At 38.9% G+C, this 288,358-nt stretch overlaps 1 protein-coding gene across 2 annotated transcripts; it reads left to right on the plus strand.

Annotated features, from left to right (window-relative positions):
- Positions 1-9,072: 9,072 nt before the first annotated feature.
- PCDH19 (protocadherin 19) lies at positions 9,073-223,975 on the plus strand. 2 transcript variants are annotated; one of them, XM_054587906.1, is made up of 5 exons: positions 9,073-11,219; positions 14,808-15,132; positions 125,075-125,133; positions 143,868-144,040; positions 223,270-223,975. In XM_054587906.1, exons 1-5 carry the CDS (start codon positions 9,073-9,075, stop codon positions 223,866-223,868), a joined length of 3,303 nt encoding a protein of 1,100 aa, XP_054443881.1. In that variant the 3' UTR covers positions 223,869-223,975. The 2 variants fall into 2 exon arrangements, with proteins under 2 accessions (XP_054443881.1, XP_054443880.1); XM_054587905.1 differs by having other exon boundaries at positions 143,871-144,040.
- The last annotated feature ends 64,383 nt before the right edge of the window (positions 223,976-288,358 follow it).

Genomic DNA, 288,358 nt, shown 5'->3' on the forward strand with positions numbered 1-288,358 from the left:
CCAGGGCTGAGAACATGCAGAGCTGCAAAAACCTCAAGCTGGGCCCGCTTCCTTCTAAGACTGTTAGGTCTCTCACCAACCCATAATTAGGCGTGAGACTTAATTTTATCACTACTGCCTAGGCTGCTATCCCTCAGTGGAATTGTGTGGTACTGATGTCATTGCATTTTGTGATCTTTACTGGTCTCTCCTGTGATACAGGACACTCATTTTGGTACCCTTCCCAACTCCAACCTTTGTAAGAAAGGTAAATTGGTTCTCTGTGACCATTCTGGTCCCAGGTACAGGCAACAGGCATAAATTAATATGCTTTCCCTCCCCAAGTCCAATGTGCCAATATGCAAACTCTTGGGCCCCAAATTAATATACTTTCCCAGCTGGCAAGCCACTGATTTATTCTCGATCAAGAAAAAAGGTGCTAGGCTTCTCTACTGTTAAAATGATTTTTTCTGTCACTTCTACACTTCTGTCCCCTTTGTGGTACTCTCTCTGCCTCCTTCTGGTATTTCCCTACTTCAGTTTACTCTCCGCTGCCCCAGGGATTGTCAACCTAAACAAATACTGTGTATTGTTTTGTTAATGACATACATGACGTGCCTTTGATACTTTGATAGTCCAGGTAATGTAACTGCAGCTGTCAAACCAGCAGTCTTGATGTTTACTAGTTTTCTTTCTTTCCTTCTTAGTTGACATTGACCAACTACTAAGTTTCCTAGTTCAGTGAAAAATCAATCAGTGGAGCAGCTGGAACTTGTAGCGAGCTATCTACAGAAAGACTCATGAATTCTGGGAGAAGCTTTGGAGGAAACAAGAGGGAATCTAAGCTTAGCCTGGTCATCTAGAACTAAGAGACATATAACAAGTCCAGTGTCCTCAACTGAGATCATCTTTTGCCCAAGATACTTAGAGAAGGAAGCCCAGGAAGTTGGCTCATCACGTTGACTTTTGTTGCTCTTCTCACCAGTTCTTTGGCTATTATTGTGGTTTAACTTAATGTAAAAGGACATTATATCAGAGAGTGCACATGCTCACCCAAGGTCCACCAGCTCCATAGCCCTATATCTCAAAGTCTTGAAAGATCTTTTTTTTTTTTAATTTTTCCAGTCCTATGGACATCTCAAAAAAAAAAAAAATCAACCTCCTATAAGACAAGACAATCACATAGATTTTTTTTTTTTTTAATTTGGAAAGCTGGTATTCAGTACCCATCCTGTAGGGCTGATGTTTTGGTCAGGGGTCTTTTAACACCTGAACTCATTCTTTCCAGTGATATTTCTGCCTCTTGTCTTGCTTTGCTCAGACCACTCTAGAAATAGCAGAAGAGGCTGTGTGAGAAGTCTAGACTTGGAGTCAAAAGCCAGGCCCCTGTCTGAAGCTCTACTCTGAGGAATTTACATATTGTATAGGGGTCCCCAAAATCCATTTACTAGATTTCTGCACTAGAGTTTGGGAGTAGCAATGCAAAGAAATGACTTGGCCTAAAAGAGGACACCCCTAGTCTTTACGTTTCAATTATCTCCATTTTAAGCATTAATTTCATATTTCAATTGGTTTTCATGTTCCCTTATTTGGTGTTAGTTTCTTTTTCTCCAAGTTGTCAAGAAGGTCTTTCTTCTGGTCTGGGAGTGGAATATCACTCTTACACTCTTCCTTAGGATGAGAGAGGCAGAGAGGCAGCAATGAGATGGCTGGGCAATCTGATCAGAATGTTTTTGAAGGGAAGGCTTTCTGTTTTCTGAAGTGGTGGTGGTGGGGTAACAGTTGGTATGAGTTTGCATCTAGGAAAATAATGTTTGGATTCCACTTGATGAAAAGCTCACATGAAAAGGTTGAGGGAATAACCGCTCCACCCCCAGCCCAAATGGTGCTGTCAAACATCACAGGTTATCACTGCAGGGTGGTACAAAAGGTGTTAGGGAACAGTGACATTTACTGAAATGTATATGCTGATTTAGGCTTTGCTAATTAAATAGTACACATGATGTGTGTTTATTTAGGGATAATTATGAGTTTTTCAATAGCAGGGGTTTGGCCCCATGGGAAGTGCCATTCCTAAAGAGAGGGGATAAACCTAGAGGGGGTTTGGCCATAATTTGTTCAGGGATGCTGGCCTTGTCAGAATGGGAAGGCTTGGGGTGATTAATAGCTTTCTATCTCTTTTTCACTGTTGACCTCTACCTCTCGTGTTTCTTGGAAAAGGTAAGCATCAGGGCCATGGACAACAATTTTAGCACTTACAGAACACTTTCTCTACTCTTTTTGTTTCTGTTACAGCTTCCTGGTAGTCACTGTTATCCTCAGTTACAGGGTGGAATGGCAGGGGTGGGGTGGTTGGGGAGGAAGAGAGAGGAAAAAGTGCAAGGGACCTCAAAGACTTCTCTCGGCTCCCTTCCCTAGTCTCCTGATATTTCAGAAGATTCAGAAACAGCACTCAAGATAGTGGAAACTGCACCCCACCCCTGCCCAGCAGGTCTACATCCCAAGTTGTTGCTTTTAATGCTTTTTCTTGTGATGTCTGCGTGTGTGCATGCATGTGGTGGGAACTAACTAGAAATTGGGCAATCACTTTGGGCAGAAGTGAACATAATTTCAGGAAGTTATCAACATGGCATACCTTATGCCGGTTCCTCCTCTAGCAAGATCTATAGTATACAAAATTATATACTGCTATTAATCAACTGAATTTAAAACTTTACAAGAATAAGGCACATTTTATTAAAAAAATATTTTCAATCCCTAACACAGTGCTGGGCACACAGCCAGCACTTGTGGATTTCACAAGGGAAGTGGTTGAGTTTTATGTAATGAGGTCATCTTGGCAAATCATTAAACTTCTCTGCAACTCTGTTTCCACAACTTCAAAGCCTCTTTACCTCCCAGGGTTATTGTAAAGATTAAATGAAATGATGACTTTAATAATGACATTTTTCAGGTTTGTGCTATTTCCTCCATTTTCATTGTTTTTCTCTCTCTACTATAGGCATTGTAACCTAAGTAAGGAAATTAAATACGCAGGCTGGAAAAGTTTGATTTTGTTTTTGTTTTTTATTTTAAATCAAGTTTTTCTAAGAGAACTTCATCAGGCAGCTGGTCAAATTGGTTGCATAGAATGGACTGCCCATGAGTTGCAACAAAAGCCAAGCTAGAAGATGATCCATTTTTCTGTAGCAAAGACAGAACAATGGGGTGTCAGGGTGGGGTAGGGAGGATCTGGCAGGGGGAGAGAGAAAATGAAGTTATTTGAAGGCTAATCTCTCAGGAGCTTGAAGTAAACATTTTAAAGAACACATCTCAAACAGCCCCCTTAATCTTGTCCTCATATTCTGGTATCTTAGTTCCTACCACCAATTTTAACCTTTTTGAACAAAATTATTTACCCAATCTTTACCTTCATTTTGGTCTTCTTCCATTGCATTCAGCATTATTGCCGTGACATGGCTGAAATTTTAAAGATAAAATATATCGCTTTACCAATTTTGTTTCTGGCCTCAGTGACTCAAAGACCTTCCTTGGCCCAGAGAGGGGTTCTAGGCCCCACAGCATGTAGTTCTACCCAGGGCTTAGTGTTTCTCAGTAAAGATTGGATCAAAAAATATTGCATAAACAGATCAACAAACAACAGGTGCTGGCGAGGCTGTGGAGAAAAGGGAACCCTAGTCCACTGTTGGTGGGAATGCAGACTGGTGCAGCCACTGTGGAAAGCAGTGTGGAATTTCCTCAAAAAGCTGAAAATGGAACTGCCTTTTGATCCAGCGATTCCCCTGCTGGGACTATACCCTGAGAACACCAAAACGCCAATACAAAAGAACCTATGCACCCCAATGTTCATGGCAGTGCAATTTACAATAGCCAAGTGTTGGAAGCAACCTAAGTGTCCATCAGTAGATGATTGGATCAAAAAATTATGGTACATATACACAATGGAATACTGTGCAGCAGAAAGAAAAAAATAACTACTAAACTTCACGACAGCATGGATGGAACTGGGGAGCATTATGGTAAGCGAAATAAGCCAGGGGGCGAAAGACAAATACCATATGATCTCACCTATAAGCGGAACCTAACCAACAATGCAAAGAAGCAAGGCAAATATGACCAGCAACACTGAAAGGAAAAGAAATCAACAGAGACAAGAGGGAAGGGGGGGCAGGGAAAGGGAAGGGAAGGGGAAAGTCAAGGAACATATAGCAAGGACTCATGGACAAAACCAAAGGGGAAGAGCTGAGGGAGGGAAGGTGGGAGGGGGCAAGGGAAAGAGGGGGGGGGGGGAAGGCAGAGACAAATGTATTTAAAAATAAAGAAAGAAAGAAAGAAAGAAAGAAAGAAAGAAATACTGCAGACGGTCACTAGATGTCCCTCTTGTGTCTCTAAAGAGGATGAGGAGGCAGGGCTCCCTTCAGGACTAAAGTAAAAGGAAGCTGAAACTGAGAACTTTCTTTTTGTTTTTATTATCTACACACAGAACAGTTTTATTGGATTAACAAATCCCTGCTCATGAAGGCGTTTTCGGCCACTCATTTACTCAATAACATTCTTGGAAAATATATATAATGATCAAATGTGTCTATTAGAAAAAAATAATAAATTCTGAGAATAGTGTTAGGATTATCAGTAGACATAGACTGGAGGAGAAGAAATAGCTATTTTTTTTTAGAGGGAAAATGTAACTACGACTTTGAACGTGCGGGTGATGATGCAGAAGGGAAGCAGAGGCACATGCCCGTCTCTACCTTAATACTGGGCCTCCGTTAAAGTGATTCCGTATAGCTGGAAGTACTTGGGGTGCTCTGCCTGGAAAGGAAGGCTCCTCGAATGAGTACAGCGAGCGAGCAAGAAGCAGGTAAGTCGCTTCCATCTCTTTAGCGAAGAGCACGTTTGTCTTTGCAAATGCTGAACATGCCTGTACAATGTGATTGCTATTACAAAGGTAATGACATTGTACATGAATTGAATTTTTCTATTTATCTTTAAAAGACAGCAGAATATAGACATTCTATTAGCACTCCCCAAGGTAAGCGGCCTTCTTATCTGGTTTTGCGCATCTTTTTAAATGCCACTGCAATGTTAATCATTTTACCTGAGTAATTCTTCCATTTCTCGTTATCTGGGGAATTGTTAATGGCCGAGACTACTTCTCAGGCTCTTTGCTCCCACTCAATCAAGCCGTGGAGGCGCCAGTTTACTTTTATTGATCAGCGGGTTCCTGACAGCCTTCGCCACAAGGAAGCAGCATCATCCTTTTTTAACTTAAAGGGGAACAGATCATCTTAAAGTTTACAGCTAAAAGCCTCTAAGCATAGCATGCAAACATTTCAGCATCCTGCTAATTATTCTGTTTAAATAGTCCAAGCAATATTTTAGAAAGCTGCTAAACGCCGAACTCACATCCCGTGATCAGATAGCAAACCCATCTCTAATGTTTTCTTAGGCCTTTTTAATTAGACCAAAACGCACTTCATTCCCATTCGTCGACATCAAAGGTAAGTAACTGTGATAAATCAAATTGGAGCCTTTCTCTTTGCGAAGTCCGCGAGGTGCTCCCACGCTACCTGACATGTCACTCTCCTTCATTACTCGTCCATTTTTTCCCCCAACAGGGTCGGCAGAAAACTGGACGGGCTACGGGGCTCCCTCCAGACACAACTGTGATGTCCATCCGCATCTCTAAGTGACTAAAATTAAATGATATTCATTGCGGATGCTTCGATTTTTCTCCGTGATGTTCTGGGCTGAATTGTATCCTAATGGAAAAGAGGGAAACGACCTCCACGCGGAAAGCGAATTAGGCTCCCTGCGCCCTCTCCTAGGTCTTCGATGGGCCTCCAAAGGGTTTTAACATCAATCCCGAAATAATCTCTCGCTGTAGGAAGAAGCTACCTTCCCCCGCCAAGGTAAAGGCTGCTACAGTAGCCCCTCTTGGACGGATAAATTTTTTTAAAGCATCTGTAAGAAGACGGCAGTTTTGAGAAAACCTATAATGTGTCCGAATACCCTTTAATTTTCTTGTTTAATTTTTTTAAAGGGCAAAGTGAGTCTCATTTTAAGCTCACAGGCTTGGGACAGTGCTGCTAGGTTAATTATGAATTTGCTCAACGAAGACTCCCAAATATATGAGGCGATTCACGCCGAAGGGAGGTTTACTCTTCTAAGAACTGTGAATTCAGCAGCCGGTCTCTTCCACCTCCAATCTGAAAAACAAAGAAACAACTTGTTCAACCAGGTGATTTTTCTTTTTCCCGCCAGCGGCCTTAATTAAGAGCCTCAGAACCAGGCGGGGAGGAATCCCCATCTGTCTCCAGGGCGCCTTCAGTATGGAACGCGAGCAGAGTTTGCTATCAGCCGAGCCACGCCGGCCTCCCGCTTGTCAGCATTGGCAAACCCTGCAGTCGCCGTCGTCCCCCGCTCCCCCCGCCGCCCCGCACTCCACCGCCTGAGCGAAGCTAGCAGCCCCCTGGGACTGAGGCCCCACGGGGAGGTTGGGGCGCTCCGCACACCGGCACAGACTCCAGCTGCGGGCGACCTACGCAGACAAGCCGCCAGACCCGCAGCTCCCTCCGGGGTCTAGGCTCTACTGGTGTAGCGCGGCGACGTCCGCTCTACTAGCTTCTCTCAAACGTAGTTTATTTATAGGGAGCTAAATTCTCCACCAGGGTGGCGTGAGGGTTAATGAAATGTGTGAAGCGCTCTCTGCGGTTCAGTTTCTGCGCCACAGAACCCATCTGATTAACAAGGGACAGGCTAGAGCTAAGAGAACCGGGCCTGGGGCCCTGCTGGGGTGGGAGGAAGTGCTGCATCTGCCCAGGAAGGAGGGATGGGGTTGACAGTTCAGGAAGATGACTGCCGTGATTCTCACTTGAAGTGAAGACTTCCTGGCCAAAAGCCAGAAGAATGACCGCCTCGAGGGCCCTTTCTCTTTCCTTTTTTTCCTTCTACTACCCGGGAAAGAGAAGAAAGGAAGACAGGGAAACACACACAAACCCAGGGCATCGAGACAAAGAAGGAAGGAGAGGAACGGGGGGGAGGGGAAAGAGAGGGAGGGGGAGAGAGAATATGAATGTGATATTCAAGATATGAAGATATGAGAGGGAGATAAACATGCCAAGAGAATGAAATCCTCCTCATCCTTCCTGCAATCTCTACATACACGAGAGGTGCGCAGTTCCTGGGAAGGTTCAGCCGCAGCGCTAGCACACCCAGCTCCACCTTGCCCTCTTGCCCCAGCCAGGCCTGCTCACCAGGCCTCCCAAGACTCCTGCCAGGGCTCTGCCAGCCAGAGTATCACTTCGTCCAATCAGTACGTAAGTTTCCAGCTGGCCCCGCCCCTCCCTGATCCCCGCACCTTGGCCCCGCCCCAATTCCGAAGCCCGCTGGGCGGTGCGCTGATTGGTCGGAGCCTGGCGTAGCCAGGCTCCGCAGGCTCGGGCTTTCTACGGCTCTCTACAGACTCCAACGCCAGTAGTTTGCGGCAACGGGAGCAGCAGCAGCAGCAGCAGCCGTAGCGGCGGCGGCTGGCGCATCGGGGAGACAGACGAGTGGGCGAAGACGGCAGCAAAGCTCCTGAGCACCATGCCCGGCTTGCCCAGGGATCACTGGCACCCCCCTCGCTAGCCCTCCGCTGACCCTTGGCGCGTTGCTCTCCTCGGCATTCCGGCAAACCTCCTACTCCTGCTGCTCACACTCCACACTCACACTACCCACATCACACACTCACTCGCCCCCTCCTCACACATTCACACACCACCTGAGACAGAGAGAGCGAGACAGACCATCCAAGTGCAAAAGCGCCCGAGAGGGAAGGATCCCGACGCAACGTGGCCAGAGCCTCTCCCAGAAGATGGAATCGAGATGCTCCTGCAAGTAAACTTTGTCCGCGACCTAACCGTCTACCGTGGCAGCTGCTGAGGCGGACCCCAGCGACATGCGACTGAGCTAGGAGGGCTTTCTCCCATGGCGGCAGCCCTTGGAGCGACACCCCAGCCCTAGATCCAGGGAGAAGGAGAAGCCCCCGGCAACCGCGGCGGCGGCCCCGCCTCTCCTGGCCGGTACTGTTGTCCTTTCCCCTTTTCTTCCCATTTCCCGCTTCCCTCTTGGGCCACTAGAAAGGCCGGTACTTTGATTTTCTTGGACAAATTGCCAAAGCCCGGATTTCACAAACTTGATGTGGAGGGTCGGGCTGCGTTAGTAACTTTGATTTCTGAGACGCAAACGCCCACAGTCCAACTGCTCTGTGGTGGGGACTCTGAACCCACCTCAGATCCTGGACAGACGCATCCCCCAAGCCTTCCGAAGCCAACCTCAACTCGAGGAAGCGTGCTGTCGTCTCAGCTGCCTCTCTCCCCTCCCCCTTCCTCTGCCGGCCCTGATACTGCCAAACGGCTCAGCCAGATATTTGGGAGCCTGTGGCGCTTGACAGCAACTCAAACTCGAGCCAGCGATCCCCCTTTCTTCCCATCCGGCCTCAAAAAGGCCGCTGTGGCCCCTTCAGATCCCGAAGGACGTGTTCCAGGCGGGTCCCCTCCCCGCAGTAAGCCAGGAGCGCTGCGGCGAGGTCCTTGCGCATGCCAGGTGCGCAGAAAACGCGCTAGCCAGCCCCAGTGCCGGTGCGCTGCGGCGGGCAGGGCAGTGCCCGAGAGGCTGCACTCTCACCGCCTTCCCCGCCTTCGCCCCAAGAGCGATCGAAACACAACCGCGAGTCAACCCGGCCGCTCTGAGGCCATCCGACCCGCAGCCCTGCGCCGCTGCGGCCAGTTGCGCCTGGTTAACTCTGAAGGGGGAACACTGAGTAGCCGGGCTGGAGGAAGGGGGCTCCGGGCCGTGCGGCTCTCCCTCGGCCCCGCGGAGCCCCCGGGCCTCCAGCGAGTCCCCGCCGAGTCTGCCGAAACCCCAACATTGGATCCAGCGCGGGTATCTCCCCCGCGCCGCCGGGCCTCCTTGGGTGGGACTCTTCCCGTGGCCTCCGGGGCCTCGGGGCGCGAGCAACAGGCGACCCGAGACAGAAGGAAGCTGGAGCGCCGGCGGCGTCGGCCTCGGAGGGGTGTGGAGAGGCGAGGCCAGGCAGAGCCCCGCGCAGCCATGGAGTCGCTCCTGCTGCCGGTGCTGCTGCTGTTGGCTGTACTATGGACGCAGGCGGCCGCCCTCATTAACCTGAAGTACTCCGTAGAAGAGGAGCAGCGCGCCGGGACGGTGATCGCCAACGTAGCCAAGGACGCCCGCGAAGCGGGCTTTGCTCTGGATCCACGGCAAGCCTCTGCTTTCCGTGTGGTGTCCAACTCGGCTCCGCACCTGGTAGACATCAATCCCAGCTCGGGCCTGCTGGTCACCAAGCAGAAGATCGACCGCGACCTGCTGTGCCGCCAGAGCTCCAAATGCATCATCTCACTTGAGGTCATGTCCAGCTCAATGGAGATATGCGTAATTAAGGTGGAGATCAAGGACTTGAACGACAATGCGCCCAGCTTCCCTGCGGCACAGATAGAGCTGGAAATCTCAGAGGCGGCCAGCCCGGGCACACGCATCCCTCTAGACAGCGCCTACGATCCGGATTCTGGCAGTTTCGGCGTGCAGACATACGAGCTCACACCTAATGAGCTGTTTGGCCTGGAGATCAAGACGCGGGGCGATGGCTCACGCTTTGCTGAACTCGTGGTAGAGAAAAGCCTGGACCGTGAGACACAGTCACACTACAGCTTTCGAATCACTGCTCTCGACGGAGGCGACCCGCCACACTTGGGCACTGTTGGCCTCAGCATCAAGGTGACCGACTCCAATGACAACAACCCAGTATTTGGCGAGTCCACCTATGTGGTGAGTGTGCCAGAGAACTCACCTCCAAACACACCTGTCATCCGCCTCAATGCCAGCGACCCAGATGAGGGCACCAACGGCCAGGTGGTTTACTCCTTCTATGGCTACGTCAATGACCACACTCGTGAGCTCTTTCAGATTGACCCCCACAGTGGCCTCGTCACGGTCACTGGGGCCCTAGACTATGAAGAGGGCCATGTGTACGAACTGGACGTGCAGGCCAAGGATCTGGGACCCAACTCTATCCCGGCACACTGCAAGGTCACCGTCAGTGTTCTGGATACCAACGACAACCCGCCGGTTATCAACCTACTGTCTGTCAACAGCGAGCTGGTAGAGGTGAGCGAGAGCGCCCCCCCGGGCTATGTGATTGCGTTGGTGAGGGTGTCTGATCGCGATTCTGGCCTCAATGGGCGAGTGCAGTGCCGTTTGCTGGGCAATGTGCCCTTTCGGCTGCAAGAGTACGAGAGCTTCTCCACTATCCTGGTGGACGGACGGCTGGACAGAGAGCAGCATGATCAGTACAACCTCACGATCCAGGCGCGCGACGGCGGAATGCCTATGCTGCAGAGTGCTAAGTCCTTTACTGTGCGCATCACTGATGAGAACGACAACCACCCGCACTTCTCCAAGCCTTATTACCAGGTAATTGTGCAGGAGAACAACACGCCTGGCGCCTATCTTCTCTCTGTTTCTGCCCGAGATCCAGATTTGGGTCTCAACGGCAGTGTCTCCTACCAGATAGTGCCATCGCAGGTGCGAGACATGCCTGTCTTCACCTACGTCTCCATCAACCCCAACTCCGGCGACATCTACGCGCTGCGGTCCTTCAACCACGAGCAGACAAAAGCATTTGAATTCAAGGTTCTGGCCAAGGACGGCGGCCTGCCCTCCCTGCAGAGCAATGCCACGGTTCGGGTCATCATTCTCGATGTTAATGACAATACCCCAGTCATCACGGCCCCACCACTGATCAATGGCACTGCTGAAGTATACATCCCCCGCAACTCCGGCATAGGCTATCTGGTGACTGTCCTCAAAGCAGACGACTATGACGAAGGCGAGAATGGCCGTGTCACCTACGACATGACCGAGGGAGATCGCGGCTTCTTTGAAATAGACCAGGTCAACGGCGAGGTCAGAACCACTCGCACATTCAGCGAGAGCTCCAAGGCTTCCTATGAACTTATTGTGGTGGCCCACGACCACGGCAAGACATCTCTCTCCTCCTCTGCGCTCATCCTAATCTACCTGTCCCCTGCTCTCGATGCCCAGGAGTCAATGAGCTCAGTGAACTTGTCCCTGATTTTCATTATTGCTCTGGGATCCATTGCGGGCATCCTCTTTGTCACTATGATCTTCGTGGCAATCAAGTGCAAACGAGACAATAAAGAGATCCGGACCTACAACTGCAGGTAGAGCCAACTTTTCTATTCTTTTGTCTTGGATGAATTAAGGTGTATCTGTGTTGCTGTGTGAAAATCCCACTGCTTTTGTTTCCTACTTAAATGCATGAATGGTGCCTATATCACTTCTTTGTGGAGGAGGGTAAGTTTGTGGCAGTCCACGTTGATCAATTCTTTTGATCTGACAATATGCTGGAAGATAATCATTTACTGTTCAGTGGATTCTGTCACATAATCATGATGAGCAGAAAAGCAATAATTTTAAAATTTGTACAGCTGTCTCCATGAAAGTTGTGGCAGAAAAATATAAGGTTACAGAGAGAGGGAGGGAGGGAGAGATAGAGAGAGATTGAAAGAGATTGATTCAGTGGAACCACAACTTGATTTCTGATAGTACAACTTGATTTCTTGGGCACAGTGTTTTGGAGACAGATATTGAAAGGAGGGGGAGTGCTGGCAGCTGCCCTGTCACGTTGTAGAGATAAAGTGTGAAGAAAGCCTGTGAATGGAAGCCTAAGGTAGGAAACAGAGAGTTGGGGAGAAGAGAAAATAGGAATGGGTGGAGAAACAGGTGATAAGTGTTTTCTTGTTTTGTATCAAATTCCCAAATATCTGGCAATGTAAAATGAAATTCTAATAGTCATTTGTATGTTTTCAGATATCTGGTTGTTTGCTAGGGTGGAGATCAAACATTCCCATGAGGGACAAGACTTTGCATCTAGATGTTTTTGTAAAAATAGAAAACTTCTGGAGTTGGTGGTGCTTTCCTCTAATGTGGGACTGGTTGTAGTATTAAGATCTGCTCCCTACCAGTGGATGTCACTATGAACTATTGTGTTAGTTTCCTTTGAAGTATAAGCAGGATGTTCGTGTGTGTGTGTGTGTGTGTGTGTGTGTGTGTGTGTGTGTGAGAGAGAGAGAGAGAGAGAGAGAGAGAGACAAAATGTGGAAACTGGAATAACATACTTTTTTTAAAAAAAGATTTCTTGATAAGCACATTAGAGGGTCTTGCTGAAACCCTTCCTTACAATTAGAACAAATCTAAGTGTTTCTAGAACTCAGTTTATGATTATACATTTAATTTTTTCCATCAGCGTCTCATTGAAATGGTGGCAAAAAAGTTGTTTCTTTAGTTTGCTGAAAATGAAATGATGCTGCTATTTCTAACCAAGGTGTGTGTGTGCTTTCAACACACCTACACATCAAGTGCATCTTTTGTGCCATCTGTGCTTGCATGTTAATGAGTCAAAATATGTTCCTGCAGGTCTGATTTCTATTTTACACATCTGAAATGCACACTTCTGTGAATCAGAGCCCTCTGAATATGTAACATCCATGCAGTTATTGTTTCCCTTTTACTATTCTCTGCATTACACAAGTTAGTAGACAAATGCTAACCACACATGAATATCAATCAGGTGCCACAAAAGAGCAGCTGCAATGCCTCATAAATGCTCTAATCCTGTTACTACTGAAATGGCAATGACTTTTCTTTCCTTCAGTTCCAAACCATTTTAGATGGAGACATGGAAATTAATATTGCTGTTACCTTTGAAACCTGCAACTGCTAGTGGTGACTTTTATAGGAGAAGACTGTGCTGTCTATAAAATTTTATTATACAGAGATAATGATAAAGGGGGCTCTTTTTAAGTTATTTTCTGAGCATAAAGTAAATGCTTAAGATCTTTTCCTTGATGAAGAAGAACTCAGCCTGAAATACAGATATTGAAGTCTTTGCCACCTATTGGTGATGTATGGCTAGAAGCGAGAGTTCTTTCCCAGAGCTTGCCAGGAAAATCATTAAACAGGGAGGGGAGCATTTGAATTGAAGAAAAAAAAAAGTCTCGGTGCTTTCCAATTTGACTCACATGTGAATTTTGTGAAGAGCTCTGTTCCCTGTAATGGTTTTGGATTCATGAAGTACAGTTTAGTTAAATAATTGGTCAATATAGACAAGCCTGCCCAATGAATGCCTCAGCTAAATAATTGGATGACACATTGCCAAATTTACCCATCATGGGTAAACAAAATGATTAGAACCTCCCATTGATTCTGTAAACATACTAGACAAGAAAATCGACCCTGGTCCTGAGGTGTTTGGGATTTTATCTGATCCTAAACCCCAATAGCATCAGCTTGCCATCACTGCAAATAGGCCTGAACACAGAGACAAAGGGTGAGGGGAGCACAAGCTGCTCAGCTCTTGGAAGATCCTGGGAAAAAGCAAGAATTTGCCTTTGAAGATATGTAATCTCTCTGTCTTCTCAGACTTTTTAGAAATCTGAAGTTGAAGAGCTTGTCTTTCCATTTACTAGGCAGAGGTTTAACATTCTGAGCATCTGCAGAGCCTCTCCCTCAAATGCACACTTTTATGAGACTTGCAAGATGATCTGCAATTGCTGCTTGAATTGGGCTCCCTTTTTGTATTCAGACCATTAGCTTTGTCAAGTGAGAATACAGGCACAACCTGTGTTATTTATTAACCCTATTGTTTTGCTAATTATTGCCCAGAAATTGAATTTCCGAACAATAGGCTGAACCACTGTATACAAAATAATAAATGATTTTGATAATCTGGCTACATTTTAATGAATTTCTTTTGACAAGTCTCTTAATGCTTGGTGTCTTTGGTTGCACATTGCTGGGTCTGTGTCAGTGTTAATTAAATTGAGCTCTTTATGTTCCAGTTGCAGCACAGCTGCTGGTAGGTATACCTGAATGGAGAAGGATGCTGAATACACTAACCTTTAAATTCCTTTGCAGTAATTGTTTAACCATCACTTGTCTCCTGGGCTGTTTTATAAAAGGACAAAACAGAGAGTGCCTGCATTGCCTCTGGGTTTCTCCCATTAGTGAGGAGCAAGACAAAAAGGCTGAGGAGAAAGTGAGCCTAAGGGGAAAGAGGTTAAGTGGTATTTCCCCTCCTTGAAATGGGTTTGGCTATCAGATTTCTTCAGGAGAGGGAGGGTGGGGTGGAGATTGGAAGGGAGCAGGGCTATGGCAGAGAGAAGGAGATGTGGAGGAAAGAAGCCCAGAATGTGTCAAAGGACAGAGTCTGGTCTCTTGCCCCAGTCCTAAACTCATCAGATCAATCAATAGAGTAACCCGATTGAGGGTGTTGGCCACATGGCAAATGCCTGGAGGAACTGGTTAGAGTGTTCTTTTTTATTTCCTCCTACCTCTTACTTGGTTTAATTAGGACTTGCTTCTTATTTCACCCAGAAGTTCCTTTGGATTCCAGGGAAGCTTCAGATTTGAGCATTTTCATGCTTTCTCTCCCATAGGCTCAACTTTCCCCATCCCCCCACTCTTGCTGAATGGCCACTCATAATGAAAATTTCAAATCCAAAGTACAGAAAATTTTTTTCTGGGGGCAGGGAGTGAGTGGTTACTATGTTTAAAGTGAAAACTTTATGGCTCTCGGCTTGTTTTCAAATGTGAAAAATCACAGGGAGAAATCCGATGATGTAATGCACCTGAATAAGAATTCTGCTGGAGCAGAGATGGAGTGCAACCTCTGGGGTGCTTAATGTTTATTAATCAATGCATGGTTTGGGAGAGCGTTAGCGATACATTCTGCCTTTTCTGTCACATAGGATCGCTGAGTACTCCTATGGGCATCAAAAGAAATCAAGCAAGAAGAAAAAAATCAGTAAGAATGACATCCGCCTGGTACCCCGGGATGTGGAGGAGACAGACAAGATGAATGTTGTCAGTTGCTCCTCCCTGACCTCCTCCCTCAACTATTTCGACTACCACCAGCAGACATTGCCCCTGGGCTGCCGTCGCTCTGAGAGCACTTTCTTGAACATGGAGAACCAGAATACCCGCAATACCAGTGCCAACATCTATCATCACTCTTTCAACAGCCAGGGCCCCCAGCAGCCAGACCTGATAATCAATGGTGTACCTCTGCCTGAGGTGAGTGCCGCTAAGCGGCTCTGTGAGATCCGCCCAAAACTCTTCCTCATAGGCCTCTACACTGGCACATTCCCTGGCAGGAATAGGGAGAAATTCTCTGCCTAAGCCCATTTCCATAATCAAGGCTTGCTACCAGTGCTTCTTGGGTCAGAGGGTAACCCAACGTAATGGGCCTTTGTAGGGGTGGATGTTGGGAGTGGGAGCCCAAGTGGTTTGAGCCTTTGAAATCCCTATATGGTATTCTGGCATAGTATGAATTTGCTCCACCTGTTACAAATAGGGCAAGCTTGCCAGCCAGTGGTACCCACATTCCAGTTAAAGTGGCAGGAAAATTGTCAGCAATAGTGTTAAAGATGGATGAAGCCTAGAATGCTCAAGGGCCAATTTCCCAGTATGAGAGTGATTCAGCCTTTTAAAGCCCCCTTTTTTTTTGCTTTTTCTTTGGTCGTATGCATACTTTGCCAAAATTATGGATGATCTGGTTAAGGGGAGGCTAAAAAAATTAAAAAAGCCACTTTCCTGTTTCCTGGCAGTTCTTATGGTGTCATTTAACAAAGAACTTAAAACTGTCACTAATAATGAAAATTTTAGGAATTAACTATGCACTTGAATTAGCTCTGTTTCCCTTTACTGAGAATGAATGTTTTCAAATGGAAACATTAAAAAAAAAACACTATAAGTTCCAATGTTTGCTGTCTATTGAAATATCTAGGGTAGTGGGCTGAAAATGTGTATGATGATCCGTGGGTGGCTGAGTAAAAGGCTATAAATAACAGTTTTTAATTTGATTTTATTTTTCCATGAATTGCTTAAGTCCCTCTTTGGTTGAAAATTTGATGCACTGGGAGACATATGCCCATTTCCAGGCCACGAATAAAAGGAATACAGCACATCTGGAGAGTACTTCAACATTTATTGAAGGACCTTTACAACCATTGTGTCCTTTGATTCTCACAATCAAGTATCTTGATATAATGCCTTTTGTTAGATGATGAAATAGAGGTCCAGAGGTTCAATGGAACTTGTTGAGACTCACAGAGAGTGAGGGAGGGTGGGAGAGGGAGAAGGGCGGGGGGGGGGGGGGGGCAGGGAGAGAGGGGGGGAGAGAGGGGGGAGGGGGGAGAAAGAGAGAGAGAGAAAAAGAGAAAGAGAGAACGAGAACTATATCACAGGGCTCTATAATTCCCTGGCAGGTGTTGTTTCAGTGACACCTTCTTGCCTTGTAAATAATTCAACCTGACATACCTGGGCTATGATGCACATAAAATGGCCTAATAGTATTTGTATTAATTTCAAAAGGCAAAGGATTTTAGGACCATTTGAGTCAATTGCTTCTCCTAGTTTCTGAAAAATAATTCTCTTTAGAATTAATGGGACCAAGTAGCAGTGCTTTTAATAAGAAACTGACAATATTCTACCAGCAAGAAAATACCAATAGTTTCAAACTATAAATATATAAATAAAGATTTATTGAAAATCCAATATTATGCTAGGTAGGTTCAGTTACAATTATGATGTCAGTGAATAGAACTAGGGACTAGATCATAGACATTTTTGGACCACCAAGAGTTCAGCAATGCAGAGGGAGAGATAGTGCTATGTAGTAGGATCAGGCCATGATTCTGAGTCTGGGGGACACCTCTTGCTATGGAATCCCTCTGAGTCTCTGTTTCCTCATCTACAAAATGGGTACATCTACCATGCATGGTTGCTCCAAGGAATAATATGACATTGCACAATGTAAAGTGTCTGGCACGCAGGTGCCCTCTGAATAGAACAAAAATTGGAGAATCACTGTTGTGATGGCGTGTATACCTAAGTGTGACTCCCTAGGCATGTATCACCAAAGAGGAACTTAGGCTGGTTCTATACAGGTTAAGACCTACAAAGTGGTGTGTTTAGAGTACTTATGTTGGATATTTAAACAGTGGAGGTAAAAGGTTGTGGGTCTAGGTACTGACTGTTGTTGCCTGGGGAGATTGACAAAAGGATTGAATCCTGAGGGCTTAGTTATTATGTATGCAATAATAATATCAAGGCACTAGGGAAACATGAGCCTAAGTGTGTATGAGATACTTGGATGGTGCAGGAGACATATGACTGTGTCTGCATGATTGACCTAAGATTTTGGTATTTTTTCTGAAATTCTCCTATGGCAGAATGAAACAAAGTATCGCTTCAGTTATTTAGAGAAGCCATTGGCCCTAGCTGGTGTGGCTCAGTGGATTGAGCCCAGGCCTGTGAAGCAAATTGTTGCCATTTTAATTCCCAGTGTAGGGCACATGCTTGAGTTGTGGGCCAGGTCCCCAGAAGGGGGCATGCAAGATGCAACCACACATTGATTTTCCTCTCCCTCTCTTTCTCCCTCCTTCTCCTCTAAAAACAAACAAATGAATAAATAAATAAATCTTCTTTAAAAAGCCATTGAATGTCTGAATTCTGATCTTACCCCTGACTACAAAGCCATATGCTCTTCTTATTTAACAAAATCATACAGATTTCATATCTAGGACTAGTCAGTCTAAGACAGTGTATACTAGACACAGTGAGGGTAAGTGTATTTTTAATATGTGGTCCTGGAGAGTTCAGTTGACAAACCCATTCAGAAAAGGGAGAGATCCACTCACAGCCATGCATGAATCGGGCAATTTAACCTGCATTTGTCACAAAGTCCTGCATGAAGAAAAGTCCTGGCACACAGGTGCCCTCTGAATAGGACACTTCTCTTTTTCTTTCCATACCAGAGGCCCCTCAATGTGGATTGGGTAGAATACTTGAGGTACAGTGAACTCTATAGAAGAGCAGGAATGATTGATTGATTCATACATTCAACTAATATTTGTTGAGTGTCTACTCTTTGTAAGATTCTGCTCTAGTGTCTAGTGTTAGAGATATTAAGATGGTCTCGGATTTCAAGGAATGCACATTCTAATGGGGAACACAAGCAATCAAATAGGTGATTTGTGTGGAGTGATAAATGGTACTATCGGATATTCACCTTCCCTACGATAGTAATATACTGATATATTTCCTACCTTTTCTTTATATGTTCCTCATTAATTAAAGAATTAATCCCAGAAAGCAACATTTATTAAACACTTATAGCAATAAGTGCTACAATGTGTGATAAGTAAGATTCTATGGAAATCTCAGTATTAGATCTCATGTCACTTATTTTTTCTTCATATTATTTCTTTAAACAATTATTTTATTGTCTATTAATTCAACCTAGTAGCATTCAAAGTACACTATTAATGTGCTAGGTGCTGTAGTACTTACTGAGGATACAAAAATAAAACACTTGATCCTTCACCCCAGGGAGCTTACCGGGAAACAGACAAGTAAACAGGTCATTTCAAGTTAAGATAACATCTTTTTTTTCTGAGCATATGTTATGTTCCTACTCTCCATAGTGGGATTAATGGTCTCTACGCATTAGGTTCCTCTGCTGTTCTATCTTGTGACAAACCCATTCCCTTCATTAGCTATAGAATCAGTTGTGGGGCTTACATTAGCATTATAGAGGAACCAGAACTGCTTTCCTCACAGGGCTCCATTGCACTTTAAAGTTTATCATCATGGCGTTAGATCAAATTGTTTGACTATCTGATGTGTGCTCAGCTTTGTGGCAGGTACCATGGGAATCCCAAATAAATATAAGATGTAGCTTCTGCACTCAGAAAATTCATAGCCTAGTTGGGGAGCTAAGATCACTCACATAATTTACCTGCAAAAAATAATACAAGAGTTTCTACTTTGTAGGCTCCTTAATATTCCCCTTCTCCTTCCATGGTAGCCCAGCCATCATTTATATGTGGATTTATTGTTGAGCTCTTAAAGTTTGGTGCTGATTTGGGGCCATATTTTGCATTAGTGTGCAAACCTAGGCACATCTGAATATTGTTGGCTCTGGAAACCAACAATGTAACTTTAAATGCAGTTAGGCAGGTAAGGCTAAGGGAATGGAACATTAATCTAGATAATTGAAGGCAATTCTTTATTGCAGAGATCATCTTGCCCAGATTGTATATAATTATTTACCAGTCCTCTGATGTTGGTCAGGAAATCAGTTATATGAATTTTGTGGTTTTGTATGAAAATTTGAGGAGGAAAAGTGGAGGATGTCTTTGCTGTTTACAGAAGAATTTTGTAGAGTCAGTGATGTCAGGAATCTCTTAAATATTTTAAATTGAAAGGTGAAGATTCATTCCTTGGCATCCTGGTTTATTTAGTTCAGAGACTTAGTGTATATATAAATGACTGTCTATGTGTGAGGGGGGTGTGGGTGTATAGTGTGGAGAGTGAAGAGAAGGAAAAGGAGGTTAAAAAATCATGGAGAAGAAAGTAGGTTTGTCACTTTGCTAAGGTCATTTTTTAAACATTCAAATTTTTAAGAGGTTCCTTAGTATGGCAAATGACTTTGGTTCCAGTCTTATGGAATAGAAGCATGCATATTGGGCACCTCTGGATGCTGGAAAGTGTAACTTCTTTGTGTATTAGAATTCCTGCGTTTCCCTTTTTGTCACTCAGGCTGTGGTCATTGCTGTAGGAAGAAAATACAACTCATTTCTTCTACTGGTAATGGACATTGGGTAGGACATTTTCCTGCATTCAGAACAGGTGAAATGGCTTAAATACCCAGTGTCTTTGGTGAATCATTTTTAAATTTTAGTTTTCTAATATTAAATATTCCTAAATTGACAGCTCTAAGAGAGTGATAATGGATAAGAAGTTTTTGAACTCTAATCATATGTGTATAGGGATTTAGATTTTGGTTTCAGGATCAATCTTGAATTCTCTCTTTCTGTTTTTCTACTTTTCCCTAGGAAACTGTAGAACATTTGATATTCAACTTCTGAAGGGTGTATGCATGCTCTGCTATGGTCACTCACCAAGCAGTTTCATGAATAACAGTATAGTAACAGTGGGAGAGTTTGTAGAACAAGGATGTATATGGCAGAACAAATTGAATGCTCTCAGTTATACTACATAAAGTCTCAATACATGTTACCTTAGTGCAAATAACAAAACTAAAATACCAGTTAGGCTTTGAAGAAAATAAGAAGAAAAAATAGCTCAGCATGCTTTGTCCCCAAAACAGAGTTTTAAAGTTAGAAATTTTAACTGATTTGAGTAAAACTCTAGGCCAGGAAACTAGAAAAGCAGCCACAAACCTATCGGATGTCAGATTTAGAAATCACTAGAAAATTAATAGATATGTTGAGGTTGGCTTGAATAGCAATAAAATAACACAAAACACTGCCTCCAATTAAAACAGGCCAACAAAACCTTCAGTGAGTGTTTTTTGTTTTTTTGGGTTTTTTTTTGTTTGTTTGTTTATTTTACTTTCCTTGATATGACAGGGTCTTGGAACCATCTAAGTCTTATTCCTAAGCATCAAAAATAAGCCTCAGGATGCAGAAAGAAGCAATAGAAAACAGTATAACCAACATCCTTTCAAGCTTTCTCAGCCCAGTTTTCTTTTATACTTTGGGTGATGACCACACAATCAAGTATAAAGATGTCTTATTATAAAGTTTTATGCCTGAAATTTATGTAATATTATTAATGAATGTTAGCCCAATAAATTTAATAAAGAAATTGATGGCTCCACTTCTACTAAGAGACATTTTAGGCCACCTGTTGTTTACATTGCATTTCATTGGCCAGTTTCACATCTAGCCCAGGTAGTGCATTTCCCAGTGAGGATCCGCTTACAAGATATGTTCCAGAATAAACTGTTCCTCTGTTGTCTCCATGCAACTGCTGCAGAACTTAGTTTACATTAGTAATTGCTAATTTATTACCATTCCTTATTGGTAATTAACTGGTTACCATAGAGATCGTTGCTCTCCCCATATACCTTCACTTGAGTTGAGCTCAGCTAGAATGCTTGCTAAAGATCTTGAGGTTTCTCTCCCTAGGGAACTGGAGGCAGGACGTTTTTTATAGAGGGCTCTGAGCCTTTGGAATTCATCTTATCAGAGGACTACTTGTTTTGGGTGCCTGGGGCTCCACCTGGTTTTTCTCTGACTGTCAGTCAGACTCATAAGGTAGGAAGAACTGCAAACCTCTGCCTTCCTAACCTTGCCCTAGTCTTTGCTGTAACTTTAGTATACTGTATCCAGAGACTGAAACTAGGGGGCTGGGTTATTGTTTGTTAAGAATTAGAGGAATAAAAAAGGATGAAGTCACCTCTTGGCAAAGCTGGAGTTTTTCAATTATGGCACTGCAGTAGATCTGAGGTGTCTGCCTGGAGTTTCAGATGTTGCCTCTTCTGAATGTGTATCCAGGGCTTAGGGAAGGCCAAGCTTGGCAGGATCAAGTGTCTCCGATGCGGATAAATTAAGTCATTTGTACAAGAGGTCTGTGTGTGACAGGAAGGAAGCTGGTTCTAGAGCAGCCATTTTCCCCCACTGAGAGGAGCTTGATTCCTTGATGTGTGAATGGCTGGCCTTAAATGTGAGCCTCATTTACTTTGTACAATTGAGAAGCTTGAAGTGAAAGTCCCAGAGGATCAGTTGTTTGTAGAGGGAAATGTTCTTTAAGTTATATTTCCTCTTTGGCTGCTGTGTAGTCGCCAGTGCTTTTTGTGTGAGGTGCATGGTAAGAGTCACTCTGCTTCCAGTGGGTGTACCCAGGCTGCTAGTGCCTCCTGTGTCCCCCCAGGGAATGGTGAGGAAAGGACTGAAGTTATGTGAGGAACAGCTCTACCAGGTCCAGGAACTTGGGCTCCCATATGGAATTCTCATTTGCTATCATTCAACATTTTGTTTAAAAATATTGCCTAGGATTACACAGCTACACACCACATCTGAAAAAGGTGTCAGAAGGTACCTCTATTTCTACTATATAATTGTGAAAATAGAGTTACAGAGAAGGCAAATGACTCATCCAGGAACACAACTGGGCTCCATTTTGCTTGGCAGAAGTTCCTCTGGTGAAACTTCAAAGTGTTTTCTGTCACATAAAAGAAAACCTGATTGGGTTCCCCAGGAAGACTTGTAAATAGTAGTGTGTTCCTAAAAAGCTGTGCAGCAAGCAAGTGTTTGTTTTATAAATAAGACCCCATGTTAACCACAATGGTGGCATTCCATATTTATAGAAATCTTGTGGTGGATTCTTTCATAAAAGAAAGAGCCCTAGTGTAATGCAGGATAATCAACTACTGACCAATTTCCTTTGTAAGTCTGGAATTTCACATATCTTGTTTGCTTAAAGTGATAATCCTAGTTGGCAAGATTTACAAAACCTTTGGAAGGTGGGCTAATTTATTATTCCCTGAATTCTCACTGTTTAGCTTTCTTCACTAAATTTCACTTATTAAAAAACATAATTATGTAATATTCAAAATACGTGGAGTCCAGAGAAAACAGTTACATGTTTCCAAATTTGAAACATTTCATATTTGATCCAGATTTTTTAAAAAATTAAATAGAAGTTTACAGCTACCCTCCTCCCATATTATTCTTCTCCCTCCATACCTTGTATGTCTGTGCCTGCAAGAACAGAATCGCATCAGGACTATTTTGGGTGCTTTCTGTCTTAGCCCATTTAGCTTGTTCCTGAAAGAGATGGCTCCCCCTTTGCTGCCCTGTTTCTGAAAGTTCTCTAAGTCAACAGGGTTTCCTACCTTAAGTATACACTGGGAATTACTTTGGAAAATGAAAGAGCTGTCTTAGACTTCTTTTAAATTCAGCCTTTTGGAGGGAGAAAATGAATTGTCATAAAGAAAAATATCAAAGTGAGCATTAGACAGATTGACAGACATACAGGTATTAGAGGTAGCTATCTTGAGTTTTGAGCAGACCATTTGAAATTGAGGCAGGCAAGGAACTTTGTATAAAGCCTACATTCTCCTTGAGCTTTGTTCATGGACTAGCACCAGGGCTTTTTTATATTGGATGCTTAAGCACTGCCTTGATGTGCGTAGTCTTCGGATGCTCCATTAAGTCTCTGAGTGCCTGGGTGGCCAGTTTTCAGCTCCTCTCACAGGACCCCATCTGACCACTGTTCTGTGGCAAGCTGCTGTCACTCACTGCCACCAGCACTGGCCTTGGCAGTCCTTGCTTCCTGGATTATTTTTGGTCCTAAATCTAATTTCCAGAGCATGAAGGGCACCTCTCCTCAGGTTGTGTAGTTTGCTGTTATGAATAAAATGGATTCTCTGTGTAGAAAGTTGGCAGGAAGATAAGGTCAATCTAAAGGCTAGAGTCTCCATTTAGAGGAGAGAGAGAGAGTGTGTGTGTGTGTGTGTGTGTGTGTGTGTGTGTGTGTGTGTGTGTGTGAGAGAGAGAGAGAGAGAGAGAGAGAGCGAGCATTGTTTGCTTATCTCACCTACTTATTCTGTCTCTGTAGTGATGGAGCCTATAAAGGCTGGTCTGATCATCCTATAAAGTCTTTGAGCTTAGGTCTTCAGAACCCTCCTCCCCATCTTTGACACTCAGCTGGTTGCCTCCCTGAATAAATCCTTATAAGAGTATTCACAGCAGGGTGGGATCCCCCAAAATGTGAGGCTAGGGCACCCCGAATTGATAAAGTGCAGGGACAGATCTCATGGAGGCTATTTTTAATTGAGAGCTCTGAGTAGTAAGCAGCCAAATAATTATTGTTGTGTGTACAATGCAACTTAAGAAAATCTAATAGAGAATTTTAATTTTGTGTACATATTTTTCTGAGGTTCATTTTTTGCTTTGTCTCTTTTGGGCATAATTCTATTTCAAGCCTTTCTCTTCCTCTTTAATTCACTTGGCTTGAGGAAATCTGGTTTGGGCTACCTACCTACCTATATGTACAGGTACTGTGCTATAAAAAAATATCTTTTTTAAGTGATATGTATGAATAGGGAAACTAGATCAGTCTTCATTTAGAGTGATGGGCTTAACCTTTAAGCAACTTTGTTTTACAGCTAAAGAAGTCTACAACCTAGTATTCATATGTGAAACCTGACATGCTGAAGGGAGTCATGGCTCTGGAAATGCAGGGATTAACAGAAGCATCTGGCTATCGGTAATGGTGAATGGCTTGTTGGAAAGCTGATTCACTCCTCTGTGCTGCCAGGTACAGAGGCCATAGTGAGCACACAGGCACTCTGCCCTCAGAAAACTGGCACTGACTATGATCTTGCCATGCTGGTCATTCTTTAATTAGTTCATTTCCATTTTCTCAAGTATGGACTTTCGAGAGATGGATGTACTAATGGAAACGTTTGTTCCTAAGAGCTTAGGGGAGAGAAAGTGATGGGATTAGTATTGAATAATGGCTTTTTCATAGTGGTGTTTTGCCTGATTTTTAATTGCCAAACAATTTATGATAGTTATGGCTCTTTAGAAACAAATCTCAAATGATATATATATATAAAAAAAACAATTTTCTGTGTGGCTTGTGAGCTTGTTAATAGGATGTCTGTCCTTACACATTTAGGTCACTCTTTCTAATTTTGCCTGTATTGGTAATTCTTTAGAAATGGAAAAAAAGCATGCACTTTGTTGCAGTAACAAATACAATAAGGCAATGCCTGAAATGGAATATTTCCTGAATATGCCTGAAATTTTCAAAAAAAGCTAAACTGCCTTTGCACAAACTATACATTGTACAGTGGCCTCAAAGAGCAAAATCTTACGAAACCGGTAAGCCATAAATACCACAGCACTGGGCATTGTTGGAATGGCATCTGGGGGCTTGCCTTTGCACATCTAATGATATAGCACCTCAAGAAGAGATCATAGAAGATATTGTAAAAAAAACAGAACTGCAAAGGTTTGTGGCTGTGAATGATGTCATATTTGGTGGCATGGGATAAAAAATCATTTGTGATGCTTGCAATATCTGGCTCTCCTCACTCTTTGAACCTAACAAACTCTGTTAGGACAGTTCTCTGTAATGTAGGTAACTCTGAGTCAGTGTATCCCCAAAAATAACAATCTAGAAATTTGTAACTCTGGAATAGAAGAGGAGGTCACTAGCAAAAAAAGATAAAAAGAATTAGAAACAGAATTAGAAAATTTAAACAGATGCTAAATTGCATTAATCCTGCAACATTTATTTGAGGAGATTGGGTCAGGGGATATCCAAGTTCTCTTGCAACTCTGAGTGTAACTCTGAATTTTGCCACAATGATTTGAGAGGCTTCATATGGCATTGAGGTTTGAGTCCATATAATGACAATGGCTGCTCTGTAGGTGTTATTAAGGGTAAGGGAGTTAACTAAAAGAGGTGACTCGATAGGTACAACCCTTTAACTTTTAAATAAGGGTGACATATTCTGTGTCTAATATGAGTTGTGAGTGTGTACATTAAAATTCAGTAGCCTCCCGAATGAAATAGGTCTCCATGTCCAATGTGAGTTTTGTCATAAAGGCAACAATGAAAATATTAACCTTGCCTCCATTGGTCTGTAATTGTTCTAGAATTAAGTAGTAGATACATTCCTCTTGTCTGACAAATTAGACCTTTCAGAAGAACACAAATTCACTTAAATATACATTATGTTAATTATTGCACTACCTCAGAATTCACAGAGCTGGAAGTCACCGAGATCTTTTTAAGTTAGGTATTCTTGAGAACTATTTTGTATATCATGATAAATTATCTAACCTTTCTTACTGTTGAAGGCCAATATTATGGAAATAAGCAGCTTTTTATTCTATTCTAAGGTCAATCTAACCAAATTATGCAACTTCTAATGCAATTGCTTGAAGCTTCCACTTTCAAAGTTTTCTCAATTTAATACCTTGCAACAGAGATAAATATTTTAGCTACTATTTGTGCTTAACAATATATTTCACTGATTGTCCTTCTATTTGTGGCATTTGTTGGCATGAGAGGCAGTTCACCATGGCCTTGCTCATTTTGCCATTTGCTATAGATAATTAGCAAAGAACCAGAATTGAATAAAAATGTTGTTTTTGTTGTTTATTTTTAATTTCAAGCCATTGGAGACTAACCGATCCCTATAGAATCAATATATACAGGGCACTTGGGGTTTTGCTTGAGAGTAAAGAATGAGGTAGATTTTCTTTTAAAGCAGATTTGATTTCAGAATTATTGAACTCAATGCATTGGAGGCTCACTAATTGCATTTAGTAGGATATGGGGTGCTGCAACAAAGTAATCTATTTCTTTCAGGAAGCAAACTGTTTTTTCAGGGGAAGGGGAGCCTTTGAGAAGTTCTGTTTTATTTTCAAGCTTTGTAAAGAATATTTTCCAGGGGTGCCTCAAAGGTAGGACTAATGCTATGTAATTCATTTTGTATGGTGTCAGGTGTTATTAATTATGTTTTGTTACTGATGAGTTTCTACAGTGGTTATTAAAGAGTATTGCTCTTAAAGATTATTAATTTATTCTATGTAAAGCCTAGCTCTCTATGATGATTTGCCTCCAGACTGTAGTGAATGGACTTCTTGTTTATTAGGCTATTTTCAAAGAAAAATATGTGGGCTTGAAAATATTTATCCATTCACCTATTCAACAAATATTTATAAATAATTATTGACCAACACTGCCTCAGGTCTGAGGGATATAGAGGAAGTAAAAGCAGTGCCTACCCTCATAGCTTTTATATATATATGAAGGGGGAGAGAGAGAGAGAGAGAGAGAGAGAGAGAGAGAGAGAGAGAGAGAGAGAGAGAGGCACTGAGAAGACAAGATGAGAAGTTAAATATATCTTAAAAAACAAAATCAATGAGTAAAGAAAGTATTATTCACTAAGCGGTGCCATGTAATTGTTTAACAACCGGAAAAAAGTATCCTTTTTATTTTCCATTATATGAGAAAATAAATTCAACGTAGGTCCCTATGTTCATAGAAGCATTATATACAATAGCCAAGATCTGGAAAAAGCCCAAGTGCCCATCAGTAGATGAGTGAATTTAAAAAATGTGGTACATTCACACAATGGAATATTATGCAATAGAAATAAAGAAAGAACTCCTACCATTCACAACAGCATGGATGGAACTGGAGAATATTATGCTAAGTGAAATAAGCCAGGCAATGAAAGCCAAATACATATGATCTCACTTGTATGTGGAATCTAATGAACAAAATAAACTGAAAAACAAAATCAAAGAAGAAGTTTGGATACATGGATCAAACTGATAGATCTCAGAAGGGTAAAGGGTAGGGGGGACTGGAAGAAATTAGCCAAATAACATTTATGCATATATGCACAGCCAATGGACACAGACAATAATGTACTGAAGGCTGGGCAGGGGTCGGGGGTTGGATGAGGGAGGCAAATGTGGGGAAATGGGAGACATCTATAATAGTGTCAACAATAAAAAAGTTAAAATTTTTAAATGAAGACAAATAATAAAATTATTAGAAGAAAACAAATATTCAATTTTAAGATTGAAAAAACTTTAGAAGTGTAAAAAAATTAATGCAAAGAAAAATACCAGCAGGTTTTACTATGTCAAATAAAAAAAAAAAAGTATGCCCCAAAATGTCATAAGCTAAGTAAAAAAAAATAAACCAGTGAAGAATAAGAACCTATATTTGTTAGTTCTACAAATAATTATATGGTGCTTATTATTATGTGCTAGTCAGCATATAAGGTGCTAGGGATACAACAGTGAACAAAACAAATGCCTGGTACACTTTGAGTTTATATTTTTATTGTCATAAACAACAAATAAATATATATAATATATTAGGTGTGTATGGAGAAAAATTAATGAGGGTAAAGGACACATGTTCTACTGGAAATGAGGTTTCTCTAGGAAGGTTACAGAAGGCATCTTGGATAAGGAACATTTAAGCAACACTTTTACTATAGAAAGAGTTCTTACAATTCAATAAGTAAAACAAATACCACAAAATAAAAATAATTCAGAGGTCACAAATAGGTAATTCATAAAGTACAAATGACTAATAGATATGAAAATATTCCAATCTTAGTAACCAAATAATAGCAATGGAATGCCATTATTAACTTTTAATTATAAACACTATATATTTTATTAAAAATTCAAGGAATACAGGAGTGTATAAAATAGAAGTTAAAGTCTCCATATCTCTCCTCACCAATCCATTACCTCAGGGGAACCACAGACAGTAATTTAATGTTCAAGCTGTCATTTTTATACTTATCAAATTAGGAAAGTCTTAAAAATATACTAAGTATTGATAAGGGTGTGATTATTATACACTTCTACATGAAGTATAATTGATAGAATTGAAATTAATATAATATTTCTTAGATGTAATTTGTCAATATATATTAAAAATCTTAAAATATCTAGCATTTCTCTTCTGAAAGTTATCCTAAGGAAATAATTTTAGATATGCTTAGAAATTCATGTTCAAGGTGTTGATGTCAGCAATGATTTAAAAAAATAAAATATTAGAAATATCTTATCATCAATATGCGAATGACAAATTTTAATGACACATATATGGCTAGAATACTCTTAAGCCATTAAAATAATATTTTAAGGAATATTTAATGACACAGGAAAACACTCATGGTATAATATATATTCGTTTAAAGCAATTAGTATACAAAACAGTATGTATAGATTGATTTCAATTGTTTCAAAATATATATGCATAGGAAAAAAAACACTGGAAAGAAAATTTCCTAACCACTAATAGTTATCTCAGGTTGCAAGAAATCAGGTGACTTTTACTTTTTAATATACTTTTCTAATTTCCCAAATTTTCTACATTAAACCTGTATTATTTTTGATATCAGAAAAACAAACCCTTAAAGAAGTTATGCACTGTACTACAGAGTCCATATTAAGTGCCAAAGAGGTCACATAGGCAGGATTATAAGTTCTTCTGAGGGGTGAGAGATACATATGTTCTTTATTTTCATTGTTCAATTAGATCATACCTTATACATTTTTCTTCTTAATTTTCCTTTTCTGGAGGTCTCACTTAGATGATAACAGGTATGAAGATTTACATTTAAAAATAACCCTTTCCTTTACAGTTTACCTTTTAAATGTTAAAAATAATGTTATGAAAATTATTTTTCCTTCTTCACTATTTTTGTTCATATGTACATTTTTGTAAAAGTAGATTTATTTCACCATTGTTAGACATCCAGTTCACAAATATTTTTAGAATGATAGATTTTAAAATTGTAACATTTAATTGCAATCTGTACAGATTTTCAATCCTATAAAAGTGATATGGGTTTTCTCTAAAGGCAAAATTGGAAAAATATATTTTTCCCTGCCCTTTTCAGAACCAAATAGCCAATATGAGGGAAGACCTTTTTAATATTCCTCAATATTTTATTTCATGTTTGGACTTTTTGGCTCTGAGGCATACAATATCCCCGACAATTTGGAACAACAAAAAGAAAGGAGTTAATGAGTTGGCAGTCATTGAGATGCTCAAAATTTCAAATTCATCCTTGACTAAATGCACTCTTTTTTTTTCAACAAAATGGACTACTTTCAATCCTTATTAAGAAAGGCAAATTTATTTCATTGCCTACCCATCTAGTAGTTTAACTTTGAACAGCCTAAGTATAAAAACCATATATTATCGGGCAATTCTTTAATTGATATCTGTATAAACTTCTCACATATTAAATATGTACCTACATGCAAAATGTTTTAGTGTTTCTGTGTAGATACCAGAACTACTTAGATATTTTAAAGAAAGTTCTAATTAAAAAAACAAATAAACAGATGTTTCACTCCCACTCCATAGCTAATAGATGAAAATGGCATCTGTACAGTGTCACCCTGATTATAGATAAAGTGCTCGCCTGCTACAGAAAACATCTGTGGCCTAATTCTATAGTCTGTCCCTTGGATAAATGGAGACTGTGGCCTTCACTAAGACTGTGTTTACTGTGTGTACAATCATTTAACTAGATGTGTTTCAATTCAAATTATATGTTATAACATGAAGTATTTGATAGAAATAAATATCTGTTGAATTTTTGGTGTGTGAACACAAAAAGAAAGGACTAAATATTAAGGAAAATCAAGGGAAACACTGCTGCCTTCCCTCCGTTCCCCTCTTTTCTATCTCAGTTCTTTAATGTAAAAGTAATCACTTAAACAAATATTGAGAATGCCTGAAACTTGTTTATGAAGAACTTAAGATACACATTTTCCTTAAAGATGAGATTGCTCAGATTAGAAAAAAAAAATTTCCAGGAAATTAAAATATTTAATTGATTTTAAGCCAGGATTTGAAAGAAAGTAATGTGATAGAGTGTACTAGCTGAGGAAGATAAAATGTAATATTATATAAATTCATATTATCACTAAAGTGAGTATAAAACTCGATAAGGTGATAAGAAGATTGAAAGCAAGCAATTTTGTTCATTGAATTTTGAACCTATTGGCAGTTTCCAGTCAGTAACGGTTTGGTACATGCTGCTGCATAGGATGTGAGAGAAGGTGATTCTGAACTTGCTTATGGACCCTGAATAGGCCTAAAGATTTGAAGTTCTTCCCCACCCTCCAGTTTCCTTGGCTGCTATTGCCTAGGATCCAAGAACATAATTGATTAGATGTGGCTGAAATATTCCTGTTTACCAGTGCCTTTGAGGGGGAGATTGAGTGACTCAGTGAGATAAAAATATACAAAACCCTTCGTAAGAAATGGTAATCTCAATGGGTTCATACTTTTGAAAACACACTTGTTAATGTCCTGAGTGAATGTAATATACTATCTGACTTTTATTTGACAATTGATAAGAAAACTGTTGCTATCTGGGGGAAAAGTAGATGGTATCCTAGTGTCTTTTTAGGTTTTTTTTTTTTGTTCGTTTAGTGGTTACTCATTATAAAATCAATTCATTTATATTGTGAAAAAGATGGAAAAATAAAGAATTTTTTGAAGAAGTTGGAAATCATCCATAATTTCGCCTCTCAGGGACTAATTTTCTGTTCAGTGACTGGAACAAAATAGGTGCTCAATAAAAGTTATTGAATTAATAAAAAGAACATCTACATTTTTACTATTTTAAAATTGGGATAATTTTAGTTGAGATTATTATGTTTCTTTACCCATCCTTATATTGTATCATGATTTTTTCTATATAATTAGAATATATTTATACGCAAGATTTTATTTATCTATTTTATTTTAAATATATTTTATTTATTTATTTTTAGAGAGAGAAGAAGGGAGGTTGGTAGAGAGGGAGAGAAACATCTATCAGTAGACTCTCATCCGCTTTCCAACAGGGACTAAACCCACAACCCAGTCATGTGCCCTGACCTGGAATCAAACTGGCAACCTTTTGCTTTATGGGATTACATCCAACCAACTGAGCCACACTGGTTAAGGCAGCAAGGTTTATTTATTTATTTATTTATTTATTTATTTATTTATTTAGTGGTTAAATTGTATTATTTCATAGATAGCATTTATTTTACTCAAACAATCCCTAATGTTGACCTTTTAAGTTATTTATTTTTTTGTCTTGTATCCTTGTGCATAAAACTCATTGTGATCTCTGTTCCTTTAGAGTAAATTCTATAGAATTGAAATTGTTTTAGCTGAAAATTTATATAATTTAAGACATCTGATATATATTTCCTCTGGAAAAGTACCAGTAAGCAGTCCCACCAACAGTGTGTAAAAACCCATTATACCAGTCGTTACCAATCTAGTGGAGCCATAGGGAAATAGGCAGTCTCATACATTGTTGATGGGTGTATAAATTGGCACCAGTCCCATGGAGGGCAATTTGACAATGTCCCTCAAAATTGCAAATGCATGTACCTTTTCACCCAGCAATTCTGCTTTTAAAGTATTAATTCTACAGATAGATAATGCTTGACAATGTGCAAAATTATGTAAATACAAAGTTATTCATTGATGTATTATTTAATATTGCAAAAGTGAACAGTTTCTAGCAATATAATGTTTTTTAAATGTTTTGTATTTTTGATATGAAAGATCTCTAAATATACTCTTAGCCAAACACAAGGAAGATTCTGAAGAAAATATGTAGGCACACACGTAGTTTGTGTAAAAAAGGAGATTAAAAGAGTATGTATTTTATTGATTTATATATTCATGAAATTGTGTGGGAGGATAAGCGGGAAATTAATTAGAATGGGTACCTATTGAGAAAATAGCAAATGGGAGGATAGAGCACAGGGGTGGAAGAGAGAGTTATTAGTTCTACAGATAAAAATGGGCATCTAAATTTAGTTTAAATTTGAATTTGTTTGAAAAATATGAAAAAATGTATCTCCTTTATTTTATATGTTGCAAAGACTTTTTACACTATGTTGTATTACTTTTGATTCTGTTTATGTTTATTTATTTATTTATTTATTTATTTTTAAATCTCACCTGAGAGTGTTTATTGATTTTATTTTTAATATGATTTATTGATTATGTTATTACAATTGCTCTAATTTTCCCCCTCCACCCAGCAACCCCCATTCCCTTTAGCAATCCCACCCTTTAATTTACGTCCATGGTTCATGCATATAAGTTCTTTGGCTACTCTATTTCTTATAGTGTTCTTAATATTCCCCTGTCTATTCTGTACCTACCTTTTTGTACTTCTTAATCCCTGTACCTTTACCCCCATTCTCTCCTTTCCCCCTCCCATCTAATAACCATCCAAATGATCTCCATATCTATGATTCTGTTTTTGTTCTGCTTGTTTGCTTAAGTTGTTTTTAAGATTCAATTGTTGATACTTGTGAATTTATTGCTCTTTTAATGTTCATAGTTTTGATCTTTTTCTTAAATAAGTCCCTTTAACATTTCATATAATAATGGCTTGGTGATGATGAATTCCTTTAGCTTTATCTTCTCTGGGAAGCACTTTGCCTGCCCTTCAATTCTAAATGACAACTTTGCTGGATAGAGTAATCTAGGTTGTAGGTCCTTGCTTTTCATAACTTTGAATACTTCCTGCACAGTTTCTTTTGAGAAATCTGCTGATAGTCTTATGGGAACTACTTTGTAGTTAACTCTCTGTATCTCTCCTGCTGCTTTTAAGATCTCTCTTTACCTTTAATCTTTGGCATTTTAACTATGATATACCCTGGTGTGGTCTTATTTGTATCCATTTTGTTTGGAACTCTCTGTGCTTCCTGGACTTGTATGTCTATTTCCTTCACCAAATTAGGGAAGTTTTCTTTCGTTATTTTTTCAAATAAATTTTCAATTTCTTACTCTGTCTCTTCTTCTGGCACCTATATGATTCAACTATTGGTATGTTTGAAGTTGTCCCAGAGGCTCCTTAGCCTATCCTTGATTTTTGGATTCTTTTTTCTTCTTGCTGTCCTTTTTTTAAAAAAAAAAATATTGTACCTTTTATTACACACATGGTTTTTATTTTTAAAATATTTGATTTATTTTTATTTTTATTTATTTTTAATTTAATGTATTTTATTTATTTTTAGAGAAGGGAAGAGAGGGAGAAAGAGAGGGAGAGAAATGTCAATGTGTGGTTTCTGGGGACCTGGTCCGCAACCCAGGCATGTGCCCTAGACTGGGAATCGAACCAGCAACCCTTTGGTTTGCAGGCCGGCACTCAGTCCACTGAGCCACACCAACTAGGGCTCTTCTTGCTGTTCTGATTGATTTTTTTTCCTTCCTTATGTTCCAAATGATTGATTTGATTCTCGGCTTCATCTGCTCCATTGTTGTTTCCCTGTAAATTTTTCTTTATTTCACTTAATGTAACCTTCATTTCTGCCTTTTTTTAATGCTGTTGAAGTAACCAATGAGTTCCTTGTCCATCTTAATAACCAGTATTTTGAACTAAGCATCTGATAGATTGCTTATCTCCATTTTGTTTAGTTCTTTTCCTGGAGTTTTGCTCTGTTCTTTCATTTGGGCCATATATATATATATATTTTTTTTTTGTCGGCTCATTTTTGGCAGTCTCCCTTTGTTTCTATGTATTAGGTAGAACTGTTTTGACTCCCTGTCTTAGTAGTGCGGCCTATTGTAGAAAAGCACACTGGTAAGTTGGAAGGGGCAGAGCCTTAGGTAATTACCAGAGTGGGGCAACCTGTGTGAACCAGGTTGATGGAGTCTCTGATATTGTATTACCACTTTGTGGCTCTGTGCAGGGGAGGGCTCAGTAAGGAGACAATGTTGCTGCCTGGCTTCTAGAGTTTTGTTTGAAAGTAACCTGTCCCTTGGCACTTGCCATTATGCCAGTTACTTCAATTTCTCCCCATGTGCCACTGGTGCCCTTCCAGCTGCAGCCCAGGTGCTGAAGCCCAGCGGGGATGAGTTTGTGCAAGTCCTAAGTTTGTTGTGGGCCCTTTAAGAAGAGACTCCTGAGAATCCTGCAGTTTCTTCTGCCACCCAAACCACCACTGGTTTTTACAGCCAGTAGTTATTGGGACTCATCTTCCTGGCATTGGAATCCTGGGCTCAGTGTTCTGGTGTGGGGCTGGGATCCCTTTTTCCCAAGGTATCCCTCCTGATTTTTATTTACCACATGTAGGTGTGGGACCACTCATCCCACACTTCTGCACCTTCACATCTCCAATCCTCTCTTCACATTTCTGTGTCTCCACCTATCCTACCCATCTGGATGAATGTGACTTATTTAGTTCTTTGGTTGTTGGGCTTCCATACAGCTTGATTTTCTGACAATCCTGGGTGATATTTATTTTGTAGCCTAGTTGTAATTCTTGCTGTGGTTATGTGAGGAGGAGAGTCATATTTATCTAGGCCTCCATCTTATCCAGAAGTCTGTTTATTGATTTTAGAGAGAGAAGAAGAAAGAAAGAGACAGTGAGAGAGGGAGCGAGACATTTATGTGAGAGGGAAACATCAATCTGCTGCCTCCTGTACATGCCCCAACTGTAGATTGAACCCACAACCTAAGTACGCGCTCAGACTGGGAATTGGACCCGCAACCTTTTGGTGTATGTATGACGCTCCAATCAACTGAGCCAACCATCTAGGGCTGTTTATGCTTATATTTTACATGCAGATTTCACAACCATTATATAGAAAAATTTATCAGCCTTTTAATCTGTGATGTGTTTTGTTGCTTTTAAGCTATGAAGCTCTCTCCCAACTTGAGGTTTTAAGTATATATATTATATATATATATGCATGTGTGTATGCATGTATATCAATATATATTGCAGTTTCCAGTAGGCTTATGAATTAATTTTTATTATATTTTTCCAGATACAAAATAAACATTTATTTAAATATGAGTAAAATAATGAATAAAACATCATTGTTTACCAAATGAAGTCCAAACTCATTAACATGTCATTCAGGAACCTTTACAATCTAATCACAGCCTACTCCTCCAGTCTTATTACTCAATTAATACATTGTTAATTAATGTTCATATTATCTATTAACTCACTCATTCATACATTTATTAATTATCCAAGTATTTTTATCTTTTTCTCTCCCCTTTGTTCCTCTCTGCCCTGCACCCCCTCTCACACCAGCATTCCCCCCCTTAGTTCATGTCCATGGATCTTGCATATAAGTTCTTAGGATTCTCCGCTTCCTATACTATTCTTAACCTCCCCATCTTATTTTGTACCTACTATTTATGCTTCTTATTCCCTGTACCTTTTCCACCCTCCTCCTCTCTCCCTCCCCTCTGATAACCCTCCATGTGATCACTAGTTCTGTGATTCTGTTCCTGTTCTAGTCGTTTGCTTAGATTGTTTTTGTTTTTGTTTTATTTCTAGGTTCAGTTGTTGATAGTTGTGAGTTTGTTGCCATTTTACTGTTCATAGTTTTTGATCTTTTTCTTAGATAAGTCCCTTCAACATTTCATATAATAAAGGCTTGGTGATAGTGAACTCCTTTAACTTTCCCTTATCTGGAAAACACTTTATCTGCCCTTCAATTCTAAAAGAAAGCTTTGCTGGATAGCATAATCTTGGATATAGTTCCTTGCCTTTCATGACTTTGAATATGTCTTTCCAGCTGCTTCTTGCCTGCAAGTTTTCTTTTGAGAAATCAGCTGATAGTCTTATGGGAACTCCTTTGTAGGCAACTCTCCTTTTCTATTGCTGCTTTTAAGATTCTCTCCTTGTCTTTTATTTTTTCATGGGGAGGGTGACAATATTAAAAAATTCCAAATGGTTAATTGATTGACTTTGTACCATTTCCTGTTTTTTTAAATCTTTTTTATTGTTCAAATACATTTGTATCTATTTTTCTGTCACCACTTTCCCCTGTCCCACCCTTCCCCACATACTTCCCTCAATCCTTCCCCATATTGGCTTTGTCCATGGGTCCTTTATGCATGTTCCTTGATTTGACCCTTCCTCTTCCTTTCCCCATTACCCCTCTCCTTCCTTCCCTCTCATTACTGTTGGTTTCTATTTTCTTTCAGTGTTGCTGGCTATACTTTCCTTGCTTGTTTGTTTTGTTGATTTTGTTCCTTGACTTGACCCTTTCCTTCCCTTTCCCCACCCCCTCCCTCCCTCCTTCTTTTTTGACTCTGTTGGATTCTTTTTTCTTTCAATGTTGCTGGTTGTATTTTCCTTGCTTGTGTGTTTTGTTGGTTAGGTTCCACTTATAGGTGAGATCATATGGTATTCGTCTTTTACCCACTGGCTTATTTCACTTAGCATAATACTCTCTAGTTCCATCCATGCTGTCGCCAGGGGTAGTAGCTCTTTCTTTCTTCCTGCTGCTTAGTATTCCATTGTGTAAATGTACCGTAGTTTTTTGATCCACTCATTTATTGATGGGCACGTAGGCTGCTTCCAGAACTTGGCTACTGTCAATTGTGCTGCTATGAACATTGAGGTGCATAGGTTCTACTTAAGTGGTGTTTTGGAATTCTTAGAGTATAATCCCAGCAGTGGAATCACTGGTTCAAAAGACAGTTCCATTTTTAGCTTTTTGAGGAAATTCCACACTGTTTTCCACAGTGGCTGCACCAGTATTCATTCCCACCAACAGTGTACTAAGTTTCCCTTTTCTCCACAGCCTCGCCAGCACCAGTTGTTTGTTGATTTATGATGGCCATTCTAAGCAGTGTGAAGTAGTATCTCATTGTGGTTTTAATTTGCATTTATCTGATAGCTAGTGATGCTGAGCATCCTTTCATATGTATCTGAGCCCTGTGTATGTCCTCCTTGGAGAAGTGTTTGTCCAGATCCTTTGCCCAATTTTTAATTGGAATCTTTATCTCCTGGAGTGGAGCTGTATGAGTTCTTTATGTATTTTGGAGATCAAACCCCTGTCTGAGGTATCATTGGTAAACATGTTTTCCCATACAGTTGGTTCTCTTTCCATTTTTTATTAATTTATTTTTTCAAATACATTTGTCTCCGTCTTCCCCCCACCACTTCCCCTTGCCCCCCTTTCCCCTCTCCCTCCCTCAATATTTCCCTGCTTTGGCTTTGTCCATGAGTCCTTGCTATATGTTCCTTGACTTGTCCCTTCCTTTCCTTTTCATTTTGCTGATGTTTAGTTGTGCAGAAGCTTCTTATTTTGATGAAGTCCCACTTGTTTCTTCTTTCCTTTATGTCCCTTGCTCTAGGGGACCTTTCTTTGAAAATATTACTGCGTGGGATATCTGAGATTTTCCTACCTATGTTCTCCCATAGGACTTTTATTGTGCCGTGACTTATATTTAAGGTTTATCCATCTTGAAATTATATTTGTGTATAGTGTAAGATGGTGGTTGAATTTCAATCTTTTGCATGTAGCTGTCCAGCTCTCCCAACACCATTTGTTGAAGAGGCTATTTTTACTCCATTTTATGCTTCTGTCCCCTTTGTCAAATATTAATTGACCTTAGAGACATAGGTTTATTTCTGGGCTCTCTATTGTGTTCCATTAATCTATGTGTCTATTGTTATGCCAGTACCAGACTGTTTTGATTACAGTGGCCTTGTAATGTAGTTTGATGTCAGGTATTGTGATCCCTCCTACTTTGTTCTTCTTTCTCAAAATTTCTGTGGCTATTCAGGGTCATTTATGGTTCCATATAAATTTTTTAAATGTTTGTTCTATGTCTGTGAAATATGTCACTGTTGTTTTAATAGGGATTGCAATGAATTTATAAATTGCTTTGAACATGATGGACATTTTGGCGATGTTAATTCTTCCAATCCATGAACATGGTATATGCCTCCATTTATTTGTTTCTTCCTTAATTTCTTTCTTCAGCGTTGTATAGCTTTCTGCATACAGGCATTTTACCTCCTTGGTTTAGTTTATTTCTAGGTACTTATTTTTCTTGTTGATATAGCAAATGGAACTTTTCCCCTGATATCAAACAAAATGATATTTCATTTTTGTTGTTCAAAAATGCCTCCGATTTCTGAATATTTACTTTGTATCCTGCTGTTTTGCCAAATTCATTTATTAGGCCAAGTAGTTTTTTTGGTGGAGTGTACAGGTATTTCTATGCACTCTATCATGTCATCTGCAAACAATGATAGTTTACTTCCTCCTTTCCAATTTGGATGCCTTTTATTTATTTTTCTTGTCTGATTGCTGTGGCTGGAACTTCCAACACTGTGTTGAATAAAAATGGTGAAAGCGGACATCCTTGTCTTGTTCCTGATCTTAATGGGAAAACTCTTAGTTTTTACCCGTTGAGTATGATGTTGACTGTAGGTTTTTCATGTACCATTTATTGTTTATTTCACCTCTTCAATGCTGCTTTCTGTTTCTTCTTCAAAAATCGTATATATTGTTTTTATATAGACTAGGAACTTCCCTGAGCTCTGTATTTTTTCCCAGTGATCTGTTTGTCTAGTCTTTTACCAATATCACACTGATTTAATTACTAATGCTTTAATATAGATTTTAATAGATGGTTGGGTTAGTTTCTTCTTTTTCTTTGTCTTTTCCAAAAAGTTCTATTTTTTTGTATATTTCAGATAAACTTTGATATCATGTTAAGATTATAAAATTATTATTGTTGGGATTTTGATGGGAAATGTGTCAAGCTGCTACATAAATTTAGGAAGAATTGACATGTGTATAATGTTTAGTATTTTATCTGTGAACATGCCAGCTTTCCACTCAGTTGTTTCATTCTAATGTCGTAAGTAAACTTATATAGTTCTTATATTCCTTGTTAACTTTATTTCCAGATATCTTATACTTTTCCTGCTGCTTTGAGTGGTCTTCTGTTTTCCATTACATTTTTTAACCAGATAAATCTGTTGTTATGTAGGAGAACTCTTGACATTTGCAACTATATTTTGTATCTAACCCTTCTTGTGTTCTTAGACATAGTTTTGCTTGGGTAGTTGGGAGAAGAAAAGTCAGGACTTAATCTTCGATATCTGGGCATAGAAAAGTCAGGATAGTGATAAAATGTTGATTTCTGGATGCAGATTATCTTTTAAATTTCTAACAACAATAGTATTCAACAGAGTGGGTTTAGGGAAGTCCCTCTCTTTGCCTCAGCTTTCTCATTTGAAAATTAGAATAACACTATCTCATAGATTCTTGTGAGGATTCAATGTAAATATTGAAGCACCAGCGACATAGTAAGCCTTCAATAAATATTAAGTAGCTATTGTTATCATCACCTCTTTATGCCTCTCTGTACCTCTCAATTTGAAAGGAGGCATGCAGATTTTCATTTTCTCTAACAATGTACTGTAAAAGGCAGCACAATCTAATTTTGAAATTAAAGAAAACTTCCCTTTGTCTCCATTTAATTATTACAAATAAATTCCACCCCAGCACATCTTTTTTTTTTTTGCTCTTAGTTACATGAAGCCCCTTTTACATGACAATTGTTATTCTTTTCATTATTGTTTTCTTCAAGGTTTTTCATTGTTCTTTAGTATCATATTCGTCTCTACTTTAACTGTGAAGTTGGAGGAGGTCCTATATACATCAGAGTTGGCTTGATGTGCTGATTGGAGAGCAAAAGCCCTTCTCTGATGTTATCCCCTTTTATTTCTTTGAATATCAATCTAGGCCTTAATGTGGCATTTTTTTCAGCTTTTCTACTGCTTGACTCTGTGCTAGGCATCTCTATTAGCTAGACAGGAAGCTCTGGAGATGACAATTTCATGGGCCACTGACTTGAGGTTGTGACCTGCACTTTAATAAATACTGCCCCAAGCCTATCTCCTCCTGTGAACTGCTGCTTCTGCAGACCTAGGCTATTTTTGAGGGGGCCACTGCTTTTTCTTTTTCTCTTTTGTGCAACTGACTTACAAATGAATTTTAATAGCCAGTTCATTGGGAGGAACTTTTGAGCTCACATTCCCAGGACTTTGCTCTGTCCCAGACATGTCTTTCTTCCACCCAGGAAACCAGCTCCTGGTATCTCTTATCTAGGGATATTTTACACATTTATCAGTCTTGGGATGGAACATAGTGGACTGGAGCAGGGGCTTCAATTCCGTTTTGTCTGCTTGGGGATCAATTTATACTTTAGGGTGTTTTAGTGAAATGCCAGGAGGCTGGTGGAGAGTAGAAAGAGAGAACAAAAGCTTGCTTCTCTATTATAGCATTTAACTTGAATAAAATGTGTGAAACCTGGCAAACACAGTCTCACTCTAAGTGAATCATTGCCACCAACAAAATAATAAGTAGCTGAGGGCCACTAGTTTCTAATCAGGTTGTGCATAGCCCTGATATACTGGTTTGCTTTTTTTAAGTGACTACGTATTGTTCCCCATAGAGTCAGCATTTGAAGATCAGTCTCTTTATACTCATTTAACTATAGGCTGATCTTTTTTTCCCCACTTTCTAGAGTTGTAATCCATGCATGTACAATTAAAATGATACCCAAATATAGCACAAAGTTTCCTTTGGATTTGTAATGGCTTTTGTGCTCAGGAAGGTTGTTGCTTTCCTATAAACCACAGACCCAGAGTAAACCTCAGCTGTGCTGTAGCTATTTTGGACGACAAGTTTCTAGTTGCTTGTGTGTAATTGCCCATGTTACATCACCCTAACCATTGTGAAATGTGCACAATACAAAGCTTAGCTAATGATTCATTTCATGTAGACAGTTCCTCTCAAAGTAATTTTGAAAGTGGTTCCCTGTGTGAAACAGGTTCTCTCCTTTGTTCTTGCTTTCTTGTTCAGGCTGAAGGTAATTTAGTGATTGATAACAATGAGAAAAACATAACATTTACATTGTGCCCTGTAACCTTCACAGCCTACCTAAAATGTTCCATGGGATGTAGTTTCTCTTGGTGCAAGTAAAGAACCAAGGGGAACAAAATTCCCTCCACATCAAATCAAAGAAGCATTAACGCCAAATGTAATTTAATTTTCCTGTCACTGAGCAACAGAGAAAAATCTCTTTTCAGTGACCACAAGAAGCTTGGATACAAATTTCTCACTGCTTTTACTGGGGTTTCAGTTTGTCAGATTATGCTAACTTTTGTGATGGTAGATGTATGCCTCTCTTGGTGGATTGCATTAACCTATCTTTAAGTCTGGTACATGAAACACCACTAAGCAAAGATCGGCATTTAGTTACCAATGTTAAACACTTGCAGACTAGCTAATAGGTCATATTTCCTCATCTGTTAGAAGGAAGAGAGGCTTAAAAGAACAACACCTATCTTTGGCCATGGACCTTATAGGAGGGGGGACCCAAAACACCCGGAATTTATTTATAAAAAAATGCGTTTGTTTTCTTACATGTTTAAACTTCAGTCACCTTCAAAGTACTCTCCATTTGATGGAATACACCTATGGGCACATTTTTTCCACTGCTCAAAACAGTTTTTGACCTCGTCAATTTTGATGCCTTTTAGTGCTTTTACTGTTTGTTGTTTCACCTCTTCCACATTTGTAAAATCTTTGTCTTTGACTACTTTTTTTCACCTGGGAAACCAAAAAAAAAAAAAAAGTCACAAGGGCTGAGATCGGGTGAATAAGGAGAGCAGGGCATGGAGGTCATGCTGAACACTCAGTGTGGTATGGACAGGTGTGCTACTAAATCACCCATCATGCAATGGACAAATGCATTGAAAGAGCATTCAAAAAATTTTCACAAAAGCCAAATGCAGCCTCTCATAACAATGCCAGCTGGTGCACTGATATAGATGATACACTCAACTAGCAGAGGAAGCCTGTACTACAAGAGGCCCACTCTCCAGAAGATAATACTGAGTTTTTTGGGTCCCCTCTCATATATCATATGCAGAGTGCAGTTTGGTAAAAAGCCTTATAAATAATATTTCAAAGTGGGGAAAAAAGATTGTGTGGAACCAGAAAGGTCAGAAATAGATCAAATAACTTGGGGCATTTTTGTTGCTGAATAATGGACTTTGTAAATACCACGTGACTATTAGATCAAATGAGAATACATAGAGTTTAGTATTAATTGGTTTAGTATCAGCTGATGGCCCATTTGCAGGATACAATGAACTTATGTTATCAATATAATGTTTTATTGACTCCTTGGTTTGCAAAATTACATAAACATAGCACAAGCACTTACAGTTGTAAGTTGTAGCAGGGAACAGGGCTTTGATTTGGAATTTGAAAATGGAATTAGAGGTTATTGAAGCAGAGAGCAGAATGTGGCATAAGATTTCTATCAGCATTTCTTGAAGTAACTAAGTATATCTGGGTTTTGTGAGGAATAAGAACCAAAGAACAAAGACTTTGGAGGGAGCGGTGCAACATGCTTTCTTAAGAATGATGCCAATATTAGCAAATCCTTTGGTTAAACAGTTTAGCGTATTTTGATATGGATGTATTCATTTATTTTATTCTATATTTTTTCCAGCATCTTCTTGGTGTTGTTTTGATACTGGTTAAACAGTGGTGAACATAGTTAACATAGTCCCTGCCTTTATGGAGTGGGCAGACAGAATCCCAAAATAAAATTATAATTCTATGAAAGAAAATATCATATTAGTATAAAAGAGAAAAATAGGGGAACTTGACTTAGTTTGGGAGGTTACAGAAGTTATATTTGAGTTGACACTTGAAGGGTGAACAGGAGTTAGTGATGCAAAAAGTTTTTGGGAGGCTGTGACTACTGAAAAGTGAGAAGGAGTTGCATGTGGAAGATCCTTAGGTGGAAAAGAGCATTGTAGAGCTGGAGCTAGAGTGCCAGTGGAATCAGAGCAGGTGGGTGAATGGGAAAACATTGCATGCTGTGACTGGCATGGTATAGATCTAGAATTAAACCCTTGGCCACATGTCAGGAAGCCCTTCTGAGTTCTGAGGTCTTTTTAAAAAAAATAAAAATATTTTATTTATTTATCTTGAGAGAGAGGGGAAGGGATGGAGAAAGAGAGGGAAAGAAACATCAATTTGTGGTTGCCTCTCATGTGCCCCCAACCGGGGACCTGGCCCACAACCCAGGCATGTCCCCTGACTGGGAATCGAATAAGCAACCCTTTGGTTTGCAGGCCAGCACTCAATCCACTGACCCACACCAGCCAGGGCTGAGTTCTGAGGTCTTGAATTCCACACATAGCCATTGGTTAAAAGAGTGGAAAGGGGTTGAGTCAGAAGGGTGATGGTGGTAGTACACAGGATCTATTGTGTATTCTGTATAAAGCAAGTGCATTTTAGAAAAACAGCCATGCATAGAATTAATTTCAAAGTAAAGAAAGAAGCAGCCCACAGCCAGCTTCAGATGGATGGTTTGTGGCTCAGGTCCATTTTCCCAGTCACTGCTTAATGGGCTTTTGTGCCCATGTTGTGCCCACACACATTAGTGGGTGGTATGCAGATGAACTCTATAAGATGGTGCATGTGGCACATGCAATGCTAATCTAGTCACATTCATGTCATGAAATCAATAGTGTCAAGGCAATGTTTACAATTTTATTCTCTTTCTTGGCTGGTCTTGATAGAGAATACAAGTAATTCCTCCTCTTCATCTTCTCTCTGAAAAAAATAGGCAGCAGGCCCCAAAGAAGAAAGGACTGTTTTTCTTCCCTATATCGTTTCCCAGTCTCTGCTTCCTTTTCCCTCTTCCCTCTCTGCTCTAGTTTATTTCTGTGACATTCTGCTCAATAGTCAGCAGAGGGTGCACAAATGCACCAAATTCAACCTTTATTCCTATGGCCACAGTAACTTCATTGTCTTTATCTCTTCATCTTTACATTATTCAGAGTCAGGGATGCATCTTAGCCTTCTCTCTCTGTAATATTTCCATCAAGGGCAACTATTCCCTACCTATTTTTTTAATGTGGACAAGAGTTACTGTCTAGATAAAAAAAAAAAAAAAAGAGAAAAGGATTGTGTTCCTGAGATATGGGAGGAAAAGTCATGTGCATGTATATGTGTGTATGTGACAGATCTCAGAGTTGCTGGTACCCTGCGTGACTCATTTGGAAAGGACTCATTTTGCCAGTAGCAAGGGAGACAGTTTGGGCTCCTGTCCTTCTTTGCTGTCCCTGGGCTGTTGTTCTCACAGCAGCTGGCCTACTTCCTGACATGTCCTAATAATGAGGATGATGTGGCCGGAAAGAGATTAATCTTCTTCACCAATCTGACTTGTTCATTAAATTTCCTCCTTGCTGAAGTCCAAAGAGAATCATCTTCTCTTAACTGTGTGCTCTGTCTGCTCTGCCCAAAGTCAGAGACTCCAGCTGTGGTCTCTCTGCCCTCAACATCACTGGCCATAGAGAGAGAGACACTTATGTTCATGACAGTTTTGTGCATGATGTGTGAGAGGTAGCGGCCAGCTAGTTTAAGCTTCTCCAAAGATGTGGTGTACCACATACGAGATGTGGTGGCATACGAAAGTGGAGACTTGTTGGTGTCAATGACATAATCAGAGGAGACATTATGGGCCAGCTACAGGGAATGAAGAGGTATGCAACTTAGTAGTCTTCTGACAAAAGCCAGCATACTTTACATTCCTCTACCCCTAGTGCCAATCTTCTAATGTCTTAATCTGACTTTTGTTCTGGCTTGTTCAAACACTTCTGGTGCCACAAAGAATTGCTTGGCAGGTGGTATTTATACTGGCTAGCACATTAATAAAAGTGCAGGGCACTTTATAACCAACTAGTCTCATAAGGATAACTATACACAAGGAACAAGCAAGGTTTAGCATGTTCTGCCTATTGTAAAGCATCAGGCACAGTTATAGCTCCTCATAGATAATAGTGATGACTCCGAAAGGCCATTTTTTTTCATGTAAACTTCACACTAGGAGGTTTGGAAAAGAGCTGTTTTGAAGAATGAGCTATTTAAAAAGCAGAATGATTTCTTAATAAAATACTTCTTAGCTTTTCTCTTTGGGGCTCTGTGGCATCCTTCTTGTCTTGAGGATCCACGTGGGCAGATTGCATGTTAGCTTAAAAACCCAGGAGAAGCGTTTTTACTTCCCATGCCAGCAAACATTAATACTCTAAAACACAGAGGACATTTTACACAGTAATTGTTTCAGGTAGAGTGAGTGGTGCTGTAAGTTTGCTCTCTCAGATGGCTTCTGCACAATGGGAGCAACATTGGGGGTCAGGCCCAGTAACTCCTTGGTCTGTGGGGTATAAATAAATAACTTAAAAAAGTGTTTGTAGAGCTAGAGTCATTCCTCTTCTTTCTCAAGACTTGCAGTCTGTGGCCGAATACTTATCTGGCTTGGTTTTGTATCTTAAAACAAGTGAAACTTCTAGTGACCAGGCTGATTAATCAGTAATCCTTACTTTCTCTTCCCTACTATTACATTTTGGGTTTACTTGTACTCCAGTACATTGGATTTCCAATCACATCAAACCCTATTAGGATGCCTTCCATTCATAGAAGATTATGTTCACTTACACTTCATTGCCTAGCAGGATTTTCCTCTCCAAAATATGTAGAGTATTAGATTCCCTGACATGGGCTGCTGCTTGTTAAGTTCTGTTCAGTGCTGTGTAGCATTGAGTTCTCTTCCTCATCAGCAGTCACTAGGTTGTTAATGACACACTTGCAGGTTCACTCATTTTGCACATTCTCTAATATACAGATCTCTACAAGCTTTGCATACTTTAGTGCCTCAGGCAGCCATATCTTCTCACAGGTTCAGGTCAATTCAGCTGTGAGATACTGAGCACTGGTGCTTCAGAATATGTGCTAAGTACTACAGGGTTTGCCAAAGTAAGTGAAGAATAATTCTTGCTCAAGTAGTTTGCAGTCTGCTGGAGTAGGGACAAGGCAGGAAGGCAGGCAGACAGTGCATAAGATCATCTATGTGCAAGAAAGGTAAGTGTTAGTTTTATAACTTTCCTAGTAACTATTTATTATATGGCATATTTAATGCACCTTTTTAGGCCACATGTGACTTATAATGCCGTTATTGCCACCAGTCTGTTCTATAATGAAAAAAAAAAACATTATGAAACACACTTGTGTGAAAAGTGGACATTTTATTGGGTTCCGCTGCAGATATTGGCAAAACTGTGATAAAACTCTGAGATCTCTTAACATTCTCAGTCCTGTTTTCATATGTGCCTACCATGATATTAGAAATCATATGAGTCTGAGATACCCATCACGCACAACAGAGTAATAAAAATTCAGATGTAGACTGCTCTGTAACGTGTTTTAGCATATACAGACAAAGGGCCCTTCTCTATTTTTTCTTTTGACATCAAAATATTTTACAATTTATTCTTTTTTTTTTTTGGATGAAGGGAACTAAAAGTAATACAAAGTGCTGTGGAAATCATGGTATCCTACAAGAAACAGAGAGGTGGAAAGGCATTACCAATTGTGATCTTAATGCTCAAGACTTTCAACATGGTGGGAGAATTGCAATCTTGTATCTCACATTAGTATAAATATTACTGAATTCTCTCTTCATATGGCTTCCGTTTTGTGTTTTTGTTGTTTTAAAAATATATTTTATCGATTATGCTATTACAGTTGTCCCAATTTTCTCCATTTGTCCCCCTCTTCCTGATACTTCCCTTCCCTCCAGCGATCCTCCCCTTAGTTCATGTCCATGGGTCATGCATATAAGGTCTTTGGCTTCATTTCCTACACTGTTCTTATCATCCCCCTGTCTATTTTGTACCTGCCAATTGTGCTTAATCCCTCACCCCTTTCCACCATTCTCCCTCTTCCTCCTCCCAGCTGATAACCCTCCAAATGATCTCTATTCGTATGATTCTCTTCCTGTTGTGGTTGTTTACTTAGTTTGTTTTTTATATTCAGTTATTGATAGTTGTGAATTTGTTGCCATTTTAATGTTCATAGTTTTGATCTTCTTTTTCTTAAATAAGTCCCTTTAACATTTCATGTAATAATGGCTTGGTGATGATGAGCTCCCTTAGCTTTACCTTCACTAGAAGCACTTTGTCTGCCCTTCCATTTTAAATGATAGCTTTGCTGGATAGAGTAATCTAGGCTGTAGGTCCTTTCTTTTCATCACTTTGAATACTTCTTGCTAGTACCTTCTTGACTACAAAGTTTCTTTTGAGAAATCAGCTGAGAGTCTTAGGAAACTCTTTTGTAGGTAACTCTCTTCTCTTGCTGCATTTAAGATTCTCTCTTTATCTCTTACCTTTGGCATTCTAATTATGATGTATCTTGGTGTATTCCATTTTGGGTCCAACTTGTAGGGACTCTCTGTGCTTCCTGTATTTGTATGTCTATTTACTTCACCAAATTAAGCAAATTCATTATTTTGTCAAATAAGTTTTTGATTTCTTGTTCTTCCTCTTCTCCTTATGGCATCCCCACAATTCAGATGTTGCTACATTTGGAGATATCCTATAGGGTCCTTACACTATCCTCATTTTTTAAAATTCTTTTTCTTCTTGCCTGGTTGAATGCTTATTTCTTCCTTATGTTCCAGATTGTTGATTTGAATCCCAGCTTCCTCTCCTCCACTGATGGTTCTCTGTAGATTTTTCTTTATTTCACTTAGTGTAACCTTTATTTCTTTCTCTATGTTGTTGCTGTACTCAGTGCATTCTTTGACTATCCTCATCACCAGTGTTTTGACCTCTGCATCTAATAGATTGGTTATCTCCATTCTGTTTAGTTCTGTTTCTGGGGTTTAGTACCGCTCTTTCAATTGGGCTATACTTCTTTGTCTTCTCAATTTGGTAGCCTTCCTGTGTTTGTTTCTGTGTATTAGGTAGAGCTTCTTTGACTCCTTGTCTTAGTAATGTGGCCTGTTACAGAAAAGGCACCTGTAAATTGTGTGGGGTGGAGGTACTTGCCAGGGTAGGGAAACTTGCTTTACCACATTGTGGCTCTATGTAGGGGGAAGGCTTGGAGAGGGGACAAAGCTGCTACATGGCTTCTGGAGGTTTGCCCGGCACTCACCCTTATGCAGCTGGCATCCTTCTGGCTGTTGCCCTGGTGCTGAATCCCAGCGGGGGTGGGTCTGCATACAATTAATGTCCTTGCGGGCTGTTTAAATGGAAAATCTGTCAATTTCTTCCACCACCCAACCCCCATTTGTTTCTACAGCCAGAGGTTATGAAAATTTATCTTTCTGGTGCTGGAACCCTGGGCTGTGTTACGTGGCCTGGGGCTGCAATCACTCACTCCCAAAGTATCCCTCCTGATTTTTATCTACCATATATGAATACGGGAACATTTATTCTGCTGCTGCCACTGCCTCTCTGTATCATACTGCATCTCTGTGCCTCTCCATTATTTTCCATGATTCTGTCTCTCCTACCTGTCTGAATGAATATGGTTTCTTCAAATCCTTGGTTGTTGGACTTTCATACAGCTTAATTTTCTGAGAGTTCTGGGTGTTATTTGGTTTGAGATCTAGTTGTAACTCTTTGTATGATTTCTCAAGGAGGTAAAACATGTGTGACTATGCCTCCATATTGACTGGAAGTTTTCATATGGTTTCTCATTCCTTTAGCACTTACCACATGCTAGACACTGTTTCAGGCACTTTATTATAGCATCTCTTTAATTGCTCACCATAAACAAACAAACAAAAAAACCCTCTCTGCATTTGCTGTCTATAAAAATAAACCCAACTTTACTGGAAACAAAGGAATATGTTTTGCTTCTCTTTCTGCCAACTCAACCAGAGTGTTTCACTAATGTCAAATATCTAATTGGATATGAACAGTACTTATAGCATAGTCTGAATCTTGAGATGACAAATAGTGATCTCAAAAGAAATGTAATTTAGAAAAAAGACCTAGATAATAAGAGTCAGATTATGTGATATAAGAATGAAATAAAAACCAAAACTTTGGTTTAATTATTTTTCTTTGACACCAAAATATTGTGCCAATAAAAAAAAAATCCCTGGAAAGGAGGTAACCAAAATTTACTCAATCTTTTCTAACTAGTGAAATATATATAGTGACTAAAACCCAGAGTATGATATCTATATTTCCTATTCTAATTGTGTAGCATAAAGATATTTTACTAGACTGGGAAAGTGACAGTAACCTTCAGAGCTCATTTTTCATAGGTGTATTACTATTCAAACATGCAGACCATAACACTGTTTCATTAGAACCATAAAACATTGATCTTTCAACCAAAATGCCCTATCTACTTACTTGACTAAGGTTATCACCAGTTGTCAAGGGGATTTTTCTTTTCTTTTCTGAGGTGTGTCCTTATTACATAGAGCTTAACATGCACACATGAATGCAGATTTTATTATTCTGTAATACTGTCTCTAAAACTTTACTGAGCTTCTACTATGTATAATGCATCATTCTCCTATCCTCTCAAACACCCCTACCAGGGTATATACTTTCATAACTTTAAATATTTTATATTTCATTCTCTTTTGAATCCAAGGCTTGAGACTGTAACTTACAGATTATGACTCCAGAGAAACAGTCAGTCACAATGTGCCCTAGCATTCCTTAGACATTCCTTATTTCATAGTACAGTTTTCCCGGCCCCCCTGTGCTGATTTTTTGATATAAAGACAATAGAGTCAATCACTGCTTCAAATCTTGCCACTTCTTTCACATTATTAGCATAATGGTGAACATTTTATATACTGCCCCTGATTCACATAGCCACCATGCAAAATGCATCATTAATAAATTGTTTAGTGTGACCTTTTGCACAGTTGCACTAATGATTATTATCATAGAAGCCTAGTGAACTAGACTGGTAATTATTGGGGATATATTTGAATGGATAGCTAAGCTATTCTTGGCAAGTTAGTCAAAGCAGTTGTCATGACAGTCATACAAACATGTCTTGTGAATTGGTTTAATTAGGGTAATTAATAACTGTTATTTGGCCTGTGTGTCCCAAGGTATTTTCTTAGTATTATCAAAAAGGGAGAGGTAAAGTACTTTTTTTTTTTAAGTTTGCATCCCTCTTCTAAGAAAGCTACTTTCTAAATCAGTAAAACTACCCAACTTCTAAAGGTGTCTCCCCCACAGAAATCCTTATTTTTATGGGATCTTCTGCTACTTCTGTAGGTTTCAGAGTCAGCAAACATAAGCTATACTGAAAAAAAAAAGAGTAGTTAAAAAAGAGAAGCTAAATAGTCAGTTCCCTGAGGCTGTTGCTTTCCTTTTAGTCACCTGTGAGAGCTCCCAAGGGGTCATCCCTCTGGCTGCCACTTTTGGCAGAGCTTGACTTTGTTTTTCACTCATCCAGAACTTTCTTTCTTTGCTCTCTAGCCTGTTCATTGTATCAGTTTTTTCTTCTGATTTTTCCTTCACAAAGAAGTTATGTTTTTAATGCCTGAGTTTCTGTCCCTCTGAGGTTCTCCAAGTTTTAAATCTGTTGGAGGCCCTTTTTAATGCCTTGGGGACCATCTAACATTGCCTGGTGATGGTTTTGCTCTTTTTTTTTCAAAGAAAGGGAAAGGTGTTACCTCTGATAGGCTTTCTTTTTCTCTCCCCTAAAAAAGTAAAGGGTAAAAGTCCAAGTTGTTTTTTAATCATGCAGCTCAGCATAATAAAGTTGTTTTTCTTATTATAGTGCAAAGAAAGGAGAAAGGGAGAGGTTAAAAGGAAACTGCTTTTCCCCACTGAGATCATTCTTTCAGCGGGTACAATTATTCTCGAAAAGAATTTGAGACTTTTCATAATACTTTTGAAAAACAAATTGATTCCCTCCTGTTTCTTTCATAAAATAAGGAGAAGGGATTTGTGCAAGGAGGGAAGGGAACTGAAGACATTAATCGGACACCAAACCTATGTCAGTTTCTGGGCTTGAAGTTTTTCTTATATTAACTAACTTAATCCTCACAACAGCCCTGTGACACTGGACACAACATTATACTGGTTTTACAGATGAAGAAACTAAAGTATATAAAGGTCATCGTTTCTCAGCCTTTTGGCTAAGATGAAGTGTAAAGGTGAAGCAAGTTTTCTGAGATCACACATAATGAGGATTTTAAACCAAGTCTCTCTGTTGTGACCACATGGATGGAGCTGGATAATATTAAGCTAAGTGAAATAAGCCAGTTGATGAAAGACAAATATAATATGATCTCACCTATAAGAGGAATCTATTCAACAAAATAAACTAACGAACAAAATAAACCACAGACACGGAAATGTGGAGCAGACTGAAAGTGACCAGAGGGGATGGGGAAAGAGAACAATGGTGGAAAGAAGGGGAAAGGGACTAGACAAAAAACATGTATGAAAGGCCCATGGACATGGACAACAGAGTGGGAATTGACTGTGGGAGTAGGGGGTGGGGTGGGATGGGTGGAGAGCGGTAAAGGGGAAAAATCGAGACAGCTGTAGTAGAATAAACATAATTTATAAATTAAAAAATAAAATATTATGTGTCTGCCACAAAGAAAACAACCAAAAACAAAACAAAACAAAACAAAAATACAAACCAAGTCTCTCTGTTAAGTCTCTTTTCTTCTACACTAGCTAGAACAGAGTTTCTCAGAAAAGCAAGAAGCATCTAGTACTTTACAAATTCCAGATGCCTCGTTCACACCCCAACTTCCATTTGCTAGAAATGCCTATTATTTCTTGCTTCTCTGCCTCTTTGACAATTGAAACTTTTAGGTCAGGGGCCAGCATTCTGGTTGACCCATGAAATTCAAGTTTGGGGACAATTATAGTGAAAAGATTTTAGTATAACATATTAGGCTCATTCTTTTTAAATGGCCACAGCAGTTTTTTCCCATGTCACACTGGAATCTCATGATCAAGAAAAGGCAGCTTCCTTTTCTATTTTACATGCAGTTGCCTTGTTAGGGAAGAAAGGCATTGTGTTGATGGAAGAGGTTTGTTGATGTTCAGAGGCTGCACAGGACATATGGGAAATGGAGGTGGTTGTGGTCCCCTGGGTATCTCTATGCTAGTATAAACAGGACCATGTTGTGACATTGTAGAAAAGTGAAAACTAGCAAAAGGGGCTTATCAGGGACCACTTCTCTGGTGTGTGTTTATGTAATTTAGAATAAGTACTATATATTTAGTATTATTTTTTTTTTTGTGTGTAGCCATTTGTCTACTCCATACAGAACACTCATTCATTGGGCAAATAGTTATTGAATACCTGCTTCCTGCCAGGCACTTTATCGATATTTCCAGAAAAAGCATGAACAAAACAGAAAAATATTCTTAATATCATGGAGTTAACATTCTATTACAAGGAGAGAGATAACAAAGTAAACATTTGAAATACATGATATTTTAGAAGATAAATACTATGGAGTGAAATAAGGCAGGGGAGAGGGATTGTGAGTGTTGGAGAAATTTTGCCAATTTAAATAGGGTGGTTAGGTAAGGCTTAAATCAAATCTAATTGTATTCCTTATCAGTTCACACACAGACTCTTCTCCAGCCAAGCTGATAATTCATTTGTTCATTGGTGCCTACGTTACTTACCTTTTGTTGTATCCTATCAAACATAAAATAAACATTTCAGAACAAAACAGGCATTGCTACTACCCTTATGGAGCCCAGAGTATAGCCCAGGAGACATACAGTAAAAAAAATTTTTACACAGTTAATGAATTGCAATTATGGTAAAGGTGATGGAAAGCAGTAAAAGGCACTAACATGTACCACACTTGAGGCCAGTACAGTGACTATTAGACAGACCACTGAGTATGTGGTCCCACTGGATTATAGTAGAAAAGACCATGATGACAAATTAACAAATCTCACTTGGCTTAGGTCATGTCTAAGGCTCCATTATTTTGTGATTTCAAATATCTGATTGCCATAATCAATTTTATTTTATTTTATTTTATTTTTTATTTAAATCATGTTTATTCTATTAAGGTTGTCTCAATTTTTCCCCCTTTGCCCTCCTCCACCTTCCCCCCGTCACCCACAGGAAATTCTCACTCTATTGTTCATTTCCATGGGCCATTCATACATGTTCTTTGTGTAGTCCTTTCTCCTTCTTTCCATCATTGTCCTCCTTCCCCATCCCTTCTGGTTACTCTCAGTCTGCTCCATGTTTCTTTGCCTGTGGTTTGTTTTGTTTGTTACTTTATTTTGTTAAATAGATTCCACTTATAGGTGAGATCATATGGTATTTGTCTTTCACTGATGGGTTTATTTCACTTAGCATAATATTCTCCAGTTCCATCCATGATGCTGTAAAAGGCAGGAGATTCTTTCTTCTTTCTTTCTCTCTTTCTTTTTCTTCCTTCCTTCCTTCCTTCCTTCCTTCCTTCCTTCCTTCCTTCCTTCCTTCCTTCCTTCCTTTCTTCTTTCTTTCTTTCTTTCTTTCTTTCTTTCTTTCTTTCTTTCTTTCTTTCTTTCTTTCTTTCTTTCTTTCTTCCTTTTTCTAAAATGCAGATTGATTCTATTTATTTACTATTTTAACTATCAAGATCCATTATTAAATATTAAAAAAATTAAATCCATTATAAAGTCTCAGTAATTAAAACAACATGACACCAACACAGAAATAATCAAATAGATGAATGAAATAAAATGAGCATTCTAGAAACAAATGTATATATATCCGTCTAACAATGTAGTATATGATCAAATTGATATTTCAAATCAATGGGGAAAATAAGGCTTACTCAACACATAATGTGCATGGACCACTATCACTTGAAATAAAACAGATATAGAGCCCTATTTCACACATTATATAAGAAATATTCAGGTGAGTTAAAAATAAGTATGTAAAATCTAAGGACTGTTAGGAGAAAATAGAAACTAATATTTTTCTTACTCTCAAGTAAAATATTCAAACCCAGAAGCTATAGTAAAATATTGACAATATGACTACATTAAATATTTAAGACTATATAAAAAAATTAAAGGACAAGTAGTAGGATACGAAAGTATTCTCAACACACTAAAACAGGGTTAATAGTTTTTTGTTTTTTTTTTTAAGGGCAAAAGTTCTACAAACCTTGAATCAAAAAATGGATAAAGAATACCAAAAAGTCATTTAGAGCTTTTTAAAAATAATAGAAATAAGCAAGAAATATACAGAAACAGGTTTAGTTTCAACAAATAGTAAAGAAACAATTAAAACAACAGATCATTGTCACAATCAGATTACTAACTATTAAAAATATTGGCAATATCAAGTACTGGTGACTGGAAGAAGAACTGAGTATTCATAGACTATTTATGTTCTTAAAGATGTCCCTTTAGCATATTTTGCAGCTGGTTTGGTGGAGATGTATTCTTTTAGCTTACTTTTCTCAGGGAACCTTCTTACTTCACATTCCATTTTAATTGAGAATCTTGCTGGTAGAGCAGTCTTGGTTGCACGTCTTTGCTTTTCATTCCTTGGAATATTTCGTGCCATTCCCTTCTGGCTTGTAGTGTTTCTCGTGAAAAGTCTACTGCTAGCTGTATCAAGGCTCCCTTATTAGTTCCTACCTCTTTCTCCTTTGCTTTCTTTAGGATTCTCTGTTTGTCTTTGATAGTTGCCATTTTAATGATGATATGTCTTGAAGTGGGCTTTGTTGGGTTCCTCTTGAATGGGACCCTCTGTGCATCCTTGACTTGTATGAATTTTTCCCTCCTCCAATTAGGGAAGTTTTCCATCATTACTTTTTCAAACAGGTTCTCTATCCCTTGCTCCTCTTCTTCTCCTTCTGGTATCCCTATCATATGGATATTATTACGTCTCAGTTCACCTTGTACTCCCCTCAATACCTCTTCATTCTTCTTGAGTCATTTTTTTATTTTCTTGCTCTTTCTGGGAGCTTTTTTCTACCTTGTTCTCTAGCTCACTGATTTGATCCTCAGCTTCATCGAGCCTGCTTTTGATTCCCTGTGCTGTGTTATTCAATTCATAAAGTGTATCCTTCCTTTCATCTTGTTTCTTCTTGATAGTTTCTATGTCCTGTGTCATGCTGATATAGTTTTCAAAATGTTCCTCATAGTTTCCCTGCAGTTTTTTGTTATTCTCTCTGAGCTCACTGAGTTCATTGAGTTTCTTTAGAACTGTTTTTTTTGTCCTTAATATCTGATATTCTACTTGCCTCTATTTCAGTTCGTTCTCTTTGTAGGGGTTTCTCCTTTTCCTTCAACTGGGGGGTGTTTCTTTGTCTTCCCATTATTTGTGGGGCTCTCCTCTTTTGCTTCTCCTTAAATTGATCTGTCTTGATTTTCTGACTTTGTGGTGTGATCCTCTATGGCAGGAGAACACTGTTTTGTTTTGTTTTTTTGTTTGTTTGTTTTTTGTTTTTCTTTTCTCTCTGGATCTGCCTCTAATGTCAGATGTTGACTCTGTCTAACCTGAGGCAGTCAGTTTGAGACTTCCAAGTATCTACTGTGTGGCTGTATCTTTCAGCTGTTAATCTAGTCCCTTTGCACTCAGCAGGCTGGTTTAGAGACACCACAGGGTGTGGCAGAGTCCCTCCTGTAGGCAGGGTTTTGGGTCATCTCATGCTGCTGCTGATCAGGGGAGTAGGTTTGCCTGAGCCAGATGACTGCTCCTGTATGGGGCAAGAGTCAAAACCGGATCCCGCCAACTACTGTCTCCATTCCCTCCCCAAAGCCTCTGTCCCTAGTCTCCACTCAAGTCTCTCCAGACCACTCTGCACCCCCTTTAGATAGTGACCTACTATTTGTGGCTGCTACTGTGAACTCAGAAGACATGCTTAGAGACACCAGAGGGCAGGGCCAAGGCCCTCCTAGGGTCGGGTCTTTTGGGTCCTCCCACGCTGTTGTTGCTCAGGGGAGTGGTCTGCCTGAGCAAGTTGGCTGTTGCCATTGGGGGATGAGTCAGCGCTGGGACCCCCCACCCCCGATCTCTCAGTTCTTTCCCCAAAGCCTCCTTCCCCAGTGTCTCCTCAGGTATCTCTGTCCCACTCTGTTCTGCTTTTGCCAGAGACTAAAGTAAGTGGCTGCAAATAAAAATTTATGTGTTGTCCCTTTAAACAGCTCTTTATGTCTCTAGCCACCTGTCTCTGGCAGAGAGCAACCTTGCCACTTTTTGCATCTGGCTATTATCTGTGTACTTTTCTGGCTCTGTTGCTATAGGCTGGAGATCCCTGCTTATGGTTTACACCTCTCTCTTCTAAGGGGGATCCAACTGGCCATTTCAGTACCCTTCTAGTGCTGCTGCCTATGGGCACCCTGCCCTCCTTCTCAAGTCTGTATTGCACTCTTTACCAGTGAGATTGTGCTGAAGCTGATTCTTCTGTCTTTCCGAGGTTATAAGGCTCCTCTTTTGCTATTGTTCAGTTGTTTGTGCCATGTGATTTCTCTGCAATTTAGTTGTAATTCCAGGTTGGTCCTGGGAGGAGGTCAGTGTGACTTCCAGTCACTCCTCCGCCATATTGGTTCTCCCTGACTGTCATACTGCATATAGACTACTTCATCCCCCAACACAGTTAATTACTGGCCTTTGATTTTATGATTTTAAATACACATGTAGAATAGGGGAACTGTGCCACCCTTCAGGCACCTTGTGCTCGCGCAGTGGCCAGGCCAACATAGCTGGGAGAGGGGCGTGATTTGCTCCCACTCAGCACACTTCAAAGATCAATAAAAAGGTTGCAAAATGAGATGGGTTATTGGTACCTGCCTGATGCAAATGCACAGCATGGACAGTTTAGACCGCACAGTGCTCTGAGGGCATGGACTGGAAACTGGGCACCTGTGAAATTATAGACAGGACTGAGCCACCATCCTTGCACACTGTCAGGAGAGGGAAAAAAATGGAGCACAGCCCACTTCTACCTGCAGGATGCTAGAAGACCTGCAAAACCATATTTGCAGGTTTAAAATCAGAAGGAGGCTTTCCCTCCGCCCACCAAGAGTAAGGCAATAAGACCTAGATCTGTTAGAAAACTGGAGATGGAGCCAGAAAAATGTCAGAATGTGAACACTAACAACTGAGGCAAATTTAACTTTGCTCACCTTCAGAAACTTGCATGTTTTTTTTTTCTCTTTAGTTTCTCTCTTTACCCTTATTTAGTTTTTTTGTTTTGTTTGTTTTTATTGTTTGATTTGTATTTTTATTTTTCCTTTCATATTTTATTTTAATTTTTCTCCTTTTACATCATTTGTATTCCAAATAACAACCTACTCATGGTCTTTTACATTTTATTTTTTAAATTCAGATTATATATTTCTTACTATACAGTTGTTATTCTTAATCCCACAAGCACCCATCCCTGGTCTTAATCCATTTCACCATCTTCCTGATATTTATTACTGCTTTGGTTAACTTTATTTTCTCTCACACTTTGCCAAGTTTCTATCAATTACTCTCACTATTTCTTCTCCATCTAACCTCGCATAAGCGCTCAAGTCAGCTCACATTATTTTTCCCTTCTCATAAGAGTTATTTCTTTTTTGCCTTTCATGAACAGTGACTAGTTAAGTGAAATATCATTGTTATTGCTGTACTTCTCCAGAGGATGTCCTATTTGTTCACTACTTGTTTGTACTTTAAATCCCATAGAATACTCTCCTGCTGTCTTACTCCATTTTCTTTCCCCAAGACCCTGCTCAATTGAGTAAGGATTTTATTTCATTGTTTTCTCTCTCCTTTTTTTTTCCATTTTTTTCTTCTCTTTCGTTTTACCCCTCTCTCAACCTGGGCTGTATTTCTTACTCTTATTAGTTTGCTCCCCATCCTCTCAAAATCACTTTTCTTTTTTATCTTTTTATGTTTTTATTTTTTTCTTATTAGTATTTTTTTAATTTATAGATCATATTAATTCTATTACAGTTGTCTCAATTTTCCCCTTTACCCCCATCCACCCATCCCACCCCCATCCCCCATGCCCACAGTCAATTCCCACTCTGTGGTCCATGTCTATGTGTCATTTATACATGTTCTTTGTCTAGTCCCTTTCCCTTCTTTCCACCATAGTCCTATTTCCTCCTCCCTTCTGGCCTCGTTCAGTCTGCTCCATGTTTCTGTGCCTGTAGTTTATTTTGTTCATTAGTTTATTTTGTTGAATAGAGTCGACTTATATGTGAGATCATATGGTAATTGTCTTTCATCAACTGGATTATTTCACTTAGCTTAATATTCTCCAGTTTCATGCATGTTGTCGCAAAAAGTAGGAGTTCCATCTTTCTTTTTCTTTCCTAAATGTAGATTGATTTTATTTATTTATTTTTAAATGTCAAAGTTAATTATGAAATATTAAAAAAATAAAACCATTATAAAGCCTCAGCAATTAAACCAACATGATACCAGCACAGAATAATCAAGTAGATCAATGAAATATAATGAACATTCTAGAGACAAACATATATATATATATATATATGATTAATATATGTATGATTAAGATGATATTTCAAATCAATGGGGAAAATAAGGCTTATTCCACAGATAAGGTACATGGACCACTGTTTCTTTAAATAAAACAAATAGAGAGTCCTATTTCACACATTATACAAGAAATATTCAGGTGAGTTAAAAATCATTATTTACAATCTAAGGAGTTTTAGAAGGAAATAGAACTAATATTTTTCATGACCTGAAGTAAAATATTCAAACCCAGAAGGTAGAAAGTAAATATTGACATTATGACTATATTAAACATTTAACTATATAGTAATACACATATAAAAAAAGTTAATGGACAAGGAATAGAATAGAAAAGTATTTGCAACACATCTAAAATACGGTTAATACATTTTTGTTTTTCTTTTTGTTTTGTTTTGTTTTGTTTTGTTTTGTTTTGGAGGGGGGAAGTTCTACAAACTTTTAATAAATAAATGGGTAAAGAATACCAAAAAGTCATTTAAAGCTTTTTTAAAAAAAATAGAAATAGGCAAGAAATATACTAAAACAGCTTTAGTTTCAACAAATAGTAAAGTAACAAGTAAAATAACATCACTGTCACAATCAGATTAATGAGTATAAAAAATATTGGTAATATCAAATATTGAAAACTCTGAAAGGAACTGGATATTCATAGAAACTTTTTCTTCATCTTAAAGCAGTCCCTTTAGCATATTTTGCAGTGCTGGTTTGGTGGACGTGTATTCTTTTAGCCTTCTTTTGTCTGGAAAACTCCTTATTTCACCTTCCATTTTAATTGAGAGCCCTGCTGGGTAAAGCAGTCCTGTTTGCCGACTGTTGCTTTTCATGACTTGGAATATTTCTTGTCATTCCCTTCTTGGTTGCAGTGTTCCTGTTGAGAAGTCAGATGCGAGCCTACCACGGCTCCCTTAAACGTTACTATGTCTTTCTCTTTTTTGCTTTAGGATTCTCTGTTTGTCTTAGATATTTGCCATTTTAATGATGATGTGTCTAGAAGTGGGCCTCATTGGATTCTTATTGAATAGGACCCTATGTGCTTAATGGACTTGTGTGACATTTTCTCTCCTCCAATTAGGGAAGTTTTCCATCATTACTTTTTCAAACAGGTTCTCTATCCCTTCCTCATTCTCTTCTCCTTCTGGTATCCCTATTATCTGGATATTATCACGTTTCAGGTTGTCCTGCATTTCTCTAAAAGCCTCTTCATTCTCTCTGAGTCTTTTTCATTTTCTTGCTCTTTCTGTGAGCTTTTTTCTACCTTGTCCTCCAGCCTGCTTATTCAGTCCTCAGCTTCATCTATCCTGCTTTTGATTCCTTCTACTGTGTTCTTCAATTCAGTAACTGTATTCTTCATTTCCTCTTGTCTCTTATTGATAGTTTCTATGTCTTTTTTCATGCTGATATAGTTTGCAGAAAGTTCCTCGTAGTTTCCCTACAGTTTTTGGTAATTCTCTCTGAGCTCACTGAGCTCATTGTGTTTCCTTAGAACCATTGTTTGGAACTTAGTATCTGATAGTTTACTTGCCTCTATTTCATTTAGTTCTCTCTCTGGGGATTCCTCCTTTCTCTTTGAGTGGCGGGTATTTCTTTGTCTTCTCATTATTTGTGAGACTCTTCTCTTTTGCTTCTGCTTCTTAAATTGATCTGACTTGATTTGCTGACTTTGTGGTGTGAACTTCTATAGTTGGAGACCGCTGTTTTTACTTTCTAAGTCTGCCTCTGATGATGTCAGATTTTGACCCTGTCTGACCTTAGGCAGTCTGTTCGAGACTTCCATGAATCTGCTGTCTGTGGCTGTCTCCTTCAGTTGTTAATTTATTCACTCTGCACTCAGCAGGGCACCTTAGAAAGCTCAGGGTGGGACGGAGTCCCTCCTGGGGGAGGTGTTATTGGGTCCCTTCAAGCTGCTGTTGTATGGGGGAGGAGTTCACACTGAGATACTGCTAGCTACTTTCTCAGTTCTCTCCCCAGAGTCTCCTTACCCAGTTTCGTCATGAGTCTCTAGCCCACTCTGCCCCCACATTTGCCAGAGACCAGGGTAAGTGGCTGCACATAAAAATTTTGTGTTGGTCCTTTAGTAGGCTCTTTGCTTCTCCAGCTGCCTGTCTCTGGCAGGGAGCAACTCTGCTGCTTTTCCCAGCTGACTGTTTTCTGTGTACTTTTTTGACTCTGATGCTGTGGGCTAGAAATCTATGCTTTTGCTTTAGACCCCACTCTTTTCAGGGGAATCCAACTGGCCATTTCAATATCCTTCTGGTACTGCCACCCATGGGTACCCCACCTGCCTTCTCAGTACCACACTCCTTACCAGTTAGAATGTGCTAAAGCCTATTCTTCTGTCTCTGAGGTTACAAGGCTCCTCTCTCACTATTGTTCAGTTGTTTGTTCCAGGTGATTTCTCCACAGTTTAGTTGTAATTCCAGGTTGGTCCTGGAAGGAGGTCAGCGTGAATTCCATTCACTTTTCCTCCATCTTAATTCCTCTCAAAATAACTTTTCTTTGCTGTAGAAAACTCATATTCCCTTTTGCTTTTCTATAATATACTTATCCCCATTCTACCTTTATTAAATTTCATTCAACTGTTGTTGTATTGACTCTGCTGTGGTGTTTCTGGAATTTTGCTCCCTTTGGTCCAGTATCTTTTCAATTTTACTTTGAACCTCATAGTATACTCTTCCCTCTTCTTACCCTATTGTTCCCAGTGCCCTTTCATGTGTTTTACTTGTGTTGTAAATATTGCTCCATCCCTTTCCTCACCTCGGTTCTATCCCAACTCAACAATTTTCCTTCCTCTTACCATACAAGAACATTTTCCCCCTTTCAGTTATCTCATATTCCAATTGCCGTATCTTATAATATCCACAATCTCTCTTCACTTTTATTAATCTTAGTGCAATTGCAGTTGAGATAGCTGATGTGGGATGGGGGTTCTTTTTGCTGGCATAGGTTGGTTGTCTGGTAACACTGTTTTGTTAACCAACAACTGTACAATAGGATACAAGAAAATATGGGAGTTGTGAATACAGGTAAACCCTCTGGAGGGGAGAACCCACCAACAAAGGAACCATCAACAGGTAAAAACCAACGCCAATAAGAAAGCCCACATAAATGGAAGAAAGGACAACTCTAGAGCATCCTGATAAGGAGATCAAAGAGAAAACACCACTGAGTCCCACAGAACCCCTAACACAAAAGTGCACCCTATGAATACATCTTGCAAAGCAGAGCATCTGGAATAACAGAAAAAAACAAATAGAGTCACCTAAAATAGGGAGGCAAAGAAATAACTTCCAATCAAAAGGAATGGAAGATTCCCAAATAAAAGAGCTAAATAAAATAGAGGCAAGCAAACTAACAGATAGAGAATTCAAAAAAATGGTTATAAGGATGCTCAAGGAACTCACTCACAACTACAGGGAACTGAGTGGGAACTACAACAATATGAAATAGAAACTATAAACAAAAACCAGGAAGAAATGAAGAATACAATACCTAAAATAAAAAAAAAATACACTAGAAGGAATAAAAAGCAGGCTGGATGAAGCACAGGACTGAATTAGTGAGTTGGATAACAACGTAGAAAGAAATACCCAGGTAGAGCAGCAACATAAAGAAAGACTAAAAACCATATGATGAGAGCTTAAGAGTACTATAAGACTACATGAAATGCAACAACATTCGAATAATTGGACTACCAGAAGGAGAAAAAAAGGAGCAAGGGATAGAAAATCTGTTTGAAAAAATAATGAAAGAAAATCTCTTAATCTGAAGAGGGGAAAAGCCATACAAATTCAGGAAGTGCATAGGGTCCCAATGAAGAGGAACCAAAAGAGGGCTACTCCAAGACACATCATAATTAAAATGACAAAGTATAAAGACAAAGAGAGAATCTTAAAAGCAACAAGCGAGAAACAGACAGTAACAGACAGGGAGCATCAATAGGTCTAGCAGCTGATTACTCAACAGAAACACTACAAGCCAGAAAGGAATGGCAAGAAACATTCCAAGTCATGAAAAGCAAAGGCCTGCGATGAAGACTGCTCTACCCATGAAGCCTTTCAATTAAAATGGAAGGTGAAATAAGGGCTTTCCCATACAATAGAAGGCTGAAAGAACACACACCCACCAAACTAGCATTGTAAGGCATGCCAAGGGAATGCTTTAAGAAGTGGAAAGAAAAGAGGAAGAGAGAGAGGAATGCAAGTACAAAGGGGGAAAAACAGAAATGAATAAGTACCTATCAATAATATCCTTAAATGTAAACAGTTTATATATTCCAATAAAAAGATACAGGGTAGCTGAATGGATGAGAAAACATGACCTCCACATATACTGCCTACAAAATCCCACCTGCACACACTGAAACTTAAGGGGTGGAAAAAATATTCCAAGCAAATGGACAGGAAAAAAAAAAGCTGGGGTAGCAATACTTACATCAAACAAAATAGACTTTACAAAAGAGGCCATAAAAAGAAAGTCAGAAGGACACTTCAAAATACTCAAGGGAAAAATCCAACAAGAAGACATAAGTGTTGTAAACACATATGCACCCACCATAGGAGCATCCAAGTATATAAAAAAACATTCTTGGAAGACTTCAAGAAAGATGTAGACAGCAACACACTTATACTAGGGGATTTTAACACCCCACTGTCAACAATGGATAGATCTTTCAAACAAAAAATCAACAAGGATATTTTAGTGATGAATGATGCACTAGAACAAATGGACTTAACTGATACACACACACACACACAAACGACCTACATATATATGACATATATATATGTGTGTGTGTGTGTGTGTGTGTGTGTGTATACATGACCTTTCATCTCACAGAAGTGAAATACATGTTCTTTCCAAATGCACATGGGACATTTTCAAAGGTAGATCATGTGATATGATACAAAACAAGTCTCAACAAATTCAAGAAAACTGAAATCATATCAAGCATTTCCTCAGACCACAAGGGCATGAGACTAGAATCCAACTTCGAGGAAAAACTCAGAAACATTCAAATTCATGGAGACTGAATAACATGCTATTAAACAATGAATGGGTTGATAAAGAGATCAAGAAATAAATAAAAACATTTCTTAAAACAAATGAAAGTGAACACACAACAGTCAAAAACTTATGGATCACAGTTAAGACAGTGCTGAGAGGGAAGTTCATAGCAATTTAGGCTTACCTAAAAAAAAGATAGAAACATTTCAAATAAACAACTTAACTCTATAGCTACAAAAACTGGAGGAACAACAAAAAAGAAAGCCCAGAGCAAGCAGAAGGAGGGAAATAACCAATATCAAAGCAGAATTAAATCACAGAGAGGAGAGAATATGGCGGAGGAATGAATGGGAGTCACGCTGACCTCCTCCCAAAACCAAATTGGAATTGAAACTAAATAAGGGAGTAATCACCTGGAAAGCAGGGGAGCGATAGTGGGAGAGGAGCCTTGGTGCCGCGGACAGTGGATTCTACTCTCACACATCCCAACGGGTGAGAAGGGTGGTGGAGGCTCGAGAGGGTGCGCTGAGTGCCCATGGACACTGGCACCAGAAGGATATTGAAACGGCCAGTTAGCTTCCCCTGAGAAGAACGGGGTCTGAATTATAAACAGGAACCCCTAAACTACAGCAGCTAAAGCCAAGAAAATACAGACAAAATGCAACCCCGAAAAGCTTAGGGGCGCTCTCTGCCAGAGACAGGTGGCTGGGGATGCAAAGAGTCATTCAAAAGGCCAACGCAAAAGTTGCAGTGGCAGCCACCCTCCTTGATCTCTGGGTAGATGCGGCAGCAGGGTGAGCTGGTGCCTGGGAAAAGACTGGTGAGGAAAACTTTGTGAAGAGAACTGACACGGCGGCTGGTTGAGCCCTGGTGATGGCACGCCTCCCATTCTGCAGCTACCATCTCACTCAGGCATAAGGGAATCAATTAACCGGCCTTTTGTGCGCTCCTCACACAGCTTGTACGCCAGTGAGCTGGGGGGCTGAGTGCAGACTGGCTGGGAGAGCCTTGAGGAGAGCCTGGAGACGGAGACGTTGGGAAAAGAACGGGAGGAGGAACCGGGGAGTCTTGACTCCCTCCCCGTTCTGTAGTCTCCATTGAGGGCTGGAAAGGCGCGACCCAAAGAGGCAGAAGCAGGGCGCGCATGAACCAGACTGCATGCGATTGAAACACAGTCTGCACAGGGGGTGCATCTTTGGCTGAAGGGGTCAGGGAACTGCCCGGAGGCCCCTGAGGAGAGTCTGGAAACGGAGGCATTGGGGAAAGAACAGGAAGAGGAACCGGGAAGCCCCGACTTCCTCCCACTTTCCGTAGTCTCCATTGTGGGCTGGAAAGGCGCACCCCCAAAGAGGTAGAAGAGGGGCGCGCAGGAACCAGACTGCCTGTGATTGAAACGCAGTCCACACAGGTGGTGGATCCTTGGCCGAATGGGTCACAGAACTGCCCAGAGACCCCTGAGGAGAGACTAGAAACTGAGGCATTGGGGAAAGAACGGGAGGAATCGGGGAGTCCTGACTCCTTCTCCTTTCCCTAGTCTCCATTGTGCAGGGAAAGATACAGCCCCAAAGAGCCAAAAGCCGAAAAGCACACATAGACACCCCCAAAACACCCAGTGCAGGCTTGCACGCTTGCACTGAGTGACTGGCGAGGGTCGGCGAGCCTGTGTGTAACCCGCATGGGCTGGCGAATGCTTGCACCGGCCGGCAAGGCCTCCCAAATATTGGCACCTATACGGCCTGTGAGGGAGTGCACAGAGCAGGAAAGGCAGGCGTAAATTGACCTGCCCGCCCGCGATTGCGGAGCGGCCCACAAAATTAGTAAAGGTGCCCAGAGTCCCTGGAGGAGGGAACAGAGACAGGATTAACCAGAGAGCCCTGGAGCTGACTTCCTCCCATTTCAGTAGTCCGCATTTGGCGAGGGCAAGCAAAGCACCCAAAGAGCCAAAAGCGAGGAAAATGCACAATAGAAAACCCTAAACTGACCAGTGCCTCGGAGCTCGCCGGCCAGGGGACCAGATGAGTACGCGAGGTCGCGCATAAGCCCCCTGGTGTAGGGCAAGCACATGCGAGCCCAGGCAGACTGGGGATCCTGCCGCGCTCGGAGCACACTCAAGGAGACTGCATGAGAGTGCAGAGAGATACCAAAAAATAGACCAGCCCTGACCGAAGGGGTCGCAGAGCTGCTCCAAGCAGGAGTCAGACACAGGCATTAGACTCCTGGAGGGCTCAAACAAACAACCCAAGATACCTATAGGGTCAACAACAGACATCATCAGAGGCAGGCCCAGAAAGAAAAGTAAAGGACAAAAATACTTAACAGACTCTCACAATAATGGGAAGAAAAAGAAGTTCCCCTCAAATGAGCGGAAAAGGGGACTCCCCACAGAGAGAGCTAAATGAAATAGAGGCAAAGGAACTATCAGATACTGAATTCAAAACAATGGTTCTAAGGAAGCTCAATGAGCTCAGCCAGCTCAAAGAGAACTATGAGAAACTGCAGAGAAACTATCAGGATCTTACAGCAAACTATATCAGCCTGGAAAAGGACATATAAACTATCAAGAAGACACAAGAGGATATGAAGAATACCATTTCTGAATTGAAGAACACAGTCGAAGGAATCCAAAGCAGGCTGGATGAAGCTGAGGATCGAATCAGTGAGATAGAGGATAAGGTAGAAAGAAGCTCCCAGAAAGAACAAGAAATGGAAAACGACTCAAAAAGAATGAAGAGGCATTTAGGGAAATGCAGGACAACCTGAAACGCAATAATATCAGTATAATAGGGATCCCAGAAGGAGAAGAAGAGGAGCAAGGGATAGAGAACCTCCTCGAAAAAGTTATGATGGAAAACGTCCCTACTTTGAGGAGAGAAAGGCTCTCAGGGATCCAGGAGGCACAGAGGACCCCACTCAAGAGGGACTCAAAGAGGTCCACTCCAAGACAATCATCATTAACATGGCAAATGTCAAAGACAGAGAATCCTCAAGGCAGCAAGGGAGAAGGAGAAAGTAACATACCAGGGGGCCCCGATATTCCTAGGAGCTGACTTCTCAACAGAAACACTACAAGCCAGAAGGGAATGGCAACAAATATTCCAAGCCATGAAAAGCAAGGGCCTACAGCCAAGGCTGCTCTACCCAGGTAGGCTCTCCATTAAAATAGAAGGGGAAATATGGAGTTTTCCAGACAAGAGAAGACTAAAAGAATACATCTCACCCAAACCAGCACTCCAAGATAGGCTAAGGGGACTGGTTTAAGCAGATGAAGGAAAAGAATGAGACAGAGAGGAACACAGGTACAAAGAGAAAAGATGAGTAAGTTTCTATCAGTAATATCTCTCAATGGGAATGGACTAAATGCCTCAATCAAAAGACACAGGGTAGCTGAATGGATAAGAAACATGACGCACACATATGCTGCCTCCAAGAGACCCACCTCAGAGCAAGAGACCTACACAGATTGAAAGTAAAGGGATGGAAAAAAAATATTCCAAGCAAATGGGCATGAGAAAAAGACCGGGGTTGCCATACTTGTATCAGACAAAGAAGATTTCAAAACAAAGGCCATAAAGAGAGACCCAGAGGGGCACTTTATAATACTTAAAGGAAGAATCTATCAAGAAGACATCAACATTGTAAACATATGCTCCCAATATAGACGCCCCCAAGTTTATAAGGGAAGTGTTGGATGACTTCCAAAAAGATATAGACAGCAACACACTGAATAGTAGGGGATTTCAACACCCCACTGTCAAAAATGGACAGATCTTCCAAACAAAACACGAATAAACATATTGTGCCGCTGAATGACACACTGAATCAAAGAGATTTAACTGACATATATAGAACCTTACATCCCACAGAAGAAAAATACACATTCTTTTCAAATGCTCATGGCAGTTTTACAAAGATACACCACATGATAGGACACAAAGCAAGCCTCAGCAAATTCAGGAAAATTGAAATAATACCAAACTTTTTCTCAGAACACAAGTGCTTGAAACTGGAAATCAACCTCAAAGAGAAACTTCAAAAACTTGCAAACTCATGGAGACTGAACAGTACACTATTCAACAATGAATGGGTCAATAATGAGATAAGAGAAGATATCAAAAAATTTCTGGAAACAAATGAAAATGAACAGACAACAGTCCAAAACCTATGGGACACAGCAAAGGCGGTCCTGAGAGGGAAGTTCATAGTAATACATGCTTGCCTAAAAAAAATTCAAACATTTCAAATAAAAGACCTAACACTACAACTTCAAGAACTGGAGAAACAACAACAAATAAATCCCAGAGCAAGAGGTAGGAAGGAAATAGTCAAGATTAGAGCAGAACTGAATGATGTAGAGACAAAAAGAACAATTCAGAGGATCAACCAATCCAGGAGCTGGTTCTTTGAAAAGATAAATGAAATTGAAAGCCTTTAAGCAGACTCATCAAGAAAAACAGTGAGAGGACCCAAATTAATAATATCAGAAATGAAATAGGAGAAATAACAACTGATACCACAGAAATACAAATGATCATCAGAAACTATTATGAAAAAAATATAAGCCAAGAAACTTGAAAATCTTGATGAAATGGACAAATTTTTAGAAAAGTATAATCTTCCAACACTAAAGGAGGAAGAAACAAAAAGCTTGAACAGACCCATAAGAGCTGGGGAAACTGAAGCAGTAATCAAGAAACTCCGGGCATACAGAAGCCCAAGGCCGGACGGTTTCACAGTAGAATTTTACAAAACATTTAAGGAAGAGCTAACCCCTGTCCTTCTCAGACTATTCCCAAAAATCCAAGAGGACGGAAGTCTCCCAGACTCTTTCTATGAGGCCAGCATCACCCTGATCCCAAAACCAGATAAAGCCTTTACAAAGAAAGACAACTACAGGCCAATTTCGCTGATGAACATAGATGCTAAAATCCTCCACAGAATATTGGCGAACTGCATCCAGCAATACATTCAAAAGATTATCCACCACGATCAAGTGGGATTCATCCCAGGGATGCAGGGATGGTTCAAAATACGCAAATCAGTAAACGTGATACATGACATAAATAAAAGAAGAGACAAAAACCACATGATCATCTCGATAGATACAGAAAAGGCATTCGATAAGGTACAGCACCCATTTATGATCAAAACACTCAGCAAAATGGGAATAAATAGGGCATTCCTCAACATAATAGAGGCCATATATGAAAAATCTACAGCCAATATCATACTCAATGGGCAAACAATGAAAGCTTTCCCACTAAGATCGGGAACAGGACAAGCATGTCCGCTCTCACCGCTTCTTTTCAACATCGTATTGGAAGTCCTAGCCACAGCAGTCAGACAAGAGAAAGAGATAAAAGGCAATGAAATAGGAAAGGAGGACGTAAAGCTATCATTGTTTGCACATGACATGGTAGTGTACATAGAGAACCCTGTAGACTCTACCAAAAAACTCCTCAACCTTATAAGTCAATTTGGCAAAACAGCAGGATACAAAGTCAACATTCAGAAATCAAATGCATTTTTGTACACCAGCAATGCAATAGAAGAAGAAGAAATCAGAGAAAAAATACCATTCGATATAGCAAGAACAAAAATAAAGTACCTAGGCATAAATTTAACCATAGACATAAAAGAGCTGTATGCAGAAAACTATATAACATTGAAAGAAGAAATTAAGGAAGACACAAATAAATGGAAGAATATACCGTGCTCATGGATTGGAAGAATTAATATCCTCAAAATGTCCATACTACCCAAAGCAATTTATAGATTCAACGCAATCCCTATTAAGATACCAATGACGTATTTCACAGAAATAGAACAGACATTTCAAAAATTTATATGAAACCATAAACGACCCCGAATAGCTGCAGCAATTTTGAGAAAGAAACACAAAGTAGGAGGGATCACAATACCGGATATCAAACTCTATTACAAAGCCACTATGCTCAAAACAATTTGGTACTGGCACAAGAACAGACCCCTAGACCAGTGGAACACAATAGAAAGCCCAGGAATAAGCCCAGGTCTCTATGGGCATCTAATACTTGACAAAGGGGGCAGAAGCATAAAATGGAGCCATAATAGCCTCTTCAACAAATGATGTTGGGAGAGCTGGACAGCTACATGCAAAAAATTGAAATTGGATCATCAGCTGACACCATACACAAAAATAAACTCAAGATGGATAAAATACTTCAATATAAGTCACAACACCATCAAAGTCCTAGAGGTGAACATTGGCAGGAAACTTTCAGATATCCCACGAAGCAATTTTTTCACTGATATGTCTCCTAAAGCAAGGGACATAAAGGAAAGAATAAACAAATGGGATCTCATCAAAATAAGAAGCTTCTGCACGGCAAAAGAAAACATCAGCAAAATGAAAAGGGAGCCCACCCTATGGGAAAATATTTTCGCTAATGATACATCAGATAGGGGTTTGATCTCCAAGATATATAAAGAACTCACTCGACTCCACTCCAAGAAGACAAACGATCCAATCAAAAAATGCGTGTAGGACCTTGGCAGACACTTTTGCAAGGAGGAGATACAGAGGGCCCAGAGGCGTTTGAAAGGATGCTCAGCATCACTAGCCATCAGAGAAATGCAGATCAAAACCATCATGAGGTACCACCTCACACCGGTCAGAATGGCCATCATAAACAGATCAACAAACAACAGGTGCTGGCGAGGCTGTGGAGAAATGGGGACCCTAGTACACTGTTGGTGGGAATGCAGACTGGTTTATCCACTGTGGAAGGCGGTGTGGAGTTTCCTCAAAAAGCTGAAAATGGAACTGCCTTTTGATCCAGTGATTCCCCTGCTGGGACTATACCCTAAGAACACCAAGACGCCAATACAAAAGAACCTATGCACCCCAATGTTCATTGCAGCGTAATTTACAATAGCCAAGTGTTGGAAGCAACCTAAGTGTCCATCAGTAGATGATTGGATCAAAAAGTTATGGTACATATACAGAATGGAATACTACGCAGCAGACAGAAAAAAAGAACTACTAAACTTCGCGACAGCATGGATGGAACTGGAGAGCATTATGCTAAGCGAAATAAGCCAGGGGGCGAGAGACAAATACCATATGATCTCACCTATAAGCGGAACCTAACCAACAATACAATGATGCAAGGAAAATATGACCTGCAACACTGAAAGGAAAAGAAATCAACAGGGACAAGAGGGAAGGAGGGAGGGGCGGGCAGGGAAAGGGAAGGGAAGGGGAAAGTCAAGGAACATATAGCAAGAACTCATGGACAAAACCAAAGGGGAAGAGGTGGGGGAGGGAACGAAGTAGGGGGAAGTGAAAGTGGTTGGGGGGAGGCAGAGACAAATGTATTAAAAAAATAAATAAATGAAGGGAAAAAAAGAAAAAATAATATTGTAGTAAGAGAAAGCCAATAAAACACACCATTAACCATAGGTGAATCTAAGCGAGGAGTACCTCGTTATAGTTTGCTTTATGTTAGCTGTAAGACTTTCAAATTAGAACAGAGGGGACATTCTTTATTTAAGGACTTTTTGTCATCATATTTTTATGATCTTTCTATAATTAAATTTGGTAGTTTGGCTGACCTGTTTACATACATATTGAAAATAAAGTCTGACATGTATAAAAATAAATACATATCAAAACAAGCATACAATTAATTAAATCCCCATTTACCTTTGGTAATGACCATACTATTGTCTGTATATGAGGGTGTTTTTTTTTTCCTTAATTCCTTTTTGAACCAGCCCCACAAAACACCTCCCCTTTGGCAGCTATGTGTCTGTTTCTTTTTTGTTTGTAAGTTTATTTTGTTCATTAAATTACAAATATAAGTGGAATCCTAACTGAGAAATAAATAAATCACATAGAGACTAAAAAAAAAAAAATTCAAAGGGTCAATGCATCTAGGAGCTGGTTCTTTGAAAAGAAACAAAGTTGACAACCCTTTAATGAGACTCATCATGAAAAAAAAAAAGAGAGGCCCCAAATAAATAAAACCAGAAAAGAAAGAGGAGAGATTACAACTGACACCACAGTAATACAAAGGATTTTAAATAATTACTATGAACCATTATATGCTTAGAAATTTGAAAACCAGGGTGAAATAGACAAATTTCTAGAAAATATGAAATTCCGAAATTGAATCAAGAAGCAGAAAGCCTGAACACTGATAACAGCTAGTGAAATTGATGTGGTAATCAGAAATCTACCAATATTTGCAAATCAATAAATGTAATATATCACATAAACAAAAGGAAAGACAGAAACCACATGATCATATCAATACATGTGGAAAAAAACACTTGATAAGATACACCACCTATTCATGATAAGAACACTTAGCAAAATGGAAGTAGATAGGGCATGCCTCAACATAATAAAGGCCATATATGAGAAACCTACAGACAACATCATACTCAATGGGTAAAAACTAACAGATATCCCACTAAGATCAGGAACAAGACAAGGGAGGTCTCTTTCACCATTTCTATTCAACATACTATTGGAAGTCCCAGCTACAGTAATCAAACAAGAAAAAGAAATAAAAGTCATCCAAATTTGAAAGGAGGAAGTCAAACTGTCATTGTTTTCAGTTGAAATGATAGTGTACATAGAACACCTTATAGACTACACCAAAAATCTACTCGACCTAATAAGGGAGTTTGACAAAACAGCAGGATACAAAATAAATATTCAAGAATTGAAGGTTTTTTTGCACACCAACAATGCAATATTAGAACCAGAAATTAGGAAAAATAATCCCATTTGTTATAGCAACAAGAAAAATAAAGTACCTAGGAATAAACCTAACCAAGGAGGTAAAGGAAATGTACTCAAAATACTACACAACCTGAAGACAAAAATTAAGGAAGACACAAATAAATGGGAGCATATACCGTGTTCATGGATTGGAAGAATGAACATCACCAAAATGTCCATACTACCCAAAGCAATTTATAGATTCAATGCAATCCCGATTAAAATACCAATTATATATTTAACATATATAGAACAAACATTTCAAAAATTTTTATGGAACCATAAAGGACCCCAAATAGCCTCAGCAATTTTGAGAAAGAAGAACAAAATAGGAGGGAGCACAATACCTGGCATCACATGATATTACAATGCCACTGTCATCAAAACAATCTCGTACTGGCATAACAACAGACACATATACCCATCAAACGGAATAGAGAGCCCAGAAAGAAACTATGTCTCTATAGTAAATTAATATTCAAGAAACGGGGCAGGAGCATGAAATCAGTAAATATAGCCTCTTCAACAAATGATGTTGGGAGATCTCCACAGCTACATGCAAAACCAATGGAACTTGACCACCAACTTACACCATACACAAAAATAAATTCAAGGTGCTTAAATGACTTAAATATAAGTCGTGACACCACAGAAGTCCTAGGGGAGAACTTAGGGAGGAAAATCTCAGATATCTCACACAGCAATATTTTCACTGATGTGTCCCCTAGAGCAAGGGACATAAGTAAAGAATAAACCTGTGGGATCTTATCAAAATAAAAAGCTTCTGCAAGCCCAAAGACAACATCAGCAAAATGAAAAGGAAACCAACTGTATGGGAAAATACATTTGCAAATGATTCTTTGGACAAGGATACGATCTCCCAAATATATAAAAGACTCATATAACTCCACACCAGGGAGACAAGCAATCCAATTAAAAAATGGGCAAAGGACCTATACAGACATTTCTCCAAGGAGGACATAGAGAAGGCCCAGAGACATATGAAAGGAGGCTCAACATCACCAGCCATCAGAGAAATGCAAATTAAAACCGCAATGAGATATCACTTCACACAGGTTAGAATGGCCAGCATAAAAAAAGAAAATCAACAAACAGTTAAGTGCTGGCGAGGCTGTGGAGAAAAGGGAACCCTAATACAGTGTTGGTGGGAATGCAGACTGGTGCAGCCACTGTGGAAAACAGTATGGAATTTCCTCAAAAACTAAAAATTGAACTGCCTTTCATCCCAGAGATTGCACTGCTGGGATTATATTTTAAGAATCCTGAAACTCCAGTTCAAAAGAACTCATGCACACCAGTGTTCATAGCAGCATTATTTACAATAGCCAAGTGATGGAAACAGCCTAAGTGCCCATCAGCAAATGAGTGGATCCAAAAACTGTGGTACATGTACACCATGGAATTCTCTTCAGCAGAAAGAAAGAAGGAGCTCCTACCATTCGCCACAACATGGATGGTACTAGAGAACATTATGCTAAGTGACATAAGCCAGGCAGTGAAAGACAAATACCTTGTGATCTCAAGAATATGTGGAACCTAATCAACAAAATAAACAAGGAAGCAAAATATAACTGGAGACATGGAAACAAAGAACAAACCCACAGTGACCAGAGGGTTGGGACAAGGGGATAACGGGGAAGGAAGGGGAAGGGTCATCAAGAAGTATGTATAAAGGACCCATGGACAAAGCCAAAGCAGGGTAGGATTGAGGGTGGGAGGTGGGCGTGGATTCGGTGGGGGATTCTGGTGGGGGAAGATTGGAGACAACTGTGCTTGAACAACCATAAAAAAAAAAAACATATTACTATAGTTTTCTGGAAAACAGATAAATGACTGATGTGACAAATTGTGGGGCTGCTAGAAAATTGATGTAAAAGAAAGGAAAGCATTAATGAAGATAATGGCTGATTCTTTGAGCGGAGTCCCTATTGCTTTTTTCTTCTTTTGTTGTGCCTCCGAAGTGTCAAACCTACCTAAAATGAAAGATTGTAGGATAAAGTGCATTATTTTTATTTTAGGACCATGAAGAGTGAGTATTTTAATTAGGAAATATATTATTCTTCTACAAACTATGAGCTAATAGCTGGGAACTGCTACTTTGGCTTCTTAAAAAGTTCAAGAAGATGAGTCAATTACTGACGCTGAAACTTTTTTTATTTTTAGTTACTTGTAATAGCAATTCATTCTCTACTATGATACATTAACTGGGGAACAATTTGAAATGAGACTTCTGGCACATTTATAATAATTGACTATATTTACGAGATTCTTAACAGTGCAAAGAAGCCAGTGGGTATGGGATACAAGAGCAGAAGTATGGGTAAGGGAAATCTACATACAGGAGAGTGTGACGTTCTTTGAAGTCATGACTTTTACATTGACATCTGTGGAATACAGTTTAGCAAACCTTTTTTCCTTTCCACTTGTTCTTCAAGTAGACACAATTTGGTTATTTATGCTGATTTCTGTCTTTAGGTGTGATGTGCTGTTCCTTTGGTAACAGGAGTAATTAGCTATTTACAAATGAAGAGTACAATCAGCATACCTGTGATATTCTTCTCCATACAACAACTGTACAGTGGCACCATGTTAACTGGCCTCTTCCCTTTACTTTTCAGTAAAATTTCTTTTTGGGGGGAGGCATATTACACTTCCTTTTTGTCTACACTTCCTTCAGTGGCTCTGCTTGCCTATCTGGTGGTCTTTTTGGAAGTTCCAACCAAATGCCTGTCTGGATTGGAGCTAGTCATGCACAGTGGAAAGCGTCTTTGGGAAGGATAAAAATGTTTTTAGGGAGGCAGGTTGAGGTTACATGGATTGCTAAAACAAATATAATCTTAGACTTTGTTAATAATGTATAATTCCCTTACTACTGGAGATGTCAGCTCCTGTGAACTATTAACTGCTCTCATTCTTTCTGGAGTATTATGTTCAATTTTGGATGTCTTATTTTAAGTAGAATACTGACAGACTAGAATAAGCTTCAAGGAAGGTTAAGAGACTAGTAAAGGGTCTGAAGACCACATCATTTGTTGAACAATAATCATATCGTTTAATTATGATAAAAGTCAGTTGCATGAAGCCAACATTACTTATTGGTCTGTACTACACTAGGCAAATGTGTTGAAAAGAAGGGAATAAAACTGAAATGTCATAAAAGCATAAAACATTCTTTTTCTTTTTTTTAACATTATTTATTTTCCCCATTGGTCATTTATTTATTTTTTATAGTTTTTTAAATGTATAAATCATTTTTATTCTATTACAGTTGTCTCTGTTTTTCCCCTTTTACCCTCCTCTACCCATCCCACCCCGCCCCCCACTCCCACAGTCAATCCCCACTCTGTTATCCATGTTCATGGGTCATTCATACATGTTCTTTGTCTAGTCCCTTTCCCTTCTTTCCACCATTGTCCTCTTTCCCCATCCCATCTGCTCACTTTCAGTCTGCTTCATGTTTCTGTGCCTGTGGTTTATTTTGTTGAATAGAGTCCACTTATAGGTGAGAGCATATGGTATTTGTCTTTCATCAACTGGCTTATTTCACTTAGCTTAATATTCTCAAGTTCCATCCACGTTGTTGCAAAACATAGGAGTTCCATCTCTCTCTCTATTTCTTTTTCTTTCTTTTTCTTAAATGCAGATTGATTTTATTTATTTTTTAAATCTCAAAGTTAATTATAAAATATTAAAAAAATTTAAAACAATTTTAAAGTCTCAGCATTTAAACCAACATGACACCAGCACAGAAATAATCAAGTAGATCAAAGAAATATAATGAGCATTCTAGAGAAAAAATGTATATCTGTCTAACAATGTAATATATGATTAAGTTAATATTTCAAATCAATGGGTAAAATAAGGCTTATTCAACAAATAAGGCACATGGAGCACTATTACTTGAAATAAAACAAATATAGAGCCCTGTTTCACACATTATACAAGAAATATTCAAGTGAGTTAAAAACTAATATGTGGAATTGAAGGAGATTTAGGAGAAAATACAAACTAATATTTTTCTTACCCTGAAGTATAATATTCAAATCCAGAAGCTATGAAGTAAAATATTGATAATATGACTATATTAAACATTTAAGAGTCTACAGTAATATATGTATAAAAAAGTTAAAGGACAAATAATACAATAGAAAGTGTTACCAACACATCTATAAAAGAGTTAATGGTTTGTTTGTTTTTTAGGGAAAAAATTCTACAAACATTTAAACAAGAAATGAATAAAGAATACCAAAAATTCATTTAAAGCTTTTTGAAAATAACAGAAATAGGCAAGAGATACACAAAACAGGTTTAGTTTCAACAAATAACACAGGAATAATTAAAATTACACATCATTATCACATATTGGTCATTTCAAGTATTGGCAACTGTGAAAGGAACTAGGTATTCATAGACTCTTTTTCTTCATGTTCTTAAAGCAGTCCCTTTAGAATATTTTGCAGTGCTGATTTGGTGGAGGTGTATTCTTTTAGCCTTCTTTTGTCTGGGAAACTCCTTATTTCCCCTTCCATTTTAATTGAGAGCCTTGCTGAGTAGAGCAGTGTTGGTTGCAGACCTTTGCCTTTCATGACTTGGAATATTTCTTGCCATTCCCTTCTGGCTTGTAGTACTTCTGTTGAGAGGTCAGCTGCTAGCTGTATTGAGGCTTGCTTATATGTTACTATATCTTTCTCCTTTGCTTCCTTTAGGATTCTCTGTTTGTCTTAGATATTTGCCATTTAAATGATTATGTGTTTTGGAGTGGGCCTCTTTGGGTTCCTCTTGAATGGGACCCTCTGTGCTTCCTGGACTTGTGTGGCTTTTTCTCTCCTCCAATTAGGGAAGTTTTCCATCATGACGTTTTCAAACAGGTTCTCTATCCCTTCCTCATCCTCTGCCCCTTCTGGTATCCCTATTATACAGATATTAATGTGTTTCAAGTTGTCCTGCATTTCCCTAAATGCCTTTCCATTGTGTTTGAGTCTTTTTTCATTTTCCTGCTCTTTCTGGGAGCTTTTCTCTACCTTGTCCTCCAGCACAGTGAGGTCCTCACTTCATCTAGCCTGCTTTTGATTCCTTCTACTGTGTTCTTCAACTCAGAAATTGTATTATTCATATATTTTTGTCTCTTATTTATAGTTTCTATGTTCTTTTTCATGCTGATATAGTTTGCAGTAAGTTCCTCATCATTTCCCTGTAGGTTTTTTGTAATTATCTCTGAGCTCACTTAGCTCGTTGAGCCTCCTTATAACGGTTGTTTGGAACTTAATATCTGATACTTTACTTGCCTCTATTTCATTTAGTTCTCTTTCTTGGGATTCCTCCTTTCCCTTCAAGTTGGGTGTATTTCTTTGTCTTCCTATTATTTGTGAGACTCTTCTTTTTTGCTTCTACTTCTTAAGTTGATCTGTCTTGATTTCCTGACTTTGTGGTGTGAACTTCTATGGTTGGAGACCTCTGTTTTTTTCTTTCTTGTCTGCTTCTAGTGATGTCAGAAGTTGTCCCTTTTTGACCTTAGGCAGTCTGTTCGAGACTTCCAGGAATCTACTGTTTGTGGCTGTGTCCTTCAGCTGTTAATCTAGGCACCTTGCACTCAGCAGGCTGCCTTAGACATCTCAGGGCCGGGCAGAGTCCCTCCTGGGGGCAGGGTTATTGAGTCTTCTCTAGCTGCAGCTGTATGGGAGAGGAGTCAGCTCTGGTATCCCGTCAGCTACTCTCTCCATTTGTTCCTCAAACCTCCATCTCCAGTCTCTCCTCATGTGTCTCCAGACCTCTATTCACCCCCTTAACCAGGGATATGCTATCTGTGGCTGCCACTTTGCACTCAGCAGACAGCTTAGACAGCACAGGTTGGAGTGAAATTCCACCTGGTATGGGGTATGAGGTCTTCTGTCTTTGGTACCATTCAGGGGAGTGGTCTCAGCCTGAGCAAGATGGCTGCTGCCGCATGGGTGGTGAGTCAGCACTGAGATCCTGCCCGCTATTTTCTCAGTTCTCTCCCCAAAGCCTCCTTCCCCAGTGTATACTCAGGTATATAGCCCACTTGGCCCCCACCTTTGCCAGAGACCAGGGTAAGTGGCTGCAAGTAAGAATTTTGCATTTGCCCTTTAGAAGACTCTTTGCATCTCCAGCCACCTCTCTCTGCCCGACAGCAACCCTGACTCTTTTCCCAGCTGGCTGTTTTCTGTGTACTTTTTGGTCTCTGGTGCTGTAGGCTAGAGATCCCTGCTTTGGGTTTAGACCTCACTCTTCTCAGGTGGATCCAACTGGCTGTTTCAATATCCTTCTCATGCTGCTGCCTGTGGGTGCCCCGTCTGCCTTCTAGAGTGTGTACCATACTCCTTACCAGTTAGAGTGCGCTAAAGCCGATTCTTCTGTCTCCAGGGTTACAAGGCTCATCTCTCACTATTGTTCAGTTGTGTGTTCCAGGTGATTTCTCCCCAATTTAGTTGTTATTCCAGGTTGTTCCTGGGAGGAGGTCATTGTGACTTTCACTCACTCTTCCGCCATCTTGATTCTCCTTGTATTTTTCTTAATGGATTTTGCATTCATTATTTTGAGTGAATGTACAGGGTGTGGGTAAAAGTAGATTTACAGTTGTGAGTACACAAAACTCAGAGTTCATGCTCATATTACTTTTATTAAACATTATATTATTTTTTAAATATTTTATTTATTTATTTTTAAACAGAGGGGAAGGAAGGAGAAAGAGAGGGAGAGAAACATCAATGTGTGGTTGCTTCTCACGCACCCTCCACTGGGACACCTGGTCTGCAACCCAGGCATGTGCCCTGCCTGGGAATTGAACTGGCAGCACTTTGATTTACATGCCTACCGTCAATCCACTGAGCTACACCAAGCAGGACTATTTTCCATGTAAACAATTCTAAACCTACTTTTGCCCCACCAAGTAGTCCCTCTTTATCTGTGGAGGGATAGGTTTCAAGACCCTCCAGTGAATGACCGAAAGTGTAGATAGCATACACACACACGCAAACACACACACACACACATATATATATGTCTCCAAACTATATATATACTATGTGCATTGAAAACATATACATATGTATATATGTATATATATATATATACACACACACACACACTGTTTTTTTCTTATACATCCATACCTATGATAAAGATTAATAAATTAGGCACAGTACAAGATTAACAATAACAAGAAAATAGAACAATTATAATAATATATTGTAGTAAAAGTTATGTGAATGTAGTCTCTCTATTTCTCCCTAATAGTTAACCTCATAACTTAGATGGGTACTAAGCAACTATCAGGTGATAAGTATATATATATATACTTATCCACTAGACAAGTCTAGTCTAGAATGGATCCACTAGACAAAGACAGATTCCATATCCAAACATGACAGAGTGGGACAGCAGAAGACTTCTTTTTTGTTTTTGTTTTTGTTTAAGAGCAATGTATTTTTTGTTTTCAGGTATCCTAGAAGAGAGTAAACCTTGGTGGATTGAATCATAACAGTTTATGAAGAGTAAAGGTGGCAACCACATATTTATTTACTTATATATTTTCAATTATTATTTGATTATTTTTTAAATTAATTTATTTATTTTTTCAAATACACTTGCTTCTGCCTACCCACCACTAATTTCCCTTGCCCCCTCCCTCCCTTCCTCAACTCTTCCCCTTTGGTTTTGTCCATGAGTCCTTGCTATATGTTCCTTGACTTTCCCCTTCCCTTATTCCCCCCCCCCCTTTTCCTTTAGTCTCTGTTGGTTTCTTTTCCGTTCAGTGTTGCTGGTCTTATTTTCCTTGTATCTTTGTACTGTTGGTCAGGTTCCACTTATAGGTGAGATCATATGGTATTTGTCTTTCGCCCCCTGGCTTATTTCATTTAGCATAATGCTCTCGAGTTCCATCCATGCTGTCGCGAAGTTTAGTAGTTCTTTTTTTTCTTTCTGCTGTGAAGTATTCCGTTATGTAAATGTACCATAATTTTTTGATCCAATCATCTACTGATGGGCATTTAGGTTGCTTCCAACACTTGGCTATTGTAAATTGTGCTGCTATGAACATTAGGGTGCATAGGTTCTTTTTTATTGGCGTTTTGGGATTCTTAGGGTATAGTCCCAGCAGGGGAATCACTGGATCAAAAGGCAGTTCCATTTTCAGCTTTTTGAGGAAACTCCACACTGCTTTGCACAGTGGCTGCACCAGTCTACATTCCCACCAACAGTGGACAAGGGTTCCCTTTTCTCCACAGCCTCGCCAGCACCTGTTGTTTGTTGATCTGTTTATGATGACCATTCTGACCAGTGTGAGGTGGTACTTCATAGTTCTTTTGGTCTGCATTTCTCTGATGGCTAGTGATGCCGAGGATCCTTTCAAATGTCTCTGAGCCCTCTGTATCTCCTCCTTGGAAAAGCATCTGCCCAGGCCCTTTGCCCATTTTTTGATTGGATCATTTGTCTTCTTGGAGTGGAGTCAAGTGAGTTCTTTATATATTTTGGAGACCAAACCTCTATCTGATGTATCATTAGTGAATATATTTTCCCATAAGGTTGGCTCCCTTTCCATTTTGCTGATGTTTCCTTTAGCCATGCAGAAGCTCCTTCTTTTGATGAGGTCCCATTTGTTTATCCTTTCCTTTATGTCCCTTGGTTTAGGAGATTTATCGGTGAAAAAATTGCCGTATGGGATATCTGAGAGTTTCCTGCCAATGTTCTCCTCCAGGACTTTTATGGTGTTGAGACTTATATTTCAGTCTTTTATTCATCTTGAATTTATTTTTGTGTATTGCATCAGCTAATGATCCAATTGCATATTTTTTTTTCTTATGTAGCTGTCCAGCTCTACCAACACAATTTGTTGAAGAGGCTATTATTGCTCCATTTTATGCTTCTGCACCCTTTGTCAAATATTAGTTGCCCATATACAACTCGGCTTATTTCTGGGCTTTCTATTCTGTTCCACTGATCTATGGGTCTGTCCCTGTGCCAGTACCAGGCTGTTTTGAGTATAGTGGCTTCGTAATATAGTTTGATATTGGGTATTGTGATACCTCCTACTTTGCTTTTCTTTCTCAAAATTGCTGTGGCTATTCGTGGTGGTTTATGGTTCCACATAAATTTTTGAAACTTTTGTTCCATTTCTGTGAAGTGCATCATTAGTATCTTTATAGGGATTGCATTGAAAATATAAATAGCTTTGGGTATTATGGACATTTAGATGATATTAATTCTTCCAGTCCATGATCATGGTATATGCTTCCATTTATTTGTGTCTTCCTTAATTTCTTTCTCCAGTATTGTATACTTTTCTCTGTAAAGGTCTTTTACCTCTTTGGTTAAATTTATTCCTTGGTACTTTATTTTTCTTCTTACTATATGGAATGTTTTTTTTTTCTGATTTCTTCTTCTTCTATTGCATTGCTGGTGTATCAAAATGCCTTTGATTGCTGAATATTCATTTTGTATCCTGCTGTTTTGCCAAATTCACCTATTAGGTTGAGGAGTTTTTCGTAGAGTCTACAGGTTTTTCTATGTGCACTATCATGTCATCTCCAAACAATGGTATCTTTACTTCCTCTTTTCCTATTTGGATGCCTTTTATTTCTTTTTCTTGTCTGACCACTGTGGCTACCACTTCCAATACCATGTTGAAAAGAAGCAGTAAAAGCGTACATCCTTGTCGTGTTCCCAATCTTAGTGGGAAAGCTTTCAGTTTTTGCCCGTTGAGTATGGTGTTGGCTGTAGGTTTTTCATGTATGGCCTTTATTATGTTGAGGAATGCCCCATTTATTCCCATTTTGCTGAGTGTTTTGATCATAAATGGGTGCTGTACCTTATTGAATGCTTTTTCTGCATCTATCGAGATGATCGTGTGGTTTTTGTCTTTTCTTTTATTTATGTTGTATACCACGTTTACTGATTTGTGTATATTGAACCATCCCTGCAAGCCTGGGATGATTTCCACTTGACCATGGTGGATAATCTTTTGAATGTATTGCTGGATGCGGTTTGCCAATATTTTGTTGAGGATTTTAGCATCTAGGTTCATCATTAATATTGACCTGTGGTTTTATTTCTTTGTAGTGATTTTATCTGGTTTGGGGATTAGGGTGATGCTGGCCTCATAAGAAGAATCTGGGAGTCTTACCTCCTCTTGGTGTTTTTGGAATAGTCTGAGAAGGACAGGGGTTAGCTCTTCCTTAAATGTTTTGTAATATTCTCCTCTGAAACTGTCTGGCCCTGGGCTTTTGTATGCCGGGAGTGTCTTGATTACACCTTGAATTTCCCCAAATGTTATGGGTCTGTTCAACCTTTCTGTTTCTTCCTCCTTCAGTGTTGAAAGATTATAGTTTTCTAAAAAGTTGTCCATTTCATCAAGGCTGTCAAATTTCTTGACATATAATTGTTCAAAGCAGTTTCTGACAATCCTTTGTATTTCTGTGGTATCAGTTGTGATTTCTCCTCTTTATTTCTGATATTACTAATTTGGGTCATCTCCCTTTTTTTCTTGATGAGTCTGCTTAAAGGTTTTCAATTTTATTTATCTTTTCAAAGAACCAGCTCCTGGATTGGTTGATCCTTTGAATTGTTCTTTTCTTCTGTATGTCATTCAGTTCTGCTCCAATCTTGACTATTTCCTTCCTTCTCCTGGCTCTGGGATTCATTTGTTGTTGTTTCTCCAATTCTTGAAGTAATAGTGTTAGGTCATTTATTTGAAATGTTTCTATCTTTTTTAGGTAAGTGTCTATTGCTATGAGCTTCCCTCTCAGGACCGCCTTTGCTGTGTCCTATAGGTTTTGGACTGTTGTCTGTTCATTTTCATTTGTTTCCAGAAATTTTTTGATTTCTTCTCTTATCTCATTATTGACCCATTCATTGTTTAATAGTGTACTGTTCAGTCTCCATGAGTTTGCAAGTTTTTGAAGTTTCTCTTTGAGGTTGATTTCCAGTTTCAAGGCCTTGTGGTCTGAGAAAAAGTTTGTTATTATTTCAATTTTCCTGAATTTGCTGAGGTTTGCTTTGTGTTCTATCATGTGGTGTATCTTTGTAAAACTGCCATGAGCATTTGAAAAGAATGTGTATTTTTCTTCTTTGGGATGTAAGGTTCTATATATGTCAGTTAAGTCTCTTTGATTCAGTGTGTCATTCAGCACCACTATATGTTTATTAATGTTTTGTTTGGAAGATCTGTCCATTTTTGACAGTGGGTTGTTAAAATCCCCTACTATCAGTGTGCTGCTGTCTATATCTTTTTTGAAGTCATCCAACATTTTCCTTATAAACCTGTGGGCTCCTATATTGGGAGCATATAAGTTTACAATGTTGACGTCTTCTTGATAGTTTCTTCATTTAAGTATTATAAGGTGCCCCTCTGGGTCTCTTTTTATCGCCTCTGTTTTGAAATCTTTTGTCTGATACAAGTGTGGCATCTCTGGCCTTTTTCTGTTGCCCATTTGCTTGGAATACTTTTTTCCATCCGTTTCCTTTCAATCTGTGATAGTCTTTTGCTCTGAGGTGGATCTTTTGTAGGCAGCATATGTGTGGGTCATGTTTTCTTATCCATTCAGCTACCCTGTGTCTTTTGATTGTGGCATGTAGTCCATTTACATTGAGAGTTTTACTGATAGAACCTATTAATTTTTTCTCTTTGTACCTGTGTTTTTCTCTTTCTCACTCCTTTCCATCATCTTCTAAAACCAGTCCCTTTAGCATATTTTGTAGTTCTGATTTGGTAGAGATGAATTCTTTTAGCCTTCTTTTGTCTGGGAAACTCCTTATTTCCCCTTCTATTTTAATTGAGAGCCTTGCTAGGTAGAGCAGCCTTGGTTGTAGGCTCTTGCTTTTAATGACTTGGAGTATTTGTTGCCATTCCCTTCTGGCTTGTAGTGTTTCTGTTCAGAAGTCAGCTCCTAGCCATATTGGGGCCCCCTTGTATGTTGCTTTAGCTTTCTCCTTTGCTGCCTTGAGGATTCTCTCTTTGTCTTTGACATTTGCCATTTTAATGATGATGTGTTTTGCAGTGGACCTCCATGAGTCCCTCTTGAGTGCTGGCTTCTTTGCCTCCCTGATCCAAGAGACCCTTTCTCTCATCAAATTAGGGAAATTTTCCATCATTACTTTTTCAAGGAGGTTCTCTCTCCCTTGCTCCTCTTCTTCTCCTTCTGGGATCCCTATTATATGGATATTATTGTGTTTCAGGTTGTCCTGCATTTCCCTAAATGCCTCCTCATTCTTTTTGAGCCATTTTTTTTTCCATTTCTTGTTCTTTCTGGGAGCTTCTTTCTACCTTATCCTCCATCTCACTGATTCGATCCTTGGTTTCAATTAGCCTGCTTTGGATTCCTTCTACTGTGTTCTTCGATTCAGAAATGGTATTCTTCATATCCTCTTGTGTCTTCTTGATAGTTTCTATGTCCTTTTCCAGGTTGATGTAGTTTGTTGGAAGATCCTGATAGTTTCTCTGAGTTTTTCATAATTATCTTTCAGTTGACTGAGCTCATTGAGCTTCCTTAGAACCATTGTTTTGAATTCAATATCTGATAGTTCCCTTGCCTCTATTTCATTTAGCTCTCTCTGTGGGGAGTCCCCCTTTCCACTCCTTTGGGCGGAATTTCTTTTTCTTCCCATTTTTGTAAGTGTCTGTTAAGTTATTTATTTATTTATTTGTTTGTTTGTTTATTTATTTTGCTTCTACTTCAATTGGGCTGTGTAGAGTTCCTGAGGTTGTGGATTAAACTTCTATGGTAGTAGGCAGGTCTTTTCATTTATTTATTAATTAATTTATTTATTTACTTTTCTTTCTGGGCCTGCCTCTGATGATGTCAGTTATTGACCCTATATGACCTTGGGTCATTTGAGCCTTCCAGGAATCTACTGTCTGTGTCTGACTCCTGTTTGGGGCAGCTCTGTGACCCCTTAAACCAGGGAACAGGTTTCTGTGGATCGCCCTCCACTCTCACACCAGCTTCTTGGGTGCGCTCCCCGGCCAGGCAGGGTCCCGCACCCGCCTGTGCTCCCGTCTTTTTGCCCCAGCCCAGGGGGCTTCTTCACCACCTCGTGAACTCGTCTGGTCCCCCAGGCCAGCGGGCATCCCCGCTCTGGTCAGTTTAGGGTCTTCTATTGTGTGCTTTCCCCGCTTTTGGCTCTTTGGATCTGTTGCCTTCCCTCGCCAAATGGAGACTACAGAAATGGGAGGAAGTCAGCTCCAGGACTCTCCAGTTAATCCTGTCTTCCGTCTCTCCTCCAGGGACTCTGGGAAGCTATGTGACCCCTTGGGCACGTGATCCACTATTTCTGTGGACTGCTCTGCACTTGCGGACCTGCACGGGTCGATTTACACCTCACCAATATGCTCACTCCCTCGCAGGCCCCATCGGTGCCAACCTGTGGGAGGCCTTGACAGCCTACTCAAGCCCTCACCAGCCCACATGGGTCCACACACACACTCGCTAACTCTCGCCAGCCACTAGGTGCATGTGTGCATACCTGCACTGTGTGGTTTTATGTTCTCTATTGTGTGCTTTTTGGCTTTTGGCTCTTTCTTGGTGTGTCCTCTTCCCGCACAATGAAGACTAGAGAAAAGAGAAGGAATCGGGACTCCCCGGTTCCTCCTCCCGTTCTTTCCCCAACACCTCTGTCTCCAGTCCCTCCCCAGGGGTCTCTGTGCAGTTTTGTGTCCCCTTCGGCTAAAGATCCACTACCTGTGCATACGCCATTTCAATTGTGGGCAGTCTGGTTCATGAGCGCCTGCTTCTCCTTCTTTGGGGGTGCGCTTTGCTTGCTCAGAATGGCGACTACTGAATGAGGAGGGAGTAAGGACTCCCCAGTTCCTCCTCCATTCCTTCCCCAACGCCTCTGTTTTCAGTCTCTCCTCAGGGGTCTCTGGGCAATTATGTGACGCCTTCGGCCAAGGATCTACCACCTGTCCAGAAGGCGTTGCAATTGCGGGCAGTCTGGTTTATCCGGGCTCCGCTTCTGCCTGTTTGGGGGCACGCTTTGCCTGCCGAAAATGGAGAGTACGGAACGGGAGGGAGTCGGGACTCCCCAGTTCCTCCTCCCGTTCTTTCCCCAACACCTCCATCTCCAGTCTCTCCTCAAGGCTCGCCCAGCCAGTCTGCACTCAGCCCCCCCAACTCACAGGTGCACAAGCTGTGGGCAGAGCACACAAAAGACAGGTTAATTGATTCCCTTATGCCTGAGCAAGATGGTAGCGGCAGAGTGGGAGGTGCGTTATCACCGGGGCTCCACCGGCCTCCGTCTCAGTGCTCTTCCTAAAGTTTTCCTCACCAGTCTTTTCCCAGGCACCAGCCCACCCTGCTGCCGCCTCTACCCAGAGATCAAGGAGGGTGGCTGCCACTGCAACTTTTGCGTTTGCCCTTTCAATGTCTCTTTGCATCCCCAGCCACCTGTCTCTGGCAGAGAGTGCCCCTAAGTTTTTCAGGGTTACATTTTGTCTGTATTTTCCTGGTTTTAGCTGCTGTAGTTTAGAGGTCCCTGTTTATGATTCAGACCCCATTCTTCTCGGGGGGTGCTAACTGGCCGTTTCCATGTCCCTCTGGTGCTGGTGCCCGTGGGCACCCAGCCCACCCTCTCGAGCCTCCACCACCCTTCTCACCTGTTGGTATGTGTGAGAGTTGAATCCACTGTCTGTCTGCGGCTCCAAGGGTCCTCTCCCTGTATCATTCCATTGTTTTCCAGGTGATTGATTACTCCACTATTTAGTCACAATTCCCGTTTGTTCTTTGGAAGAGGAGGTCAGCATGACTCCCATACAATCCTCTGCCATCTTTTTTTCAGCACAAGATTTCTTTATGCTACTTACAACAGCACACAATATAAATTTTTGAATTGTTTAATTCTGGACATTTTATTTAATATTTTAGGCTGTGACAACAGCTTTCACATACTCATTATGGAAAATCAGTTCTCAGCCCTGACTTTTGTTGTTCAGTGGATTGCGTGCTGGCCTGCGAACCAAAGGGCTGTCCGTTTGATTCCCAGTGCAGGCACATTCCTGGCTTGCCAGCCGTGTCCCCAACAGGGGACACGCGAGATGCAACCACATATAGATGTTTCTCTCCCTCTCTTTCTCTCTCCCTTCCCTTCTCTAAAAAAATAATAAATTCCCTTCTCTAAAAAATAATAAATAATATATTTAAATAAATAGAGACATTTATTGAAGAAGATACAAGACACATTGTACAAAGGCAATGGTGCCTCAGTCCTCTTCAAAGTAGGCACCTTGGGAAAGACAATTACCATATGATATCACCTTTAAGTGGAACCTAAACAACAAAATAAACAAGCAAGGAAAATATGACCAGAGACATTGAAATAAAGAACAAATGGACAGTAACCAGAGGTGAGGGGAGAGGGAGAAAATGGGGTAAAGAAGGGTAAGGGTTGTTAAGGATCATTATAGGACCCATGGATAAAGTCAAAGGGAGGTAGAATAGAGGGTGGGAGGTGGGGGTGGATCAGGCAGCGGAAAGTGGTGGCAGGAAAATGGAAATAACTGTACTTGAACAACAATAAAAAAGAAAAAATAAATACTTATACTCTTTCAAAAAATAAATACTATTTTGTAGCTACAAAATAGTTATGGGAATGTTAAGTGTAGCTTAGGGAATATAGTCAATAATATTTCAATGACTTTGCATGGTGTCAGATGAGTACAAGCCTTGTCAGGGTGATCACTTCATAGGTTATATAAGTGTCTGGTCACAATGTTATACTCCTGAAACTAACATAATATTGTATATCAATTGTATATGAAAAATATTTAATAAAAATATAATTTTCAAAAAAAAGTAGGCATCTTGGGACTTCACAGTTTTCCCAGTCGCCATCAGCTGCCCTGTGGTAGTCTCCTGAATCTCTTTGATGGTGGTCTGAAATCTATTCCCTTTCAAAGGTGATTTTAGTTTTGGGAAAAGCCAGAAGTTACTAGGATACCAAATCTGGGCTGTAGTGGGGGCAGAGTCACCTGGGTAATTTGATGTTTCACCAGAGAACTCTGCACGAGAAGTGATGCATGAGCAGGCACGTTGTCATGACAAAGCTACCAATCAGCAGTTGCCCATAGCTTTGGTCTTCTGAATCATCCAAATAGTTTACATGGGGGGATGTTCAAGCTTAACACAAAATTTTATGCAGATTTGTTGGACTATTTGCTCACCATTTTGAATGGGAAGGTCACAGAGCACACATGCTCACTCAATGGTGTCTACCACCCCTGCTGACTAGTACAGTGAAGTTGTCATTGTTCATGCATGTGCACTTCTTGGCTGCCAGGTTACATCAATGTTGTGCAAACCGTTCTCATTATATTAACAATGGCTGGACTTTTTCCGGACAGATGTTGTCTACCATGGTCATAGCACAATACCTCATTACAATTGTTTCTTCACTTACCTGTTCCCAACACTAGAAGTGTGAGGTCCTTAAGGGCAGAAGTGGAATCTGATTCATCTCCATATCCCCAGCTTCTACCATGGGCCCTGACATACAGTCTTAACAGTGTTTGTTGAATTGAATCGAACTATTTTGACCCAGATCTGTACTAGCTGCCATTTGTTCTGCAACAGATGGTCAAGGACATGAAGGGAGCATGAGGCAAATCTTTTCAATTGTGGGGAGGGCTCAGAATTATTTCTTTTTGCTTTGCCTCTCATTACTCCCATTTACCATTTTTTCACTTCTGGTTGCTTACTCTTTGTGCAAAAAATGTTTTTAAACATAGTGCAGGATTTTCTGTGACTTTTATTCTTTCAACTTATGGCTGATGGCTGTCATTTCATTCAGCCTTTATGGAGTACAGTGAAATCTCATTGAGACTAATTTGAGGGAAGGCCAATCAGAATTATATATTTAAAACAAATGCGATTTTATTACACATAGTTCATAAAGTAATAGGAAATTCACAGAGTAACAGGAAGTAACAAAGCCCTTGCCAGGAAGTTTTGCCAAGTAGAAGTCCTTGGACCTGCTTTAATGAATAAATAAGAATGATCTGCAATTAACATATTTATTGTTTTCAAGTTGCTTATAAAGTGCTTAAAAACTGTATCTTCCCTTAAGTAGTTTAAACTCTTTCTTTGTAATCATGTTTACACCATATTTTGCCCAGCAAACCTTCTAAAAATAGATACAGCAGCCTAGCTCTATCTGTATGATCACCAAATATGAATTAGCAATGTCTGAGCTACAAAGGACTGACTCCAACATGTTGAAGCCAGTAAGCCTGAGGAAGTGGGCAGAGTAGATTGCTGCTTTCCTATTTAGTTGTTAGTCACAGAAGCAGGGGCTTAGTGTTTAGTTACTCAGTCCTATTTAGAGAAGAGGAAAGCTTCCACTCCAGGAAACAATACTTGTCATCATTCTAACCCCTTCAGTGGTCTAATGCCAGCTTCCACTGAAGCAGTTAAAATCAGCAAATTTACCTTTTGAACAATTTCACTATGATCAAACAATCCCCAGTGGGAAAAACTAATAGAAGATTCATACTGTATTTTGACTGTGGTTTATCTGTAGTGATTATAGATGAGCAAGTTAAGTGGCAACAGAGCAAGTCATTTGCTAGAATGAGGCCGTATTTTAGAGCTTTATAATTTGACTTTCTCACAGTCACTCAGCTAAAGACAGTCCGTTTCCTTGGGTGGGTAATACAGTCTCTTTATGCATTATCCCAAGGAACAATTACTTTTGTTAATTATAGGATATTGACAAGAAATAATTTACAAACACCATTTGCACTAAATTTCATATTTTCTTCCCATGAGAAATTTAGTTGATGAAACTTAGAGCATTCTGTTTTATGTTTCGGGGACTTCTTAGAAGACATAACAGGAAGGACTTGGACAGGAGGAAAGAAATAAGCACTGGCATGGGTTTCAGAAGAGCTCAGTTCTAAACCCATGCCTGGGTTAGTAATAACCAGCTGTATACTTTAGGATAGTTGTGAGGTTGCCTGGGTCTGTTTATGTGCCTTCAAAATATTGTGTGTGTGTGTGTGTGTGTGTGTGTGTTTGTTTGTTGAGAGAGAGAGAGAGAGAATATGAATGAATTTTAATGCTCTATAAGTTTATGATTCTGTGATTGTCAGGAGCCCAAAAGGGAATTTTTAAAACCCTGCAGTAGACAGCAGTGCATTGTCAGATTGCACTAATGATTTCAAGAATCTTTGAAATGACCACATTTGCCAGTAAAGCAACTGAAGGCTCTATCATGATCTGAAGAAATAATTAAAAAAGCATAAAAGGATTTCTTAAAAAAATGTATGAAGGTAGATCTCAGAAGGGATTATAGATTGAAAGCAAAAGCAGTAAGTCAGCCAATGGACTTCCATTTCCTTCTGTCTATAAAATTAAACTGAGTGGAAGGTCCCCTGGTCAAGGCAGCAGAAGTCTTAGGTTCTTACTCTGACTGTGCCATCACTTGTGAGTTTGACCTTGGATTAAAAACAAACAAACAAACAAAAAAAAACGCAAAACTCTTTGGCCCTCAGTTTTCCGTCTGTTAAAAAAAGGAAAATAATTTGCCTGTGTACTTTGTAAGTCTGTTTTGGTTATTGGAAGAGACTATAACTCAAGGCTCTGTGGAAAATAGTTTCCATACCAATACAAGGTACTATTTGAGAAAATATTTTATTTAAATTTAGTCATTAAGATACACAGCTCTACAGATGTTTCTCAATGTGTTAGATTGTAAACAACTTGTTTAAAGGCGTGAATTGCATTATGGTCAGTATGTGTATTACCCACTGGCATCTTAAAATTACTAAGCATTGACTTCTAATTTTTTTAGGTTTATAAATGATTCTTTGGATGAATAAAAAATAGGAATAGAAGTATAGAGACAGAATTTTATTTTGTTTTTGACGTAAGCCAATTCTCTCTACTCTCTAAATTTCTGAGAAATGTTGAAACAAATACAAATCTAGGAACCACAGCAGCCTTTTTATAAAAGAGCTTCTTTGCAAATCTTATGTTTCTGATTCAACTTATGAAAGAGACAGGTAAGCTCTTTCTATCTCATAGACAGGTCTAACATAAACTGTTATTCAATAACAGTAGGTGAGCACCTGTTATGTGCCAGGAAGTGACAGACTCTGAAGATACAAACACTAAAGATGTGATCCTTGCCCTTAAGGAGTTTTTAGCCTAGTAAAGGTGACAAATAGGCAATACAATATGTTACATGATGTGATAGAGGTAAGTATACTCCTTATATTTCCTTAGGCCACCAAGTGATCACATTTTAGAACTGGAGAATCTGAATCACAGGCCAACAATCTTGCTCTAAGGCAGCACTGTCCAATAGAACTTTTTGTGTTGATGAAGATGTTCCATATTCGTGTTGCCTAATATGGTAGCCACTAACCACATTTGCCTATTGAGTACTTGAAATGTATCTACTGTAATTGAAGAAAATTTTACCTTTATTTTGGTTAATTTAAATTTAAATACCTACATGTGTCTATACTATTGGAAAATACAGTTATAAAGGAATAATAGGGGGTGGGGCACACAGTCAGGCTCCTAGGCAGTTCTGAGTTAAAATTTCTCTCATTGCTTTTTTTTTTTTATTGCTGTTCAGATACAGTTGTCTACATTTTCCCCCCTAACACTCTCCCCTGTCCCACCCACCCCACCTCCCACCTTCAATCCAAAGACACTTTGGCTTTGTCCATGGATCATTTATACATGTTCCTTGATGACACTCTCATTGCTTTGGATCTTAAAATGCCCTGGTCAAGTTTCCCCAAGTTTCCCCAAGTTTCCCCAGTCCTTTAATCCTGTTTTTGTTATTGTTGTTGTTGTTTTAATCTGCACACTATACAAGCCTTTGCCTGGCTCATTTCCAGCTGAGGAGTCTGAATTATGGATGCTAATGTGCTCTACTTAACCCTGAGATGAGGTTCTCCTCTCCCCCTTCACCTCCCCCCTCTACCCTTCTCCTCCTCTCTCCTGCTTTTCTTTTCTTCTTTCTTTCCTTTTTATTTTTTTAAGAAAAGAGATTCCATGACAGTTCAGTCATAGCAGAGGAAATAAATGGGGTGAAGGAAAACTAGTTTACAAATGCTTTTAAAATGTCTCAAATCTTGTCTTTCACATACTTTCAGAAGGTGTGAGGTCATTTCAATTCTCTTTAAGCTCTGTCTTCTGTCCTCTTATACACACATGCATATACATACACGCACAAATACATACTTCAGCTAAGGTCTGCTGTTGGAGGTTGGTCTTTTTCTATTCCTATTGAATGAGAAATTAGAAATGTTTGGCCCTTGTATCAATTTTATTTCATGCCTGAAACAAGACTTCACAACACTATTTCTTTTTCTGAAAAGACACATAAGAGCAGAATGAGATAAAATATCCTAGTTGAGAATCTCAGAAAATAAACTATTCATAATAGTCAATGGTAATTTAGTTACAAATATGAGTGAACATTCAAGATCGATGAAGTTTGTGACCTGATAATCAGAAGACCTGTCATTTGTCCAGTAATACACAGATTTAGAAAGTACCTGCACGTATATTTTTTTATTTAATTCTCATACCAATCCTGTTAGCTAGTAAGGACATACATTATTTCCATTTTGTAGATCAGGAAATCGAGGGTCAGAAGTGTTCAGTGATTTCTAGAAAGTCACACAACTAGTGAGAACTTTTTCTATTTTCATCTTGAAGGCTCTGTATTGGGAGCCATTCTAGGACTTTTCTTTGAATGTTCTGTGATTTTTTTATAAAGGATTTTATTTATTCATCTTTAGAGAGAGGGGAAGGGAAACACCAATGTGTGGCTGTTGTCCACGCACCGCCCACTGGGGACCTGGCCTGCAACCCAGGCGTGCACCCTAGACTGGTAATTGAACTGACAATCCCTTGGCCCCCAGTACAGTGCTCAATCCACTGAGCCACACCAGCCAGGGATGTTCTGGGATTTTTTTAAAGCTTATAACCACCTTGCAAAAACCATCATTGGGTGAGTTATAGCCCTAAAGGAAAAGCTGTCTACCAGTAACAAGCATTTCAAAGTATTAAGACAAAGACACAAAAATTATTTATATAATTTGTGTGTGTGCCTGTGCACCTGTGTGAATTAAGACATGAGTTTCCGCACCTGTTTATACTAGGTTAACCACAAACAAAGTGTTTGTTGTCACATACACACAATATTGAGCAGACGAGGATGAGTGAGTGTGCCAGTTTTCTCTGATGCACGGTTGTGGGTATGTCTAAGACTGAATGAAGAAAGAGGTGTCTGAGAGTATTTGAAAGACTGACCAGGAGAAGGCTGGGGAGAGAAGAAACTGAGAACAATGTGGGAAAAGGAAGGTAGAACTTAACTATACAGATTGAAAGGTATAATTGCCTGCCACAGTACAGCATTGTGTATCTGATAGCATTAATTTTTTTGAGGGTTAAATTTAGAATTGTTCCTGGTTGTTGCTGCTGGGAGTCTGATGGTAGAGGGAAAGTGAGGTAGGTGTTTCCCCTCATTATTTCTTAACCTTCCTGCAGGAGGAAATTGTTCTAGTTGTGTTCATCGACCTTGAACCTGTCATTTTTAAGCAGGCTAAGGTATTTTTTTCTCCCAAATAGTACACCTAGTTAACCAGTCCTAATTACTTCTATTTCACTACATTTTCTAGAATCCTAATGAGGTGTGGCCCAGCAGTGTGAGCACAGGACACAGAGTGCAAAATCTTGAATTTTTGCTGCAGATACAACACTGCTTCTCTTTAGTAGAGCCCAATCTCTTAACCTGTTCTGTTAACTATGTAATGTTGGTTAAAGGCAAAAAATATGTAACATAAAAAAGAATATAAATTATAAGCTTTTGTGTACTGTGTCCATTTCTAAATGCTAATTCATCTTTCAGGATGATATAAACAGGAGGCGCCTGCTCCATTGCAGGCACTATGCACTTTATGGAAATCTTGCTGGCTGGAGGGGAAGCAAAACTCTGTGCCATGAGTTCTAGAAAATGTGTAGCTACTGACTACCATCAGCCCCATTTTCCAACTTGTGTGTTTTTTTTTCCCTGTCCATCTAAAAGTATTTATTTCCCTTATGGTTTCTCTAAGTTTTGTTAATTTTTCTCTCTCCTGAAATCTTTTCTTACTTACAGTTACCCATACAGAATGACTATTGTGTTTCAGTTGTGGGGGAAAGTGATCCCTTTCTATTATAGTCTATTAAACATTGTGAAATTTTTTGTGATAAAATGTTCCATATAAATGCAAGGGGCTTTAGTAATTGTTGTTTTGTTGGTGCATTGCATAACTGCATTACAGATTTCTAATACTCTGACAATATCAAGCTGCTGACAATATTAACCACTTTACAAGAGGTAAGTAAGGCTTAACTGTACATGGTTGCTGGCAATCTTATGTCAGAATGTAGTCTTTGACTAATCTGTTTTCAAATGAGGTCAAATTCTAACCTGTTTTCCCCCTCCACATAAAATGAGGTCTGTTAGTATTTGGAAGGACAAGTATGGGTTTTTAGAGAATGAGTAAACATTTTAATTACTTCCTTGAATCTTTTTCTTTTCTTGGATATTCTCATTTATGGCTCATGAAGCAATGGTAAAGAGTAGCTCTATCTTGCCTCTGACACTGATTTGCTGCAGTGATTGTTTAAGTTGCTAGAAACTTAAGGCAAATGTGGATTTTCTTCAACACCTAATAATTTCAGCACAACTAAATGTCCTTTATTTAAACTACAGTTGTAATTAGAGGGTTCTCAATGCTAAGCAACCATGGAGTCTAATGTTGAGAAATGTTTATTGTGCCTCATTAAATTGGAAATTAGTACTTAAAAGATGAGAAATAAATAATTTTTATATTTTTGTGACAGTAAATATAAGTGGATGTTGTGTGTGCACATCCTTGACTCTGTCCCTTCAAGTGAAGTGAGAAACCCTTTCTTTCTCTTTCCCATAGCAGTAATCACAATAGCTGAGCCAAAAGAGAACTAAGGAGGATTTCATTGACTACAAACAAGAACATGGCCTATTATATTGCATCTAATTAGAAACATCATTATTAGAATCTAATGCATTCAGTATTTCTAAGAAGGCATATTACTTGTTTTTGTTGACATGATCACATATTACAGGCTTGAGCAATGAGCTAGTATGAGGGAAATGAATTTAGAATGGTATGTCAAAGGCTATTACTCCTTCATTATTAAATAAGCTTGTGGAAGCAAATTGGTTTTAAGTGATGTATAATACAAATGAGATTTGGGGTTGGAACTGGATTTGGGGGTATTGTTTTGTCCATAGGAACAGTGCTACCTGCTACATTCCTTCCAAACATTTTGAAAGTCTTTTCAGCTGACAAGGCTTGCCCAATATGAATTACACTCTGCAGACAGCTAGGGCTATATAACTGCTAAGTAGTAGAGAATCAAAGAACTTATAAAATAGAATTTAGTAGAAAAGAATGGGCTAGTTCTGATCCTGAGAGTTCTGGGCCTTCCCTGAACCAGAAGGGCTCACAGACTTGGTAGATTCAGAAGAGCTCATTACTGTAATACTCTGTGTCATTGCTTGTGGAAGGTCTTATATTGGTTTCTTATTGTCAGTTGGACCAGTTTTACCAAATCATGGCCTCTGATATAGGTCATACAAGTCATTACTAGTCATCTTAGGTCACCTGGTAATGAGAGTTGCCAATGTCTCTAAAGGGCAATTGAAATGGTCACCAAGGTTCCAGGGAGGAAAGTGGCGCAATGCTGGATCCCTTGAGCTATATAACAGGGCCCTCCAGCTGGGTCTGGGGAACTGTCTTCAGTTAGTGTGTGCCAAATTTACTTTTGTCTAACTGCTAGATTATACTCTCCTGACCCATTCACTGAAAGTAGCTAAGAAAGTCATTCTAAGAAAAATAGGTATAAAACAGGCTAATCATCTGTCTTACCATCTTGTGTTTGCTTTCCATTTCAATTGCAGTTAATGCCAAGAACAGTGTTCCAGGGGGTTTTTCTTGCTGCCCTTGTTTTTGTGGTATGTTCTAGCTGAGTCGGTATTATAGTAATATGGCTGCAGCACTTGTGCGTTTGTTTTCTTGGCTGTTTAAAGGGGGGATACCAGTTGGCACCTGCTTGTAAAGTACTTTGATATATGGGGATAAAAGGAACTCTGTGCCTGCAAAATAGCTTTAATGTGTTATAGTTACATATTTGGTGATGGTTATTGGACTCCAGGGTTTGTTTCACTGGCAAATGTTGTTGGTAGCTATTTACTTCACAGGTTGAGTTTTGTTTATGTAGATGAAATAGTGTGACTCACATGATTGGATTCATAAGTTTATTTACTCACAAGCTACTTTTACCCACACTGAAGTCTTGTTGATTTTGCATTTGTACATAGAATAGGCATTACCTTGTTCCTGAGAGCTTTTTATTAAATAGAAATTTTGTTTTCAATGAAATTAGGAGACTTGTGTAACACAACTACATATTTGAAAACAGTAGAAAGGCAAACACTTTGCAGGATGAAGTAAGCCATGAGTCCAAAGGGAAATACCAAAAATAAGCAAACTCTGTGATTCTTAAGATCCTTGGAGAGGCTGAAAAATTAGGTATAAATAATAATGTGGACTAAAAACAGGGGGATTGGTTAGCTTTCTGTTAAATAAGAGATAGAATAGTTTGAGTGTCAATCTTTCCTCCAACCCAAGTAAACATGAACAATTTATCTGTTGGTATAATTAAATGAAAATGTATCTGACCCATCCAGCACAGAGAAAGGGAAAGATTGCAAGATTAAAAGAGAACTCATATTGAATGGTGAAACCCCTGTCATTCCTTTCCCCACCTAGCTTCTACAATGCCTGAAACCAGCCTTATACTATTAAACAAGAGGATGTTGTGTTTTCTTCTGGAGAAACTAGAAGACCCCAGAAATAAGACCTATGGAATTGACACTTAGGACAATCACCAGTTAAAAACCTAACTTAATACTCAATCAATATACAACAAAGCCTATTGGTCAAAAAGCCATGGCAATGTACAGGGAACTTCATGTCCACCTTTTTAGTGCTTTACAACTAAGTATGATGAGTGTCAATGATGCCAAGACAATTTAATGGGGGAAAGGAAGGTCTTTTCAAAACAACTATTTCTGCAACAAATGGATATATTAAATGAAAGAAGCTAAAGTACTACTTCATTCTGTACACAAAAAAATAATAATTCGTGATGGATTGAAGATCTAAATTTAAACTACAAAAACTACAAAGTTTCTAAGAGAATATCTTTATTACCTTTTGATAGTGAAAGATTCCTTTTTTTTATTTTTTTATTTTTTTAATTAATTTATTTACTTTTTAAATACATTTGTCTCTGCCTTCCCCCCACCTCTTTCCCTTGCCCCCTCCCACCTTCCCTCCCTCAGCTCTTCCCCTTTGGTTTTGTCCATGAGTCCTTGCTATATGTTCCTTGTGATAGTGAAAGATTTCTAAAAGAGGACATAAAAAGCACAATTTAAAAACTTTTAGATGAATGTCTTTCTGGTATATATTATGATATTTTTCAAGCAGAATCTAGATTATGTTTTATTCTTTCTTTTTTAAAAACATTTTTATTGCCATTCAATTACAGTTGTCATCATTTTCCCCCATTACTCTCCTCTGCCTTACCACCCTCGACCTCCCACATTCATTCCTCCCCCTGCTCTGGCCTTTGTCTTTGTCCATGGGTCCTTCATACGCGTTACTTGACTTTACCATTCCTTTTTTTTCCCCCATTATCCCCCTCCCTTCTCCACTCTGGTCACTGTCAGTTTATTCTTTATTTCAATGTCTCTGATTATATTTTGCTCAAATGTTTGTTTGGTTTTTTTTTCAATTTATTTATTTATTTTTTCAAATACATTTGTCTCTGCCTACCCCCCACCGCTTTCCCTTGCCCCTTCCATCCCTCAGCTCTTCCCCTTTGGTTTTGTCCATGAGTCCTTGCCATATGTTCCTTGACTTTCCCCTTCCCTTCCTTTTCCCCGCCCCCCTCCCTCCTTCCCTCTGGTCTCTGTTGATTTCTTTTCCTTTCAGTGTTGCTGGTCTTAATTTCCTTGCATCTTTGTATTGTTGGTTAGGTTCCAATTGTAGGTGATCATATGATATTTGTCTTTCTCCCTCTGGTTTATTTCGCTTAGCATAATGCTCTCCAGTTCCATCCATGCTGTCGCAAAGTTTAGTAGCTCTTTTTTTTTCTTTCTGCTGCGTAGTATTCCATTGTGTATATGTACCATAATGTTTTGATGCAATCATCTACCGATGGGCATTTAGGTTGCTTCCAACACTGGGCTATTGTAAATTGTGCTGCTATGAACATTGGGGTGCATAGGTTCTTTGGAATTGACGTTTTGGGAATCTTAGGGTATAGTCCCAGCAGGGGAAACACTGGATCAAAAGGCAGTTCCATTTTCAGCTTTTTGAGGAAATTCCACACTGCTTTCCACAGTGGCTGCACCAGTCTGCATGCCCACCAACAGTGGACAAGGGTCCCCTTTTCTCCACAGCCTCGCCAGCACCTGTTGTTTGTTGATCTGTTTATGATGGCCATTCTGACCGGTGTGAGGTGGTACCTCATGGTGGTTTTGATCTGCATTTCTCTGATGGCTAGTGATGCTGAGCATCCTTTCCAATGCCTCTGGGCCCTCTGTATCTCCTCCTTGGAAAAGCGTCTGCCCAGGTCCTTTGCCCATTTTTTGATTAGGTCATTTGTCATCTTGGAGTGGAGTCAAGTGAGTTCTTTATATATCTTGGAGATCAAACCTCTATCTGATGTATCATTAGCACATGTATTTTCCCATACAGTTGGCTCCCTTTTCATTTTGCTGATGTTTTCTTTAGCTGTGCTGAAGCTTCTTATTTTGATGAGGGCCCACTTGTTTATTCTTCCCTTTATGTCCCTTGCTTTAGGAGACATATCAGCGAAAAAAATTGCTGCGTGGGATACCTACAAGTTTCCTGCCAATGTTCTTCTCCAGGACTTTTATGGTGTTGTGACTTGTATTTGTCTTTTATCCATCTTGAGTTTATTTTTGTGTATGGTGTCAGCTGATGATCCAATTTCAATTTTTTGCATGTAGCCATCCAGCTCTCCCAACACCATTTGTTGAAGAGGCTATTATGGCTCCATTTTATGCTTCTGCCCCCTTTGTCAAATATTAGATGCCCATATAGACCTGGGCTTATTTCTGGGCTTTCTATTCTGTTCCACTGGTCTATGGGTCTGCTCTTGTGCCAGTACCAGATTGTTTTGAGTATAGTGGCTTTGTAGTAGAGTCTGATGTCCAGTATTGTGATCCCTCCTACTTTGTTTTTCTTTCTCAAAATTGCTGCAGCTATTTGGGGTCGTTTGATTAGGTTCAACTTCCAGGTGAGATCATATGGTATTTGTCTTTCACTGTCTGGCTTATTTTACTTAATAAATAACTTTCACTTAAGTAACATAATACTCTCCAGTTTCATCCACAGTTTTTTTAATCCACTCATTTGCTGATGGGCACTTAGGCTGTTTCCAGCACTTGGCTATTGTAAATAGTGCTGCTATTAACATTGGGGTGCATAGGTTCTGATGAATTGGTGTTTTAGGATTCTTAGGGTTATTCTTTCTTTTTTAAAAAATTACTTTTATTTATAGTTGGTATACAGTATTTTTTTTATTGAATTTATTTGAATGACATTTGTTAATAAAATTATATAGGTTTCAGGTGTACATTTCTATAATACATCATTTATATATTGTATTGTGTGTTTACTACCCTAAGTCAAGTTTCTTTCCGTCATATTTGTTCCCCTATACCCTCTTCTACCTCACTGCACCCCCTTTCCTTCTGGAAATCACTATATTGTTGTATCTATGGGCTTTTTTTTTCTTAATCCCTTAGCTTCAGGTGTACAACATAGTGATTATACATTTATATACTTTGTGAAGTGACTACCATGATAGGTCTAGTACTCATCTAGTACTCACTATATATAGTTATTAAAAATTGACTATAATCCTTAGGCTATACTTTACATCTCTGTGAATATTTTTATAACTGGCAGTTTATACTTCTTAACCTTTTTCACCCCCTAAACCCCTCAATCTTGCAACCATAAATTTTTTCTTTTATCTATGAGTTTGTTTCTGTTCTCAGAGATTTTTTTTATAAGCAGACTATTTTAGAGTGTGCCAGGCTCCACAAAGGACATAGAAAATGGTCTCAGTTCCTTATTCAGTAGCCTGTCCTTATCTATTTAATGGTGTGGTGCTTAGCTTGGTCTTTTATCTGGCTCCTTGCTTCTGAATTGTATGGATTCCTGAAAGCTGCAAGGTTTGTTAAGAAGGCCTTTGTAGTAAAATTTGTAACTGGATTGCTTTCTGAAGGCCTGACTTTGACTGAATCAAAGATCAGGGTATAGAAAAGCACTTTCCGCAGGCCACCTTTTCACCTCTAGGTAGTCTCACCATGTGGATAATGTCAGTGAAATTTTAGAGTGATGATAAAAGGCCACCAAGAGGGAAACTCTTTAAACTTGACTTATTGGATATTAACCACATGGCCTGTATTTCCCTTTGACAGCCCTGTTTTGAAACCCACTGGAATCCTAGAGTTATTTTCTATGTATAGAAAAGTAGCTCTCTCACTGTCAGTCTGTGACTCACAGGTCTCCCTGGCAAAGCCTTATCTTCTCACAGAAATTTTTCTACTGTGGTTTGGAAACATTATCTTGTGTCACTACTGCCATTCCCAGAGATGTGGCAGAACTGATGGATTTAGATGGGCAGAAAATACTTAACTGTGTTTCTTTTTTATCTCTGGCAGGTATATCCAGACTACTGTGTTATAAGGTAATAGTTGGGATTGAGACCAGACAATAAATTATAAATACAGAATACAGTGTGAAGAATGGATGTTTTATGAAGAAACAGGACGACCTTGGCCTAATAGAATTGGTTATCTGCTTTAACTATGATAAGTAGCCTCGTAATTAACTTCTATTTTCTGGTCATTCATTGATGTATTACATGAATACTTGATAAAAGTCTAGCATTCTGGCAAGAGAGCTTCTAATCCAGTTAGAGAATGAGCTGGTATGCTACACAGGAAATAATCATAGAACCTGAAGGAATACAAAACCACATTGCATAGTCTGTGCACAAAGTGCTGAGAAAATGCTAAGTAATGGAGAATGATCAGTGATGTACCTATTTTAGAAATGAGGGAAATTAGATGTGCATACAGTACAGGACTTGTATTAGACAAGTGCTCAAGTAAAGATTTAATTTATATTTAATGTTAAATGCAACAAACCGTGGAAAAGTTTCCTTGAATCTTTGAAAAGAGAAATTCTGTGATGAAAATAGTTGGTGAGAAAGATTATCCACAGAGCATTTTGCAGAATGGGCTAGGACAAAGGCAAATACTGATGAAGAAACAGTGACACAAGGTGATGAAGACTGGGAATGGAGGTGAAGGGGCATATACACAAGTTCTTTTTAAGAACTTTAAGAATTTTATAACTCATTTCATAGAAGGGGAGGTTCCCTGTATTTGTAATGTGGGTTTGTATGTGTAACAAATATAAAGGCCAAATCCTCCTATGTGTCACCTACCCTCATTCAGATGTTAGGGTGCTATTTAGCTCTATAAAATAGCTGTGTAATTTTCAAAGTTGCATTGTAGTGGCTTGTGTACAAGTATATGCATGTATCTGCAGGTATGTTGCAATCTGAGTGTGTATGCGTGTATGTATTTTTCATTTTTTTCTGAATGGCTGACGTTTTAACCACTTCTGATAAGAGGTTCATTAGTTTGTGACCTTATTGTGGGGGTAGCCTATGTCTTTTTTTTTCATCTTCAGGTTTCAGTGCATGTTTATTGAATGGATGAATGAATTAATTAATAAGAGCCATTTTGTTTTAGAATCCTAGAATTTTTGGAGCTTAAAGGGAGCATTGACATCATTTGAGTTATTCTCTTCATTTTATAGATGGATAAATTAAGACCTCAAAAGGGATAAAGTGATTTATTCAAGGCTATTGTTAAGTAAGTGACAAACATGGGGAGAGAATCCAGGTCACCCCACTTCACTATATTGCTCACTGTAGTCAAACTCTGTGTGGAGGTAGGGGGGAATGAGAGAGAGAAAGAGAAAGAATGAATTAGAGTTGGGGTGTGTGTAAGCATGGTCAGTGGGAACTTACATGGCTTGTTTTCCAGTTCAGGTAAACACAAGCTTTCTTTTGATGGCAGCAGCTCTGAGGATGGTGCCTTTTATTCCATCGTTACTAATTCTTGCTTCAGCTTTCGTTTGCATGAATGAGTCTTTCAGTATACATTCTATCTACAGACATGTTGGCTTTATTTTTATATAGAATTTACATTTTAATTCTTATGTGTTTGGGATAGGAAGTGGGTAAAATCCATTTGTCTGTTCATTTCCTAAAAATGTCTTTGTGAGGAGATACCATTTGAACATACAAAACAACAATCACTTTTAGAAAAGGTTATGGGTCTTTTCATCATTGATCAATAGGCACAATTATCATTATTAGATGTCAGCAGTTAAATAAGAACTGACATTTTAAAATCACTTTGTTGTGCACCTGATTGGGGATTCTAGTTTTCTTGTTTATATTGCTAAAATGACTAAGAATTAAAAATTAAAAAAAAAAATAGCAGATTGCAGCTATAACGCTTTTAGTTGGATGGGATTTTTTTTTAAATATTTATTTATTTTTAGAGGGGGGAAGGAGGGAGAGAGAGGGAGAGAAACATCAATGTGTGGTTGCATTTCGCACACCCCCTGCTGGAGATCTGACCTGAAACCCAGGCATGTGCCCTACACTGGGAATCGATCTGATTACCCTTTGGTTCACAGGCCAGTGCTCAATCCACTGAGCCACACCAGCCAGGGCTACTTAATGGGATTTTTAAAGTGTAATTTAAAATGGCTGTTCTTTTTCCAAATGAAAACCCAGAAGTTTGAGGAACCACTGTTTTAACCACAGTGTTTGTAACCTTTTTTAGCTTTGTGTAGTGACCTGGGGATTTGTGTCACTGGGCACAAGATTCTAATACTAGATATCTGCATTTATTGGGCTTCTTTCTCCTTAGGGTTGAAGACTCTCCTGGTGATAAATATGGCTCTGAGAAAGTCATTCACTCTTCTAGAGGCTAGGGCACAATTCAGTAAACTATAAAAGTAATGCAAAATGACAATTAAAATAAGGTATTCAGGTACCTTGGTGGGCTGACAAAATGAAAGTATTTGAATTCTAATGTGCCAGACTTATTAACATAGAGTCAAAATAACATACCACCCACTCACATATTTCAATAGAAACCTCATATATCCAGAAGGGAGTAGAAATAGAAAGTAGTAAGCAAAAAAAGACTTCTGAGGTGGAGAAAACAAACAACAAAACCCCAGTGTTACACAAAACTTTGTATTTTAAAGATCATGTAATTTCCCTCCTAGAACAACATCTCAGCTCTCCACCTAGAACTTAACTCTTATTTTCTAGACTATTCTAACAAATACGATTATATAGCTTCCAAAAATGCAGTAGAGAAGTCTTAAGCAGAAGAGGAACTGTTTTTGATATACTAATAGCACTGAAAAGTAACAATACCAAGTGTAAGATAACAAGTTGGTGGGGGACATGTGTTAAGAATTGAAGGGAAACATTCAAGAACACAGTACTTTGGGGTCAGTGAGTTTATGGGCAAAAACTGTGTGGTATAATGATAAATGTTCAGAAAGGTGTTCTTATGTAATCAAAAAGCAACTATGTGATATGCTTTAGAAACAAGGCAGAATGTTTAGGATTTTAATGGTCTTAGTCCTTGTAGGGATAAGCTGTAAGCTACCTAAAAAACTTACCTATCCAGAAGTATTTATTCTTTACGTTTTCAGAAAATCAAGATTTTGATAAACCTAAGCCAAGTGAGATGATGTCTTCTCAGTGAATTCCTAGGGTAAAGATTTCTAATTAGAGAAAAGCTTTAGGATAAATATATTAAATGATAGGAAAGTTGACTCTTATTTACCATTGAGACTGAGAATAAAAGTTTGCTGTAGGCCCATTTTTTAATGCCAAAATTAGGTTTTTCAGAAACAAATGTGTGTGTTTTTTTTTTTTTTGTCTCTCTTGTGTTCCTGTGTTAATTTGGCTGTTTCATTATAGATGGAGACATTTCCTAGTTAAATTAATGTGACATTTAGAGAAAATTTCCCTGTTCAAATGTTTCATGCTACTTGCCATTTAGAATACTTAGAGAGGGGATTGGAATAATGTCAAGCAAATTTTGATTAAATAAGGCTAACCGAGAACCAATACATTCATGCAAAAAAGAAAAACACTTTCATTAATTCTTAAAAAATGTATTTGTGCTGTGTTTCTGTATCTTATATTGAGAAAACCTTGGCAGTAATATGATGGAGGTGGTACCATCTTCTAAACAGTTGGGCTTGCCTTAGAAATTGTTATCACATCAAGTTAAATTGTCTACTCTAAATGTACATTAGAATTAACTGGGAAGCTTATTAAAACTACCAATTCTGGGCCCCACTCTTGGCCAATTACCTCAGAAGCTATTGGAGTGGGACCTTAGCAACTATATCTTAACAAAAAAAAAACAGACAAACAAACACAATAAACACCCCACAAATTCCCTAGTTTATTCTAATGTGCGATTAGGGCTGAGAACCACTGGTTTAAGAAATGCAAACTATTCATTAAGAAAATATTATTTCCTTCTTCAGGGTAGCCTGAGTAGCATTCTTTGCTTCACCTGAAGTGTAAAAATTTTTATTCTTTCAAAACATGGGAGTTGGGTTTGAGCACACATGTGAAATCAGTATGAGCAACAGCATTTGATGTAAGTATACACAGACCTGTAATAGGCCACCTAAGACCAGTTAGCTTAGTTTTTGGGACTGCAGTACTAATAAGGCCAGAATAGGGTATTCTATCTATTAAGAATAATTCTGTTGCATAAGTTGTATCCATAACTCCAACCAAGCTGCCTCACAGAGAAACCAGAGACTGATTATGAAGGCAAAGACAATGGATAGCTGAGCATAGTCCCATGCATTATGTACAATCAGTCCTAAAAATCTAACTCATGATTAGTGCTTATGATTGCATGAGGTCGCAGAATGGAGTATCTGTCTATTCTGGTTCATGCTTGTTTGGGGAATGGAATATTTACTTTTGACTGCCAGAACTCACAAGAATAGGTAGTTTACTCTTAGATTAAAAACAAGGAAGAAAGAGAAGGAATCAAGATGGCAGAGGAGTGAGTGGAAGTCACACTGACCTCCTCCCAGAACCAACCTGGAATTACATCTAAAATATGCAGATATCACCTGGAAAAAAAAAACTGAACAATAGCGAAAGAGGAGACAGAAGAATCTGCTTTAGCACAATCTAACTGGAAAGGAGTGTGGAAGAGACTTGAGAAGGCAGACAGGACACCCACGGCAGGTACAGCACCAGAAGGGAATTGAAATGGCTAATTGTATCCCCCTGAGAAGAATGGGGTCTAAACCAAAAGCGGGGATCTCTAGGCTATAGCACCAGAGCCCAAAAAGTACACAGAAAACAGCTAGCTGTAAAAAGGGGCAGGGTTGCTCTCTGCTAGAGACAGGCAGCTGGAGACACAAAGAGCTGTTTAAAGGGCCACGCATTAATTTTTATTTGCAGCAACTTACCCTGGTCTCCAGCAAAAATGGGGGAAGAGTGCGAAAGAGATGCCTGAGGAGACACTAGGAAGAAGACTTTGGGGAGAGAACTGAGAGAGTAGCCAGTGGGATCTTGGTGCTGACTCATCCCCCATATAGCAGCAGCCATCTTGCTCAGGTAGACCACTCCCCTGAGTGGCATCAGCAGCATCAGAGGACCCAATAGCCCTGCATCCAGGTAGCATTCTGCCCGGCCCTGTGCCTTCTAAACTGCCTGCTGAGGACAGAGTGGCAGCCACAGATAGTAGGTCCAAGGCTAAAGGGGACACCGAGTGGTCTGGAGACACTTGAGGAGAGACTGGGAACAGAGGCTTTGCGGAGAGAATGAAGAGAGTAGCCAGCAGGATCCCAGTGTTGAATCATCTCCAATATGGCAGCAATCTTGCTCAGGCAGAGGCCACTTCCCTGAGCAGCAGCAGTGTGAGAAAACCAAATAACCCTGCTCACAGGAGGGACTCTGCCCCACCATGTTGTGTTTCTAAGCCAGCCTACTAAGTGCAGAGTGATTAGATTAACAGCACAAGGAGACAGACACAAACAGTAGATTCCTAGAAGTCTGGAACAGACTGCCTAAGGTCAGACACGGACAACAACTGACACCATCAGAGGCAGATTCAGAATGCAAAAAGAGTAGTCTCTTAGCATAGAAGTTCACACCACAAAGACAGGAAATCAAGACAGATCAATTTAAGGAGCAGAAGAAAAAAAGGAGAGTCTCACAAATAATGGTAAGACAAAGACATACCCCCCAGTTGAATGGAAAGGAGAAATCCCCAAAAAGAGAACTAAAGGAAATAGAAACAAGTAAAGTATCAGATATCGAATTAAAAACAATGGTTCTAAGGAAGCTCAATGTGCTCAGTGAGCTCGGAGGCAATTTAAAAAATGTACAGGTAAACTATGAGGAACTTACTGCAAGGTATATCAGCATGAAAAAAGACATAGAAACTGTCAATAAGAGACAAGAGGAAATGAAAAATACAATTTCTGAATTGAATAACATAGTGGAAGGAATCATAAGCAGGCTAGATGAAGCCAAGGACTGCATCAGTGAGCTGGAGGACAAGGAAGAAAAAAGCCCTCAGAAAGAGCATGAAAATGAAAAGACTCAAAAAGAATGAAGAGGCATTGAGGGAACTGCAGGACAATCTGAAACATAAAAATATCCATATAATAGGGATACCAGAAGGAGAAGAAGATGAGGAAGGGATAGAGAACATGTTTTAAAAAGAAATGATGGAACACTTCCCTAATTGGAGGAGAGAAAAAGTCACACAAGTCCAGGAAGCAAGCACAGAGGGTCCCATTCAAGAGGAACCCAATGAGGTCCACTCCAAGACGCATCATAATTAAAATGGAAAATATCAAAGACAAACTGAGAATCCTAAAGACAGTAAGGGAGAACCAGATACAAACATATAAAGGACCCTGATACGGCTAGCATCTGACTTCTCAGCACAAACACTGCAAGCCAGAAGGCAGTGGCAAGAAATATTCCAAGTCATGAAAGGCAAAGGCGTGCAACCAAAACTGCTGTATCCACTAAGGCTCTCAATTAAAATGGAAGGTAAAATAAGGGGTTTTCCAGATAAAAGAAGGCTGAAAGAATACACCTCCACCAAACCAATACTGCAAAATATGCTACAGGGGCTGCTTTAAGATGAAGAAAACGTGTCTATGAATACTCAGTTCCTTTCACAGTTACCAATACTTGATATTACCAGTATTTTTAATACGTATTAATTTGATTGTGACAATGATGTGTTATTTTAGTTGTTACTTTATTATTTGTTGAAACTAAACCTATTTTTTGTATATCACTTCCTTATTTCTATTATTTTTTAAAATCTTTAAATAACTTTTTGGTATTCTTTATCCATTCTTTGATTAAAAGTTTGTAGAATTTTTTCCCTGAAAAAGGAAAAGAAACCAACAACAACAACAACAACAAAAACAACTATTTACCCTATTTTAGATGTGTGGCAAATAATTTCCTATTCTATTACTTGTCCTTTAACTTTTTTTATATGTATATTACTATATAGTCTTAAATGTTTAAAATAGCCATATTGTCAATACTTTACTTTATAGTTTTTGTGTTTGAATATTTTACTTCAGGGTAAGAAAAATATTAGTTTGTATTTTCTCCTAAAACGTCTTAGATTCTACATATTGACTTTTAATTCACTTGAATATTTCTTTTATACTGTGTAAAATAGGGCTGTATATTTGTTTTATTTCAAGTAATAGTGGCCCATGCACCTTATGTGTTGAATAATCCCTATTTTCCCCATTGATTTGAGATACCAATTTAATCATATATTACATTGTTAGTCAGATATATATGTTTGTCTCTAGAATGCTCATTATATTTCATTGATCAACTTGATTATTTCTGTACTGGTGTCATGTTGTTGTCTTTTTTTTTTTTGTTTCTTTGTTTGTTTTGCCTGTCTTACATTTTAATTGTATGCCCTATCACCTAGTTTACATACCACATTATTTATACTGTCCAACAGTGAATTTTACAAAAATGTATAATACTTTCAGGTGTGAGGCTTAATGAAACTTTATTTTTATTATTATTAGTACTACTGTCAATGACATTTAAGACATTCTTTAAATTTCCAAAGAATAATCATTATCTTTGCTTATTCAAAGATATTTAACTGTGTGCTCTAAATATGTTGAAACTAAATTATACAAATTATTATGGGCAATGGAAATCAAAGTCAGTGTAAATATTTACAAATTGAGAAAGATATTTTTTTCTATTGTATTAAAACACTTGGACTTTGTGACTTGAGATTTGTTTTAAAATTTAGATCGCTTGTTGCACATTGAAAAAGTATCTTAAGTTCATTGACTCATGTACTCAGAAAGGGTGCCTCATTTTAAAACCGTCCATTTAGCAGGAAGAACAAGAAATTATGGGTATAAAAATTAATTTCTTTATACAATAGATACATTTATGGAGGCAAAATATGCATTAAGTTAAAATGCAAATTTCTGCTCTGGAATTAGACAGGCTGTATTTCAAATTCAGGATCACCACTTACTAATTGTGAAATTAGACAAGTTATTTGATGTCTTGAAGCTTAACTCTCCTCTTCTGTAAAAATGGAAATAACAAAATGTTCTCATACAATTGTAAGAAGAATGACTAAGATGATTAGAAGGCTACTTAATAATAATAAGCATGCAGTGAATGAGAGTTCTTACTGAAATTATTTTGTTTTTTTAATTAATTTATTTATTATTTCTTTTTGAAATTTAATTTTAATTTATTTTTTCAAGTACATTTGTCTCTGCCTAACCACCACTACTTTCCCTTGCCCCCTCCCTCCTTCCCTCCCTCAGCTCTTCCCCTTTGGTTTTGTCCATGAGTCCTTGCTATATGTTCCTTGACTTTCCCCTTCCCTTCCTTTTCCCCGCTCCCCCTCCCTCCTTCCCTCTGGTCTCTGTTGATTTATTTTGCTTTCAGTGCTGCTGGTCTTATTTACCTTGCATCTTCATATTGTTGGTCAGGTTCCACTTATACGTGAGATTATATGATATTTGTCTTTCGCCACCTCACTTATTTCACTTAGCATAATGCTCTCCAGTTCCATCCATGCTGTTGCAAAGTTTAGTACTTCTTTTATTCTTTCTCCTGCATAGTATTCCATTGTGTATATGTACCATAATGTTTTGATGCGATCATCTACCGATGGGCATTTAGGTTGCTTCCAACACTGGGCTATTGTAAATTGTGCTGCTATGAACATTGGGGTGCATAGGTTCTTTTGTATTGGCATTTTGGTGTTCTTAGGGTATAGTAACAGTAGGGGAATCACTGGATCAAAAGGCAGTTCCATTTTCAGCTTTTTGAGGAAATTCCACACTGCTTTCCACAGGGGCTGCACCAGTCTGCATGCCCACCAACAGTGGACAAGGGTCCCCTTTTCTCCACAGCCTCGCCAGCACCTGTTGTTTGTTGATCTGTTTATGATGGCCATTCTGACCGGTGTGATGTGGTAACTCATAGTGGTTTTGATCTGCATTTCTCTGATGGCTAGTGATGCTGAGCATCCTTTCCCATGCCTCTGGGCCCTCTGTATTTCCTCCTTGGAAATGCGTCTGCCCAGGTCCTTTGCCAATTTTTTGATTGGACCATTTGTCTTCTTGGAGAGGAGTCAAGTGAGTTCTTTATAAATCTTTGAGATCAAACCTCTATCTGATGTATCATTAGCACATGTATTTTCCCATACATTTGGCTCCCTTTTCATTTTGCTGATGTTTTCTTTAGCTGTGCAGAAGCTTCTTATTTTGATGAGGGCCCACTTGTTTATTCTTCCCTTTTAGTCCCTTGTTTTAGGAGACATATCAGTGAAAAAATTGCTGCCTGGGATACGTGAGAGTTTCCTGCCAATGTTCTCAAGGACTTTTAAGTTGTTTCGACTTATATTTAAGTCTTTTATCCATCTTGAGTTTATTTTTGTGTATGGTGTCAGCTGATGATCCAATTTCAATATTTTGCATGTAGCCGTCCAGCTCTTCCAACACCATTTGTTGAAGAGGCTATTATTGCTCCATTTTATGCTTCTGCCCCCTTTGTCAAATATTAGATGCCCATAGAGACCTGGGCTTATTCCTGGGCTTTGTATTGTGTTCCACTGGTCTAGGGGTCTGTTCTTGTGCCAGTACCAAATTGTTTTGAGTATAGTGGCTTTGTTGTAGATTTTGATGTCCGGTATTGTGATCCCTCCTACTTTGTTTTTCTTTCTCAAAATTGCTGCGGCTATTTGGGGTCATTTATGATTCCCTATAAATTTTTCAAATGTCTGCTCTATTTCTGTGAAACATATCATTGGTATCTTAATAAGGATTGCGTTGAATCTATAAATTTCTTTGGGTAGTATGGCCATTTTGATAATATTAATTCTTCCAATCCATGAGCATGGTATATGCTTCCATTTATTGGTGTCTTCCTTAATTTTTTTTTTCAATGTTGTATAGTTTTCTGGGTACAGGTCTTTTACGTCTTTGGTTAAATTTATGCCTAGTTACTTCATTTTTCTTCTTGCTATATGGAATGGTATTATTTTTTTCTGATTTCTTATTCTTCTAATTTGTTGCTGTTGTTCAAAAATGCCTTTGATTTCTGAATGTTGACTTTGTATCCTGCTGTTTTGCCAAATTCACTTATTAGGTGGAGGAGTTTTTTGGTAGAGTCCACAGGGTTCTCTATGTACAGTATCATGTCATCTGCAAACAACGATAGCTTTACTTCCTTCTTTCCTATTTGGATGTCTTTTATCTCTTTCTCTTGTCCGACCGCTGTGGCTAGGACTTCCAATACGGTGTTGAAAAGAAGCGGTGAGAGCAGACATCCTTGTCATATTTCCAATCTTAGTGGAAAGCTTTCAGTATTTGTCCGTTGAGTATAGTGTTGGCTGTAGGTTTTTCATGTATGGTCTTTATTATGTTGAGGAATGCCCCATTTATTCCCATTTTGCTGAGTGTTTTGATCTTAAATGGGTGCTGTACCTTGTCAAATGCTTTTTCTGCATCTATCGAGATAATTGTGTGATTTTTGTCTTTTCTTTTATTTATGTCATATACCACCTTTACTGATTTGCGTATATTGAACCATCCCTGCAAGCCTGGGATGATATCCACTTCATCGTGATGCATAATCTTTTGAATGTATTGCTGGATGCGGTTTGCCAATATTTTGTTGAGGATTTTAGCATCTAGGTTCATCAGCGAAATTGGCCTGTAGTTTTCTTTCTTTGTAGAGTTTTTATCTGGTTTTGGGATCAGAGTGATGCTGGCCTCATAGAAAGACTCTGGGAGTCTTCCCTCCTCTTGGATTTTTGGGAATAGTCTGAGAAGGACAGGGGTTAGCTCTTCCTTAAATGTTTTGTAAAATTCTCCTGTGAAACCGTCCTGCCCTGGGATTTTGTGTTCCGGGTTTTTTTTGATAACTGCTTCAATATCCCCAGCTGTTATCGGTCTGTTCAAGCTTTCTGTTTCTTCCTCCTTCAGTGTTGGAAGATTATATTTTTCTAAAAATTTGTCCATTTCATCAAGATTTTCAAATTTCTTGGCATATAATTGTCCATGGTAGTGTCTGACGATCGTTTGTATTTCTGTGGTATCAGTTGTTATTTCTCCTCTTTCATTTCTGATATTATTAATTTGGGTCCTCTCCCTTCTATTCTTGATGAGTCTGCTTAAAGGCTTGTCAATTTTATTTATCTTTTCAAAGAACCAGCTTCTGCATTGGTTCATCCTCTGAATAGTTCTTTTTTCCCTATGTCAATCAGTTCTGCTCTAATCTTGACTATTTCCTTCCTTCTCCTTGCTCTGGGATTTATTTTTTGTTGTTTCTCCAGTTCTTGGTGATATCCTCTACTATCAGTGGTTTGATGTCTGTATCTTTTTTGAAGTCATCCAACAATTTCCTTATAAACCTGTGGGCTCCTATATTGGGAGCATATACATTTACAATGTTGATGTCTACTTGATAGATTCTTCCTTTAAGTATTATAAAGTGCCCCTCTGGGTCTCTCTTTTTGGCCTTCGTTTTGAAATCCACTTTGTCTGATACAAGTATGGCAACCCTGGCCTTTTCCTCATGCCCATTTGCTTGGAATACTTTTTTCCATCCCTTTACTTTCAATCTGTGTAGGTCTTGTACTCTGAGGTGGGTCTCTTGGAGGCAGCATATGTGTGGGTCATGTTTTCTTATCCATTCAGCTACCCTGTGTCTTTTGATTGGGGCATTTAGTCCATTCCCATTGAGAGATATTACTGATAGAACCTTACTCATCTTTTCTCTTTGTTCCGGTGTTCCTCTCTCTCTCATTCTTTTCCTTCATCTGCTTAAAACAGTCCCCTTAGCATATCTTGGAGTGCTGGTTTGGGAGAGATGTATTCCTTTAGTCTTCTCTTGTCTGGGAAACTCCGTATTTCCCCTTCTATTTTAATGGAGAGCCTAGCTGGGTAGAGCAGCCTCGGCTGTAGGCCCTTGCTTTTCATGGCTTGGAATATTTGTTGCCATTCCCTTCTGGCTTGTAGTGTTTCTGTTGAGAAGTCAGCTCCTAGGCATATCGGGGCCCCCTTGTATGTTACTTTCTCCTTCTCCCTTGCTGCTTTGAGGATTCTCTCTTTGTCTTTGATATTTGCCATTTTAATGATGATGTTTCTTTGAGTGGACCTCTTTAAGTCCCTCTTGCGTGGGGTTCTCTGTGCCTCCTGTACCCATGAGAGCCTTTCTCTCCTCAAATTAGGGAAATATTCCATCATTACTTTTTCGAGGAGGTTCTCTATCCCTTGCTCCTCTTCTTGTCCTTCTGGTATCCCTATTATATGGATATTATTACGTTTCAGGTTGTCCTGCATGTTCCTAAATGCCTCTTCATTCTTTTTGAGTCATTTTTCCATTTCTTGTGCTTTCTGGGAGTTTTTTTCTACCTTATCCTCCATCTCAGTGATTCGATCCTCGGCTTCATCCAGCCAGCTTTGGATTCCTTCTACTGTGTTCTTCAATTCAGAATTGGTATTCTTCATATCCTCTTGTGTCTTCTTGATAGTTTCTATGTCCTTTTCCAGGTTGATGTAGTTTGTTGGAAGATCCTGATAGTTTCTCTGAGTTTCTCATAGTTCTCTTTGAGCTGGCTGAGCTCATTGAGCTTCCTTAGTGCCATTATTTTGAATTCAATACCTGATAGTTCCCTTGCCTCTATTTCATTTAGCTCTCTCTGTGGGGAGTCCCCTTTTCCACTCATTTTGGGGGAACTTCTTTTTCTTCCCATTTTTGTCAGTCTGCTAAGTAATTTATTTATTTGTTTGTTTGTGTGTGTGTTTGTTTATGCTTCTGCTTCAATAAGGCTGTGTGAATTTCCTGAGTTTGTGGATTAAATTTCTATCGTATTAGGCAGGTCTTTTTTATTTATTTATCCATTTATTTATTTATTTATTTATCCTTTATTTTTCTTTCTGGGCATGCCTCTGATGATGTCAGTTGTTGACCCTATATGTCCTTGGGTCGTTTGTTTGAGCCTTTCAGGAATCTACTGTCTGTGTCTGACTCCTGCTTTGGGCAGCCCTATATCCCCTTAGGCAAGGGACCCACTATTTTTGTGGATTGCTCTGCACTCTCACTCCAGCTCCTTGGGTTCGCTCCTTGGCCCAGCAGGGTTCCCCGCCTGCCTGGGCTCACTCCTGTTTTCCCCATCCCAGTGGGCTTCTTTGCAACCTCGCATACTAGTCTGGCACCCCCGGCCGGCGGGCACTGCGGCACTGGTCCACTTAGGGTCTTCTATTGTGTGCTTTCCCCACTTTTGGCTCTTTGGATGCATTTCCTACCCTCACCGAATGGAGACTATGGAAATGGGAGTAAGTCCGCTCCAGGACTCTCCAGTTAATCCTGTCTGCCGTCTCTCCTCCCGGGACTCTGGGCAGCTCTGTGACCCCTTGGGCCCGGGGTCCACTATTTCTGTGGACTGCTCTGCACTTGCGGGCCTGCGCCAGTCAATTTACACCTGCCCTCGCGGATCTGCGCACTCCCTCATAGTCTCCATCGGTGCCAACCTGTGGGAGCCCTTGCCAGCCCGCACGAGCCCTTCCGAGCCCATGCGAGCCCTTCCAACCCCGCGGAGGTCCACACACACTTGCTAATCCTTGCTGGCCACTCAGCGCACTTGTGCGCGTCTGCACTGGATGGTTTTGGGCTCTCTATCGTGTGCTTCTTGGCTTTTGGCTTTTTGGGGGTGTGTCTTCTCCCGCACAATGGAGACTAGGGAAAGGAGAAGGAGTCGGGACACCCCGGTTCCTCCTCCCTTTCTTTCCCCAACACCTCCGTTTCCAGTCTCTCCTCAGGGCTCTCCGGGTAGTTCTGTGACCCCTTCAGCCAAGGATCCACCCACTGTGTGGACTGTGTTTCAATCGCGGGCAGTCTGGTTCATGCATGCCCTGCTTCTGCCTCTTTGGGGGAGCGCCTTGCCTGCACAAATGGATACTATGGAACGGGGAGGGGGTCGGGACTCCCCGGTTCCTCCTCCCATTCTTTCACCATTGCGGACGTCTCCAGTCTCTCCTCAAGGCTCTCCCAGCGAGTATGCAGTTAGCCCCCTAGCTCACACATGCACAAGCTGTGCGCAGAGCACACAAAAGGCAGGTTAATTGATTCCCTATCCCTGAGCGAGATGGTAGCTGCAGAGTGGGAGGTGCGTTATCACCAGGGCTCTACCGGCCGCTCTCTCAGTTCTCTTCACAGAGTTTTCCCACCAGTCTTTTCCCAGGCACCAGCCCACCCTCTGCTGCCTCTGCCGAGAGTTCAAGGAGGGTGGCTGCCACTGCCATTTTTGTGTTGGCCCTTTAAATGTCTCTTTGCATCCTCATCCACCTGTCTCTGTCAGAGAGTGCCCCTAAGCTTTTTGGTGTTGTGTTTTGTCTGTATTTTCCTCATTTTAGCCGCTGTAGTTTAGAGGTCCCTGTTTATGATTCAGACCCCATTCATCTCGGGGGAGCTAACTGGCCGTTTCAATGTCCCTCTGGTGGTAGTGCCCGTGGGCAACCAGCCCACCCTCTCGAGCCTCCACCGCACTTCTCACCCGTTGGATTGTGTGAGAGTTGAATCCACTGTCTGTCTGCGGCTCCAAGGCTCCTCTCCCACTATAGTTCTATTGTTTTCCAGATGATTATTCCACTATTTAGTCACAATTCCAGTTTGGTCTTGGGAGGAGGAGGTCATCGTGAGTCCCATTCACTCCTCTGCCATCTTTCCTCCCTGGTGTCATGTTGTTTTAATTGCTGAGACTTTATAATGTTTTTAAATTTGTTAATATTTTATAATTAACTTTGACATTTAAAGAATAATTAAAATCAATCTGCATTTAAAATGATGGAAAGAATGTAAGTAAGAGAGAAAGATAGAAAAGAAAGAAATAAAGAGAGATGGAACTCCTGTTTTTTGCAACAACATGGATGGAACTGGAGATTATTATGCTAAATTAAATAATCCTGTCTGTGAAAGACAAGTACCATATGATCTCACCTATAAGTGGAATCTATTCAACATAATATACTAATGAACAAAGTAAACCACAGGCATGGAAACATGGAGCAGTCTGAAAGTGACCAGAGGGGATGGGGAAGGAGGACAATGGTGGAAAGAAGGGGTAGACTAAGCAAAGAATATGTATGAATGACCCATGGACATGGACAACGGAGTGGGATTTGACTGTCGGAGTGGGTGGTGGGGGTTTGATGCATGGAGGTAATAAATTGAGACAACTGTAATAGAATATACATGATTTAAAAATTTGAAAAAAGGAATTTAAAAAGAGGAAGAAAGTAATACAGGAACGTTATATGCTTCAGTGATTTTCTCCTAACTACAGAGGCACATCCTTTCTGGCATATCCACCCAAGTTAACCAGTCTATATACCAGAGAAAGGGAAAGAGAATTGTTATATTTTCCACAAGACATCTTTGAGACATATTTCTTCTTTTAACTGAGTGCCTGTGAGTGTGAATCCTCACAATAATATATATTATTCCATTAGGACCAAGAGGTAGTAGAGTCACCAGGGATAAAATTGGTAAGATTTTGTTTACTTGTCCAAATGTGTGGTTCTGTCACCACGCTTGTAGGTCAGGTCTCTTTAGAGCTCCAATTGTGGTGCATAGTGTACATAGGTTTGATCCTTCATGTGAAAAGCTATGGGAAATATTCTGCTTGAAAACTGGCTTCTTTAATATCACATTATATTGGGGTGTTGCTTATGCTTTTCCTGCAAAGCCATATCTTCTTGGTTTCCATTTTTGCGTCATTGTGTGTTTTTTCTTGAGAAAATAATTTGGTAAATTTGTAGGCTGAGATGGAACATATGCATGCTAGTCATTTACTGCCTGAGAGAAGTAAAATTTCTGACCCTATCTGGGGTTTTGGATTCTGTAGGAAGCAAGGGATATCATGACTCATGATTCTCACCATGAGTCATGATAAAAGGAGTTGAAAATTTTCTTTGGATTTATGTTCTATTATCCGTATTTTTCAGAGAAAGAAAGTTCCTGAACATTTTACTATTATTGTAGATATTATTTTCTGTCACACTAAGCCAAATTTCTATCCCTTACACTTACTATTACTCTTCCATCTAATCTCGTATAAGCGCTCTTCTTTATTAAGTCAGCTCACATTCATTTTCCCTTCTAATAAGCGTCTTTTGTCTTTTCCATGTTTTATAAACAGTGGCTAATTGGGTGAAGTACCACAGATATTGCTGTACTTCTCCAAAAGAACTCCTATTTGTTCACTATTTGCTTGCACTTCAAATCCCACAGGACACTCTTCCACTGTCTTACCCCATTTCTCCTTCTCCCAGCCCCTGATCAGTTGAGTGAGGAATTTCACTTCATTGTTCTCTTCGTCTATTTATTTATTTATTTATTTACCCTCTCTCAAACTGGGCTTTATTCCTTACTCATATTAGGTGGCTTCTCCCATCCTCTGAAAAATTATTTTTCTTTACTGTAGACATATCCATTTTTTGCTTTTCTATAATATTCTTATTCCTTTTCCACCTTTATTAAAATTAATTCAGATGTTTCTGCTTTCATGCCAGCTGTGGTTTTTTCTGCAATTTTGCTCCCATTGGTCCAGTACCTTTTCAATTTTACTTTGAATCTCGTAGTATACTCTTCCCGTTTCTTACCCATTGCTCCCATCACCATTTACTGTTTTACTTACATTTTAAATTTTGTTCTTTCCCTTGCTTCACCTTGGTTCTATCCCAGCTTTTGTCAATTCTCCTCCCTCTAACCACACAATAACATTTTTCCCTCTTACTCATCTCATATTCCTTTTGACATATCTTATAATACCCCAATCTCTCTTCACCTTTATTAATATTTGTTCAATTGTGGTTGAGATGGATGATGTGGTAGGGTAAATCTTTTTGCTTGTGTAGGTTTGATTGTCTGGTAATACTGTTTTGTTAACAAACACCTATAACAGCATACATGACAAGGTAGGAGTTGTGAATACCAGTAAGCGCACTGGAGGGAAGTATCCCCCAACAAAGAAGCTACCAACAAGTAAAGTTCAAGTACAACAAGAAAGCCTGCAGGGATGGAAGAAAGGGCAAAGCTAGAACATCCAGACAAGGAGATCAAAGAGACAACACCACTCAGTCACACAGAACCCTTACCACATTAGTTCTCCCCATGAAGACAGCTGGCAAAGCAGGCATCTGGAATTGCAGAAACAAAAAGAGTCGCCTAAAATTGGGAGAGAACGAAAGAAGTCACAATTGAAAGGAATGGAAAAATCCCCAGTAAAGGAGCTAAATGAAGTAGAGGCAAGCAAACAATCAGACAATTCAAAAGAATTGTTATAAGGATGCTCAAGGAACTCAGTGACAACTACAAGGAACTGGGTCGAAACTAAAAAGTATGAAAAATGAACTAGAAACTATAAACAAGAATGAGGATCAAATGAAGAATACAATATCTTAAATTAAAAAAATACATTAGAAGGAATTAAAAGTAGACTGGATGAAGCAGAGGACTGAATTAGTGAACGGGAATACAAGGTAGAAAGAAATACCCAGGTGGAGCAGGTACATGAAAAAAGACTAAAAAAAAAAATAGCTTAAGGGAACTGCAGGACAACATGAAATGCAACAACATTAGAATAATTGGACTACCAGAAGGAAAAGAAAAGGAGCGAGGGATAGGAAATCTGTTAGAAAAAATAATGACAGATATATTACCTAAACTGGAGAGGGGAAAAGCCATGCAAGTTCAGGGAGCATAGGGCACTGATAAAGATGAACCCAAATAACTCTACTCCAAGACACATCATAATTAAAATGACAAATTTTAAAGACAAAGGGAATCTTACAGGCAGGAAGGTAGAAGCAGGAAGCAACATACAAGGGATCATCAATAAAGTTAGCAGCTCATTTCTCATCAGAAACACTACATACCAGAAGGGAATGGCAAGAAATATTTCAAGTAATGAAAAGCAAAGGCCTGCAACCAACATTGCTCTACCCAGCAAGGTTCTCAATTAAAATGGAAGGTGAAATAAGGAGTTTCCCAGACAAAAGAAGGCTAGAGAAATACAACTCCACATATCCAGAATTATACGACATGCTAAAAAGTGAAGGAAAAGAGTGAGAGATGAAGGAACACAGCCACAAAGAGGAAAAATGGCAATGAATAAGTGCCTATCAATAATAACCTTAAATGTGAATTTATTAAATGCTCCAATTGAGAGACAGTGGGTTGCTGAATGGATAAGAAAACATTACCTGCACATATGCTGCCTACAACACACTCACCTCAGAGCAAAAGCCGTACACACTGAAAATGAAGGGTGAGAAAAAAAAATCCAAGCAAATGAACAGGAAAAAAAAAAGCCATAATAACAATACTTACATCACATAAAATAGACTTCAAAACAAAGCCCATAAAAAAGAAACTTGGAAGGACTCTTCATAATACTCAAGTGAAGAATACAACAAGAATATATAAACATTGTAAACCTATAAACACCCAGATAGGAGCACCCAAATATATAAGGAAAATCTTGGAGGGCTTTAAGAAAGAAATGCATAATAGCACACTTAAGGTAGGGAATTTTAACACCCCACTGTCAGCAGTGGATAGATCTTCCAAACAGAATATCAGAAAGGATATTGCAGCATTGAACAATGTCCTAGGTTAAATGGACAACTGATATGTATAGAACCTTTCATCTCAAAGAAGCAAAACACACATTCTTTTCAAATGCACATGAAACATTTTCAAAGATACACCACATGATAGGACGAAAAACAGGCCTCAACAAATTCAAGAAAATTGAAATTATATGAAGCATTTTCTTGGACCACAAGAGCCTGAAACTAGATACCAGCCTCAAGGAAAAAACTAAAAAACATTCAAATTCATGGAGACTGAATGGCATGCTATTAAACAATGAATGGATTAACAAGGTGATCAAGGAATAAATCAAAAAGTTTCTGGAAACAAATGAAAATGAACACACAACAGTCCAAGACCTATGGGACACAGCAAAGGCAGTCCTGAGAGGGAAGTTCATAGCAATACAGGCCTACCTAAAAAAGTTAGAAACATTTCACATAAATGAGCTGACTGTGCAGCTACAAAAACTGGGGGAACAATAACAAAGAAAGCCCAGAGTGATCAGAAGGAAGGAAATAACCAAGATCAAAGCAGAATTAAATGGCATAAATCTAAAAGAACAATTCAAAGATTGAAACATCCTGGAGCTGGTTCTTTGAAAAGATAAACAAAATCAACAATACTTTAACTGGACTCATCAAGAAAAAAGAGAGAGGATCCAAATAAATAAAATCATAAAAGAAAGAGAGTGATTACAATTGATGCCACATAAATACAAAGGAAATTAAGAAATCACTACGAACCACTATATGCTAAGAAATTTGAAAACCTGGGTGTAATGGACAAATTTCTAGAAAAATATAATCTTCCAAAACTGAATCAAGAAGAAGCAGAAAACCTGAATAGACTGATAACAGCCTGTGAAATTGACATGGTAATCAGAAAACTCCTAATATTTGCAAAGCCGTATATGTAATATATCACATAAACAAAAAGAAAGAGAAAAGAAATCACTTATCATATCAGTAGATGAGGAAAAAGCCTTTGATACAGCACCTATTCATGATAAAAACACTCAGCAAAGTGAGAGTAAAAGGAGCATACCTCAACATAATAAAGGCCACATATGAGAAACCTACAGGCAACATCGTACTCAACAGGTGAAAAATAAAACTTTCCCACTAGGATCAGGAATAAGACAAGGGTGTCTGCTTTTACCGCTTCTATTCAATATAGGATTGGAAGTTCTATCCACAGTGATCAGCTGAGAAAAAGAAATAAAAGTCAACCAAACAGGAAAAGAGGAAGTAAAACTGTCAATGTTTGTAGATTACATGATAGTGTACATAGAAAACCCTATAGACTCCTCCAAAAAATTACTTGACCTAATAACTGAATTTGGCAAAAAGGGCAGGATATAAAGTCAATATTCAGTAATTGAAGACATTTTTTTACACCAACAATGAAATATAAGAAACAGGAAGAAGAAAAAAATCCCACTTGATATAACAACAAGAAAAATAAAGTACCTAGGAATAAAGCTAACCAAGGAGATAAAAGAATTTTACTCAGAAAAGTACAGAATGCTGAAGAAAGGAATTAAGGAAGACATGAATAAATGGAAGTATATACTGTGTTCATGAGTCAGAAGAATGAACATCACCAAAATGTCCATATGACCCAAAGCAATTTATGGATTAAATGCAGTACCTATTAAGATACCAATGACAGCCCAGGCTGGTGTGGCTCAGTGGATTGAGCACTGACTGGCCTGTGAACCAAATGGTCACTGGTTTGATTCTTGGTCAGGACACAGCCTGGGTTGCAGGCCAGGTCACCAATGGAGGGCATGAGAGAGGCAACCACACACTGATATTTCTCTCCCTTTCTCCCTCCCTCCCCTTCTGTCTAAAAATAAATAAAAAAAATAGTAAAATACCAATGACATATTTCACAGATACAGAAAAAACATTTCAAAAATTTATTTGGAACCATGAAGGACCCTGAATAGCTGCAGCAATTTTGAGAAAGAACAAAGTAGGTGGGGACCACAATACTTAGCATCAAACTATATTACAAAGCCACTGTCATCAAAACAGTCTGACACTGGAATAAGAACAGATACATAGATCAATGGAACAGGATTGAGAGCCCACAAATAAACCCACAAATAAAATGTCTCTACGGTCAATTAATATTGGACAATGGGGGCAGGAGCATAAAATGGAGTAAATAGAGCCTCTACAACATATGGTGTTGGGTGATCTGGACAACATCATGCAAAGAAATGAAACTTGGCCACCAACTTTACATGATACACAAAAAATAAACTCAAGATGGATAAAATACTTAACTATAAATCATGACACTGTAAAAACCTTAGATAATAACATAGCCTGGAAAATTTCAGATATATCATACAGCAATATTTTCACTGATATGTCCTCTACAGCAAGGGACATAAAGGAAAGGATAAACAAATGGGACTACATCAAATTAAAAAGTCCCTATATGGCTAAAGAAAACATCATCGGAATGAAAGGGAACCAAGTGTATGGGAAAATATATTTGCCAATGATACTTCAGATAGGGGTTTGATCTCCAAAATATATAAAGAACTCACATGACTCTATGCCAGTAAGACAAGAATCCAATTAAAAAATGGGCAAAGACCTGAACATGCACTTCTCAAAGGAGGACATAGAGGTCCCAGAGACATATAAAAGGGTCCTCACCGTCACTAGCCATCAGAGAGATGAAAATTAAAACCACAATGAGATATCACTTCACACAGGTCAGAGTAGCTATCATAAACAATTCAACAAACAACGAATGCTAGCAAGGCTGTGGAGAAAAGGGAACCCTTGTACACTGTTGGTGGGAATGCAGGCTGGTGCAGCTACTGAGGAAAATAGTATGGAATTTCCTCGAAAAACAAAAATGGAACTACCTTTTCACCTGGCAATACCACTGCTTGTATTGTACCCTAAGAATCCTGAAACACAAGTTCAAAGGAACCCATGCACCCCAATGCTCATAGCAGCAGTTACAGTAGCCAAGTGCTGGAAGCAACCTAACTGCCCATCAGTAAATGAGTGGGTCAGAAAACTATGGTAATTTACACAATGGAATACTATGCGGCAGAAAGGAAGAAGGATATCCTACCCTTCGCAGTAACATGAATGGAACTGGAGAGCATTTGCTAAGTGGAATAGGCCAGGCGGTGAAAAACAAATACCATATGATCTCACCTATAAGTTGAACCTAATCAACAAAAGAAACAAGCGGGCAAAGTAGAACTAGGGACATGGAATTAAAGAAGAAACTGACAGTAACCAGAGGGGAGAGGGAAGTAGAAAAAGATGGCAAAGCAGTGGGTCGGTCATCAATGAACATGTATAAAGGACTGTTAGGCAAATACAATGGGTGAGGGTGAGGATTGAACCTGGGAGGTTGGTGTGGGTAGAGCAGGGGAGAATCATGGAGCGAAATGGGGACAACTGTAATTGAACAGCAATAAAAAAAATAAAAAAAAATAAAAGGGATGAATAAGCTTGAAAAAATAGAGGGAATTGAGGAAGAGAGAAATTAAGTAATTTCCCAATGTTACACATTGAAAGTAATAATTGAACTCGAGTATTTAATCAATTTTTTAAATTGGATAGCATGCTTTGGGGGTGTGGGGGACTTCCACTTGTTAAATTATATAACTCGTATAAATTACATACATTGTGCTGAATATCATGGAAGAGTGAATGCATTTACCCCATACCATTTTTGGCCCATGATGTTTCTATAATAAATTCAAGAAATTCTTGTTGGTTGACTGACTGATAGATAACCTCTTTCAGAAGTACTTCCAGCATTGTATTTCCAGTGCAGCTTCAAGTTTGCCTACTTCTCTTATAATTATGTTAGCAACAGTTTCAGTATCTATTTTCTTATGAACAACTCAGAAATGAATTGATCCTTTATTTTTACTCTCCCAACCCATTCCTTCCAACAGCAGGAAGAATATTTGTGGCAGGCATGAACATGCCTAAGTAAATCCAGGACAGTGGTAGGATTTCCTTCTCATACTCGCTCCTTTCTCCCACTTAGTCACCACCCTCATCCTCACCTATGCAAGATACTTAAGGTTCCCACCGTGACTGTTGGTAGTCTGGTGCTCATGTAGTGGTTGGATCTGCTGTCGCCAGTCATGTTTTCTCCTCTACCAAACTGTGAGCTCCTTGAAATCAAAGGCTGCATAAGAACTTAGCAGTTAATGTCTGGCAGGAAGTAATATGAAAAGAATTTGCTATTTTCTTAGCTAGACAGCTATTGTTTCCTTTTCCAGGCACTTTCAGTTCAAGTGATTTCAGAAGACCATAAATAATGGTGAGGATAGTGAGGACTTCTGGTAGAATGGCAGGGGGATGGAGGAGATGTGTTTATCAGTTTATACAGTGTTTCAATGAGAGTAGTACTTTAGTGTTGGGGGTAAGAGCCACTTAACTAGGATGAGTAACATTATTGTCAATATTTCCATGCATTCCCACATTCTAAGTATTTCCCCCTTAATTTCTCCAAACTCAGGGTGCTCACAAGCTGTTTTCACATCTCTTGCATCTGGCAGGTATTCTGCATTTTCTTTTGTAAAGCCGGTACTCAGGCAGTTTACTGTAACCAGATTAGACAATGGCATTTTAAGGATGGGAGCTGAGACAGATTCATTTGCAAACCTCACAGTTCACATGAAAAGGCTTTGGTCCCATATTTGTCTTTATATCTGTAATGAAATGAAGGCCTTCCTGCATAACCAGCACTGAGTTAAATGTCGTAAAACAAAGGGAAGTACAGAGTTTAAATCCACAGTGGGGCATTGCCTTGCCTACATTTCCATATCTGTTATAAATATTTTAACATGTTAATTATCTAATAAAAATACCTTTGAACTTCCAGTCAATTTGATGGGCACATAATTGTGTCCACTGGGGAATGGGAAGCAATCAATTTCTGTAAAGGTTTTAGGTCATGCTGTATCTCCCCGTAAGAGGTTGCATGGTCAGTAGCCAGCCATATTCTTGGGAATGTTTCTGTCAAGTTCATCTTGGTCTGCAGGTGAGGACTGCCTCCGCAGAACCCCTAGGGCCCTAAGGAGAGGGCAGATATTCCTCAGGCTGTTGCCCTACTACGCCCTTGATTTCTTATTCATTCATTGCTTCTCACCCAGTAGAAAAACTCCCTTAAAGTAGAGCAGTTTGGCTCTTCTCATGAATCATTGATGTAACCTTTTAAATATTTTTTCCCATTGCAGACTGAAACCTATTCTTTTGACTCCAACTATGTGAACAGCCGAGCCCATTTAATCAAAAGGTATGTTGGTTTGCTTGCCTATTTTTACAACTAAGCTTGATTTAATATAAAAAGCAAAAAAGATTAAGATTTTTAAGGACGCCTTTTTCAGATTTTAAAATTAATGCCCTTCTGTTTATTGTACAATACATGGAAATTTTAGAAAATCATAAAAAGCTAAAGAAAGATCACTAGTAATTCTACTACCCCAAAATAATTACTTTTGGTAAATTATCACTTTTTTTGTTAATCTTTATTGTATTTATTTCATTACCATTTAGTCCCCTTCTATCGCCTTCCCCCCAGCAATCACAATATTGTTGTCAATGTATATGAGTCCTTTTACTATTTTTCTCAATCTCTTTACCCTCCTACCTCCCCCACCCCACGAGCTGTTATCCTGCATTCCATCTGTGAGTCTGTCCCCACTTTCCTTGTTAGTTCAGTTTTTCATTGGATTTCAGATATGAGTGATATCATACGGTATTTGTCTTTCTCTGACTAACTTACTTAGCATAGTGTTCTCTAGGTCTGCCCATACTGTTGCAAAGGTAAAATATTCTTTTTTATGGTTGAGTCTTATTCCATTGTGTAAATATCCCATAGTTGTTTTCTTTTAATTTTTTTAATTATTCAAATACATTTGTCACCATTTCCCTGCCACAACTTTCCCTTGCCCCACCCACTCCCACCACACAACCTCAATCCTTCCCCACTTTGGCTTTATCCATGGGTCCTTTATACATGTTCCTTAATTCGATGCTTCCCTTTCCTTTCACCATTACCCCCCTCCCTCTTTCCCTCTCATTACTGTAATTTTCTTTTTCCTTTCAATGTTGTTGGTAATATTTTCCTTGATTGTTTGTTTGTTGATTAGATTCCACTGATAGGTGAGATTATATGGTATTTGTCTTTCACTGCCTGGCTTACTTCACTTAGCATAATGTTCTCTAGATGCATCCATGCTGTCACAAAGGGTATGAGCTCCCTCTTACTTTCTGCTGTATAGTATTCCATTGTATAAATGTACCATAGTTTGTTGATCCACTTATATACTGATGGGCAGTTAGGTTACTTCCAGCTCTTGGCTGTTGTAAATTGTGCTGCTATGAACATTGGGGTGCAAAGGTTTTTTTGAATTGGTGTTCGGGTTTTCTTAGAGTATAATCCCAGCAGTGGAGTGGCTGGGTCAAAAGGGAGTTCCATTTTTAGATTTTTGAAGAAATTCCAAATGTTTTCCGCAATGGCTGCACCAGTCTGCATTCCCACCAACAATGTACTAGGGTTCCCTTTTCTCCACAACCTTGCCAGATCTGTTGTTTGTTGATTTGCTTATGATGGCCATTTTGATCAGAGTGAAGTGATATCACACTGTGGTCTTACATTGCATTTCTCTGATGGCTAGTGATGCTGAGCATCCTTTCAAAAGTCTCAGGGCCCTGTTTATGTACTCAATGGATAAGAGTCTGTTCAGGTCCTTTCCCATTTCTAAATTGGATACTTTGTCTTCCTTGAGTGGAGTAGTATGAGTTCTTTATATATCTTGGAGATCAAACCTCTATCTGTTGTATCATTAGCAAATATATTTTCCCATAGGGTTGGCTCCCTTTTCATTGTGCTGATGTTTTCTTTATCTTGCAGAAGCTTCTTCTTTTGATGAGGTCCCACTTGTTTATTCTTTCTTTTATGTCCCTTGCTGTAGGGAACCTATCGGTGAAAATATTGCTGCATGGGATATCCGAGAGTTTCCTGCCTATGTTCTTCTCTAGGACTTTTATGGTATCACAAATTATACTTATGTCTTTTATCCATCTTGAGTTTATTTTTGTGTATGATGTAGGTTGGTGGTCAAATTTCAATTTTTTTGCAGGTCGTTGTCCAGCTCTCCCAACACCATTTGTTGAAATGGCTATTTTTACTCTATTTTAGGCTTCCGCACCCTTGGTCGAATATCACTTCATCATAGCGACATGAGTTTATTTCTAGCTCTCTATGTTCCATTGATCTATGTGTCTGTTGTTATGACAGTACCAGACTGTTCTGATTACAGTGGCCTTGTAATATAGTTTGATGTCAGGTATTGTGATCCCTCCTACTTTGTTCTTCTGTCTTAAAATTGCTGCAACTATTCTGGGTCCTTTATGTGCCCATATAAATTTTTGAAATGTTTGCTCTGTATCTGTGAAATATGCCATGGATATTTTAATAGGAACTGCATTGAATCTATAAACTACTTTACATAGTATGAACAATTTGATAATGTTAATTCTTCCAATCCATGAACATGGTATATGTTTCCATTTATCTTTGTCTTTCTTAATTTCTTTCTTCAGTATTAATGTATAGTTTCCTGCATACAGGTCTTTTACCTCCTTGGATAAATTTATTCCTAGGTACTTTATTTTTCTTCTTGTAGCAAATGGGAATATTTTTCCTGATTTCTGCTTCTGATATTTCATTGTTCGTTTACAAAAATGCCTTCAATTTCACAATATTTACTTTGTATCCTACAGTTTTGTCAAATTCAGTTATTAGGTCGAGTAGTTTTATGGTGGAGTCTAAGGGGTTTTCTGTGTACACTATCAAGTCATCCACAAATAATTATAGTTTTTCTTCCTCCTTTCCAATTTGGATGTCTTTTGTTTCTTTTTATCATCTGATTACTGTGGCTAGGAATTCCAATACTATATGGAATAGAAGTGGTGAAAGCGGACATCCTTGTCTTGTTCCCGATCTTAGTCGGAAAACTTTTAAGTTTTTGCCCATTGAGTATGATGTTAGCTGTAGGGTTTTTCATATATGGCCTTTATTATGTTGAAGTATGCCCCCTTTATTCCCATTTTGCAGAGTGTTTTGATCATAAATGGGTGTTCTCCCTGATGAAATGCATTTTCCGCATCTATTGAGATGAGCACATATGTGGTTTTGGTCTTTCCATTGGTTTATGTGATATATTACATTTACTAATTTGCAAATTATGAACCATCCTTGCATCCCTGGAATGAAACCCCTTGATCATGATGGATGATCTTTTTAATATATTGCTGGATGCAGTTTGCCAATATTTTGTTGAGGACTTTAGCGTCTATGTTGATCAGCAATATTGGCCTGTAGTTATCTTTCTTTGTTGTGTCTTTATCTGTTTTGGGGATTAGGATGATGATGGTCTCATTGAGGGAAGGAGGGAGGGGGCAGGGGAAAAGGAAGGGAAGGAGAAAGTCAAGGAACATATAACAAGGACTCATGGACAAAACCAAAGTGAGGAAAGATTGGGGGAGGGAGATGGGGGAGGGGGCAAGGGAAAGTGGTGGGGGGAAGACAGAGACAAATGTAGTTGGAAAAATAAATTAATTAATTTAAATAAAGAGTTTCGGAATCTTTCCTCTTCTTAGATTTTTTGGAATAGTGTGAGAAGGACAGGGTTTAGCTCTTCCTTAAATATTTTGTAAAATTATCTTGTGGAACCTTCCAGTCCAGGGCTTTTGTATGCCGGGAGATTTTTTTATTAACTCTTCAATTTCCCCATCTGTTATCAGTCTGTTCAAGCTTTCTCCTTCTTCATTCAATGTTGGAAGTTTATAATTTTCTAGAAATTTGTCCATTTCATTGATGTTTTCAAATTTCTTGGCATAGAATTGTTTATAGTAGTTTCTTACAATCCTTTGTATTTCTATGGTACCAGTTGTTCTTTCTTCTTTTTCGTTTCTGATATTATTTATTTGGGTCTTCTCCCTTTTTTTTTTTTTTTGATGTGTCTGCTTAAAGACTTGTCAATTTTGTTTATCTTTTCAAAGGACCAGCTCCTGGATTAGTTTATCCTTTGAATTGTACTTTTACTCTCTATGTCATTCAATTCTGCTCTAATCTTGATTATTTCCTTCCTTCTTCTTGCTGTGTTTTTTTTTTGTTTCTTTGTTTTGTTTTTGTTTTTTGTTTGTTTGTTTCTCCAGTTGTTGAAGCTGTATGGTATGCTCATTTATTTCAAACGTTTCTATCTTTTTTAGGTAGTCTGCATTATTTTGACCTTTCCTCTCAGGACTCCTTTTGCTATATCACATATGTTTTAGACCGTTGTGTGTTCATTTTCATATGTTTCCAGAAACTTTTTGATTTCTTCTCTTATCTCATTATTGACCCATTCATTGTTTAATAGTGTGCTACTCAGTCTCCATGAGTTTGAAAGTTTTTGAGGATTTTCCTTGAGGTTGGTTTCCAGTTTCAAACCCTTGTGATCCGAGAGAATGCTTGTGTTGATCTCAATTTTCCTGAATATTTTGAGGCTTGTTTTGTGTACTATCATGTCATCTATCTTTGAAAATTTTCCATGTGCATTGGAAAAAAATGTGTGTTAGGCTTCTTTGGCATGAAAGTTTCTATAAATATCAGTAAAGTCCATTTGATATAATGCATCGTTCAGTTCCACAGTATCCTTTTTGAAGTTTTGTTTGGAAGATCTATCCATTGTTGATAGTGGGGTGTTAAAATCCACAACTATCAGTGTGTTGCTGTTTATATCTTTCTTGAAGTTCTCCAAGATTTGCCTTATATATTTGGGTGCTCCTGTGTTGAGTGCATATAGGTTTAAAATGTTTATGTTTTCTTCATGGATTCTCCCTTTGAGCATTAAAAAGTGTCCTTCAGGGTCTCTTTTTATGGCCTTTGTTTTGAAGTCTATTTTGTCTGATATAAGTATTTCTTCCCCTGCTTTTTTTCCAGTCCATGTTCATGTAATATTTTTCCATTACATCACTTTCAGTCTTTGTATATAATTTGTTCTGAGGTGGGTCTTTTGTAGGCAACATTTGTGTGGGTCGTATATTCTTATCCATTCAGTTATCCTGTTTTTTTTTTAATTGGAGAATTTAGTCCATTTACATTTGCAGTTAATGATGAGAGGTTCTTTTTCATTTTTCCCTTTGTACCTGTGTTCTTCTCTTTCACACTCTTTTTTCATGTTCTTAAACCAGTCCCTTTAGCATATTTTGCCTTTTTGGTTTGGTGGAGATGTATTCTTTTTGCCTTCCTTTGCCTGGGAAACTCCTCATATGACTTTCCATTTTACTTGAGAGCCTTGCTGGGTAGAGCAGTCTTGGATGCAGGCCTTTACTTTTCCTTACTTGGAATATTTCTTGCTATTCCTTTCTGGCTTGTAGTGTTTCTGTTGTGAAGTCAGCTGCTAGCCGTATCAGGGCTCCATTGTATGCTACTACCTGTTTCTCCCTTGCTGTGTTTAGGATTCTTTTTTATCTTTGATATTTGCCATTTTAATGATGATGTGTCTTGGAGTGGGCCTCATTTGGTTCCTCTTTTGTGGGGCCCTCTCTGCTTCCTGGACTTGTAAGACTTTTTCTCTCCTCCAATTAGGGAAATTTTCCATCATTACATTTTCAAACGGGTTCTCTATTCCATGTTCCTCCTCTTCTCCTTTGGGTATCCCTATTTATGGATATTTTTACATTTCAGGTTGTCCTGAATTTCCCTAAACACCTCTTCATTCTTTTTGAGTCTTTTTTCATTTTCTTGCTCTTTCTGGGAGCTTTTTCCTATCTTGTCTTACAGCTCAATGATTTGATCTTCTGCTTCATCTAGCCTGCTTTTGATTCCTTCTACTCTGTTCTTCAATTCACAACTGGTATTCTTCATTTCCTTTTGTCTTATTCACAGTTTCTATGTCTTTTTTCATGTAGATAGAGTTTGCAGTAAGTTCCTCATAGTTTCCCTGTAGTTTTTCATAATTCTCTTTGAGCTTGCTGAGCTCGTTGAGCTTCCTTAGAACCATTGTTTTGAATTCAATATCTGATAATTTAATTGCCTGTATTTCATTTAATTCTTTCTGTGGGATTTCTCCTTTCCCCTTGTTTGGGAATTGTTTCTTTTCCTTCCCATTATTTTTGAGACTTCCTTTTTGCCTCTTCTTCTTAATTTGCTATTCCTTGATTTCCTGACATTGTGGTGTGAACTTCTATGGTAGTACGCTGGTCTTTTGTTTTTTTCCTTTTCTTTCTGGGTCTGCCTCTGATGATGTCAGTTGTTGACGCTGTCTGACCTTAGGCAGTGTATTTGAGACTTCCAGGAATCAACTTCCTGTGTCTGTCTCCCGCAATTGTTAGTCTAGTCACTCTGTGCTCAGCTGTCAGGCTTAAGCACCACAGAACTACGCAGTGCTTCCTGAGGGCAGGGCTATTGAGTACTTACACGCTGCTTCCACTCAGGGACATGGTCTAGCTCAGCAAAATGTATACCATGGAATGGGGAAGGTATCAGGGACACCTGGGATACCCCTGGCTACTTCCTCAGTTCTCTCCTCAATGTCTCTGTCTCCAGTCTCTCCTCAAGCATCTCTAGACAGCTCTATGTCCCCTTTAGCCAGGGATTCACTATCTGTGTTGGCTGCTCTGCACTCAGCACCCAGGTCTGCTCGTAACTCCTGGCCAGGGCAGAGCCTACTGAGGGTGAGGCTACTGTGTCCTTTATACCTGAGAAAGACGGAAGCTGCGGAGTGGGAGGTGAGTCATCACCAGGGCTCCAATGGCTATTGTCATAGTTCTCTCCCCAACACTTTCCTCACCAGTCTCTCCTCAGGTGGCTTCAGCCCACTCTGCCCCCACCTCTGCCCAGAGACCAAGGTAGGTGGCTTCCACCGCAAATTTTTGCATTGGCCCTTTAAATGTTTCTTTGCAACTCCAGTCGCCTGACTCTGGCAGAGAGCACCACTACACTTTTAGCAGCTGTCTTTTGTCTCTGTGCTTTTTTTGGTTCTGGTGCTAGAGGTAGGCTAGAGGTCCCTGCTTATGATTCAGATCCTATTTTTCTTAGGGGGATCCAGGTGCCTATTTCAGTATCACTCTGGTGCTGGCGCCCGCGGGCGCCCATCCCACCCGCTCGTGTCTCCACTGCACTTCTCACCTGTTAGGTTGTGTGAAAGCCAATTCCACTGTTTGTGTGAGGCTCCGAGGCTCCTCTCTTACTATCGTTCAGTTGTTTTCCAGGTGATTTCTCCACAATTTAGTTGTAATTCTGTTTGGTCCTGGGAGAAGGTCAGTGTGACTTCCACTCACTCCTCCACCATATTGTCCCTCTCTCATATAATTTTGTGAGTACAGGTCTTTTCTGTCCTTGGTTACGTTTTCTCCTAGGTACTTTATTTTTCTTGTTGCTGTAGCAAATGGAATTATTTTCCTGATTTCTGATTCTGATATATCATTGTTTGTGTACAAAAAATGCCTTTGATTTCTTAATATAGATTTTGTATCCCACTCTTTTGCCAAATTCACTTATCAGATCAAGTCGTTTGCTGGTGGGGTATGTGGGTTTTCTATGTACAATATCATTTCATCTGCAAACAAAGAATTCATAGTCATTTCTTAAAATCCTTTGTATTTCGGTGGTATAAGTTGTAATTTTTCCTCTTTCGTTTCTGATATTATTTATTTGGGTACTCTCTGTTTTATTTTCTTTGATGGGGGTGCTTCATGGCTTGTCAATTTCGATTATATTTTCAAAGTACCATCTCCTGGATTTTTGATTCTTTGGATTTTTCTTTTATCCTCTATGTCATTCAATTCTGCTCTTATCTTGATTATTTCCATCCTCCTCGCTCACTTTGTTTCTTGCTATTTTTCCTGTTCTTGAATTTCTAGGGTTGTCATTTATTTGAAATGTTTCTACCTTTTTAGGTAAGTGTGCCTTATTATGACCTTCCCTCTTAGGACTGACTTTGCTGTGTCCCATAGATTTTGGACTGGTATGTTCATTTTCATTTGTTACAGGAAACTTTTTGATTCCTTCTTTGATCTCATTATTGGCCCATTCATTGTTTAGTAGCATGCTTTGCAATCTCCATGGCTTTCAATGTTTTTGAGTTTTTTTTTTTCCTGGAGGCTGTTTTCTAGTTTCCAGCCCTTATGTTCCAAGAAAATACTCGTTATGATTTCGACTTTCTTGAATTTTTTGGAGCTTGTTTTGTGTCCTATCCTGTGGTCCACCTTTGAAAAATGTTCCATGTGCATTGGAAAAGAGTGTGCATTTTTCTTTGGGATTAAAAGTTCTATATATATTAGTTAAGTCCAATCGATTGTGTGCATTGTTCAGTTCCACAATATCCTTTTTGATGTTTTGTTTGGAAGATCTACCATTGTTGACAGTGGGGTGTTAAAATCCCCTACTATCAGTGTGTTGCTGTCTATATCTTTCTTGAAGTCCTCCAGGATTTTCCTTATATATTTGGGTGCTCCTCTGTTAGATGCATATCGGTTTATAACATTTATGTTTTCCTGATGGATTTTTCCTTGGAGTATTATGAAGTGTCTTTCTTCATCTCTCTTTATGGCCTTTGTTTTAAAATCTATTTTGTTTGATATAAGTATTACTACTACAGCTCTTTTTTCCAGTCCCTTTACTTGGGATACTTTTTTCAATCTCTACCTTCAGTCTGTGTAGATACTTTTTTCTGAAATGGGTCTCTTGTAGGTAGTATATGTGTGGCTCCTGTTTTCTTATCCATTCAGCTGTCGTGTGTGTGTGTGTGTGTGTGTGTGTGTGTGTGTGTGTGTGTGTGTGTGTTTATTGGAGCATTTAGTCCATTTACATTTAAAGTTATTATTCATTGGTACTTATTCATTTTTTCCCTTTGTACCTGTGATCTTCTCTCTCTCACTCTTTCTTCATCTTCTTAAACCAGTCACATTACATACCTTGCAGTGCTGGCTTGGTGGACGTGTATTCTTTTAGCCTTCTTTCATCTGGGAAACTCCTTATTTCTCCTTCCTTTTTAATTGAGAGCCTTGTTGGATGAGCAGTCTTGGTTGCAGGCCTTTGCTTTTCATGACTTGGAATATTTATTGCCATTCCCTTCTGGCTTTTATTTTTTTCTGCTGAGAAGTCAGCTGGTAGGTGTATTGGGGCCCCCTTGTGTATTACTACCTGTTTGTCCCTTGATCCCTTTAGGATTCTCTCTTTATCTTTGATATTTGCCATTTTAATGATGATGTGTCTTGGAGCAGACCTCAATGTGTTCCTCTTGAATAGGACCCTCTGTGCTTGCTGGACTTGTGTGATTTTTTCTATTCTCAAATCAGGGAAGTTTTCCATCATTATTTTTTCAAACAGATTCTATATCCTCTTCCTCTTATTCCTCTTTTGCTATACATATTATATGGATATTTTTATGTTTCAGGTTGTCCTGCATTTCCCTAACAGACTCTTCATTTATTTTGAGTCTTTTTTCAATTTCTTGCTCTTTCTGGGACATTTTTTCTACCTTATCTACCAGCTTCGTTTTTGATCCTCTGCTTCATCTGGCGTGCTTTTGATTCCTTCTGCTCAGTTCTCCAATTCAGAAATTGTATTCTTTATTTCCTCTTGCCTCTAATTGATAGTTCTGAGGTCTTTTTTCATGCTGATATTGTTTGGCTTAAGTTCATTGTAGTTTCCCTGTCATGTTTGGGGATTTCGCTGAACTCACTCAGCTTCCTTGGAACCATTGTTTTGTACTCAATATCTGATAGTTTTCTTGCCTCTATTTCATTAATTATCTTTCTTCAGATTTCTCTTTTCCCTTCCACTCGGGGTTTGTTTCTTTTTCTTTCCCATATTTGTGAGATGCTTCTTTTTTTGCTGCTTCTTCTTAAATTGATCTGTCTTGTTTTCCTGACATTGTGGTGTGAAACTCTATGGTAGGAGGCTGGTGCTTTTTCTTTCTGGGTCTATCTCTGATGATGTCAGATATTGACCCCATGTGACCTTATGCAGTCTGTTTGGGACTTCCAGGAATCTACTGTCTGCGGCTGTCTCCTTCAGTTGTCAATCTTGTCACTCTGCACTTCGCAGTCAGGCTTAGACAACTCTGCGCCAGCCAGAGTCCCTCCTGAATGCAGGATTCTTGTGTTCTTCTATGTTGCTGCCACTCAGGGGAGTGGTCTGCCTGAGCCAGATGGCTGCTGCTGTATGGGGGAGGAGTCAGCACCTGGATTCCCCTGGCTGTTCACTCAGTTCTCTCCTCAAAGCCTCTGTCTCCAGACTCTCCTCAAGCAATCCTAGACCACTCTGCACCCTCTTTATCCAGGGATCTACTATATGTGACTACCGCCCTGTACTCAGCAGTCACGCTTATGAAGCATAAGGTCAGGGCAGAGTTCCTCCTAGACGTGAGGCTCTTGTGTTCTCTCACAGTGCTGCTGCTCAGTGGAGTGGTCTGCCTGAACAAAGCACTTGCTGCTGTATGGGGAAGGAGTCAGCACTAGGATCCTGCTGGCTACTCTCTCAGTTCTCTTCCCAAAGCCCCCTTCTGCAGTTTCTCCTCAGGAAACTCCAGCCCACTCTGCCCCCACCTTTGCCAGAGCCCACAGTGTGCAGCTTCAATAAAAAATGTATGCATTGGCCCTTTAAATGACTCTTTTTAGTCTCCAGCCACCCATGTCTGGCAGAGAGCAACCCTGCCAGATTTCACAGGTGACTGCTATCTGTGTACTTTTTGGAGTCTGGTGCTGAGGGCTGGAGATCCCTGCCTTTGGTTCAGACTTCTCTTCTTCTCAGGGGATCCAACTGGTGCTGCTGCCTTTGGGTACTTAGCCTGCCTTCTCGAGTCTCTTCCACACTTCTTACCAGTTAGGTTGTGCTAAAGATGATTCCTCTGCTGTCTGGTTATAAGGATTCTCTCTCTCTATTGTTCAGCTTTTTCTTCCAGGTGATTTCACCAAAATTTATTTGTAATTCCAGATTGGTCCTGGGAGGAGGTCAGTGTGACTCCATTCATTCCTTCACCATCTTTAAGTCCTCTAAAAATCCCAAAGTTGTTTTATCCACTCATCTACTTATTAACCCTTGGGCTGCTTCCATATCTTGGTAATTGTAAATAACACTTCGATGAACATAGGGTGCTTATATTCCTTCAAATTATTGTTGTAGGTTTTTTTTGGGGGGGATATATTCTCAGAAGTGGGATTGCTGGGTCAAAAAGGATATCCATTTTTATTTGTTGAGGTTTCTCCATACTGCTTTCCACAGTGGCTGAAGCAATTTTCATTCCTACCAACAAAGCAAAAGTGTTCCCCTTTCTCCTCATCCTTGCCAACACTTGTTTACTGATTTATGGATGATAGTCCTTCTGACCAGTGTGAGGTGATATCTCATTGTGGTTTTCATTTGGATTTCTATAATGATGAGTTACATTGATCATCTTTGTCTATTGGTCATATGTACGTCCTCTTTGGAGAAGCTCAGGTCCTTTGCTCATTTTTAATTAATTTTTTTGTGGATTGAGTTTTCTAAGTTATTCATAAATTTTGGATATTAACTCTTTATCAGATATATCAGTGAATATGTTCTTCAATTCTGTGGGTTGTCTTTTTATTTTTATATTTTTTATTGATTTGTTTGTTTATTTATTTATTTTATTGATGACTTCCTTTGCTGTGCAAAAACTTTTTAGATTGATGAAGTCTCAATTGTTTATTTTTTTCTTTTGTTTCCATCGCCTAGGAAGATATATCCAATAAAAAATTGCTATGTGCAATGTGCAGGATTTGGTGCCTATATTTTCTTCTATGATTTTTATGGATTCAGGTCTAACATTTAAGTCTTTGATCCTTTTAGAATTTATTTTTGTGTGTGGTGTAAGAAAGCAGTCTAGTTTCATTTTGCTGCACATATCTGTCCAATTTTCCTGACACCATTTATTGAAGAAACTATCTTTAATCCATTGTATGTGCTCACTCCCTCTGTCAAATATTAATTAACTCTAAAGGTGTGGTTTTATTGTTGAGCTCTTTATTCTGTTCCATTGATCTGTGTACCTATTTTTTGCCAATACCATGCTGTTTTGATTGCTGTGTCCTTATAGTATAGTTTGATATTAATGTGATTCCTCCAACTTTTTATTTTTCAGGATCGCTGTTGCTATGCGGGGACTTTTGTGGTTATTTCTTTACATCTAAATGTATGCATAAACACAAATTGAAAAATTAAATTGGGATCATATTAAAATACAGTTTGACGTGATGATTCAGAAATATAATATTAGAGAATAGATACTTTCAAAAACATGTTATCAGAATTCTTGTTGGTCTTCATTTTAAATAGAGAAGTCATAAACATTTTTTCATGTGGAACTTCAGTGAATTTCAAGATTGTTGTTATTTTGACAATTTTGATATTATTTTGAAGATATTAAAATGATAGATAAACTAATTACTTATATTTAAAGGAATTAGGAGGGAAAGAGAAGAAGTTTGCCTGATTCAGTACCTCTTAAAATATTTGAAAGTGTTTCAAATGAAGCAGTCAAAGTTGAGATTTCTGTGTTAGTTCGTCATAACTCAGTTATCCCTGAAGCTACAACATAAGTGAATACAGAGATAATTGCCACCAAGGAAGATTCTATCTGGTGAAATGGGCACCAAGGTGCCCAATGGGGGTAATACAAGGTTTTCAGGAAAATCAATAAGGAGGGAGAAATAAGCAAAGTTATAACTTGTATAGAAAAACCATTATATACCTTGCACATAGCCTCTTGGATGGCCTAGTGGTTATTCTGCAGCGAAAAATTGAACTCTGTGTTTGTTAAAATAATAAAAATGAAATAGAGGCACAAAAAATGTGTGCTAGAACTGCAGTAGAGAAAACTTGAAAATTCTATTATTTTGCTGGCTGTAAACCCATAAATTTACATCACTAGAAGAGTAGGATTTGAGTGATAAGCTAGCTTGTTGTACAAGCAATTTTAATTCAATTCTGGTTTATTTCACAATGCTGCAGGAACCCCTTAAAACATGCTAGGTTTATCTGTATTGGTTTGGAATTGCTTGTGACCTTAGGTGGTAATCATTAAATATTTGAAAACAAATATCCCAGGATTATTGTCATAGCATAGCTTAGAAATTTTTTTAAGGGTTGGGTGGAACCTATTCTTGCTCCACAGAATAAAAAAAAAAAAAAAAAAAAAGTTGAGGAATTCAAATTTGTCTGACTAATTGGTTTTAGAGGAAAAAAATAATACCCTCTTTTTGTGCACTGGTTAATTTTTCAGCAGAAATCTGCTTTGTTTTCTGCTTAACAACTTTTATTTCAAAGCTCCTTTTTTTCACCCTGGGTTTTATTTATTTATTTTTAATTAAATTTTATTTTTCAATCACAGTTTACATTCAATATTACTTTGTATTAATTTCAGTTATACAGTGTTAGGGTTTAGATAATCATATGCTTTACAAAGTATTTCTCCTGATTTTTCCAGTGGGCACTGGGTGAAAAATGTGAAGGGATTAAAACTGACAATTTGGTAGTTACAAAATACTCATGAGGATGTAAAACAAAACTCTTTTTTAAACCTCTGGTAAATCCAGGGACTTGCCTTATTCTCAGGTCCATTGGGCTAGCTCTGGGTACCTGGGAATTCTATGATCAGGTTAAATTGAGAACATGAGCCTGATTTCCATAGCTTAGCAGAGAGCTAAGACTCCTGGGGGCCCTCATCACCTTAGGTCAGCTCTGAATATCCAATCTGCATTCAAGGAAAACTGATGAGAGGAAAACTTACATTCACACATTTTGCTTTTGAGATACATATATATTCATAGCAGCTTTGAGACTCACTAGAAGCCTCTGATTTTTATTAATTACCTTATATGTTATTTATTTATTTATTCATTCATTTTTTATTTATTTATAATGTTGTTCAGTTACTTTGTATGGTTCTCTTTGTTCACATACACATACACCCAAAATGCACAAGCTGGAATTAATGGGTTCTTGGTGGAAAAGTCTCCTGAGGTTGTCTGAAATTAAAGATAGTGGCTTTTCAACTAGCAACAACAGTGATTTAAAGGAAACACCTGAAAGCTCAGGGACACATGCATTTTTGCCAGGTTCTGTTTTGGGAATCTTAAGGGCTTTGGAAAACCACAAAGGCCTTGGAATTTGTGGGGCCAATTGAGTTTAGACAAAGCACAACATCTGCAAATATGCAGAAATCTTCTTTGCTATGCTTTTCTGGAGACTCACTATTTTAAATGTAAAATGTGTGGAAATGTAAAAATAGAGTGGTGACTAACACCAGGTGATACAACCCTGCAAATGAGGTTCAAATAGTTGACAGCAATGTTTCAAAGGGATTTTGCCATATGTGGTTTCTTTCTATTATTTTTTAATTGAATTTATTGGGGTGACATTGGTTAATAAAATACAGATATCAGGCGTACACTTCTATAACACATCATCTGTATATTATACTGTGTGTTTACCAGCCCAAGTCAAGTCTCTTTCATCACCATTTATCCCCCCTTTCCCTTCTACTACTTACATGCATGGAAAAAGCTCCTGGCCAGGAAATTCTGAATATTATTATCAGTTTTAATTTTATTATCAAGTCGCTGTTTCTTTGGATGCAAATCCATTTTCAGGCCAACTTTGAGAATGTCCTTTCCTATCCATTTTCTCTTCTTCTGTTTACTTTCTATTCATCCAACGATGTTCCTTGGACCCGTCTTTTGGCATTCTCCCACAGTTGTTAACTGTCTTGGCCATACTGCTTATACACAAGCTTCTTTTTCTTTTTCACATCTACATTAGGTAAACCAATGTAAAGCCAGAGGGCAATAAGTGCTCCTAGCACAAATTAAGGTTAAGAAGGGTGAAGAATATATCTAGAAAGGAAAGATATATGACATATTCCCCTTAATGTTATGCACTAAGGAATCTAGCCTTATATTTCTCTATTTTTTCCCAGAACATTGCCTACAAACTGAAGGTGTGCCCAAGGCTTATGTTAGAGGCTTAGATTAACAAGCCAAGACAGTTGGGATTTTTTTCTGCTTGAATATCCTTCCTGTTATGTTTGTATCCTTGCTATCTTCTCAAAGCAAGGAAAGCCAACAGTGATACTTTGCCCCCTGCTGCACCGCTCTCTGTTTTCATGCTTGATTTCTGTGCTGCTGTCTGATATCCACTCCTGAAGTGTTTTTGGAGCTATGTCAAGCAGGGCAAATACAGAAAATGAACAAGGTACTGAAGCAGTGTGGAAAGGAAAATAATCATTGGCTTCTCAACCAATGCATAGTGCTTTCTTTTTCCACTCAAATTTTCCTGGAGTTTTGCAGTACTTCGTATGGTGCCTTGCCTATAAACGCTGCTGGTACATGCTTATTGAATGACTAGATGAAAGAAGTTGAAGAAATCATCAACATTTTTTTTTCATTCAAAACTAGCACTAAACTTTCCTTCAATCCAGCAATTTCTGACCTTTAACGAATGTGCATTAGAATCACTTGAAAGGCTTGTTAAATGCCATCTCTAGCTCCATCCCTAGAGGATCTCCAGTTTTTACAGGTTCCCAAAGTTATTGTGATAAAAGTGGCCCAGTAACCACTCTCAGATCTTCCTGATGTTTCTTGAACATAGGTACAATACCCTTGTTGACTTTCCTGTTTAATTTTTACTCTTACATGGCATTCCCTGGGTATGTGGTGTCACTTACTAGGAAGATGTGACCTGTTTCTTTTCAGATTATTCTGCCTTTTGGAAATATTTTTAATATTTTGAAGGGGAAATGTGGGTGAGAATTTGAATAATGTTTATTCATTAAACATACTTTGGGTAACTGTTATATGCAGAGTCTTGTTTTAGGTGTCTTTAAACTAATCTGTTCCTCTGTTGACCACAAGAACAATAATAGAAGCATTATATTTACAATACCATTGCAAAAAGGTATCCTTAATTTATTGCCCAGAAAAGTTGGTTTACAAGTGTTTTGCCTCTCAAGAGGTATACAGATAATAAAGTAAGTGAAATCAGCATTTTAAAATGCCTGGCATAAATTGTTATTTGTTTTGGGCGAGTAGCCATTTACCAGGCTGTTTTACAATTTATAGCATGTTGTTCACTGGGTCTTAAACTACTTTATGCAAATCCATTCATTAAGCCACCAAACATCCTGACAGGATCAAAATAAGTGCTCCTTAGTTTGTCAGATGGTCAAACTGATCTTTAAAAGAGTTAACTATTCCAAGGTTTCGGGAGAGGGACATACCATTTGGCTTTTTCTTTAGAGAATAAATGACTTCTCATGCTCACACTACCAGTCCCTTAGTTCCTAGTAGCCAATTCTTCACTATTTTATTATTTCTTTCCTTTCCACATAAAAATCCCTGATGTGTTTTATAATATTCAAATGCATATTAAGTAGAATAATCAAATTTGAAAAAGGCAAATCTAAAACCAATTGGAAGCTATATCCCTGGCATCCAACTTACTGCAATTTAATATTATATGTACGTGTACCAGGGCATATAGTCTCATTTTTAAATAAAGGAAGGATATGCTGACAAGATAATTTTTTCCTGTTCCTCATTTTTAGGAAAAATGAACATAGTGAACCAAATCTGACTATAGTTTATAGAAGATATAGAAATATTCTTTAAATATACTACATTTTCTATATCAACCCTATGAAAAGACTATGGATGTAATATTTAATTGTAACACAATAAAAATATTGCCATGTGAGTAATGATTATGTTAAAAAATAATAATTTATTGAACATTTGTGTATACCTGGTACTTCATGAACAATATCTCATCGAGTCTTCAAAATGGCCTTTCAAAGGAGGTTTTACCGACAAGGAAATCAAGGTTCAAAGACAGTAGATATCAGGTGAGGGTCCCATAGATGAAGTTGAAGACTATGGATTATCACTTGTTCTAATTACTTCAAGTTGGGTACTCTTTTCACTACAGTCTGAAAATCTAACATGTTACAGGAACAGAGTTTAAAGGACCTACAGCAGTTCTCAAATGGGAGTCATCTGGCACTATCTGGAGACATTTTTGGTTGTAGCTTCTGGGAGAGGCATTACTGGCATCTGGTGGGTAGAGGCCAATGATGCTGTTAAACGTCCTACAATGCACAGGACAGCCCCCACAACAAAGAATTATGCAGTCGAAAACATCAGTACTGCCAAAGTAGAAAAACTTTGCTCTAAGGGATGGTTAATAGCATTGTTCTTAGACTATATTCCTCACCATCACATATCTTAAGCAAATTTTGGCAACTGCTGAAATGCTGTCAATTCAGGGTTGAAATTGCTAACTTTAAGAATTTTGTGTTGTGCATTAAAGAAATTTTCATATGCTTCAGATAACATTGATGCAGATCAAAAATTAGTATTTGTTATAAAATTGTAGAAGTCAGTAATATTATCCAAGCAGGTAATTTTCCTTCTTCTAAGGTGAGGGAGTACCTGTTGACAGGACCGAACTTTTTCTTAAAAAATAAACTTTGAATCTGTTTAAGCTGTGGGATTAGTATTTATAGGAAACCCCAAAATCTGTGCCATAAAGCTAGAAATGGTGGCCAACTTTAAAGTGTGTGTTCCAATTGGTCTTCTTGACTGTAAAAGAGTTATAGGATGATTCGTTTTTTAATAGGACTGCATCCTGTTGTGTTCACAGGGCTAAGTAGCTGCATGACATAATTTGGAAGATTTGAGCAAGTTGCCATATTTAGTAATTTCAGTTTTAATACAGCTGATGATTAGTTATCCTTTCTAAAAATAATTAGCAAACACATCAACTCTTCACTTTCTCTTGCTCTTCATTTTTCTTATAATTATGGCTTTTCAGTTACTGCTCTTTTGATCTTTTCATATTCAGAACACTATTCACTAGGTATTTTAGATACATAATTTATGTTCCATGGTGTAGCAAAGTTGCAGACTCTGTCAGGACATACAAAGCATTAGAAATTGAAGACGGGGCCTCTATGGATGTACCTTATGCAGTATTGTTTAGTTTGTGAGAAATGGTTTGAGGGATTTGGATAGTATGTTTAGTATATTGTGTGGTAGACTGAACAAGTGTAAGAAAATATTACCCACAAAATCTTGAACTGAAAGCTTCCATGTTCTTAGCAAAATTACACCCACAATTTTGTTGGCGCTCACTTTCTGGTTCACCTTATTGTCTTACCTTGCATGCACTGAGACTTTCCTCTCCTTAGCTCCGGCCTATCCTCTTTTTCTCTGAATCTGTCCCTATGTCTTTTTCAGTTAAAACTGACCTGGATTATCTGATTACAATAATCCTTTCATCTTAATTACATTACCTCAATTGCTACTGCAATTTTTACAGTTGATCAGTAGACATCTTTGGAGGTAGTGGTTAAGGGTCCAAGCTCTGGAGCTAGACTGCCTGGGTTTGATAGTAGATCTGCTACATTTTTATAGACTGTGTGACCTTGATCAAGTTATTTAAAATCCATGTGCCTTTGTCTTTTGGTCTGTAAATGGGAACATCTATTAACATGTTTTCTGTTGTATATCTATTAATATACTTTTCTTTTATAAGTTGTGATAGTTAAAAAAGTTAATGCATGTCAATTACTTAGAACAGTGTCTCTTGCATGGTAATTCTTCAGTAAACATTAGCTATTATTATTTTATTTTGATTACATAATAAGAGAAAGAAAACCTGAATTGGTTACGTTCTTTACAGGTGATTGTTTCAGATTTGCAGCTTCTTCAACTTTACCTGTAGTAACACACTGAAGATAAGTGAATGAAAGTATTAGCTGCATCAGCATCCAAGAGTGGGAACCTCCCTGCAATGTTAAGTTCCATTATTTTTAAATTGAAATCTCTCTTTTTCCTACCTTGCTGGGCAATCCAGCATTGTTGGCCTCACCACAGAGGTGACATCATCCTGGCTCTGAAATATTTTTAAAATAACGTTTATCACAGATGTAAATTATCATTCTTTCTTTAACCCAGCAGCTCCACCTTCAAGGACTTAGAGGGCAACAGCCTGAAGGATAGTGGACATGAGGAGAGTGACCAGACTGACAGTGAGCATGATGTCCAGCGGAGCCTGTATTGTGATACTGCTGTCAATGATGTGCTGAATACCAGTGTGACCTCCATGGGATCCCAGATTCCTGACCATGGTAAGGGCTGGTTGGGTAAAAGTTGCAACCATAGACTCCAAATAAACAAGAATGCTTGTAGGAACACTGTCTTACTTTATTATACTGAGTGTGTTGTCAAGGTGAACAGTATGCTCATGACTCAACAGTTTCTATAGGGTTTTGAGGTGTCCTGATGCATGACCAGATCCTTCTTTACCCTCCGTGGATGGGATCTCCTATAATTGTATAATATTCAGGCATTTTATAAGCTGAATATATGTATATTGCATAAATTATCTTCAATTAATAACTACACTGAGCACATAGGAAATGAGTGGATGCCTTCTTATCAGGAATAAACACCATTTTTATGTTAGTACATGGATTTAATTGAACAATCAAGTTTCATAGAACATAGCATTAATGAGACCAAATGGGTGAATTTTATTTCCATATCAGGCAGGTTAACTTTGTTCAGAGAGAGACCATTCTCTGACCACAGATTGCATACTCTTTACTGTGGAGGGAAAGTACTAGACTTACTATTATGTTTATGGGACTGCTTTGCCAGATATCTTTGGTTACTACATAAATCAATGCTATTGTTCATAAGAGATACCAGGGTAAGAAAACATGGCTGACACAGCATAACATTTGGTGCATGTGAAAAACACTTCGAAGTACAGGGTCCAGCACAAGTAACACCTGCTTGAGTATGTTTGGTAGGGTAATAATTTATTGTTTTAATTTGAATGTTTCACCTAAAATTTCATATGGCATGCTTGAGTGTGATATTGTTATGTTGCAGAATTGCATGCTTATGATTTTGTAATAAAAAAGGGGCATTATTTGTGCCAGACCCTATACATGTCAGGAGTAGCATGTTCATGTATGAAGAAGAGTCTGTTTTTGTGAAATCAGCCACAAATACTTTAGCAAGAGGAGCTATTTAACTGGTAGGCAGAAACCAGGGTACAAAAACATTAGCAGAGTTCAGCTAAGGCAAAATGTTCAGATGGACTTGGGCATAAATGTCATTTTCAATGTTTGACGGATGCAGACTTGCGAGGCAAACAGCCTGTCTTTTTCAATTAAGAACTATGAATTCAGCTTTGTGTTTAGACTCAGTGAATCTTCAGAATGCTTGGCTATGTCTTGAGAGAAGTTAGACGCAAGCTCAACTGGAAGCCTCACTGCTAAAAGACTTAAAGATGAGAAAACAAAATATGATTATGTGCTGGTCTTTAGCTGTTTTATTTCACCATAAACATCATTAAATGCTTTTGTTTTGGTTTTGTAAAGGAATCCACAGGGAAAAAATGCATGATCCACAAAATAAAATATTTTCCATGGGGAAAGTCAGTCACTGTAGATTCTATTAAATTGTCTAATCCATCTGGCCCCAGTAGATCCAAGTGTCAAAATCTATAATATAGAAAGGTCACTGCTGATTGTGCACTTCTGCCTTCCCTAATTGGTAAGTGATGACACTGTTAGAGATAATATATTTTCTAGGCAATCTTACTTATACTAATGCTAAAATATTTAAACATTCATATAGCTTAAAAAGAGACTTTTTAATTTTCAGATTAGTATTGTGTCACAGGATACAGACTGATATGTAACATTTACCAGTTTTGTGTCCCAAAGAAATGCTATTTCATTTATATCAGAAAGAGTTTTAGTTAGATGCTCTGTAAAATTAAATGACTTTAGAAAAAGAAATAGTCATAATATATTCTCACTTTATGCTTGCTAGAACATCCATTTTAATTTCTTGTCATATTTCTCCGGGAAAACAATATCAGTGGGCTTCAGCTAGTTTTTTTTTTTTTCCTGAAGGAATGTTCCTTAAAAATGGGATATATTGTGTGTGTGTGTGTGTGTGTGTGTGTGTGAGTATATATAACATACAAATGAGAGTATTCTAAAGCAATGTGTGGCATTATCTCAAGACTCTTCTACAGAAAAGATGGCGATTACACACACACACACACACACACACATTTTTTTTTATCCACTTTGGCAACACTTTCACATTTTGTTTCTTAACATTTAATGTTCATGTATGTATCTTCATTATTTTCATTATTCCAGCAGTGGCTAAACTTTGACCCAATCCTTGTGTTTGTTCTTTTCAACTTGGTTGAATCATTAAAGTTTAGGTACAAAGGGAATTCAGGACTTGCTTATATTTCAGGTTCTTCCTTATGATATCCCAGTACTTCCGAGCTTTCAATAATGATAATTATTGTATTTCAAACCAACTTTAGGCTAACTACCCAAACTGTGTTACCAATTTGCTTGAGTTGATTATTGTTACCTCAAATAGCAGCAACAATTTCAATAACTGGCATTTTAGAGCATTTTGCTATCTTAAACGTGGATTCACGTGTTTAAATGTTTTTTATTTTATCCTAAAGCACAGTGGTTGAAAGGCAAGCGCTGAGTTAATTTACCATGCATGTGTGATCTTTTAACCATTCTAATTAGAATAGTTTTAGTTAGATTCATTCCAGGGTAATATGATATTGTTGTTTCTGAGGACTACCAATTTAGAAAATTAAGGAGAAAAAATGAATCTACTCCAGACTCACACTGGCACCGAAAGTCTCAAAGATCCCTTAGAGGAAAAAAAAATAGTCCCAGGTCTTTTTGGTTTATTGATAGTGTGATGGGCATCTCAAACCCAAGTGCCCTGAAATCCTGGGGGTTCCAGAGCTGAATTATTTTTGAGGTTTGAGTGGTTGCCTCTGGAGAAGAAAGGGTTACAATGACCTTGTCAGACTAACTCTGATCCTGATGATGTTTCTTCTGGTTCTGTCAGAACAACTCCATTGTTGGGCCAAATATACCCAATAGAGTGTACCTTACATTTTTGTTTTAGAGAATTTGGCTTACCTTGTATTTAATGTTGTTAGCTCACTCTGTGATGTTTCTCATTTGGATATTAGCAGAACATCTTTCTTTGCACATATGTGGACACAGGATTGATGGGAACCTTAGGGTTTTCAAAATAAAGATAATTTTACTTATCTGTTATTTTTTTTCCTTGGGCGGGAACGGGTTGTTCAATTAGTTAATATTGTGTTGCTAGTGTTTAAGGAAAAGGTACAAACTACATATGCCCTAGATTTCTGAGACACCTGGGCCCTGTGCTTATTCATACTGCCAAAAGTATTTTTTTGGCTTTGTTCTTACAACTTTACTGTAGCTGAAGAATGCCCGGCATGAATGTCAAGGGTGCTTTGTAACTCTCAGAGTAAAGGCTTAAATTTCTTAATTTTCAGCAACTCTTCGTTGAAAACACATTTCAAGGAATGGGAACCCAGAATCATTATATTTAACCAAGGAAGGAGAATATCTGGAAGGCTTTTTCACTCATAGGGCAAAAGTTACAGTTTAGCCACTTAACTTTGGATTGTGCTTTGATTATGTTTTTATTGCTTCTACCAACACATCTGTGAGCTGAGTCAGGGTGGAGATAAAATGACAGGAATCTATGCTTTCTGGATTTTTATCAATCCCGGTATTATTCTCTACATGCCTAAAAACCAGGTCAGTGGGTTGATGAACTGGTTGAGCTGAATTTCCTGGTTGCCAGGTGACTGAATTGAAAATTCATTTATCATCTGCAAGTGCCTTTGAATTAATTTGTCTCAGCTTGTCCCATGTACTGTAGTTCTTATTCCGAGAAAAGAATGTGATGAAAATTCTTTATCCTATACTTTCTACTGGCATATGACCCTTCGGACCCTTTGGGATGTCATTTCTCTGTAGTTCACAGAGTGCCTTGGGAACAAGTAAGTGCTGTCACTCAGCACATTTAACCACCTGGTTTGGTTTCTGAGGTGATTTGATGCTGAGTTTGAAAGTCTCAATCTAATATTTTAACAATGCCTTCCTTCCTTGAATTCAAGTTATTTAGTAAAATCACCATGTTCTGGCAGGGGCAACAATTTTGTCTCATGCAATGTCTGCAATCTCTAAGAGGAGTAAATGACAAGTAGGGTGGTCAGAGGTGCTAGGGGCTCATGGGTTTGGTGCACAGTTTGGGGGTATCACTGGCCTTGAGTCTGTTCCTATCAGAGTTATTTCTGAGTTGAACAATGGTGGGGTTAATAGGCTTCTGTCTTCTCCTTGCTTGTTTGCATGACCATTTCTGATGGTGTGTATATTCTTGTTGTACTTACTTAAACATATAGTCCTGATATGAAATTGGAGATCATGTCCTAGAACTGTGCATACTAGTCCCAAGCCCAACTATTTTTTTTTCATATAGCACTTTATCTCTCTTACTTTATTATTTGAATTGGTTATAAATTTGTCAGCTGAAAATATAGCTCTAATTGCTCTAATATGCACCTACTTTGTAGTTCACTACAACAACGAATTGGTTTCCTTCCCATTCTAATTGATTCCAAATGGAAGCAACTTACAATAATTTGCAATGACATTTATCTCCTTTTCACATCCAAATACACCCAAATGCAATAAAGCAATTGCTTTTTTTCTGGAAGTGTAGGTTCTTCTGCATTTTGCTAACTTGTTTATTTGTTAATTTTACCACCTGAATATCATTTAACATGTTTGTTGTATAAAACATGGATTTGAAGAACTTGATCTGTGCATAATGCAACTGCTGTTACAATAGCCATGAAAATGTTCTGTAGGCTGCATACTATGCATAGTTTAGTTTCAACCACAGGTGTACTAAGATATTTAAACTTTCAACACTGTACCAAGAATGTACAATTTCATTTCCTCTAGCCTTTTAGTGAAATTATAATTCACTGACAGAACATCCCTTCCTTATCCTTTTACCTATCCCCCTGACTCACCTCCCACATTACTAAACTCATTTCTATTAGTCCCTTGGCAAAATAGGGAGTTCTCAATGGAGACGATTTTGTGACATTGCAAAGCAGTGTGCTGCTAGGTTCTAGAAATGATAGCATGTACCAGATGTTCATAGAGTAATTGAATATTCCATTTTATGAGAATAGCATTTGATGTCAAAAAGTTTTATCTTTACTTCAATGAAGAGGTTGATTAAATCCCCCTGGACCTGAATTAGCATCTTTCAAGCTAGATGTCCTGTTTTACAATTCATGTTTGTTTCTTGTTGTTTTTTTTTACCCCTGGTTTTGCTCATATGAAATCTTTTGAAATATCTTCATCCCCTTGCAAGTATACCAAGTAAAATATTTAATTATTTGAAGACAGGAATGTATACGTATACGATATATCTATATGTGTGACTTTCAGGTTTTTTTTTTTCATGTTGCCTCAGGTATACAGAATTCTAATACCAGACAGAAACAATCCATACCTGGATATATGTCATCCATTCATTGAACAATAATTTTAAATGCCCACTATGTGTCTGGCTCTGGGAATTGAATGTGTTAACTACTGCTGTTAGTGACTGTGAATGTTATATTTTTGGCTTTGCTTACCTTGGGTTTCCTGACCTTGGGTCTAACTAAGGTCAGCTCAATGATGAAGTGAATAATTCTTCGTGATTTTAGATAACATAAGAATAGAGCTTAGGAGTATTAAAAAACCCATTTAACATTGTGGCAATAAAACAAAGGAAATAATAAGACTGTTACAATCAAGATCTTATTTTTGTTAAAAGTATCATGAAAGATTCATCCTTGATATTATAATTTTAACAGTGTCATAATGATTAACACTTACTTTCTTTTTAAATTTCTCTGCTCTGAGGTTGAACTTCCTGCTTACTTCCAGTTAATATCGCCATAAAGTGGTAGATTTGATCTCTGACATGCCCAGTTACCTTATTGGTCAATTCCCAGTCTTTCTTTTCCTTTGATGTCTGGGAACTTCATCAGTTCTCAGCCTCAGCAGTGGCCGGGCAGGTGGGAAGAAAGATGACAGGTGGATACTTTTGTTTACTTCAGCTGCATTACTGAACCAGATAATTGGACTCCTTCCAAAGCATTATTTACATTTTATTGGCAAGACAGTTGCTGGAATAAAAAGCCATACTTAACTAATGGAAACATCCATGGTCTTAGCTGTTGTTTGCTAGCATTATTTTGGCATGGACCCTTTGGTCAGATAATTTTTTTTTAGGACAGTTCTGTTGATCTGCTTTGAAGTAGAAAAACTATTCCTCTTCTCGGAATTACATTTTTTTTTCCTGATCCACTTGTAACTTTTAGTTGTTTCATAGTCAATATCTATCTTATAACATTATTATTAATAATTATCTGTGCTTAGAGATTCATTATTCATCAGGTAAATAAATGCCAGGGGCTTTCTTGACTGGTTGATACTAAGAATTTCTATATTTCTAAGCACTTGAGTATGGCGGCTATATAAAATGAGCACACTGAACAATTAAAAATTTCATTATTTAGGAATTTATAGCCCAATAGCACAAATGGTCCAGTATGGAATAGACAGCATAGGATCAGTGAAGAAATTAATTAATATTATTTGAACTGGAAAGATAATGCATTTCAAAGGATACTTTGGTGTAATGGGATCCCTTTGGAGGAATAGTGGAATCTAGACCCTGATATGGTATGCTAGATAAAATTATGCTCTATTTTGGTGATTTGCTATGTGAATATTTTCCAATTGCTTCATGGTAAAGCAAGCTCTGTTAGCCATGATAACCAGGGACATGGCCAAAAGGATAACAGAAGAGAAGCAAATCAAGTTGTTCTATAGGGCTAGATCATACGAGTCGTTTTGTATACTCAAAAAGACCATTGGATTATCAAGATTATTACATTATTGGGGTATTTCAATGTATTTAACGTTATTTTTGACCTAACAAGAAGATGGTACAATTAAGTCCAGTTATAATTTAAAGAGCAATTTCAAGAACTCCAAAATCTTGTGTTATTTCTTTACTGTGTGTATAAAATACTTGTGAGATAGCATTCCTTTCTTCCCACAGTTGCTATTTGTCATCCAGGGTCAGGCACTTTTGGTCTGTGTCTTCTCCAGATGGCTCATTGCCTGTTTACTTTGGGCCAAGTAAAGCCAGTTTTACCCATCAACCTTGGACCTATGACTTTTTGACATTAATAACTTTTCAGTTTTTTTTTCTTATAATGCTTACCCCCAGCAAAACTCCAGCTATTGAAAAATCACCAAGCACCAGATTGGAAAAGGTTTGAGTCATCAAAAAAGTTGCTTTTTAGAGACTTAAAGGCAGCCCACAGTGGGTAGATAAAACAGATTTTTTTGTAACTAGGCACAATGAAGCCCCATAAGCCAATTATTATGCCATGTATAGGGGATAACAAGAGGTTCTCCATGGCTTGAACTAAAAATATTATCAGTGAGATACCAGTTTCTAGAATTGTTTTAGAACAAATGCTTTGAGACTGGACATTAGTGTGCAGATGACAAAGTCCGAAGGGTGTTGTGGGATTTTAGGTTCAATGGTGGACACTGGTATTTAAAACAAAATGTGAGATGGTATGTAGCAGAAGTGATTTGAAAGGCATTAAATCCATAGGGACCAAAGAAATTTATCGGGAAATGAACACTTGGGACTTCTGGTCAAGATGAGGGTGTAGGTAGACATACTTAGCCTCCTTACACAACCACAAAAAGTTATTATAACTAAATATAAAAACAAACACCTAGAACTGTCAGAACATTGAACTGTATGGAAGTCCAACAACCAAAGATTTAAAGAAACCACATTCATCCAGACAGGAAGGAGGAGTGGAGACATGAAGACATGGAGATTGGGGGGGGAGACTTGAGGAGATACAGCGGGTGTGGAGAGGCAGTGGTAGGGCAGAACAGGCAGAGGTGGTCCCACATTCATGTGTGGTGGATAAAAATCAAGAGGGATAACTTGGGGGAGAGCAATCCCAGCCCTAGGTCAGACCGCAGAGCCCAGGGTTCCAGCACTGGGAAGATACATCCTATAACTTCTGACTGTAAAAACTATTGGGGGTTGGGGTGGTATAAGAAGCTGCCAGATTTTCAAGAAACTTCACTTAAAGGGCTCACATGGTCTTAAAACATACACAAACCCACCAAATCTGGTATTCAACAGCAGGGCAACAGATGGAAGTGTGCCAGTCATATACAGGGAGTGGGTGAAGGGACTGGAAACGGGGAAGTGCCGGGAAAACCCCAGAAGTCAGGCAATAGCACAATCCCCTCTCTAAACCTCCACAAACATAGAGCCACAATGTGGTAAAGTGGGTTGTCCCACTTTGGTGATTACCCCAGGGTGGGCTCTGCCCCATATAATTTACAGGTGTCTTTTACATGGAGTCAAAGAAACTCTACCTAATACACAGAAACAAACACAGGGAGGCTGCTGAATTGAGGAGACAAAGAAATATGGCCCAAATGAAAGAACAGAACAAAATCCCAGGAAAAGAACTAAATGAAATGGAGATGACCAACCTATCAGATTCAGAGTTTAAAACTCTGGTGATCAAGACAGTCAAATAACTCATTGAGTACAGCAAAACATGAAAGAATAAATGAATGTTACACTAACTGAAATAAATAGAAATCTACAGGGAACCAACAGTGAAGGGAAGGAAGCTGGGATTCAAATCAATGATTTGGAACATTCAACTAGAACAGAAAGAAGAAACAAGAATTAAAAAAAATGAGGGTAGAATAAGAAGACTCTGGGACATCTCCAGTGTGCCAACATCCAGATCATAGGGATGACAGAAGGAGAACAGGAAGAGCAAAAAATCAAAAACTTATTTGAAAAAATAATGAAGAATACTCCCCTAATTTGGTGAAGGAAATAGACATACAAGTCCAGGAAGCACAGAGAGTCTCTAATAAGTTGGACCCAAAGAGGACCATACCAAGACACATCATAATTAAAATGCCAAAGTAAAAGATAGAGAATCTTAAAAGCAACAACAGAAAGGCAGAGAGTAACTTACAAAGGAGTTCCCATAAGACTATCAACTGATTTCTCAAAAGAAACCTCGCAGGCTAGAAGGGACTGGCAGGAAGTATTCAAAGTAATGAAAAGAAAGGACCTACATCCAAGATTACTCTATTCAGCAAAGCTATCATTTAGAATAAAAGGGTGGATAAAGTGCTTCCAGTGAAGATAAAGCTAAAGGAGCTCATCATCACCAAGCCATTATGACACGAAATGTTAAAGGGACTTATTTAAGAAAAAGAAGATCAAAACTATGAACATTAAAATGACAACAAATTCACAACTATCAATAACTGAATATAAAAAACAAACTAAGCAAACAACCAGAACAGGAAGAGAATCATAGGTATGATCATTTGGAGGGTTATCAGCTGCGAGGGGGAAGGGAGAGAATGGAGGGAAAGGCAGGTATTAAGAAACATAATTGGTAGGTAGATAATAGACAGGGGGATGTTAAGAATAGAAGAGGAAATAGAGAAACCAAAGAACTTATATGCATGAACCATGGACGTGAACTACGGGGGAATTGCTAGAGGGAAGCAGAGTACTGGGTAGAGGAGGGCAGAGTGTGGCAAAGAAGGGAAATTGGGACACCTGTAATCAATAAAATATACTTAAAAATAAAAAAAAAACCTTGAAGAAAATGAAATGAATAACTCTGGGGGGAAAAACGAACTCTTTATGGGTGAATTCATTGAAAGTGTTCTCTCATTGAGGTGGTCTCATGAGAGATCCTTTGTTTTTTGAGGGTTCTTGGTAATCAGATATAGTGTTTCTGCTCCATTATTCTTCACTGAAGTATGTCAACAGATTTGCAAGCTGTTAAATCTGAAACAACAGATGACACCATCTTATAATTAGTTCTTTTTAATGGTAGTAATATTTATTTTAATGGTGAATGAGACTCTAGTTGCCTGTCTTGATTTAACAGGAATATTTTCAATCTGGTGGAATTTAACAATCTTAAAATAACCCCAGACAGTTAAGCCTTGGGATCTTTATAATTCATGGTCTAGTACTTAGACTTTCAGTCATGCAAGAGTGCAACTGTAATCCACTTTAACATAAGCATAACTTACTATGTTTCTTCCAGTTTAAATAGATAGCTGTAAATAAGCACTGCTGTAATTACTTGTAGAAACTGGATAACCTTAGTTAATTGCAGCAAGGCAGCTTCCCAGCCATGAGTTTGCAAACCCAAATCCAGTGCAAGAGATACAGTTTACAATTTGTGTGTGGCCAGTTTACCCCTAAACTCATATAGTTTCTCATTTCTATCCTTAGCTTGGATAAGAATAAATGTTTGACTGTTGCCTGTCTTCCCTCGTCTTCTATCCTGTATGGAATTTCCAATCTGTGTAAATAGTAGAATGTTTCACTTTTATTTTTTTTAATTTAATTTAATTTTTTCAAATACATTTGTCTTTGCCTCCCCCGCACCACTTTCCCTTGCCCCCTCCCTCTTTCCCTCCCTCAGCTCTTCCCCTTTGGTTTTGTCCAGGAGTCCTTGCTATATGTTCCTTGACTTTCCCCTTCCCTTCCCTTTCCCTGCCCCCCCCTTCCCTCTTGTCTCAGTTGATTTCTTTTAATACACAGAAAAGAGGGAGGAGAGGAATGTTAAAGGTTTCAAGATATTTAGACTGGTCAACCTATTCCAAGGCATCACCACCTGCTGTTTTTAGTCATTAATGAAGCTGTCAGTTGCTGTAATCTGGGAGGTGAACCAAAAGAATGGTTTTGATTTTAATTTAAAAACCAACTTATTGAAAAAAATGCCTCTAGCTTGTAAGAGCCAGATTGTTGATAAACCAAAGCAAGTCAGTTACAGAAGCTGAACCAACATTCATGTGCAAATAGGAACTGTTTTAAACTTGGGGGATTATTATCATCACTAGCTAGAAAATTTAGTCCACTTTAATTAAAGGAGCCCTTTTATTCCAAAGAAATGCTTCATATGAATATCTGTTCTTTTTTTTTTTTCTGGGAGAAAAAACTGTTGCACCAAGGGTTTAAAACTGTTAATGTCAAAACACAAATGATAGCAAAATCCAGAGTGAAGCCCAAAGTGCAACTTCTTTTGCTTGACCCACTGCTCATCAAACTGTTTGTACATCTTAGAAAGTTTAGTGATTATCTGTAAGTACCCTATTAAGTTGGATTTTCTTACACTGGATGACTTTGCTTAGTGGCAAAATGAGAACTCAGTAATACAGTGGTTATTCACAAAGTGGATTTTAAAGACCTGGAGTCAGACCTTTGTTTCTGCCAACTGTCAACTTAGAAGATTTCATTATGCCTCTTGGAGTTTCACCAAACACTTTCAGATTTATAATTGATGTCTCCAGAAGTTGAAGGCAAAGAAAACATTCCTTCTTTGACTGTAGAAAACATTACCTTAATGTGGGACCCAGTTGCCCTAGTTGGCTGTAAGGTAAGTATATCAAATCATCTAGCCTGCTAACACAGCAACTGAACACTCTTGAATTAAACTTCTAATCAATCTATGCAACAAATAAGTCTGCAAATAGACTGAGCTGCTGGATCTGGCATCAAGAAACCACCATTCCTAACTAACCATCTCTTATTAGCCTTTTGGTATTTCTTTTGAGACACTAATTAGGGACCCATAATGCTATTTGCTTTGGATCTTTGGTTTAAAATACAACTTTCAAAGAAACACAGTCCACTTTAAAAGGCTTCTGTTAGTGCGCTGTTTCCCTTCATGAAGAAAAATAACTGACTTGCCATTTAAGTAAAATTTGTTTGATTAATCTGTAATGTTCCAGTAATTAAAATGCCAGAAAAATTTGTTTCTGTACTTGGCATATATTTTTATTATTTCATCTGCTACATATTAATTTTATTTTTTTATTGTTGTTCTATTACAGTTGTCCCCATTTCTCCCAATTGCTCTCCCCTGCCCCGCCCACCATCCCCACTTTGTTGTCCATGTGCACGGCTCATTTATGCTTGTTCTTTAACTAGGCCTTTCCCTTTCTTTACTCCCTTACTCCCACCCTTTTCCCTCTGGTCCCTGTCAGTCTGTTCCTTGTTTCCATGCCCGTGGTTCTATTTTCCTCATTTCTTTGTTGTGTTCATTAGGTTCCACTTATAGGTGAGGTCATATGGTATTTGTCTTTCATCCCCTCGCTTATTTCCCTTAGCATAATGCTCTCCAGTTCCATCCATGCTGTTGTAAGGGCAGGAGTTCCCTCTTTCTTTCTGCTGCATAGTATTCCACTATGTAAATATACCACCGTTTTTTGATCCACTCATTTACTGATGGTCATTTAGTCTGTTTCCAGCATTTGGCTATTGTAAATAATCCTGCTATGAACAACAGATGCATGGGTTTTTAAAAAGGATATTTCAGGGTTCCTAGGGAATAATCCCAGCAGTGGAATAAACAGGTCAAAAGACAGTTTCCTTTTTAGTTTCCTGAGGAAACTTCAAACTGTTTTCCACAGTGGCTGCACCAGTCTGCATTCCCACCAAAAGTGTATTAGTGTTCCCTATTCTCCACAGCTTCACCAGTGCTTGTTGTTTCTTGATTTATTAATGATGGCCACTCTGAAGTATGTGATGTTGTATCTCATTGTGGCTTTCATTTGCATCTCTCTGATGGCTAGTATTTTTGAGCATCCTTACATATGATTATGGGCCCTCTGTATGCCCACATTGGAGAAGTGTCTGTTCAGGTCCTTCACCTATTTTTTAAAATTAATTTATTTTTTGATTTTTAAATCATGTCTATTCTATTACAGGTGTCTCAGTTTTTTCGCCTAAGCCCACTTCTTCCCACCCCACCTCATCCCCCACTCCTACATTCAATTCCCACTCTGCTGACCATCTCCATGGGTCATTCATATATATGTTTTGTCTAGTCCCTTCCCGTTCTTTCCACCATTGTCCTCTTTCCACATCCCCTCTGGTCACTTTCAGTCTGCTCCATGTTTCCATGCCTGTGGTTTATTTTGTTCATTCATTTATTTTGTTGAATAGAGTCCACTTATAGGTGAGATATTATGGTATTTGTTTTCATTGACTGGCTTATTTCACTTAGCTTAATATTCTCCAGTTCCATCCATATTGTCGCAAAACATGGGAGTTTCATCTCTCTCATTCTTTCTTTCTTTCTTAAATGAAGATTGATTTTATTTATTTTTTAAATGTAAAAGTTAATAATAAAATATGAAAAAATTTAAAATCATTTTACAGTCTCAGCAATTTAACCAATGTGACACCAGCACAGAAATAATCAATCAGATCAATGAAATATAATGAGCATTCTAGAGACAAATGTGTATATCTGTCTAAAAATATAATATATGATTAAGTTGATATTTCAAGTCAATGGGGAAAATTAGGCTTAATCAACAAGTAAGGTGCATAGACCACTATTACTTGAAATAAAACAAATATAGAGCCCTATTTCACACATTATACAAGGAATATTCAGGTGAGTTAAAAATCAATATGTAGTATCTAAGGAGTATTAGAAGAAAATAGAAGTAATTTTTTTTTTTTTTTTTTTTTTTTTACGATTTTAAGGGGAGGAAGACAGGTATTTCTTTTTATTTGGTTCTTTAGAGACACATATGTTATTTTGTTTTACTATCAGATTTTTTTTCGATTTCTTTTATTACAAAGGAAACCTCAAGACAGTGATTGTCGATTACACTTTGATTGGCATACAAACTAGGTTAATCTTAACAGTGAAGTCTTTTGTGATACTGTTTAGAATATCAATTATCATACTGAAAAACAAGAAATATTTAAGCCAAACATGTAATAAAATGACTGAATTAAAAAGACCTGACATAAATTAACCCAGATATTAATACTTTATTAATATAACCTATGTTAACATCTCCCCAAGAAGAAGAATTATAGCACACATTTAAAATGTACAATGGGAAGTTTAAAGGTAACCTGCATTAATATTTTCTTTTTCTTTTTTCTTCTTTTTCTTTTTTAATTAATTTATTTTTCAAATACATTTGTTTCTGCCTACCCCCCACCACTTTCCCTTGCCCCCTCCCTCCTTTCCTCCCTCCCTCCCTTACCTCTTCCCCTTTGGTTTTGTCCATGAGTCCTTGCTATATGTGGCTTGACTTTCCCCTTCCCTTCCTTTTCCCCCACGACCCCTCCCTCCTTCTCTCTTGTCTCTGTTGGTTTCTTTTCCTTTCAGTGTTGCTGGTCTTATTTTCCTTGCATCTTTGTATTGTTGGTTAGGTTCCACTTATAGGTGAGATCATATGGTATTTGTCTTCTGCCCCCTGGCTTATTTCGCCTAGCATAATGATCTCGAGTTCCATCCATGCTGTCACGAGTTTAGTAGTTCCTTTTTTTCTGCTGCGTAGTATTCCCTTGCGTAAATGTACCATAGTTTTTTGATCCAATCATCTCCTGATGGGCATTTAGGTTGCTTCCAACACTTGGCTATTGTAAATTGTGCTGCTATGAACATTGGGTTGCATAGGTTATTTTGAATTGGCATTTTGGGATTCTTAGGGTATAGTCCCAGCAGGTGAATCACTGGATCGAAAGGCAGTTCCATTTTCAGCTTTTTGAGGAAATTCCACACTGCTTTCCACAATGGCTGTACCAGTCTGCATTCCCACCAACAGTGGACTAGAGTTCCCTTTTCTCCACAGCCTCGCCAGCACCTGTTGTTTGTTGATCTGTTTATGATGGCCACTTTGACCGGTGTGAGGTGGTACCTCATGGTGGTTTTGATCTGCATTTCTCTGATGGCTAGTGATGCTGAGCATCCATTCAAATGTCTCTGGGCTCTCTGTATCTCCTCGTTGGAAAAGCATCTGCCCAGGACCTTTGCCCATTCTTTGATTGGATCATTTGTCTTCTTGGAGTGGAGGCGAGTGAGTTCTTTATACATCTTGAAGATCAAACCTCTATCTGATGTATCATTAGTGAATATATTTTCCCATACAGTTGGCTCCCTTTTCATTGTGTTGATGTTTTATTTAACCATGCAGAAGCTTCTTATTTTGATGAGGTCCCACTTGTTTATTCTTTCCTTTATGTCCCTTGCTTTAGGAGACATATCAGTGAAAAAATTGCTGCGTGGGATATCTGAGAGTTTCCTGCCAATGTTCCCCTCCTGGACTTCGATGGTATTGCGACTTCTATTTAAGACTTTTATCCAACTTGAGTTTATTTTTGTGTATGGTGTCAGCTGATGATCCAATTTCAATTTTTTGCATGTAGCCATCCAGCTCTCCAACACCATTTGTTGAAGGGGCTATTATTGCTCCATTTTATGCTTCTGCCCCCTTTGTCAAATATTAGATGCCCATAGAGACCTGGGCTTATTTCTCGGCTTTCTATTCTGTTCCTCTGGTCTATGGATCTGTTCTTGTGCCAGTACCAGATTGTTTTGAGTATAGTGGCTTTGTAGTATAGTTTGATGTCCGGTATTGTGATCCCTCCTACTTTGTTATTCTTTCTCAAAATTGCTGCAGCTATTCAGAGTCGTTTATGATTCCATATAAATTTTTGAAATGTCCGTTCTATTTCTGTGAAATATGTCATTGGTATCTTAATAGGGATTGCATTGAATCTATAAATTGCTTTGGGTAGTATGGACATTTTGATGATATTAATTATTCCAGGCCATGAGCATGTTATATGCTTCCATTTATTTGTGTCTTCCTCAATTTCTTTCTTCAATGTTGTATAGCTTTCTGTGCAAAGGTCTTTTACCTCTTTGGTTAAATTTATTCCTGGGTACTTTAGTTTTCTTGTTGGTATATCGAATGGTATTTTTTTTTCCTGATTTCTTCTTCTGCTACTTCATTGCTGGTGTACAATAATGCCTTTGATTTTTGAATATTAACTTTGTATCCTGCTGTTTTGCCAATTTCACTTATTAGGCTGAGGAGTTTTTAGGTGGAATCTACTGGGTTTTCTATGTACACTATCATGTCATCTGCAAACAATGTTAGTTTTACTTCCTCCTTTCCTATTTGGATGCCTTTTATTTCTTTATTTCTTTTTTTTTCTTTTTTTGTCTGACTGCTGTGGGTAGGACTTCCAATACAATGTTGAAAAGAAGCAGTGAAAGAGGACATCCTTGTCGTGTTCACGATCTCAGTGGGAAAGCTTTTAGTTTTTGCCCATTGAGTATGATTTTGGCTGTAGGTTTTTCATATTTGGCCTTTATTACGTTGAGGAATGTCCCATTTATTCCCATTTTTCTGAGTGTTAGACCCTATAAGACCTTGGGTCGTTTGTTTGAGCCTCCAGGAGTCTACTGTCTGTGTCTGACTCCTGCTTTGGGTAGCTCTGTGACCCCTTGGGCCAGGGTCCCACTATTTCTGTGGATCGCTCTGCACTGTCCCGCTGGCTCCTTGGTTGCGCTCCCCGGCCCGGCATGGTACCCTTGCACCTGCTTGCCCCAGCCCAGTGGGCTTCTTTGTGACCTCGCATACTTGTCTGGCCCCCCAGGCCGGTGGGCACTCTGGCACTGTTACACTTAGGGTCTTCTTTTATGTGCCTTCCCCGCTTTTGGCTCTTTGGATTTGTTGCCTGCCCTCACCAAATGGAGACTATGGAAATGGGAGGAAGTCAGCTCCACAACTCTCTTGTTAATCCTGTCTGTCGTCTCCCCTGCAGGGAATCTGGGCAGCTCTGTGACTTCTTCAGCCGGGATCCTCTATTCTGCGGACTGCTCTGCACTCGCGGGGCCGCGCGGGTCGATTTACGCCTGCCCTCGCCAATCTGCACACTCCCTCGCAGGCCCCATCTGTGCCAACCTGTGGGAGGCCTTGCCAGCCTGCGCAATCCTTCGCCATCCCGTGCGGTTCCAAACACACACTCACCAACCCTCACCTGCCACTCGGCGCATGTGCGCACACCTGCACTGGGTGGTCTTGGGCTCTCTATTGTGTGCTTTTTGGCTTTTGGCTATTTGGGGCTGTATCATTTTCCTGCACAATGGAGACTAGGGAAAGGAGAAGGAGTCGGGACTCCCCGGTTCCTCCTCCCGTTCTTTCCCCAACGTCTCCGTTTCCAGTCTCTCCTCAGGGGTCTCTGGGCAGTTCTGTGACCCCTTCAGCCAAGGATTCACCCCCTGTGCGGACTGCGTTTCAATCGCGGGCAGTCTGGTTCCTGCGCGCCCTACTTCAGCCTCCTTAGGGGCGCGCTTTGCCTGCCCAGAATGGAGACGAGAGAATGGGGAGGGAGTCAGGACTCCCTGGTTCCTCCTCCCGTTCTTTCCCCAATGCCTCTGTCTCCAGTCTCTCCTCAAGGCTCTCCCAGCCAGTCTGCACTCAGCCCCACAGCTCGCACACACAAGCTGTGTGCGGAGCGCACAAAAGGCAGGTTAATTGATTCCCTTATGCCTGAACGAGATGGTAGCTGTAGGGTGGGAGGTGCATTATTACTGGGGCTCCACAGGACTCTGTCTCAGTTCTCTTCACAAAATTTTCCTCACAAGTCTTTTCCCAGGCACCAGCCCACCCTCCTGCCGCGTCTACCCAGAGATCAAGGAGGGTGGCTGCCACTACAACTTTTGCGTTTGCCCTTTCAATGTCTCTTTGCATCCCCAGCCACCTGTCTCTGGCAGAGAGCGCCCCTAAGCTTTTCGGGGTTGCATTTTGTCTGTATTTTCCTGGTTTTAGCTGCTTAGTCTAGGGGTCCCTGTTTATGAATCAGACCCCGTTCTTCTCTTGGGGAGCTAACTGGTCGTTTCAATGTCTCTCTGATGCAAGTGCCCGTGGGCACCTAGCACACCCTCTTGAGCCTCCACCACATTTCTAACCCATTGGGATGTGTGAGAGTTGAATCCACTGTCTGTCTGTGGCTCCAACGCTCCTCTCCCACTATCGTTCCATTGTTTTCCAGGTGATTACTCCACTATTTAGTCGCAATTCCAGTTTGAGCTTGGGAGGAGGAGGTCAGCATGACTCTCATTCACTTCTCTGCCATTGTTCTCCCTAGAAGTAAATTTTTAATGACCGGAAGTAAAATATTCAAACCCAGAAGTTATAAAGTAAATATTGACAATATGAGTATATTAAACACTTAACTATATAGTAATACACATATAAAAAACGGACAAGGAATAGAATAGACAAGTATTTGAAACATATCTAAAATATGGGTAATAGGTTTTCTTCTTTATTTTTTTAGGGAAAAAAGTTCTACAAACCTTTAATCAATAAATGGATAAAGGATACCGAAAAGTCATTTAAAGCTTTTTTTTTTTTTAATAATAGTAATAGGCAAGCAATATACTAAAACAGGTCTAGTTTCCACAAATAGTAAAGGAACAATTAAAATAATATCTTTGTCACAATCAGATTAACGAGTATTAAAAATATTGGTAATATCAAGTATTAGCAACTCTGAAAGGAACCGGGTAGTCATAGAAATGTTTTCTTCATCTTAAAGCAGTACTTTTAGCATATTTTGCAGAGCTGGTTTGGTGGAGGTATATTCTTTTAGCCTTCTTTTGTCTGGGAAACTCCTTATTTCACCTTCCATTTTAATCGAGAGCCTTGCTGGGTAGGGAAGTCTTGGTTGCACACCTTTGCTTTTCATGACTTGGAATAATTCTTGCCAGTCCCTTCTGGCTTGCACGGTTTCGTTGAGACATCAGCTGCTATCCGTACTGGGGCTTCCTTATATGTTACTACCTCTTTCTCCCTTGCTTGCTTCAGGATTTTTTGTTTGTCTTTGATGTTTGACATTTTAACGATGATGTGTCTTAGAGGGGGCCTCATTGGGTTCCTCTTGAATGGGACCCTCTGTGCTTCTTGGACTTGTGTGGTTTTTCCTCTCCTCCAATGAGGGAAGTTTTCCATCATGACTTTTTCAAACAGGTTCTCTATCCTTTCCTCATCCTCTTCTCCTTCTCTTATCCCTGTTACAAGGATATTATTATGTTTAGGTTGTCCTGCATTTCCCTCAATGCCTCTTCATTCTTTTTGAGTCATTTTTCATTTTCTTGCTCTTTCTGGAAGCTTTTTTCTACCTTGTCCTCCAGCTCAGTGATTCAGTCCTCAGCTTCATCAAGCCTCCTTTTGATTTCTTCTACTGTCTTCTTCAATTCAGAAATTGTGTTCTTTATTTCCTCTTGCCTCTTATTGATAGTTTCTATGTCCTTTTTCGTACTGATACAATTTGCAGTAATTTCCTCGTCCTGTCCCCTTCGGTTTCTTCTTTCTTTCATTATTGCTGGTCATAATTTCCTTGCTTGCTTGCTTGCTTTGCTGTTTAGGTTACACCTATTGTTGAGATCATATGGTATTTGTCTTTCACCACCTGGCTGTTTCACTTAGCATAATGCTCTCTAGTTCCATCCATGCTATCGTGTAGGGTAGTAGCTCTTTCATTCTTTCTGCTGCATAGTATTCCATTGTGAAAATGTACCATAGTTTTGTGATCCACTCATTTACTTATGGGCACCTAGGTTGCTTCCAATACTTGGGTAATGTAAATTGTGCTGCTATGAACATTGGGGTGCATAGGTTCTTTACAATTGATGTTTTGGGATTCATAGGTTATACTCTAGCAGTGGTATCACTGGGTCAAAAGAGAGTTTCATTTTTAGCTTTTTGAAGAAACCCCAAAATGTTTTTCACAGTGGCTTCATCAGTCTGCATTCCCACCAACAGTGTATTAGGTTTCCCTTTTCCCCACAAACTCGCCTGCGTCTGTTGTTTGTTGATTTTTTTTGATGGACATTCTGACTGGAGTGAAGTGGTGTTTCATTGTTGTTTTAATTTGCATTTTTCTGATAGCTAGTGATGATGGGCATCCTTCATATGTCAAGCCTGGAGAAGTGTCTGCTCAGGTCCTTTGCCCATTTTTTAACTGAATTCTTTGTCTTCCTGAAGGAAGTCATGTGAGTTCTTTATGCATTTTGGAGAACAAACCAGATACCTCAGATACCTCTCTGAGGTATCATTGGCAAATACATTTTCCTGTATGGGTGGCCACCTTTTCATTTTGATGATGTTTTGTTTATCTGTGCAGAAGTTTCTTATTTTGATGAAGTCTGATATGTTCATTCTTTCCTTTATGTCGCTGGCTTTAGAGGAAATATTGGTGAAAATATTGCTGCATGGGATATCTGAGTTTCCTGTCTATGTTCTCCTCTAGGACTTTTATGATGCCGTAACTTATATCTAAGTCTTTTACCAATGTTGAGTTTAGTTTTGTGTATGGCATCATTTGGTCGTCAAATTTCAATTATTTCCATGTAGCCTCGAGCTCTCCCAATGCCATTTGTTGAAGAGGATATTTTTACTCAATTTTAGGCTTCTGCACCCTTTGTTGAATATTAATTGATTATAGAGTCATTGGTTTATTTCTGGGCTCTCGATTGTGTTCCATTAACCTATGTGTCTGTTTTTATGCCAGTACCAGTTTGTCTTGATTACAGCAGTTGTGTAATATAATTTCATGTCAGGTATTGTGATTCCTCCTACTTTGTTTTCATTCTCAAAATTTCTGCCTCTACTTGGGGTCATTTATGGTCCCATATAAATTTTGGAGTTGTTTTTTCTATATCTATGAAACATGCCATTGGTATTTTAATAGGGATTGCATTGAAACTATAAATTGCTTTGGGTAATGTAGACATTTTGATGATGATAATTCTTCCAATCCATGAACACGTATATGCCTCCTTTTATTTGTGTCTTCCTTGATTTCTTTCTTCAGTGTGGTATAGGTTTCCGCATACACGTATTTTACCTCCTTGTTTAAGTTTATTCCTAGGTAAATTATTTTTCTTGTTGCTATATCAAAGGGGATTTTTCCCTGATTTCTGATTCTGATATTTCATTTTTGGTATACCAAAATGACTTTGATTTCTAAATATTGACTTTGTATCCTGGTCTTCTGCGATATTCACTTATTAGGTTGAGTAGTTTTTAAGGGGAGTCTATGGGGTTTTCTATGATCGTTTCATCTACACACAATGATATTTTTACTTCCTCTTTTCCAATTTAGATGCATTTTATTTCTTTTTCTTGCCTGACTGCTATGGCTAGGACTTCCAATACTTTGTTGAAGTGGTGAAAGCGGATATCTTTGTCTTGATCCTGATCTTAGCAAGAAAACTTGCAGTTTTTGCTTGTTGAGTTTGATGTTGGCTGTAGGTTTTTCGTATGGCTTTTATTATGTTGAGGTATGCCCCCTTTATTCCCATTTTGCTCAGTGTTTTTATCACAAATTGTGGCTGTACCTTATCAACTGTTTTTTTTTGCATTTATTGATATGATCATGTGGTTTTTGTCTTTCCTTTATTTATGTGATGTATTATGTTCATTGATTTGCATATATTGAACCATCCTTGAATCCCTGGGATGAATCCCACTTCATCATGGTGGATGATCTTTTTAATGTATTGCTGGATTCAGTTTGCCAATATTTTGTTGAGGATTTTAGCTCCTGTGTTCATCAGCCATATTTGCCTGTAGTTTCCTCTCTTTTTTGTGTCTTTGTCTGGTTTTGGGATTAGGATGACCCTGGCCTGATAAAAGAGTTTGGGAGTCTTCCTTCGTCTTGGATTTTTTGGAATAGTTTCAGAAGGACAGGGGTTAGCTCTTCCTTAAGTGTTTTGTAAAATTCTCCTGTGAAATGGTCTGGTCCAGAGCTTTTTGTACTGAGAGTTTTTTGATTAGTGCTTCAGTTTCACCAGCTGTTATGAGTCTGTTCAGATTTTCTGCTTCTTCTTCATTCAGTTTTGGAAGGTTATATTTTTCTAGAAATGTGTCCATTTCTTCAAGGTTTTCAAATTTCTTGGCATATAATTGTTCATAGTAATTTCTTACAATCCTTTGTGTTCCTGTAGTATTAGTTATTTTTTCTTCTTTCTTTTCTGATATTATTTATTTGGGTCCTCTCCCCCCCTTTTTTACTTCTTTTGATGAGTCTGCTTAAATATTTGTCGATTTTGTTTATCTTTTCAAAGAACGAGCTCCTGGATTGGTTGATCCTTTGAATTGTTGTTTTAGTCTCCATGTCATTCAATTCTGCTCTGATTTTGATTATTTCCTTTCTTCCACTCACTCTGGGCTTTATTGTTGTTTCTCCAGTTTTTGAAGATACAGGGTTAGGTGATTTACTTGAATTTTTTTATCTTTTTAAGGTAGTCCTATAATGCTATGAACTTCCCTCTTAGGATTACCTTCACTATATCCCACAGGTTTTGGACTGATTTGTGTTCATTTTCTTTTTTTTTTTTTCTGGTAACATTTTGATTTCTTCTGTGATCTCATTATTGACCCATTCATTGTTTAATAGTGTAGTATTCAGTCTCCACAAATTTGAATGTTTTTGAGTTTTTTCCTTGAGCTTGATTTCCAGTTCAAGCCCTTGTGGTCCAAGAAAATGCTCATTATTATTTCAATTTTCCTGAATTTGTTGAGGTTTGTTTTTTGTCTTATCATGTAGTCTATCTTTGAAAATGTTCCACGTGCATTTGAAAGGAATGTATATTTGTCTTCTTTGGGAAGAAAGGTTCTACGTCAGTTAAGTCCAATTGATCCAATGTGTCATTCAGTTTCACAACACCCTTGTTGATTTTTTGTTGGGAAGATCTATCCATTTCTGACAGTGGGGTTTTAAAATCCACTACTATCAGTTTGTTACTGTCTATATCTTTCTTGAAGTCCTCCAAGATTTTCTTTATATATTTGGGTGCTCCTATGTTTGGTGCATATAGGTTTACAATGTTTATGTCTTCTCGATGGATTCTTCCTTTGAATATTATAAAGTGTCCCTCTGGGTCTCTTTTTATGGCCATTGTTTTGAAATCACTTTTATTTTGATATAAGTTTTATTACCCCTCCTTTTTTTTTCTTATCCATTTTCTTGGAATATTTTTTTCCCATCCCTTTACTTTCAGTCTGTGTAGGTCATTTGTTCTGAGATGGGTCTCTTGTAGGCAGCATATGTGTGGGTAATGTTTTCTTATCCATTCAGCTACCCTATGTCTTTTCAATGGGGTATTTAATCAATTTACATTTAAAGCTATTATTGATACGTACTTATTCATGTTTTCCCTTTGTAGCTAAGATCCTCTCATTCTCACTCTTTTTCTTCATCGTCTTAAAGCAGTCCTTTTAGCATATCTTGTAGTGCTGGTTTGGAGGAGGTATATTCTTTTAGCTTTCTTTTGTTTGAGAAACTCCTTTCTTACCTTCCATTTTAATTTTGAGTGTTGGTGGGTAGAGTAGCTTCAGGTCTTTGATTTTCATTACTTGAAATATTTCTGGCCATTCTCTTCCTGCTTCAGGTGTTTCTGTTACATCAGCTGATAGCCGTAGCAGGGCTCCCTTGTATGTTACTACTTGTTTCTCCATTGCTGCCTTTAAGATTGTGTCTTTGTCTTTGATAATTGCCATTTTCATGATGATGTGTTTTGGAGTGGGCCTCATTGGTTTCCTCTTGAATGGGACCCTCAGTTTTCTGGACTTGTGTGACTTTTTCTCTCCTCCAAAGAGGGAAGTTTTCCATCATTACCTTTTGAAACATGTTCTCTATCCCTTGCCTCCCTTCTCCTTCTGGTAGCCCTATTGTACACATGTTATAACATTTCAGGTTGTCCTGCATTTCCCTGAATGCCTCTTCATTCTTTCTGAGTTTTTTTTTTTTTTTCATTTTCTTGCTCATTGCGAGAGCTTTTTTCTACCTTATCCTCCAGCTCACTGATTCGATCCTCTGCTTTATTTAGCCTGTGTTTGATTCATTCTACTGCATTCTTAAATTCAGAAATTGTATTCTTCATTTCCCTTTGGCTCTTATTGATAGTTTCCATGTCATTTTTCATGCTGATATAGTTTGCAATAAGTTCCTCATAGTGTTGCTGTCGATATTGGTAATTCTCTTTGAACTCACTAAGCTCACTGAGCTTCCTTAGAAATGTTGTTTTTAATTCAATATCAGATAGTTTACTTGCCTCTTTTTCATTTAGTTCTCTTTCTGGAGAGTCCTCCATTTCCTTTGATCAGGGGATTTTTCTTTTTCTTCTCATTATTTGTGAAACTCTTATTTTTTGCTTCTTATTTTTAAATTGATCTGTCTTGAGTTCCTGTCTTTGTGATGTGAACTTCTATGAAAGGAGACTGCTTTTCTTCTTTCTTTCTTTCTGGATCTGCCCTTGATAATGTCAGTTGTTGACCTCGTGTGACCTTAGGATGTCTTTAAAAGATTTCGAGGAATCTAATGTATGTGTCAGGTCCTCCAGTTATTAATCTAGTGACTCTACACTCAGAAGTCAGGGCGGGGCAGTGTCCCTCTTATGGGTGGACTATTGTGTCCTTTAATGCTGCTGCCACTCCGGGAAGTGGTCTGCCAGAGCAATATGGCTGCTGCTGTATGGGGAGGAGTCAGCCCTGGTATCCCCCCAGCTACTCCCTCAGTTTTCTCCACAGCACCTTCATCACCAGACTCTCCTCAAGCATCTCTAGACCACTCTGCATCCCCTGTAGCCATGGATCTACTATTCATGACTGCCGCTCTGTACTCAGCATTCAGGCCTGCACAACACTTGTCAGGGTCCAAGCCATCTGGGGGCATCGCTATTATGTCCTTTCACACTGCTGCTGCTCGGGGGAGTGGTCTGCCTGAGCAAGATGGAAGCTGGGTAATGAAGGGTGAGTCAGCACTGGGACCCCGCTGGCCACTTTCTAAGATCTTTCCCCAATGCCTCCCTTTCCAGTCTCTCCTCAGGCAGCTCCAGCCCACTCTGCCCCTGCCTCCACTGGAGCCCAGAGTAAGTGGCTGCCACTACAGATTTTTGCATTGGCCCTTTAAATGTCTCTTTGCATCTTCAGCCACCTGTCTCTGCCAGATACCCTTCTGTGTTTCACAGCTGGCTACTGTGTGTGCTTTTTGGACTCTGGTGCTGTAGGCTGGAGGTTCCCACTTATGGTTTAGAGCATGCTCTTCTGAGGGGGATCCAACTGGCCGTTTCAGTATCTCTCTGGCATTGCTGCCTATGGGTGCCTCTTCAAACTTCTCAAGCCTCTACCTCACTCCTTGCCAGTTAAGTTGTGCCGAAGCCAGTTCTTCTGTGTGTCTGAGTTCTTAAGGCTCCTCTCTCACTATTGATCAGTTGTTTTCCTGATGATTTCTCCCCAATTTAGTTGTAATTCCAGATTGTTCCTGGGAGGAAGTCAGTGTGACTTCCACTCACTCCTCTGATATTTTGAAGTCTCTGTAGTTGTTATAATTTACAATGTTCTCCAGACTTGTAGTAATGAAGTGGGCATCAGATGTTTAAACCAAAATTTTATGTTGATGGTCTGAAGGTACCCATTCCCAGGCTAATTCCATGTCTGCTAGACTGCCTATCTGCCTTCTGCCTTGGACTAAATTCCTCTTGATTGCCTGAGGGAGTTATTTGTGTGTTTTTCTTCCTCTTCTGCAGGATGATGAGCAAATGAGCAAGCATCATACTGTTGGGATAGGGGAAGTATTGTATATATAAGAGCTGTTTAATTCAAAATGATAGGTTATCAAATGGGCTCACCCAATATTTGAATGATTATATTTTTAAATTTATTTGTTATTGTATTTTTTTCCATTATCATTTAGTCCTCTTATACCTCCTTTCCCCCTGAAATCACCACACTTTTGTCCATGTCCATGAGTCCTTTTTCTCAATCCCTACACCCCTCCCCCTCCTTAGCTGTCATCCTGCTCTCTATCTATGAGTCTGTCGCCATTTTCCTTGTTAATTCAGTTTGTTCATTAGTTTTCACATATAAGTGAAATTATATGTTATTTGTCTCTCACTGGCTTATTTCATTTAGCATAATGTTCTTCAGGTCCATCCATACTGTCACAAAAGCTAAAATTTTCTTCTTTTTTGTGGCTGAGTAGTATTCCATTGTGTAAATGCCCCATAGTTATTTTATTCACTCATCTATTCATGGATATTTGGGCTGCTTCCTTATCTTGGCATTTGTAAATAACCCTTCAATGAACATGGAGTGCTTATAATCTTTTGAATTAGTGTTTCAGGTTCCTTTGGATATATTCTCAGACTTGGGATCACTGGGTGAAAAGGCAGAGCCATTTTTAATTTTTTAAAAAAATATTTTATTTATTTATTTTTAGAGAGGGAAAAGGAAGGAGAAAGAGGAAGAGAAACCTCAATGTGTGATTGCCTCTCTTGCACCCCCATCCAGGGACCTGGCCTGGAATCCAGGCATGTTCTCTGACTGGGAATTGAACCAGCAAACCTTTGGTTCACAGGCTGGCACTCAATCCACTGAGCCACACCAGCCAGGGCCATTTTTAATTTTTTGAGGTAACTCCATACTGGTTTCGCACAGTGACTGCATCAGTCTGCATTCCCACCAACAGTGCAAAAGGGTTCCTCTTTCTCCATATCATCATGAGCCTTTGTTTTTTTTTTGATTTATTGATGATAGCCATTCTGACCACTATGGGGTGATATCTCATTGTGGTTTTAATTTGCATTTCTCTGGTTACTAATGACGTTGAACATCTTTTCATATGTCTTTTGGCCATCTGTATGATGGAGCAGCATTCCTTGGTGCTGTGGTTCCTCATCCCACTCCCTCTTTGATATTTTCCACACCTAGAAGTAAGTGTGTTATTGAGCCAAGAGCATTGTGAGATAAGTGTTCAAGGCATTTTAGACTCCTGTCTTCATCCTGTGCTTTTGTTTGTTTATCAGTAATCAGCCTGTAAATCCAAAGGCAGGCATAGCATTAGAGTGACTAAGAATACGGATTGTAGAATAAGACAAATCTTAGTGCCTAATGCTAATCTTTGCCACTTAATAGCTATTGACCTTAGCCAATTTAGTTGTTTTTTGAACTCTTAATATTCTTATCTGCCAAATGGAAGTAAAAATGGAAATTACTTATCTGGGTGGTTTGAGATGATCCAGGTGAAGTACTTAGTTTACTTCCTGGAACACAGTAAGTGCTCAAAAAGAGGGGGGGGGCACTGGTATTATTACAGAGCTTCAGTCAGTGAAATACTCTGCATGATTTCAGGGTCACCACCCCACTGTTCAAAGCCTCTCATCTACTTGTTGTTGTCTATGGTCCCTTTAACAGTGGGTCAGGCATTTCATTTTACAATTACAGTTCAACCTTCTCACTTTAAAATCTTAGGCAAAATGTAAGTCCTATAAGAAGCATTTTTCATTCCCACAGTTGAGTGTCTTTAATTTCTACTGTTTGGTTTGTATTCTTTTCTTTTTTTTAACATATTTTCTTGAGTGTATTTATTTATTTTTATTTTTTATTTTTTTTATTGTTCCAATATATTTGTCACCAATTTCCCACCACCACTTTTCACTGCCCCACCCAACTCCTCCTCCCACCCTAAATCTTTCCCCATTTTGGCTTTCTCTATGGGTCCTTTACACATGTTCCTTGATTTGACCCCTCCCCTTCTTTCCTCTTTACCCCATCCCTCCTTCCCTCTCCTTACTGTTGATTCCCTTTTTTCTTTTAGTGTTGCTGGTTACATTTTCCTTGACTCTTTGTGTTGTTGATTAGAGTTCACTTAGAGGTGAGAGCATATGGTATCTGTCTTCCACCTCCTGGCTTACGTCGCTTAGCATAATGCTCTCAGGTTCAATCTATGTTGTCATGAAGGGTAGTAGTTCTTTCTTTCTGCTGAGTAGTACTCCATTGTGTAAATATACCATAGATTTTTGATCCACTCATTTACTGCTGGGCCCTTAGGTTGCTTCCAGCACTTGGCTATTGTCAATTGTGCTGCTATGAACATTGGGGTGCATAGGTTCTCTTGAATACATGTTTTTTTGATTCTTGGGGTATAGTCCCAGCAGTGGAATCGCTGAGTCAAAAGGCAATTCCATTTTTAGCTTTTTGAAGAAATTCCAAACTGTTTTCCATAGTGGCTGCACCAGTATGTATTCCCACCAACAGCGTACTTGGGTTCCCTTTTCTCCCCAACCACACCAGCACCCATTGTTTGTTGATTTATTTGTGAAGGCCATTCTGACCAGTGTGAAGGGGTATCTTATTGCTGTTTTAATTTGTATTTCTTTGATGGCTAGTGATGAACATGTTTTAATACATCTCCAGGCCCTGGGCATGTCCTCCATGGAGAAGTGTCTGTTCAAGTCCTTTGACAATTTTCCAATTTGATTGTTTCTCTTCCTGGAGTGGAGTCATGTGAACTCTTTATATATTTTGGAGAACAAACCACTGCTGAGGTATAATTACCAAATATATTTTCCCATACAGTTAGTTCTCTTTCCATTTTGCTGATGTTTTCTTTAGCCATGAAGAAGTCCCATTTGTTTATTTTTTCTCTATGTCCCTTGCTCTAGGGAACATATGGGTGAAAATATTGCTGCATAAGATATCTGAGTTTCCTGCCTATGTTCTCCTCTATGGCTTTTATGGTGTCGTGACTTATATTTAAGTCTTTTATCCATCTTGAGATTATTTTTGTGTATCATGTAAGTTGGGGGCCAATTTTATTTATTTTTCTTTTAAAATCATGTTTATTCTATTACAATTGTCTCAATTTTTACCCCCCATTCCCACTCTGTTGTCCATGTCCATGGGTCATTCATATATGTTCTTTATCTAGTCCCTTCCCCTTCTTTCCACCATTGTCCTCTTTCCCTGTCCCCTCTGGTCACTTTCAGTCTGCTCCATGATTCCATGCCTGTGGTTTATTTTGTTTGTTAATTTATTTTTTTGAATAGATTCCACTTATAGGTGAGATCATATGCTATTTGTCTTTCACTAAATGGCTTATTTCACTTGGCGTAATATTCTCCTTTTCTATCCATGTTGTGGCAAAAGGTAGGAGTTCAACCTTTCTTTCTTTCTTTCTTTCTTTTCTCTTTCTTTTTAAATGCAGATTGATTTTATTTATTTTGTTATTTTCAAAATCAATCATAAATTATTAAAAAATTTAAAAACATTACAAAGTCTCAGCATTAAAAACAATATGACACCAGCACAGAATAATCAAGTAGATCAATGAAATAAAATGAGCATTCTAGAAACAAACATATATATCTAACAATATAATATATGATTAAATTGACATTTCAAATCAATGGGGAAAGTATGGTTTGTTCAACAAATAAGGAGCATGGACAAGTATTACTTGAAATAAAACAAATATAGAGCCCTATTTCACGCATTATACAAGAAATATTCAGTTAAAGTTAAAAATCAATATGTAGAATCTAAGGAGTTTTAAGAGAAAATACAAACTAATATTTTTCTTATCCTGAAGTAACACATTCAAGTAAGATATAGAGTAAGATACTGAGTATATGACCATATTAAACATTTAAGACTATATAGTAATATACATATAAAAAAAGTTAAAGGACAAGTAATAGAATGGGAAAGTATTTGCTACACATCTTTAAAAAAAAACATAGATGTTGACTTTTTAAAAATATTTTATTTATTTATTTTTAGTGAAAGGAAGAGAGGGAGAGAAACATCAATGCGTGGTTGCATTTCACACACCTCCTGCTGGGGACCTGGCCAGGAACACAGGCATGTGCCCTACAGTGGGAATTGAACCAACGACTCTTTGGTTTCCAGGCCAGTGTTCAATCCACTGAGCCACACCAGCCAGGGCAGCTATATATTAAATAAAGAATTTTAAGGAAAAAAAATTCTACAAACTGTTAATCAAAAATGGATAAAGAATTCCAAAAAGTTATTTAAAGCTTTTTAAAAATAATAGAAATAGACAAGAAATATACAAAACCAAGTTTCGTTTCAACTAATAAAGGAACAATTAAAATAACACATCATTGTCACAATTAGATTAATATGTATTACAATATTGGTGATATCAAGTATAGGCAACTGTGAAATGAACTGGGTATTCATAGACACTTTTTCTTCATCTTAAAGCAGTTCCTTTAGCATATTTTGCAGCTTTGATTTGGTGAAGGTGTATTCTTTCAGCCTTCTTTTATCTGGGAAACTCCTTATTTTGCCTTCCATTTTCATTGAGAGCCTTGCTAGGTAGAGCAGTCTTGGTTGCAGGCCTTGTGTTTTCATTACTTGGAATATTTCTTGCGACTCCCCTCTGGTTTGCAGTGTTTGTGTTGAGACATCAGCTGCTAGCCATATCGAGGCTCCCTTATATGTTACTACCTCTTTCTCCCTTGCTTGCTTTATGATTCTCTGTTTCTCTTTGATATTTGATATTTTTATGATCATGTGTCTTGGAGTGGACCTCATTGGGCTCCTCTTGAATGGGACCCTTTGTGCTTCCTGGACTTGTGTGATTTTCCTCTTCTCCAATTAGAGAAGTTTTCCATCATGACTTTTTCAGACAGGTTCTCTGTCCCTTCCTCACCCTCTTCTCCTTCTGGTATCCCTATTATATGGATATTATTATATTTCAGGTTTTCCTGCATTTTCCATCAATGCCTCTTCATGCTTTTTGAGTCTTGTTTCATTTTCTTGCTCTTTCTGTAAGCTTTTTTCTACCTTGTCCTCCAGCTTGCTGATTCGATCCTCAGCTTCATCTAGCCTGCTTTTGATTCCTTTTACTGCATTCTTCAATTCCGAAATTGTATTTTTCATTTCCTCTTGTCTCTTATTGATAGCTTCTGTGTCCTTTTTCATGCTAATATAGTTTACAGTAAGTTTCTCATAGTTTCCCTGTAGTTTTTGGTAATTCTCTTTGAGCTCACTGAGCTCATTGAGATTCCTTAGAACCATTTTTTGGAACTCAGTGTGTAATAGTATACTTGCCTCTATTTCATTTAGTTCTCTTTGTGGGGATTCCTCCTTTCCCTTTGATTGTGGGGTGTTTTTTTCTTCCCATATTTTTGAGACTCTTTTTTTGCTTCTGCTGATTAAATTTATCTGACTTGACTTCCTGTGTTTGTGGTATGAACTTCTATAGTAGGGGACCACGTTCTGTTTTTTCTTTCTGGATCTGCCTCCAATGATGTCAGCTGTTTACCCTGTCTGACCTGATGCAGTCTTTAGGAGACTTCCAGGAATCCACTTTCTGTGTCCTGTCTCCTCCAGTTGTTAATCTAATCACTCTGGCCTCAGCAGTCAGGCTTAGGAACCACAGGGCATGGTAGAGTCCCTTCAGTGGATGGGGTTATTTTTTTCCTTTTATGCTCCTGCCACTCAGGGGAGTGGTCTGCCTCAGCAAGATGGCTGTTTCCGTATGGGGGAGAAGTCAGTGCCAGGATCCTCTAGGCTACTCCCTGAGTTCTTCCCCCAATGCCTCAGTCTCCAAAATCTCCTCAAGCCTCTCTAGACCATTCTGCTTCCCCTTCAGGCAGGGATCTACTTTCTGTGATGGTCATTTTGTAGTCAGCATCTGGGCTTGAGTAACACAGGCCCGGGGCCAAGCCTCATGGGGCATGGCTATTGTGTCCTTACATGCTGCTGGCACTCAGAGGAATGGTGTGCCTGAGCAAGATGGCAGCTGCTGAATGTGTGGTAATTCAGCACTGGGGTCCTGCCGTCCTCTTTCCCAGTGCTTTCCCCAAAGCCTCTCTCACCAGTCTCTCTTCAGGTGGCTTCAGCCCACCTGTCCCCACCTTTGCTAGAGACCAGGGTAAGTTCCTGCCACTACAAATTTTTGTTTTGTCCCTTTAAACGGCTCTTTGCACCTCTAGTCACCTCTCTCTCGCAGAGAGCAACCTTGCGCATTTTGCAGCTGGCTCTTATCTGGTTGCTTTTTCGGCTCTGGTTTTGTAGGCTGGAGATTCCCCCCATGGTTTACATCCAGCTCTTCTCAGGTAGATCTAACTGTCCGGTTCAATATCCCTCTGGTGCTGCTGCCCGCAGGCACTCAGCCTGCCTTCTAGAGCCTCTACTGCACTCCTTACCAGTTTGTTTTTTTCTAAAGGTGATTCCTTTATCTGTTCGAGGTTTCAAGGTTCTTCCATTGATTTTGTTCCATTGTTATCCAGGTGATTTCTCCACAATTTAGTTGCAATTCCTGTTTGGTCCCGGGAGGTCAGTGTGACGTCCACTCACTCCTCCGCCATCCTGAAATTCCTCCATTTTTGATGTTATTTATTTGGGTACTCTCCCTTTTTTCCTTGATGAGTCTGCTTAAAGGCTTGTTGGTTTTGTTTATCTATTCTAAGAATCAGCTTCTGGATTTGTTGATTCTTTGAATTGTTCTTTTAGTCTCTGTCATTCAATTCTGCTCTGATCTTGATTATTTCCTTCCTTCTCCTTGCTCTGGGATTTGTTTGTTATTTCTCCAGTTCTTGAAGCTGTAGGGTGTGGTCGTTTATTTTAAATATTTCTATATTTTTTAGGTAGGTTTGTAGTGCTATGAACTTCCCTCCTTTTTTTCTTTTTTATTGTTGTTCAAGTGCAGTTGCCTCTATTTTCCAGCCACCATTTCCCCTCATCCCACCCACTCTCAATCCTACCCCCTTTTGGCTTTATCCATTGGTCCTTTACACATATTCCTTGATGACACTTATCCTTCTTTTTCCCTTTATCCCCTTGCCCTATGGTTATGATCAGTTTGTTCTTTAGTTCAGTGTCTCTGGTTGTTTTGCTGCTTGTTTTTTTGTTGGTTTGTTTGTTTTGCTTAGGTTTCACTTACCAACCACCAACTTACACCATATACGAAGAAGGCTTTCTTTACTAACACTTAGTTTTCCCTAATCTGTTCTTTACTTAGAACCTTTTTAACACCTATATACACAATTTGTATCACATTAATTTGCTCTTTGCTCATTTTTTAAATGTAAAATTATGGAATTGGTAATTGTTAGGACTTACACTTCTAAATTATTTTATTCTGCACTTTGGATTCTTGACACCCTCTTTGGAGATTCCTGAGGCACATAGCCATTTACCAATGGGTCTGTAATGAATGCCACAGTCAAGTTAACATATGGTATGGTGTGATTTCTTTGAGTGGTAATTGCTCTTTCATCTTAATTTCATCACTTTGGCATTTTTTCTTGGAAGCTGCTCATTGGCAATGTCATGAAACATGGGGTGGAAATCAAAGTGAAGTATTAGGGCACTGGTCTATTTCAGAAAAAAAATTACAGTTAAATCCTAAGGACCAGTGAAGTTCTACCAAGGGAGGGCCTTTCACCCTAGTATTAAGGCCAAATAAGTCTAAGCATACAATGGACTTAGATTATTCATTCCTCTTTTCCTAAGCAAGGCAGCTGTTCCTAGTTGTTAGCTATTTTCATTTTCCTTAAACAAAGTTTAAGGAACTTGGCTAACATGTCACAACTCTTACAGTTGGTTCATTCTTAAAATCTGACACTCTGAGACAAATTTTTTAATTTCCTTTTTATTGTTGTTCAATTACAGCTGTCCTATGCTTCTCCCTTTTGCTCTCCCTTGCCCTGCCCCTGTCTCCACCACAGTCAATCCCCACCTCACTGTGCACATGTCCTCTGCTCATGTTCCTTGACTTGCCCCTTTCCTCTTTTCCCACATTATCCCCCTTACCCCTCTCCTCCAGTGTCTAAGCCAAATCTTATGTCCTTTCTTCTACATAGTCAGTTGTAAACTGCTAACTTTTCTACAAATTTCCCCTTTCCCTTTTTCTCCGTGCCCCCCTCTCTCCACATACACTTTCCATTGATGTTTCTTATTTACCTTTTCTTCCCACTCTCCCCATTTTAAACTCAGTCTGATTCTATGATCTTTTCTTGAAGGGACAATTTGTATTTCATTATTATATTTTTACAAAAAGTAGCAAATATCATATGATTGCACCTATAAGTGGAACCTAATCAACAAAACAAACAAGCAAGCAAAATATAACCAGAGACATTGAAAAAAAGTAAGAGATATTTTTAATGACATTGAATAAGAATTTTTTGGTTGTTGTAGTTTAGTGTTCCCTTATGGAAGATTTTAATGGATTCTTCTCATTTGCTAGAGTTGCCTTCTTTACTATTTTTTCCTTCCTTCCACACAGCTCATAGCACATTACTGTGAATGGACAAGACCCTCAGTGAAAAAAAAATGCTGATCAGTCAGTGGTGCTTAACATGACCACACAACAGGTGCTAACCACAAATGTTTCATCCCCAGGGTAGTTCTTATATACCCTATTTTATAGATGCTGGAGGTAAAATGATTTATTCTAAGACATGGCAAGGATCAGAGGAGAGTTTGTGTTTTCTAGATTTATGTGACCCCAGGCCATTGTTCTGATTTTTTATTTGAAATCTCAAAGGCTACAGGATTCATAGGAAGTTTTCATTCCTGTTACAAAAGGGATACCTCCTCCAGTTTAGAATAGATGTTGCTTAGGGAAACTGCAGTAGAATATAGCAGTGGAGCCAGGAAGATCAGAGAGTCAGAAGTAATACTATGAGATGAAAAGAAATAACTAGTGTGCCTAACTAGTCCATCTTGATCTTGATTATTTCCTTCCTTCCCAAGTATGTCTACATAGTACCCAAGTATGTCTACAACATTTGCATCTGTATAGATTTTGGCCTTTCATTTTTTTTCTTACATTTTACTATTTGATTTTTCCTACTGTGTTACCAGTGTCACTGGAAATTCCATTGAACACAACACTTCAATTGAATCACAGCTGAGTCTTCTTGAAGTTTCCTTCCCTCTAACCTTGCCAGTTTCCTTCTTATGTTGGAGTTTAAAACATCTTCTTTCAAAAAATGCCTGGTGAATTTCAAGTCTTTAGCTTCTCTTTCACTTATAATTTCCTCTTATCTGGGCTACTTTCAATTGGATGTGTTCATTAAGATAAATACCAGAAGTTCTATCAGATGGCTTGATTTTGGCAGGGTGCTTATTGCACTGCAAGTTTACTGAGGCTCAGTCTGTTTATATTGGCTTTTTTTTTTCTTTGTGGTACTGTATGAGCATTTTGGGGATGGTCATATCTAAAAGATGATCTAAAAAACATTTTCAATATTATTAAAAACACTGAGGTGTCTCCTGTTTTATCTTTCTGTTGGAGTTTTTGTTGTATTGAGTCCAGGGAAACCCTGATTTGGGCATCTGGATTCAAGTCCTGGAAATGTTACTAATTCCATTTGTGATCTCAAGCAACTTACTTCCTCCCTTTGGTCCCTGTTTCCTGACCTGTAAATGAAGCATTTGAACAGGAATGATTTATAGGGGCTCATTATTGCTGATACTTTATGACTCTTTATTGTTCATTGACTTTTAAAAGATTATTGGGGGAGTGGAAGATATTTTGGCTGGATTTTCCTCTCTATTTCTGAAGAGCAAGTCAGGATGGGAAATTTGACTCTTAGTCATGGAGTTTTGGGTTATAAAAATCCTTCATGGCAAGGGAAATTTGGGTGAAACATTGGTGGAGCTAGGTTGTGTTAAACATTTTGAGTTTCTTCCCCCTCTTTGACTTCTGTTTGAAAATATTTAGCATAACTCTGCTTTCAAGTGTGTGTGTTTTTGAAGAAATAGATCTCCTTTCCTTTGAAACCCAATTCATGTTCTCATCATCCTTCCCCATTACTGAACCATCCATTTCTGGATAGTTTGTGATTTTCAACTCAATTAGGTCTCTCCACTAAGCAAAGAACAAAGGTGTTCCCACTTTGATGCTTTGGAAGCTGCCTCTGCCTTTCCCAAAATGGAATGTTTAGCTCTTTCCCTGAATTCCTTAGCTGGTCATGAGTTCAGGACTAGTAACCCACCTCCTGGTAACGGAACTCTCAAATTCCATGGCCATAGCTGATCCCATTACCTTTGGTGCCTTTCAATCTTTTGTGGGCCTAATTCATATGAAATTTGGGATTTGACAATCTTTGTTTTTCCTTTTTAATCTATTTTATTGATTATGCTATTACAGTTGTCCCATTTTTTCTCCCTTTTATTCCCCTCTACCGTATACCACACCACCACCAGCACCCCCCAACTTAGTTAATGACCAAGGGTTGTACATATAAGTCCTTAGGCTTCTCCATTTCCTATACAATTCTTAACCTCCCCCTGCCTATTTTGTACCTAATATTTATGCTGCTTATTCCCTGTATCTTTTCCCCCTTCCCCTACCCTCTGTTTTACTCTTCATAGTTTTTGACCTTCTTCTTCTTAGATAAGTCCTTTTAAAATTTTTAAAATTTTTAAAATTTATAAATCATATTTATTTTATTACAGTTGTCTCAAGTTTACCCCTTTACGCCCCTACACCCATCCCACCGCCACACCCTGCACCCAGAGTCAATTCCCACTCTGTTGTCCATGTCCATGTTCCATGCATACCTGTGCTTTCTCTATTCCCTTTCGCTTCTTTCCACCATTGTCCTATTTCCCTATCCCCTCTGATCACTTTCAGGCTGCTCTGGGTTTCAATGCCTGCAGTTTATTTTGTTCGTTAGTTTATTTTATTGAATAGAATCCACTTACAGGTGAGATCATATGGTATTTGTCTTTGATCAACTGGCTTAATTCACTTACATTAATATTCTCCACTTCCATCCATATTGTCGCAAAAGGTAGGAGGTCCATCTCTCTCTTCGTTTCTTTCGTTCATTTTTCTTTCTTAAATACAGACTGATATTATTTATTTTTTAGATGTCAAAGTTAATTATAAAATATTAAAAAAAATTAAAGCCATAATAAAGTCTCAGCAATTAAGCCAACATTGCACCAGCACAGAAATAATCAATCAGATCAATGAAATATAATGAGCATTCTAGAGACAAACATATATATCTGTCTAACAATATAATATATGATTAAGTTGATATTTCAAATCAATGGGTAAAATAAGGCTTATTCAACAAATAGGGTGCATACACCAGTATTACCTGAAATAAAACAAATATACTGCCCTATTTCACACATAATACAAGAAATATTCAGGTGAGTTAAAAATCAATATGTAGAATCTAATTTTCAGAATAAAATAGAACTAATATTTTTCAGAACCTGCAGTAAAATATTCAACCCCAGAATCTACAAAGTAAATACTGACAATATTATGGTATTAAACATTTAACTATATATTAATATACATATAAACAAAATTAAAGGACAAGGAATAGAATAGGAGACTATTTACAACACATCTAAAATATAGTTAATATGTTTTTTAAGAGAAAAAAGTTCTACAAACCTTTAATCAATAAATGGATAAAGAATACCAGAAAGTCATTTAAAGCTTTTTTAAAAATAATAGAAATAGGCAAGAAATATACAAAACAGGTATAGTTACAACAAATAATAAAGGAACAATTAAAATAACATCAGGAAAAAGATGGCAGAGGAGTGAATGGGAGTCACACTGACATCCTCCTCCCAAGACCAAACTGGAATTGCAACTAAATAGTGGAGTAATCACCTGGAAAACAATGGAAATATAGTGGGAGAGGAGCTTTGGAGCCGCAGACAGACAGTAGATTCTACTCTCACACATCCCAATGGGTTAGAAGTGTGGTGGAGGCTAAAGAGGGTGGGCTAGGTGCCAACGGGCACTAGCATCAGAGGGACATTGAAACAGCCAGTTAGGTCCCCAGGAGAAGAACGGGGTCTGAATCATAAACAGGGACCCTTAGACTACAGCAGCTAAACCCAGGAAAATACAGACAAAACGCAATCCCGAAAAGCTTAGGGGCGCTCTCTGCTAGAGACAGGTGGCTGGAGATCCAAAGAGACATTTAAAGGGCCAATGCAAAAATTGCAGTGGCTGCCACCCTCCTTGATCTCCAGGTAGAGGCAGCAGCAGAGTGGGCTGGTGCCTGGAAAAAGGCTGGTGAGGAAAACTCTGTGAAGAGAACTGAGAGGCGCCCGGTGGAGCCCCAGTAATAACGCACCTCCCACTCTGCAGCAACCATCTTGCTCAGGCAGAAGGGAATCAATTAACCTGCCTTTTGTGTGCTCCACACACAGCATGTGAATGTGTGACCTGGGGGGCTGAGTGCAGACTGGCTGGGAGAGCCTTGAGGAGAGACTGGAGAAGGAGGCATTGGGGAACGAATGGTAGTAGGAACCGAGAAGTCCCGACTCCCTCCCCATTCTGTCGTCCCATTCTGGTCAGGCAAAGCACGACCCCTAAGAGGCAGAAGCGGGGCGCGCATGAACCAGACTGCTTGCGATTGAAACGCAGTCCGCACAGGTGGTGGATTCTTGGCCGAAGGTGTCACAGAACTGCCCAGAGACCCCTGAGGAAAGACTGGAAACGGGAGCGTTAGGGAAAGAAAGAAGGAGGAACCAGGGAGTCCCGACTCCTCCTTTCCCTAGTCTCCATTGTGCGGGAAAAGAACACACACAAAGGGCCAAAAGCCAAAAAGCACACAATAGAGAGCCCAAGACCACCCAGTGCAGGTGTGCGCACATGCGCCGAGTGGCAGGTGAGGGTTGGTGAGTGTGTGTGGACCCGCACGGGCTGGCGAAGGCTTGTGCGGGCTGGCAAGGCCTCCCACAGGTTGGCACAGATGGGGCCTGCGAGGGAGTGCACAGATCGGCGAGGGCAAGCGTAAATCGAACTACGTGGGCCTGCGATTGCAGATCAGGCAGCAGAAATAGTGGATCCTGGGCTGAAGGGGTCACAGAGCTGCCCAGAGTCCCTGGAGGAGAGATGACAGACAGGATTAACAGGAGAGTTGTGGAGCTGACTTCCTCCCATTTCTGTAGTCTCCATTTGTTGAGGGCAGGCAACGTATCCAAGGAGACAAAATTGGGGAAAGCACATAATAGAAGACCCTAAACAGACCAGTGCCATGGTGCCAGCCAGCCTGGGGGGCCAGAGAATTGCACGAGGTCATGAAGAAGCCCCCTGGGCTGGGGCAAGCAGGCACGAGCCCAGGCGGTCAGGGGATCCGGCCAGGCCGGGGAGCGAACCCAAGGAGCCAGCGTGAGAGTGCAGAGCAATCCACAGAAATAGTGGATCCCTGGTAGAAGGGGTCACAGAGCTGCCCAAAGCAGGACTCAGGCACAGACAGTAGACTCATGAAAGTCTCAAACAAAGGAACCAAGGTCATATAGGGTTACAACTGACATCATCAGAGGCAGGCCCAGAAAAAAAAAATAAAGGAAAAATAAATAAATAAATAAATAAATAAATAATTAAAAAGACCCGCCTACTACCATAGAAGTTTAATCCACAAAGTCAGGAACTCTAGATGGCCCAATTGAAGCCGAAACAAAAATAAATAAATAAATGAATAAATAACAACACATTCTCACAAAAATGGGAAGAAAAGAAGTTCCCCCAAATGAGTGGAAAAGGGGACTCCCCATAGAGAGAGCTAAGTGAAATACAGGAAAGGGAACTATCAGATACTGATTTAAAACAATGGTTCTAAGGAAGCTCAATGAGCTCAGCCAGCTCAAACATAACTATAAGAAACTGCAGAGAAACTATCAGGATCTTACAGCAAACTATATCAGCCTGGAAAAGGACATAGAAACTATCAAGAAGACACAAGAGGATATGAAGAATATCATTTCTGAATTGAGGAACACCGTACAAGCAATCAAAAGCAGGCTGGATGAAGCCAAGGATGGAATCAGTGAGATGTAGGATAAAGTATAAAAAAGCTCGCAGAAAGAACAAGAAATGGAAAAAAGGCTCCAAAAGAATGCAAACGCATGTAGGAAAACGCAGGACAACCTGAAATGCAATAATATCGGTAAAATAAGGATGCCAAAAGGAGAAGAAGAAGAACAAGGGATAGAGAACATCCTCGAAAAAGTAATGATGGAAAATTTCCCTAATTTGAGGAGAGAAAGGCTCTCATGGATCCAGGAGGCACAGAAGACCCCACTCAAGAGGGACTCAAGGAGGTCCACTCCAAGACACACCATCATTAAAATGGCAACTATCAAAGACAAAGAGAGAATCCTCAAGGCAGCAAGGGAGAAGGAGAAAGTAACATACAGGGGGGCCTCGATATTGCTAGAATCTGACTTCTCAACAGAAACACTACAAGCCAGAAGGGAATTGCAAATATATTCCAAGTCATGAAAAGCAAGGACGTACAGCCAAGGCTGCTCTACCCAGTAAGGCTCTCAATTAAAATAGATGGGGAAATACGGACTTTCACAGACAAAAAAAGGCTAAAAGAATACATCTCTACCAAACCAGCACTGCAAGATATGCTAAAGGGACTGGTTTAAGAAGATGAAGGAAAAGAGTGAGAAAGAGGAAAACACAGGTACAAAAACAAACTGAACAGATTTCTATCAGTAATAACTCTGAATGTAAATGGACTAAATGCCCTAATCAAAAGACACAGGGTAGCTGAATGGATAACAAAACATGACCCACACATATGCTTCTTATAAGAGACCCACTTCAGAGCAAAATATCTACTCAGATTGTAAGTAATCGGATGGAAAAAGTATTCCAAGCAAATGGGCAAGAGAAAAAGACCGGGGTTGCTATACTTGTATCAGACAAAGTAGATTTCAAAACAAAGGCCATAAAAAGAGATCCAGAGGAGCACTTTGTAATAAAAGGAAAAATCTATCAAGACGACATAAACATTGTAAACTGATATGCTCCCAATATAGGAGCTCACACATATATAAAGAAATTGTTGGATGACTTCCAAAATGATACAGACAGCAACACACTGATAGTAGAGGATTTCAACACGCCATGTCAAAAATAGACAGATCTTCCAAAAAACAACATAATAAAGATATTGTTCAGCGCAACGACACACTCAATCAAGTAGACTTAACTGAAATATATAGAACCTTATATCCCTAAGAAGAAAAATACACATTCTTTTCAAATGCTCATGGCAGTTTTTCAAAGATAGACCACAGGATAGGACACTAAGCAAAACTCAGAAAATTCAGGAAAATTGTAATAATACCAAACATTTTTTCGGACCACAAGTGCTTGAACAGGAAATCAACCTCAAAGAGAAACTTCAAAAACTTTCAAACTGATGGAGACTGAACAGTAGACTTTTAAACAATGAATGATCAATAATGAGATAAGAAAAGAAATCAAAAAATTTCTGGAAACAAATGAAAATGAACAGACAACAGTCCAAAACCTATGGGACACAGCAAACGCAGTTCTGAGAGGGAAGTTCATCGCAATACAGGCTTACCTAAAAAAGATAGAAGCATTTCAAGTAAAGACCTAACACTACAACTTCAATAACTGGAGAAACAATAACAAATAAATCCCAGAGCACATAGAAGGAAGGCAATAGTCAATACTAGAGCAGAAATAAATGGCATATAGATGAAAAGATCAATTCAAATGATCAACCAATCCACAAGCTGGTTCTTTGAAAAGATAAACAAAATTGACAACAATTTAAGCAGTCTCATCAAGAATAAAAGAGAAAAGACCAGAATTAATACTATAAGAAATGAAAGAAGAGAAATCATAACTGATACCACAGAAATACAAATGATTGTCAGAAACTGCTCCGAAAAATTATATTGCAAGAAATTTGACAGCCTTGATGAAATGGACACCTTTTTAGAAAAGTATAATCATCCAACACTAAAGGAGGAAGAAACAAAAAGCTTGAACAGACCAATAATATCTGGGGAAATTAAAGCAGTAATCAAGAAACTCCTGACACACAAAAGCCCAGGGCTAGATAATTTCACAGGAGAATTTTACAAAACATTTAAGGAAGAGCTAACCCCTGTCCTTCTCAAACTATTCCAAAAAATCCAAGAGGAGGTAAGACTCCCAGACTCTTTTTATGAGGCTAGCATCACCCTCATGCCAAAATTGGATAAGGAATCTACAAATAAAGGAAACTACAGGCCAATAATAAGGATGAACATAGATGCTAAAATCCTCAACAAAATATTGGCAAACCGCATCCAGCAATACATTCAAAAGATTATCCACCATGATCAAGTGGGATTCATCCTAGGGATGCAGGGATGGTTCAATATACGCAAGTCAATAAACATAATACATCACATAAATAAAAGAAAAGACAAAAACCAAATGATCATCTCAATAGACACAGAAAAAGCATTCGATAAGGTACAACACCCATTTATGATGAACAGTCAGCAAAATGGGAATAAATGTGACATTCCTCAACGTAATAAAGGCCATATATGAAAAACCTACAGCCAACCTCATACTCAACGTGCAAAAACTAAAAGCTTTCCCACTAATATCGGGAACACGACAAGGATGACCGCTTTCACTGCTTCTTTTTAACATCCTATTAGAAGTCCTAGCCACAGCAGTCAGACAAGAAAAAGAGATAAAAGCCTTCCAAATAAGAAAGGAGGAAGTAAAGTGATCATTGTTTGCAGATGACATGATAGTGTACATTGAAAACCTTGTAGACTCTACTAAAAAACTCCTCAACCTAATAAGTGAAATTGGCAAAACAGCAGGATACAAAGTCAATATTCACAAATCAAAGGCATTTTTGTACACCAGGAATGAAATATAGGAAGAAGAAATCAGGAAAAAAATGCCATTCGATATAACAAGAAGAAAAGTAAAGTACCTAGGAATAAATTTAACCAAAGAGGTAAACACCCTGTAACGAGAAAACTATACAACATTGAAGAAAGAAATTAAGGAAGACACAAATAAATGGGAGCATATACCATGCTCAAGGATTGGAAGACATAATATCATCAAAATATCCATACTACCCAAAGTAATTTATAGATTCAACGCAATCCCTATTAAGATACCAATGACGTATTTCACAGAAAAAGAACAGACATTTCAGAAATTTATAGGGAACCATAAATGACCCCAAATAGCCACAGCAATTTTGAGAAATAAACTCAAAGTAGGAGAGATTACAATACCGGACCTCAAAGTCTACCACAAAGCCACTATACTCAAAACAATCTGGTACTGGCAGAAGAACAGATCCACAGACCAGTGGAATAGAATAGAAAGCCCAGAAATAAGCCCAGGTCTCTATGGGCATCTAATATTTGGCAAAGGGGGCAGAAGCATAAAATGGAGAAATAATAGCCTCTTCAACAAATGGTGTTGGGAGAGCTGGACGGCTACATGCAAAAAATTGAAATTGGATCATCAGCTGACACCATACACAAAAAGAAACTCAAGATGGATAAAAGGCTTAAACATAGGTCGCAACACCATAAAAGTCCTAGAGGAGAACATTGGCAGGAAACTCTCAGATATCCCACGCAGTAATTTTTTCACTGATATGTCTCCTAAAGCAAGGGACATAAAGGAAAGTATAATGAAGTGGGGCCTCATCAAAATAAGAAGCTTCTGCATGGTTAAATAAAACATCAACAAAATGAAAAGGGAGCCAACCATATGGGCAAATATATTCCCTCATGATACATCAGATAGAGTTTGATCTCCAAGATATATAAAGAACTCACTCGCCTCCACTCCAAGAAGAAAAACGATCTAATCAAAAAATGGACAAAGGACTTGTGCAGACTCTTTTCCAAGGAGGAGATACAGAGGGCCCAGAGGCATTTGAAAGGATGCTCAGCATCACTAGCCATCAGAGAAATGCAGATCAAAACCACCATGAGTTAGCACCTCACACCGGTCAAAATGGCCATCATAAACCAATCAACAAACAACAGGTGCTGGCGAGGCCATGGAGAAAAGGGAACTCTAGTACACTGTTGGTGGGAATGCAGACTGGTGCAGCCACTGTGGATGGCAGTGTGTAATTTTCTCCAAAAGCTGAAAATGGAACTGCCTTTTGATCCAGTGATTCCCCTGCTGGGACTATACTCTAAGAATCCCAAAATGCCAATTCAAAGGAACCTATGCACACCAATGTTCATAGCCGCACAATTTACAATAGCCAAGTGTTGGAAGCAACCTAAATGCCCATAAGTAGATAACTGGATCACAAAACTGTGGTACATTTACATAATGCAATACTACGCAGCAGAAAGAAAAAAAGAAGTAGTAAACTTCCCGACAGCATGGATGGAACTGCAGAGAATTATGCTAAGTGAAATAAGCCAGTGGGCAAAAGACAAATGCCATATGATCTCACCTATAAGTGGAACCTAACCCACAATACAAAGATGCAAGGAAAATAAGAGGAGCTACACAGAAATGAAAAGAAACCAACAGAGACAAGAGGGAAGGAGGGAGGGGTGCGGGGAAAAGGAAGGGAAGGGTAAAGTCAAGGAGTATATAGTAAGGACTCGTGGACAAAACCAAAGGGGAAGAGTTGAGGAATGGAAGGGACAAAGGAAAGTGGTGGGGGTAGGCAGAGATAAATGTATTTGAAAAAATAAATAAATTAATTAAAAATCCCAAAATTCATAAAAAAATAAATAAAATAATATCATTGTTACAGATTACTGAGTATTAAAAATATTGGTAATATCAAGTATTGGCAACTTTGAAAGGAACTAGGTATTCATAGAAACTTTTTCTTCATCTTAAAGTAATCCCTTTAGCATATTTTGGAGTTTTGGTTTGGTGGAGGTGTATCTTTCTGCCTTCCTTTGTCTTGGAAACTCCTTATTTCACCTTCCATTTTAATTGAGAGCCTTGCTGGGTAGAGAAGTCTTGGTTGCAGAACTTTGATTTTCATAACTTGGAATATTTCTTGCCAGTCCCTTCTGGCTTTCAGGGTTTCTGTTGAGAAGTCATCTGCTAGGCATATCAGGGTTCCTTTATATGTTACTAACTCTTTCTCCCTTGCTTCCTTTAGGATTCTTTCTCTTTGATATTTGTAATTTGAATGGTGATGTGTCATGGAGAGGGTCTCATTGGGTTCCTCTTAAATGGGACTTACTGTGCTTCCTGTTCCTTTTCCTCTCCTCCAACTAGCGAAGTTTTCCATTATGACTTTTTCAAACAGGTTCTCTGTCCCTTCCTCATCTTCTTCTCCTTCTCATATTCCTATTACAAGGATGTTATTATGTTTAGGTTGTCCTGCATTTCCTTCAATGCCTCTTCATTCTTTTTGAGTCTTTTTTCATTTTCTTGCTCTTTCTGGGAGTTTCTTTCTTCCTTGTCCTCCAGCTTGCTGATTCTGTCCTCAACTTCATCTAGCCTGCTTTTGATTCCTTCTAGTGTGTTCTTCAATTCAGAAACTGTATAGTTAATTTCATCTTGCCTCTTATTGTTAGTTTCTATGTCCTTTTTCATGCTGATATAGTTTGGAGTAAGTTCTTCATAGTTTCCCTGTAGTTTTTTGTAATTCTCTCTGAGCTCAATGAGGTCATTGAGCTTCCTTAGAACCTTTGTTTGGAACTCAATATCTGATAGTTTACTAGCCTCTATTTCATTTAGTCCTCTTTGTGGGGTTTCCTCCTTTCCTTTTGAGTGGAACTTATTTCTTTGTCTTCCCATTATTTTTTTTTTCCAAAATTTACTTTTTTTTTTTTGAAGTTTTATTTTTTTATTTTTTTAAATTAATTTATTTACTTTTTAAATACATTTGTCTCTGCCTTCCCCCCCCTCTTTCCCTTGCCCCCTCCCACCTTCCCTCCCTCAGCTCGTCCCCTTTGGTTTTGTCCATGAGTCCTTGCTATATGTTCCTTGACTTTCCCCTTCCCTTCCCTTTCCCTGCCCCCCCCCTTCCCTCTTGTCTCTGTTGATTTCTTTTCCTTTCAGTGTTGCTGGTCATATTTGCCTTGCTTCTTTGCATTGTTGGTTAGGTTCCGCTTATAGGTGAGATCATATGGTATTTGTCTTTCGCCCCCTGGCTTATTTCGCTTAGCATGATGCTCTCCAGTTCCATCCATGCTGTCGCAAAGTTTAGTACTTCTTTTTTCTTTCTGCTGCGTAGTATTCCATTGTGTATATGTACCATAATTTTTTGATCCAATCATCTACTGATGGGCATTTAGGTTGCTTCCAACACTTGGCTATTGTAAATTGTGCTGCTATGAACATTGGGGTGCAAAGGTTCTTTTGTATTGGCGTTTTGGTGTTCTCAGTGTATAGTCCCAGCAGGGGAATCGCTGGATCAAAAGGCAGTTCCATTTTCAGCTTTCTGAGGAAATTCCACACTGCTTTCCATAGTGGCTGCACCAGTCTGCATTCCCACCAACAGTGGACTAGAGTTCCCTTTTCTCCACAGCCTCGCCAGCACCTGTTGTTTGTGGATCTGTTTATGATGGCCATTCTGACCGTTGTGACGTGGTACCTCATGGTGGTTTTGATCTGCATTTCTCTGATGGCTAGTGATGCAGAGCATCCTTTCAAATGCCTCTGGGCCCTCTGTATCTCCTCCTTAGAAAAGCATCTGCCCAGGTCCTTTGCCCATTTTTTGATTGGATCGTTTGTCTTCTTGGAGTAAAGTCGAGTGAGTTCTTTGTATATCTTGGAGATCAAACCTCTATCTGATGTATCATTAGCAAATATATTTTCCCAAATGGTTGGCTCCCTTTTCATTTTGCTGATGTTTTCTTTAGCCGTGCAGAAGCTTCTTATTTTGATGAGGTCCCACTTGTTTATTCTTTCCTTTATGTCCCTTGCTTTAGGAGACATATCAGTGAAAAAATTGCTGCGTGGGATATCTGAGAGTTTCCTGCCAATGTTCTCCTCTAGGACTTTGATGGTGTTGCAACTTATATTTAAGTCTTTTATCCATCTTGAGTTTATTTTTGTGTATGGTGTAAGCTGATGATCCAATTTCAATTTTTTGCATGTAGCCATCCAGCTCTCCCAACACCATTTGTTGAAGAGGCTGTTATTGCTCCATTTTATGCTTCTGCCCCCTTTGTCAAATATTAGATGTCCATAGAGACCTGGGCTTATTTCTGGGCTTTCTATTCTGTTCCACTGGTCCATGGGTCTATTCTTGTGCCAGTACCAGATTGGTTTGAGTATAGGGGCTTTGTAGTAGAGTTTGATGTCTGGTATTGTGATCCCTCCTACTTTGTGTTTCTTTCTCAAAATTGCTGCAGCTATTCGAGGTCGTTCATGGTTCCATATAAATTTTTGAAATGTCTGTTCTATTTCTGTGAAATACGTCATTGGTATCTTAATAGGGATTGCGTTGAATCTATAAATTGCTTTTGGTAGTATGGACATTTTAAGGATATTAATTCTTCCAATCCATGTGCACGGTATATGCTTCCATTTATTTGTGTCTTCCTTAATTTCTTTTTTCAATGTTGTATAGTTTTCTGCATACAGGTCTTTTGTGTCTTTGGTTAAATTTATCCCGAGGTACTTTATCTTTTTTCGTGCTATATCGAATGGTATATTTTTCCTGATTTCTTCTTCTTCTATTGCATTGCTAGTGTACAAAAACACCTTTGATTTCTGAATGTTGACTTTGTATCCTGCTGTTTTGCCAAATTCACTTATTAGGTTGAGGAGTTTTTTGGTAGAGTCTACAGGGTTCTCTATGTACACTATGATGTCATCTGCAAACAATGATAGTTTTACTTCCTCCTTTTCTATTTGGATGCCTTTTATGTCTTTCTCTTGTCTGACCACTGTGGCTAGGACTTCCAATACGATGTTGAAAAGAAGCGGTGAGAGCGGACATCCTTGTCGTGTTCCCGATCTTAGTGGGAAAGCTTTCAGTTTTTGCCCGTTGAGTATGATATTGGCTGTAGGTTTTTCATATATGGCCTTTATTACGTTGAGGAATGCCCATTTATTCCCATTTTGCTGAGTGTTTTGATCATAAATGGGTGCTGTACCTTGTCAAATGCTTTTTCTGCATCTATCGAGATGATCATGTGGTTTTTGTCTTTTCTTTGATTTATGTGGTGTATCACGTTTACTGATTTGCGTATATTGAACCGTCCCTGCATCCCTGGGATGAATCCCACTTGATCGTGATGGATAATCTTTTGAATGTATTGCTGGATGCGGTTTGCCAATATTTTGTTGAGGATTTTAGCATCTATGTTCATCAGCGAAATTGGCCTGTAGTTTTCTTTCTTTGTAGGGTCTTTATCTGGTTTTGGGATCAGGGTGATGCTGGCCTCATAGAAGGAGTCTGGCAGTCTTCCCTCCTCTTGGATTTTTTGGAATAGTCTGAGAAGGACAGGGGTTAGCTCTTCCTTAAATGTTTAGTAAAATTCTCCTGGGAAACCGTCTGGCCCTGGACTTTTGTGTGCTGGGAGTTTCTTGATGACTGCTTCAATTTCCCCAACTGTTATCGGTCTGTTCAAGCTTTCTGTTTCTTCCTCCTTCAGTGTTGGAAGATTATACTTTTCTAAAAATTTGTCCATTTCATCCAGATTTTCAAATTTCTTGGCATATAATTGTTCATAATAGTTTCTGATGATCATTTGTATTTCTGTGGTATCAGTTGTTATTTCTCCTCTTTCATTTCTGATATTATTAATTTGGGTCCTCTCCCTTTTTTTCTTGATGAGTCTGCTCAAAGGTTTGTCCACTTTATGAATCTTTTCAAAGAACCAGCTTCTGGATTGGTTGATCCTCTGAATTGTTCTTTTTGTCTCTATGTCATTCAGTTCTGCTCTAATCTTGACTATTTCCTTCCTTCTACTTGCTCTGGGATTTATTTGTTGTTGTTTCTCCAGTTCTTCAAGTTGTAGTGTTAGGTCTTTTATTTGAAATGTTTCTATCTTTTTAAGGTAAGCCTGTATTGCTATGAACTTCCCTCTCAGGACCGCCTTTGCTGTGTCCCATAGGTTTTGGACAGTTGTCTGTTCATTTTCATTTGTTTCCAGAAATTTTTTTATTTCTTCTCTTATCTCATTATTGACCCATTGATTGTTTAAAAGTGTACTGTTCAGTCTCCATGAGTTTCCAAGTTTTTGAAGTTTCTCTTTGAATTTGATTTCGAGTTTCAAGGCCTTGTGATCTGAGAAAAAGTTTGGTATTATTTCAATTTTCCTGAATTTACTGAGGCTTGCTTTGTGTCCTATCATGTGGTGTATCTTTGAAAAACTGCTATGAGCATTTGAAAAGAATGTGTATTTTTCTTCTTTGGGATGTAAGGTTCTATATATGTCAGTTAGGTCTCTTTGATTCAGTGTGTCATTCAGCGCCACGATATGTTTATTAATGTTTTGTTTGGAAGATCTGTCCATTTTTGACAGTGGGGTGTTGAAATCCCCTACTATCAGTGTGTTGCTATCTATATCTTTTTTGAAGTCATCCAACAATTTCCTTATAAACTTGGGGGCTCCTATATTGGGAGCATATAAGTTTACAATGTTGATGTCTTCTTGATAGATTCTTCCTTTAAGTATGATAAAGTGCCCCTCTGGGTCTCTCTTTATGGCCTTTGCTTTGAAATCGACTTTGTCTGATACAAGTATGGCAACGCCAGCCTTTTTCTCATGTCCATTTGCTTGGAATATTATTTTCCATCCCTTTACTTTCAATCTGTGTAGGTCTTTTGCTCTGAGGTGGGTCTCTTGTAGGCAGCATATGTGTCGGTCATGTTTTCTTATCCATTCAGCTACCCTGTGTCTTTTGATTGGGGCATTTAGTCCATTCACATTGAGAGATATTACTGATAGAAACTTACTCATCTTTTCTCTTTGTACTTGTGTTCCTCTCTGTCTCATTCTTTTCCTTCATCTGCTTAAACCAGTCCCCTTAGCATATCTTGGAGTGCTGGTTTGGTAGAGATGTATTCTTTTAGCTTTCTTTTATCTGGGAAACTCCGTATTTCTCCTTCTATTTTAATGGAGAGCCTAGCTGGGTAGAGCAGCCTTGGCTGTAGGCCCTTGCTTTTCATGGCTTGGAATATTTGTTGCCATTCCCTTCTGGCTTGTAGTGTTTCTGTTGAGAAGTCAGCTCCTAGGCGTATCGGGGCCCCCTTGTGTGTTACTTTTTCCTTCTCCCTTGCTGCCTTCAGGATTCTCTCTTTGTCTTTGACATTTGCCATTTTAATGATGATGTGTCTTGGAGTGGACCTCCTTGGGTCCTTCTTGAGTGGGGTCCTCTGTGCCTCCTGGATCCATGAGAGCCTTTCTCTCCTCAAATTAGGGAAATTTTCCATCATTACTTTTTCGAGGAGGTTCTCTATTCCTTGCTCCTCTTCTTCTCCTTCTGGTATCCCTATTATACGGATATTATTGCGTTTCAGGTTGTCCTGCATTTCCCTAAATGCTTCTTCATTCTTTTTGAGCCGTTTTTCCATTTCTTGCTCTTTCTGGGAGCTTTTTTCTACCTTATCCTCCATCTCACTGATTCGATCCTCAGCTTCATCCAGCCTGCTTTGGATTCCTTCTACTGTGTTCTTCAATTCAGAAATGGCATTCTTCGTATCCTCTTGTGTCTTCTTGATAGTTTCTATGTCCTTTTCCAGGCTGATATAGTTTGCTGTAAGATCCTGATAGTTTCTCTGCAGTTTCTCATAGTTCTCTTTGAGCTGGCTGAGCTCATTGAGCTTCCTTAGAACCATTGTTTTAAATTCCATATATGAGAGTTCCCTTGCCTCTATTTCATTGAGCTCTCTCTGTGGGGAGTCCCCTTTTCCACTCATTTGGGGAGAACTTCTTTTTCTTCCCATTTTTGTGAGAGTCTGTTAAGTATTTTTATCCTTTACTTTTCTTTCTGGGCTTGCCTCTGATGATGTCAGTTGTTGACCCTATAGGGCCTTGGGTTGTTTGTTTGAGCCTTTCAGGAGTCTAATGCCTGTGTCTGACTCCTGCTTGGAGCAGCTCTGTGACCCCTTCGGTCAGGGCTGGGCTATTTTTTGGGATCTCTCTGCGCTCTCACGAGAGCTCCTTGAGCGCGTTCCCAGCGTGGCAGGGTCCCCCACCTGCCTGGGCTCGCATGTGTTTGCCCCAGACCAGGGGGCTTATTCGCGACCTCCCGTGCTCATCTGAACTCCCTGGCACGCGAGCTTCGCGGCACTGGTCAGTTTAGAGTCTTCTATTTTGTGTTTTCCCTGCTTTTGGCTCTTTGGGTGCGTTGCTTGCCCTCGCCAAATGGGGACTACGGAAATGGGAGGAAATCAGCTCTCCGGTTAATCCTGTTTCTGGTCTCTCCTCCAGGGACTCTGGGCAGCTCTACTTATTTTGTGGGCTGCTCCGCAATCGCGGTGGGTAGGTCAATTTATGCCTGCCCTTGCCCCTCTGTGCAATCCCTCGCAGGCCGTATGGGTGCCAGTCTGTGTGAGGCCTTGCCGGCAGGTGCAAGCGTTCGCCAGCCCGCGTGGGTCACACACACGCTCGCCAACCCTCGCCAGTCACTCGGCGCAAGTGTGCGCGCCTGCTCTGGGTGTTTTGGGGGTGTCTATGTTTGCTTTTCGGCTTTTGGCTCTTTGGGGGTGTGGCCTCTTCCCTCGCAATGGAGACTTCGGCAAGGAGAAGGAGTCAGGACTCCCCGGTTCCTCCTCCCGTTCTTTCCCCAATGCCTCCGTTTCTAGTCTCCCCTCAGGGGCCTCTGGGCAGTTCTGTGACCCCTTCGGCTGAGGATCCAACCCCTGTGCGGACTGCGTTTCAATCGCAGGCAGTCTGGTTCATGCGTGCCCCGCTTCTGCCTCTTTGGGGTCACGCCTTTCCAGCCCACAATGGAGACTACCGAACGGGGAGGGAGTCGGGACTCCCCGGTTCCTCCTCCCGTTCTTTCCCCAACGCCACTGTCTCCAGTCTCTCCTCAAGGCTCTCCCAGCCAGTCTGCACTCAGCCCCGCAGCTCACACGCACAAGCTGTGTGCAGAGCGCAAAAAGGCAGGTTAATTGATTTCCTTATGCCTGAGCGAGATGGTAGCTGCAGAGTGGGAAGTGCGTTATCACCCGGGCTCCACCGGCCGCCGTGTCAGTTCTCTTCACAAAGTTTTCCTCACCAGTCTTTTCCCAGGCACCAGCTCACCCTGCTGCCGCCTGTACCCAGCGATCACGGAGGGTGGCTGCCGCTGCAACTTTTGCGTTTGCCCTTTAAATGTCTTTTTGCATCCCCAGCCACTTGTCTCTGGCAGAGAGTGCCCCTAAGCTTTTTGGGGTTGTGTTTTGTCTGTATTTCTCGGCTTTAGCGGCTGTAGTTTAGGGGTTCCTGTTTATGATTCAGACCCCGTTCTTCCCGGGGGGACGCTAACTGGCCGTTTCAATGTCCCTCTGGTGCCAGTGCCCGTGCGCACCCAGCCCACCCTCTCGAGCCTCCACCGCAATTCTCACCCGTTGGGATGTGTGAGAGTCGAATCCGCTGTCCGCGGCACCAAGGCTCCTCTCCCACTATCGCTCCACTGCTTTCCAGGTGATTACTCCATTATTTAGTTGCAATTCCAGTTTGGTTTTGGGAGGAGGTCAGCGTGACTCCCTTTCACTCCTCCGCCATCTTTTTCTCTGTCTTCCCATTATTTATGAGACACTTTTCTTTTGCTTCTGCTCCTTAAGTTGATCTGTCTTGATTTCCCGACTTTGTGGTGTGAACTTCTATGCTTGGAGACCACTGTTTGTACTTTCTCGATCTGCCTCTGATGATGTCAGGTGTTGTCCCTATCTGAATTTAGGCAGTCTGTTCGAGACTTCTCGTAATCTACTGTATGTTGTTGTGTCCTTCAGCTGTTAATCTATTCACTCCTCACTCAGCAGTCCACCTTAGAAAGCTCAGGGCAGGGTGGAGTCCCTCCTGTGGGTGGGGCTATTGGGTCCTTTGAGGCTGGTGCCACTCAGAGGGAGTGGTCTCTGCCTGTGCAAGATGGCTTCTGTAGCATAGGGGATGAATCAGCACCAAGACCCCAACTACTCTCTCAGTTCTCTCCCCAAAGCCTCCTTCCCCAGGTTCTTCTCAGGGTCTGTATCCCACTCTGCCCCCTCCTTTGCCGGAGCCCACGGTAAGTGGCTGCACGTAAAAAATTATGTGTTGGTACTTTAAACAGTTCTTTGCATCTCCAGCTGCCTGTCTCTGGCAGGGAGCAACCCTGCTGATTTTTGCAGCTGGCTGTTTTCTGTGTACTTTTTGGGCTCTGGTGTTGTTGAGCAGAGATCCCTGCTTTTGGTTTAGACCCCACTCTTCTCATGGGGATCTAACTGGTTGTTTCAATATCCTTTTGGTGCTGCCGCCCATGGGTGCCCCACCCACCTTCTCCAGTCTCTACTGCACTCCTTCCTAGTTAGATTGCACTAAAGCCGATTCTCCTATCTCTGAGGTTTCAAGGCTCCTCTCTAGCTATTGTTCAGTTGTTTGTTCCAGTTGATTTCTCCCCAGTTTGGTTGTAATTCCTGGTTGTTCCTGGCAGGAGGTCAGTGTGTTTTCCACTTACTCCTCTGCAATCTTGAAATCCCCTTTTAACATTTTATATTAAGGGCTTGGTGATTAAGTCTTTTGACTTTACCTTATGTGGGAAACACTTTATCTTCCCTTCCATTCTAAATGATAGCATTGCTGGATAAAATAATCTTGGAGGCAGGTCCTTGTTTTTCATAATTTTGAAAACTTCTTTTCTGCCCCTTGTTGCCTGCAAGGTTTCTTTTGAGAAATCAGCTGATAGTCTTATGGGAACTCCTTTGTAGGTAACTGTCTCCTTTTCTCTTGCTGCTTTAATATTCTCCTTATATTTAATCTCGGGTAACTTAATTATGATGTGCCTTGGTGTGTGCTTCCTTGGGTCCAATTTCTTTAGGACTCTCTGAGCTTCCTGGATCTCCTGGAAGTTTATTTTCTTGGCCAGATTGGGGAATTTCTCCTTCATTATTTTTTCAAATAAGTTTTCAATTTTTTGCTCTTCCTCTTCTCCTTCTGGCACCCCTATGATTCGGATGTTTGATCATTTAACATTGTCCCAGAGGTTCCTAAGCCTCTCCTCATGTTTTTGAATTCCTGTTTCTTCATTCTGTTCTGGTTGAATGTTTATCTCTTCCTTCAGCTCCAAATCCTTTATTTGAGTTCCAGTGTCCTTCCCTTTACTGTTGGTTCCCTGTATATTTTTATTTATTTCACTTTGCATAGATTTTTGTTTTTTCCTTCTTTTTGTAACCATATTCAACTGATTCAGTGAGCATCCAGTTTACCAGTGTTTTGAAATGTGTATCTGATAGGTTGGCTCTCTGTTCATCACTTAGTTGTATTTTTGAAGCTTTTATCTGTTCTTTCATTTGGGCTTTTTCTTTTTTTTTTTCTTTTGTCTTGAGGCACCTTAGAAATCCTTTGAAGGGGAGGAGGCTTAGGTATTTGCCAGGGCGGGACAACCCAGGTCACAGAGTTGTGATGTTGTCTATGGGGGAAGGGTCCAGTATGGAATAGTACTGCTTGCTGAGCTCTCAGTAGGCTTTCAGTCTCTTTCCTCACTACTCATAAGCAAATTTGGCCTTTCTGGTGATGATTCTCTGGTGGAGGGGCTTTTGTACATTCTAGGACCCTGTGGGTCTTTCCAACAGATTCTCCTGTGAGGCTGGGAGTTTCTCCTGGAATTTGGCAATCCTTCAGAGCTCCATTTGCCTCATTATTTCCAGTGATTCCATTCTTCAGCCTTTTGAGACTGATTCATCTATGAGAAGAATCTATGTCCCTGTTGTAGTCTGATAAAGAAATACAGGATTAGAAGACAAAAACTATATTTTTCCCTGAATTAAATGGTCTTCATTTGTCCACTTCACAGATTCCCCAGTTCAGTTCTTAAGAAGCCTTCTTACCAGTCGGTCATTTTGTTTTATGTGTCTCCATTATAGCAAGTGTTTTGATTTTATCAATTCCTCTTGCCTTTAACTTTATGTTTACTGATTTCCATTGCTAATGGTTGGGATTTGCGCATATCATACCTTGTCCTTACAGCTCATTTATTAAGTCAGCTTTTCCACTCTATCTCAACTCCCCTCTCATATTATGTACCCTGTGATTCAATCAGAAAGCTTCTGTGTTGTTTTAGTGCTGTCGTTCCAAATGTGTGTGGTGCAGCAGATTTTAGTTTCCTCATCCCAAGTGCCTCATTCAATTTAATTCCTCATACTTAGCATATTAGGCATCTTATTGATATTTCCTTTCTGAGGTCCATTTTTTTTTATTTGAATGCATTCTGTGTGCATATGTGTGTGCGTGTTTCTTAAAAGTGATGAGATCTGCAGCAGAGTCAGATCTCTGCTATGGTCTATGTCTAGGAGTAAAGAAAGCATAGAGGGACAGAGCATTGCTTGCATTTTCAGAAGGAGCATGCAAGGGCAAGCTCCTGGAAAAATTATGTCTACAGTGCCACTATATCCATGTGCCTGCACCTTCCTCTCCATTGTGTGTGTGTGTGTGTTTTTTTCTTAGTTACTTTCATCATTACCTCTTGTACTCAGGTCCCTGCATTCCCAGACTTCCTTTGCTTGTTTCCTACTTCCCACATATATAGTCATCTGTTCCATGTTCACTTTCCTCAAGGCCTTAATTATTCTAAGATACCTGTTAAACTCACTGTTCTCCCTTTTGAAATAGCATTGAAATCTTAATGTGATGATAATACAAAGCAGTTGGTGTATGTGGGTCACCAAGGCAGCTGATGAGGGTGATGTCTTTACCCTGGGTCTTCCCAGAAACCTTCCTTTATACCCCATCAGTAGTTGGCTACATGATTTAAGGATAAGAACAACTAGAACTCTATCTATTCAAAAGATTTGGAGCTTCCTGATATATAGTAATACTTATTATGTATCGAGTTCTTCCACTGTGCTAGTCTTGTTTTGCTTGGTTTATATGTATTTCTACTTTTAACCAACCCAACAACTTCATGAGGTCAGTGTTATTTTTCTATCTAACAGAAATAATAAAAAGGCACAGAGAACAACTTTAACAAACTACCATAGGATAGGACTATCAAGTGGTATAACTGGGACTTGAGCCAGGCCATCTTTCTCTAAAGCCTACAGTCCAGAGCCTCTGGGAGAGGGATGGTGCCTTTTTCAATCACTCAGTGCACTGAAAGGAGCTAACTTTAGAGGTGCTGCAGGGTAGTGAGCTTCTTTTTGGCAAGGAATAGATCAAGTCTTGAGTTATTCCAGTAGATCTGACTTACATATTTCGTATTTTCTGGAGAGAAGATTTCCTGTTTTTGCTTCCCTTCAAGGAAACATCATTTTGCAGTCGAAAATTTTGCCTTTGCTTTCCTGCATCCCCAAAATTAGCAATGTTAAAAATTTTCTTAACTAGTCCCTATGGCTTCAGGTCCAGGGAGAGTTGCCGAATGCCTCATATCAAATTTACAGTCTTATCTTTTCCCTACTTTTGGAACTGATGGTGCTGTGGGAGAGCTCTCAGTATTGGTGAGCAGAAACATACAAACTCAACGTAGGGGTTCCAAGAAGGGGATAACAGACTGACCCACACTCATAGGCGCCAGAATAGCTAGAAACCCTATCTCACTGAGGTAGTGCCAGTCTCTTCACTGTAACTTGTTTTTTAATGTAGTCATACAATGAATTGCTTTCTGAGATGGATGGTTGTGTTTCCTGTTATTACTGCTTTTCCTTCTGGACTGAGGTTTTATTGGCTGTTGCTTACTTCACTCCTGTGGGCGGCAATCATGGTAATGCACATTCTTCTCAGGAAGGGGGGCTTTTGCTTTCTTTCCAAGTAGCTATTAGTCCAACACAGGGAATTCAATACATTCATTTATTCTTCTCTAGATAAACAGGATTAAATCCAGAGTGAAACAGGGAGCAGTCTTACCACCATCTGGGCTGTGTATGATTTTCAATGCCTGCACAGTCACAGCTGTGTAAATATGAGAGAAGAACTTAAGTATTGTATAATGGAAGAGGATTGCAATTTGGGAGAGGCCCATGGTAACTGTGCTGGAGCCAGACATTTTTCCACCCACTCAACTCCATACCCTGGCACCTTGCAAGGTAGGCTTACTCAGCTCCTAGAGTTAGGACTAAAGAAAGGACAGCTGATATTAATTAATCTGTTTCACAGTTTCTTATTGGTAGGAATTGGCAACTAGGCAAGGGTTAGGGAACCCTAAAGCCATGTCATCAAATGTGCTTCAGTTATGGTGCTAAGAAACAAAGAAATGGAAGACATTGGACAAAATAAAGAAGCCACAGATACCTAATATGACAATAAAAATAAATTATGTCTTAAAACTGTAGCTGCATTTATATTTAGTTTGTCTCTCTGGTCATTGGAAGCAAGGGCAGGTAATATTGTTTGAAAAGAACTGATTCTTTCTGGCATCTGGATTGAGCTTTGTTCTTGAGATTTGTTTAAGTAATGACTAGCTCAATAATGCTAACACCTTTTAATATATGAATACTGTTATTGCAGTAGGAAATGTGTTTTTTCCACAACAAATACAAATAGTATGGATCATCCAATTTCTTCATCCCTATTCTTCATCTACAATTATGTACAAATTTGACTCTGCTCAGTTCAGTATAGCCTGGGATCTAGTAATTGTTCTGTCCCTGTAAAGAAGCCCATGAGCATGCATATTCCTGAGCTCCAAGGTATGGGCTTGTTAAGATAGCAGGTTTCTATGCCTTGGATCCTTCAGGGTGTACCCGAAGGAGCATCAGTAATATTTGACACAAAGGCAGTTGACTTTCCATTGGATGTGAATGTCAGGACATGGTCCTAATCCAGGAAGAAAATAAGGCATTGCCTTTTAAATGTATTGGGATGCTGTTGTGTTTAGTGATAACCCAGTCAATTATATTCACTCCTGATAAAACTGCATATTGAAAAACTATTTTCCTGAGCAGCTCACTTCAAAGCAGTGTCTCTTGAGACAGAATATTCTTTTATAGGATGGAAGCCTGTTGTTTGAGAAAATAAACTAGTTTGGTAAAGCATTGAGTTTGAATTATATGGTAAATGTCCAATGTTTTCATTGAAGACAGGAGAGGAAAATTCAATAAATTACCATTTGATGCAATATTGGGATGTCATGGAAATAGAGAATTCTAGGCTATGATGTATGCTTATTCATTCCTTTGTTCACTAGCTGGGAGTCTGGCGAGGCAGAAATAGTACTCCAGACTAGCAATAGGGCATATGGGAACCCATACATCTTTCATTATATTTAACCGGGGAGGAGGACAATCTTGTCAATACTGTTCATATTGTGCCTCTGGAATTTGAGATGGGGCTATGAGTGCTATGCTGAATCTGTAATCATGGCATGTGAGGAACACCCCATAACACTTAGCTCCTGGATGCTTGTCTGAATAATTAGGTATGATAATTATGGGTGCCATAGTAGCACTGGAATTCCTGAAAGGGAAAGTGAAACATATTTGGCTTGTACTTCATCTACAATCACTTATACTTAAGCTATTGATAGTTGATTGGTATCTGTGGACTGCTGGGATTGTGCCATGGGACTGCTAAGCATATCTGATTGGTGGAACAGAAAGAGAGGCTGTTGATTTTCATAAGCTGTAGTTCCCATTAGTTAGGTGAACTATATCTGACACCAGAGTTTCCAGTTCACCAAGATGAAGGTTACTGCTCTGGGCTTTGGCTGATGGCTCAGTGATATTCATGTGAAGGACAGGAGAGGACCAGAGTTGCGTTAGACTGTGAATTTCCAATGAGCAAATAGTTGAGTAGTTTACAGAATACCCTATTGACTGTTTGGCAGACATAAAAATTTATGGCAACAGTTTTTGAATTTGAGGGAATTTTAAATTTTTAAAATTTTACTTCACAATAAGTGTTAACCATTTACTCTTCTAATGAGGAGATATGGCCTGTTTTATAGGGTATGTAGACTATATTTGTAGTTGTACAGTTAATATTCCTCACTTCAAGCTTTTCTCTTAAGTTGTGCTGTTAACACACACTTCTGAGGAAATTCCAGACACAGCTGTTTCTAATATTTGGAAGGGTCCCCACAGAACTATCATGCTTACTGTAAAGGTTCCTTGGCAGGAAGGAGGAAATGTCTCAGAGAGCAGTTCTTTTCCTTATTGATGGATTTTCTTGGTCACTGCTCTTGTTTCTGATTCCCTCTCTATAGCTTCCCTGGAGGTATGAGTTTTCAGGCAGAAAGATTTGGTGTAATGAGGAAAGGCTGAAAAGCTGAAGGAAGAGGGACAAAGTCTGAGCAGAATAGTAAAATGAGGATATTTTTGTCATGGTAGAGATGAGTTGAATACTATGGAATGGCGACAGGGAGATGAGATAAGAGGAATGGGAAATAATTCATGGGAACAGTTATTACTAATAGGTGGGAATAAAATGCCCATTGAACTTCAGGGGAATCTTTAAACTATATGTGTGAATATGTTGAAATTTTGTGAAGACAATTCCATCTTAAATGTACTACTAGAAGTGACAAGCTGCAGTTCATGGATTATTCCATCTAGTATATAATCAACCTGCTATCCCCCTGCCCTGGACAATCTTTGGGGTGTGATCAGGAGAAAATAAATAGTACATATAGAAGGTTTACTCCCAGTAGAGTCCAAGAGCTTCCTTAAACAAAGGTGAGATATGAGCATCCCATTTTATACTCCAAACAACCTTCCTGAGTATCACCTTGTAAATCCTCTGGCTTCCTTACAGTTCCCAAGTAATTTCTGAAACATTTAGGTACTCTGATTAATTTTATTTTTTACAATAAAAGTTGGCTTGTGTGCACACCCCGCCCCCGACAAGCTGTGCCTATTTGGGTGGTGCAGAATAAAGGCAAACTCTTGTAGCAGTCTTTATTCCCTCTTTAAACACAGATGACGAGAAAGGAAGGCTGTTACTAATGATAATGCAGACCACAAAGAAAGTTATTATTTTCAGTCTGTTGAACAGTATAAAAACGCATCTCAAGCACTGTGTTCAGATGTTTCTTTTTATTAGCTGTCACACAAGGAATTAGACTAATTTCAGACAGTTCATTTTCCCACTCTTGTCTCCATAAAATTACATTACTCATTAGTGGTTTCTTAGTTGAAATACTGTTGACCTCCCATACTGGAATGGATAACAGGGTGCTAAACATAAACTTTTCATTTTGCATAAACTCTGGGAGAAGAGGAACAAAAATTACCCAGGAGAATAAAATCATACCTCAATGTCCTTGTTTGTTAATGTCCTACAATCATCCAGGAAGCTGTGTCAGCATTACAATTCTGTGTGTGTGTGTGTGTGTGTGTGTGTGTGTGATAAATAACAGCAAAGAACTTTTTGAATGCCAGCAGGAGGTTTAAAAATACAATTATTGGGTCTGGCCCCTGACCTTCTTGCCAGCATTTCCAACATTTCTCCTCACCTCATGATTGTCATTGCCTCTGTGTGAGCCACTGAATGGTCAGTCACTACTCAGTGTATTTCCCAAGATTCTGCAGCAAAAAAAACCCAAACAAACAAACAAAAACACAGGACAACCCAGCCAAGTGGAGGAAGAAGCTGCCAAAGGGGACGGACTCCACTGCCAGACGGCCAGCCTCGCCCTCCTGCCTGCCCGCCCGGCTCTGGCAGACAGACCCCTCTGGGCAGTGGTGCTGCTACTATGTATGTTTACATGACATTTAGCCCAAGGACAGACCACCAACTGATGGAGTCGCAGATACCTTGAGGCTGGGTTTCTCTCTCCTCTTTTTGGAGAAAAGAAACAGGGCAGTGGAACTTTTTTTTTGTTTTTAAGAAACAAGAAAACTGAACTGCCTTTGCACTAAATTAGTGACTTGGACTTTTGCATAGCAAAGACAGGCTGTGGCACTCTGGATGTTTTGGAGTACGTGAACACACATCAAGACTCTAACACAGGACTTCAAACTTCTGTTGAAAGAAACCTTGGGGTCAAGGAACATTTCATTGGGTTGTTTTGTCCCTACCCCCCTCTTTTCCTTGCTCATTTGGCTGTCAACTTTCTTAATTCTCCTGCCACCACCATCGTTGATTCACCCAGGATGTACAGCTTACAATTGAAAAAACAAACCGAAGGATTTTCTTTCTTGGTGGGATATGCAGAACCTGGGGTGTATGTATATATAAATATATAATATATATAAATATATATAATACTGACTTAAAAATCAAATCCCTCTGACATACATTTTTTTTAATCTGTGCCAAAAATGTGTTTTCAGAGAAAATCTTATTTTCATACTCAGACTTTCTATCGTCACTCATTTGTATAAGTGCGCTTCATTACAGCACGGGTCCTGCCCCCGCGATCTGCAAGTGTCACACACACACAGACTACAGAAAGACTGGCTTCCCACTTCCTATGTGACCTTGACCACTCCCACAACTTCCTAACACTTATTAATTTATGAAACTGTTTTTCTCAGCGCAGTTTTGTTTTGTGTGTCCATTGGATTACAAACTTTATTAAAAAAATACAAAAAATATTTTTTATTGGACTTCCAGCCAAGAAGGAGGCTTAGGTAGATACACTTTGCTTCCTCACACAACCAAAAGAAGGACAAAAACAAATTTTAAAAAAATAACTAGAACTGCCAGAAAATTGAACTGTATGGAAGTCCAACAACCAAAGAGTTAAAGAATAAACATTCATTCAGACCAGTAGGAGGGGCAGAGATGGGCAGCCAGGGTGGAGAAGATGCATGGCAAGGCAACAGCTGGTGGTCCAGATGGCCCCACATTTGCATGCGGATAAACAGGGAGGAACAGCTGTGGAGTGAGACAGACCATGCAATCCTGTGTTCCAGCACAGGAAAAGAAAGCCTCAAAACCACTGGTTGTAAAAACCTGTGGGGAATGCGGCAACGGGAGAAACTCCCAGCCTCACAGGAGAGTCCATTGGAGAAACCCATAGTATCCTAGAATGTATACAAAACCACCCACCTGGGAATCAGCACCAGAAGGGCCCAATTTCCTTGAGGGTAGCAGGGGAAGTAACTACAAGCTGGCCAAGAGCTGAGCAAGTGGCATTATTCCCTCCCTGGCTCCTCCCCCACATACAGTGTCACAGTGCAGGGACCTGGGTTGCCCTGCCCTGGGAAATACCTAAGGTTCTGGTCCTTCTAACACGACAGACACACTTAGACAAAGAAATATGTCCCAAATGAAAGAACAGATGAAAGCTCCAAACATGGAACTAAAGGATGAACAGATAACCAACCTATCAGAGACACAGTTCAAAACACTGGTAATCACGTTGCTCACAAAAAATGGTTGAGTATAGTCACAAGGTGGTCAGAAATGGGGGAAAAAGTAAAGGCTATGCAAAATGAAATAAAGAAAAATATACAGGAAACCAACAGTAAAGGGAAGGAAACTGGGACTCAAATTAATGATTTGGAGCTGAGGGAAGAGATAAACATTCAACCAGAACAGAATGAAGAAACAGGAATTCGAAAACATGAGGAGAAGCTTAGGAATCCCTGGGACAACTTTAAATGTTCCAACATCTGAATCATAAGGGTGCCAGAAGGAGAAGAGGAAGAGCAAGAAATTGAAAACTTATTTGAAAAAATAATGAAGGAGAACTTCCCCAATATGGCCAAGAAAATAGACTTCCAGGAGATCCCGGAAGCTGAGACAGTCCCAAAGAAGTTGAACCCAATGAAGCGCATGCCAAGGTACATCATTTAGAATGGAAGGGCAGATAAAGTGCTTCCCAGATAAGGTAAAGTTAAAGGAGTTCAGCATCGCTAAGCCCTTATTATATGAAATTTTAATGGGACTTATCTAAGAAAAAGAAGATCAAAAATTATGAGCAGTAAAATGACAACAAATTCACAACTATCAACAACTGAACCTAAAAAAAAAAAAAAAACTAAGCAAACAGCTAAAAGAGGAATAGAATCACAGATATGGAGATCAGAGGGGAGGAGGAGCGGGGAGAATGAGGGAAAAGGTACTGGGTATAGAAAGTGTAAATAATTGGTACAAAATAGACAGCGGGATGTTAAGAATAGTATAGGAAATAGAGAAGTCAAAGAAAGTATATGTATGACCATGGACATGAACTAAGATGGGAGGGGAATGCTGGTGGGATGGGGTATGCAGGATGGAGAGGAATGGAGGGGAATAAAGGGGAAAATATGGGACAACTGTAATAGCATAATATTATAATATATATAATTATTATATATTATATATATTATATATAATAGCATAATATGTATAATTCTGTAATAGCATATTTTAATATATATAATTATATATATTATATATAATATATACAATAGCATAATATATATATATGTGTGTATGTGTGTGTGTGTGTATATATATATATATATATATATATAATTCTTTATCTGCCCCACTCTTTTCTCCTTTCCAAACCTTTCTGTCCACTGCCCTCAATCCAGGACCATTAAGATAGCTGAATGAGTTGTAGTATGTCTTAATATATGAGCAGAAGATAATCCTTACATCTTAAGCTAGGTGCAGTTTCCATTTTGCAAAAATTGATTATTTTATCTACAGTTTTAATAGCAAGCTAGATTATTTACTGTTCATTAACTGATAGAAGCAAATAAAAAAAAAGATTGCAAAGTGGATTAAGGGGATAAGAAAGCTCTAGGGCTAAAGTAGGCTTTTTCTTTAATAATTTTAATTTACCATTGGGATATTTTATGCTAGAGTCCAGTATTGTATATTAAACAAGTCTGTACCCTCTCTCTCTTTAACTGCCAAATTGGAATCTCAGAGAACAGAAATCGTACAAACTTCAATAAAGCTTAAAATTCTCTACTCCCTGTGCTGTCTTGTTTTTAAACATAGAAGTCAACTACTTGGGTCTTCTCCAGACACAGCATGGTTTTCCTTAATTAGCCCCATGTTTCACAGACCCAGCCATGAAAGACTGGCATTTTAACCAACAAGGGACAGATGTGATAAAATTGGAGTTCAGGAGATACCATGTTTTGGAAAAACTGATTATTCTAAAGGTATACAGATACATGATCTGTACTAAATGGACAGAGCATTTACATCTACCAGACTGCTTTTTTTCTAATATTTTGGTTTGTTCCACTAATTTTTTCCCAGTGTTATTAAGATGGAATGGATATATAATGTTCCATTGTTTTAACTTGTGAATGGAAATGTGTACTCAGGATGATGAAGACAGGAATTGGTGGTGGTGATTGTGCATGCATGTCTAATTGTGTGTGTGTGTGTGATTTTTTTGTATGTGGCCATAATTCAGGCTTAATATACATCCTCTCACATAGATTTTTCTAGAGCTGTGCCAGAGTGTTTTAACTCAGGTCATCTCAACCAAAGAGCTTTCTGCTACTCCTATATTCAGTGTTTGAGCCAACTCAGAAAAAGCCCTCACAGCTGTGGCCTAGAGAGATTCCAAGAATTTGATGCTTCAGACAAAGCAGTCATTCTTTTTTTCAAAGAGTCAGATAAGCTAAAGTCCAGGGGGTCATATTGCAATAGCGATGTGCTAAAGGTGTAAAGGACTCTTTCTTCCTAATAAGAGCAGTAAGACAAGCATAGGGTGCCTTCGGATTATCAAGCTCCATCAATGAATAGATTAATTGGCCTCACTTCTGAATATTGCTTTTGAGGTAACTCCTGAAAAAAAAATACAGCTTGCTTTCTCCTACTAGTATGATTGAGTACACTACTGGAAAAAAACTAATCCTAAATAATTCCAAATAAAAGAGAAAAAAATAAAACTGAGCCTTGTCCATGAAAGATGGATAGTGACAAGTAAACATAGAAGGCAATGTTTGATTCCTTCAGTTTTGGTATTCATTATTTATCCTTATTATTCATAAATGCCAGCACAAATGCTAGGTCTGTACCCCAGTGACACATTTGTATTTTATTTTAAGCTGATTTCTACCTGGTTTTGCAAACAAGTATTAAATGGTTTTGGTTGTCTCTCATTCTCCATATAGCTTGTCTTTTTCACACACTGGTTTCTTTCACACTTTATCTCAATCATCCATCTCACTCCATCCAAGATTCAAATTCTCTCTCTCTTTCTCTCACTTTAGGCAAAAAGATTTCTAACGTGGAAAAGTGTTATTTGAACACATTCTCCTAAGGCAATCAATTTGCTTTAAATTTGTCTGGATCTAAGCTTTTCTTTGTTGCAATTATAAAGAATTGAAACTGCTGTAAAATTTATTAGCTTCCAAGAAGATATATGAATTTAAATTTTTAATAATTTTTCTATTTATTGTACCCATAATAAGTGTCATCACAATTACAGTATTACAGATGGTTGCTAGAATTACACTAAAATATCAAGATAATGCTAGACTTTTCTAGCATTTTTAATGCTAGACGTTACCAATAAATGTCTCATACCTAGGTAGTTAATAAAAAGCAATCCCTCTGACACTCCTATTTGCTTCCAGTGAGTATTTCTAGTGATTCCTACCTAGCTGATGACATGACACACACTATATTTTTGAATCATTTGAAGAGACAATGATTGGTTTACTGAGCACTTTATTTTCCAAATGTGAAAGAAGCAGTTGGAGATTTACTAATGTTGTTTCTTAGCTTCCCCACCCAGTTACATAAAATTTTTGGCAGTCAAAAATCTTTAAAGAATTTAGAAGTTATAGTTGCAACTTTTTCATGTACTAATGTATTACATTGCCTGTTCTACAAAACTGGATGTCCTGGGACTTATCTGAGGGAAGTGTCAGTTCCTGTTAAGAAGAACACCAGCTGCTGGGTGCCTTTTTTCCCCTTCAACATTAAATTTTCATTAAAAAAGGAAGATTTTTCTCCTAGTTAGCATGCCCTGTCCCTCTTGCTTTCTATATCAGCCCTATTTGTGCCATCTTTACTATGTGTTCTGTCTAATACCCAGAAGCTCATGACCAGCATAAAAGTGGATTTTTTCACCAATTAATGATATGTTAGCAATTGCCATATTTTCCAGAAAAGAGTGAATCCAAGTTGATAACTTTAGGTTCACCAATAGTTGTTAAGTGTCACCTGAAGGCTCTCTGTTCCCAGCAGCATAACTAGCTGTAGAATGTGTGAAGCAGTCTATAATCTACACAAAGTCAAACAACTGGTTTGAACTCTTCACAGAAGTGAGTAGGTGTTGTAGGTGTCCAACAGATATAGGCTAAGAGACCTAATTCTGTGGCTATATTAGAATAAAACTGAAAAAGGGTCCCACTTCCTCAGAGTTGCTATTATCTCAGTGCTTCTCCTTTTGGGGAATAGTTCAATGGCCTTCTGTGACACTTCATATTTTACTTGTAAAAATGCCTTGCAAATGGTTTCCAGGCACCTAGTTGACATCCAGCATTTTTTCAGATAATTTTTTCCACCGTAGAAGACAAAACACAAAGATTCCAGTCTAGTCAATCTCTGCTTATGTCAGTCACTGTCTAACACCTCTTATTTCTTTTTTTTTTTTTTTTTTTTTTGTTACCATTACATTCTGATAAAGAAGTTTATTTTTAAAAGTTTTATACATTATGTATATGTGGGTGTGCTACTTCTACAGGAAAATCAATCTGTGATTATGTTTTCTTTACAGTTGACATATAAAATTTTAAATACAATTATAGCCTGTATTACTTATCTAGGACTAAAGCTTTTGTGCAGTGGTTTGCTATTCAGAGAATCACATTAATAGAATCAACAGTTTATGCTTAACACTAACGTATTCATTCTTAAATCAATTGCTGTCTCCCCTCAAAAAATGAAATCTTTACTTTTATTTTATTTTTTTTTTTTTATTTTATTTTTTTTTTATTAATTTATTTACTTTTTAAATACATTTGTCTCTGCCTTCCCCCCCCCCTTTCCCTTGCCCCCTCCCACCTTCCCTCCCTCAGCTCTTCCCCTTTGGTTATGTCCATGAGTCCTTGCTATATGTTCCTTGACTTTCCCCTTCCCTTCCCTTTCCCTGCCCCCCCCTTCCCTCTTGTCTCTGTTGATTTCTTTTCCTTTCAGTGTTGCTGGCCATATTTGCCTTGCTTCTTTGCATTGTTGGTTAGGTTCCGCTTATAGGTGAGATCATATGGTATTTGTCTTTCGCCCCCTGGCTTATTTCGCTTAGCATGATGCTCTCCAGTTCCATCCATGCTGTTGCGAAGTTTAGTACTTCTTTTTTCTTTCTGCTACGTAGTATTCCATTGTGTATATGTACCATAATTTTTTGATCCAATCATCTACTGATGGGCATTTAGGTTGCTTCCAACACTTGGCTATTGTAAATTGTGCTGCTATGAACATTGGGGTGCATAGGTTCTTTTGTATTGGCGTTTTGGTGTTCTCAGGGTATAGTCCCAGCAGGGGAATCGCTGGATCAAAAGGCAGTTCCATTTTCAGCTTTCTGAGGAAATTCCACACTGCTTTCCATAGTGGCTGCACCAGTCTGCATTCCCACCAACAGTGGACTAGAGTTCCCTTTTCTCCACAGCCTCGCCAGCACCTGTTGTTTGTGGATCTGTTTATGATGGCCATTCTGACCGGTGTGAGGTGGTACCTCATGGTGGTTTTGATCTGCATTTCTCTAATGGCTAGTGATGCAGAGCATCCTTTCAAATGCCTCTGGGCCCTCTGTATCCCCTCCTTAGAAAAGCATCTGCCCAGGTCCTTTGCCCATTTTTTGATTGGATCGTTTGTCTTCTTGGAGTAAAGTCGAGTGAGTTCTTTGTATATCTTGGAGATCAAACCTCTATCTGATGTATCATTAGCAAATATATTTTCCCAAATGGTTGGCTCCCTTTTCATTTTGCTGATGTTTTCTTTAGCCGTGCAGAAGCTTCTTATTTTGATGAGGTCCCACTTGTTTATTCTTTCCTTTATGTCCCTTGATTTAGGAGACATATCAGTGAAAAAATTGCTGCGTGGGATATCTGAGAGTTTCCTGCCAATGTTCTCCTCTAGGACTTTGATGGTGTTGCGACTTATATTTAAGTCTTTTATCCATCTTGAGTTTATTTTTGTGTATGGTGTCAGCTGATGATCCAATTTCAATTTTTTGCATGTAGCCATCCAGCTCTCCCAACACCATTTGTTGAAGAGGCTGTTATTGCTCCATTTTATGCTTCTGCCCCCTTTGTCAAATATTAGATGTCCATAGAGACCTGGGCTTATTTCTGGGCTTTCTATTCTGTTCCACTGGTCTATGGGTCTGTTCTTGTGCCAGTACCAGATTGTTTTGAGTATAGTGGCTTTGTAGTAGAGTTTGATGTCCGGTATTGTGATCCCTCCTACTTTGTGTTTCTTTCTCAAAATTGCTGCAGCTATTCGAGGTCGTTTATGGTTCCATATAAATTTTTGAAATGTCTGTTCTATTTCTGTGAAATACGTCATTGGTATCTTAATAGGGATTGCGTTGAATCTATAAATTGCTTTTGGTAGTATGGACATTTTAAGGATATTAATTCTTCCAATCCATGAGCACGGTATATGCTTCCATTTATTTGTGTCTTCCTTAATTTCTTTTTTCAATGTTGTATAGTTTTCTGCATACAGGTCTTTTGTGTCTTTGGTTAAATTTATCCCTAGGTACTTTATCTTTTTTCGTGCTATATCGAATGGTATATTTTTTCTGATTTCTTCTTCTTCTATTGCATTGCTGGTGTACAAAAACGCCTTTGATTTCTGAATGTTGACTTTGTATCCTGCTGTTTTGCCAAATTCACTTATTAGGTTGAGGAGTTTTTTGGTAGAGTCTACAGGGTTCTCTATGTACACTATCATGTCATCTGCAAACAATGATAGTTTTACTTCCTCCTTTCCTATTTGGATGCCTTTTATCTCTTTCTCTTGTCTGACCGCTGTGGCCAGGACTTCCAATACGATGTTGAAAAGAAGCGGTGAGAGCGGACATCCTTGGCGTGTTCCCGATCTTAGTGGGAAAGCTTTCAGTTTTTGCCCGTTGAGTATGATATTGGCTGTAGGTTTTTCATATATGGCCTTTATTACGTTGAGGAATGCCCCATTGATTCCCATTTTGCTGAGTGTTTTGATCATAAATGGGTGCTGTACCTTGTCAAATGCTTTTTCTGCATCTATCGAGATGATCATGTGGTTTTTGTCTTTTCTTTGATTTATGTGGTGTATCACGTTTACTGATTTGCGTATATTGAACCGTCCCTGCATCCCTGGGATGAATCCCACTTGATCGTGATGGATAATCTTTTGAATGTATTGCTGGATGCGGTTTGCCAATATTTTGTTGAGGATTTTAGCATCTATGTTCATCAGCGAAATTGGCCTGTAGTTTTCTTTCTTTGTAGGGTCTTTATCTGGTTTGGGGATCAGGGTGATGCTGGCCTCATAGAAGGAGTCTGGCAGTCTTCCCTCCTCTTGGATTTTTTGGAATAGTCTGAGAAGGACAGGGGTTAGCTCTTCCTTAAATGTTTTGTAAAATTCTCCTGGGAAACCGTCTGGCCCTGGACTTTTGTGTGCTGGGAGTTTCTTGATGACTGCTTCAATTTCCCCAACTGTTATCGGTCTGTTCAAGCTTTCTGTTTCTTCCTCCTTCAGTGTTGGAAGATTATACTTTTCTAAAAATTTGTCCATTTCATCCAGATTTTCAAATTTCTTGGCATATAATTGTTCATAATAGTTTCTGAGGATCATTTGTATTTCTGTGGTATCAGTTGTTATTTCTCCTCTTTCATTTCTGATATTATTAATTTGGGTCCTCTCCCTTTTATTCTTGATGAGTCTGCTTAAAGGTTTGTCCACTTTATGAATCTTTTCAAAGAACCAGCTTCTGGATTGGTTGATCCTCTGAATTGTTCTTTTTGTCTCTATGTCATTCAGTTCTGCTCTAATCTTGACTATTTCCTTCCTTCTACTTGCTCTGGGATTTATTTGTTGTTGTTTCTCCAGTTCTTCAAGTTGTAGTGTTAGGTCTTTTATTTGAAATGTTTCTATCTTTTTAAGGTAAGCCTGTATTGCTATGAACTTCCCTCTCAGGACCGCCTTTGCTGTGTCCCATAGGTTTTGGACAGTTGTCTGTTCATTTTCATTTGTTTCCAGAAATTTTTTGATTTCTTCTCTTATCTCATTATTGACCCATTCATTGTTTAAAAGTGTACTGTTCAGTTTCCATGAGTTTCCAAGTTTTTGAAGTTTCTCTTTGAGTTTGATTTCGAGTTTCAAGGCCTTGTGGTCTGAGAAAAAGTTTGGTATTATTTCAATTTTCCTGAATTTACTGAGGCTTGCTTTGTGTCCTATCATGTGGTCTATCTTTGAAAAACTGCCATGAGCATTTGAAAAGAATGTGTATTTTTCTTCTTTGGGATGTAAGATTCTATATATGTCAGTTAAGTCTCTTTGATTCAGTGTTTCATTCAGCTCCACGATATGTTTATTAATGTTTTGTTTGGAAGATCTGTCCATTTTGGACAGTGGGGTGTTGAAATCCCCTACTATCAGTGTGTTGCTATCTATATCTTTTTTGAAGTCATCCAACAATTTCCTTATAAACTTGGGGGCTCCTATATTGGGAGCATATAAGTTTACAATGTTGATGTCTTCTTGATAGATTCTTCCTTTAAGTATGATAAAGTGCCCCTCTGGGTCTCTCTTTATGGCCTTTGCTTTGAAATCGACTTTGTCTGATACAAGTATGGCAACGCCAGCCTTTTTCTCATGTCCATTTGCTTGGAATATTATTTTCCATCCCTTTACTTTCAATCTGTGTAGGTCTTTTGCTCTGAGGTGGGTCTCTTGTAGGCAGCATATGTGTGGGTCATGTTTTCTTATCCACTCAGCTACCCTGTGTCTTTTGATTGGGGCATTTAGTCCATTCACATTGAGAGATATTACTGATAGAAACTTACTCATCTTTTCTCTTTGTACTTGTGTTCCTCTCCGTCTCATTCTTTTCCTTCATCTGCTTAAACCAGTCCCCTTAGCATATCTTGGAGTGCTGGTTTGGTAGAGATGTATTCTTTTAGCTTTCTTTTGTCTGGGAAACTCCGTATTTCTCCTTCTATTTTAATGGAGAGCCTAGCTGGGTAGAGCAGCCTTGGCTGTAGGCCCTTGCTTTTCATGGCTTGGAATATTTGTTGCCATTCCCTTCTGGCTTGGAGTGTTTCTGTTGAGAAGTCAGCTCCTAGGCGTATCGGGGCCCCCTTGTATGTTACTTTCTCCTTCTCCCTTGCTGCCTTGAGGATTCTCTCTTTGTCTTTGACATTTGCCATTTTAATGATGATGTAACACCTCTTATTTCTTAGTCTCAATTTTCCAGGCAGCCTTCTGCTTCATTTCTTTGCTCCCCATGCATCAGAACACATGATTTATACTCATACACATCTTGAAATCTTTATGGGTTGAATTGAATTGAGCCCAAGTACAAAAATGAAAACTGCAGGAACTATTGTGATTGCCCAAATTGCAATTTAGGTTGTATGACTACATGCCACACTATACTCTATCATCAATATTAAATTCTCAAACACTTATACTTCAGTATATTTTAACTTTGTCTCTTTGACAAGATCAACATTGAAGATAGTACAATTATTTTGTATTCTGAGAGGGGCATCTTTTAAGTCTATTTACATGTTTCACTGGGAGTAATTGAGTTTCAGGTGCATAGGCTGTGAATAAGGGAAGAGACCAATGTGTCATTTGGCATCACAGAGGCCAAATATTGGGTGGTACTTGCTAACTGATGCTGATCAAATGGTTGAGGAAAAGGTTGGGGTTCATCAGCCTTTTCTTCTATTCTCTCAACCTAAAGATAAACTTTACAAATTTCTTGCTGTTTAACTACTGTAAAAATACCAACCTATACTAATCAGAGCTGGCTTTTCTCTCCACCTATCTTCTCTCTTTTGGCAACATTCCATTACGGTCTCAGGATTTTGTTCCCACATGCTTTCACCAACCTTGCCCTTTCTGAGATGTCTTTACCTTCAGACATTTCTAGTCTTTCTTACTCCATCATAACCGTCCTATCTTGGGACCCCCTCACACAGAGTTTTGCTATATGATTAAAGAAAAGTGATCATCTTAGTTTAGCAGTGGATCCCCTTATTTTAACAAGGCCTTTTACTGCCTGTACCTAGATAAATCAAAAGTGTGGGAATTTCTGTCCATGTTATAAGGGCTTATTTTTTGGATACCTCATCTTTGGCATCTGTCAAATAATACTTACCACATAAGTGTTTCAAATGCCAATTCAAGTTCTAAGAAGTGATAGGTCACTTCTGTTTATTGATGTCTGCATTATTGCTGTAGGAAGGGCTGCTAATGAGCAGGAGGCCAGGGAGCAAGAGAAAAAAAAAGAAAACATTAGGGAGGAAAAAATAGTGGAAAGTTCTGAAAAAAAGGGAAAAGGAGACAAGGAGCTGTTTGTAGTGTATTTTGTACTGTAAGTCTTTTCACAGTAGAGTGGCTAAAGGGTAGGTTGGTGTCATTGGTTCATGAGTCTCTAGAATTGTCTGTCTTCATTCATGTCTCCTTAGATATTTTACAGATGGAGCTCCATATTTTCTTTCTAAAACATTGAAAAAAACAAGTAAGTATAAACTCCTCCCAGAATTATAGAGTGGGAGGGCTCTGGGAAGTTGTCATTTTGCAACTTCTAAGCCCTTGTTGTTTTTGCTAAATGTTCAAATGCTATGAAGAAACCCAGTTCTTAAGATGCCAATCAGATCAAAACCAAGATGGAATGTCTAATGCCTAGATATTGTTTCCTTCTCCCCTCCTTTCTTCTCTTTCTTCCTCCTGCTCTCTCTCAGTCTTCCTTCCCTCCCTCCCTTTTCCACTGAGCCCATTGCTACTCTGCTTGCCTTGTTAAATTAAAGTTATGAAATGAATGTTCTTTTTACTGACTCTTAGCAAGCCTTAAAATGTTTTTTTTGATAACATTTTCTAGGATAATTCTTTCCTTTGGTAATTCTCTGGCATATTTGACTGAAACATCAGTTTCTTCTATGTATATTTTAATTAGTTTTGCCAGAAAAAGTCAGCATCTGCAGTGGGTCTAAAAGGCTCATCATAAGTATCATTTCCTTTGGCTTATGTTTTGTAAGAATTAAAAACAATTTTATTTGATGCTAAGAAACAATGCTTGATATTTGAACAACAGATTTATTTCATAAAATAGACACTTCTTCTTATTGTATTGTTATATCACAGTACAGTCCTCATTAATTATTTTTAGAATGGAAAACTTCAGGGTACATGGTAAATGTAGTTTCAATTGAATATCAAACCATAATAGATCTCATTAAGATATGCATATATAGTGTGTGTGGGAAACCACTCAAAGGCTAAGATGACACTGGCTTTAACATTTCTGAAGTGCTACATTTATTTTCGTGGTATGTTGACCAAAATTGTTTCTTCTGATGCTATCACTCTTTCTTGAACTTTTTTCATTCAATTAAATTAAATTGTTGTTTAGTACCAGCTCTGTGCTGAACCTTTTGCTAGGTTCTGTGGTTATGGGAAGGAATGAAACAGATATAATATTTGCTCAGTTAGAGTTTACAAGCTAGCATTGAATATCGATATTAAACAAGTAATTATAAACATTATGTGTGCTATGAGATGCAGTGGTATGGGACCTGCCTTAGTCTAAGAGACAGCGGAAGGATTCCCCAAAGAAGATAAATCTGAGACTTCAGGGTTAATGTATCAGTTATGAATAGTGTTCACCTGCTGGTAATAAAGATGCCCCCTCCCCCACTAAAGAAAATAAATCAGTGGCCTAAGCAAGAAAGAAGCTTATATTTCCTCTAATATAACAGATGTTTAGGGCTAGTGAGGTGGTGCTACAATATTTTCAACATCCCAGTTTCCTTACATCCTGTATTCTGCTATCCATAGGTACCCATGGCTTCTGTCCTCAGAGTTGCCTCATGGTAGTAAGATGGATGCTATAGCTCCAGCCATTATGTCTTCATTCTAGACAGGCCAAAACAAGAAGGAATAAGGACAAAAGTGTCTCAAACTAAGTCAGCTCCCCTATCTTTAAGGAGGTTCTGTTTGTCATCCTGCCTCCATAACATTGGCAATCTTAGTTACTTGGACACCTCAATCTACAAGGGAGGCTAGGAAGTGTAATTTTTTTTTTAGCTGGTATGCTGCAAATCTTAACAGAAGTTGAGTCTTTCTAAATATTAAAGATATATATTGATATTTAGTGTGCAGTTTATATCTGATTTGGATTAGTAGGAGTTAGGTAGGTCAACAGGGGACACCTCTTGAGGTTATGTTCTCTTGATTAGGTGCACATGACCAATTTTAGCAGTAGTCAGTCTCTTCATAATCATTGCCACATCCTTTCCATTATATCTTACAAAAATTGGTCCTGCTTTGGTCATATATTATTTTATGTATGCGGTGATTAAGCTAAGTGGATGTATATTAATACAGTCCAGGAAGCTTTTCTGATTCACATACAGCTTGCTTGTAAGTTATGTACAGTAACTGCCACCACTTAGATGTAACTAATTATTTGAACTCTGAGGAACTGGAACTCACTTTAACTTTACCTTTTTGCCACATTGATTGTAGATCACTTCTGAAGAGATAACACATTTCTCATGTAATTGTTACATTGAAATATTTTAGTGTTTGAGTTTTGTCTCTGATCATTGGGGATCTTTGAGTTAATTCATCGAAGCTCTGAATCACAGGAAAGAACTAATAGCATTTTTTAACACACACTCATTGTGGGTGGACATGTATACAAATGAACAGAGCCTCTCAGCTCTTCTGTTCCACCAGAACTTTGAAAGTTTTAGCAAAGCCATGGTGTTTTCACTATGAGATGATGGTGTTTTCATTATTTTCTTTTCTTCCTTTTTTTCTTTTTTTTAAAACTTTGGCTGAGACTATGGGTAGGCTCCTTCTAGTGTGGAAATACATTGCTTGCCCAGATATGAAAATAAAGCAGTTTCACATCCTGAGGAGGATAATAATTGCTGCAAAAAAATAGAGCAGTTTCACATCCTGAGGAGGATAATAATTGCTGCAAAAAAAAAGTTTTGCTGTTATCTGCACAAAATAACATATTCTGTTCTTTTTCTATTTGAATTACTTTATTTTATCCATCATGACTCATTGCTGCCTGTTATGCCTCCCATGCTCTCACAAGACTGAATCTTTTACTTAAGATTTATTTTCTTTTTGCCAGAGGTTTTGGGATTTTCTCACCAAGGTTCCTAATTACAAAATGTAACCAAAAATACTTATTACAACCTCAGTTGAAGAAGCTTTATTTTTTTCTCTGTATTAAAAAAAAAAATTCTATCTAAAGTCTGACCTGTTTCGAGTTAAGGAGTTCTATGGCCTTGAAAACTTGTGTCCCTTTTCCAAATGTATTAATTCTATTTATTTATTATTTTATTTTATTTTGAAAGTCCTGGGGACAAGATCAGAGGCAAGGAAGACCAATTTGCAAATTCATCATTTACCACTAATCATATGAAAATATGAATTTTTCTGTATATAGTAATGTATCTGAATTTCCAAAAATATGTGGATTTTTGAGTCTTATACTTTGCTTTGCCTAGGCTCATGTCAGTACTTTTAGAGAAAGATATAGAAAGGTATAGAATCACAAAAAGGCTCATAGGAGTAAGGCTCTTAGCAGGAAATTAGTGAATTGTTAGCTTACTTGTGTTTTAAGTGGAGCCAACATCCTTACAGTTAATTTGTGATAATAGAAAATGGTCCCTCTCTAGTCTCACATCCTATCCCCAGTCACTGTACTATATGATGGCAGACACATAGTCTCTACCAGTCCTATTCAATTCCAGAAGTAGTCTCTTTGCTTTTTTATATCTGGTCTGTCTACATTGTTTTTCTTAAAGGGCTTTGTATTGTGACTTTCTCACTTTTAATACAAACTTAATTTTCTTACTAAACTGAAGTTTTGATTTTTAAAAAGTAATTTATCTTCAGTGCATTTATGAATATAGGCTACCTTGGGCTTGGAAGACATTCTTCGATATTTGCTATGTTTTCTTTCATATTTTATATGGCTATAAACACTAAAGCTAGGTTAGATTTTATTTTTTAATTTTTTAATGTTTTTAAAAAAGATTTTATTTATTTATTTTCAGGGAGAGGGGAAGGGAGGGAGAAAGATAGGGAGAGAAATATCGACATGAGAAATCAATCGGTTGCCTCTCCCACACCCCCAACCAGGGACCGGGCCTGCAACCCAGGCATGTACCCTGAGAGAGAATCCAACCAGTGACCTTTTGGTTCATAGGCCATCACTAAATTCACTGAGCCACACCAGCCAGGGTGGTTAAATTTTGTTTTAACTTTATTGACACAAATATCACTGAATGTTGTTTCATACCAAAAATGATAAGCAGCAATTCACTGCTCTTGGTAAAGATTTAAGGAAATAAAAGTATTAGATCTAAGCCAGGGTTGAGACATTGTGAGTGAAAGACTCCCTTAGATTCAAATCTTCACTTGCATGAGGTAAAAGCAATACACATAATAAGTTGACATAATTGATCCAAGGAAATTGCATATTATTCTAACTCCTATAATGCTAATATAGGTTTAGTGAGATTGGTGGATAATCTTAGACTGATTGCATCCTGGGAGTGCTGAGAGAGTTTACTTTTCTCTCTTCTGAAAGAGTAATTTATTCATTCACAGAAGGCAGTGCATAAGCTGCAAGTACGGTCTTTGCAGAGAAGCTATTGACAATACTGAGTTCCCTGCTCCAGTCTTCCTAGATTCATAAGATCTTTGAGGTGTCTGCCACTGGGATGTCTGCTCTCACTCTGTGTGCTGGGGCTCCAGATTTCCTCTTATTGTTTACTTGAGGCAGCCTACCATAGGGAAAAAGCACTGTAATGGGATATTGGGTAACACAGGGATGGCATTTTCCTACAGAATTGTGTTGGGAAAAAACCCTGAATCTCCAAATTTGAAGACAGTCATTTGATACTAAAACCTTAAAACAAATGAGAGTTTTATGTTGAGCCCATTGAGAAGATTCTATTAGACTGTAATTTGCCACTGTTCTGCTTTAGAAGTGTAAGCAAGTGACCTGAATATCAGTCTGAAGGTCAGCTGGGATTTCTTTTTCATAGCTGCTCACATGTCTATGGTTCCAGGGCTCAAAGGCTAAATAAAACCTCTATGCCTTTGTGTCCTAAGTTAGGGACAAAAAGGACAGGGATCCCACAGCCTTCTGGACATTTTTTTTTTGATGACTTCCAGGCCACACATGCTGAGATTTTTAGAAAGAGAAGTTAAATATTGAACTCTTTCCTCACTTTTACCCCCTTATTTTCCACCCCCAAATAAACATTCACACTAATTCTTTAGAGCTATTACTTAGAAATGTATGAGATGGGCCTTAGAGAAGATAGAGAGAAAAAAACAAAACATATTTTTGAGAAACTCTGAGAATGTGAATTCCATTCTACTTGGGGGGGATCCTGGGGCATCCTGGTGAAAGCACAAAGTTTGGATGAAACTGATTGTAGGTGGACAAGCCATAGACTCTTCCACTAATAATGTTTAGGTCTATGCAAAAGTAAGTGTTTCTTACTTTTTTAAGTTGTCCCAACATGTTACCTTACTTTTATACTTTTTGCCTCCCAGGAACATATGCATTTTGGATGATGATAGGCTATCAGGTAGATAGCAACACTGAAAGTTTATAGGGAATAGGCAGAGAAACCCTTCATTTTGCAGAAGGCACCATGCAACCCTGATGTGGAACTGTGCTGAAGTTTGCAGGAGCATTATCTTATCTATGTGGAAGGTACTTAGCTTGTTGGTGATAATGCTCATTTGTTATTTGCTTCCAGCTGCAAAGTTCTGAATATTTCATTCTCCAGCACTGAAATGGGGATTAAAATGACCGTCTTAAGTATAAATTGGCAAATTGTGTCCAGGTACCAGGAGGAAATCTTACATTTGGTTGGCTTTTCATTAGTTTAAACTAGGCCAAGGGCCATTCCTAGAGTTGTGTTGAAATCTGAACTCAGCCTGGACTAGGCCTTGACTTTTAGCTGCTTCCAATGTCTCTTCTCCTAATGACAAAGTATATACCCAATTCAACTATTACTTCTGCCTGCTCCCATATGCCCCTTTACTAAAATAACACTTGATGAATGAGGCAGACCAGTGCCTCTTTGATATGTCATTTAGTTATCGAAAACAATCAAGAAACAACAACAACAACAAAAATACGAGTGTGTAAGGAAGGTGTGTTATATTTAGACTGATATCAGGCAAGACCCTAAATTGTAGACTTCTTTCTCCTGCAAAAGGACAGTCACAGCATAGATTTCCAACTTTTGGAGGGTCATGTACTTTTTGTCTGTGCAATCTCTTCTTGTCTTCCTACATCCTCTGATCCTGCCCCAAATGTTTTTTTTATAAATGTTAAGCCACTTGTATCTTGATGCATTGTGCAATATGATGAAAATTTTAATTAGGTCAACCTTATGCAAGAATATAACATAAATATAAATGGGTCTGGAAAATTGGCCTTGAGAATAATAGCTCTACCAATGGATGGACAGAACTTAATTCTGGATGCATGTTTTGGTGAAGCCCATGTAGAAAGCCTCTTTGAGAGTCAAATTAAAGCCCTAACCCTGATGTGAAGCCTGATGTGAAAAGAGAGACACATGTCTCACCAATAATTATGAACTCTGTTTGCTGAAATCATCTATCATAAGGCTAAAATAATCCAGGGAAGATTTCATTAAGAATTATGACCTTAATAAACTGCAGATAATGAAGATAAAGGGAGATGATTACTTGGGTATAATTAAATAATGCTCAACCTATGAGTGATGTGTGCGTAGGACCCATGAAACTTATGGGCCAGATGAAAGGAAAAGGGCTCAGTATGTTTCATTCTGATGGAAAATTAAGATATGCAAATGGTTAGTGAGGAGATTGGCTGGTGAGACTGGTGGTCAAAAATAAATGATGTGATTGGGCTTTCAAAGATAGCATGATACTAACCTAAAATTAAGCACTGTATATCACTAACAGGTAGGATGGAAATGTGGTTGGCAGTATTATTGCTCAAAAATATGGCCAAGGCTTCTCAGGTATATTGGGGGTTGGATTTCCTGTTCTGCTTCCACTTCCTCTTCTGCTGGAACCACTCTCAAATACAGTTGATTTTTATTAGGAGTTGTTGATAAAAATGGGGACTTTCAGTACCTTGCCCTCAGGATAATTTTTTTTAAATATAGTACTCTTTCATTGTAGTGTGTTTTCTAAAAATTTTTATTGAATTTATTGGTTAACAAAATTATATAGGTTTCAACTATACAATACTGTAATACATGATCTATACATGGTATTGTTTGTTTACCACCCAAAGTCAAGTTTCCTTCCATCACCATTTACCCACCCTTTACCATCTTCTACCTCCTCTCACCCCTTTCCCCTCTGGTAATTACCATATTGTTATCTGTGTCTATGAGTTGTTCGGGTTTTTTGCTTAATCCCCTCACCTTTTTCACCCAGCTTCCCAACCCCCTTCCCTTCTGACAGCTGTTTTCCCTTACGTTTTTAGTTTTGTCAGCACTGGGAACAGCAACAAAAATAATAAAAAGGGGAGTATATGGGGGGAGGTCTACAGCCTTTTAAAAATCCAATTCTTCACACTTGTCTCAAAAGGCAATAAAGGACTATCTATCTATAAGTGCCTGTGGGTGCCTAAGAAGGACCCGTGGGTGCCTAAGAAATCAGAATGCTGGGGAGTATCTATGATCCCTGGGAAAAACTGATGAAATTGACATTTTATTTTCTCTAAACAGATCAGAATGAAGGATTTCACTGCAGGGAAGAATGCCGGATTCTTGGCCACTCTGATAGGTGCTGGATGCCCCGGAACCCCCTGCCCACACACTCCAAGTCGCCTGAGAATGTGGGGAACATCATCGCTCTGTCCATTGAAGCTACTGCTGCTGATGTTGAGGCTTATGACGACTGTGGCCCCACAAAGCGGACCTTTGCAACCTTTGGAAAAGATGTCAGCGACTACCCAGCTGAGGAGAGGCCCACCCTGAAAGGCAAGAGGACTGTTGATGTGACCATCTGCAGCCCCAAAGTCAATAGTGCTGTCCGAGAAGCAGGCAATGGCTGTGAAGCTATTAGCCCTGTCACCTCCCCTCTGCACTTCCAGAGCCCTCTTCCCATCAAGCCTTCCATGTCTTACAGCATTGCCCTTGCGCCACCTGCCTGTGACCTGGAACAGTATGGCACCAATATCAACAATGGCCCTTCTCGTCCTTCTGAAGCTGAGCCTCGTGGAGCTGACAGCGAGAAAGTCATGCATGAAGTAAACCCCATTCTGAAGGAGGGTCACAGCAAAGAGTCTCCTGGCATGAAGCGTGTGAAGGATATCATTCTCTAAACCAGTCTTGGGGAAGGAGAGAAATCACGCTGGCTAATGAAGAAGCAGGAGCTGATCATTTTAATTGCTCACCAGTTGTTGGTTCTTGAGTGGCTGTATTTCAGAGCTTCCCCTAAATGTATTGTTTATAAATTACTATCATTGTATGACAGTTCCTCTCGTTTCAACAGGGGTGTTCAGTTGGAGCAAATTAGCTTTGGCTTGAGTTGTTCATGGGGCCTTGTTTTTCATGTTGGGGAAACAGAGACAAAATCAGTTGTGAAAAGTATTATGTATTAAGTGTTTGAATTTATATATTTTTCTATGTCAAAATTATAATATAAATTACCATTGTTTGTGGAGGATTACATTTAAAAATTTTAAAAAAAGGCTCTGGACACTTTTAATAAGCTCACCACTGTTTTATAGCATAGACAAATTAATAGTCATTTATTGTATACTATTCATTGATTCATTGATGTGAAATCAAGCCCCTAAAAGGTTGTTTCTGAAGCTTGAGTACTTTCCAATGCTGCTACTTTGCTGTGGACACCCCTGCTTTAAGAACCCTTTTGCTAGCTATGCTATTATTGTATTTGATATTGCAAATTGCTATGTGTGTGGTGATGGCAAAAGGCATTTATAGGTTGGTGTTTTTTTTCTTTAAAAATAAATTAAAAAATAGACAAAAACAAAGTGCAAACAACTGAGATGGCAAGTGAATGAGCAATACCACACATATAGATGAGTACTTTGTGGATGCTCTTGGAAGATACCCATGGAGTGACTACTTACACCTTGCAGAGCATTTTGCCTGCCTTTCAGTCTTCTGCCTAGATCTGTGATAGATTGTTGCAGAAAGTCATTTTTGGATATCCATTCTGCTATTTCATTTGCAATTGTCAGAAATAGTGTGCTGAAAGTTTGAGGAGATCAATTTTTCTAATTTTCAGGTCGTGGACAGAAAAGTTGCCCTTGCAGTTATCATTTTCTAGGCTTAAAAATCCCCTTTCTCATATCATTTAAAATTCAAAAAGATTGAATCTATTTTGAGATATAAGTTATTATCTCTTTAGACACACACTTCCCGATTCAGTGTTTCCCAATGACAATTAGAATTATACTAAAAAGCATGTCATGGGTTAGAATTGAGAACCCCATTTTGTTCTGGATCATAGGATTATAATTTGGGATAGTGTAAGCAGTACAAAGTTTACTTTTAGGAAAAGACAGGTAACAGAATCTCTAACTCAATTATTGTGCCTTCTATATGGAGACACTTGGACACTTGAACTCATCTTTTTTGTGATTAATCCTTTTATAAAAATTAAAAATGTGAATAGGAAACTATTAAAGTAGAAATTATTTAGATTTAGCTAACTCTTTCCTATAAGCTAGGAATACACCTTTTTATTAACAAGTTTGTTATGCACATTTTTTAACATTCCTCCAACTCCCCAATTTATTAACTATCTATTAATATTAACTAGCCAGCATAGTATTCTTGCAGCCTGAGTTCATTATTTTAAAATAAAAGAAGGATCATCTTTTCTCTGCTTTGGTCTTAAAAGAGTTGTTATTAAAGAAACAAATTTTGTGGTTCTATTCTCATTTATTTCATTTTTTTCAAACTCCAGAGTACCCAGAAAAAAAAAAAAACACTTAGAGGTTAGAGCACTAGCATGCAAAAGAGAATTTATTTTCTTGTTTAGGTAGGTAAGTCAGTTTTTAAATGTTTTAGTTATTTTTGCCTGAGTTCCTGGCTTTTGACATTACTATGAATATTTTCTTTTATGGGGAGAGGGTTTTGAGGGAGGGATGGGTAAGGTAGTGGGAATGAGATTAGGTATGGGAGAATATTTCACAAAAGAATCTGTAATGAAGCTACAAATTCACCCTTAATTTTTATTCAGTGCTGAATACTACCTCATGGAAAATACTGGTGTAGCTGCAGATTTCCCTCTGAATCTGAAACAATTGAAGATCAATTACCATGGCATCTTTACTTTGGCTCATTTTATTCCTCTCATACACTCTTTTTTCCCCTTTGATACATTCCATTTTAGTAGTTAGCAGATTTTGAATTAGCTATATATTTCTGTTTGCAAATGACTATTTGATTCACACATCAAATTCTTTTTCACTTTAAGAAATGATGACTGCCTATAGAATTTAGACTGTTCTTCACTTGATTCATCCTGATATTATGTTCTTAGCTACCACCTCAAGGTCACTTTCAAGTCAAACTTGACTGTTTTTATACAGCTGTATTTCTTACTATGCTGAGTGGGAATAAAGGAGCTGAAAATATGTGGCAAGTGGGAACATTAAATGTTGCGTGGCTGTTGAGCCAGATAGACCACTGGTTATTATGCCTATTAACAGCCAAGTTTAAAATTGTTAGAGTAGCAGTGGCATTGATTTCAGTTTTCTCTTGTAATTTTTATCCATCATTTTTTTCCCCAGAATTCAGTATCCAGCTATAGACTAATCCTTTTTCCCTATTAAAATACTTTTTTCTCAGTGGACCATGAGACTTTTTGACTTCCATACCCTTTATTGAGCATGTTCAGAGAATTTACCTTATTAAGAAAATATCTCTTGCCCCTACAATAGTCTGATGTATACATACCCCCAGAAGCACTGGTGCATCTTAAGATGGTTCTGTAATCTGGTTTTATAGGCACACTGCCTTCAAATAGGAGTTTTGTGCAAGAAGCCTAAATTTACCTTTGGCTCATATTTTTCACCACTTCTTTCCAACATATATGATGAAAAGCCCCAAAGGCCAGAGGGTCAAATATTCTTCCTTTTTTTCTCTCTAAGTGTTACACAATGAAATAGGAGGGATCAATTTTAGTTCTTAAATCCTAGGGAGTTCTGTCTCATTTATTCAGATGTCCCTTTTGGAGAGGAATTTGCGTGGAGGCAGACTTGCTTTACTAACAACTGCTTTGGGCATGTCCCTGGGCAGGTAACCTTCATGCGATATAAAGGGTTTAGTTTGCAATGATTGCTTGCTTTTCCTTAACTATGGCAATATACTATATAAAAGGTATAGGAAGAGGGGAGCCATGCTATGTGGAATCTTTTTCCTTTCTTTTATACTGATAAATCTTGGAACCCGTTCAGAGTGAAACTTACTATCCCTTTGATCTTCTTATACCCAAGAGTAAACTGTGGCCCCTTATTGCCCAAATAGGTAATTGGCCAAGGGATGCTCCAGTTCCCGAAGGACAGTGGTTCTCAAAGTGTAGTCCCTGGACCAGCAGCAACAGCATCACTTGGGAACTTGTTAGAAACGATCATTCTCAGTTCTCACCCAGACCAACTGAGCAAAGACCCTGTGGGTAGGGCCTAACAATGCATATGGATCAGATGTCCACTGAAGGTTGAAGCCTTGTTAAAGCACAGGTTGATGGCTCCACACTTAGAGTTTTTGATTCAGTAAATCTGGAATAGGTTGGAGTCTTTGCCTATTTAAAAATTGCCAGGTGATGCTGATGTAGCTAGTCTAGGGACCACACCATAAATATCACTGTTCCAGGGTAAACCTGCCTAATAGAGCTAATCACATATAAGGTGCTTATTTAAACTAATTAATTGGCATGGTAACCCACTGATCACTAATCAGAAATGCTAAAGGAATACTACTTAGAACACTGAAAACTGGAACCACCCATAGTATCATTCCAGTAGTGTTACTTCAGCATACATTTGATTGTATGAAGAGAATTTGGTTGAACTTTTCATATAGCTCTGTCATATCATTAATAAGCAAAGCAAAAGTGGTCCATTTGAAGCAACAAGGACAAAGGGCAGTTTTGCGAGAGGCAGGTATAGGGGATAGTTTGGGCATCCAGGATGAGGAAATGATCATTATTGTACATAAAAGTATTTCTGACTGGAATTCCAATTCCTTTATGGAGATTATTTTGATGTCAAATGTTACCCAAAGCATCTTGACAAGTCTGGTCCACTTGGCTCTTTACCCAGGGTGATAAGACCCTAACTGACTTTAAAAAACTGGCATAAATGAGCTCAAGAAATCCATTGTATACAGTCTTAGTGTTTGCCTTCTGGTAAAATTACATTTAAGGGTGTCATTTCATGAGTCAAATTGTATCTGCTGACACTGAAGTGTATTGAAATGTTCTTTTGTTTAAGTATGTAACAAAGTAATATTCAAAGGGGATGTGTGGGGGTGGGACTGGGTGGCTTTGTATTGATAATTAAATATTCCAGAGCAAAACACATAGTCCTAATGAAGTTGTTACAGCTTTCTTTGTTTTCTTGTGAGGCTGGAATTGGCCTGTGGGTCACTTGTTGTGCAAACATGAATTGATTTCAAATAGAACTCATATTGCTTTTGTAAAACAAAGAAAATCAACCACCTTGTGGTTGAAACACATTGTGAGGTGCTCTTGGTAAAGAACAACCCACGAAAATCTGATCTTGATTGGAAAGCACTGTAGGTCATTAGGGGCAACTGATTATGTTGATTGTTGCTCCAGCTGTGTTAGCAATTAAAACTAACCTTGCTACTAACTGAAAGTTGCTGTTAACTTTAGCAAACAAATCAGCTAACACCATTGCAGCACTGGTTAAGTAGATTTTCACTTGCACCGGCTGGCATTCAGCTGAGGAAGGCTAGGATACAGACTTGAATGACCAAGAGCCAGACTAGCTTAAGCTAGAAATTCAGCAGCAAATACCTCCATATGCTATTTGAATGCTAACGTATTAGTTGCAAAAGGCTTACGCCTTCGCTCCTCTAGTGTGGGGAATGAGCCTGATGACACTATTACTGTTTACCTGTCAAACCAGGGTGGGAATTTGGAGGGATGCAAGTAGAGTATGTCTCATTAAGCAGTTTCTGTTGCTGATTATATGAAGATGAAATTGTTGTATATGCTGAACTGTATGTTATGTACATTTTTGCAGTGACTGACCATTGTAAAAAAGAAAAAAAAAACAAAATAGAATCACCACTGTCTATTTTATGAAGATGATAAAACAGCTTTATTAAATTATTACAATTATGTTTTCAATGGTGTTATTTGCCATATTGTTTCCTTTTATCTGGTGGTTCTCTGTTTCCCCCTTAAATGTGTTTTCTCTGCTTCAAAAATTTAATGCAATTTAGTATTAAAAGCTATATGGAGAAAGTATTAAGTGTTTGGTGAAATGTGTTTTGGAGAGTGTTGGCTGGCTTTGAGGTGGGGTGATTATTAGGCCTAGGAGTTAACCCACCCTTGATGGGGTCACTGGTGTTAAGCCCCAAGCATTCCTGTTGCCTTTTCCATTTCACATAATCTCCAACTCTCTAACTATGAGAGGACTCTCCTTTAGCCAGGCTTCGGTCATTTCCTGAGCACCTCCTTTCCTTTCCACCCCAGTCAATACCTTTATCTACAAAGGAAGACCCATTCATATCCAGACGAATAAAGAATTTCCTGGGTGGTACTTTAAACAAGAGCGTTAAAACCATTCTCTTTTTTTGTAAAGATATTTATTTATTTGTTTGTGTGTTTGTTTATTTATTTATTTATATTTGGTATTTCTTATGTGACTTTTATTGTTGTTCAAGTACAGTTGTCTCCATTTTCCCTTCACCACTTTCCCCTTCCCCACCTACCCCCACCTCCCACCTCCCACCCTATCATGCCCCCTGTTGGCTTTGTCCATGGGTCCTTTATCCATGTTCCTTGATGACTCTTCCTCTTCTTTCCATCATTATCCCCCTCCTCCCTTCCCTCTGGTTACTGTCAGTTTGTTCTTTATTTCAATACCTCTGGGTATATTTTGCTTGCTTCTTTGCTTTGTTGGATAGGTTCCAATTATAGGGGAGATCATATGGTATTTGTCTTTCACTGCCTGGCTTATTTTGCTTGGCATAATACCCTCCAGTTCCATCTATCCTACTGCAAAGGGTAGGAACTCCTTCATTCTTGCTGCTACACAGTATTCCATTGTGTAACTGTACCACGTTTTCTTGATCCACTTTATTTATTTATTCATTCATTTATTTATTTATTTGTTGTTCAAATACATTTGTCTCCATTGTCCTGCCACCATGTTCCCTTTCCCCACCCACCTCCACCTCCCACCTTCAATTCTTCCCCACTTTGGCTTTGATCATGGGTCCTTTATACATGTTCCTTGGTTTGACCCTTCCCCCTCTTTTCCCCTTTACCCCCCACCCTCCTTCCCTCTCGTTAATGTCAGTTTGCTTTTTTTCTTTCAATGTTGCTGGTTATATTTTTCTTGCTTATTTGTTTTGTCAGTTAGGTTCCACTTATAGGTGAGAGCATATGGTATTTGTGTTTCACCCCCTAGCTTATGTCACTTAGCATAATGCTCTCCAGTTCCAGCCATGCCATCGCAAAGAGTAGTAGCTCTTTCTTTCTGCTGCGTAGTATTCCATTGTGTAAACGTCCCACAGTTTTTTGATCCACTCATTTATTGATGGGCACTTAGGTTGGTTCCAGTGCACTGCTATGAACATTGGAGTGCATAGGTTTTTTTAAATTGGTATTTCAGGATTCTTAGGGTATAATCCCAGCAGTAGAATTGCTGGGTCAAAAGGCACTTCTATTTTTAGCTTTTTGAGGAAATTCCAAACTGTTTTCCACAGTGGCTGCACCAGTCTGCATTCCCACCAACAGTGCACTAGGGTTCCATTTTCTACTCTCACTCACCAACACTTGTTACTTTTTGATATGTTTATGATGGCTATTCTGACTGTTGTGAGGTGGTATCTCATGGTGGTTTTAATTTTCATTACTCTGATGGCTAGTGATGATGAGCATCCTTTCATATGTCTCTGGGCCCTCTGAATGTCCTTCTTGGAGATGTGTCCATTCAGTTCCTTTGCCCATTTTTTAATTGGATTGTTTGTCTTCCTGGTGTTGAGTCATGTGAGTTCTTTATATATTTTCCATATCAAACCCTTCTCTGAGTTACCATTGGCAAATATATTTTCCCATACAGTTGGTTCCCTTTTCATTTTGCTGAACTTTTCTTTAGCCATGAAGAAGCTTCTTATTTTGATGAAGTCCTATTTGTTTATTCTTTCCTTTCTGTCCCTTGTTCTAGGGGACATGTCAGTGAAAATATTGCTATGTGTAATATTGGACAGTTTCCTGCCTATGTTCTCCTCTAGAACTTTTATGGTGTCATGACTTATATTTAAGACTTTTATCCACCTTGAGTTTATTTTTGTGTATGGTGTCAGTTGGTGGTCGAATTTCAATTTTTTTGCATGTAGCTCTCTAGTTCTCCCAACACCATTTGTTGATGAGGCTTTTTTATTCCAATTTGCTTCTGCCCCCTTTGTCAAATATTAATTGACCATAGAGACATGGGTTTATTTCTGGGCTTTATATTCTGTTCCACTGATCTATGAGTACCTGACTTTTTGAAGAATGGATTGACATTGGGGAAAATAAGGAAGGCTCTTGCTATAATCTAGGCACAAGTATGAGGACCACAATTAGGGCGGTGGCAGTGGAACTATAAAGAAAATTTAGATCTTTTTATATGATTATAAGTAAAGTGGTAAGAATGAGATAAAATAGCTGGTATGTGGGAGAATTTATAATAGTCTGATTAGAGGAAAATGATCACATAATACTGTTTCCTACCATATCCTTCAACCTACAGTCCCACTAACACACACACACATACCCCTATTGTAGTTCCTGATTGTTCATTCAACTAATATTAATTGAGCACTTACTATATGATAGACAGTATGCTAGATGCTGGGGATATAGTGATAAACAAAATAAAAAAATCTTTTTCCTCATGGACTTTACATTCTGTGGGGAAGATAGACAATAAATAAGATAAATGAGTATACTATACATTATGTCAGATTGTGGTAAATGCTAAGGAGAGGAAAACAATCAGCAAGGGAAAGGGGGTAGGAAATATCTAGGGGTTACTGAACCTTTGGTTAAGGCAGCCAGGGAAGGCCTCACTGAGAAGGTAATTTTTTTAGGAAATACCTAAAGAAACTGAAATAACAGCCACATGGGTATCTGGCCCAGAGGTAGCAGGCCTCAGGTTTTGAGCATTGCAATAATATGACTCAGCATTTAACAGTATCTCTCTGACTGATGGACCATACAGAGTCAAAGGTAGAGGAAAGGCGACAAATTAGGGGTCTCTTGCAATAATTCCGGCTAGACAAGATGGGAGCTTGAACCAGGGCAATGACCATGGAGAAGATTAGAGGTAATCCAATCTTGGTACATTGTTCACTGTCTTTGCAGAAAAAAAAAATGGGAACAGCACTATCAATAGAAAAATAAAGCCTGGAGTGTAGCAAGAACAATTGAAAAATTCTAGGGAGGCATGGAGGTCCTCATGAGTGACACAGAATAGGGAGGAAAGAAAATTATGAGAGATGAAAATAGGGCCATGTGGAAGAGAAAATGCAGGTAATTAGATCGTGCTTGAAATCAGTTTTCAGTATCAGATATTTCTGATTATATAGGCTGGATGATTATCATGCCTTTCACAGTGTCAATTTCCTTGTAAGGTAATGTGATTTGCAGCATTTTGGAATAATGAACTTGTTTATTTATATATGTATAGATTAGGGAGATACTTGTTCTTCTCCAAGCTAAATGAGACAAAAGGAAATTTTAATTGACCCTGGTAAAAGCAATTAATGGGTCAGAACAGCCCCATCTATTTTGGGGGAATACCACTCCCTGCATAGGTAGACTGTAGGCAAAATCCCCCCTCTTGTCTGTTCTCTAGTCATCAAGGGTACAATGCCACTTCTGGCATTCAGGAACCTATAGACAATTTAGAATTTGTTCCTGTTGGTAGGAAGGATGGCAACAGAGTAAGTCATATCTGGAAATTGTGTGGGCCTTGAGGGTTTTTATTTTTTATTTTTGTTCAATTACAGGTGTCCCCATTTCCCCCCATTATTCTCCCCTACCTTACCCACTCTCACCTTCCACATTCAATCCTCCTGCCCCCGTTGTCTTTGTTCATGGGTCCTTTATACATGTTCTTTGACTTGACCCTTCCCCTAGGTTTTTCAATTTATTATGAAAAATTAGAAAGATACATAGTAGTTGAGAATAGTGTTATGAATGATATTCACATCATATAGTTTTAATAATTGTGAATACACTTGAGTTTAGTATTTCATAGAGAATAAAGTGGAATGGGAACACTGGGTTAGACTTTGTCTTTTGGAGTCCTGACATTTTGATATCCCTGCTATCAGAAGACTTAGAGTATTGTCTGGCCTAGAAATAAGAAACATCTCCAAGTTTTATAGACTGAAGAACTTGAAAACATGAAGAGATAGGGGGAATGGTAACTTTTAAAACTGGAAAAAAATTTACCAAGGACAAGTAGAAAACTATGAGCTTCTGGTGGAGAACAGCCCTCCAGAAGTTATGAGGTTGGCATATTATGGTTAACTTCTTTCTCTCAGAAGTTTTCAGCTCAGTTTATTCATTCTACTTGTGGCTTTTCCTCTTTCTTTTTGATGAAACACCAATTCCCTGTTACATGAGGTCTGTCCAGAATGTATCCAGCCATGTACTATAAAAAATAGAGACATTTATTGAAGAAGGTATAAGTAACATTGTACATAGGAAAATGATGCCCCAGTCCCCTTCTAAGTAGGTACCTTGAGACCTTACACAGCTCTCCCAATCATCATCAGTTGCCCCATTATATTTCCCTTAATCTCAGTGATAGTCTGAAATCTCTTCCTTTTCAAAGATTACTTTAGTTTTGTGAAAAGCCAGAAGTTGCAGAGTGCCAAATCTGGGTTATAATGGGGCTGAGTCATCTGCGTGATTTGATGTTTACTCAAGAAAAACTCTGCACAGGATGTAATGAATGAGTGGGCGTGTCGTCTTGATGAAGCTGCCGATCACCAATTGTCCATAGTTGTGGTCTTCTGAATCATCCAAATAGTTTCCATGGAGGAATGATCAAACTTAGTGCGAAACTTGATGCAGACTCATTGCTCTACTCATTCATTTTGAATCTGATGATCACACAGTACACATGCTCACTGAACAGCATCTACCACCCCACTAACTAGTACAGTGAAGTCATCATTGTTCACATATGCACAGTCCAGACCACTCACTCTCCTTGGCTGCCTGGTTACATTTATGTCATGCAAACCATTCTCATTATATTAACAATGGCTGGACTATTTCTGGACAGACCTCATATTTCAGTATTGAAATCCATGGGGAAAAGTTATCTACTTTGCCAATAGTTGTTTTTCACTTGCTTTTTTTTTTTTTTTTTGCCATGCATTGATTTTATTAAGGTTCAAGCTCTATGTTTCTTGAAAGATGAAAAGTCTTTGAGTTTACTGTAGTGTTTCCTCACAGAATAAATGTCAAGTTTAATTTTGTACCATCTTCACTACTTTTACACCTGAACATTGATTACATTAGAGACAAAAAGGTATGTGTGTGTGTGAGTGCGTGTGTGAGCACGCATAAGAAGTTCTGGAATGGGCTGAGTGAGAAGGGAGTACTTATAAATGTCTCCACTCTTTTGGTTAGTGATTTTTGCCAATAAGGAATCAAACTGATAAACACTGGTATCACTTTGCTTAAAAACAGCTAGTTTGACACAAATAACTCTATGGTGTGGTTATATCTGGGGAGACTCATGCTCATTTGCCATAGACTGGTGTGTAGGACTGGGAAGGCCTCCAGAAACTGCACCTGGGTGGACCTTGAGTTAAGCATATAGTAATTTTTCATTTATTTTCAGATGGCAGGTCAAATATTTGACTGGGACAAATACCTCCTGAGGTCTCCAAAGACAGCTGAATATATTTGAAATCCCTCCGACACTTCATCAGGGAGCTGCGCCTGGCTTTGATAAACCAAGGAGTAATGTCATCAAAACAGCAGCTTCTACAAAAATGGCATCCTCAGTCAGAAAGCAGTGAGCACAAGCAGACCTTCATCCCAGAAGAGCATAAGACAGAAAACTGGACATTTGGTAACCTCAAGGAAATTAATATATTATCCTGCATTGCCAATTAGTGGTGGTGGCACTTATCAGTGATATCTTCCCTGGATATCCTAACTAAAGTTTCAGTAACACCATGGATATTTACTATCCTCCTTTCCTGCCCAATTATTCTCGACACTTCAGCATTTGTCATAATCTGACACAATATACAGATGCTGCCTAGCAATGAGAAACAAGTAAGAAAGCTTCGCAGGGACTATGATTTTTCATTTTCTCATCTGACAGCTCAAGCCCAGTCAAAAGCTCGTGAAACCCAAGGACGTTTCAGAAAAATAGGTTCAATATGCAGATTAGCCCTATTTGACCTCCAGCAACATAGCAGGCTTTATGGGGAGGAACTTTACACATGGGGCCTTAGAGACTGTACATCATAGAATGAAAGCTTGAAATATTATTAGCCAACATTTATTGAATATTTAGTATGTGCCAGGTACCGTGTGCATGTGTGTGTGTGTGTGAATTTATATATATATATATATATATATATATATATATATATATATATATATATATCATGTTAGTCCACCTAACATGATAGCAAGATAGTTACTACATGGTGCAGCAAAAGTAGGTTTACAGTTATGAGTATGCAAAAGATTTTATCCTTGTATTATTTCCTAATTATTGTATTATTTTCCATACAAACAATTAGAAACCTAATTTTGCCCCACCCTGTATTGTCATTATTCCCATTTTGCAGATGAGAAAGCTGAGGCTTGGAGGACCTTTACTTTATTTAGGTTCAAAAGCTAGCAAGTTTCAGAAATGAAGTGCAAATACAAGTCTCCTTATCTGGAAACCCATGATTTTAACTAGTATGTTATATTTTATTTCTATGCTAAAATGGACTTTAATGATCATTCAACTCCTTAATTGCACAGATGATGGAAACGAACCAACGAGAAGGGATATGACTAGACTGTATGATCCACAGTTCCATGAAGGCAGGGGTCATAACTATTTTGCTTACCATTGTATGCCACACTACTAGTTGCAGGATCTTGTCTATAGTAGGTGCTTAATAAAATATATAAAATGAATGTTGAATAAATTAGCAAAATAGGAGGCTTTTATTTTGGATCGATGGGATATTTTACATGTCTCACATTCCATTATATTTGACCCTCAGAAATTTTTCTTAATTACTAAAGGTATTTGCAGAGTGCATACATGATACAGGTGAGGGAGGCAATGTGCATAAAAGGTAAAACTTCAATAACATCACAGCTTCCCATAAGAGAAGGCTGACCATGACTAAAGGGAAAACATTCATTCATTTAAATTTACTTTACAAATATTTCTTGAAGACCTAACCGGTGCTAAACACTGTACTAGGGATCAAATGGTACAGACATGAATAATAACTAATCTTCATATATCTGTACAGGATCTGTTCTAAGTGTTTTATGTACACCATTACGCATATTTGAATTCAACATCTATTGCATGCCAGGTATATTCTGCACACCAGAGTTACGTGGTTAAACAAAACAGACCAAGAGCATATACTCTTGGATTTTGTATTCTAATCCTCATGACACATTTATGAGGTTGATTCCATCAGTAGGCCCATTTTATAGATGAGAAAACTAAGATAGAGACACAAAAACCTATTCAAAATTCCACTGCGAGGAACTAGCAGAGCCATGCTTACACCTAGGTGCTATAGTTCCCAAGACGGCGTCTGTTTTTTTTTTGGGGGGGGGTCTTCATTTTCTTTATTTGTTAAATGTATTGTATTGATTATGCTATAAGAGTTGTCTCAATTTTACCCCTTTGCCACACTCTACCTGGTACTCCCATTCTCTCCAGCAATCCCCTCCCTTAGTTCACGTCCATGGGTCCATATAAGTCCCTTGGCTACTCTATTTATTATACTGTTCTTAACATCCCCCTGTCTATTTCATACCTCCAAATTTGTCCTTCTTAATCCCTGTACCTTTTTCCTATTCTCCTCCCACTCCCAGCTGATAACCCTCCAAATGACCTCCATATCTATGATTCTGTTTCTGTTCTGCTTGTTTGCTTAGTTTGTTTTTTGGATTCAGTTGTTGGTAGTTATGAATTTGTTGCATTTTAATGTTAATAGTTTTGATCTTCTTTTTCTTATGTAATTCCCTTTAACATTTCATGTAATAATGGTTTGGTAGAGAATCAAGATAGTGGAGGAGTGAGTGGAAGTCATACTGACCTCCTCCCAGTACCAACCAGGCATTACAATTAAATTGCACAGAAATCACCTGGAACAAACAACTGAACAATAGTAAGAGAGGAGCCTTATAACCTTGGGCAGACAGAAGAATGAGCTTTAGCACAACCTAACTGGTAAAGAGTGCGGTAGAGACGCGAGAAGGTGCGTGGGGTGCCCAAGGGCGGCAGCACCAGAAGGATATTGAAAAGGCCAGTTGGATCCCCTTGAGAAGAGCAGGGTCTAAACCATAAGTAGGGATCTCCACTGTATAGTACCAGAGCCCAAAAGTATGAAGATAACAGCCAACTGCGAAAAGCGGCAGAGTTGCTCTCTCCAAGAGACAGGCGGCTGGAAACACAAAAAGCCGTTTAAAGGGCCAACAAATAAATTTTTTATTTGCAGCCACTTACCCTGGTCTCTGGCAAAGGTGGAGGTTGAGTGGGCAAGAGGTGCCAGAGGAGACACCAGAGAGGGAGGCTTTGAGAAGAAAATGGACAGAGTAGTTGGTGGGATACCAGTGATGACTCCTCCTCTATATGGTAGCAGCCATCTGGTTCAGGCAGACCACTCCCCTGAGTGGTAGCAGTTTGAGAGTACCCAATAATCCCATCCCCAGGAGAAACTCAAAATGACCTGTGGTGTTCCTAAGCCAGCCTGCTGAGTGCAGAATGACTAGATTAATAGCTGAAGGAGACAGTCACAAACAGTAGATTCCTGGAAGTCTCAAACAGACTGCCTAAGGTCAGACAGGGGCAATATCTGATATCATTAGAGGCAAATCCAGAAAGAAAAAAAAATAGCGATCTCCTACCACAGAAATTGACACCACACAATCAGGAAATCAAGAGATATCAATTTAAGAAGCAGAAGCAAAAAAGGAGAGTCTCACAAATAATGGGAAGACAAAGACACACCCCCCAGTCAAAGGGAAAGTAGGAATCCCCACAAAGAGAAGTAAATGAAATAGAGGCAAGTACACTATCAGATATTGAGTTCAAACCAATGTTTCTATGGAAGCTCAATGAACTCAGTGAGCTCACAGAGAATTACAAACATCTACAGGGAAACTACAAGGAACTTACTGAAAACTATATCAGCATGAGAAAGGACATAGAAACTATCAATAAGAGACAAAAGGAAATGAAGAATACAGTTTCTGAATTGAAAAACACAGTAGAAGGAATCAAAAGCAGGGTAGATGAAGCTGAGGACCAAATCAGTGAGCTGGAGGACAAGGTAGAAAAAAGCTCCCAGAAACAGCAAGAAAATGAAAGAAGACTCAAGAAGAATGAAGAGGCTTTTAGGGAAATGCACGATAACCTGAAACATAATAATATCCGTATATTAGGGATACCAGAAGGAGTAGAAGAGGAGCAAAGTATAGAGAACTGGTTTGAAAAAGTAATGATGGAAACCTTCCCTAACTGGAGGAGAGAAGGAGTCACACAAGTCCAGGAAGCACAGAAGGTCCCATTCAGGAGGAACCCAATGAGGCCCACTCCAAGAAACATCATCATTAAAATGGCAAATATCAGAGATAAAGAGAGAATTCTAAAGGCAGCAAGGCAGAAACAGGTAGTAACATATTAGGGAGCGCCAATACCACCTGCAGCTGACTTCGCTCCAGAAACACTACAAGCCAGAAGGGAGTGGCAATAAATATTCAAAGGAATGAAAAGCAAAGGCCTGCAACCAAGGCTGCTCTACCCACCAAGGCTCTCAATTAAAATTGAAGGCGAAATAAGGAGTTTCCCAGAAAAAGAAGGCTAAAATAATACACCTCCACCAAACTAGCATTGCAAAATGTGCTGAAGGGATGGCTTTAAGATGAAGAGAAAGAGCCTTTGAGTACCCAGTTCTTTTCACAGTCACCAATACTTGATATTACCAATATTTTTAAAAGCTATTAATCTGATTCTGAAAATGATTTGTTATTTTAATTGTTCCTTTATTATTTGTTGAAACTAAACCTATTTTTTTATATTTCTTATCTATTTCTATTATTTTTAAAAGCTTTAAATGACTTTTTGGTATTCTTTATCCATTTTTTTGATTAAAAGTTTGTATATTTTTTTCTCTAAAAAGCCCCCTAAACTATTAACCCTATTTTAGATGTGTGGCAAATACTTTGCCATTCTAATACTTGACCCTTAGCTTTTCTATATTTAGTCTTAAATGTTTAATATGGTCATATTGTCAACAGTTTCATTTATAGGTTCTGAATTTCAATATTTACCTCAGGGTAAGAAAAATATTATTTTGTATTTTGTCCTGAAACTCCATAGATTCTATGTATTAATTTTTAACTCACCTGAATATTTTTTGCAAAATGTGTGAAATAGGGCTCTATATTTGTTTTATTTTAAGTAATAGTGGTCCATGCACCTTATCTATTGAATAAGCCTTATTTTCCCCATTGACTTGAGATATCAATTTAATAATATATTACATTGTTAGACAGATATATAGACAGATATATACATTGGTTTCTCGAATGCTCATTATATTTCATTGATCTACTTGATTATTTGTGTTGGTGCCATGTTTTAATTGCTGAGACTTTATAATGGATTTAAATGTTTTAATATTTTATAATGGATCTTGACATATATAATGAATAAATTAATAAAATCAATCTTCATTTGAGGAAAAAAAGAAATAAAAAAAGGAAGGAGGATCTCCTACCTTCTGTGACAACATGGATGGAACTGGAGAATATTATGATAAGTACAATAAGCCAGTCTGTGAAAGACTAATACCATATGATCGCACCTAGAAGTGGAATGTAGTCAATGAAATAAATTAACAAAAAAACAAACCACAAGCAAGGAAACATGGAACAGACTGAAAGTGACCAGAAGGGATGGGGAAGGAGAACAATGGTGAATAGTAGGAGAAGGGACTGAAAAAGAACAAATATTCTATCAGTAATATCTCTCAACGTGAATGGACTAAATGCCCCAATCAAAAGACACAGGGTAGCTGAATGGACAAGAAAACATGACCCACACATATGCTGCCTACAAGAGACCCACCTCAGAGCAAGAGACCTACACAGATTGAAAGTAAAGGGATGGAAAAAATATTCCAAGCAAATGGGCAAGAGAAGAAGGCTGGGGTTGCCATACTTGTATCAAAGTAGATTTCAAAATAAAGGCCATAAAAAGACACGTAGAGGGGTACTTTATAATATTTAAAGGAAGAATCTATCAAGAAGACATAAACATTGTAAACTTATATGCTCCCAGTATAGAAGCCCCAAAGTATATAAGGAAATTCTTGGATGATTTCAAAAAAGATATAGACAGCAACACACTGATAGTAGGGCATTTCAATACCCCACTGTCAAAAATGGACAGATCCTCCAAACAAAACATTAGTAAACACATGGTGGAACTAAATGACACACTGAATCGAAGAGACTTCACTAACATATATAGAACCTTACATCCCAAAGAAGAAAAATGCACATCCTTTTCAAATGCTCATGGCAGTTTTTCAAAGGTAGACCATATGATAGTACACAAAGCAAACCTCAGCAAATTCAGGAAAATTGAAATAATACCAAACTTTTTCTTGGACCACAAGGCCTTGAAACTGGAAATCGACCTCAAAGAGAAACTTCAAAAACTTGCAAACTCACGGAGACTGAACAGTAGACTATTAAACAATGAACGGGTCAATAATGAGATAACAGAAGAAATGAAAACATTTCTGGAACCAAATGAAAATGAACAGACAACAGTCCAAAACCTATGGGACACAGCAAAGGCGGTCCTGAGAGGGAAGGTCATAGCAATACAGGCTTACCTAAAAAAAGATAGAAGCATCTCAAATAAAAGACCTAACACTAGAACTTCAAGAACTGGAGAAACAACAACACATAAATCCCAGAGCAAGGAGAAGGAAGGAAATAGTCAAGATTAGACCAGAACTGAATGACATAGAGATGAAAAGAACAGTTCAAAAAATCAACCAATGCAGAAGCTGTTTCTTAGAAAAGATAAATAAAATTGACAAGCCTTTAAGCAGACTCATCAAGAAAAAAAGGGAGAGGACCCAAATTAATAATATCAGAAAGGAAAGAGGAGAAATAAAAACCGATACCACAGAAATACAGAGGATTGTCAGAAACTTCTATGAACAAGTATATGACAAGAAATTTGAAAATCTTGATGAAATGGACAAATTTTTAGAAAAGTATAATCTTCCAACACTGAAGGAGGAAGAAACAGAAAGCTTGAACAGACCGATAAAAGCTGGGGAAATTGAAGCAGTCATCAAAAAATTCCCGGAACACAAAAGCCCAGGGCCGGACGGTTTCCCAGGAGAATTTTACAAGACATTTACGGAAGAGCTCACCCCTGTCCTTCTCAGACTATTCCAAAAAATCCAAGAGAAGGGACGACTCCCAGAGTCTTTCTATGAGGCCAGCATCACCCTAATCCCAGAACCAGATAAAGACCCTACAAAGAAAGAAAACTACAGGCCAAATTTGCTGACAAACATGGAGGCTAAAATCCTCAACAAAATATTGGCAAACCGCATCCAGCAATACATTCAAAAGATTATCCACCATGATCAAGTGGGAATCATCCCAGGCTTGCAGGGATGGTTCAATATACGCAAATCAGTAAATGTGGTACATGACATAAATAAAAGAAAAGACAAAAACCACATGATCATCTCTATAGACACAGAAAAAGCATCCGATAAGGTACAGCACCCATTTATGACCAAAACACTCAGCAGAATGGGAATAAATGGGGCATTCCTCAACGTAATGAAGGCCATATATGAAAAACCTACATTCAACATCATACTCAACAGACAAATACTGAAAGCTTTCCCACTAAGATTGGGAACACGACAAGGATGTCGGCTTTCACCGCTTCTTTTCAACATTGTATTGGAAGTCCTTGCCACAGGGGTCAGACAAGGAAAAGAAATAAAAGGCATCCAAATAGGAAAGGAGTAAGTAAAACTATCCTTGTTTGCAGATGACATGATAGTGTACATAGAGAACCCTGTGGACTTTACGGAAAAGCTCCTCAATCTAATAAATCAATTTGAAAAAACAGCAGGATACAAAGTCAACATTCAGAAATCAAAGGCATTTTTGTACATCAGCAATGCAACAGAAAAAAAGAAATCAGAAAAAAAATACTACTTGATATAGCCAGAAAAAAATTAAGTACCTAGGAATAAATTTAACCAAAGACGTAAGAGAGCTGTACGCAGAAAACTATACAACATTGAAGAAAGAAATTAAGGAAGACACAAATAAATGGAAGCATATACCGTGCTCATGGATTGGAAGAATTAATATCATCAAAATGTCCATACTACCCAAAACAATTTATACATTCAACGTAATCCCTATTAAGATGCCAATGACGTATTTCACAAAAATAGAACAGACATTTCAGAAATTTATATGGAACCATAAATGACACCGAATAGCCACCACAATTTTGAGAAAGATAAAAAAAAAGTAGGAGGGATCACAATACCGGACATCAAACTCTACTACAAAGCTACTATAGTCAAAACAATCTGGTACTGGTACAAGAACAGATCCATAGACCAGTGGAACAGAATGGAAAGCCCACAAATAAGCCCAGGTCTCTATGGCCATCTAATATTTGACAAAGGGGGCAGAAGCATAAAATGGAGCAATAATAGCCTCTTCAAGAAATCGTGTTGGGAAAGCTGGACGGCTACATGCAAAAAATTGAAATTGGATCATCAGCTGACACCATACACAAAAATAAACTCAAGATGGATAAAAGACTTAAATATAAGTCGCAACACCATCAAAGTCCTAGAGGAGAACATTGGCAGGAAACTCTCAGATATCCCACGCAGCAACTTTTTCACCAATATGTCTCCTAAAGCAAAGGACATAAAGGAAAGAATAAACAAGTGGGACCTCCGTAAAATAAGAATCTTCTGCACGGCTAAAGAAAGCATCAACAAAATGAATAGGGAGCCAACCATATGGGCAAATATATTCGCTAATGATACATCAGATAGAAGTTTGATCTCCACGATATATAACTCTACTCGAAGAAGACAAAAGATCCAATCAAAAAATGGGCAAAGTACCTGGGCAGACGCTTTTCCAAGAAGGAGATACAGAGGGCCCAGAGGCATTGGAAAGGATGCTCAGCATCACCAGCCATCAGAGAAATGCAGACCTAAACCACCATGAGGTAGCACCTCACACTGGTCAGAATGGCTATCACAAACAGTTCACAAACAACAGGTGCTGGTGAGGCTGTGGAGGAAAGGGAACCCTAGTACACTGTTGGTGGGAATGCAGACTGGGGTAGCCACTGTGGAAAGCAGTGCAGAATTTCCTCAAAATCTGAAAATGGAACTGCCTTTTGATCCAGTGATTCCCCTGCTGGGACTATACCCTAAGAATCCCAAAATGCCAATACAAAAGAACCTATGTACCCCAATGTCCATAGCAGCACAATTTACAATAGCCAAATGTTAGGAGCAACTGAAATGCCCATCAGTAGATGATTGGATGAAAAAGCCATGGTACATATACACAATGGAATACAACGCAGCAGAAAGAAATAAAGAACTACTAAACTTCGCGACAGCATGGATGGAACTCGAGAGCATTATGCTAAGGGAAATAAGCCAGGGGGCGAAAGACAAATACCATATGATCTCACCTGTAAGTGGAACCTAACCAACAATACAAAGATGCAAGGAAAATAAGACCAGCAACACTGAAAGGAAAAGAAACCAACAGAGACAAGAGGGAAGGAGGGAGGGGTGAGGGGAAAAGGAAGGGGAGGGGAAAGTCAAGGAATGTATAGCAAGGACTCATGGACAAAACCAAAGGGGAAGAGCTGAGGGAAGGAAGGAGGGAGGGGGCATGGGAAAGTGGTGGGGGGTAGGCAGAGAAAAATGTATTTGAAAAAATAAATTAAAAAATAGAATAGAAAAAAGAAATAAAAAAATAAAAAAATAGAAAATTATAAATAAATAAGTAAATTAATTAATTATTTTTTTAAGAAAGAAAATGGCTTGTTGAAGATGAACTCCTGCCACTCCCTCCAGTGAGCCTCATCTTTTGGGCTGTGGTCTCTGCAGCCAGCATCTTCTCCACCCTGGCTGCCTGTCTCTTTCTCTCCTACTGATGACAGACCCTCAGAGTGGAGTCAGAGCATGATGATGGAAATGGTTAATGCAAGGAACCAGAGAGGACATGAGACTTCACTGAGGGCTGCTGTGCACTGCCCCCACCAGAATTTTGGACTAATGACACTTATAAAGAGAAGAGAGAGGGAGAAACATTGATGTGAGAGAGAAGCATTAACTGGTTGCTTCTCATATGCATCAAGAATGGGGATTGGTGCCCAGATCAGGGATGTGTGCCAGGACTGGGGATTGAACCTGCAATCTAGACTACACCTTGCACTCATGGATACTGTATACAAGACAGCTTCATTCTGGGCAAGAAATGTATAGAACAAACTCCAGAGCATTCAAATTTTGCCATCCTTCCACAATTGGAAATATTCATAGACTTAAATTTTGGAAATGCTCAGTTGTTTTACATAAATCATTCATCTCCAGCAAATCATGTCCAAACAAGTGTCAAGTCATTTCAAAATGTAGGGTGCTCCTCCCATGACACATACCCATATTTAATTCGTGCTGAGTAAAATATACCTTGGTACTAGGCTTCTCCTTCTACTCAGTGGGTTCTGATAGTTCTAAGGCAAAGATAGCATGATTCAGATATTTATATTTGATAGACTGAAGCCCAGGAGGAGGGAAGATGGTCTGTGACTTTTTTTCTTACCTCCTTGCCTCCATCTACTGGTAGACTGCTGCATTTCAGATGTATATGGAGAAGTGATTTTCAATTGGTGTGTTGAAAGAATTTTTAAAACATGCAATACCTGACTTCTTTTCCCTTAGATTGCCAAATAAAAAATGACAATAGACAACATTTTTTAAGTTTAAACATTTTAATTTATAAAGGATGTAGGTCACTTGTTTAAAATGGAATGTCTTTTGGACACGAGGTTGAACTTCCAGGTATTCTATCAACTCCACTGTCGTCATTCTTTTTTCTCAGGAATTTGTTCTTTAGTCCATGATGAAATACTGATGCATCTGAGGAGAGTCCTCTTCTCCTGTCTTGACTGACTTTCCTTCTGTGCTCAGGAATCCTTCTCTTGTCTTTCAAGAACCCTCAGACTGGCTTCACCCTCCTTCTCATTTTTTTCATTACAGAGGATCTTTATTTATAATGCAAAAAATATATATAAATCACGTTTGGACTGTTTTGATACCCGTAAAACAATTTGTAAAATATGGAGCCACTCCTTTGGAAGAAGTTCTTGTGTTTGTTGATCTCCTGGGCACCAACTGCATGGGCCAGGGTCCTCGGCATGTGTTTGTCCTTGGCATTCCAATGGCCATCACCACAGCCCTGGGGTCAGTGCTGCAGGCTCCTTGGCTGAACCACAGCCTCCTCAGTCAGACTCTGTCCCTTTTGCAGTTCCACAGCACCTGGGCCAGGGAGGTGACAGTTCCCTCCCTGGCAAGTAATGCAGCCCCCCTGCCGTGGCTCCTGGCAGTGGCAGGGTGCACAGCTCTGCCCAGGGTGCAGAGCACAGAGGTAAGGCACGGCTGCTCTGGTGGTTTCTTCTTGAGGAGGATATTGTAATTTCTTCACATTGGCTCTTGTTCCAAATCTGTGCAGCTAGACATGCCGGATTGGGTGGTGGTGGCAGCAGCTCCACCAGGAGAGCCTGGGCCACTTGTCCCCAAGTGCCCTCTCAGGTAAGCAAGCACTTGCACACTTGCACACACAGCCACACACTTGACCATGAACTCTTTGAGCCACTCTGCAGCCATCTTGGAACCCTCAATGTCTGTTCCCAACACTGCTTCTAACTATTGCATTCTACCACCTTTCAAGGTGGAATAAGAGTTTTTGCACTCAAGGGGCTATTTGGGGAGAGTGGTAAGAAAATTAACAACTGTAAAACAACAAAAATAGCAATAGTTAACACTTACCGAGTGCTTACTCTGTTCCAGGCTTTGTGTTAAGAGTTTGACATGTTTTCATTTATTCCATCCTCCTAACAGCACTAAAAATAGATGACATTATGAAACCCATTTTATACATAAAACAACTGCTGGGTTTCACATCCCATGTCCCTAACTAGTATAATGTAGTGACCTCCAAATAAGTATCTAAAATACATTACCCAAATACATGAACACAGTCTAGATTACAGAATAACAAAGTTGTAACCTCCCCATCCTCAATCCTTGTTGTTACATACTTTAGTGCCATTAACATATTTTTTTTGATCTTTGGTAGCTTGTCCTATACTATAGGAGCTATGTGCTTTGCTGTGAGGGTCTCTGAAAAGTCACCTAAATTAGTTACTTGATTTCTAAGATATTGTCGGTCTGATGTCTTTAGAAGATATACTAAGTTTGTGTTGGTGCTGTAAGCTGCTTTTACCATAGCATTTTGTATGGCATTTCAAAAAAAGGTAGTGTCCTTGGCTGAAGAAGCAGTATGGTGTAGTGGCTAAACTTGTCGTCTTCAGACTCATACAACCTAGAGTTCAAAACTAGTCTTGTTTCTTTTCAGTGTGGCAAATTACTTAACGTTTCTGTACCTTAGTTTCCTAGCACTAAAAGCAAATTCTTCTAGAGGCTTTAAGGGGAGGGAAAAGTCTATATAGAATAAAGATTAGGAGAACTTATTTTCCAATGCCCTGCACTGTTTGTATCTGCATGCATGTATGTCTATGAATGTCAAAGTATAGACTCAATCTCACTGTTCCCAATCTCCCTAGCCCAATTGATTACAATATAAAAAATGTGTCCTTGCCATTCATTAAACCATTCCTTATGATGTTCCCTTTAGAAAGTGCTATATAATAGAATCATACATAAAACTGTATTTCATATATATCCTAATAATGAGTTCACTCTGGACCACATTTACTAAAATGAATATCAAATAATGATTTGCTATTTATTGTCAAATGTTAGCCAACTTTATATCCAGCTGTATTTATCATGTAACAGTTGAACATTAATATTAATTGCTAGATGGTAGCTACTTTGCAGTACTTTGCTTAAAATATTTCGGTGCCTCACAGTTTGTTTGCATAAAAAGTGTAATGAAACAAATGACAGCAGAACAGATTACAATGTAGTCTAATGATTGGTTAATCTTTAAAAGGGAAACCTATTTCCAGAGTGAATGTCTGCACTTAATGTGGAGTGCAGGGCCATAGCTGAGGCTGCTATACTTTTAGCAGACAGAATTGACATGGACTAGAAATTCAGGAGCATTGGAGATTGAAGTTTTTTGAGTCACCAGATTGTTTCCTGGATAGTTCATTGTCTAGCAGCTTTGAACTTGCAAATGCCAAATGAGTACACATTGTCTTCTGAGTAAAAAGAACTTCCCATGTGTTGAATTCAATACTGTTCTTTTTGTGAGATCCATGGCTCAAATAGTCATGTTTCCTTGTATTGTATATATGGAAAGATCACAGTCCATTTGTCTGTAGATACATTTGTAAGAATTGAATGATAAAGTCATGGCTATCACATATGGAAAGAACTCTATCAGGTCAGTTAACTCACTTCCTACTAACCATGACAGCATTGCTTCCTCAACAATCAGTCTGGTCTTTGTCCAATTTCACTTTAAAGGAAAAACATTTGCAAACTTCCCTTCCACATTAGGCTGTTAGCCTCCTGATTTTAATATGCTTTCTTTCTCTCCTCCCCAAACTTTTATTGGTCCATAGTTCTCTTAAGATAATGAAATCTGTACTGTGTTAAATTGCTGAAAGATCTAAACGTAAAATCTTATTATAAAATGTCAGGGCTGTGGTAAAAGAATATTATGCATGTAAATAACTTTATGTTATGTTAACTTTATATTGTGCTCAGCAGTGGTAAAAGCAGAGCCTTTTAACAATACAACTAGTTTCTTTAACAGTCATACTCAAAGACAGGTAGCTGCAGTCTGAGGGTTAAATTTAACACAATGTACTCATATTTTAAAAACAACATTAAAGATGTGATTTAGGGGACCTTAAACTTTGTGACAAAGTGTCATTTCTATCTCTAACAAGAAACGACAATATATTTAATATATTTGGCTTAGTACTTATGACCCATGATGGGCTAATGGACACTAGAAATATGTAGAGGGATAGATTTAGATAAGAGAGTCTAGTGATTCATACTTTCTTATCAAATGAGGTTTCATACAGAGTTATAAATAAGCCAAAATAAACACAGTGCTATGATTTGTAGTGGGGCGTCAATAAAAAAATATAGATATGAATAGTGAAAAAATAAGCAATAACCAGAAGAGATACAAAAATTACTGTAAGTAGAAGTCTTTTCTTGTTTTCTTAAAATTATTTTTATTATTTTTATTTATAAATCATGTTAATTCTATTACAGTTGTCTAAATTTTTTCCCCTTTGCCACCTTCCACCCATCCCACCCCCATCCCTTGCTCCTACAGTCAATCCCCACTCTGTTGTCTATGTTCATGGATCATTCTTACATGTTCTTTGTCTAGTCCCTTCCCCTTCTTTCCACCATAGTCCTCTTTTGTCCTCCCCTCTGGTCATTTTCAGTCTGCTCCATGTTTCCATGCCTGTGGTTTATTTTGTTCATTAGTTTATTTTGTTGAATAGAGTCCACTTAGAGGTGAGATCATATGGTAATTGTATTTAATCAACAGGCTTATTACACTTAGATTAATAATCTCCACTTCTATCCATGTTGTCTCGAAAAGCAGGTTCTCCATCTCTCTCTCTTTCTTTCTTAAATGTAGATTGATTTTATTTATTTTTTAAATGTCAAAGTTAATTATAAAATATTAAAAAAATTAAAACCATTATAAAGTCTCAGCAATTAAACCAACATGATGCCAGCAGAGAAAAAATGAAGCACATCAATGAAATATAGTGAACATTCTGCAGACAAACGTATATATCTAATTAATATATGTATGATTAAGTTCATATTTTAAATCAATGGGGAATATAGGGTTTATTCCACAAATAAGGTGCATGAACCACTATTACTTGAAATAAAACAAATATAGAGTCCTACTTCACACATTATACGAGAAATATTCAGTTGAGTTAAAAATCAATATATAGACTCTAAGGAGTTTTAGAAGAAAATAGAACTAATATTTTTAATGACCTTAAGTAAAATATTAAACCCCAGAAGCTAAAAAGTAAATATTGTCAATATGACTATATTAAACACTTAACTATACAGTAATATACATATAAAAAGTTAAAGGACAAGGAATAGAATAGAAAAGTATTTGCAACACATCTACAACATGGTTAATAGGTTTTTTGTTTCCTTTTTCATACGGAAAAAAGTTCTACAAACCTTTAATCAATAAATGGGTAAAGAATACCGAAAACTCATTTAAAGCTTTTTTCCAAAAAATAATAGAAATATGCAAGAAATATACTAAAACTGGTTTAGTTTCAATAAATAGTAAAGGAACAATAAAAATAACATCATCGTCACAATCAGATTAACGAGTATTAAAAATATTGGTAAAATCAAGTATCGGCAACTCTGAAAGGAACTGGGTATTCATAGAAACTTTTTCTTCATGTTAAAGCAGTCCCTTTAAAATATTCTGAAGTGCTGGTTTGGTGGAGGTGTATTCTTTCAGCCTTCTTTTGTCTGGAAAACTCCTTATTTCGTCTTCCATTTTCATTGAGAGCCTTGCTGGGTAGAGCACTCACTCTTGGTTGTAGGCCTTTGCTTTTCATGACTTGGAATATTTCTTGCCAGCCCCTACTTGCTTGCAGTGTTTCTGTTGAGAAGTCAGACGCTAGCCGTATCGGGGTTCCCTTATATGTTACTATCTCTTTCTCCCTCGCTTGCTGTAAGATTCTGTTTGTCTTTGGTATCTGCATTTTAATGATGTGTCTTGGAGTGGGCCTCATTGAGTTCCTCTTGAATGGGACCCTCTGGGCTTCCTGGACTTCTGTGACTTTTTCTCTCCTCCAATTAGGGAAATTTTCCCTCATTACTTTTTCAAACAGGTTCTCTATCCCTTCCTCATCCACTTCTCCTTCTGGTATTCTTATTGTACAGATATTATTATGTTTCAGGTTGTCCTGCATTTCTCTAAATGCCTCTTCATTGTTTTTGAGTCCTTTTTCATTTTCATGCTCTTTCTGGAACTTTTCTCCCACCTTGGCCTCCAGCTCGCTGATTCAGTCCTCAGCTTCATCTAGACTGCTTTATTGTGTTCTTCTATTCAGAAATTGTACTCTTCATTTCGTCTCATCTCTTATTGATAGTTTCTATGTCCTTTTTCATGGTGATATAGTTTGCAGTAAGTTCCTCGTAGTATCCCCGTAGTTTTTTGTAATTCTCTCTGAGCTCACTGAGCTCATTGAACTTCCTTAGAACCGTTCTTTGGAACTCAATATCTGATAGTGTACTTCCCTCTACTTCATTTAGTTCTCTTTGTGGGGATTCCTCCTTTCCCTTCAAGTGGGGTGTATTTCTTTCTCTTCCCATTATTTGTGAGACTCTTCTCTTTTGTTTCTGATTCCTAAATTGATCTGTCTTGATTTCCTGACTTTGCGGTGTGACCTTCTATGGGAGGAGACCGCTATTTTTACTTTCTGTATTTGCCTCTGATGATGTCCAATGTTGACCCTGTCTCACCTTAGGCCATCTGTTTGAGACTTCCAGCAATCTGCTGTCTGTGACTGTCTCCTTCAGCTGTTAATCTATTCACTCTGCACTCAGCAGGTTGCCTTAGCCAGCTGAGGGTGGGGTGGAGTCGCTTCTGCGGGCGGGGTTATTGGGTCCTTTCACTCTGTTGCCGTATGGGGGAGGAGTCCTCACTGGGATCCCTCCAGCTACTCTCTCCATTGTCTCCCCAAAGCATCCATCCCCAGTCTCTCCACAAGTGTCACCAGACCTCTCTGTGGCCTCTTTAGCCAGGGATCTACTGTCTGTGGTTGCCACTCTGCACTCAGCAGGCAGCTTAGACAGCGTGGGGGGGGGGTGGAATCCCACCTGGGGGTGGGGCTATTGGGTCCTTTGATGCTGGAGTTGCTTAGGGGATGTGGTCTCTTCCTAAGCAAAATATCTGCTGCCGCATGGGGGATGAGTAAGCACTGAGATCCCACTGGCTACTCTCCCAGATCTCTCCCCAAAACCTCTTTCCCCAGTCTCTTCATGAGTCTCTAGAGCACCACTCTTCCCCTGCCCTTGCAGGAGACCAGGGTAAGTGGCTACAAATAAAAATTTTGCACTGGCCCTATAGAAGGTTCTTTCCGTCTCCAGCTGCCTGTGTCTGGCAGAGAGTAACCCTGATGCTTTTCACATCTGGCTGTTTTCTGTGTACTTTTTGGCCTCTGGTGCTGTTGACTAGAGATTTCCGCTTCTGGTTTCGACTCCGCTCTTCTCAGGGGGATCCAGCTGGTTGATTCAATATCCTTCTGGTACTGCACCCAGCCCGCCTCCTCAGGTCTGTACTGCACTCCTTACCAGTTAGAATGCGTTAAAACCAATTCTTCAGTCTCTGAGGTTATAAGGCTCCTTTCTTGCTATTGTCCAATTGTTTCTTCCAGGTGATTTCTCCACAATTTAGTTGTAATTCCAGGTTGGTCATGGGAGGAGGTCAGTGTGACTTCCATTCACTCCTCTACCATCTTGATTTTCTGTAAGTAGAAGTCTTTTTATCACCTCTCATTATGTCTTGGATACAAAAGACTTTTAACTCTTTTATTTTTAAACAATAAAAATTAAAACAAAGGCATTGGCAAAAGTGCTACACATCACACCTTAAGTATTTGTAAACCCTCCTGGAGGTAAAGAGTGCTTTATATTTTCCAACAGCTACAGAATCTTGACTGACTACCTACTCTGAGAAAAACACTATTCTAGGAGGTATGGAAAGAACAAAAGTGTATATCATTAACTCTTTCACGTGTAAAATGACAGTGCTAGAGCCCTGCCCAGTATGCTTTCTTATCCATATTGCTTTTATATTTTCTATTTTTGACAATTCATCAAAATGTGACAATCTGAAATATTAAGGCAGACTAAAGAGGCTGCTTAACAGCCACATCATTTCATTCTAGAGAGCCAAGTCATGGGGCATATATTTGTGAAAACCAAAGGACATTTTTCAAGGCAATAGCCCTCCTGTGACTCTAACTCATCCTCTAGTGCTAAAGGCCAGAAGATATCAGAACCACACAGCATGCACATGTTTATAGATACATATTAGCTGGAGTTATCAAATCTGGGTTTTGAATATGAAAAGGAATCCCATGGGGTTTGATGTATTTTTTAGGTGCCTATTGTACTAAACTTAATGCTCTAATTCTTTGGATTATGGAATTTTTTATCCCACTTGGCATGTGATCTTTTAGTAATGTGCAAATGGTCAAAATTATTGAGACATGAAGTTTGGAATATTGAATAATTTGGCATTGTGCATGTGTATGTATTATTTTTTTTATTCATGTCTCAGACCCCTGCTCGAGTCTCTGCATGGGCTGTTCTCTCTGCCTGGTACGTTCTTCCCATATTTACAGACAGCTCATGCCCTTCCTGCCTTCAAGTTTTTGTTCAAAACTCACCTAGAGAGAGGAAAAAGATGGCAAAGAAGTGAATAAGAGTCATGCTGATGTCCTCCCAAGACCAAACTGGAATTGCAACTAAATAGTGGAGAAATCACCTGGAAAACAACAGAATGGTAGAGGGAGAGGAGCCTTGGAACCACGGACAGACAGTGGATTCAACTCTCACATATCCGAAAGGGTGAGAAAAGCAGTGGAGGCTCGAGAGGGTGGGCTGGGAGCCTTCGGGCACCAGCACCAGAGGGACATGGAAACGGCCAGTTGGATCCCCCTGAGAAGAACAGAGTCTGAAGCATAAACAGGGACCCCTAGACTACAGCAGATGAAACTAGGAAAACGCACAGAGAAAATGCAACCCCGAAAAGCTTAGGGGTGCTCTCTGCCAGAGACAGGTGGCTGGAGATGAAAGAGACATTTAAAGGGCCAACAGAAAAATTTGCAGTGACAGCTGCCTTCCTTGATCTCTGGATAGAGGCGGCAGCCGAGTAGGCTGTTACCTGAGGAAAGATTGTGGAGGTAAACTTTGTGAAGAGAACGGAGAGAGTGGACAGTGGAGCCCCAGTCATAACTCACCTCCCACTCTGCAGCTACCACCTCGCCCAAGCATAAGAGAATCAATGAACTGGCCTTTTGCACACTCCGCACACAATATGTGCATGTGTGCGCTAGGGGCTGAGTGCAGACTTGCTGGAAGAAATAGAGGATGCCTGGCCAAAGGGGACACACAGCTGCATAGAGACACTTGAGGAGAGACTGGAGATGGAGGGGATGGGGAAAAAACTGGAGGGTTATCTGAGATCCCCAGAGAAAAGTCCCTCCCAATTCTGTAGTCCCCAATTGTGCAGGCAGACAGCATCACCAAAGAGGCAGAAGTGGGCGCAGTATCCAGAAGGGTGCAATTACAGTCCGCAGAAATAGCGGATCCCTAGCCGAAGGGGTTACAGAGCTGCCCGAGAGACTCGTGGAGAGACTGGAGAAAGGATTAACAGAAAGTTCGGGAGCTGACTTTTTCCCATTTCCCTAGTTTCCATTATGTGCGAGCAGGCAACGCCCCCAAAGAGCCAAAAGCAGGGAAAGCACACAATAGAAGACCCTAAACAGACCAGTGCTTGGATGCCCGCTGGGCGCGCGTGACAGGTGAGCGTGCCAGGTCAGGCGAGTAAGTTGCCCCAGGCTGGGGCAAGCATGCAGGCCCAGACCAGTCTGCAGGCATGCCAAGGCAGGTAGAGAATGCAGCCAGGGGAGGGGACTTCCGTCAAGGAGCCAGCATGAGAGTGCAGAGCGATCCAGAGAAATAGTGGATCCCTGACAGAAGGGGTCACAGAGCTGCCAAATGGAGAAGTCAGACACAGACAGTAGATTCCTGGAAGGAACAAACAAACGACCCAAGGTCATATAGGACGAACAACTGACATCATCAGAAGCAGACACAGAGAGAAAAGTAAAGGGAAAAATAAGTAAATAAATAAAAAGACCCTCGTACTACTATAGAAGTTTAATACAAAAAGATAGGAAATCTGGACAGATCATTTGAAGCAGAAGCATGCATGCATGCCCCTAAATAAATAAATAAATATAATAGACTCCCACAAAAATGGGAAGAAAAAGAAGTTACCCTCAAATGATTGAAAAGTGGAATCCCCACAGAAAAAGCTAAATGAACTGCAGGCAAAGGAACTATCAGATATTGAATTCAAAACAATGGCTCTAAGGAAGCTCAATGAGCTCAGCCAGCTCAAAGATAACTATGAGAATCTTCAGAGAAAATATCAGGATCTTATGGCAAACTATATCAACATGGAAAAGGACTTAGAAACTATCAAGAAGACACAAGAGGATATGAAGAATTCCACCTCTGAATTGAACAACACAGTAGAAGGAATCAAAAGGAGGCTGGATGAAGCCGAGGATCGAATGAGTGAGCTGGAGGATAAGGTAGAAAAAAGCTCCCAGAAAGAACAAGAAATGGGAAAAAAAGACCCAAAAGAAAGAAAAGGCATTTAGGGAAATGCAGGACAACCTGAAACGCAATAATATCTGCATAATAGGGATACCAGAAGGACAAGAAGAGGAGCAAGGGATAGAGAACCTCCTCCATAAAGTAATGATGGAAAATTTCCCCAATTTGAGGAGAGAAAAGATTTCATGGATCCAGGAGGTACAGAGGGCCTCACTCGAGAGGGACCCAAGGAGACCCACTCCAAGACACATCATCATTAAAATGGCAAATATCTAACACAAAGAGAATCCTCAAGGCAGCAAAGGAGAAACAGGGAGTACCATACAAAGGTGTCCAGGTAAGGCTATGAGCTCAAAAGAAACACTACAAGCCAGAAGTGAATGGCAAGAAATAGTCCAAATAATGAAAAGCAAGGGCCTACAACCAAGGCTGCTCTACCCAGCAAGAATTACAATTATAATAGAAGGGGAAACAAGGAAATTCCGAGATAAAAGAAGGCTAAAAGAATACATCTCTACCAAATCAAAACTACAATATATGCTAAAGGGACTGGTTTAAAAAGATGAAGAAAAATAGTGAGAAAGAGAAAAACACAGGTACAAAGAGAAAAAATGAATAGGTTCTATCAGTAATAACTCTCAATGTAAATGTACTAAATGCCCGAAACAAAAGACACAGGGTAGCTGAATGGATAAGAAAATATGACCCACACATATGCTGCCTACAAGAGACCCCCTCAGAAATAAAGGTCTACACAGATGGAAAGTAAAGGTATAGAAAAAAATATTCCAAGAAAATGGGCAAGAGAAGAAAGCAGGGGTTGCAATACTTATATCAGACAAAATAGATTTCAACACAAAGGCCATAAAAAGAGACCCAGAGGGACAGTTTATAATATGTAAAGGAGGAATCTATTAGGAAAACATAAAAATTATAAACTTATATGCACCCAACATAGGAGCACCCAAATATATGAGGAAAATCTTGGATGACTTCAAAAATGATATAGACAGCAACACACTGATGGAAGGGGATTTTAACTCCCCACTGTCAAAAATGGACAGATCTTCCAAAGAAAATATCAACAAGGATGTTGTAGAGCTGAATAACACACTGAATAAAATAGACTTAAGTGATACATATAGAAACTTACAACCCAAAAAAGCAAAATACATATTCTTTTCAAATGCTCATGGCAGTTTTTCAAAGATAGACCACATGTTAGGACACAAAGCAAACCTCAGAAAATTCAGGAAAATTGAAATAATACCAAACTTTTTCTCGGACCACAAGGCCTTGAAACTGGAAATCAACCTCAAAGAGAAACTTCTAAAACTTGCAAACTCATGGAGACTGAACAGTAGACTATTATACGATGAATGGTCAATAATGAGATAAGAGAAGAAATGAAAACATTTCTGGAACCAAATGAAAATGAACAGACAACAGTCCAAAACAATGGGACACAACAAAGGCGGCCCTGAGTGGGAAGTTCATTGCAATACAGGCTTACCTAAAAAAGATAGAAGCATTTCAAATAAAACACCTAACACTTCAACTTCAAGAATTCGAGAAACAACAACAAATAAATTCCAGAGCAAGTAGAAAGAAGGAAATAATCAAGATTAAAGCAGAACTGAATGTTATAGAGATGAAAAGAATAATTCAAAGGATCAACCAATCCAGGAGCTGGTTCTTTGAAAAGATAAATAAATTCAACAACTCTTTAAGCAGACTCATCAAGAAAAAAAGGGGGAGGACCCAATTTAATACTATCAGAAATAAAAGAGGAGAAATAACAACTGGTGCCACAGAGATACATAGGATTGTCAGAAACTGCTTTGAACAATTATATGTCAAGAAATTTGAAAACCTTGATGAAATGGACACATTTCTAGAAAAGTATAATCTTCCTACACTGGAGAAGGAAGAAACAGACAGCTTGAGCTAACTGATAACAGCTGGGGAAATTGAAGCAGTAATCAAGAAACTCCTGCACACAAAAGACCTTGGCCAGACGGTTTCACAGGAGAATTTTACAAAACATTTGAGGAAGAGATAACCCCTTTCCTTCTCAGACTATTCCAAAAACCCCAAGAGGATGGAAGTCTCGCAGACTCTTTTTATGAGGCCAGCATCATCCTCATCCCAAAACCAGATAAAGACCGTACAAAGAAAAAGAAAAAAATAACTACAGAACAATTTCACTGATGAACATAGACACTAAAATCCTCCACAAAATAATGGCAAACCGCATCCAGTAATACATTAAAGTGATTATCCACCATGATCAAGTGGGATTCACCCCAGGGATGCAGGGATGTTTAAATATATGCAAGTAAATAAATGTAATACATCATATAAACAAAATAAAAGACAAAAACCACATGATCATCTCAAGAGAAGCAGAAAAAGCATTCGATAAAGAACAGTACACTTTTACGATCAAAACACTCAGCAAAATGGGAATAAATGGGGCATTCCTCAATGTAATAAAGGCCATATATGAAAAACCTACAGCCAACATCATATTCAACAGGAAAACACTAAAATCTTTCCCACTAATATTGGGAACACGCCAAGGATGTCCGCTTTCTCTATTTCTATTCAAAATGGTATTGGAAGTCCTAGCCACAGCAGTCAGACAATAAAAGAAATAAAAGGCATCCAAATAAGAAAGGAGGAAGTAAAACCAGCATTGTTTGCAGATGACATGATAGTGTATATAGAAAATACAGTAGGCTCCACCTAAAAACTACTCAACCTAATAAGTGAATTTGGCAAAATAGCAGGATACAAAGCTAATAGTCAGAAATAAAAACCATTTTCGTATACCAGCAATGAAATATAAGAAGAAATGAGAAACGAAAACATACAATTCGATAGAGCAACAAGAGAAATAAGGTACCTAGGAATAAATTTAACCTAGGAGTTAAAAGAACTGTATGCAGAAAACTATACAACATTGAAGAAAGAAATTAAGAAAGACACAAATAAATGGAAGCCTATACCGTGCTCATGGATCGGAAGAATTAAAATCATCAAAATGTCCATGCTACCCAAAGCAATTTATAGATTCAATGCCATCCCCATTAAGATACAAATGATGTATTTCACAGAAATAGAACAGAGGGGGCAAGGGAAAGTGGTGGGGGGTAGGCAGAGACAAATGTATTTGAAAAAATAAATTAAAATAAAATTTAAAAAAATAGAACAGACATTTCAAAAATTTACATGCAACCATAAACCACTCCAAATATCTGCAGCAATTTTGAGAAAGAAAAACAATGTAGGAGGGATGACAATACCTAACATCAAAGTATACTACAAAGCCACTATACTCAAAACAATCTGATACTGGTATAAGAACTGACCCATAGACGAATGGAACAGAACAGAAAACCCAGAAATAAGCCCAGGTCTCTATGGGCATCTAATATTTGACAAAGGGGGCAGAAGCATAAAATGGAGCAATAACAGCCTCTTCAACAAATGGTGTTGGGAGAGTGGGACGGCTACATGCAAAAAATTGACATTGGATCATCAGCTGACACCATACACAAAAATAAACTCAAGATGGATAAAAGACTTAAATATAAGTCACAACACCATCAAAGTCCTAGAGGAGAACATTGGCCGGAAACTCTCAGATATCCCACGCAGCAATTTTTTCACTGATATGTCTCCTAAAGCAAGGGACATAAAGGAAAGAATAAACAAGTGGGACCTCATCAAAATAAGAAGCATCTGCACGACGAAAGAAAACATCAACAAAATGAAAAGGGAGCCAACTGTATGGGAAAATATATTTGCTAATGATACATCAGATAGAGGTTTGATCTCCAAGATATATAAAGAACTCAGTGGACTCCACTCCAAGAAGACAAACGATCCAATCAAAAAATGGGCAAAGGACCTGGGCAGATGCTTTTTCAAGGAGGAGATACAGACGGCCCAGAGGCATTGGAAAGGATGCTCAGCATCACTAGCCATCAGAGAAATGCAGATCAAAACCACCATGAGGTACCACCTCACACCGGTCAGAATGGCCATCATAAACAGATCCACAAACAACAGGTGCTGGCGAGGCTGTGGAGAAAAGGGAACCCTAGTCCACTGTTGGTGGGAATGCAGACTGGTGCAGCCACTATGGAAAGCAGTGTGGATTTTCCTCAAAAAGCTGAAAACGGAACTGCCTTTTAATGCAGGGATTCCCCTGCTGGGATATATCCCCTAGGGATTCTGATGAGCTTCCAGGGTTTAGATGCTCTGTCTGAAAGCACGCTGGCCTTGCTTTTTTTAAAAAAAGAGTCAGTATGCAAGTCTGAGGGGGATGGAGAAGCATACAGCAGAGATGCTCATGAGTCATTGGTGATAAATTCACATTATAGGGTCAAAATGATTCCCACTGCCTCCCAGTGAGGGAAGCAGACATTTTTTGTATGAAATGTACTGTTTATTTTCTTGTGCAGAGGTTTCAATTGAAATTAAATGTTTCACATTAGGCAAGGAACTAATAACAAATGATCTGCTCCCACAGTGGTGCAGTAACAAATACGCAGTAATTTGAGAGCTGGAAAGAAAATTATTACTCCCAGGGATCCAATAAATATATGATGTGTTTAGAGAGTCCTTTGATGAAATGAACACTGAAGGTGCTCCTAGCAGTACTTCTGCTTAAGAAAAAAAAATAGTCAAAAAAAAGAAGAAGCCTTTAAAAATTCTGTCTGATCTGTCAACATTTTGTTAACATATAATACCTTTAGGACACAACTTAGAAGAGGAATCTTCAGTGAAGCAAAAACTCATTCCTTCTGCACATCATAGGGGACGAAACTGGCAAAAACAGCCAGGCATAACATTTTGCAGTTTAAAAGTAACTTAGTAATGTTTGGCTCCTTCTGCCCCGACCTTTTAATTTTGACTAATCTATGAAAAGGGGGATGTCCAAACATGTGATTTTCTTTAGTGGTGCACACTGATGCCTGCCTACAGAACCCATTTTCGTTCTACTCTTTCATCACTCACAGTATTCTGGGAGACCTTCTATATCTCCTCTCTCTGATAGGCTCCTTGTTTTAAGGACTTCAAGGAAATCAGGTTCAGCCCTATATTCACTTGTCTCTGGCCCTGATCTAAAGCACTAGCAGAGGCAAGAAAGAAGCTCAAGGCCAGGACAAGTGGTTGCTGCTAGTATTCAGTCCTTAGAGAGAGTCCAAGCTCTGGTCTTTGCAAAGGGACTTGCCTGCTTAATGCTTGCCATAGCCAGCCTTCCTTCGTCTGCCTGGAGCCTAGTAGGCAGGACACCGCAGTGAAAGGCAGAAACACCCTTGAGATTAGACATTCACCCTATTTACTTTTTTAAAAGTATAAATAAATACACAAGTTGCCAAAAGGTACAGTGAGGTTTCATGCACTATTTACCCATACTTTCCAAATATTGTCATCCTGTATAACCATAGTACAATATAAAAACCATTAAATTGACATTGGTACAATTCAAAGAGCTTATTCAGATTTTACCAGTTACAGATATACTCCTTTGTGTGTACTTGTGTATGTATAGTTTTAGGCAATTTTATCACTTGTGTAAGCTGTTTGGATTGCTGTAGCTACGTAGTAGGCCTTAACAGCAGGAAGAATAATTTCTCCCTTGCTTTTTCAGAGAAAAAACAAACAAACAAACAACTCCCATTTATTTTTCTACCTGCTTTCTCATTCTATTCTCGTTTCAATCAAGAGTGCACTCATGGGAAACATCTCCTACCCCCAAACTGGCTGTTTCTAAGAGTTCGTTCTCTCTAGTCTAAATGCAGCTAGTGCCTTCTGGAAGTATACAGAAGATCCAATTCACTTTGGGGGATTGCCAGGTGCACAACTTAGGTTTTCCTTGGGGAAGAGAATGAGGAAATTGGAAGATATATTTGCTACTTTACTACTAACTCTTTAGAAATGCACCTCCAAACATCTCAGCCTAGAGGCATCACCAAGAAAAGTTTTCTGATTATTGCCTCTGTTTGTTTGTTTGTTTGTTTTTTTCATTATGGGGAAGCTGAAGACCATGGGGGTTAAATAATTGACCTAATTAAAAAACAAATCAGAGCAAAACAAAACAGAACCAGAAAACACCTTTAACTTTGTAATAAGGTCAAGTGAATGTTTGATGAAAAATTACTTTCTGGTGATGTGATATGATCTGGGGAATGCTCCAAAGTGTCATCAACCTCCAATGTTTCTCCCCAACTTCTGACTGATACATAAGCTTTTAAGTTCCTATAACATGCAGGCATCCCTGGGAGGGATGGTGCTTTCAACTTTTTGATTGTTTTTTGATTATTTACATATTAGTATGGGTATGTGTATTTCATCCTTTCTTGAGACTGGATTTTTGTGGGGAAAAGTGCTGGACACTGGAAGCTTGTGGAGGGAGGGCAGAGAAAGGCAAAGAATGAATAGGTTAATGGCTCTGTGGAATAACTTTGTTCTGGTTATAGTGCTTTCTAAAGCCAACTTGGTCTTAGCCTCTCAGGTTTCTGAGCCAAATTCTCTTTTAGTTAGATGGTTATCATTATAAAAACAAAATAAAAATCCAGTTCTATCTTTGTTCTTCCTGTTCTCTGTGTTCTATTGATCATTTTGTTATTCTCAAATTGTTTGAGGAAGTTTGAATTAAGACACTTGGAAGGCTGCCATATATGTGAAAGAAAAGATCCCATATAATACACCTAAACAAGTGAATTCTCATTAATTCATTTTGATCACATGTGGTTCAGTTCAGCGTAATTCAATTCAATTCAACACTTATTGAACGTTGGCATACCAAGTACTGATCTATGGTGCTCAGTGTGTGTATTATGTCAACAGAGAATCACTTCTGTGACATGTTACTGACACCCAAGTCAATTATTCCACTTTCACCAGGCAGAAAGTGTTTTGTTTTGTTTTGTTTTGTTTTGTTAATAAAGACAAAAAGCAGCTAGGTTTTCAACTGAGGATGAAAAAAACAAGATTTCTGAATGAAACTTGCATCTTATTAATTCAAATTGCGACATGCTCCCTGGAGGACAAGTCCATAATTTCCTGGCTTCGTATCTTCTGACACGTCAGCAACGGATCACAGGGCTGCTGAAAGAAGCAGTGGGCTGGTACATGATAGTCAGACCAAGATAGTATGATAATGGGACATTCAGCCTCAGAGCAAGCATCTATTATTGGGATTTATTACTGAAAATGGTTGTGGGTTGATGCCTCTATTACAAGCTTCACACCTTGATTTCAGTGAGCTACATTACAGAATGTCCATTATGTTTTAAAAGAGATGCAAGCTTGTTACAACTTTATGTCAAACTAGATAAGTGCAAATGGGTTTGAATCTTAAAACACTTTCAGTGGATCCTTCTGTCATGTTGATGTATTGTGGGGCCTCACTAACAAAAAAGTTGCCTTGCTTTGGAAATTATGTTAGCTAGTTCTTGGATCCAATTAAACTTTGGAAGCGGAGGAAGTCATCTGGACCCAGCAAAAGTGAATTTCCACATCATATACCAAACAGCTTTAAGTTTTGTTTTGTTTTTTTCCCTAGGCTGATTTTCAGAAGTCAAACGTCCTCAAATACAGAGACCTCTGAGCCAAGGTCATTGCCTTTGTGAAGGAAGCTGGACCCGGGTGGTTAGCCACTGTGACAATTCTGGCCAGTTGGCATATGAAACTTATTAGGGAATTGTAAATTGGAACTGGTGAGAGTAGTCCAGGTCCTTTTCCTGGCTCTTGAAGCACAGACAGTAAACTGAGAGAAGCTCTATTTCTCTCTCTCTGAACTCTTCTGACATAGGCAGTAAAGTCAGCCTACATCACACTTTGCAATATGCCACTGACAACTGTGTGGGTGTGAGGGAGATGGGATGAGAGGCAGGTGTGAGAATTATGTCAGATATTGACTCACAAAGACAGCATGTCCTGTGCTTCTCGTAAATCAGGAGGCCTCTCAGTGAGGAAAATTAAAAGCAGTCAGGATGACCAATTTAACTGCATATTCCAAGTTGAGGTTTCTACCTTGTTCTTTAACAAGCTGCTTACAGGTTATGTTTATGAAATCCAAAGGCAGTGGGAAAGAACTTCACTCCTTGCCCACCTCAAAGGTAGCTCAGTCAGTAAATGGAATGTTTTGGAGGGGGCAGACCTGGAGGCAGGAAACACTGAGAAAGACAACCTCTAACCAACTATGTGTACAATGGAATCAAATAATTGAGGAGCTATTTTGGGATTTTGAGGCTTTTCTAGGTCATTGTTTTTGCTTCCTCCACTTTTCTGGAGATTGCTTTCAGGGTAGGAGTAAGGGAAGTGTGAATCAGTAAGATCTGTAACATGTCAGCATCACTGATCAAAGGCTCAGTGGGAACATATGGGGAAAATTTCAGTTTTATTGGTAATCAAAGAAATCCTAATTAGAACACTAAGACTTTCCCCCCATAAATATAATAAAAGAAGAACAATAAAAATACTAGAGTCAAAAAAGTTATGCTGAACCCTGGCTGGAGTGGCTCAGTGGATAGAGCGCTGGCCTGTAAACCAGAGAGTGCAGGGCACATGCCTGGGTCACAGATCTGGTTCCCAGTTGGGGGCACTTGAAATGCAACCACACATTGATGTTTCTCTCCCTCTCTTTCTCCCTCCCTTCCCCTCTCTCTAAGAATAAATAAAATCTTTAAAAAAATGGTATGATGAAATGAGCACACTCAAATGGTGCTGGTAGGAGTAGAAATTCATTTAACAACCCTTTTGGAAAATAAACTGACAGAATTTATATGTTTCTAAAATTGGTTCTTAAATAATTTTATTTATTTATTTTTAGAGAGGGGAAGGGAGAGAGAAAGAGATGGAAGGAAACATCAATGTGAGAGAGAAAAAACAATCAGTTGATGCTCATAAGCACCCTGACTGGGGAAAGAACCCACAACCCAAGCATGTGCCCTAACTGGGAATCGAACCAGTGATCTTTTGCTTTACAGGAGGATACCCAACCAACTCAGCCACACCAGTTAGGGTGAATTTAAATCTTTAGATGCAATAATTTAACTTCTGGGAAGCTATATATCCTCAGCGAGTAATATTAAGTAAGTGAAGATTCAAGCATACACATGCTCATTGTGACATTAATTTTAGCCAAATATATGACAAAATCATAATGTATGAGAGCGTCAAAATATGTTTAAGTAGATTATGGCATATCAACATGATGCACTATTAGGCGGTGATTAAAATGTGATTTTAATAACATGGGAAAATATTTATGTTGTAATAGTAACTAGAGAAAAAAGAGCACAAGTGTTTACATATAGAGTGAACACAACAATATTTTAAAACACATATATAGCCCTGGCTGGTGTGGCTCAGTGGATTTAGTGCTGGCCTGTGAACCAAAGAGTCGGCAGTTCGATTCCCAGTCAGAGCACTGCCTGGGTTGTAGGACAGATCCCCAGAAGGGGGTGCTCAAGAGGCAACCACATATTGATGTTTCTCTCCCTGTCTTTCTCCCTACCTCCCCCTCTCTAAAAATAAATAAAATCTTTGTTTTTATTTTTTAAGTTTTTATTTATTTTTAGAATAGAATATCTCTGGATAATCTCCCAAATTCACTTTTGTTAATATTTTCAATTCCCACCACAACCCTCATTGAATATTTTTGAATAGTTTTTCCAGTTATAACAGTACCACATGTTAAGAGTAGAAAATTAAAAAAAAAAAACCAAAAACAGAAAATAAATGTCAGTCACAGTGCCGCCACTCAAACTCAAGCATTGTTACCATTTGGTTCTATTTCCTTCCATCTTTTTTGCTCTGCACTTATATACATTTTTTTAAAAGATTTTATTTAGCCCTGAATAGAATATCCAGGGATATTTTATTTAACTGTTTTCTATTTCTGTTTAGCTCACAGAGTTGAGAAGTAGTTATATTTAAGTCTGAGGCTATATGACACTGTACAACTCATTTTACACATTCTTCTGACTCTGTAAATGACTTTGCCCTAGGCCCTATATGAGAGAAAAGAATAACACTGATAGTTATCCCTTATTGAATGCTTACTATGTGCTTGGCATTAGTCTGAGTTATTGGCATTTATTATGACATGTAATCCTCAGAAAAGCTCTTTGAGATAAGTTATGCAATTTTTATTCCAATTTTACAGACATGAAACTGATGCTTAGAGAGGTTAGATAACAATCTAAAACATACAGCTAGTGAACAGTAGACTAAGAATTAAAATCCATGTCTGTCTTATAAATTTGACATACTTCTTGCTTTCAGTAATGGGTGAATAATAAGAATACGTTTTAGGTTGGACACTTTTCCCTGAATATATCAGAAAACTCTACTAATAATAGTTTAATCATAAAGTCACTATATTATAGCTTACCACCAAGCCTGATGGTAGGTAATTTGAGGGGTGTTTTTGCAGCTCTGTGATCCCTGGGCACTGGGTGGCCATCCCTGGAATTCTTTTGGCCTATCCTCAGAAATTCAAGATGGCTGCAACTATTAACCATCATGTCCTCACATGTAAGGGCTCTAGAGAGGGAGAAATATAAGAGACTCTAGTTTTACATCCTTTTCTTTTTATTATGGAGAAAATTTTTCACACACACACACACAGACTCTATATCAAATTTCTACTTAGGCCTCTGTTGGGAGACACTTCTAAATGATTATTTGCATTTCAGCATGTCTTATCAGCAGAGACAATGACTGCCTTTGTTCTGGACTATTTTTTTGAAGGGTGTTTGTCTAGTAAATAGTCTTGGAAGATAGAGATAATGCCTTCTTCAGGGCAAAGGGCAGGCCTGCTTACTGCCCAATATAAGAGATCTGTGCTCCTTAAACTTGGGGTTCTTCTCCTGTAATCTAAACCACTGAGCCTACCATTGTCATATAGTTCTTTTCTACCATCGAGTGGGAATTGGCAATGGGGAACAGGTCTAAGAAAACGTTGATACTCTGGTCATTAACGCTGCTGTGAATGATAACGTCCTTTGTCTCTGGCTCAGGAGTCATGTGTCTTCTGCTAGCATCCATAACACTGGTAAGTTAACATCTTAGCTTGAAAGTAGGGTAAAATCTCAGAACCTTCACTGTTCCTGATAGTCTCATTGGCCATCTTTTTTTTTTTCCTATATGGCCACCTCTAGCTGAGAGAACAGCAAAGATAGAGATCATAAGGCAAAATAAAATGGAATAATCATAAATTAGATAAATTAGAATTCATTCACTGGCACTATGCACATTGGTTCTCCATTCAAGTTTCTTTTTGGCAAGGAAATAGGGGAAATGGTTTTTGAGTAGGTAACCAACAGTGTTTGCCCTAAAAATAACCATCATAAGTGGAGAATGTAAAATGTACTTCAGGGCAATATAAACTGAAGACTTATACCTTCAAAGAAAACAAAAAAGATATTTTGTTTGAAAACTTTCCATTAGAGGAGGCTTCCTAAAGGAAGTAATACTTTAATGTGCCACGCAACATAGTCAGAGTTTTTATAGTCTATGATGAGGATGGGTAGGCTGGTAAAAAGATGTTCCAGGCAAGAAAATAACATGAGTTAAGGTATAGTGTGAAGTAAACACACTGCATATTTAGGGAAAAGTAGAAATGAGTTAATTCTTTTTTAAAAATATTTATTTATTTATTTATTTTTAGACAGAGGGGAAGGGAGAAAGAAATACAGGGAGAGAAACAGTATGTGTGGTTACCTCTCACACTCCCCCTACTGGGAATCTGGCCCACAACCCAAGTATGTTCTCTGACTGGGAATCAAACCTGCAACCTTTTGGTTCACAAGCTGGCAGTCAATCCACTAAGCCACACCAGCCAGGGTGAGATGAGTTAATTATTATCCTAAAGTACAATATTCTAAGTAGCCCACAGAGTAAAGATGGAATACTGGGGTTTTTAATGAACTCTGAGAATTTGGAAAAGTGATTTTGCCATTGTCTCTCTGCGATGTTAAATGCAAGATGAGACTGGGTGCTTAATTTGAAGAGTGATGGCAAATATGAGTAGTGGCTCTGGTGTTAATTGGGAGTGAAATGGCAAAAAATGTAGTGTTACTATAGTATATGCAATTAAAAAGGCAAATCAATTGAGAACTGTCATTATACTGTAGTGAGGATAGATGTATACTAGAATTCAGAGGTCTGAGTTTGAGACCTAATATACTCTCTCCTTTTATTTATTTTCTTCATCTATAGAATAAGGGCTTTGAATTAGAGTTTTTCAAGTATGATATTTTATATATTTCTAGATCAGGATAATTACCCTTAATCATATACAAAGTCTGCTCTTGATCACCCCCACTCCTACTTAGCACACATACATATTACATGCCGGCAGTATGATACATAGATATGTTAAGAAATGAACTTTGACCGCATTAAATATTTTTTTTTCATTTTCACCAATTACTTTATTGATTTGGATATTTTGAGTATGTGGGCTATCTCCTATGTAGCATAACATTGATTGTTATCAGTTAATGTCTCAATTTGATCACTATCAACTTCAACCAGTTGACCCGACCATGGAGCATCATCCACTGAGAAATCTCCAGCATGAAACTTTGCAAACCACTTTTTATACATTTGCTCAGTCACAGGACCTTTTGCATACACTGCACAAATCTTTTTTGCACTTCAGTTGCTTTTTACCTTTCTGTTTTAATTTTAATTTTTATTGTTTATTGTATTACAGTTATCTCATTTTTTCCCCTTTTGCTCCCCCACCAAACCTAGGCCAACTCTCTTGCCCACAGTCAATCCCGACTATGATGTCCATATGTATGAGTCACTCATATATGTTCTTTGACTAATCCCTTCCCCTTTCTTCCACCATTCCCTGTCCCCCACCTTGCCTCCTACAGTTATAAGTCTATTCCATGTTTCCATGTCTCTGGTTCAATTTTTCTCTTTAGTTTATTTTGTTCACTAGATTTCAGTTATAAGTGAGGTAATATGGTACTTGTTTTTCACTGACAGGCTTATTTCACTTTGCATCCAGTTCTATAATGCTGTCATAAAATGTAGAACTTCCTTCTTTCTACTGTGTAGTATCTCATTGTGTAAATGTACCACAGTTTTTTAATCCACTCATTTACTGATGGACACTTGAGCTATTTCCAACACATGGCTATTATAAATAGCACTGCTATGAACATTGGGGTGCATAAGTCCTTTGGATTGGTGTTTCAGAATTATTAGCGTATATTTCCAGCAGTGGAATCACTGGATCAAAAGGGAGTTCCATTTTTAGTTCTTTTTTATTTTCTTTTTCTTATTATTATATTTAAATTAATTTATTTTCTCAAATACATTTGTCTCTGCCTTCCCCCTACCCCTTTCCCCTGCCCCCTCCCCCCTAACTCCCTCAACCTTTCCCCACTTTGGCCTTGTCCATGATTCCTTCCTATATGTTCCTTGACTTGCCCCTTTTCTTCCTTTTCCCCCACCCACCCCTCCCTCCTTCCCTCTTGTCTCTGTAGGTTTCTTTTTTTTTTTTTTTCAGTGTTGCTGGTCTTATTTGCCTTGCATCTTTGTTTTATTGGTTAGGTTCTGCTTATAGGTGAGATCATATGCTACTTGTCTTTTGCCCCCTGGTTTATTTCGCTTAGCATAATGTTCTCTAGTTCCATCCATGCTGTCGTGAAGTGTAGTAATTTTTTTTTCTTTCTGCTGCACAGTATTCCATTGTGTAAATGTACCATAATTTATTAATCCAAACATATACTGATGGACACTTAGGCTGCTTCCAATACTTGGCTATTGTCAATTGTGCTGCTATGAACATTGCGGTGCATAGGTTCTTTTGAATTGGCATTTTGGGATTCTTAGGGTATAGTCCCAGCAGGGGAATCACTGGATCAAAAGGCAGTTCCCTTTTCAGTTTATTTAAGAAATTCCACACTACTTTCCACAATGGTTTCAACAGTCTGCAATCCCACCAACAGTGTACTAGTGTTCCCTTTTCTCCACAGCCTAGCCAGCACCCGTTGTTTATTGATCTGTTTATGATGGCCATTGTGACCAGTGTGAGTTGGTACCTCATGGTGATTTTCATTTCTCTGATGGCTAGTGATGCGGAGCACCCTCTCAATTATCTCTGGGTCCTCTGCATCTCTTCCCTAGAAAAGCGTCTGCCCAGGTCCTTTCCCCATTTTTTGATTGGATCATTTGTCTTCTTGGAGTGGCATCATTTGAGTTCTTTACATATTTTGAAGATCGCATTTCTATCTGATGTATCATTAGCAAATATACTTTCCCATATGGTGGGCTACCTTTTCATTTTGTTGTTTTCTTTAGCTGTGCAGAAGTTTCTTCTTTTGATGGGGTCCCACTTGTTCATTCTTTCCTTTATGTCCCTTGGTTTTGGTGATTTATCTGTGAGAAAATTGCTGTATGGGATATCTGAGAGTTTCCTGCCAATATTCTCCTCTAGGACTTTTATGCTGTTGCTACTTATATTTATGTCTTTTATTCATCTTGAATTTATTTTTGTGTATGGCATCAGCTGATGATACAATTGCATATTTTTTTTTCTTATGTAGCTGTCCAGGTCTCCCAACACCATTTGTTGAAGAGGCTATTATTGCTCCATTTTATGCTTCTGCACCCTTTGTCAAATATTAGTTGCCCATATACAACTCGGCTTATTTCTCAGCTTCCTATTCTGTTCCACTGGTTTATGGGTATATTCTTGTGCCAGTACCACACTGTTTTAAGTATAGTGGCTTTGTAATATAGTTTGATATTGTGTATTTTGATCCCTCCTACTTTGCTTTTCTTTGTCAAAATTGCTGCTGCTATTCGGGGTGGTTTATGGTTCCATATAAATTTTTGAAACCTCTGTTCCATTTTTGTGAAGTACATCATTGGTATTTTTATAGGGATTGTGTTGAAAATATAAATTGCTTTAGGTAGTATGGACATTTTGAGGATATTAATTCTTCCAGTCCATGAGCATGGTATATGCTTCCATTTATTTGTGTTTTCCTTAATTTCTTTCTTCAATGTTGTATAATTTTTTTGTATACAAGTCTTTTGCCTCCTTGGTTAAATTTATTCCTAGGTACTTTATTTTTCTTGTTGCTATAACAAACGGTATTTATTTTCTGATTTCTTCTTCTCTTTCATTGCTGGTGTACAAAAATGCATTTGATTTCAGAATATTGACTTTGTATCCCACTGTTTTGCCAAATTCACTTATTAGGTTGAGTAGTTTTCTGGTAGAATCTACTGGGTTTTCTATGTACACTATCATGTCATCTGCAAACAATGCTGGTTTTACTTCCTCCTTTCTTATTTGAATGTCTTTTATTTCTTTTTCTTGTCCGACCGCTGTGGCTAGGACTTCCAATACCATGTTGAATAGAAATGGAGAAAGCGGACATCCTTGTCGTTTTCCTATTCTTAGTGGGAAAGCTTTTAGTGTTTGCCCGCTGAGTATGATGTTGGCTGTAGGTTTTTCATATATGGCCTTTATAACATTGAGGAATACCCCATTTATTCCCATTTTGTTGAATGTTTTGATTATAAAAGTGTGCTGTTCCTTATTGAATGCTTTTTCTGCTTCTATTGAGATGATCACGTGGTTTTTGTCTTTCCTTTTGTTTATGCGATGTATTAAGTTTATTGACTTGCGTATATTGAACCATCCCTGCATCCCTGGGATGAATCTAACTTGATCATGGTTGGATAATCTTTTTAATGTATTGCTGGAAGCGGTTTGCCAATATTTTGTTGAGAATTTTAGCATCCATGTTGCTCAGCGAAATTGGCCTGTAGTTTTCTTTTTTTGTAGGGTCTTTATCTGGTTTTGGGATGAGGGTGATGTTGGCCTCATAAAAAGAGACTGGGAGTCTTCCCTCCTCTTGGATCTTTTGGAATAGTCTGAGAAGGACAGGAGTTAGCTCTTCCTTAAGTGTTTTGTAAAATTCTCCTGTGAAATCATCCAGCCCAGAGCTTTTGTGTGCCTGGAGTTTCTTGATTACTGCTTCCATTTCCCCAGCTGTTATCGGTCTGTTCAAGCTGTCTGTTTCTTCCTTCTCCAGTGTTGGAAGATTATACTTTTCTAGAAATGTGTCCATATTATCAAGGTTTTCAAATTTCTTGGCATATAATTGTTCATAATAGTGTCTTACAATCCTTTGTGTTGCTGTGTTATCAGTTATTATTTCTCCTATTCCTTTTCTGATATTATTAATTGGGGTCCTCTCCCTTTTTTTCTTGATGTGTCTGCTTAAAGGCTTGTCAATTTTATTTATCTTTTCAAAGAACCACCTCCTGTATTGGTTAATTCTTTGAATTGTTATTTTTGTCTCTATGTCATTCGGTTCTGCTCTAATCTTGATTATTTCCTTCTTTCTGCTTGGTTTGGGGTTTATTTGTTGTTTTTTCTCCAGTTCCTTAAGTTGTAGTGTTCGGTCTGTTATTTAAATGTTTCTATCTTTTTTAGGTAAGCCTGTATTGCTATGAACTTCCCTCTCAGGACTGCCTTTACTGTGTCCCATAGGTTTTGGACTGTCGTATGTTCATTTTCATTTATTTCTAGAAACTTTTTTATTTCTTCTCTTATTTCATTATTGTTCCATTCATTGTTTTATAGTCTACTGTTCAGTCTCCATGAGTTTGCCAGTATTTGGCTTTCTCTTTGAGGTTGATTTCCAGGTTCAAGCCCTTGTGTTCAAAAAAAAAAAAGCTTGGTATTATTTCAATTTTCCTGAATTTCCTGAGGCTTGCTTTGTGTCCTATCATGTGGTCTTTCTTTGAAAAACTTCCATGTGTATTTGAAAAGAATGTGTATTTTGCTTCTTTGGGATGTAAAGTTCTATATATGTCTTTTAAGTCTGTTTGATTCAGTACGTCATTCAGCCGCACAGTATCCTTGTTGATGTTTTGTTTGGAAGATCTGTCCATTTTTGACAGTGGGGTGTTGAAATCCCCTACCATCAGTGTGTTGCTGTCTATATGTTTTTTGAAGTCATTCAAGATTTTCCTTATATATTTGGGTGCTCCTCTGTTGGGTGCATATAAGTTTATAATTTTTATGTCTTCCTAATAGATTCTTCCTTGAAGAATTATAAAGTGCCCCTCTGGGTCTCTTTTTATGGCCTTTGTTTTGAAATCTATTTTGTCTGATATAAATATTGCAACCCCTGCTTTCTTCTCTTACAAATTTGCTTGGAATATTTTTTTTCCATCCCTTTACTGTCAATCTCTGTAGGTCTTTTGTTCTGAGGTGGGTCTCTTATAGGCAGCATATGTGTGGGTCACGTTTTCTTATCCATTCAGCTATCCTGTGTCTTTGGATTGGGGCCTGTAGTCCATTTACATTGTGAGTTATTATTGATAGAAACTTATTCATTTTTTTCTTTTTGTGCCTGTGTTTTTCTCTTTCTCACTCTTTTCCTTCATCTTCTTAAACAAGTCCCTTTAGCATATCTTGAAGTGCTGTTTTGGTGGAGATGTATTCTTTTGGCCTTCTTTTGTCTGGTAAAGTCCTTATTTCCCCGTCTATTTTAATTTAGAGCCTTGATGGCTAGAGCAGCCTTGGTTGTAGGCCCTTGCTTTTCATTACTTGGACTATTTCTTCCCATTCCCTTCTGGTTTGAAGTGTTTCTGTTGAGAAGTCACCTCCCAGACTTATCGGGGCTCCCTTGTATATTACTCCCTGTGTCACCCTTGCTGCCTTTAGGATTCTCTCTTTGTGTTTGATATTTGCCATTTTATTGATGATGTATCTTGGAGTGGGCCGTATTGGGTTCCTCTTCAGTGGGGCCCTGTGTGCTTCCTGGACCTGTGAGACCATTTCTCTCCTTAAATTGGGGATGTTTTCCATCATTACTTTTTCAAACAGGTTCCCTATCCCTTGCTCCTCCTCTCCTCCTGGTATCCCTTTTATACGGATATTATTGCGTTTCAGGTTGCCCTGCATTCCCCTAAACGCCTCGTCTTTCTTTTTGAGTGTTTCTTTCATTTCTTGTTCTTTCTGGGAGCTTTTTTCTACTTTATCCACCATCTTACTGAAATGATCCTCGTCTTCATCTAGCCTGCTTTGGATTCCTTCTGCTGCGTTCTTCATTTCAGAAATGGTATTCTTCATATCCTCTTGTGTCTTCTTGATAGTTTCTGTGTCCTTTTCCAGGTTCATATAGTTTGCTGTAAGATCCTGATATTTTCTGTGCAGTTTCTCATAGTTATCTTTGAGCTGGCTGAGCTCATTGAGCTTCCTTAGAGCCAGTGTTTGGAATTCAGTATCTAATAGTTCACTTGCCTGTATTTAATTTAGTTCTCTCTTTGGGAATCCCATTTTTCCCCTCATTTGAGGGGAACTTCTTTTTCTTTCCAATTTTGTGAGAGTCTATTTATTTATTTATTTATTTATTTATGCTTCTCCTTCAATTGATTTTTCTAGAATTTTCCTGACTTTGTGGATTAAACTTCCATGATAGTAGGCAGCTCTTTTTATTTATTTGTTTTTTCTTTACTTTTCTTTCTGGGTCTGCCTCTGATGGTGTCAGTTGTTGACTCTATCTGATGTTGGGCTCTTTCTTTGAGCCTTCCAGGAATCTACTCTCTGTGTTTATCTCCTGTGATTGTCAATCTGGTCAGTCTGCCCTCATCTGTCAGGCTTAGGCACCACAGGGCAGAGCAATGCCTATTGATGGCAGGGCTATCATCCCCTTATAAGCTGCTGTCACTTGGGAATAGTCCACCTGAGCAAAATTGAGATCATGTACTAGGGAAGAGTCAGCAGTGGGACTCCCCAACACCTCTGTCTCCAGTCTCTCCTTGAGGGTCTCTGGGGCAGCTCTGTGACCCCTTCGGCCAGGGATCCACTATTTCAGCAGACCACTCTGCACTTGCGCGCCTGTGAGGGTGTCGGCCAGTCCTTACCCTCACCTGCCACTTGGACACTTGTGCACCCATGACCTCACTGGTCTGTGCATGCCCTCGCCGGCCCTGTGGACGCCGACCTGTCCAAGCCCTCACCGCCCACGCAGTCGTGGGACCGCACATGCCCTCGCCGGCCACTGGAGTGTGCACGCGTGTACTGGGTGGTTTTGGGCCATCTATTGTGTGCTTTTCAGCTTGTGGCTCTTTGGGGGCATGGTCTGCCCATTCACATTGGAGAATATGGAAAGGAGAAGGAGTCGCGTCTCCCTGGCTCCTCCTCCTGTTCTTTCCCCAACATGTCTGTCTCCAGTCTCTCCTCAAGGGTCTCTATGCAGCTGTGTGTCCCCTTTGGCCAGGCATCCTCTATTTCTTCCCACCAGTCTGCACTCAGCCCCCAGCTCACATGCACATAAGCTGTGTGCAAAGTGCACAAAAGGCCAGTTTATTAATTCACTTATGCCTGAGTGAGATGGTAGCTGCAGAGTGTGAGGTGAGTTATCACCGGGTCTCTGCTGGCTACCCTCTCAGTTCTCTTCACAAAGTTTTCCTCACCAATCTTTTCTCAGGCAGCAGCCCACTCTCCTGCTGCCTCTACCCAGAGATCAAGGAAGGCAGCTGCCACTGCAAATTTTTGTGTTGGCCCTTTAAATGTCTCTGCGCCTCCAGGCACCTGTCTCTGGCAGAGAGCGTCCCTAAGCTTTTCAAGGTTGCGTTTTTGTCTGTGTGTTTTCCTGGTTCCAGCTGCTGTAGTCTAGGGGTCCCTGTTTATGATTCAGACCCTGTTCCTCTCAGGGGGATCCAACTGGCCATTTCAATGTCCCTCTGGTGCTGGTGCCCGAGGGCACCCAACTCACCCTCTCGAGCCTCCACCGCATTTCTCACCTGTTTGGATGTGTGAAAGTTGATTCTGTCTGCAGCTCCAAGGCTCCTCTCCCTCTATTGTTCCATTGTTTTCCAGGTGATTTCTCCATTATTTAGTCACAATTCCAGTTTGGTCTTGGGAGGAGGCCTGTGTGATTCCCATTCACTCCTTTGCCATTTTTCCAAATCCCATTTTTAATTTTTTAAGTAAATTTCATGCATCTGCTGTTTTCCACAGCAGATGCATCAGTCTATATTCCCACTGACAGTGCACTAGGGTTCCCTTTTCTCCACATCCTCTCCAGCACTTCTTTGTTGATTTATTAATGATAGCCATTTTGGCAGGTGAGAAGTGATATGCCATTGGGGTTTTAATTTGAATCTCTCTGGTGGTTAGTAATGTTGAGCATTTTTTCATTTGTCCATAGGCCATCTGTATGTTCTCCTTGGAGAAGTGTATATTCAGGAAGTCCTTTGTCCATTTTTTAATTGGGTTATTTGTCTTACTGGTATTAAGTCATATAAATTCTTTGTATATTTTTGAGATTAAACTCTTTTTGATTTAACACTGGCAAATATGTTCTCCCATACCATCAGTTCCCTTTTCATTTTTTTGATGGTTCTTTTAGCCATGCAGAAACTTTTTAATTTGATGTAGTCCCATTTGTTTATTTTTTCCTTTACTTACCTTGCCCTAGGAGATATATTGGCAAAAATATTGCTTGGTAGGATGTCTGAAATTTTACTGCCTATGTTTTCCATTGAGACTTTTGTGGTATCCTGACTTATATTTAAGTCCTTTATCTATTTTGTGTTTATTCTGGTGTATTAATTTTATTTTTTTGCATGTACTAGTCCAGTTCTCCCGATACCATTTATTGATGAGACTGTTTTTATTCCATTGTATGCTCATTCGATCTTTGTAAAATATTGACCATAGAAACATAAGTTTATATATGGGCTGTATATTTTGTTCCATTAATCTATGTGTCCGTTCTTATGCCAGTGCCAGACTGTCTTGATTACAGTGACTTTGTAGTGTATCTTAATATCAGGTATTTTGAACCCTCCAACTTTGTTCTTCTTTCTCAGGATTGCTGATACTATTCGGGGTCTTGATCCCACTAAATAGTTTTATGTCAAACTCGTATTGAAGCTCTGCTCCTTGTGAAGTTTTGGGGTTTTTTTTGTGTGTGTGTGTTTATTTTTTTAGTTTCCCCCTTGTTGTGTCAAAGTATTCTGTACTGGGTGATGTACAGATGTTCCCGGTAACTGATAAACCCTTAATTTTACAACTGGCATTTCCATTAAAAACATGCTGCGTTGTCATTTATTCTATAAATTCCATTAAAGTGGAAGCTTATTTCTGGAATTTTTCCTATCTGCTATTTTTAATGCCTTATCAAATGTCGGACCTGTGATGACTCCATGACTCAGCTCACAGAGGAATTAAGGTGAGATCAACCTCATGCAGAAAAATTTCCAAGTCATCAGCTTTCATTTTAGGGTTTCTCTGTCATTTCCTTAAAAAATCCTGTCACTGTGGAGTGTTTCTTCAGTGCAAAAGGGAAGGAAGAAGCTCAGTCTGTTTGGAAACTGTCATTCTTTATGCACTTCTTTGTGACAGATTGAAAAAGGCAGTAGGAAAGGAATTTTGTTCTGAGAGTATAGGACAGAGGGCAGTGAGAAATGCATCTAGCACGGAAGTTAGAACTGCTGTGGGTATTCTTACATCTTGGTGGTTACTGTACTCTGGTTCTCATGGAAGATTGAGATTGATAGCCTCAACAATTAGCAATGCCAGTCACAACATTGTCTAAACTCCCACTGTATGCATACCACTCTTTTAGGCACAGCTGAGGAGGAAGAATGGAACACATGATTATAAGGAGCTTGCTGTCTAGCTGGGGAAAGGAATATTTGGGGGGAAGAAAATGGCTTACAGTAACATTTACAGAACAGCATAGAAATGAGTGCAAATTAGTATGATAAAACTAGGATAAGGATGGGCTGTGGCAGCCCAGAATGAAGAGATTATCACAGTGATTGATGAAGGGTTAACAAGAAAATGCTTCTCTGAGGAGGGACTTTTAAACTGAATTTTGAATGAAGAAGGCTTATAACACATATACACAGTACTCCTGGAACCTTTTATTTATAAAATACATATTTATTTGGCATCTGTTGTAGCATGGTACTATGCAGGGTACTTTGATATGCATGGTACTATGAAGGATACATAGAAGTACAAAGCTCCAACTCTGCCTTTCCCCAGGACCTTCAAATCTGTTAAAGAGATTCATTTTTCCCCACTCCTGATGTTTCCATCCATATGGAGTGGAAATCCATTAATATAATGCTCTGGCCTCGCTCTGTGCCCTCATTCCCACCTTTCCCGGGGAGAAGGCATGACTTTCCTGATTGATGAGTTCGAAAGAAGGTGCTGAGCAGATGTCATTTAGCCATGCCCTCCTCCTTTGTTTGGTAACCTTATAACTTGTGTATTTGTTTGAGACAGATTCTGGTCTGCTCCTGCATGTTTTAAACTTGTATAATTGCAGATTCCCAGATGGGAAGGCCTGCTGACTTCCAGTACCACTTGTGACAGGGGGTTAAGTCTATCAAGTTCTGGGGTTCAGGATTAGGAAGCCAACCTAAACTATGTCCTCAAATCTAAACTTTAGTGATCTGAATTCTTTGTCTAGCAGGCAATAGACTCAAACTTTAAAGGAATGCTATTTATTTGGCTTTCTCAATCCATCCCCACTGAAGTCTAATAGGAGGTATGAGACAAGTCCATATAAAATTACAAGAAAAGGTAAATGTGACTTGGTACCATAAGTGTGACTTTTTTTAAGGTTATTGTTTTGACCCTGTCAAGTGTCCTACCAATATAGAAAATTAATACTTTGTGAGATCTCAACATTTAAATAATTGGATGCAGGCTGGCCACTTTTTACTTGCTTTAAATTTTCTCTTGACTTGGCTTTTGATGTACAACTCTTGCTTTCATTTATAGTTATGGCCTCTTTTATGGTTCTCTGAATTGCACACTTTGGTGTCCACTTGACATCTTTACTTGGATGTTGCACAGGCTATCCCAACTTTAAGTGAATGAAATTGAACTCTTGAGTTTCCACCACTCCCTTCTCAACCTGTACCTCTCTCAGTTTTATTCATCTCAGTAAACACCATTCATTGCTCAAGCAAAAAGTCTTTGTGTAATCTATATCTGTCTGGTGATTTGATCAATGTCTGCTTTTCTTGGAGATCATCTTTCTCTTTTATCTGTGCTGTAACTACTGTGCCTTTAAGGGTGTTAGACATGTAGTAAGCATTCAATAGATATTTGTTAAATAAGTATATTTTATTTATTAACCCCAATTATAGACTTTTCAAATTGCTGCACCAGTTTCTTTGGTTTTGTACCTTTAGTTTTGTTTTTTTTTCCCCTTGAGCTCTAGCATCATCTTGCCCCACTCCCCACAAGACTAAAATGTGCTTTGTTCCTAAGCCAGTACAGATAGATTACTTGGGGAATTCAGAGAAGGAGGCTAGGATAGCAGAATTATGGAAGGTTCACAGAGGAAGGATAATTTGAGTGAGGCACTGAAAGAAGCAAGATTTTTGTATGTGGAGGGACAGAGGCAAGGGAAAGAGATATTTCTGGCAGAGAAAGTCACTAAGAGAAAAATTGTAGATGTAGAGAAGCACTGAGTGCTTTGGGAATGTGGCCAACAGATGGATCAGTGAAGGGGTAGGATGGGAGCTACAATGGGAAAGGTAGGCTATAGCCAGTTTGTGGAAAGAGTACCTAAGATACATCTAGTAAACATGAATCTGCTTGGAAAAAGCATATCATATGAACTCTTCACTAAAACTGTTATACTATAAATGATAGCTACATAAACCAAGTATGAAATTAAAATCTGTTCCATTAGGTTATGACAATTTCTTTATGATATGAATGTGGCTGAATTTTAGAGAATTTTACAAAAGTATGTTACTTTTGATAATGTTATTTCTTGTAAAGTTCTTCACATCCTCAACATTCAGATTTGTTGTGAGATTCCGCAAGTGTAATTATTCCCTTTGTCATCTCATGAAATCATGTTTCAGGCTCATCTCTTCTGTGGGCACTCCAGTTCTTCCCTATGTTCGAAGGACAAATAAACCCTGTGTTAAGAAAGTGGATATAAGGTGGTGGGAGAAAGGGTATTAGTCTTTCTTTGGGACTTTTCAGTTAAGGAGCCTCCACTGGCCTCAGCATCAGGAAATAATTAGTGTATTATATAGAAGAGCTTGATAAATTATTTCTATCCTGGGAAGAACAATTGTTGAAGAGAAAATGGATCAATTTCTTTAGTTCCTGACTTTGTGCTGTCTGCTTGCTTTTGTGAATTGGAGGCCACCCAGAAAGTTGCTGTTTATAGCAGTGACTATTTCACCAGATTCATTTGCATCTCTATATTATTTTTGTAGAAATGCTTTTCCCTTTAGATGGGTTCCATTGGGACTGGGGATGTCCCTGAGACTACTGGTCCTGGGCATGTTGTATATGAGTGAAAGGAAGGAATGTTTTCCTCACTTGAGTCTGACTTAGGAGGACTGTAGAGCTTTCTTTTAAAATGTAAGGAGTCATCATGTGGGAAAGCAAGTAGAAATTCTTTGGAGTTACAGAGTACAGAACTAAGGCTAATGGTTAGAAGTTATGAAGAGTCATACCTTTGTTTATTATAGGAGCTTTGTCACAATCAGAGCTGCTCAAAAACGATGGGGCTGCTTAATCAGGAAATGACCTTTGTGCTCCTGAAAGTACTGAAATAAAGGTCTAGCATCAAACCATTAGGGATGTGGTAGTGTTAAATCTTGAATTGGGAGGTAAGAGGTTGTATACCTCAAAGACCCAGTTTCATGCTCTGTTCACCTGTGAATCCTATTACTTACAATATTAAATTCTATTCATGTTTTAAGACCAAGCCCTAATCTCATTTTCTACACAAGGCTTTATATAGCACTGTCCCTTCTCCACACTTGACATCAACTACTTATGGCCTTATATCGATAGTCTCAGGTGTCAAAACAGCTGTCCTCATGTATATAGAACACAAACACACACACAAAACGACTTCTTAAGATGATATGTACAACTTTCTCTAACTTTTAGCTCATTTGTGAATTTTACCCTACCCTTACTCCCCAGCCTCATTTTTTTTTTGGCAATCAAGGATGGGGTGAGTTACAGAGAAGGGATAAGGATATCTGTTGCACACATTATTTATTTTGAATTTACCTTGTTCAAGACCCTGTCCTAGATATCAGTGAACAAAATACATCAGTGAACAGAAAGAAAATAAAAACGATCCCTGCCTTTGTGGAGCTCACATGTGTGAAAAGTATCAAGCACATTGGGAACAAAATACATATTAACTTCATTTATTTTCAAATCTCCTCACCTAGTATGACATTAAAGAAGTAATATTTATTGAACTCCTGCTACATATTGCATGCTTACACATGTAATTTTATTCAGTCCTTGAAACCCAAAAAGAAAATCTTCTCATCTATGCTGTTACATCAGAAAAACTGAGGATCACAAGATTAAGTATTTTATCTTAGACCAAACTATATATTGAGTAAGTATAATTTAAACATAGATCTGATTTTAGACTGGTGCTTTCTTTCATTAAAAAAAAAAAAAACAAACTCTTTTTATTGAATTTATTGGGGTGACGGTTAATAAAATTATGTATGTTTCAGGTGTACAATTCTATAATATATCGTCTGTATTGCATTGTGTGTTCACTACACCAAGTCAAGTTTCCATCCATCACTATTTATCCGCTTATACCTTCTTCTACCTCCTCTCACCCTCTCTTCCCTCTGATAATCACCATACTGTTATCGATGTCTATGAGTTTGTTTTGTTTTGTTTTGTTTTTGCTTAATCCCTTCACCTTAGAAACACTTGTACATAGTGAACAGACTGAAAGCTGTCAGAAGGGAGAAGGTTGGGGAGAGTCATGCTCTTTCATTATGCTGTTTCCAAGATGCATAAAGTTTCTTGGTTATTTCATGGCTGATAACCTTTCACACAACTGAAGCTCATCTTTTGTAAAATAAAATTATGCTCTCTAAAATATGATTATCATGCTTTTTGCTGTGTAAGAACACACAGGAAGCTTGATAAAAATAAAGATATCACAATTCAGAAGAGCCCAGGAATCTGCATTTTAACAAGTACCTACAAGTAATATTGATAGCCACAGGCCACAGACCATACTTTGAAGAACTTAAGGTCATTTACAGTTCTAACACTTTTTGCTTCTCTGAAACTTGATTAGCCCCAATTTTGTTATTTATAATGACTAAAGCAATTCTGGGATTCATTGGTAGTAAACATAGTCATTATCATCAACTTACTACTATCTCTAGCACCATCAGATAAAGTTGTCTAACATTTGCAAGCTATTTGACTGGTGTATTTTCTTTCTGGAGAACATTTGTGGAAGGGTTGACCCTTCCTCCTCTGCTGTTACTTTCTGGCTGGCTGGCTACCTAGGCCATATAAAACCTACAAAATCAAACAGTTCTAGGGTGGGCTTTTATGAAGCCTTGATGGTACAATTAGTGACTTGTTTTTAGATCATATCCATGTTATGGATTTGGACTATTTATCCTGAATGAAAGCCTGCTTTTTTTCCCCACCTACTGAATTTATTTTTTTTTCCAAGTCCATGGCCACCTCTCACCACATTTTGAAAATGTTGCCTTAGTAAATCCACTGTGGACAAGAGAAGCTTTGTGGTTTGGGTCTTAACTACTGAACCTTTGAATTTGAAAGTAAGGCTGATTGGTTACTGGCAATTGACAATATAGGGTTTTATTAACTGCATCTTAGAATTTACATGATCTTCTATTCAAAAACATAAGTTGTTAGAGTATCCCTCACGTAATTTTAGTGTGGTTCAGTGCACTCAATATACAACTGATTGATCACTCATAATAATAATAACTAACATTTATAGATTAGTTACCATTTGCCAACCACTATACCAAGTGTTTTTCATGCTAATCACCTGTCCTAACAGCCTGTGTCTGTAGTTTTATGATCTCCATTTTACAAATAAGGAAACTGGCTGGAACTCAGAGAGCTTAAGTTACTTGCTCAAATGCACACAACTAGGATGTGGTAGAGCTAGGATTTGGACCAAGTTTAATGACAGAGCTTTCTCATCTGTTCTTAACCTGTGCACTATAAGCTTTATGAAAATAAAGGGGTAGTACCGTAGTGGAACTTGAACATCTGGTTCTGAAATTAAGGGTTTTCCAGATTAAGCCAGAAGAGAAAGGGATTTAATCATGTTTGAGTATATCAAACCATATTTCTTGCTAACATATGACTGTTTTCTTCCCTTATTTATATTAATAATTTTTTTCTATATGTCTTTGCTCTTGGTAAGTAGTACATGATAATGGCTGCCACCTGTATTCCTCAAAAAAGAATAGAAAGTTAGAGTGCAATTACAATTAATGTGCACAAAAATGAATACTGTCAAATTAACACAGAGTATGAGTAGAATGTAATGCAGCAACACTTTCAGCATAGAAATAAGCATAGACTAATTAGGCATCACTGCTCACGATTGACAAGCCTGCAATCTCACAGCCAATTTATAAAGTCTCTATATAGGCAGTATCTCTAGGAGTAGCCAGAAAATGCAAATTCAGTGTTTGTTTGGATCTCAGCCTTCCCTCCCCATTTCCTTTTTGTTCCTATTAATTATGCAATGGACTTCTATTCTTTTTGTTTGTTAGTTTGTTTATTTTTTATTGTCCAAATACATTTGTTTCCACCTTCCCGCCACCACTTTCTCCTGCCACCCTCCCTCAAATCCCTTCCTCAATCCTTCCCCACTTTGGTTTTGTCCATGGGTCCTTTATACGTGTTCCTTGATTTGACTTTCCCTACCCTTTCCACGCCCTTAACTCCTTCTTTCCCTCTTGACTTTGTTGGTTTCTTTTTCATTTTCAATGTTGATGGTTATATTTTACTTGCATCTTTGTTTTGTTGATTAGGTTCCACTTATAGGTGAGATCATATGGAATTTGCATTTAGTCCCCTGGCTTATTTGACTTAGCATAATGCTCTCGAGTTCCATCCATGTTGTCATGAAGGATAGTAGCTTTCTTTCTTTCTGCTGCATAGTATTTCCTTGTGTAAATGTACCATAGATTTCTGATGAACTCATTTACTGATGGGCACTTAGGTTGCTTTCAGCACTTGGCTATTGTAAAGTGTGCTGCTATGAACATTGGGGTGCATAGGTTCTTTTGAATTGGTGTTTGGGGATTATTAGGGTATCATTCCAGCAGTGGAATTGCCAACTCAAAAGGCAGTTCCATTTTTAGCTTTTTGAGGAAATTTCATACTGTTTTCCACAGTGGCTGCATCAGTCTGCATTACCACCAGGAGTGTGCTAGGGTTCCCTTTTCTCCACAGCCTCACCAGCACCTGTTGTTTGTTGATCTGTTTATGATGGACATTTTGACCCGTGTGATGTGGTATCTCATTGCGGTTTTAATTTGCATCTCTCTGATTGTTAGTGATGATGAGCATCTTTTCAAATGTCTCTGGGCCCTCTGTAACTCTTCCTTGCAGGATTGTCAGCCCAGGTCCTTTGCCCATTTTTTAATAGGATTTTTTGTCTTCTTGGAGTGGAGTCTTGTGAGTTCTTTATGTATTTTGGAGATCAAACCTCTATCTGATGTATCATTGGCAAATATATTTTCCCATATGGTTGGTTGCCTTTTCATTTTGAGGATGATTTCTTTAGCCATGCAGAAGCTTCTTATTATGATAAGGTCCCACTTGTTTCATCTATCTTTATGTCCCTTGGTTTAGAGGACATATTGGTGAAAATGTTTCTGCATGGGATATCTGAGAGTTTCCTGCCTATGTTCTCCTCTAGGACTTCTATCATGCTGTGAATTATACTTAAGTCTTTTATCCATCTTGAGTTTTTGTTTGTGTATGGTGTCAGTTGGTGATCAAATTTCAATTTTTTGCACATAGCTGTCCAGCTCTCCCAACACCATTTGCTGAAGAGGGTATTTTTCCTCCAATTTAATCTTCTGCCCCCTTTGTCAAATATTAACTGACCATATACACAGGGGTTTACTTGTGGACTTTCTATTCTGTTTCACTGATTTTTGTGTCTGTTTTTGTGCCAGTATCAGACTGTTTGATTACAGTGGCATTGTAATATAGTTCTATGTCCAGTATTGTGATCCCTCCTACTTTGTTTTTCATTCTCAAAATAGCTGTGGTTATTCAGGGTCATTTATGGTTCCATATAAATTTTTTAAACGTCTGTTCTATGTCTGTGAAATGCGTCATTGTTATTTTAATAGGGATTACGCTGAATCTATAAATTGCTTTTGGTAGTATGGACATTTTCATGATGTAAATTCTTCCAATCCATGCACACGGTATGTGCTTCCATTTATTTGTGTCTTCCTTTATTTCTTTCTTCAGTGTTGTATAATTTTCTGTGTATAGGTCTTTTACCTCTTTGGTTAAGTTATTCCTAAGTACTTTATTTTTCTTGTTGCTATTACAAATGGTGTTTTTTCTCTGATTTCTGCTGCTTCTATTTCATTATTGGTATACAAAAATACCTTTGATTTCTGAATATTGTTTTTGTATCCTGCTCTTTTGCCACATTCACTTCTGAGGTCAAGTAGTTTCTTGGTGGAGTCTATTGGGTTTTCTACGTACACTATCATGTCATCTGCAAATAATGATAGTTTTACGTCCTTTCGAATTTGAATGTCTTTTTTCCTTCTTTCTCAGCTGATCGCTGAGGTGAGAACTTCCAATACTATGTCGAATAGAAGGGGTTAAAGCAGACATCTTTTATCTTGTTCCCGATCTTAGTGGGAAAGCTTTTAATTTTTGCCCATTGAGTATGATGTTGTCTGTAGGTTTTTCATATGGACTTTATTATTTTGATGTATGCCCCCTTTATGCACATTTTGCTGAGTGTTTTTATCATAAATGGGTACTATATCTTATCGAATGCTTTATCCGCATTTATTGAGATGATCATGTGTTTATCATTCCTATTGTTTATGTGATGTATTACATTTATTGACTTGTGTGTATTGAATCATCCTTTCATCCCTGGGATGAATCCAAATTGATCATGAAGCATGATCTTTTTAATGTATTGCTGGATGCGGATTGCCAATATTTTGTTAAGGATTTTAGCATCTATGTTCATCAGTAATATTGGCCTATAGCTTTCTTTCTTTGTAGTGTCCTTATCTGGTTTTGGGGTTGGGAAGATGCTGGCCTCATAAAAAGAGTTTGGGAGTTTCCCTTTTCTTTGAATTTTTGGAATCTTTTGCGAAGAACAGTGGTTAGCTCTTCTTAAATGTTTTATAAAATCCTCCTCTGAAACCATCAGGGCCAGGGCTTTTGTGTGCCAGGAGCTTTTTAATTACTGATTCAATTTCCCCACCTGTTATCAGTCTGTTCAGGCTTTCTGCTTCTTCATTCAATGTTGGAAGGTTATACTTTGTTACTCATTTGTCCATTTCATTGAGGTTCTCAAATTTTTGGCAAATAATTGCTCATAGTATTTTCTTACAATTTTGCATTTCTGTAATATCAGTTGTTATTTCTCCTCTTTCATTTCTGATATTATTTATTTGGATCCTCTCCCCTTTTTCTCTGGATGAGTCTGCTTAAAGTCTTGTCAATTTTGTTTCTCTTTTCAAAGAAGCAGCTCCTGGATTGGTCGATCCTTTGAATTGTTCTTTTAATCTCTATGCCATTCAATTCTGTTCTGATCTTGATTATTTCCTTTCTTCTACTTGCTCTGGGATTTGTTTGTTTTTTGTCTCCAGTTCCTGAAGTTGTACGGTTAGGTCATTTATTTGAAATGTTTCTATCTTTTTTAGGTAGACCAGTGTTGTCATGATCTTCCCTCTCAGGACTGCCTTTGCTGTGTCCCATGGGTTTTGGACTGTTGTGTGTTCATTTTCACTTGTTTCCAGAAACATTTTGATATCTTCTGTTCTCTTATTATTGATCCATTAATTGTTTAATAGTGCGCTATTCATTCTCCATGTGTTTGAAAGTTTTTGAAGTGTTTCCTTGAAGTTGGTTTCCAGTTCAAGCTCTTGTCATCCAAGAAAAGACTTGTTATAATTTCAATTTTCCTGAATTTGTTGAGGCTTGCTTTGTGTCCTTTCATATGGTCTATCTTTGACAATATTCCATATGCATTTGAAATGAATGTGCATTTTGCTTCTTTGGCATGAAAGTTCCTATATTTGTCAGTTACATCTCTTTGATCTAATGCCTCATTCAGTTTCACAATGCCATCATTGATGTTTTGTTTGGAAGATCTATCCATTTTTGACAGTGAGGTGTAACAGTCCCCTACTATCAGTGTTTTGCTATCTATATCTTTCTTGAAGTCCTCCAAGATTTTCCTTATGTATTTTGGTGTTCTTATATTGGGTGCATATAAGTTTGCAATGTTTATGTCTTCTTGATGGATTCTTTGTGTATTATAAAGTGTCCCTTTGGGTCTCTTTTTATGGCCTTTGTTTTGAAATCTATTTTGTCTGATATAAGTATTTCTACCCCTGCTTTTTTTATCCTGTCCATTTGCTTGGAATATTTTTTTCATCCCTTTACTTTCAGTCTGTTTAGGTCCTTTGTTCTGAGGTGGGTCTCTTGTAGGCAGCATATATGTGGGTCATGTGTTCTTATGCATTCAGCTATCCTGTGTCTTTTGATTGGAGCATTTAGTCCATTTACATTTCAGGTTATTATTGACAGGTACTTATTCATCTTTTCCCTTTATCCCTGTGTTCTTCTCTTTCTCACTCTTTTTCATCATCTTCTTAAACCAGTCCCTTTGCATATCTTGTAGTGCTGGTTTGGTGGAGATGTATTCTTTTAGGCTCTTGTCTGGGAAAGTTCTTATCTAACCTTCCATTTTAATTGAGAGCCTTGCTGGGTAGAGCAGCCTTGGTTGCAGGCCTTTGCTTTTCATGACTTGGAATATTTCTTGCCATTCGCTTCTGGCTTGTAGTGTTTCTGCCGAGAAGTCAGTTGCTAGCCATACCAGGGCTCCCTTTTAAGTTACTACCTCTTTCTCCCTTTCTTGCTTTAGGATTCTCTGTTTGTTTTTGATATTTGCCATTTTAATGATGATGTGTCTTGGAGTGGGTCTCATTGGGTTTCTCTTGAATTGGGTCCTCTGAACTTCCTGGACTTGACAGACATTTTCTCTCCTCCAAATAGGGAAGTTTTCAATCATTACTTTTTCAAACAGGTACTCTATCCCTTGCTCCTCTTCTTTTCCTTCTGGTATACCTATTATATGGATATTATTATGTTTCAAGTTATGCTGCATTTCACTAAATGCCTCTTCATTCTTTCTGAGTCCTTTTTTTCCATTTCTTGCTCTTTCTGGGAGCTTTTTTTTCTAGCAGGTTCTCCAGCTCACTGATTCAGTCCTCAGCTTCATCAAGCCTGCTTTTGGACTCCTACTGTGTTCTTCAATTCAGAAATTGTATTATTCAGTTCCTCTTGTCTTTTCATGATAGTTTCTATATCCTTTTTCATGTTGATATAGTTTGCAGTAAGTTTCTTTTGTTTCCCTGTAGTTTCTCATAGTTCTCTTTGAGCTCACTGAGCTCTTTGAGTTTCTTTAGAATCATTGTTTTGAATTCAATATCTGATAATTTACTTGGCTCTTTTTCATTTAGTTTTCTCTGTGGAGATTTCTACTTTCCCCTCATTTAGAGGTTTATTTTTTTTTCCTTCCGATCATTTGTGAGACTGTTCTTTCTTGCTTCTCTTTCTTAAATTTATCTGTCTTTATTTCCTGACTTTGTGGTGTGAACTTATATGGTAGTACATGAGTCTTTCTTTCTCTTTTTTTCTTTTCTTTCTGCGTCTGCCTTTAATGATGTCAGTTGTTGACCCTGTTTGCCCTTAGGCAATCTGTTTGAGAATTACAGGAATGTACTGTCTGTGTCTGTCTCCTGAAATAGTTAGTCTAGTCACTCTGCCCTCAGCCCTTAGGCTTTGTCACCACAGGGCAGGGCAGTGCCTCTTATGTATGGGGCTATCATGTCCTTCCAGGCTGCAGCCACTCAGGGGAGTGGTCTGCCTGAGCAAGATGGAGACTGAGGAATATGGATGGTGTCAGCACTGAGAACCCCCCAGCTACACACTCAGTTCTCTCACCAATGTCTCCATCTCCAGTCTCTCCTCAGGTGTCTCCAGGCAGTTCTGTGTCCCTTTTATCCAAGGATCTATGATCTCTGCTGGTCGTTCTTCACTCAGCACCTAGGCCTGTGTGCAACTCCTGGCTGGGGTAGAGTGTTCTGAGGGTAGTGTTATTGTTTCCTTTATGCCTGAGCAAGATGAAAGCTGTGACATGGAAAGTGAGTCATCACTGGGGTCCTGCTGGCCACAGTCTCAGTTTTCTCCCCAAAGCTTTCCTCACCAATCTCTCCTCAGGTTGCTCCAGCCCACTCTGCTCCCTCCTTTGCCCAGAGACTAAAAAGGTGGCTGCCACTGCAAATTTTTGAGTTGGCACTTTAAATGTCTCTTTGCATCTTCTTCTGCCTGTCTCTGGCAGAGATCACCACTACACTTTTCGCAGTTGTCTTTTGTCTGTATGCTTTTTTGGGTTTTGATGTAGGCTAGAGGCCCCTTCTTATGACTTAGGCCCTGTTCTTCTTAGGGGGATCCAACTGGGACATTTAGAACTTTTCAATGTCCCTCTAGTGCTGGCAC

The sequence above is a fragment of the Pteronotus mesoamericanus genome, unplaced genomic scaffold, assembly GCF_021234165.1.
Source record: "Pteronotus mesoamericanus isolate MK-2021 breed Mesoamerican mustached bat unplaced genomic scaffold, CSHL_Meso_final scaffold_12, whole genome shotgun sequence".
NCBI classification, from domain to species: domain Eukaryota; kingdom Metazoa; phylum Chordata; class Mammalia; order Chiroptera; family Mormoopidae; genus Pteronotus; species Pteronotus mesoamericanus.

Excerpts from the sequence above, each read along its gene's own strand:
- PCDH19 (XM_054587906.1), top strand. The coding sequence starts at position 9,073 with ATGGAGTCGCTCCTGCTGCCGGTGCTGCTGCTGTTGGCTGTACTATGG. Across the intron at positions 11,220-14,807 it reads ATCCGGACCTACAACTGCAG|GATCGCTGAGTACTCCTATG; the intron begins GTAGAGCCAACT and ends TCTGTCACATAG. Across the intron at positions 144,041-223,269 it reads ATCCCAGATTCCTGACCATG|ATCAGAATGAAGGATTTCAC; the intron begins GTAAGGGCTGGT and ends TTCTCTAAACAG.